The sequence below is a fragment of the Odontesthes bonariensis genome, chromosome 18 (genome assembly GCF_027942865.1).
Source record: "Odontesthes bonariensis isolate fOdoBon6 chromosome 18, fOdoBon6.hap1, whole genome shotgun sequence".
In the NCBI taxonomy this organism is placed as follows: Eukaryota; Metazoa; Chordata; class Actinopteri; order Atheriniformes; family Atherinopsidae; genus Odontesthes; species Odontesthes bonariensis.
This window is the reverse complement of record NC_134523.1, coordinates 19,738,346-19,984,075: the sequence shown is the minus strand read 5'-3', so window position 1 is coordinate 19,984,075 and position 245,730 is coordinate 19,738,346. Positions and strand designations below refer to the sequence as shown.

The 245,730-nt window shown below is 39.9% G+C and overlaps 3 protein-coding genes across 8 annotated transcripts; 2 read left to right on the top strand and 1 right to left on the bottom strand.

The window, feature by feature from the left end:
- Positions 1-2,730: 2,730 nt before the first annotated feature.
- On the top strand, positions 2,731-6,154 carry LOC142367965 (uncharacterized). The gene is made up of 2 exons (XM_075449987.1): positions 2,731-3,174; positions 3,694-6,154. Exons 1-2 carry the CDS (start codon positions 2,901-2,903, stop codon positions 4,617-4,619), a joined length of 1,200 nt encoding a protein of 399 aa, XP_075306102.1. The 5' UTR covers positions 2,731-2,900; the 3' UTR covers positions 4,620-6,154.
- A 109-nt stretch (positions 6,155-6,263) lies between these two features.
- On the top strand, positions 6,264-8,392 carry LOC142367966 (uncharacterized). Its single transcript, XM_075449988.1, has 2 exons — positions 6,264-6,554; positions 7,209-8,392. The coding sequence occupies exons 1-2, from the start codon at positions 6,356-6,358 to the stop codon at positions 7,886-7,888; spliced, it is 879 nt and encodes a 292-aa protein (XP_075306103.1). The 5' UTR covers positions 6,264-6,355; the 3' UTR covers positions 7,889-8,392.
- Positions 8,393-11,432: 3,040 nt separating this feature from the next.
- On the bottom strand, positions 11,433-202,870 carry LOC142367250 (semaphorin-6C-like). Of its 6 annotated transcripts, none has more exons than XM_075449229.1 (24): positions 202,637-202,870; positions 168,547-168,650; positions 139,492-139,515; positions 108,964-109,067; positions 96,118-96,339; positions 94,969-95,083; positions 94,311-94,368; positions 91,316-91,372; positions 90,975-91,076; positions 86,674-86,764; positions 86,197-86,319; positions 84,843-84,931; positions 84,460-84,549; positions 84,218-84,345; positions 82,126-82,257; positions 81,200-81,355; positions 79,380-79,553; positions 79,142-79,282; positions 74,647-74,724; positions 54,327-54,385; positions 53,615-53,668; positions 20,386-20,636; positions 19,515-19,646; positions 11,433-18,122 (listed from the first exon to the last, which is right to left on the bottom strand). In XM_075449229.1, the coding sequence occupies exons 5-24, from the start codon at positions 96,263-96,265 to the stop codon at positions 16,848-16,850; spliced, it is 3,453 nt and encodes a 1,150-aa protein (XP_075305344.1). In that variant the 5' UTR covers positions 96,266-96,339; positions 108,964-109,067; positions 139,492-139,515; positions 168,547-168,650; positions 202,637-202,870; the 3' UTR covers positions 11,433-16,847. The 6 variants fall into 6 exon arrangements, with proteins under 6 accessions (XP_075305344.1, XP_075305343.1, XP_075305348.1 ...); XM_075449228.1 differs by having other exon boundaries at positions 168,547-168,647; XM_075449233.1 differs by having other exon boundaries at positions 11,433-18,110; positions 168,547-168,647.
- Positions 202,871-245,730: the final 42,860 nt, after the last annotated feature.

The window sequence follows — 245,730 nt, the reverse complement described above, 5'->3', positions numbered from 1 at the left end:
GATAATCTAACAAAATGATAATTTATGAGCCCAGATGCAGCCAGTTATTTTCCATAATGACAACACAATCTATCAAGAACACTGCTTATTAGAAGACCTATTGATTTGACAATGCACAAACAGAACAGGTACCACACTCATTGTGTGCCAGTACCTGAAACCTTTGATTGATTTTTTTGATTCTCAATAGCACTGTCGCCTCACAGCAAGAGGGTTCCAGGTTCAACTCCCGCCTGGGGCCTTTCTGTGTGGAGTTTGCATGTTCTCCCCGTGTATATTTGGGTTCTCTCCGGGTATTCCGGCTTCCTAAAAACTAAAACGTTAGTGAGTTGTAAGAAGTTTAAGTGAAGCAGCTGTTGTGAAAAGTTCTGGGTAAAGTAGGCCTATTGACTACAATGTTCTGAAAGGCCAGTAGAACTCTTCACTGTGGACACATTTGTATACATTCACATGGTCATGTTGCCACATGCATACACCACGTCTCTAACCAGAATTCCACCACAGTATTTTTGGGGGTTTTTGTTTGCTTTTTTTCACTCAGTCAGCAGATGGGACGGTCTTAAATGATTGTTTGTGATGGTAAAACTTCTTACTTAGATGAAGTGGAGTCAATAAACTCTATCATTAAAGAGTAGGAGGCTCTATCTGGTGGCACGGTTGGGCACTACAGCAAAACTGGAACGAACATTTGAGTCAGTTGTTGATGGCAGTTAATCTTTAAACGTTCATAGTATTTCATTTCTTTACATCAGACTCTCCCTCTGAACCGTGGCCAAGACATGTCTTCTTTACCTCTTGGAATTTTTTATTTTTTTTGCCGACAAACCTGAATTTTATATAAACAGATTAACCAGAGAAGTCAAAAACTAGGGAAACGTAACTATTTCGTCAACGTCCACCATACATATCCATGATAAAACGTGAACAGTATAAGACCACTAATGGAAAATTTAATTCAGCCTTACACTTGTGTCTCATCATGTTTAAATCACTTGTAAGACTTGATATTCTTTCCTGGGCACTAGATGCACAAGATGTTCCAGTAAAATATTTCTTTTGTTTCTTGTGAAACTTGGTCTCCTTTTCCCAGGCATCACTTGTAAGACTTGATCTTCTTTCCCAGGCACAAGAGGCATAAGATGTTTCCAATCAAACTTTTCTGTATTTCATTGTTCATTCTGTTTTGCGCTCTCCACAAGGCCGTCCGGCCCATCAAGAATTAAGAACTTAGCTTGCATTGTCTGATACATTGACATTTTTTCCTTCTCCTGTGTTCGGGTATAATATGACATGCACTGAAACTGTAAGTCAGAGTTACACTCTGACACAGGTGCTCTGTGTTGAATTCTTGCTCTTTCTTGTACAAGAACTATTCAATAAATCTGCCTGAGTACTTTTCACCTTAACAGTGCTTGGATAATCATTCTTATTTTTTCCACCGCACCTCAAGGAAAGCCCGGTGAAGAAAAGAAAGTCTTACACTTCTTCTTTTCAGAAAAAGTGTAAGCCCCAACACATTAAAGATGTGTCAGTAGGGGAAGCCAACTCGGGGAGATACGTATGCCAATATTAGTCACCAATCTGAAAGCCTCACTGCTGCTCTTTAACTTTGTGCATTGTGCATAAAAATTGACTATAGCTTAGTATACATTTAAAAAAAAAACATCTTCCGGAAGTTCAAACTGAGAACATTAAGGGTTGGATGATAAACCCATCAATCAGTTTTCTGTACACGCTTAATACAATACAGGGTCGCAGTGGGCTGGAGCCTATCCCAGCTACTACTGGCCATGAGGTAGTGTACACCCAGGAAGCCAGATTCACCGGTTAACCCAGGATGCATGTTTTTGGACTGTGGGACGGAGCCAGACTGCATGGAGAGAAGCCAAGTGTACGCAGGGAAAGCATGCAAACCACAAAGAAAGGCCCTGGCCAGATTCAAATCCAGACCCTTCTTGCTGTGAGGCAACAGCTAACCACACCACCACCGTGCAGCTCTGGCTGATAGTTTGTCATTACTACTGGTCCACAAAAAGGTTCCCAGTTCGAGGTTGAGACCTTTCTTTGTAGAGTTTACATGTTCTACTTTGTCCAGTATGTTGCTCCCGTTTCCAAAAGTCCTCACAAATGTTAGGTTAATGGTGAATTGATAATATAATAATATAACATGATCTAAATTGGCCATATGTTAGTTTTAACATGCGTGGTTGTCTTGTGGGTCAATGTTAACCTCATGACTGATGACCCTAAATCTTCTTTTTTCTTCTCTGGTATTGTTTTGGTTGCCAGCAGTGGCCTTTATTTAGCTTTACACGAAAATGGGTGCAGGAAGAGGGATGACATGCAACCGGGTCCCTGTGATGGCCCTACATTTTATTTAAATCCCCAAGATGTAAATGTTTCACATGAAAGTGCTATGCACTTAAGTAAATACGCTCGATATATTCTCCTGAATTATATTTTTTCTCAATTTTTGAAAAATTCACACAAACGGCTTGTAAAACATAGATTGATATTAAAAATTTTCATTAACAGCTCAAGCTCAGCACAGCAGACGGATAAACCGGATTCGGTGTTGGAGGTGTTGGCCTTAGACTTGGTCTTACTTATTCATGTGATTAATCTTGCAATAAAAAGTCTGTGCGGCCTATACAATTTATAAACTTAGTGTTTTGCCCCGGAACCACTAAAGATGTTCTCATCTTCTACCGGACTTGTTTTTCTGTCGGACGAGGGTCCGACAACTTCTGCCGTTAAATCGCTACATTTGTTTCAAGAAATCTCCACCCAGGAATATTGTTGATAGTTTAGTTTGGGTGTCAACACGTTTATGTCTGTGAAGTTTCAAGAATATCTACTCTGTAACAGCAGAAGCGCTGAGGCAGAAAACTGAAGCAGCCATGTCCGCAGGGCAGCAGACGTTCCCGCCGCTCCCGTCTCCGTCGTTCCCCCCAGGGGCGGTGGAGGGTTTCGGCGGTGTGGACCCTCTCACCAGTCCGCTTGCAGAGATGGAGACACTGAAGATGTTCCTTAACGAGCGGCTGACGGCAGCTATAGAGGATATTCTTGGCGTGTTCGGGAAAACAGTGGCCCGGTACCGAGAGCAGATCGACTGTCAGCAGCGACAGCTCGAGAGTCTGAGGTCCGGGGAGGGCGAGTGGAGCCCGGTGGCAGGTCGGTTCGTGCCCCCTGAGAACTGCGGTGAAATGCTAAGCTGTTTTAAAATCCACAGCTGTGTATTGTTCGTTTAAATCTTCTGCACCTTTAGTGCTGTGGGTAATGAAACTGAAATAAATGATGTGGTAACAGTAAATAATGTAGAGATAATAATTACAGGATGCTCAGCAATTATAAAGACTTTGATCAAATGTATAGGAGAAGAAAATCCTAATTAAATGCATTCACAATTACAGATCAATGGCACGTAGACACATTAAGGTTATTATTCGAGTATTGTAATGGGGAGGTAACATTTTGTTCTGTGCCACATGGCATCTCAAAAACATCAACAAGGAAAAAACTGGTAGGACTACTTGAGATTATTTCAAAATCAAATACAGTGAGAGATGTTTGAGCAGAGAAAGGCGACATGTGGTAGCTCCACTTTCAGCCAAGGATTAGAGGTTATCAAGCATCACTTCCTCATTTGTCAAAAATTAAGATTTTTCTCCATGGTCTGCTGTCTGCTTTCAGACCCTCTTCAGGATTCCTCCTGGATAAAAAACTGTCCAGAACACCAGGGTCTCGGTGTCCCGCTGGACCAAACTGATGGTTTGGATGAGATGAGTTTCAGCACTGCCCAGATTAAAACAGAAGGCAGAGGTGAGGACTGTGCTGGGTCAGCGCCACACGATGGCTTTGATTCCGTGGCTAATCCAGACGAAGAGAGCAACGACCGACACCTCACTGAGGACTCCAGCACCGAGGACAGCGAAGACAACTGGAGAACCGCTGCAAGACTCTGGAAACCAGCGAAGGCAGCAGAACCCAAAAATCCGAGCTTAGACCCAGAGGTGACGAGCCCAACTGATCTGTTGCAGGACAGAAACCAACTTCTTCCCATGTTCAGCTGCAGAGTTTGTGGCAAATTGTTCCACAGGATGAATCATCTTCTCACACACTCTTCGGGACATTTGAGAGACTGTGGCGTATGCGGTAAACAGCTGGAGCACACAGAAACCATGAAGCTTCACCTCAGGGTTCACAGAGAAGCGTTGTTCCCCTGCAGTGTCTGCGGGCAGAGCTTCACCCTGCGGGGAAACCTCAGGACACACATGAGGATCCACTCAGGCGAGCGGCCTTACAGCTGCGCCGTCTGTGGCAAGAGCTTCGGCAGGAGGGCGACGCTGGTGCGGCACGTCCGCAGCCACACGGGGGAGAAGCCGTTCACCTGCACGTACTGCGGCCACGGCTTTACAGAGAAGGGTAATCTCACGGTTCACCTGCGGACGCACACTGGCGAGAGGCCGTACTGGTGCTCCATCTGCAACCGCCGCTTCAGCCAACTGTCCAGCTTTTACAAACACTCGTGTCAGAGAAGAGGCCTGGTCTCCGCCCACGCCAGTCCCACCTTACAGCAGACGCACAGGAGGGATCTGCACTATAAAGATCCTTCGTAAAAACATAACAGCAAAACAAAAAGCAGAGAAATAATATCTCAGCTGATGTGAAATGGCAATTTGAGCTTCTTGTGCGAGAAATAAGTTTGCATTCACTATAAAATACAAAGATGGACGTTGCAGTGTTTCAGTACCCACACGCTTCAGGCCACTGATGAAGAGAAACCAGCTGATTACTTTAGGAACAACACTTTTGAATTTGTCTGGATTCGGTAACTTGACAAAGTTTTTTCTCAGCTGGACACTTTCTCCACAGTTTCTCCCTTAAATAAGCAGCAGCTTAAATGTAAACCTGACCAAATTCTGCACAGTTTTCAGTTTTCATTTTGTTTTTTTTATTATTTTTGGGGGCTTTTATGCCTTTAATGGGCAGGACAGTTGAAGAGAGACAGGAAACAGGGGCAGAGAGAGGGGGAATGACATGCAGCAAAGGGCCACCCGATGCAGGACCTGAACCGGGGCCAGCCGCAGCGAGGACCGCAGCCCCCGCACATGGGGCGCCCGCTCAACCCACCACGCCACCGACCGCCCAAAATTCTGCACAGTTAAAGAATCTTTAAGGAAGGAGGGAAACTTAAGTTAAATGACTTTTAAGAAAAAGTTTCCATCAGTTTTCAGGAAAGAAAAAAAAAAAAGAAGAAGAAGAAATTCTGTTGGATAAGAAAGAAAATACAAAACAAGAAGAGATCAATAAAAATGAGCCACAGTCAGTCACTTTATCTGTTCATTGTGAAAGTGCAGCTCAGCCAATAATCAGTTGGAAGGTCTGTTCGATACACTGCTACTTGCTGTCAGTTGAATATATTTTACAGCAGTTCAGACTCGGGGAACATTCACATCAACAGTTTTCAATTGTCTCTCAAGGAAACTGAAAGATATCGACAATATAGTTGATCAACTGCTGTTCATTCAGAAATAAAGTTTATACTGTTTTTTATTCTATGAACTTATGTATTTTGACAGGAAAGTTCAGGAACTTCTGGGAAATAATCTTGAAAATATGGAATCTGCCTCGCTCTAAATGAATACTTTTAAGTTTTGTTTAATTAATATTAATACTTTGTGTTTTCAGTTAATCAGCAGCTACCTGTTTACATTCTGCCTGATATTAGCAGCACATGTTTTACATGAATTACCAGCTCTGTGATTGGACACTTTTGCTGAAATGCACTTTTGTAGTTGTTCACTCCAGCCTTTATCTCCACATGCTTTTTGTAACTTTTCTCCACAAAGTCTGCTTTTCTTTCAGGTACAGTTGTTCATATTTTATACAAATGAGTTTAAATCAACACTTTGCAACAAAAGGATGCTGGTTCTGAGGGTTCTGGTGTGCTGGAAAAAAGGAGTGTGTTAAATATATGCACTGTTAATCAGAAAGAACAGCAAGAATTGGTGTTATAAATTAAGGCTTTTCACGTTTAAAAGACCGCTAAAATAAATATAGAGAGAATAAAAGAAAAAAAACAACAAGTCATAATCTGAGGTGTTGTAACCTTTCCTGACTATCACTTAAACCTTCACGAACATTTCTTCATCTCATCTCCTTGTAACTCCATGTATTTAGCCATCCTCTCCAGCAGGGGGCGCTTCTTCGGCCAGCTAGTTCTCGAGGAAAACCTCACCGAGCATGCGCACTAAAGTTAGCCCGGATCTGTATTCGGTAAACTCACCACAGCGGTTAGCCGATTGTGTTTCTCTTGTTTTATCCGCACTGAACCTCTCAAGCTGCCGCCGAAATGTCCAAAATCGAGTTGCTGAGGCTTCTGATCAACCAGCGGCTCACTGCGGCCGCAGAGGAGATCTTCGGCGTGTTCGGGAGGACCATTGCGGAGTATGAGGAAGAGATATCCCGCTCCAAGCTGGAGATAGACCGCCAGCGCCGGCTGCTGGACCTCACGAGGAAGCCGCAGATCTCCCTACATGTCGCGAGCTCAGGTCGGTTCATGTTTCAAGAGTTAGCCAAATGCATCTCTGCCCTCATAAAAACAAACCTTATTAAAACCACAGTGTTTTGCATGTCTGCTTTAATGCAAATATAAAACACTAAACATTCTTAGTTTCTCATTTTTTTTTCGTTTTCTTTGGACTGTTTAAAATGTATACAGTGACCCATGAGAGCCATGGAAGTTCCACAGATAAACACAGGTCACACAAAAGTACGAATCATACTCTTTATCAGCCAGAAGCAACCGGCTGTGTTAAATTAAAACTGCACATCTTTAGATTTTGACCATAAAAGTTTTTTGTTTTTGTTTGTTTTTTAGCATTCTGAAAGAATCTGAGACTTTAGTCTCAGGTGTAACAAACGATTGATTTTTAGTATGTATAACCATTATAACCAAGGTTTTGAGTGGATGGGGAGAAACGCCCTGTCATCTTATAATTTTAATTTAAACTTTTTTCAACTGACACGTTTTGGCGTCTCTTTTGTAAGATGAGAAAGCAACTCTCTTAGACTTAATAACATTCGCATTTCTGCTGATTTGGAGCACAGCTCAAAGTTGAAGTTAGAATATTGTGTCAGTGCATCCACAGTAAGAGCTTTAATCTGTAATCACACCCTGACTCTGTTCTGGTTGTGGTTGGCAGCCATCTCTGAACAGCAAGAGTGGAGCCCCAGTCTGGATCTGAGCGAAGAGAAGCCCCCTCATATCAAAGAGGAGGAGGAGGAGGAGGAGGAGGAGGATCTGTGGTCAGATCAACAGGATGCGGGGCCTCAGCTGTCAGAGCAGACCGCTGACAACTGTGTGATTTTCCAGAAAAGAGGAGTGAAAAAGCAGCAGGTAAAACGCAAACGAGGCTCCACAGTTCCAAAGTTCCCAAACCAGGACACGGAAGACGTGGAAATGGGATCGCAGCCAGGTACCTCGGTCCAGCAAATTTGCTCGGACCTCAGCGAGGATGAACCTGGAGCCTCTGAGCTGGCTTCAGGGAATGGCCAGATTGACTGTGTGGACTTAGAAGCTCCTCCGTCAGAGATTTTGGACTCTTACGTTTGCACCATTTGCGGCCGGGTGTTTTCTCAGCGTGGCCACTGGGCCAAACACGTGCAGGTGCATCGGAAAGACGACGCAAAAGCTGACAAGTCGTACACGTGCGGTATTTGTGGGAAGAAACTCACGCGGTTCGACGGCTACCAGAAACACTTGCGGGTGCACACGGGCGAGAAGCCGTACTGCTGCGACGTGTGCGGCCGAAGGTTTAGCGACAACTCCAATCACAAACGCCACATTCGCACTCACATGGGACCGAAACCTGAGCTGAGCTGAGCTGAGCTGAGCTGAGCTGAGCTGGAGTTAGAGACTTGGCACAAGTTGCACTGTTGTCGCCCATCAGTGACAAAAAAGCCAAGACATGTTCACCTTACAAGTGGATGGAAATGATCAGTCAGAAGTGTCCTTTTACGGTCATTTTAAACCAAAAACACCTCTTTTATACTGTTGTTGATGATGTTTCAAATGTTTTACAGAGTTGCTGTTTTTCTTATAAAAGGTACACGAGAGGCAAAATCTTGTTTTATTGAAACTGATCGATCACAGGATCGGAAGAGAGTACCGGGATTTGAATGCATTTGTCATGTTTTAATAGATCACTGGAAGGGAATAAGCATTGCGCACATTATATTCATTTTCCCAATTCTTCCAAGGTCATGAGGACATGGGCCAAGTCAAGGAAGAAGAGACAAATACTGTATTCTGTGTGTTTATATATTCCAAAAGACGCTTCTGCAATGGAGGAAAATGGCTCTAAGATACATTAAACATTTCTGACACAAGTGCTACCTGTGTGCAGCTTCCTGTTATTCTTCACAATGAATGAAAACCTCTTTCCAGAGAATTTATGATTTGTTAACGTCAGCGAGGCAGAGCACAAAACGATGTCAAATTTGAATCCCTGCTTCGGATGCCACCTCACATAAACATCGCTAATGCCTTAAAAAAGCCCCGTATGATTAAGAGAGTAATACATTTCTGTGATTTCTTGTGTTTGTGTCACGGATTTAAATAGTTAAGTTTTTACCAAAGTCTCCAGCTCTAAGGTTTCTGTTGATCAAACATACCATGGCTGACAGGTCAGTGGAAAGCTCCTGTGTTTTTGCTGCAAAAAATCTAGTATCAGCACTTTTTCCTCTGGCCTCGGTGGAGGTACGGGACTGGTGTTTGTCTGTAAGAACATGCAAATACTGTTGATCAGAATTTCATGAAAGATGGTAGAGGTGGCGCATGGGCACTAAAGGAAACCATCATATGTTGTTGTGGATCAGTGAGTGCAAAGTTGTGAAGTGGAGTCTTTAGTCATACTCAAGCGATTTCTAGGTGCAGGCTGCATAATCCTGATCATGTATGAAAGCCAAATCATCATTTATAAAAGATAAAGAGACATCATGTTGCCGTATGCCCCCCTTTTTTTATTCTGTGTTTATCTGTCAAAGTCTTAAGCTCTTCTTGTGGCTATTACATATATTCTAATTCAAAATGACAGAAAACTGGAAAACATTTAATTCCACAGTTATGCATTGCAGATGAAAAGAAAACTATGTCAAGTATCCAAGTGATGCAGTTGAGTGCTTGACCTGCTCATTTTAAACCAGCAGATGGCGGTGAAACACTTTAGGAAGCATTTGGTATCTCCATCAGGGTATGTGGTGAGAAAGTTTAACTCATGACTCAGTCACCGTCATATAAAACACTGCAGGTTCTCTTCAGCAGGGAAGGAAAACCTATGAAGTTGCTATAAGTTTTGCACCGTAGGTATTTCAGATAAAAGTGAATGTTGGTTACAGGTTCTGCGGGTGCCTTGAAACTGCTCAGAGTGCTGATTTCTTTCTCTCTCCTCAGCCTTACTTTTATTATTTTATTAAATGATTTATATTAATGTCGTCCTCTTTCGTCAGTCTCATCAGTTTTTATTTTTACATTAAATTTCATTGGTTTTATCGTCGTTAGACTTAGTCTCGATGTTTCCCCGAATACATTTCGACCTTCTGACCAGCTTGTAACGTACATGGAAACCACTCTGAATTCAAGTCACTTGCATGAAAGGTCCTATACAGTTGAATTCACCTCAGAGTAAGAGTGCCTGTGAGAATCCTCAGGAAAACTACCCTCAACCCTCCAACCAATTAATCCTTTCAAGACTCTTGAAATTCTTAAAGAGGCCTTGAGCATCTTCGAAAGACCCCTGCCATAATTACAAGAAAGGATAAAGCATTGTTATATGGCCCATTAGTCTTTAAAAAATTCATGAATTCCAGCCAAGAACTCATTTAACTCCTTTTTAAAACCTTCAGTAACTCGTGTAATAATCTGAGACTCTCTTTGAGATTTTCACAGATTCCCACGGAGTCGCTATGACCTCTAAGGGGTCACCACGGTGATCTCGCAACTACTTCAAGAACCAGGTAAACTGCATCCAAAACACTAGATCCCGTGGGAAACTTCAGAGTGTCCCGAATATGAAAACAGGAAGACCTTCATGCAGTCGGCTTGACGTCGCATCAGATGAACCTCGGACGTTAATCCCCTTAGAACAGGACTGAGAAATATTCAGTACCTCAAAACTGTGCATTGTTAACTCAGGAAAGATGGGAAAACTAAAGGATTTGACAATCCTCAAAGATGGATGGAAAATAAAAGAAGGCAGAAGGGGGTTTACACCAACCTGCTGAGGATGCCTGTGGAATAGGAAACGTGCTGCTCAGTGTAACCAAGTTGTACGTGAAAGCCTAACTTTAGCTTCTCCTGTGAATGTGTGAAGCTTTATGCACGTGTGCCTCGGCTTTCTTCTTTCATGCTGAAGCAAACTGGTGCTATGACGAAGTACTTCTGAAACAACCTTTACTGAATCGATTTTGGACCATGTTAATGGGAACTGAAATGATTCCGGAAATGAGCCTTGATAACCAAGCCCAATTTGAATAAATTTGAAACGTAGCACCACCCCAAGGGCAAGGACGGCTGAAAAAAAAAAAAAAAAGAAACTCCCGAAACACCTTCTTTTTTTTTTTCATAAGGCTTATGGAGACCCTAGATATTTTTCAAGCGCTCAAAGACCTTTCTCGTTCCTTAAATGTGTGCCAACTCATCTCCTCTGTCTGGGAAAGAACCTTTGGTCTAAACCTTCCTTCCAAGCAAACGCAGAAGACTCTGAAGACCATTTTTAAAGACTTCAAAAGACCTGTGAAATAGCCTAAAGGTTTGTTGAACTACCTGGTAGAGACCTGGAATCGGGCATCTGTTGATCTCCTCAAATCAGCATTTAGACCCTTGAACTCTCTGAAAGACCTCAGTTAATAAATGAAGAACAAATTATTTCTTGAAACCCAATTTCCTTAAGAACTCCTGTTCCCTTTGATCTTTCAAAGGATGATGAGGACAGACCTCATGTGGGCAGGTAAACTTGTTCGTTTAGTCGATTCCTTGCCTTTGATGTCTCAGTAGAACTTGTCCATTTACATTTGGGTGCCATTTAAGACCTACTACTCGCCTATGAAAATGACTCGCCATAATTGGACTAAAAAGACTGGTCGAATACTTGGTTGAGAACGCTTCAAACTACCTCGGTGACTTCTGGAATATCACAAAGCCCTTCCTGAATTAATTACAGGATTCCAAAGACTTGCATTCAGGGTGCCTAAAAAAATCCATCTGGACCCTCTGAAGTTCTGATATCTTCTTGAACTCTGACAGAAACCATAACACATCCTACATCCCCCAGGTTTGTCCACCAAATTAAGTGAGTATACTTATCGTTATCATTTTCTGTTGCAGCTCTTTTTCCTGCTCGCTACTAAAAGAATCACTTTACACAGAGTTATATTCCACAGAAGCCTTTATTTACACCATCATTTACAATGTTAATTAATAGCAGTAAGGTAACGTAATGGTGCCTAACATTATTACACTGTCATTCAGGTATGGCCCACTCGGTAGTGCTGTGAGTCCGTCTTCAGTTGTGTCACAGGGCCTCTGTTTCTTTCCACCTCACCGGCTGAATCTAAGAGCACATTTAGAGGATGCGAACCGAGAGCCACAAAGCGAATAAGCAAATTTAAATTCAAGGTTACAAGTGCATTCTCATACAAAAACCCTTTGATAAAATGAGAAATGGTGCCTATTTTCTGTAGCATTCCCATATAAGCACCCAGTGAAAGCATTCTGTAGGGACCTTAGAATAATCAGTGATATCACAATTGAACACCCGCTTCTTCTTTTAATTAAGTTTAAACAATCGGTCTATTCATTTCAAATGAAGTCTTGTACCCCACCGTGTCCTTTCGGGTTTGTTTCAACACAGACGGTCGACTTTAGTCTCAATTTTTTCCCTCTTTTTGAAGCACGTTACTCTTAGATCTCATATTAAAACCAGACATTTGCTGAGTGGATGAAATTTCTGACCTAATGTTTCTGTTAATTCTCACTTCATTGCAGCTTGCTGGCTGTCTGCATCTGTGGCTTGTTAAGTGCTTAAAAAAAAACACGGATCTGACCAATCAGTTCAGGTTTAATAGATATTTTGTTTGTTACCAAAAAGTACGTAACTTAGATACCCAGCCCTACCATCAGTTTAATTAACCAGTATATCATTAGGCTGATTAAAATGATGGAATATTCTCTTTACTTTTTTCAAGGTAACATACATTAATGCCTTTTCATGGGGATAACCCCCCCCCCAAACAATCCCTAACTCAAAACATATTCACTTTATATAGAGTAAAACGGAGCGAGGCAGCATTAGAGAAGCTAAAACTAGTGAAAGTTTAGCATCTTTGGTCTAAAATTGTTCAAATTCAACAAACGTTTGAATGACCTTTCACCCTCACAACCAAAAAAGATATTTCTGTCGTTAGTAGGTTTTATTATAGAAAGTGAGTGTAGAGACACAGCTGCTTTGATATTTTTAGCCATTAAAGGCAAAAAAAGATCAGCATTTTTGGTGTATTCAAGGGCACTCCGGCATTATAGAATTCAGATTGAGACCAAGGCCTTCTGCTTTTCTAAAAATAAATGACTGATGTATATTTTCTAACAGTGCACTTAAGCAGAGGATGGACATTCTTCAGATATCAGGGGGTCTTCAAACCCACCAAAAGGACAGTGCATTGCGCACATCCCACAGAAAGGTATGTTTGATGTTTTACATCTTTTCAGCACATCCAGCAAAATGCTGTATTTTGAAAACCTCAGTTGTATATTGTAGTATATGTAATGGTCTCTTTGTAAGATGTTGTTTCTTGTTCTGCAGACGGTAGCAAAGCTATCAAATCTACCACTAAGACTCTGAAATCAGGGTTTGTTGTTCTCGTGTAAGTTGGATTTGTTAACTTAGACTTTGATTCTTGCAGACACCCTCCTGGTGACCAGAATAACATTAATCTCTAGTGACTACATCAAACAGTCCCAAATAGACGAGAGATTCTGGTGGGAGATGGAAAGGGGTGATGTAACTTCCTCCCACATAGGCTGTGACATAAACCCTCGCCTTTAATAAGAAGAAATCAATATTAAACTGCTGCTTTGTTCTCTTTTCTGAAACCTGAACAAAACGACTCAGTCTGGTTCAGAAACTACTGATGCATGGGGATTTTTAAAGCATGCAGCTGCTTCAGATCCCAGATTTCAGTGTGATGATTATGGTCTCAAAGTTGCATCATTTGGTGCAGAGCCCGTTCGACCCGCCGGTAGCAGACAGGGATACTTCATTAGCACGGCTGCATCAACGCGGCCTGGTAATTGCTTAATCTGCTCTGGGCGTGTGTTGGGCCTGCTGAGGAAGTCAGAAACAGATAAAACCAGCAGCTGGTTGTTTATCTGGTTCGCTGGCAGCTCAAAGCCAAACTGGTGCTTAAAAGGTAAATAGAAAAGTTTGGTGGTCGTCGTTCATTGATCTCCATCCATGAATCAATTGTCTGCTTCAGCGACTTAGAAATCTGAATTTCCTGGTGCTGTTATGTGCATTGTACCAAATAATATGAAAACATGTTATCTTTAGCACCAAATTTATTTTTCCTTCGTTTTTTCTTTTTTAAAGTGTCGTTTCCCCACTTCCAGGCATTTACTACTTTACAGTGTGGAAATATCTGTTTAAATCCAATCCGTCTCGATGAACACTTCTTTTTTTGGTAAGTCAAAGTGGACTGTGTCTAACAGCTTATTGATCATACTCGGAGTTTTCGTCCACGCTTTGGAATGGTTCGTGGTTTGAGTTTTTGTTTGCAGAATACAAAAAGAATATAACACGACTTATATCGATGCACAAATGTTTAACATCTTGCTGCTGGCTTAATGCAAAAAGGAAATGCTCAAAATAAGTGACTCAGTACTCCATACAGCAGTTTCATCATGCACAAAAGCCCAATTTGAACCAAAATACCATCATCACAGTTCACAACAATCTTGTTAATCTTAAGCTTTCCGTTTTGCCCTTTAAGGTCTAATACTGCAAATGTTATTTGCCCTTTACTGTTTATTTCTTTATTTATATATTTAGCATTTGGGTAACTAATATTGTGAGATAATTATGCTTCTGAATTTGAATTATGTGGCTACATGCAGACATGTGCAGGAACTTTGAAGCTGCTCAAAGAAAATAACTCATTATCTGTTATAATGACAGCTAATTTGTCTTATCCATGTCTTGTTGTTTCACTTTTTCCTGCAGACCCATAAAAATTCAGATTTTATTTTTTATTTTTTTTTGGGGGGGGGGGGGTTCTTTGAAAGCACCAACAAGAAAAAAAGATTTTTGAATGGTCTTTTCTCTAAAATTAAATGGGGTTAAATTTAGAAAAACTCTGTGTGTGTTTCTGTAGCTTTAAACTGTCCCACAATTTTAACCTAAGACGACACAGAGCAAAGGTGTTTTCTAATAGTTTTTTTATCTATTAAAATTTCTCTTGAGCAGTCATATTGTCACTTATGCAGCTAACAGTTTAAAGCATCAGTTTGGTTCTTTAGCAATGGAGGCTACAAAACACCTTCAGGCAAGTTTCAACATAAGACCCTTTCCAAATATGAAAATAATCCCAATAATTATTCCAGAAGTTTCCAAACTGCAACTAAGTTGAGGTGACACAGAGAGCCAGCTAGCAGCTGTTTGGATTCTCCATCTGTTCTTCAGTTATATCTGCAGGGATTTTGTTTCGGTCGTCACATTTATTGCTGTTGCTCGTCTCTGTTGCCTAACAGTGTTGGCTGTATGTGTTGTTAACCTTGAGCTGCTGCAGGCCAAGGGCAGAAAAAGAAGAGACAGCCCCTGGGCAGAAAGGCCTCTCGATAAACACTGGGAGGTAAAAGTGAAACAGGAAACGGCAGATTCCCTTCACAGTTGGGTATTTTTAGACCATCTGTGAAGAAACACTCCCACAGACTGCAGTCAACAGCGGACTGTGGTCAGACCGGAGAGTCTGTCAAAGTGAACGAACAATAGGCAGAGCGGCTCAAAAAGCCTCATTTTCACCCAAATTACTCACATTCTCACTTTCCTCTTGTGCTGTTTAGCCTTGCAGACAATTTGGCTTTAATCTGTGCACAGGTTTGAGACACTTTCTTGGTTTAATAATTCAGAGAACACAGGTTAGATTCAGATCACTCACTACTGAGGAAAAGAAAGTCCACTGTATGTATGCAAGTGCTCATGTGGGCCATTTTGAGCTTCAGAAAAGCAGCTTCATCCATGTCCTCTGAACTTACAATTCTTTCAACGCCATAAGGTAATTCAATTTCATCCAGCTAGTAGAGGTTAATCTTCTTGCTTCTAGTTAAAAGCACGCTATGAATAATCCTGTTCTGCAGTTGCAATTTAGTGCTAATTATCGATGCTGGCAAGCAATCACCATGGAAGGCCACAGCAGTAGAGGTAAGTGAACTGTAATTTGGGTGAACCGCTGTTTTTTATAGACCACACTCATATATTCCACCCTGTGCTCATTAGGCGAAGAGACAACATTTCTGATAAACTGACACCTCGACTAGAAACCGTATTACAAACCTGAAATTAACAGCCGAGCACTGAGAGCGGTTTGATTTCATAACAACTTTGACATCACATTGAACATTTCTTTTAGATCCCACAGATGCAATGTCTGTTCATGGGCAAAGACGGACGCATCAGACAGAAGCGAGAGCAAATTAAGTTGTTTGAGGGTTATTATGAAATCAAGAGAACCAATTAGTCATTTGAACACGCAAATCGCCAAAATGAAGGAAAGCATGATTAGTCATTTGCAGGAATGGTTTATCAGAAATCCTCTCTTGATCGGAAACTAAGCTTCATTCATGCTTTTTTATTTTTCAAATACCAATATGGTATAAAAGCAACATTTTTCTGGTATTTGTGTACTGTTTGGCTAATTGCTCTGTTCTGGATCACTAGGACTACTGGGTTTTGACGCTTTGCCAAGCTTAGGCAGAATTAATGTCAGTTCTTTGTTACTTTTCCTCTGTGTTGCTGATGTGTCGGTCCACAGAGTCTTTTGAAGTCTTGGGCATGAACATGTGGACTCGTTTTCCCAGCACATGAAAGGAGAGTGAACTTTCCTTTAAGTCTCAATTTTCCAGAACACATTCTGAAACTGAACTCCCGAGCAAAGAGAGGATTGTTTTTCTGATTTTACTTTGATTGCTCCCTTGAAAGGTGCGCCATGACGGGACTCAATGTAATGCTGCAGTCCTAGATTCAGTTCACATCCGTTCTGCAGTTGTTCAATTCCCTGCTTTTTAAATATTTGCAATTCAAGTTCAGGCCCAGTTCCAAGGTGCAACAACTGGGGACATTAGATCAAAGCGCTCGTAAGAAAAACTGCATTAATCAAGAATTTTTCAGGCCACCTCGAGCCCTGGGGAACTCCTTTTGAATCATTAACATCTTTCGCCCTGCTTTTGGAATATTTCTCAGATGTTTCTCGTCTGAGCTGGTTTTGATCCACAGTTTGTTGTGAGGGGAAAGTATCCACAAGGATCATTTTCTGTCTGTGTGGCTCTGCTCCGTTAGCAAGGTGGCAGTCGTGCCTTACAGAGGAAATGGACAGCGCTCGCTCAGCAGCAGGACTGTAATCACAACTGAAGGATTATAATGAGGAGTGATGAGTATAGAAGTCTGTTTTGTATTACTGGCCCATCACTGCTCTCATTTGGTCATTTCGCACAAGCCCAGCAGGCATTTCGGAGTGCTTTCCTCTGTGGGGACTGTTGTTGCCATTTCGGAGTGGCGCTGCCTCCCCCTGCAGTCTCAGTAGTTGTACTTTCCTGCCTCTGCTACTGGCGATGAGGCTGTATTTGGCAGAAATAGTGGTTTTGGTGGGACTTGGGGTTTTAAGGACATCGTTCTCCGGACGACTGCTGCCCGCTGCGCATGTGGACCTTCGCTGTAACTGTGCTGCCGTGTGAGGCAGGTTGATGGCCGCTGGCTCTCACTGTTGGTGCTGGTGTTTGCAGTAGACGCCGCACTGGCGACCGGGGGCCCGTTGCTGCTGCTGTTAGTATTCATCCTGGCCAGAAAGTGAGCATGAGCCCCCCGCTGGTTGAAGCTGTGATGGCGGGGCACGGCGCCACCCGCGCTGCCCATCTTGATGAGGGAATGGCGCTGAGATTGGTGACGCATCACAGACACCCCGCCCCCTTCGGGCCGCTCTGGGATCACCTGCTGCTGGAGTGGAGTTGAGGAAGAGGAGGAGGAAGAGGATGGTATGGAGGTGGAGGAGGTGGGGTTGTTGGAGGACGAAGAGGATGAGGATGAGGATGAGGTGGAGTTTTGAGGAGGTGCGTCCAGGCGTTTGGGGAGGCCATCCCTCGGCAGTGTGGAGGTGCTGTAATACGAGGCCGACTCCATCTCAGGGATCTGCTGCTGGTGATGGTGACTGCTGCTACTGTTGTTGTAATGGTTGCTATGGTGATTGCTGTGGTTGTAATGGTGTGTGCGGGTCTGGCCGTGATGACTCTGATGATGGTGGTGATGATGTCCTCCAGAGGAGGACGACGGCCCGGAGAACAGCGAGGACGAGGAGGTGGAGGTGAGGACCTTGATGCCTCCAGTTCCCGACGCGCTGACCTCATGGATGTGTTTGAGCAGCTCGTCCAGAGCAGAAACATCCACCACCGTCTGGGGGAGGGACTGCTGGGAGTGGTGGTGATGCGGCACTCCTCCACCACAACCTCCTGATGCTGCTGCTCGGTCATCATTCGAGATCTTTCTCTCCTCAGGGAGGTGTAGTGAAGTCGAGGAGGCGCCCGCTCCGTGGGCTGCTCCATTGCTCAAACTGCTGCCACTGTGATGCGAGAAGGGAAACATCTGCTGGGTCAAGGAGCTCCCAACGACAGCCATGAAATCCTGACTGGATGCAGAGCAGCTGGGCCCTGGCTTGGGGTTGTTATCCTTAGCGTTGTTGCAGTTCTGGTTCTTCTCGTACTGATGGTGCCGCAGCGCCTTCATGCTCTTGATGGGGAGCTCTGGGGTGGAGTCGGGCGTAGGTAGGCCGGAGAGCTCTCCATCACCCTGAGACAGAGACTAAACAGAGGTTAGACCATGGCTTTCAGGTATTTTCAAGCTGAACAGGAAGTTAGATTAGCATCTGTGACATTTAATGAATTCTAAAAACCAGGACAAGAAGAAGCCTAAACTACAGGCTGAAAAAAAGGACACCCGAGGTTATGGTAACATTTCAAGACAACCTTAAAGAACCAAAAACTTCAAACTGTAACGAGAAAATGTTATTAAAAGAGCTCCAGTCACAAAAAAAAAGAAAAAGTTTCCTCTCTTAACTGGAAGGTGAGATTTAAAGTATGTGAGTATGGTTGCATTGTAGTTCAGTGAAGTTTTCTAGATTTGAAATACAACATGAAAATGCAAACCAAAACAAGCTGCATAGATGGACATTTATACACTATATACAGTGTATGGATGAGTGTATACAGTGTATAGTTTTGGTTAACATGTAGGACAGTCAACCTACTACCAGACTAACCTGTTTTGACATGAAATACAGTTTATTAGTGAAATTGGACCCGAGTCAGCACCAACACTTCTCTAATCTCCCGATGACCTAATCAGATGTCCTTGACTAGTTTGTTTTGTCAGAATAGGAGTCAAAAATCCCAAAATAATCAGTTAGCAGGGGTACATGCACCATTGTTCCATGTAACAGGACCACTATCTTTGTACCAGTGCATATGCACAGGAGCGGAATTAAGTTATGGACTGTCTAATGGCACGACTCGATGGACTGTGGGAGCGAAGGTTCACTGTTCTGCTGCCTCTAACTTTCATCGCACATGCAAGCGTAGCTGGATTCACCGCACAGATGTTGTCCGATGATGCTGCTGTTATAAAAACCCTGATTTTATTTCATTTCTCACTGCTACCCGAGGGTGGACTGTCAAGGTTGCATCACTGATCTGTCTGTACGGTTCTGAGGCAGAATGGGGGATCAAAGGTTATGTGCCTGCAGAGGAGGTAGTCACATAACTAACCAGTGAAAACCGCAGTCCTAATTAAAAGAATATCTTTGGTTGAATATTGAAATGTTGCTAAACAGAAACGTGCATCAGGCAAACTTCCACCAACTGAATGTGAGTGGATACACTAACTTGTATGGTGTTGTCAGAAGGTGCCGGTATAGCTTATACTGTATCATACATAGCTGGTAACAAACAGACTAGCAGTCACGTGAATGTTTGCTTGAATTTTTCTCTGCTAAAGGTGGCTCTACAATGTGTGTTTCTCACATACTGCTACTACAGTGTAACTTATTTTTGGTTCATAAAATGACATGATGGAATACACCATGTGTTGGTGATCATTTTGAGGTTGTATTTACCAATTTTTTTGAGACCTGGTAAGGACCAACTCTTAGAAATGGTAAGAATGTTCTTGAATTTACTGTATTTGGAGTTGTGCTACCTGGGAGAGGCTGAGGTCCGGGTCTCCCAGCTGCAGGCCCTGGTGTCCGGGGGTGTGGAGGTGAGGCTCAGCCTGCCCGTTGGGGATGAACGAGCTGTACAATTTTGGGGTGGGCACATCAAGTTTGTCCTCCTGGAAAAAGACAAACTACAGGTTATGTTTTATGGTTCGACAGTGTAACGGGGAACTTAAATAAATATACATTTCAGCAGAAAAATCATCAGTAAGCAGCAGCTCAGAGACTCAGTTTCTTGTTCAAGGACATATGGAAAAATAATGAAACAGATGATGCAAGGACTCAATAAAAGACTGAGGTTAATCTTATGTGTCTCCTGAGATGGGGAGCAAAGGATAGATATCAACATCACTAGGCTCTAGGTTTGTTATTGTCAAATCTGCAGAAAATACATGTAAAATGTAGCATCGGGGATGTGTGCATTTATCTAAAGCCGGTCCGCTCCAACCGCCTGTGAAACTGGCATCTAAATTTAAATGAATGTGATTTTAAGCATCAATATACCATTTTCTACATATTGATGGTCTTCTATTTATGTAACATTGCTTGTATCATCTGGAACAATCAGCACATGAATCAGGTGTGTTTGAGATTTTAAAGACAAACAAGTTTATCTTTTTGCAGAAGATCTTTGAGGTTGAAATGACAAACCTTAGAAGAAATGTTTCTGACTATATGTTACAATCTGTGTCGGCAAGACTGTAAACTTTCTGGGGCAAATTTCATGAATCCTGGTAATGATGTAAATTGCAGCTATGCACATATGTACAACTAAGTTATTTGTTTGAAAACCTGTTTCAGAAAAAATGCTCATATTTCTGATTTATGACCATCGAGAGAAAAAAAAAAAACAACCTTTGGTTGTCCGTCCAGCAGCCCATTGAGCTTGGCGAGGGAACGCAGCGACAGAGCGTGCGGCAGGGACGCCTCGGGGTCTTTTCCCAGCCTCCTTGCCCTGTGAGCGGCGCTACGGCTGCAGTAACATGACACCAAGAAACCCGACAAGATGGCTCCCAGAAAGAAAGCCACCAGCACGCAGGCGATCAGCAGGGTGTAGTGGACGTTAGCGCTAGCACGCTGCTCTATCTCTGGAAGACGGCGAACACCTGGAAGATACAGACGGAGAGTACTTTTTTTTAAGTATATGCAACAGTTAATAAACAAACTCCATTTATAGAAAATTAATTTTAAAACACTCAGCTTAGGTGAATCAAACGTCTATCAGTGGTAAAAAGAATAAAGCTTTTAGGTTGGGAGAATTGTTTAAAAATCTGCAAGTCAGGACTGTGTCAAGGCAAAGATTTGGGATGGATCCAAGGATATTTCTGCAGCTTTTAAAAGTTCAAGAGCAACATGACCTCAATTATTCTAAAATGGAAGCTGTTTGGAACCATTAACCATCTTCCTAGATGTGGCTCTCCAATCAAACAGCTATCAGAGATGATGGGCCTTGGCAACACGAGTAACCACTGCCATGCACATCTCTCCTTAGAAGGAAAGATGGATGCAGAAAAATAAAGAACATTCCTGGGTAAAAACCCTTTGCTTGGGTCTAAAATCCCAGACTGGGGAAAGGTAGCACTTACATTTTAACAAGGCAAAAGGCCCAAAGCACACCACCAAGAAAAGATTTGTAAAGGTCCCCACCCTGTGTGGTTCATCTCAAAAGAAACTTTCAAAGAAAGGTGTACCAAGCTTTTATGATCGTTATATCACCGCTGCTAAATGTGCTTTAATTAAAAACTAAATGAGTGTTTTAAATACTTTTTTAAATGGGTGTGTCTTCCTGGGTTAAGGACATCACTGTTTTTGCCTCAGATCTGTAAGATTTATGTGTGAATAGATGAGGAAAAAAAAAAAAGAATAGGACTGATTGGAAGATGAGTCTGAAAAAGGAAAACTTTCCAAAAGAGCTGTATATACTTGTACACATTTTCACACATAGACAGTAAGGATTTAAATGCAAGTTATGAAAAACTGTCATTACTGTAGAGTAGATGTGTGTGTGAGTAATCTAATCAACTGCTGAACTTTAAGTAAATCCCCCACCAGCAGGCAGAGGCTTCTTGGCTGGATGAGCAAACATTTTGCTGATGGTAAGTTGACGTGAGAGTTACGGAGGAGGGGGAAAAAAAACAGATGGGAGGAAAGGTGAGAGCAAGGTGAATGGGAAGAAGAAAGAAAGGTTGAGAGGCAGAGATGAGGATTAGACCTAATGAGAAAGAAGTGGTTCACAGGTGAGGAAATCAGGATGATGGAGAGAAAAAGACAAGGAGGACACAAAGAAGGGGAGATCTGAAGGAGGGGATAGAGGGGTAGAAAGATGAGGTTATTTGAGAGAGGAAGGACAATAGGGCTGACAAAAGGATGAAGGGATGAGAACAGGAGGAGAAAGAGGGGTAGATGTGGGAGAAAGGAGATGAAAGAGAGAGTTTATTATGTGACAGTGTTCACCTCATCAGGTCGTGATACAGCATCAAAGCCTCTCAGATACAATGACTCATCAGTCAGTGCAGCAGCAGTTCAGCCATAACGCACACCAGAAAGCACACACGCACGCACGCACACACACACAGCTCAGGACAGGTGGGCGGATCGATACTTTGACACAAATGCCAATTCTCTGGTGTTCAGATTTTAGTCCAAAAAAAGGGGATCGATTCAAAGTGTCTGAGAAGTGGCAGAGTTGTAGGCTACAGCAACATGGAGTGTGATGGAGCCAAAACACCCATTGGGTTCCTCAAAGAAAGTTTCAGATGCACCCAGAAAAAAACTTAAGTGATCGATAATAAAAACTTATTGCTATGTGGCTTTTAACAATCATAAGCATAAGCACATAGAAAGTGTTTTTTATTACTATTGTTGCTGCCAGAAGCTTCACATTATGCGTTTTTGTTTGATGGGATGTAGAGCCTCATCTTTTATTGCATCTGAGACCAAATATCAGAAGAAACCGTCTGAGCAGAGTTCTCCCCAAACTCTTCTGTAGGGATACCAAGCTGTTCCAAACTCCAATGAGTCCTGGCTCTGACCCCGGGGCCTCCCACCGGTGGGGAGGCGTCCTTCAGGCATCCCAACCAGATGTCCAAATCACCTCAACCGTGTCCATTTCATACCTAACCACCTTCTTCAGAGCAAGAAAAGCTCATTTTGGCTTTGTGAGAATAAGAATGATTATACATCCTAAACAAATGCCAAAGAAAACTTTTGTAGCCTTTTGATGTTAAAATCTACTGCTGCTTGTTACATTTTTTACATTGTTTTCATATTGTTTCAACATGTTATTTTTTTATATTTCTGATACCTAATATATACTTCTATGCACATGTGTTCCATATGTGCTTCACCCGGCTGCAAGAACTCTGCATAGATGAATACTTTTGCATTTTAGCACAATATGTGTTTTTTTGTTTTATAAATGTGCAAATTTAGAGCATATTTTTTATATTTTGTACATTTTAAACATCAGCACTGATGCTGTATATTGTGTACAAAAACCTCTCCTTAAATGACAGGGTCTGATGAAAGCATTTTTTATTATTGAATCTTTTTATGGTGGTCAGTTTCATTAAATGCTCTCAGTCTAGTTAATTCACATAGTTAATAATAGCAGTATCAGTAGTATAGTGAGATTTTTGGTGGAACTTTAAAAAATGATTTTTTTTCTTACGGCTAAAACTAAGATTCGTGGAACAAAGAAAATAAATCAAAACGCTCTGTGGGAGAATTTCTGTCCAATTTTGGTTAGAGCAAGACCTTGTGGCCATTACAGGAACTGCAGCTCCATGAAGCAGCAAAGGCTCCAACATGGAAAACTCCAGCACCTCTTGTGTTGCTTCTGTTTTCTGAAATCAATCATTAAGCATTTGTCCAAGGGCTGCGTCAGTGCTGAGTCATCACTGCTGTCCGTTTGCTTGGTGAGCCACTTACACAGATGAAAGCCGTGACTTTCAGGTTGTCTTTGTTTGTCTTAACCTCTGTTTTATCCTGAAAGCTTGACTGAGTACCACTTTACATTACTGCCTTCCTGCTTTACATTCACACCAACACACTTTCGGTGGGCAGCTGCCCAGCCCAGAGACTGACAGGTTGATTTATTTCACTGACACTTTGCATGCATTTTACACATTTAACAGCATGCTTTGATTAGTTTGAGACTGCTGACAGGTGGGGTGAATGCTTTCTGACATTCTGAGATGAGTTTACACTGATCTGCTCCAGCATATATTTGTTCAGATACATCGAAAGACACCAGCTTAAACAGATGCTGATGTATTGCAGATGTAAGGTGTCAAATAGTTAGCATGTATCATGTTAAAAAAAAAAAAAAACCTTCTGTCACTTTGGACATCCCAGTAAGCATAACTGAATCAAATTGAATGTTAGTGTGATATGTTAGTTTCCTTATCTTGACTATGTATTATCTATTTATTTTTATTTAAAGAGGCATAATTCAAATATAATTGTAAACAACTGGATTGCAGTTTGACTGAATTAAACTTGAACTTTACTGTTTATTGTTTCTATATAATCGCCCTGAGATGACTTTTGCTGTGAAATGGTACAAACACAGCTTAATGAATTTTCAATGAGCTTCAAGCTTGAAATGTTCACCTTCACTGTCAGGTTAGTCAAAACAGCTGTCCTCTGGCTAACCTGAAGTCACACATGATCGGATTTATGAACTACTTCAAACTAAATACCAACCACTAACTGTTGAAATCACGGTACGTGTTGAAGCAGATCTGTCTATATTTGTACATGCTCTTCAGTTGCTACCGTCACTCTGCAGAAAAATGATATGTTCTATAAATATCCTTTAATAAACCTGGTTTCCGTAAAAAAAATAAAAAATTGTTGGTGATCAGAGCATGGGAACGGAGCTGAGCGGTAAGAATTTCCTAGATTTTTGCCAAGTGTATTTATGTAACCAGGCCTCTAATGCAGTGAAACAAGATAGATGGGATGAACGTATAGATATACGAGATATAAGATGAGACTTAGCCTTGAAATATCTAAATGAACCGATTCCACAGTTTACAGCTAGTAGCTAAAAGCCAGAAAAATTAATTGTTTTGCAAGAAAAATGCTTTGTTTCTTGAGTAAGTACTTAATCATATGACATACAGATTAAGGGCCAAATCAACCCCCCAAGAAGACCAAGGAGTGAAAATCTGTTTGGTTCTTGTTAATCTTCATAATGCATCTTTGTTTTATCATTTCTCCAAGTATCCAGAAACCAACTACTAAGAGCAGGAACAGTTAATTGGTAAATGTCCTGCACTTATATAGTGTTTTTTTTTTTTTTTACCCTTGTATAGGTTCTATAAATTCTATGACGATTAGTCTCATTCATATAGCCCAAAGGCGAGATAAATCTCTCAGGTCCTGTGTCAGCTCTTTTGCTGTTTTTTTTCTCATATTTCCTAAGGACAGCACTTTCAGATACTGTTCATCTGCTGCAGATACTTTTTTTGTTGAATGATTCATGGGTCAGTGTTAATTTACTTAACAAACAAGCAAAAAAGAATACACGTTCCTCTAGAAAAAGTCAAGTAAGAGACCTTGACTGAAAATAAGTGAAAAGCAGCCAATGTCTCTGAAATACCTCGAGAAAGTTTGGAGAACCATTGATCAAGACCACGTTAGAAATAAGAAGGGTGTGAAAACAGCTCCTAATGGCAGTACACATACCTGCGGTGTTTTTATTAGAACCAACTTTCTGGAGCCATTTTTCACTCTTTGAGTGGCTGAGTTTTTGTTGTGAAATGAGACATTCAATGTGTCATGTTCGTGTTTCAAGGATGAGACTGTGTTGTTAGCAAGTAACTTATTTTAATGACTCCTGTCCTCAACAACATACATCTCTAAAAGCAGTCTCGCTCAACTCTGTTATATCGTATGGTAAGTTGACTTAAAACAAGTGTTGCCACCTAGCGGTCAAACATGGAATAACATCCAATCATAACACAGTGGAGTGTCTAAAGAGCTGGTGACTCTCTGTTATTATTTCATGGATGAGCTAAATTGCTCAGAAGTAGCCGTATGTCTCTGAAAACTTGATCAAAGGTCTAAAAATACTCCAAAAACAAAAAGCTAATTCAATGCCCTGCACTGTTGGCCATTTGGGGTTTTATTCCCTGCTCCGTGACGGTTGGGGACTCAAACTGGCAACCATCTCTAACCTCAAAGCCAAGAGTGGCCTCGAAGCCTCCGAGGCTTTGCTTTGATACACCAAGTCACCATTGGAACAAATGTGTCTTTTATGCATTAGTACTCTTGAAATAGAACAAGCAGTCATTACACATCCAGTCAGGATTAACACACACAATACATGCGCACACACATGAAGACACATCCCCTGTGTTTAAAAGAGAAGATTTCATGTTCGTTATTTCCACTCTTTCATCTCCGTCCTTCAGTCTGACAGTTATAAATAGGATGATGGAGACACACAGTGAAAAATATTATGCTAATTACAGCCCGACATGAAAATGTTTCATTCTCTGCCCTCTCTCTGTCACTTTGAAAGTTTCTCTTTCTTTGCTGTCAGTCTGAATTGCAGAAGTTTCTGGCATCAGGGGTGAAATCTTCTTGGGTGAAGTCTTTGCTTTTCGCTTTTCCGTCACCGTTTTCGGCAGCATTCGCCGATTTCAGTCTTTTCCTGAGTGCTCTCTCAACCTTCATCTTCTTCCTCTTTCATCCATCTTCCCCACATCTACTTTATACTTCCTCCGTCTCTGACCCTCACTGCTCATTTCCCTCCTCCTCCTTTTTGATTCAGCTGAAATCAATAGTCTGTCTGGGAAAATCTAATTCAATCAATCACACAAATGAACCAGTTAACTAGATTTAGCAAGAGGCCAAGAGAGAAATGATTGAAAAATAAAAAATATAAAGCTTCTGCCTGGGAAGATGAGATGTAAAACAGAAGTAGTCTTCAAATAAGACAAATAGTAGGTGAAGTACTATGATAAAGGAGGAAATACTGTATGAGGTCATTGATTATCAGCTTTCAAGCAGGGCAGCCGTTCTGTTGAATTAAGTATCCAATCATACGATTCTGAATCACCACAATCTTTGTCAGCATCATGTTCAGTTAAAATAAGATCTATTTCAATATAGGTGCACATCAGTCAATATATACTCAGAAAATGTTGGTCCTGCTTTAAAAAATTCAGTGTTCAGTCACTTACCTTCATGAAAAGAAACTAAGAAAATCTTCAAAACGCTTTCAGATTAACAAACCCAACAGACTGTTTGCCAATGCCTCCATCAGCTCTACTATCCATCGCAGCCTTATGCCACCTCATGTATAAGTAGGATTTTAACTTGATTAATACGTTTATTTCTTGCGTTTGAGACATACAGAAACATGTAGAAAGGGAGAAACAGCAAAGACAATGAGCTGCACCATTCTGCTGAGCTGATGATCAGCAACTAAGGTGCCATTTATACTAATCTGTTTCTATATCGTTTCTATCGCGGATGCACTGTCCATTTACATTAAAATACTGGAATACGACTTCATAGATGGAAGGATTCAAAGACGCCGGAGCCCACGTAAGCATTCGCATACGATGCTGATTTTAGCTGTAAACGGTGAGAAACGAGGATCCGCAGTGCTGAGCTCTAGCTACTGCGGACGTACTCCTCCTTGATTCGCTAGGCTGGTATCGTTGGTCATGTGACTTGAGTGCTGGGAAACTAAAAACAAACAGGCGTGCTTCACTTTAGTTACACACTTCCTTTCTATTCGTGTCATCGAGAAGAATATGGAAATCATGGACAACCACGATCAGCATGGGAGCCTGCTCCATGTCCTACTGCTGGTAGTACGCTGTGCACAACAATACATGGCAAGGAGGCGCCAGATTCAACAAGCTTTTATGATGAGAACCCAGCCACTGCAGCAACGCAAGCCGTACATGGAGCGCCGCTTTTGGGTTAGACCGGGGAAGAAGCAGTGCATGGTGGGACAATTTCGTGGACCAAGTTGTTGTCGCCGAAGAATAAATAATAAAGAATAAATAATAAAGCATAATAAATAATAAAGCAAGGGCGATCACGTGATGTGATGGCTGATTAGTCATGTGACTAGCGAATCAGCCGATCCCCGTTTCAGAGTAAACAGTTAGGCTTTTATTGAGAGGACAGCAACTTTGTGTGTAATGTAAAATAGTTTGCAAGAAGCCGACACGAAGAAATGGTGAAATGAATTAATGTAAACAGAGCCTAAGTCTTAGGTTGAACTGGATTTCCAGTTTTATCTGTTATGTCAGGTTGAGTCACAAAAGCGTGAAGCCTGACCAACATTTTTTTCTTCCTAAATTAAGTAGTTTTGGTTCCTAAATCTGTTCAAACACTGACTAAAACCTAAATAAAATAGCAAGTGAATGAAAACAAGGTACCGGCCCTCTCTGGTCTGGAACCCAAGTCTCATGTTTGTGTGTTTGGTTACAAGTGAGTCAAACTATCTAAATTTCAGATGATTTTGCAGTTCATTGCAAGCAGACAGAGCCACACATAAATGCCACTTTTAGGTTGAGATAGAAGGAAAGGGTCTAGGAGGTAACTATATCAATTCATGGACTCTTTTGAAAGATGTAGGTATGATGGTAGAAGACCAACAGCAGCGAATAGAAATCAATGATATATCGATCGGGGACGGATCAGATCATGCACACCCAAACATGCAATGCGCAATGGAGAGTAACAAATGAATGAGTGAGTGAGTGAATGATAAATTGTGGCTCTAAGACTCGGGCAGACGCTTGGAACACTGAAGTCAAGCCTCAGAAACTTCCATCCCATTAGCATGCTCTCTCGCCCACTTGTTCCTCACAAGACCCATTGGTATTCACATGAAGCCAGACACCAGTGACAGACTCTGTACAGAGAGAGGGAGGGAGCAACAAGGAGGCCGACAGAGAAAAGAAATGACAGTGAGATGAGGGAGGTTGCTGGAAAAACTATTATAGATCAAAATGAAAGCGAAAAAGACGAAGAGAATGAATGTGTGACGAGCGAGCGAAGAACAAAGGAGAGACCTTGTCAGGTTTGACTTTTTTGCTTCAACACTGAAAATGCCGGCAACACACAATCCTGCCCATTCTAAAGGTCAGACAATTCACACCTGAAACACTGCATGTGAGTGTCAGGTTTGTGCCTATGTCGGTGTGTGGAATAGGGATAAAGTGATGTCTCTGCAGCAGGCTGGGAACTACTGTTTTTAATCCCCTCAGTTCTGTTTGGATTGTCATTTAGTCTCCAGTGTTCACTGTTTAAATATATGAAGTAACACATCTACAACCTGCATTAATGTGTTCAGGAGGCTGTCGGGGTGGGCAGAGAATGAAAACAGTGCTCTTGCACTTATGTGCAATATTCACAAAAATATCTGCTTCTTTTAAACAGACCTTAGATATTGCAGTGAAAAGCCAGACACTGGTACAGCAGCATGGTGATATGCTGAATGAGCTAAATGATCATGGGCACCAGGCATCTCTAAAGCTGGGCCATCAATCCAAACATCCATTTCTACCACTTATCCAGGACTGGGTCACGAAGCCAACAGTCTAAGCAGAGATCCAAAAGGTTTCCTCTCCCCTATCCACCTCCTCTATCTCTTCAAGAGGGATACAAAGTCATTCCCAAGCCAACCGAGCCCTGAGCCTGCCCTGAGACCTCCTTCCAATGGGACATATCTGAAACACTTCCCTTGGGAGGCATCCGGTAGGCATCCTAACCAAATGCCCCAAACTGTCTCCTTTCAATGACTCCAACCCCCTCCCTGTTGACCTCAGTGTAAGCACAGACACCATTTGGAGGAAGCTCTTGTTGTCTGGTAATACTTTCAGCCATTGACCATGGGTGATTGGAACATAGACTTTCCTTACTCATAAAAAAATTCTATTGTTCCTCCTAGTGAAGAAATTCTATGAAAACATCTTTGAAGTGTGGGTGTTTCCCCTGAAAATTAAAGAGAAGATCAAAAGGCTTATGAGTTTCTTAAAGAAAGGGGAAAATGTTCACAAGACATAACGAGACAAAAGATGTGCTCCAGACAGCGGATGACAGTGACTTCGCCAAAGAGAATGAAGTGTTAATTTGTGCTATTGCCTCCACAGTCTGCTTCTTTGGTACCTGCGCCATATTTTCCTTTTAGGATGGTATTGTTCTCCTTCATAAACTGAGCCAATAGTAAACAGGGCTCCTCAATCCAGTTGGTCCTTTTTGTACTTACCTTCATGTTTACCACACTCAAACTAACTGTGCCACTTAAATAGCTATGGGCAATTAGTATAGTTGAAAATAGCAGAGCCATTTTTGCCATTTGTATAAACTACAAAATTAACCCTGTAGTAAAACAACCAATCACAGTTGGCAGAAGAATGTGTCAAACCTTACATAAGGGTCAAACCCAACGTCCTCAGAAAGATGAAAGTTTTTCTTTTATTCGCTTAGAGTTGCTCAGAGATAGGCCCTGAATCACTTTAAGCTAAATGGAATGTTTCAGTTAAGTTCTCTGAGGAGACTCGGGAGCTTTGTGAGTACGGCTCCTGGTCTCTGCAGACTTAATAAGCAGAGTGAAAAAGTAAGTGTAGCAAGAAGCTGTCTAGAGACAAACTGTTTTGGGACTCACAAAACATAATCCGTTGATTTTGCCATGCAAATAGACACAAAAATATGATCAATGGAAACTCTTGCGTATGAATGATATAGGACAGCCCATCCCAATAACTACTATCTATTCTTTCTTTATTTTCAGATGTTTTATTTCAGCTGTTCAGTTCTGGTCCCATGCCCTGCGATGTCACTGGTGACATGTCCGAGGTGTACCCCTCTTTTTGCTGAATGGCAGCTGGGATAGACTCCAGCCCCCAGTACTACTTCTTCCTCCAATGTTGGAGAGAGGGCAACATGAGAAACAGTCCCAAGCGGTAAAAAGTGGTCTAACATAAGGGCAAGGGGAGAAGCCACCTGGGTAGCTTGCTAACTTCTGCCTCACAATATAACTTAAGTATTTAAATTGACTAAAACCATGTTATAAGAGTACATTGTACTCACACAATCACTATTAGAACTTTGTGAAACATTTGAAAAAGGTTTCCTCATCACACTGATAGAAGAAAAAAAAATAAACATGCAGTCAGGATTATTTTAGCTTCCAGTTTGGTTGTACATAGTTTTCTAGGCTACAGAGCTTATTGTATGTAACAGAACTTGCGTAATGTGTCATTTCTGTGACTGTGTGCCAAATATATCTACCTCCTCCTTTCCCTTCCACCCCTGCATGAGCAGGAACATAAAACAGAAACTTGTACAGTATAATGCTGACTGAATAATACGTAGAAATGTCAAATGACATCTTTCCTGGATGATTATCTTTTTCTTATGACATTCAACTGATAATATCACTCAGTATGATCGTGTCTTCCAATCACACCAGTGGGATAGTTGTGTATGGCGGAAGATGCAGTGCAGTTCTCTCTGACTGTTGGCTTACAGTAAAAGATGGGGGATGCACCATGTGTGCACTGAAACCGGTTATTTTGAGCTGTATGTGAATATGTTGAGATGGTGTTTATCATGGTTTTGTACAGTTTTTTTTTTAAGGAAGGCGTCAAACAAATGAAAGAAAAGAAGACTGTTGTGATTGTTGACTAGAATGGAGGCAGAAGTAGATGAAAGTTTTACTGAGGAGATTTAAGTCAAACCAAACTTTTGTTCTCACAAATAATACAAGTCATCCAACAGCGACGGTGTCCTAGAACACAGCTGTAAACCACTGTGGCAAGGCAAGAGGTTACACCACTGGAGGTGTGTAGAATCAATGTTTTCATAAAGTACATAGTAACAGAATGCACTGTAGAGAGATACAAAAAAGTAACGGAGAATTAGTTGCTTCTTCTGCCCTCCAGACTGACGCACTGCATGTGTTCTGTCAAACACAAATCTTAATGAACTTTGTTAGCAGGATGGTCTTTCACAGGCCTCCAACTGGAAGTAAAGTAATCAAGGTCATTTTTCAAAAGGTTGGGGTGTTGATTGAACGATCATGGAAATCTCACAGCAACCACAGCAGCTAGGACCTGTTCCAACGAGATGAAGTTTACTCTAGTTGATGTGCGATGAAAGTACAAATTAGAAGGCCCTGATGTGGTGATGACAATGATGCTAATGATGATTGCAAGGGTGATGAGGTGGGAAGTGCCACTAACTGCTCCCTAAGTGGCTTTAATGGACTGTTCGCTCAACCTTTTAACGGCAGCTTTCTTTGAGTTAATATCTGTATGTTAGTTTATTTTCATATGCAGTTTGTTCTTTGAATTTACTGAAAACTTTATCCTTGCCATTGAATTTAACCCCGGGATGGTTGAGTGGTGCTTTTCCAACCTTGCCAGGGTGTACTCTGCGTTTTGCACAATGGCAACAGGGATGGCCTCCACCCCCCTGTGAATTGGATTAAGTGGGTATAGAAAATGGATGCATGCGTTTTTACATGCAGTACTGCTTTGTTTCACAACAGCTACTTTGCAGATAATTCTGATCAATAAAAAGTATGAACCAACCAACAAAACAGTAACAAACCAACCTTTTAAAAAAAAAAAACAGTGCCAACATTACTTCCAAAATCGACCATTCTGCATTGGTAGTTTTACCGTTGGAGATGTCTGTATATTTTGAAGCTAGCAGTTAAGTAGAAGATCTGAACAATTCTTTGAAGCAGTGATCAGTTTCAAAAAGAAAAGGTATAATATAATTTGGCCACAAGCAGATATTATTTATTTGGTAAATTGAAAAGTAGAATAATTATATGCAAGTTTACTTTACTCAAGAAAATAATCTAGTTTGAAGAATTATATTCACAATAATTAAACCTGTTCTCCTGCAGAGATATTATGTCCGCTTTGTGCAACTTCAAGATTAAACTCAAACCTATTATCATAGCACACATTATACCAACTGAGCATTTAATTACCAATTCATTATTAATCATCATGCTATCATTCAAAGAAGCAATCATATCATTGTACTGTTAATTCATGCCAGGAGCTTCAAGTAATGTTAATATTAAACTTTGTTTGTTGGCGTTTCAGAGTATCTGAACCTTCTGCTCAGTTTACTTAGTTTATTCGTGATGATGAGAGAGTTCAGAAGAGGATAGCTTGACCGTTTGGGACTAAAAGAAAGACGATTTAAATTCACAGTTACTCTTAAACCGTGCCGAACATAAAAACAGAAATCTGAGGCCGCAGTGTGCTCAGGCTGGTGGGTCAGAATCAATGACAGCATGAACACGCAGCTGACAAGTCTGCAGAGATGTGATGAATTATCATCACAGGAGGGATTCCGACATGTCATTGAAAGACTGATGCTGTTCGAGAGCGAATGGAGGTCCACGATAATCCCATATACAAAACAATTATATTCTCTAGAAAAACTGCGTTCAAGTATTTAAAACATTACAACAATATTACTGGGCATGTATTGTTGTAATGTTTTAAATACTTGAACGCAGTTTATAATTGTTTTGTATATGGGATTATCGTCCATCGACTCTTTTGGGCTTTCACATGCGCGAGCCTACAACCAGCCGGTGAGTTACATGCTGTTTATAAAGTTGTTTTGTAACGTCCCCATGCCATTAATGTGAGAACCATGCATATGGTTTTGATGGTAAGGCTTGTGACTTTATTGTCGGATGGTTTATAAAGTGGTGTGACGTTTCGGCTGTGTGCAAGTTGTTGTTTTACGTGGAAGGGTTAGCAGTTGCCCCTTAGCCACCACGTATTAGCCTCGCATGACACGCTGTACGAACAGCGCGATCTCCACACAGGGAGCGCAGATTTGCACCTCTCTGTGTCCTACTATCAGTATTTGACAACCTCTAGCAATGGAAACGCGCTTCAAATGCCCCGGAGTTCCCCTTTAATGGATAGGAAAGTTCAGAGAGACAGGAAGCAGGGGGCAGAGAGAGGGGGAACGACACGCAGCACAGGGCCGTCCGATGCGGAACTCGAACCGGGGCCAGCTGCAGCGAGGACTACAGCCTGCTCAACGCACTGCGCCACGGACCACCCCTGTTTTATTATTTATTTTATTATTGTACAAGTCTGTTGCTCACAGGCTTTTATTTTGTAAAAGTCTGTTGCTGTCTGCTGCGGAACCAGAAAAGAAAGTAATTGGCGGATCCACCAAGAATGGTACGAACTTTTACTCGGCCATGTTAATTTTAAAGTTCTTCCAGACGGTGGAGTCGACAGAACCAAAGTCATCTGTAAACATTGCCAAGTTGAATTGTCTTATCACCGTAGTAGTTCCAGTCTAAAATATAACATAAAGGCAAAACACACAACTGATACCAGCAAGTCGTTCAAGGAAACAGACAGTGGAGCGAGGCTTCAACATAAAAACTACATAAAGATGCTGATGTTAAAAGTGTGTTTGCACAACAAATGATATGGCACTTTCATTCATATGGCAGCACATTTAAAATAAAACTAAATGCTTAAAGCTATCGCTATACTTTTGAATAAATTTTTGGATTTTGCGTACAAACGCGATTAATCGTGATTAATCAGGGAAATCATGTGATTAATTAGATTAAAGATTTTAATCGTTGCCCAGCCCTAGTTAAAACTCACCATTATCAGAGATTTAGAGCAGAAAAGTACATATTTTCTGCTTGTGTGTACGTGGAATCTCATATTCTTGTTGCAGACTTAGAATTGGTTTAAAAGTCATCATTTACTTTGTATCATAAAGGCACACATAGATGGATCTGGGGAAAAAGCACAAAACCCACTCAGAGGTGGAAATTCTCTAAAATGTACAATGGTTATATTATGGGTGTTTAGAAAGATGTGTGTGCAAAATGCACTCTTTGAGCTTGGAGACAGTAATTTATAAAATGTAACAATAGTTCGGAGAAAAACTAAGTGCTTTTATAACTGATGAAAGAAGAAGGTGAACTTTTTGACTGCACCATTTTCAGTCCACTTAAACACCAATGCATGTGAAGCTTGTTTAACACATTTCCACCTTTTGCAGTGAGATAAAAGGGTCTCTATTATGATACAATAGCTGGTTTCTATCTATGCAACACATATTTCCAGCACATTTCACAAGCTTCTTTAACACTGCACTTTCAGCTATCTGACCTTTAATAATACAACTCAGCGAGATTAAGAAGATACTTTATACTATGGATGAAACTAAAAAGAGAGTGTGCTACTTATTTAATCTTAAAAGGGGACATATTATGGAAAAATTACTTTTTTCTGTTCTTGAGAGCATGCATTTAGGTTTCTGAAGTCACCAGCAAGTGCAAAACTCCCCAGAAACCCTACCCTTTGTTTGAAAGTATGTCATTTAACTAGCAAATCTGATTTTCATTTAAAAAGTACATCTCTCGTTAAGTCCACTCCACATCCTCTGCTAAGCCTCAATGTCGGAGCCCCACCTGCTCACATCCACCCTGCTAGACCGATGAAGCCAGCTTCTAATGAAAATATTCTGTTGTCAGCTGTACTGAGGACTATAAATATAACATCAACCACCATCCTCAGAGGATGCAAGAGCCCAGTGGATAAACTATATTTGAGGGTAACGTTCAAGCAAGCGTTAGATAAAGACTGTATGTGCAGAAACCACTTTTCCTCCGACTGTTTTAACTCTATGCAGTTCAATGTTGGACTGAAGAAACTGAGCCACAAAGAGGGATCAGTTCCAGCTCTCAGTGCTTAAACTTCAGACGATGGAAATTGTATCTGAGAAATAATTTGTCATGTTTCATTTCTCATTTTTTTTCCCTCTTTCACAGTAGCCAACGCTAACTGCTTAGGAAATGAAGATGACGTACACCAACTTCTAAGAAGTTATTGCCGTTATATTTTTTATTTTTACGTCATTCCTTTGTTAACTGAAGCTTTCTAGTTGAACGGTTATGTTCTGCGATTCAGACAAGCTGCAGCTGTGGTGATAAGGTGGGGTGATAACATCGGGCCTCTCTTCATGCTCGTTTCTACACCGAACACCGTGTTCCCTCAGTGTGTTAATTATCGACATGTTTTTTAAAGAAAAACTGACCTCACCAAAAGGGCCGGGGGTTGAGCACTTGCTAAGACTCAAGAGTGTTAAAAATAAGGGCTCAAAGTAGGGCAAAGACATAAACCAGCAGGCATTTTGACCAAAGCCTGTCTCATGCAATATGATCTCAGATATTGGTGTCACATGTTAGGAAAAATGCTCTCTTTTGACAGTATTTATCAGTACGAGTGCCTCATAATGAATCCAAACCTCTGACAAAGCTGTTTTATAGTACAAGCTACATGTAACCAGTTCCACGCACACACGAATGAGCTGTTGAGCTTATGTCTTTACCATACACACATCTGTGAAAAAAATCTGAGGCAATTTGGGGGTCAGTATCTTGCCCGAAAACAGATGCAGCCTGGAAAAGCTTGGGATTGAACCCCAAACTTGGTGGACGACCACTATCTGCCCCTGGAGTTTTCCTAAGACTCTTACAAACTTCTACAAATAAGTGCAAATATTTTAAATCCATTCCAGGTTCAACTCCCAGCTGGGGCCTTTCTGTGTGGAGTTTGCATGTTCTCCCCGTGTATGCGTGGGTTCTCTCCGGGTACTCCAGCTTCCTCCCACCGTCCAAAAACATGCATGTTAGGTTAATTGGTGTCTCTAAAATTGTCCTTAGGAGTGAGTGTGAGCGTGTGTGTGGTTGTTTGTCTCTGTGTGGCCCTGTGATGGACTGGCGGCCTGTCCAGGGTGTACCCCGCCTCTCGCCCGATGACCGCTGGGATAGGCTCCAGCCCCCCCATGACCCGACCGACGGATTAAGCGGGTATAGAAAATGGATGGATATTAAATCAACTAATGATAACTAGCTTTTAGTCTTAAGCTGGATTTATAGTTGAGGCATCGCTTACGGCGCAGACAGCGCGTGACGTCAAAATGACGTTTCTGGCCTGGTGCGCGCCGTGAAAAGGCGGAGCGGCGCGGTGTCGTGCACCAGTCAAACTTTGTAACTTAGCGCACGTGGAGAACGACAAACCGGATGGACCAACTCGAAAACAGGCTCACGGCTGACGGTTGTGTGCAATTATTTTTAAATAAATGAAGTCGTAAGGAATTTGCTATTGTTTCATTCACTGGTATTCACTTGTGTATTAGCGCTATATAAAACATCTCTACTATTATTATTGTTGCATCCGGAAAGGTAACGGTAATTGTCCATTGAAGCACACTATTTCATCACAAAAAAAACAAAGAAAGGGTAACACAATGCACTTAAAAGTCCTATAGCAATATTCTGAGTACTATATCAGACTATAATTGTGAGAACACACCTATTGAAATTTCAACTACTGCAGGCTCATCAGCTATTATGCAAGTAATCTTTCTCTTTTGTCGCCTTTTTGCCAGCAAGTTTCTAAGCAGCATTTCATCTTCCAGATACTGCAGCAGTATCCCTGATGACAGTGCTACAGTGGCATTGTTTTCTTCTCCACTTTCGTGGTTGTAGAGTAGTTAGTGGTAACTTTCACGTAGCAGCGACACCTCTGTGACGGAGAAAATTGCAACTACTGGCGCATCAACTCTATAAATGGCCGGCACGAAACTGTGATGTCATCAACACTGCTTGCTAGAGCCTTTATTGTTCTCATGTTGTCTTTTTTTGGAACATTACCTTCACGCCTCTGTGGAACAGTACAGTGCCACTGTGCATTATCCAGCACGTGCACAAGATTTTTAATCTATTTTTATTTATTTTTTAAAAAAAAAGGAGACTTTTGAAACACAAGGTTCATTACAGGGCATAGGACCAGAACTTAACAGCTAAAATATTTAATTAAAGTAAGAATAAATGGTAGCTGTTTGGATGGGAGACTAACTCTGCTGTCTTATATCATTCATGCGTAAGGGTTTCTATATGCAGTTTGTTTTGTGTCTGTTTGCATGGCAAAAAAATAAATAAAGTTGTAGTGCACAGCACAAATTAATGGATTATGTTTTGTGAGGTTCAATGCAACAAAAGATTATTCTGTATCTGGAGAGGAAAAACAAAACAAAACCTCATTGACCAGTGCAAAGGCAATACCTCTGAATCATGACTTGTGAGATTAGGAGTGCTTTGGTGATGTATTTCACAATATTCCCCTTATTCTGCCTGTGTTTGCTTATTATTTTGCTTTATAAGGGACATTTTTTGGCCAGCAAAGGGCATGTAGACAACAGCCATTTGCAGCACAGATGTGGCCTCCTTCCCTTGCTCTGTGCAGACTGTTGCAACTTGCTCACATTTTCAGGGTACTTCAGCAGGATGATGAGGACTTTCACATAAAATCTGACGATGCCCTGCAGGGTTGTGTGTCAGTGTGGACACTTTCATTTGTGCTTTAAAACTTAACCGCTATTTAAGAGGAAAAGAAAAAAAAAAAAGAAAAAAAAAAGGTAATTTTCCTGGATTTACTGCTTTGTTCTGAGACCAATGGCAGTATATCTTTCTCTTTGTGTATATTGTTACCTGCACACAACACGAGGAGAGGTCAGTTCATTGTTTAACATGAGGTAGCTCTATGTTTATAACTTGAACCCAAACAGAAATCTAAAAAAAAAAAAAAAAAAAAAAAAAAAAAAAAAAAGAGGTTTTCAGATAGCTGTACAGTCACCACACCACTTCGTGGCGGTTTTCATGTAAACACTCCTCAGCATCAAATAGATTTACTCACACATGTTATGGATATAAATGTTCTCTCTTACACACACACACACACACACACACACACACAATTGCAATCAAATGAGTAACACCTGGACCACAGGCACACAAAGATATCTAATCTCTGATTGTGTGCGTCCTAGTTTCTGATTGATTCCCACTGAGCTCCATATTGTGTTTTTATCGACCAGGTCAATCAGTGTGGGCATTGAACTGTGTGCGTGCGTGCGTGTGTGTGTGTGTGTGTGCGTGTGAGAGAGAGAGTCAGAGGCAATACAGACGCTTGACTGGTCGAATCAATTAAGATTGATGAGGGAAGATCAGCAAAGAGACGGCAGAGGAGAAGGTTCAGACAAAAGCCCAGGTGTTTGTGCGTCCATCTTTGTGAGGACACTTACTGACTAATGCATTTCCAGGCTCTCTTAGCCTAAAGCTCAGCTAGAAAATCTGAACCCTTAAACAACTGTCTGAAGTTGCTCAGAATGTGGAAAGATTCTCACTGTGGATGGTTTGATCATTCTCTATGCTTTTGTGACCAAGCAGAAAGAAAGCACACCTTATCCTTGCGAATCAAAGTGGCCGAGCCAAGGGAAGAAAGTGGGATTGGGCCCAAGTTTTTACTCGATGACTGAATTATTTATGATCTTGGGACTTTCCTGAAAATGAAGTCCAGATCCTACAATCAGGCTGTGTAAACAGATTTATGCCCCCACAACATGACTTATAAAAGTACACACACACATACACATAGTGGTATTCACTCATCACATCACACGCTTATAAGTGCAATAAAACACCCATCAGGCAATCAGGTAGGTCACATAAAATCAGAACAAAGTGTGTGTAGGTTTCTGTCACGTCATCCACTTAGCTTGTCTCCTAACCTATTACACTTCCAGTGTGAAAGTTTTCTAATGGCAGAAAAGCAGCAAAAAAATTTTTTAATTTAAAAAAAAAAAAAAAAAATCATAACTATATTTTCATTAGTGTGAATCATGTCGTTTTACCCACTGTTGCACCAGCATTTTATTAAAGTACGCCAAAGGGGACTAACCAAACACAGGCACAAAGTTACTCATACAAGTAGTAGAAAAAAAAATATCTATATTTTTCACATTTCATATATGTATAGTGTATACTATATATATACTTTTAGGAAGAGCAACAAAAACTTGTTTAATCTATGAATTTCAGGTAGAAATTCATGTACCGTATGTTCCAGTTTGTCTGACATTTATAGCTCAGACAGTCAAAAATATCACCATCATCACTTAAAGCTGGCAGGATGCTCATTAGCAGCAAACGCCCGCCTGAAATTCATCCAGTGAAGCCGCTTACACTCTTCCCCTCATTTCGCTCAGTGCAGGAAGAAGATGAAGACAATTAGCGTCAATACAACCGCTTTTGGCTGCTTTCTAACACCTCTCATCCCCGACTGTTCAGCACACAACACACTCAGTTCATTTGTAAGAGCTCCAGCTCATTAAAAAACACTTTAACACGCTTTGATGGCTCTTTTGCCTGCTTACACACACACACACACACCCTCATGAAAGCAAAATATCTCTCCAAGCAATTGGCAAATATGTTATCACACACATTTTACACTTCTGTGTGACACACAAACTCTTTTGTTTTTCTTCTTGTGCACTGAGGCACATCAGAAACACTCGTTCGGTTTAATCGCTCTGTTTGTGTCTTTGTTATACACACACTGTAATTAGGATATTGTTTCTTGTGTGTGGAGAGTGGAGAGCTAAGAGTAAGCCTTTGAATTATACCACAGAGATAGACTGCATTAGTTAGCACACACCACAGGAACAAAGTTTATCTGTAAAAGTATTTAAAAAGGTCAGAACTCTGATTTTAAAGGGATCAACTTTCTTCCTAACTTTAAGGCCGAACAAGGACATTGTGTTCTTCATTGGACTTTAATATTAAGTACAGAAGGGTTGAAATTAGTTCCTATCAGAGGAGCTAAATGTGATAATAAAGATAATAGGACGTGGAGACTGCTTTTTTACAATTAATGCAGAACAACATGAAAAACTGCCGTCTTATTTAAGGGCTTCACTGAGCAAATTTAACTATCTGAAGCAGATGTGTCTGGTTGTAAAAGCCGTGATTGACGATTCTGCCTCTATATCCCCCTGTTAAATAAAGGTTAAATAAAATTTTCAAACAAGAAAAATGTAATAATAATAAATGAGTCTATTTTTGACCACTGAACTGTCCTTCATCCTGTCTACTACTGAAATGTGTTCAAAGTGCCTCTGCTAGAACAAGCATTTTAGTTTTTTCCCCAAATGAAAATTAGAAAATAATATCTGCTTTTTCTTCTTGATTTAAATTTCTACATCCGGATTGTTCACTGCTGCTTGGTCTTGGTTGACAGGCAAACCAGCAGGTCGTGATAACATGGACCTCTGACTGAAGCGTCTGCTGTGTATCAAAATCAGCAACTAAAAGCATTCAAGTTAGAAAAGTCCAATTCCGATGTTTTAGGGGCATAAGCATAAGAAAAACTCATTTTCGAGTTGAAAGGGTAATTAAAATTGCAGAACACAGTACATTACTATCTTGTGTATTGCAGGCAGGTGGTGAGTTTCGTAAACTATGTACGTACCATGGCTATTTTTTTCTCTTTGTAAAATAATCCCTCATTGTGTTTTCTTCTGCTCTATGATTCTGAAGAATTTCTAAATTATTACAATATATCCTCGGAAAATCTGAAAATAAATGGAGTTTAACAAAATCTAACCCCCCATTTGAGTGTAATAATAATAAAAAAAGGACAGTTCAACTAAGAACTGAAGTTTATTCCTGTTAAGTTTACATGCAATTCACCTCAAATATGATACAACAATCCTAAAATCTGCCTCAACTCTGGTTCAGGTGAATAATTTGGCATTTTTGTTTAAAATGCCCCAATGGTATCTTCATTGGATGTATTAAAGAAAAACCTACAATAAGTAAATCAAGAAGATTAAAGGAAGCAACAGATACTGTATCAGAGAAAAAAGTGAAAGCAGCGCACTCCTGGTTTTAGTTTCATGACTCCCATGATTCAGTTCAGGCTCAGGCTTCGATATGGAGTCGTGCTCCACAAGCAGGCCACTTTTTAAAATGGATATGTGGCATTTTGGTGGCAGCTCTCTCAGACAGAGTGGGGTGAACTGGAGACTCACCTCGTTTTCTTCTAAAATGTGTTTTTTCTTCCCACATCAGCGAGGAGGATCTAATGGAGACATCCTGACCTTCTTCATTGAGTTGCAGCCTCTTTTCACTTAGACACGCACGAGTGAATGCAGCCCAAGTTTTCATCCATTCACACGCACGCAGCGCCTGAGATCTGGCATCTTTGTTCCATCATCAACGACTGATATCTAGGCATCAGAGGATATCGGAGCATCAAACAGAAAATGCAGCTTACAGTGCGCGTTTACTTTTAAATGTAAAGACAGGGCACTCTGTTTTTGTGCGAAAGTATTGTAATGGAAGCCGTGTGCGTGCATGCGTGATAAACTCTGTGCCTGGCATACTGGGGGGGTGTTGGCTTACAGTGTTGCTATAATGATTAAAAGACGATTGAACACTGCAGGTTTGAGAGTTCAGCAGCTGTGCCAGCTCGGGTTTGGTTCCGTCTAATGTGCTCCAGATAATGTGAGCACATCGGTGACTTCTGATTCAACTTGAGGGCAGCAGGTATGTCAACCGATGGACAAGGAAAGCCTGTTGCAAAGTTCAGACGGTGTCAAAAACACACTGAACAGGCATAAGGTTAAAATCACTGAGTAACACTGATTATCTTGTAATGATGCACTGTTATCTTGGGACAACCTACATGTTGGCGTTCACATGGATGATACTATGACACTTCTCGCCTGCCTAAACATTTTTCCCTCCACAAAAGCACTTCCCAGAAGCAACTTCCCCGAGCAGGACAGCAGGGTACCGCAAAACTACTATGGAGGGGCTCAAAGGACAAGACAAAGAATCGTGGTGGTCACCCGACTTTCAAAGTCTCCATATTCCAATCTGATGGGATCTGATGAGATCTATGGAGAGGAAGCCCAGTCCACAGAAAACACATTCTGTAACCCACCAGGACCAAAAGAATTTATTCAGAAAATCCTCAGATACTCTTTGTCCACTCCCTAGCTGCTTGGAGCCATTTTGGTTGTATAAGGACATAATGTCCATAATGTGGTTGGTTGGTGCACAAGACCAAGTTACAACAACCCACAACTACAAAAAAAAACAGTGGTCTGAGTGTCTTAACATGGTACAGCAAATAAGTATACCACATCTGAGAGCAGCACAGATGGACTTTAAGAACCAGTGACTTGTCTTTGTTGTCTGATACATGTTTTAATCTGTATTGAAATGCTGAAGTTCATTCATGTGGGCCCTCATCGGTTGGCAAACAAAGCAGCCATTGAGAGAAAAACACAAAAGAAGAATCCAACTTATCAGTAGCTAAATGAAAAGTCAAAGGATCAGAAAAGTCATTAAGAGAAATCAACTTTAAACCTTGAAATAAATGTCATGCTCACTGTTATGGTAGAGTAATAAGATGCTTAACTCTTCCATCAAACAGCATTTTGAGCCTTTAAGCATCCTTTAAATGTCAACATCTCACTTTCATCTAATTAAAAACAGAAGAAGCTATTGTGTTGAATGTGATGTGAATCACCCCATCTTCTCCCTTGAGGCAACAGAATCCCCCTCCGAACAACTGCAAAGAGCAGCTCTATGTCCAACAGCAGGAGATTGATTCTGAAAAACGGCATCATTCTGCCAGAGTGAATGAATCTTGGCAACTAAAACACTGACTTTGACCTTCATACAGTCTAAATGTCTGCAAAGTGGTCACAGTGTCAAATCTGTCACTGCGCTGAAGACTCACAAGTCTTCCCAAGCTCAGTGTTTGATGTCAATATCTGATCTTTGATGTAGCCTGCCGGTGTTTTCTATGCTCTAAAACAGGATGAAAGATTATACACTGCTTTAAAATTTCAGGGTTTCAGATTTTAATTTCTGACATGCTCATCAAACCCTGTGAAAATTCACTGGATGAAACAAAGCAGAACAGCTGACACACTGCTGAATGTTAATGATTACAGCACAGCTGAAGACTCTGAGGTACTTAGTATTATTTTTTATGTCAACACATCGTTGCACATGATGATGTCTTTGTTTATCTTAACATATTTGAGCCAACTAGACTATCAAATATCATGGGAGAAAACAATTAAACTGGTGCATGCACACAAATAATTCAGGTTGCATTATTTGTGCTACGTGAACAGACCCAATCATTTAAACGAATCGTGTGCATGAAAAGAAGGGTTTTCCATGTTTAAAAGATATCAAAACCATGTGCATCTGCATTGACTTTCTGTATTTACAACACATTTCTATGCATCTGGATTTCATTGAGGCATTTTTATTTTTTTTTTTTTTTGAATGGTAGCTGAAACTTGAGCAGCAGTCAGAAAGGAGTGTTAAGGCTGGATGAATAAACTCCGAAGCATTTGACTGAGGCTCAGATCTAGACTCCCATGCTTTTGTTGCCTGAACTCTTGAAAGACTTCAGTTTAGGTTAAATTTACAGCGTGTTACTTTATGAAATACAATATTCATAGCCATGTTTTTTTTTGCCATAAATTTTCATCACCTTAGAAGGAGTAATTTATATCCAGGTATTAGAGTAGTGCAGGACTGTCAGACCAAGCACAGTCTCTGCAGTGGGTCTTTTTAACAGTCACCATAATTTGGTTGATTACCAGTTGGTTGCAATATATCATTTGTGTTGCTAGATGTCACTAAATCAAACACAATCAAACACTCTGCACCTTTATATAAGTAAACACGTCTTTTTATTGATTGTTCTGATACATTCTGGGATATTTTCAGTACTTGCCTAAATGGGCTGAAAACAGAATATGGTGGCAATTACATTTTTTCAGAGCACATTTTCTTTTACGGTGTGATCGTTTAACCAGTATATCAAATCACCCTTTCCAACAAGCTTTGTTGTTTTTCTTCATTGCTGGTATTGGTTTTGGTACAGTCCAGTTACATTGTGTGGTAAATGATTGTGTCAAATTCAAGTTGTTGTTTTTTTTCCCCAGAGCTTTTAGTTGCAGCAAAATAACATTTATCATAGCATACTGACTTTTTCCACTTGCTGCCAAAAAATGTGACTGATCATTGCTTAGAGGCCCTGTCCTCAGTATCATCCAACATGGCTGGGAGTCAGACATCATCACCTCCCGCTTGTGCTGGACCTAACTGATGCTCTCTGTCTGAATGTGAGAAAATCCCTGCAGCTTATTCAAAACTTGGTGGGAAGATTGAAATCAGAGTAATGGGGCCTATTGTTGGGGTGGGTCCATGTTTGTTTGGCCTTGTAAGATAGACTAACCTTATATCTTACATGGAAAAAGTAAAAAGGTCTTCCAAACACGTTCGTGGAAACCCAGTGAACACAGATCAGCGTCACATTCAGGTGGTCAATTTCAGCTTCCAGGGAGACGACTTTAACGGTATTGAGAAGCTCAACTTCGTAATTAATTTAATTTGCTGGATTGCCAGCCATACAATAAGTAATCTAAAGGTCACAGACAGCATTCACGTCATTTAAGAACCATTATAATTTACATTTGTACCACTCATTCTGCACAATGCCAACTCTTGTATATAAAAAAACATCCCTGTAAAAGCACACTGCAGCATAATGGCCAATTTATGTTCATTCAGAGCCTAAACTAAACTCATGGGGGCCTCCTTCTCAGCACATTAAATAACGAATTTGCAGCAAAAACATCATTATAGCAATAGTTCCCCGCCAAACTATGTCATTACAGTAACGACAGCCACTGTAGCGTAGCACTGCCAAAGAATACGGCTGCACATGGGCTAAAACATCAGTCATTCATTGTGTTCGGAGTCCTTCATGCCCGGCTGCCCGACTCCACGGAGTTAATGCTTCAGACACCATTATGGAGAAAGTACCTGCTGTCAATTCCTCTCCAGAATTGCAAAAACACCACTCAGCTTTGACTTAATTACTGCGAGTTCTACAATGGAAGTGTGAAAAATGAGCACACTGGTGAATATGGTTAATATGGTTAAGAGCTACTGTCACTTCTTATTGTGTTATGGTACTATTAACTCCCTGGGTAAACCCACAGGTGCCAATGAAATCTAAAAGTTAAATGACACGGTAAATCACGACACAATTAGCACAGGTCAAGGCATGAATCCTCTGAAAAGCGAAAATGAATCCAACTCCTTCGTTCGAGCGTAACGGCTGCATTTGCTATGCCTGTAATTGTGCTGGGGACTAATCTCTGCACAGCAAGGTGTAATTCTGCCTGTAAAGTACTACATACGGGGGATAAATTCAATGAAGAAGTTATTGGTTTGTATGCCAAGATGTGAGTGATGCAAGTCCTTCTCTTTATGCTCACATATTTCTGCTGTTTCTGTGATTAATTAGGCAAATTGGAGGTTGAGCTGAAGCAGCAGAGGCTATAAAAAACCCACCTGAGCTCAGTTTGCGTGGAAACATGGTTTATGTTAATGTGCTCTGTCTGAAGCAAAGCGAACATTACAGCGAGACAAATGTGCTGTATTAACATTAAAAGGTGCAATCAGTGATAATATACTGGCTTTTTTTCCCTTTGTATTCCCAGATGTTTCTCATCAGTAGAGTCCAACAAACTATCAACTGCCTATGTCAATTAAAAAAATGAATAATCAGAGGATTCACATTAGATATGTATGGAGTAAAATTGAAAAAAATAAAAGTCCAACTTCATCTCTGTGAGGTCTAGCATTTAAAATATGAAGTTACAAATATGAAGATATAAGATTAATCAATAAATGATAAGTTATACCAAAATAAATAATACAGATGTTTAGAAAATAACTTTAACAGAGTATTCTACATACTATTAACTGGGGTATCTGCACAATTAAGGGTGTTAAACGTAGATTTAATGAAGATTGTCTTAAAAATCTTAAGAGGAAAAAAAGAAAAAGGAAAATGGTTTCTGGTTCATCCTGGTTGGAAAAAAAGGCCTGATTTTAGTACAATGCTAAAACTGTCAACATAGCTCCATTTTACATTACATTATAACGTAATATATAAGCTTTAGATTGGGAGATGGGACAGTATTCCATTCAGAAGATTAGTGGTTGAAAAAAATAGTCATTTTTATGCCATTATCAGATTTAGACGAGGTCTAAGTGAGGCATCAGGATGTGTCAGGAATGTGTTTTTCAGGCTTTCAGCAACAGTCATCTGCTTCATGATATGGTCACATTATAGGCCTACTGTATTTCTCTACACTCAGGGACGGTGATGGTCAACATTATTTCTAGAGAATTGATGTGCCCATTATAACAAAACCAAAAGGTATGAATAAATCAAAGAACAAAACATGAAGAGCTGCAAAACTTTTTGATGTGACAGGTTTTTACTCCTTGATTGATATTTTCTCAGGCGTCTATGGTTTCCTCATAACAAGGCTCTGCAATCAACTGTATATTCTAAGCATGTCTTCTGACATTCCAAATAAACGCACATAAATGGAGAATCTCTTCCTTCACACAATCGGTCCTCCCCTCCCTCTGGTATTGCAGAACACCTGTTCCTCCTCAGTGAAGCAACTTACAGCAAGGTCAAGTTAAAACACGCTCCTTTTTTTTTTTTTTTTTTTTTTTTTACCATTGAGACGGAGCCAAAAAGCAGTGAATGAGGTGCAGAGTTTAGTAAATAGGTTGCCAGTGATTTGTTTAACTAATCTCCATCCTAAATTTTAAGCTCTCCAAGGAAAACTCCTACAAATACATATTTAGCCAAGACGGGTACAAAGATCAATGAGCCTGCGACTTCAAAGTGCAATCTTCCCACTGCTCCTCATTAGTAAATATCAACAGTAATTTTATTTGCTTCAAAAACATCTTTGCGACAGGCACAAAGCCTTAACAGCTATGACCCTAAGTGTTTATCCAGTCACTTTTCATTCAGCAGTACTTCACGCCCCGCTCACTAATTGAACACCTAGTGTATCTAAAAAAGTCTTTGGATTTGGCTACAATCCGACAATGTTACTGTAATGGACTCACTGATATCCCATAAAGAAGAACATCATGTGAGCTTAAGGTGCTGATCTGAGTTTTTCAACAATAGCAAACAGCGTTCGAGAATTGTTGACATTCTTATTAATCATTTCAGTTATATGCAGCTGTCTGGCCTTGCACAGCTCATTGTTATAATTTCGCAGGCTTTGTTTGTACAGCTCATAGTGAATCCGAACCTTTGTTTTCCTCCACTTAAGTTCAGCTTCCCTGCATTCTCTTTTCAGGTTTTTGACTGTGTTTATCCACAGTGTTTTCTGTTTGCTCAAGGTGCTCTTAATTCTTATCGGTGCAACAGCTTCCATTACATTAAAAAATTTTAAGTTGAAATGATCCAGCAGTCCTTCGACCGACTCTGCGCTCATTGTTGGTAACATAACTATGGCCTCCCTGAACTGAGCACTTGTTTTCTCATTTATGTACCTCTTCTTAACTGAGAAGCTGGTTGTTTGAACATTCTGAGTGATCAATAAATCAAATAAAATACAAAAATGGTCAGACAAGGCCAAATCAATAACCACAACAAAAGAAATATCAACACCTTTACAAATTACCAGGTCCAGAATATAGGTTCTGTTACATGTTGCCACAAACCAAACATGTCCAGCACAGAAGACAATTCTTTGGCATTACCATCCGTCGTATTATGTGAATGTTAAAATCCCCGGTCAAGATAAAATGGTTAAAATAAGTCAAAATAACAGACAATAATCAGAAAATTCATCAATAAAACTTGTACAGTATCCTGGAGATCTGTAAATGATTAAGAACAGGATTTTAGGAACACCCTTTAAAATAAAACTAAGATATTCGAAAGAAGTGAAATCACAGCGGACATTTTGACACATCAAAAGAGGAAAGGCACAAGTGTAATTAACAAGATCAGTGGTATTCCTAATGAAAATGAGCTGTTGGAAATGTACGCAGCTCCACCTGTGGTGTTTTCTGCTATGATCAATCAGAATGATGCAAAAGACCTTTAACATCCAGGAAATAAAACATGAAACTAAGTACCCTTTTGGTGTTTTTTTTTTTTCTTAAACACAATTAAGGCTTTATTTTGATATCTTATTCTTTCCAGAACTGTACTAAACTGGTTCAAAACGTACTTAGAGAACAGGAAGTACTTTGTGTCAATAGGTAACTTTACATCTGAGCACTCAAGAGTCACATGTGGAGTTCCCCAAGGTTCCATCCTGGGACCTCTTCTGTTTAACATCTACATGCTCCCACTGGCACAGATTATAAAAAAAAACCAACAAAATAAACTGCCATAGCTGTGCAGATGACACGCAGATATATATTACAATGTCACCAGGAGACTGAGGCTCTGTACAGGCTCTTGGTAAATGCATTGAGGAGATTAATGACTGGATGTGCCACAACTTTCTCTAGCTAAAAAAAAACAAAACTGAGGTAATTGTCTTTGGAGCCAAAGAGAAACGATTACAGGTTACCACAGAACTTCAATCTATACACCTAGAAACTACCAACCAGGCCAGAAATCTGGGTGTAGTGATGGACTCAGGCCTAAATTTGGAAAAACACATTAAGGCAGTAACAAAGTCAGCCTACTATCACCTTAAGAATATATCAAGGTTAAAGGATCTGATGTGTCAGCAGGACCTGGAAAAACTAGTCCATGTATTCATCTTCAGTAGGCTTGATTACTGTAACAGCATCGTTACAGGTCTACCTAAAAAGTCAGTTAGACAACTGCAGCTTATTCAGAACTCTGCTGCTCGAGTCCTCACTAAGACCAAAAAAGTGGACCATATCAGTCCAGCTCTGAGGTCTTTACACTGGCTGCCTGTCCATCAGAGGATAGACTTTAAAGTTCTGATGCTGGTCTATAAAGCTCTGAATGGTCTAGGACCAAAATACATCAGTGACCTCCTGAATCAATATGAACCTTCCAGACCCCTCAGGTCTTCTATCAGTTCCCAGAGTCAGAACCAGACATGGAGAAGCTGCATTCAGCTTCTATGCTCCACATGTCTGAAACAAACTCCCATAAAGCCTCAGATCAGCTGAAACACTCTATTTTCAGCTGAATAAAGCTCCAAATCTGAAGCTTGAGTTTAAAAACTTAATCACATTTTAACAACTATTTTTATCTGATTTTAACTATTGTTCTTATTTCTTTCTTTTTTGTGTAAAATTTAAATCATGCTTTTTATTTCTACTGTTTTAATGTATCTGTAAAGCACTTTGAATCGCCTTGTTGTTGAATTGTGCTATACAAATTAACTTGCCTTGCCTTTTACTAACTGAACTTTTGGGTTTTCAAGACTCATGAGAGCCTTGTAAATGAAAATAAATATAGTAAATGTAGTAAAATCTAACTAATCTAATCTAACTCATAACTTGAGCCATACAAACATCCATCGGGTACAAAAACAGTTCCAACCAAAATGCAGTGCACAGGTCCACCTACCAATCAACACTTTTACTGCTCTTTTACTGCTCAGAGCTTCGCTCCTGTCGTCTTTTTTGAACATATGATTTGTATTCCAGTCAACTGCCACAGCCTCATTGCAATGCCAGGTGGATGCAATTAAGGTAAGTGGTAGAATACAAAGTGAACCACTCTACGCTCTGAGGACTCTAGGTCTAACATTCACTGCTTTTTAAAAAAGCTCTTATGGACTACAGAGAATTTAGTTCAGGAGATGTAGCCTCTGATTGAATCAGGGCTGTTCTGTTAGAAAACTGCAACATACCTCAGCAGGGACACGACAATGTCAAATCGAGGCTGGGATTGAATTTGAAGAGGCTGATAGAGGAAATAATTTAGACCTGAATTTATTCTGCAACATAATACGTTTGCAGTTTTTAGTGAAATAGAAAGACTAATCGTTTATCTCTTTAATTTCCTCTCGATTCATTGACGTCTCAGTGATGACCTTGCTCTCCTCACCTCCATTCTCTTCATCTGTGCTGCTGTAATTGCTGACGTGATGCGGCACATCTAGTTCAAGTGTTCCTGAAAGACTAACCCAGCTCAAGTCAAGTAGATTACGAAGCAGGAATGTCTGTCTTTGTCCCTGCACTGGCTTTAATCACAATAATGTAGCTTATAGAACCTTAAAAGGGATTCACTGTGTGGGTCAGCTGTCACTCTGTGAATGACAATACCTCTGCTGGTTTACAAGCAGGTAGCAGCCATGAATACAGAGCAGGTAGCTCAGCTTTGATCAACTGGATTGCAAAGTAGTGGAGGGTAATGAAGTCAAACGGAGTGATGAGCTACTGTACATCACTTGAGCCAGTCGAATGGAAGCAACAAAATTTCTTCTAGTTGAATCTGAGCTTATAAGACAAGAGGTTGAACCGAGATGTGGGAGTTACTCAGCCTCTTGTTGCTGAGCCTCAAAAAAAAGGGTTAGGGCTTCTTCATCATCACGGTCCTCTCTCCTCTGATACTGAGTTCTGCATTTACATTGGACGCTGTCATGTAAAATTCTGCATGCATACAGCTTTATGCAAATATGTTCTAAACAAGCACACAGTCTCAAGTTGTGGCTTATATTTTTTGGTAGGTTGTATTATTGGATTAATTGCATCTTATGTGTGATCCGCTACAAAGAAAAAAGACAAAAAAAACTTGTTGCTAGGTCACCAAACCACTTTTGAAAACCACTGCCATTGTTTCGAGAGGCGTCTGGCTGCAGACCTGCACTGTCAGGACCCATGACCTGCACTGTCAGGACCCTTAGTTGGAGACATGCACTGTGACGTCACCTGCACTGTGAGGACCCGAAGCGACAAGCGAGGAGCACGTATTTTTCGTTCCCCATTTGAACTGTGGAGACGACGAGGTGAGTAAAAGTCGAGTGAACACAACTTTCTTTCATACGAAGAAACAGAAACAGTCTTTATTCACTGGAACGTTAAGTTGCAAACTATATGTAAAGTTATATTAATTTTAAAGAATCAGGGTTTTTTTTAAAACTTTTGGCTAGTCTTCAGCGTTGTTATCGTATCGATAGTGCTCACTTAAATGTGCCATTTTTCGTATCGATAGAGCTGACTTGTTTAATTTTGTTTGACTTATTACGACATTATTTGTCTCTTACAGATGCATATTTCAATAACTATATACTGTAAAGGTATATTAATTTTAAAGAATCAGGTTTTTTTTACTTTTGGCTAGTCTTTAGCGTTGTTATCGTATCGATAGTGCTCACTTAAATGCGCCATTTATTTATATATATATATATATATATATATACATATATATAATTTAGTTTTACTTATTACGACATTATTTGTCTCTTACAGATGCATACTTCAATAACAACCGCCGGCACTACGCCCAAAATTGAACGCTGCACGTCATGTTGCAAACTGTTTCACTGCCCTCTGCAGCTTTTGCTGGTTTAAATTGTAGGCACAGAGCCACTTAGAGGCACATACAAAAGGTGGCATTTTATTTAAAGGTAAGCATAATGTATTTGTCTGTTTGTTTGTACTCATAAGTATTAGCCAACGCTACTAACTTCTGGCAGGTTGTGGTTTGGTTTGTAAAAGGGTAAAAGGAAAATGAAGGGAATGTAGGTTGCAGTGAAGAACATCTGACACCTCACTTTCTGTCTTTTAGAAACCTATCCCAGTCACTAAATCCTGGCAACTGGACAGAGAAAACTGGACTAAAAATTCAGGTAAGAGTATAAAGTATGTATAATGCATGTATTCATATTAATAGTTGAGTACTCAGGAAGAAGAGCAGCAGGCAGAGGTCTCCAAGAGAGCCAGACTTGCTGATGTGGACACACCAGTGGAAGGCGTAAGCTTTTGCACAGTATCTATTGGTCAGATACTGTTGGTGTGGCAGCTATAGGACAGACATCTTTCTTTCTGTCTTTTCCATAGGACTCGGTTGAAGATCGCATTCTTCAAAATTGCAGACATGCAGCAGAGTGGGCTGAGGCCAACAAACCACTGTTGTCTGCCAGATTGGACCTGCCTGACGTTCTGGGCATCGGGGAAGAGGGACAGGCAGAGGCTGCTCTACAGTATGGGAGGTTGTGGAACGAAGAACTGGACGAGGATGAAAGAGAAGCGATCCTGGAGCCTTTCAAAATGATATTTCACAATATTAACGACATGTTGATATTTTGTGAACAGGTAGTCGACAAAAACAAAGATTTTTTGTCATATTGTGAATGTTTGACTGAATAAACACTACAGAACATTTGATCATGTTGTGACTTGGTGTGTTTTTTATGTTTTCTCATTGATCCCTTAATCCCTTAAATCCCTTGACTAAGATTATACTGTAGATATCAAGAGTTAGGGTACTATTTAGTGGTACTAAGGTGTTCCAGCAGCACAAAAACATAATTGGCATAGACATAGAACCAAACATGAAATTTATGGTGGTTAAGGATAAAAATACAGAATAATACAACAGAAAAACTAATTGAAAGAAATATATATATATATATATATATATATATATATATATAAAAAGAGCAGTGCGATAAAGTCAAAATGAAATGATAATGAAATAGCAGTGACTTACTCTATAGTACACAATAAAATGTACAGTATAGGCCTATGGCATCTTGTGAGATGTTGACTTATGAATATGAGCCTAAGAGAAAATGTGTGCAGTGACCAAACAAAAGCTTACAATACAAATAAAAACAATAGACCGGGAATTGATAGATTTTATGTCGTACTGTTAAATAATTAATTCATTTGTGAGGACCTCTTGAAAAATATAGTGTTTAAAATCGTTTAAAAATACGTGCTTCCGATACACACGCTTTTATTTTGAAAGGCTTCAAATCAACTTCCGGTCCTCACAGTGCACTTCCGGTCCTCACAGTGCAGGTGACGGTCTGCAACAGGGTCCTGACAGTGCAGGTCTGTGGGTCCTGACAGTGCAGGTCTGCAGCCAGACTCTCTTGATTGTTTCAAACACTTAGAAAAATGTTACATGATCTTTGAAGTTCTGCTGCGGACTACTTTCTGCCAAATTCTCTTGGCTTGAGTTTTTTTCCAACTGATCACACATCTGGTGAAATGGTTTTACTGCATTCCACTCATCCTTTCAGTGACGGGTAATACATGACATTTCCAAAAGTGATGCTATTCAGTCACCTGTCAAAAGGTAGCGCTGGAAATAAAGTGTGAACAAAGAGAAATAATAGAATAATACTTAATGTATCTTACCGTAGGCGGAGTCGGCTGCAGACTCCTGGTTTCTCGTTGTCAGCTGCACATCAGCTGCATGACACAAAACAAAGCCAGTCAATCGCACTGTACAAAAACACATTTATAATGCCATCTATTATCCAGTCCTTTGCTTATTATAAATCAGTGTGTTTAACTGGACAGAAATGTCCCAGTTATAAGGTTTTGGAAGTATCCTGTTTATGTGTTGGTGTGTGATTCTGAAAGCTGGATCGTTAGTTCTGGGTGATGCTCAGGCCAGTTAAGAGACCTGTGATAAACTAGCAGGTGCTCCTTTTGTGGTTTTAGCCTTACACAGAAAAATCATGCTCCCACCATCATGGGTCCATCAGCTTGATCAACAGACTGGTAGTGTGATACAACCATGTGCACTCACACTTGCATCTGCAGCCAGCTGAAAAACCAATCATTTAAAAAAAAAAAAAACATGCAGGGTTTTGCACTGTGGGATGCATGTGCAGTATTTCTCCAGAAAATAAGGATGTGCAGAGCCACGTTGTTTTGTTTTCATGTAAACCTAATATTCCTTTTATGACTTAAACCGGGATAAACCTCATAACCAGGATACTAGTGTCCATGGAATAACACCCAGGGCTGCATTGTTACAATCCATTGGCTTTTACACCATTTACTCCTCATATTACAACTGTTATCATTGTTGCTGTGGCTGTAAAGGACAGGTTTATCTTACCAAGGCAGCTGTCGGAGTTAAACGAGTGGTCACCCTCGATATCCTGCTCAAACCCAGCTCTGAAGAGAAATGAAAAAGGAGAGAAAGGAATTTAAATAAAAAATAAATAAATAAAAAGAAAAATAAATCAGCCATGCAGCCCGTCTCATCTCATGTTAGTTGGTGCGGGTTATTGCTGCCAGGATCTATATCAGGTATGAACATTTGTTGAATTAGCTAAAATCACATAGCTCATGTCCAACTCATCATTTAGCCAGACAATTTCAGAGGTCACCTGCGGAGAAAGAGTAAACTTTTTTCACTCATTTTCAGCCTTCAATCAAGCGAAGGAAAGGTCAAAGTCATCTAATAGGACAACAGACGTGGCAGAGGCTGTAAAGTGAAGCATTTTATTTTCAACTGCAGCTGCAGTAAATGAAGCTATTTACTCTGCGTGTCTCTGGCTCTGGGTTTGAGACCCTGTTGTTTACCGGCTCTTTTGTCACAGCTAATGCTTCCAAGTGACCTTCAAATCAATTTTTATCCCATTGAGGCCGGGAAAGCATTGCCGCATTTCTACCTTTAAAGCCGGGGGCGCTGTTGCGTTATTCTACCTTTAAGGCTGGGAAAGCGTACACGTCTTTTTTCATGTATAAGGTTGTTTTGCACCAATTATTGACCTCTGCGCCAATTAAATGCACTATAATAGACACGTGAGAGTGTCGTCATGTTCCTCGTGTCATTGTTTTGAAGTTAAGTTATATCGAACAAGCATGGAGGACTTTCAGTGGGAAGACATTTCAGACGGTAGCGGTTTGAGGAGTTTCTTGGCTTTGATGATGCTGATGAACGTGCTGACCCAATTGATGGAGATTTTTGGCCAGCACATATGTTTGAGGATGATTTTGAAGGGTTTGAATGTGAGTGGAAGACTGACAATTACCACCGTAATCGACGGAGAGATTTCAACCGCACACCAGCGGTGAAAGTTGATTTACCTGCAGATGCCACACCGTTGCAGGCATTTAATCATATTTTTACTGGGGAGCTTTGGGCGCATCTCGTTTCCGAGACGAATAGATACAGTGACCAGGTACTTCAGACTCCAGCTCGAGCAAAGATGGCAAGGTGGTCACACGTAACTGTGCCGGAGATGAAAACGTTTATTGGAATGTGTATGGGCTCCTTGTGCTGCCAGTACGAAGAGATTACTGGCGATAAGATAAATATATAAATAAATAATTTTAATATAAAATTTTATTACTGTTTTCTAATTGAAAATAGCGCTGTTCCTGCACTTTACTTTTTATTTAATTTTATTACTGTTTTTTTTATTGAAAATAGTGCTGTTCCTGCGCTTTACTTTTTACATTTTCTATTTTCGTGAAGGTGTATGTAAATAAAGTCAATTTCCAAAAAAAGCCACAGGTGTAAGCTCTCAAATACTTTTTGAATTTTGTTTCTATCTGCTACAGAGGCTGAGAAATCAATCATTTAGTAATTGCTGAATTTCCAGAAAAACTTCAGGTTTTAGGGGGTCTTTCTGAAATCGCCCATAGGTTTTACAGGCATTCCTTTCCAGGCGTTTTAGGCCTAAATGGGTTAAAGTGGCCACACATCAGGATTTCACTGCCAACAACAGTATGACTGCAGTGTCCAAGACGAGGAGCAAGAGACTCATTTTGTCCTTACTCCTCAGCCACTTTAAGCAGGAGAAATCATTTAACTGTTACAAAGTACAAGTATGAAATACTTTAAATGCTTCAGTGGCAGCTGTATTTCAATAGATAATGAAAACTGCTCTGATCTCACTTGATCACTTTATTTTTGAAGGGTGACAAAAATAAAGTGTACTTATGGTGATCGTGACGAACGACAAAATAAAAATCATAATAACAACTGTTCAGCTATGTGCCACACCACGAACAATAAAACAATAACGAGATATCAGCTTCTGAGCCACGCCAGTGAGAGTAATGGTCTCTGTCTGGCCACTCTACTAAAAATCTAAATGCTTGATCTGACACTGGTTGAGTAGCAAGTTTAGGAAATTTCATGTGCAGCTTAACATTTCTGTCCTTCTGGACCGAAAGCAAAAATAGAGAAGAGTACAGAGTCGTTCTGGCAACGCTCGCTCTGTCATTTAGAGATTTCACGACTCATTTTCCACTCAGAAACAAAAGCAACATTCCACTGAACCAACCAGTGATATTTCCGAAAAGCATTTTAGAGTTTAAAAAGGTGTTTTGTTTTTCAGACTGTTGTTATCTGTGACAAAGCCATTCATCAGTCTTATCACACTGAGCCGACACTTACTCATCTGGAACATTGGCCCTCATTTATCAAACTTGCGTAAGACGAAAAACATGCGTAGGTCGTGTGTACGTTCTTTTCTGTGCAAACGTTGGCATTTATCAAATCCATCGTGAGCACAGGAAAGATGAAATCGCCACGACGGATCTGAAGCCGTGTACGCACTTTTCCATTTTGACTTGCGGTGACTGCAATAGCATGCATAAACAGCAGCGTCACTAGTGCGTGCCTCATGAGTCGCAACAAATCCCTAGGTTAAAATTACAGACTTATCACTTCAAAGAAGGCCCATGTTTTATTTGACTTCAACATAAATATAAACATAAACGCAAATTAAATAAATAAAACAATTAAACAAGTACAACTCCGTAATTGGAAGAGTGATGGCTCATTATTCAACCTCCTATTTAAGAGGTGATTGTAGCGGCGCGGTAATAGCGAAACGATGGCAGATCTGGCTTTGTTGGAGGACCTGAACTCGCGCATCAGGCGCGAGAGAGTGTTCCGGGACCGGCAGGATTTCTTTCGGGAAAATGATGAGCGGCTTATTAACCATACAGGAGAGGCGCTTTAACACTGCGCATAGTACGCATGCCACTGTGGAGAGGTGTACAGGGCTCCTAAAGGGCAGGTGGATCTGTCTCTCGGCTGCGGGGGGAACCCTTCTATATACGCCCGAAAAGGTATTAATAAATAAAAGGCATTCCGCATGCAATAATAATATTGCATATATGCAATATTATTATTGCATGCAGAGTGCCATTTCCAGATAGGCTATACATCCAGAGGACCCCGTACCCAGAGATCCCTACCACCAGCCTGCACTGCCAAGAGCGCTCAGGAGGAGAGAGGAACTTATTCAGCGATTCTGACTTTTGGTAAGCATTCTGTTATTCAAGGAAAAAAGACGTAGCTCCGATCAGGCCAGCCACCCTCTCCTCCAAGGCACTCAAATCCAAACCTGGATCGGAGCTCTCCCCCTCTGTTTGTGACATGCTGCGTCGGAGAGCTCTGCGACCTTCTTTGGTGGCAAATTTCATATCGGACCACTTCTTCCTGATCTTATTGGAGAAAAAGTAAAACATTGTTCAATTTTAGATTTAATTTAATCTGGAGTTTATCACATTTTATTGACCATCACAGTAGGGGAAAATACATAACTCGTCCGGTCTGCGATTTACATCGCCAACGCTGTTGACAGCCGTCCCAGCTGTCAACAGTGTTGACAGCGTTTCTTTGCCGCCTTTCGTCTTTCCATGTTGCAAATTCTAGAGGTGCGGCCTTTTGTAGAAGGCGTGGTTAGGATCATTACGATGGATTTCAGCCGCCAGATTTATCAACAGCCGCTCGGTCTTACGATGGGATTGGTGTGGTACGCATGTTCTGTAAATCTCACTTGAGCCTCTGCGTACGACGAGTTCTCCGCTCATATCAACGATGCTTTCTACGACGGCTTGATAAATGAGGGCCAAGGTGTTTCCTACTCTTTGCAATTCCTCTCAGCAAAAAAAACATTTTCGAAAACTTTTGCTCTGCTTTGATAAAATTTAAAATTTGCCTCACCGTTACTCTTCGCTTGCTTTTCTTTTACCGACCGTTTCTCATTTTTTCTTCATCGGTCTGTGGATTTCAATTTCCTGCTGCTGTTCTAACCACTTTCTCCTTGCCATTAATTCATTTGCCGTCTTTGTTTCTACTTCTTTTTCTCTTCTGTTTTCCAAAATTGCCTTTTTCTCCATCGATATACATCAGTATTTCAGCTCTATTTCAGTCCTCTCACCCTTGTTTTCTTTTTACACCTTAGCAGATGCAGTGGTGTGATGTCGCAATCAAAAGTCCGCACTGGCTAAACCAGAGTGAGCACAGACGGCCATTCACACCCCAAATGTTGTGTCAAAGAACTGAGCCTCATGGCTGAGAGTTTATCTGGACTGAATCCATTAGGCTGGTGTTTTGCCACAAACTTATAACCATCAGCAAGAACCTATCCCTTCAGCCTGGTTCAGTAAGAAAGCACTTTTAATGCAATGAGGCTAATAATAAAAGACAAACTCCTACATTCATCCACAAATTTTTGTATTTTTGCCTTAACCCAAATAAAAATCTTTGATTTTGTTTTGTTTTTTACCTTGAATGACTTGAAACTTTATTGACTTTTGACATAAGTTGAAAAAAAACAAAAAACACTGACACTTGACTTGAGACCTAATTGATTTAAAAGCTTTAATCAAATAAAATAAGACCTGATTAGAGTCCTAAATAACTCCAAAACCAAAGCAACAAATTCTCACTACCATGTGTGCACATAATTAAGCTTCATCAGTAACTCCTGGTGTTAACACCCCCTTTGAAGTAACTTTTCAGCACAAAAAGGTACTGATCTATATCTGTATCTTGTTTGTGAAGGATTTTATTTAATTTTTTTTTTTTTTTTTTAAATCACAGACTTCACAGTCTTAAATTGGGGTTGGACTATAAGCAAAGGAATAAATCACATTTAAAGTCACACTTAGTTAAAGTCTAGCCTTCATTTTCGTTTGAAGCATAAAAAAAATTTTTTGGGTAGCTTTAGGAAAACTTTAAAGTTTGGGTTGAAATACATAATTCTACAATCTCAATTATATGACAGACATCCATCTCTATTTTCTGGGTATGGCATCTTGTTAAGATATTCTAGTGAAGTCTACTACACTACTTTGCACACTGGAAATTGGTGATAAAAAGGGCAACGCCGTGCATTTGGAACTGCTGCCAAGGGGTGCTGGAGCGAGTGTCTTTATTTGTCAGGTTTGTAATGAAAGCAAGCTGGCTTCTCTTGAATGATAGAACACTTGAACTGCCATTTATACGCATCCAATGCAGCCCTGAATATTTCTAAGAATGTTATGGAGTGGCTGCATATGAGACGCCCATGTCCATAGCATTTATTTCAGAATTCTTGCCAAGATTTTCGAGTCAGATCCCCTTGAGATTTATAGAAGATCTCAGAATGAGACAGTGTGGGAATGTAGCAGTTGATCTTTCTGAGTGACTGTACATGCTTCATACTATTTTCTGCTGATAGGTATGATGCTGGATTGCATTGTGGATATGCTCAAATATGCTTGATTTTCATATCAACACAAAAACGGAGATCATCCACTATTATTAACATGCTGCACCCATTGAAGTGATTTCTGCAGCCTACCTGTCCATCTGGTCCCGCAACCTTTGTGCGGTGGCCATAGCAACCCCTGTCCCCTGCCTAGAAATTCCCACGTGTGAAAAATAACTACGAAGAAAGTCCCGGCAAATCTGTCCAAACCTTCTTCAGAAAACCTTCCCGAGTGAGAACAGATTTAAAACTTCTCATGTATTTTATCAGTGATTTTTCCCAAATGACAGATATCCTCTATGACTTAAATACGCTTTAAGGCTTGACATGGATTAATGAGTAAATGAAATTTTACCTTATTTGTGATTTGAACAAACTTGAAATGAGACTTGAAATGACTTGGAACTCCTACAGGTAAACTCTTTAGAATATGATTTTGTCAAAAGTCCTGAACAGACTTTGAATTTTAAATCCTCCACCTCTACGAACCATACTGATTTAAGACTTTCCCGGATTCAGATTCCCAACACACATGACTCATATGACAACCTGGGACTTGACATAAAAGCGACTTAAGACTTGAGTAAAGGCTCCTCAGCACTCAGCCGTCATTGATGAAACGTATACCATGTTAGCCTTACAGGGTGAATCTTCCCTTTCCACTTAAACAGAGTAATTCCATATCCTCTCCAATTTTTCTGTTGTTTATTCTGTGTTTACATGGCAGCATAAGTACACTCAAAATAAAAAACTAAAATATTCATCAGATGTGGCGCTATAGAACATTTAGAGCACATTTAATAACCTGCTTGCATCCATGGAGAAATTATTTTACTTTACTCTTCTTACTCACTCTGCATTCATCTCTGTACCTCACATATTTGCTAACTCTTCCGCCCCCTCAGTCACTCAATATTTATCTCCGTTATTGCTCATTTTCTCTCTCCATTGCCATTGCTCTGTTCAAGTTACATTTCCTTCAGCGTGGGTTGAGCTGTAAGTGAGGAAAAACAGAGAGAACAGGGGGAGGTTGATGCTGCAGTGAGCTGCTATATATCCCAACCGCTCTCAGGCACCTGAACGCCTCGCTTATCTAGCGGGGAGCAACTTGGAGGAGGGGATGAAAATAGACCAACTCTGTATAAAATACAGCCAAGTTATCAGACGCTGGTGTCGGTGAATTGCGATTTTCGTGTTCTCCGCGTTGAAGCTCTACAGCGGAGGCGTTAACATGTTTGAAAGGCTGTGAAATGTAATTGCGATGTAGCCTATACATGGCTGCAGGAGCTTTCCATTTAATGGGGAACATTCACAGGTTCTTTGTACTGCCTTAATGCATTCTAAGTAAGAACTGAGAAGTTTTGATAAAAAATGCCTTCACCGTTTCAGTTATGAACAGTTCATGACTTGGCTTGGAATTTCAGTTAATGAGTAAGTTAATAAGACTTTGACTTGAACACATATAGGTTTAAGTCATGACCAACCGTAAGACTTTATTTATTTGCCACTTTACTGGAGCCTTAAAGGGGAACTCCGGGGCATTTGAAGCGCATTTCCATTGCTAGAGGTTGTCAAATACTGATAGTAGGACACAGAGAGGTGCAAATCTGCGCTCCCTGTGTGGAGATCGCGCTGTTCGCACAGCGTGTCATGCGAGGCTAATACGTGGTGGCTAAGGGGCAACTGCTAACCCTTCCACGTAAAACAACAACTTGCACACAGCAGAAACGTCACACCACTTTATAAACCATCCGACAATAAAGACACAAGCCTTACCATCAAAACCATATGCATGGTTCTCACATTACTGGCATGGGGACGTTACAAAACAACTTTATAAACAGCATGTAACTCACCGGCTGGTTGTAGGCTCGCGCATGTGAAAGCCCAAAAGAGTCGATGGACGATAATCCCATACACAAAACAATTATTTTCTCTAGAAAAACTGCGTTCAAGTATTTAAAACATTACAACAATACATGCCCAGTAATATTGTTGTAATGTTTTAAATACTTGAACGCAGTTTTTCTAGAGAATATAAATGTTTTGTACATGGGATTATCGTCCATCGACTCTTTTGGGCTTTCACATGCGCGAGCCTACAACCAGCCGGTGAGTTACATGCTGTTTATAAAGTTGTTTTGTAACGTCCCCATGCCAGTAATGTGAGAACCATGCATATGGTTTTGATGGCAAGGCTTGTGTCTTTATTGTCGGATGGTTTATAAAGTGGTGTGACGTTTCTGCTGTGTGCAAGTTGTTGTTTTACGTGGAAGGGTTAGCAGTTGCCCCTTAGCCACCACGTATTAGCCTCGCATGACACGCTGTGCGAACAGCGCGATCTCCACACAGGGAGCGCAGATTTGCACCTCTCTGTGTCCTACTATCAGTATTTGACAACCTCTAGCAATGGAAACGCGCTTCAAATGCCCCGTAGTTCCCCTTTAAGACTTCTGAATCAGATGACCCAAGACTAAAAAACTATTTAGACCACATGACTTGACTGTAAATTTGGACTTTAATGTATACACAATGAGTCTAAACATTGGACTGTGAATTTCCTTGAGTCATTGGAGACTGGAGTTACTTGACATTTTATGTAACTATCAAGTAAAACAAACAAAAACAACTAAATGTTCTGAATATTCTCCAACTCTTCCTTCTTTATCTTACCCAAAGCGTTATACAAGAATAAGGGTAAAAAACAAATATCCAGCTTTGTTAAAGCTGACTGGTTGAGTTTTGAATCAGACATGTTTCCATTTGCTGCTTTGAATGGATTAACCAAGGCTACGTAGAGATTGTCAGTTTTGACTACCATGTTTTTAGGGTAGAAATTCAGTAGAATAACTAGTTGTTCTGACCAAAAACAAACCTCAAGGAGAAAAAAAAATAGAGGTGTAAAATGGAAATATTTCAATCTCTGGGAATATCTGAGAAGATGCCGGTCAGTCATGTGAATTTACTGTTTGCCAGCTCAGACAGTTGGTTGAGTCATGTCATTTCATTCTTTGCCAAGTCAGATGCAATCTTCAGAGTTGTTTCTGTTTTCCCTAATGAAACGCACACAAATAAACTCAAGGGGGAGCATTTATATGTAGATTTTTTTCTTTTCTGCACATCGGTGGAAGTGTTTCTCTGTTTAAACCGTTTCCATTCACCTTTTCCTATTCAAATCTTCTAAATGAGAATACAAAATGGTGCTGGAAACTGCAGTTATTACTGGCTCGGGTCATCAAACCGTAACCTTGGTAATGCTGATATAAGCATAGGCTGTTGAGGGACCGGATGCATTGATCACCTTCCATCTCGCCTCTCTTTGCATGCATCTAAATGTCATGAATGCATACCATTATCCAGGTGTTCTTCCTTCTAAATGTTTATGGTGTTTTGAGCTGCATGTTTCTGATCTGTGGTTGCTTGCCACCTCATATCCAACCTCTCAAAGCAAATGGTAACCCCTCCTAAGGCTGGTTCTGCTAAAGGTTTCTCACTTAGCGTTTCTCCGCTGCTAAGTGCTAGCTCAGAAACAATCCCTCAACATTGGGTTTCTTAAAGTGCAATGACAATAAAGCTGCAATAAAGTGCAATAAATCTACTGACTGAAAACCTTCTCTTCCTTTAGACTCTTAGTTTCACCTTTGATTATTCTGAATCCTAATCAAGACCTGAAAGACTTGCGACTTGATATGAACATGGTCAAACTATTTGAGTCATGACTTATGTCCAATGACTGTCAGGGATGGTGTTGCTGGGACAATAAAGCCATAACACAAATCTGTCTGCAGCTGCATAGCTTTTAATTATCGTCTTGAATTCAGTGTTGCTCATCAACAGGAAACTCAATTTGTATTGTTGAGTTCAGCACACCATTTTGATGTTTTATAGCAGTGCTACACAGGCGGGTGAAGAGCCTCATTTCCGGCTGTTTTCAGCACACTCTGCACTCGAGGCGTTGCACAACCCTTAGACGAGTTTAAACCTTACATCGGTGATATTCCTGCACCAGAGACACTTGTAAACAAAACCCTGGAGGCTCAATATTAAGATGGCAGAAAGTGCTTATGAGATTTGGAGAACTTATTAAAGTCTAGAAGTGAGAGATTTAGTCTGTGTGAAGATGATTACAGAATAATTAGAGACAAAAATCATGTTCATTTCAGTTGGTGTGAGGGAATGATGAAAAGTTTGTGTTATTTTATCGTTTGGAATCTTCTCGGTTTGCTAAAATGCACAAACATTATTGCATGTTCATGTGTAACCTGCAGGGAAGTCAAGGCTTCATGAAAATCATGACTGACAGGCAGGAAGACATGGAAGAGATAATTTTAGCCTCAGAGTGGATTAACTAAAATATGAAATCTTAAATGAAGTTAAACAATGTAGAAATGTAGAAGTACAAGTACAAGAAGTACTCCGATGTGCATGGGCTGTGCTCCGTTATCCTAACAAAAAAAAAAAAAAAAAAAAAAAGGCAGTTTGAGATCAAATAATTACAAAACAGAAAGATTACTTTCAAACTTCTTGTAATGTCATGTCTTTATAGCTTGTTATCGCCGACACTTGCATTTGTGAGATTATATTTAGTTTTGGTGCATAAGCAAATTATTTAACATATCAAGAAACTGTAGGCTGACTTCACACATTCAGTTTTTGCCCTGTCAAAGCAACCAGTACACTAGTTTGTTAAGGATTAGTTTATCAAAATGACAACAAGTCGCATGTCCCTGTTTCTAAATGAGGATATTTGCTGATTTTGTAAACTCGGAATCTTTCAGGTTTTGCTTCCAGCTCAGATAAAACATGTAATCTTGGGCATCAAGGAATAATGATAACATTTCGGGACATTTCATACACTAAACATACCACAACGTTGGTGCTGGTTTTAAATGATGCGTTGTAAAGAGGATGAGAAGTGAGAGGAAGTCTCACTAGAACGGATTTTTAAAAAGCGTGAAATACGAAGAGGAGAAATTCCACCACCTGCCTCCTCGTCTTCTGTTTCTTTAAAATTTAGCAGTTTCTTATCTCCCTTTTCTTTCGTAATTGTTTGGTAAGCTGTTATCTTTTTCCTTTCCAACTTCTTCCACTCTTTGCTAACCAACCATCTCTCCAACCCTCTCTTCTTCCAAGAGGGAATCTTTCACTTATCAGCAGAAGTTTGCAAAGCTAAACTCACTGCGGCTTAGAGATTTTCAGTCAAGCGAAGCTCTGACATCTCTGCCTGTGAGGGCTGTTCTATATTTATGCTACCATTAGCTGCACTGAGGTCAGGCTGTGGTGGCTTTCTAAACTTGGTTTGAGTTCATAAAACCTTTAAACTGTCTGGTTTGGTTTCACCTGTGTTAAAAATTCTGCAGAGCCATGATATGTCTGGTTAAAACATTGAGAAATGGTGGGAGGGGCAATGAATGAAATGCACAGTCAAGCCAAATTCTACCATATCTTTAATGCCACTACACTGCCAAAATAATCCACCAGTGTAGTGAGCAGGACTGTGTTTTATCAAATTTTACCCATTTTACTGGAAAACAACCATAAAAAGATACAAAATAACTTCTAATTATTTGAGAGATTTGGAGAAAAAAAAAAAAAAAGGAAACAAAACAGCCGAAGAGGTACAAAATGACCACTAATAAACACACGATTGGCACATAGAGAAGCAAAGCGATGACAAAAACTAATGACTATGAAGAAAAACCCAAAACAAAACAAGATGGACTCAAAACAGCCAAGAGAAGCGCAAAATGACAAACAGACAAAAATAACACGTCGAAAACGATCACTAAAAGGAAAAAAATGTAGGCAAATTACATACAAGACTCTTTTAAAAAAAAAAAAAAAAAAAAAAAATCAATAAGGTAATAATAATCTAAAATAAGCTGCGTTTAATTGCCGTTTCAATGACATCCATTAATAACATTTTAACATCTCATGTTATCCTTGGTGATCAGCACTTGTGTCATTAATCCTTGACTGTTCTTGGAATGAACCGAGTTATTTGACAGGCTGACAACTACAATGTCCCTGATGGAAATGCTGAGGATGCAGGAAAGGGACTTTCAACTGGGCCGTACAGAGTGTGAGGTTTTGATGTTAACTGAGGCAGATCGGATGCAGTACAAGGGACTGTTGAGACTTCTGTGATCACCGTGATGTGATCTTCAATGACACTAATAGAGGATAATCATTGAACTCGTCTAAACTTTGCTCCGCTGCCTTGCAGAGCAAAGAGGACCAAAGCAGAGTCCTCAACCGTCAGTCTCTTCAGTTTGTCAGACAAGTTATAACACATTATGATGTTTATTATAGAAAACAATGTCTGCAGACAAAATACATGCAAATCTGAGACTTTTGATGGGTACATGTGGCAGTTTTAGTGGGAGAGAAGCCACTGTCTCTTCAGGGAAGTCAGTCATGTCTGCATTTTGCTGCTACTTTATCCCCTCCCTTCAAATCTTTCTGCTCTACTCACTCCGATAACATCCGGAGCTACACTGTTCTTTCATCTTTATCCCTCGCCTGGCGCTCTCAGGTCACCGTGATCATTCTTCCTTTTTTTCAGTGTTGGTCATTTCAGAATTTGATTTAGTTTAACTAAATACTTTAAAATCCAGTTTTTCAAACCTCAACTCGCAGACATATTTTTTCAGTTTATTTAATCATCTTCAACACACACATAAACTTTCAACCCATAAGCCATCGGGTTGCTATTAAAGCTAGCGTATGGTCTCATCTGGACATTTTCTCTTTCCCACTCAAACATGCATTACCTTTACTCTGGAACTCTGAAGTAATTATGTTAATTAGTAATTATTTTTCAGAGGGAAAAAATGCTGAAGTGGCAGAAAAAAAAAAAAAGGTTTTAAGCAATCGGCCATTCGATAATGTTAAATTTTTGTTCATAAGGAATCACTGCACTCACCCTCTGGAATGAAAGTTTAATTAGAGTAACGGGGAATGTATGGTGCTGTCGTCTTCAGAAAAGCACGACCATTTAGATTTCATATTGTGAGAATAAAAAAAAGTGATGATCAACTTTCTTTCTTCAGGGGAACTAAGTGACTGCTTGTGAGACAAAGACGACTATCGCAGCACAGTTGTAACTTAGTTTTAAACAGAGGGCAGCCGGGCCGATTAAGAGTGATAATGAGCAGATCGGCTTCCTGAAACAGGAGATGGGATTTCTTTGCATCAGATACCCTGCAGAGGAAAAATGTTGAGAGTTACACCTTTTTTTTGCCCCATACTGAAGCAGTTTTTACGTGTAAATATTATTGCTTGCAAATTGTTTTTTATGTTGATAACTTTATAATGTTATTCTTGAAAAGATAATTGTGCCAATGTGGGGGCTTAAGTAAAACAGCAGTTCACTAATGTCTGGCAATCTGTTGGTAAAGTTATTAAGGAGTATTCAGCTTACTTCGTCTTAATAGAGGAGCAGCAAACGATGGTGTAACCTTGGATGGTCTTACTAAACAAAGTGATCTCTCCCTCTGTGTGCCTTGTATTTCCAGCTAAGAACTTTGCTCTGTGGCTGCACAAGCATGAAAGTGGACATGAGTCTCTTTGAGGTTTCTTTAGAGAATAAACTATGTTTTGCAATTGAAAATCTCCCATAAATAGAGCAATAAGTTCAGACTCCATATTGGTCTCATCCTGGTTGTAGGTTGGACTTTTAAGCATTTAACAGCTTTTCAAGTCATATCAAATTTTTCATTATATAATTATTTCCTCTACAAATTCAAGCTGTCCCAATCTAGTGATATGACTAATTTAAAAATCGAACCACAGTTTTTTTAAACACTAGGAAGCACCGACTCTGGCTTGTTGTTAAGAAAAATAAATCAATAGATAAAAACTTGTATATGTTCCCTTTCTTAAGCAGCGGATTAACTTCCGATGTGAAAATGGAACAATTTAAAAAGATACACTTCAAAATATAAATAAATGACTAGACCGCACGATCGATAATGCAATCAAGTTGATTCACAGATGAAGTGCAGGATGTGAACTCATCCCAAACCACCTCCCTGTGACTCATTCCTCTTAAGCATACTTCTACAGAAAAAAATGGAAGAAAAAATGAACACATTTTCTAAAAATAAAGGCTGACAGGTTTTCCTTTTAGAGGCAGAATACTCAGACAATAGATGGGTGGAAGAAAAAATAAAGTTGTAAATCTGCTTATGTTTAAAGAGGTGAATGCATTAAAGTACAAGAAGGGAGTCAAAGCCGCTTATCAAAGTGAGAACTTTCCCAGACTGAACTGAACTTTAAGTCAATTCAACACCTGGACAAGAAACACAACCCAAACTTCAGGAAGAAAATGTGTCTGTTCTTCTTCTCCTTCCCTCAACTCTGACACAGATATAGTTCTTTTTTTCGTAATTTACCATCACATTTTTGCTCTCCCTCTTCTTGCTTTCCACCTCTTGCATCACAGCTTCCGCCACAGAGTCCTTTCTGGTCTATAATTTCTCCACCTGCTCATCCTGTCCATTTTAAATCTTCCTACAGTCTCTCCTCTTTTCTCTCTTGGCACTTCCATCTGTATTAAAAATGCCAATTTTGTGTCTTTTTTGTAGCCATTGAAGATATTATTGTTTCCTGCTTCTGTGTGGAGGTGGGTGATTTTCTTAAGTTAGCAGAAGAACAAATTTCAACTTTATCTGGCTCCGTTTTTTTCCAGCTGAAGCGGGATGTCTCATTCCAAAAGTAAATGAAGTGGAGCAGAACAACACCGACTGTCTGCTTCTTCATCAACACCATCATTTCAGCAGAACCTCCTCGAATCCAAAGGCCAATAAGAGTAAGAGCTTTTCAGAAATACAGAGATCCTGATTTCCTGCTTACTTTGATTCCCTGCTGTTGTTTCAAAGTTGTTGTTTGCAAAAAAAAAACATGATGTTTACAAAGCATCATAAAGTCATATCACATTCTAATGTCCTCTTTAGAGGGGAGGAGCTGGACATTGTAAATAAATCAAAATATATTGTCTATTCCGCTGAAAACTTGTCTAAAGTGAGTGGCAAAAACCACTTTATTTACCCTACAAACCTTTAAACAAATAAGGCCATTTTTGGCAGATTGTGCTGCTCAGATCTGTTTACACTCTGGGATTTTTTTCCCCATAATTTCATCCAAATTCAGTCAACTCCACAACTTCGGCCCTCTTTATCAGAGACACTTTGGAATGTAAAATATAACAAGCTACGGTGTCAACATGGCAATCTAATTTTTAAAGTAAGAGGTAATAAGTTTAAGTGTAATAATTATTAAGTGTCACACTAATCATTCTCAACTGTATAAGAGGAGATGGGAAAATACTGAATTTGATGCAATGGACAAGCTGCTTCCATTGAAGCACAGTAGCACAGGGCGACCTCCTCACTGACTGCTATGCTGGAGCAACCTTCTAAAATAGCTCAAGGTCGGCTTTTATTATCAGATACAGCCCGGTCTCAAAACACAGTGGAAATGATAACCTTATTGACTCACCTCTGCGACTGAATCTGTCAGACCACTAACGAGAAATGATGTGCGTGAACCGGAAGAACTGATTACTTTTCCCTCCACATCAACCCACTTATATCAGGCTGCGGTGAGTTCTCGCTGAAATGTTTTGGGTTGAAATTTTCACGGGAAGAAATAATGAAAGGAAGAGATCACAGTTAAATCAGCATCGACTTTAACCTTCCAGATGAATTTGGCAGAGAACTCGCCTCCTCTGACCGATTGTTTATGAAAAGCTGATCCGTTACAAAAAAAGACAGGCAACCCCCCCCCCCCCCCCAACCCGGTGAGGCTTCACATCGATCGAAAACAAGAGACAGATCAAGAGGAGATGCGCAAATACAGAGAGCTGTCAGCCGAGGAGAGCAGCACATTCAGTCTGAGTGGAGATCAATACAGGGATTATGTATGTCTGCTGGAATATTTGTGTTTGACATTGATTGGGCTCACATTTGATGGATGTGTTGGAGCAATGAGACGGATTAGATTTATTTAAAAGAAAAGCTGAAAATCTGAAGATGGGTACTGCTGTGGTTTCCGTTCTTTCTGTTCGTGGTTTATTCTGGGCAAAAGCTTTTTTTACCCACACTGCATGAATACATGACCGGTATAATCAAGATCTGAAGATTTCACAAGAAGCATAACAAACTACTTCATAATAATTCCCGAGGTTTGTGTTTTGCTTGTATGCACAATGTCAGAAAAAGTTTCACTCAATTAGAAAGGGAAAGCTTCACCTAAGGTTGTGTAACAGAGTTCTGGATGGAAGCAAGAAAAAGTTCATTGTTTGTGAAGAGTCAGGCTGATTGTGTCACACTATCTTTGGTCCTAAACAGCCAGAGTTTCTGAGATGAGACGTGTCAGTTACAAGTGGAACCACTGTCGAGACGCAGAAAAGCTGAGCAAATGTGGTTATAAATACACCTGAAGGAACCGTTACGAGAATGGACAACGGACTTTATACATATGTACACCCTTCAATCTTCTCAACATAAATTTCAACAGTAAACATTTATGGCATTGTTAGAGTCTCTTGGTTTTCTTTGTCAGCTTCATTTAAGTGCTTCAAGCCAGTTTACAAGGATTTTCTTTCACCTTGTCAGAAAACCGAACGGTCCTAAAGAAAGGGTTGGGTGGCTGACTTTTAACAGCTTGCAGAACTCTCCATCCCTGAAAAGCCAGACGAACACGTCTCTGGTGTCTTTGTGAGAGGAATTTTTGTACTGCACAGCAGGGACTCTGGGACAGAGCTGTCCAAACATTGACCCGAGGAGCTGTGAATACGGCACACAAAGGAGGAGTGTGACTGCATCACCTGATAGCGATGCAATTGCTCCACCACCTCTTCCATACATCCATTACATTCCGCTTATCTGACGTTGGGTCGCAAAAGCAACAGGTCCAGGAGGGCAGCTCAGACAACCCTCTATCCAGCGATACTCTCCAGCTCCTCCTGGGGGATCTATGAGGGGATATACGATCCTCCGCCAAGTTGAACATGCCCAAAAAACCAAAGGGAGGCAACCAGGAGGCACCCTAAGCTCGTACCACCTCCGCTGACTCCTTTCGATGTGGAGGAGCAGCGGCTCTACGCCTGACTTCCTCTGGATGTTCAACCTCCTCACCCCATCTCTAAAGCTGAAGGAAACTAATTTCAGTCGCTTTTCCTTTCAGTCTTATTCTGTTGGTCACTACCTAGATCTCGTGGCCATAGGTGAGGGTTGGAACAAAGATGGACCAGCACTTTGAAAGCTTTACCTTTCGGCTCGACTCCCTCTTCACCAATACAGACCGATGCAGGGCCCTCATTACTGCTGATGAAGCCCTAATCCGTCCGTCCAGCCCTCACTCCAACGTTCCATCCCTTGTGAACGAGATCCTGAGATACTTCAACTCCTCTGCGTGAATCAGAAACTCATCCCTGACCTGAAGGGAGCGCTCCCCCTTTTCTCTGTTTGAGAACCATGGCCTCGGATTTGGGGGGGGGGGGCTGACTTTCATCCTGTCTGCTTATTTATCAAAATTATAGTTACTAGTAGCCAAATTACCAGTTTTTAAAACACCAGCAAGCTCATTATAAAATAGGAGTCAGAAAAGGTAATCCAGAGAATATTATGTGGCAGTGGTGTGCAAAGTGAACAACCGTGACAACCCTAAACCTGCATGTGTTGGTAGTTTGTAGTTAACATGTGGAAATCTGCAGACACTCCTTTATGTGCTTCTCCAGACACTCAAAATATTTTATTGTGACTCTAAATTCAAAACACGAATGAAGCCTTAAGATGAATTCCCCCAGTGTTTTTGCACTCGAGTCCATTGATATGCTGAGGCAGGATGAGGTTTAGACACACACATAAAACTGCAGCACCTAATAGCTTGTCAAATCAAATGCATTCCCTTGTGCCACCTCTCAATCAATAACTTCAAAGTGTCAGGTAGCTCGGGCCAACTCCACAACACTTCATGACAATCGATCAGCGGCAGCAGCGTCGTTTATATGGCCGCTCCTCAACTCCACTGCAAATCGAAGCGATATCATTTTCATATTTATCCTCTAGGGGAGGGCTTGTGCTAAACCTAATAGAACTGAGAAACATCTGCAGTCTCCTCATCTGTAAATATCATCAATTATAAACTCTAGCAGGTTGTCAGCCAGAATGGGAGCTGCAGCAGAGAATCAGCAAGCACATCATGGAGCCCTTGAAATGGCCGCATGAGTAAATCAATGTGCAGAAGTCTGTCTTTTAGCAATGATAACTTACAGTGCAATGAGGCTGAGGGCAGAACCAAGCACAGGGTTTAAGATCACAGAAGAAAAGATGAGAAAAATATTAGGGCGTTGTTGTAAGCTGAGGGAATTCAGAATAAAACATCACAAAAACTTTAAAGCAGGACTAAAAAGGGCTTAAAAGAGGGCTGTACATTATATATCACCACAGAAATCAGAGTTGTTCTTTAGTTTTCAGAGATGTTTGAGAGCATCCCAACCTTTCCTGTTTAATTCTCTTTGTTCCGTTCGTGCACATCATAATTACAACTTAGGCAGCATAATACTATAGCTGATGCAGTAAAAGATTCTCAGAGCCCTTACAAAGTTTGTTCTTTTTCTCTGATATTCAGTTTGCTGTCATTTTTGAGTCATATTTAGTTATTAAAAAAAGAATACTTAGCCTTTTTGACTGATGAATAAACAAAACATAAGCAATGCTGTATTTAGTGAGAGATTAACAGTATAATGCCTTATACTTTTCATGCAAACTCTCTGGCAGGAGGCTGAAGTCTTTGTCCTTGAACACAATTCTGTGTCACGCTGCAGCTATTATCTCTGCACCTATAGATCAATGGTCGTCAACCAGGAGGGAGGCCACAACAGGTAACCTGATCATTCTGACAGGTCATGACTCAAAAAGGTGGATAACCACTGTACAAGATATTGGAGACAATATTTAAAGTATTCTTTTTTCACCATCTATGAAATGTAAGTCAAATAATAAAGACTTTTGCTCAACATCCCTGTTTAGCTGCTGCGGCACTTTGCACTACAGGGACGTTAGCCGTGTTATCTGCAGATCAGCAGCATAGATCGGTGATCAACAGCCAGTTGCACACGAACGGTTGGAATGCCGGCCAACTGCTACTGTGAGCAGGCTGAAGCGATGTCTCACATCTGAGAGGGCTGTGTCCTCAAGTGATCGTCTGGTCTGATTTTATCTGAAAACCTAAAGCATGGCAACATTGGGACGCTTCTACTTTGCTGCGTTGAAGAAACTCAACAAATTGCTTGTGCAAAGTGAAAGACAATCTGCACATGGGATGAAATTCCAATTATGGTGATACATGAGTTAGCAAAGTCTTAATTACATCCATATCACTAATAACATTTAGCTTTAGTCCTCTAAGGTTCATCTATCGCCCCAAAAGTGTTTCTTTTTTGTCACCACAGCCTTCCTGTTCTGCACTGAACTACAGAGCTGCTGTTGCAAGATCTTGTAATGGAAACGAGCAACCTGATCTACAAAAAGAAGCCCAAAGCAAGTGAGAAATTTCTTTACATACAAGCCCAAAGTTTTTCATACTGTAACAATCAGACCTGGCAACACTGGAAGCAGCAGTGTGCTACAAGATGCCATCAAAACTCTGGTAGGACCTAAAGATGCAATTAAGATGTATACATATTATCAGAAAATGCAGCTTAACCAGGTTAAAATCAGAGTATAGATGTCCATGAAAAATACCCACTGTTGCATTTTTCTATGCAGCCTTTTGGTGTTTAATCATATAACGTATAGCAGGAGATAATGAGTTCTGGTGAGGGAAATCCTTATTGTGTGAGGACTTTTTCTTTTTCTTTCACCCAGTGCACCATACATGGTGCCACAGGTTATTGCTATTCCAAAGTGTCAGAGCAGATATATATTTTTTACTTTTGAAGCCAAATTATAAGGAAAAAAAATATATATATTTGCAGATTTCAGAGTCTCAAACAAGAAAACTCGCTCTTTATTTTGATAACTTGTCTTTGCAAGGTGTATATTTAGGGTTTGGATGATTTGGGTTGAATCAAACAAAATGTGTGAGGATGTTACGCTCACCTTAACTAGTTTGTTTCTGCCTTTATCACTTAAAAAAAAAACGAATTGCTTTTGAAATGGCGAATACAATGTAAATATTTACTCATGCAGCGTTTAAGCTGATACATAAAAGTATCTCACAGACAGAGTCAAATGAGTTGGTTTGAGTCTGGATTGCTGTCAGCAGCGGTCCGTCGTTTATAGAGAACGGTGCAACGCTCTGTGAGCAGCAGGGTTGCACACAAAATCTAAATGCTAAATACTGGCCAAAGTAAAAGCTAAATGAGGCGCGCAGTCTCCACTCAAGGTCCAAAAGCTTTGGAACAATTCTTTAAACAATAAATTGTTTTTCATTGGCCAACAGCAGAAGTTTGAGCACTGTGTTGTGGCCACTGAGTGAATACCATACTGTCGGATAATGTGGAAATAACCTCCTTTCAAAGGAACCGATTAGAAGAGCTCTTCTTTGCACTTTGCTGCCATCAAGAGAACAGTTGGAAGTAAACTGGACTCAGAAAAAAAAATAAAAAACATTGTTCTCTCAACAACTCAACAGATTTGAACCATTATTCCAACAAAGTTCACAAAGTACATTCTAGCCAACATCCTTTTTAACATCTGTCCCCATCGTGCCAGCCCATCTATTCTTTCACTTTGGCTGCGAGTGTGAAAGGCATCACAGATCTTTCAGATGGACGACCCTTCAGTCGCTGCAGCAGATGTACTGAGCAGAGCTTTATTGGCTGTCTGACTGATGATAGCTGAGAGGGAGCAGAGGAAGAAAGAGAAGACAGAGCAGCAGAGTGACACAGAAAGAGATGAAAAAGGAGAGAAAATCGACACATACTTGAAGCCAGACGCCATGTTGGCGCAGTTCCCGGTGCGCAGCCAGATGCAGTACGGGTCACGAGAGGCCAGGCAGGCTCTGGAAAGACAGAAAAAGAAGAAGGTCATTTATTGTTATTTGGACACTAATTTTGCTTTTATCTGCTGTTCCTTTGATATAATGTCATTGATTTTGAAAGTGCAAGTAAACATTATCATCAAAATGGCTTCCACAGTCAGCAGCTCTGACAACGGTTGCCTCTGTGACCCTGATGCAAACTAACACGCCTACACACCAAATGGTGCAAATCCATGTTAGAAAAAGAGATTTGCAGATTCAACATATACATTTTAATGCGATTTAACACCTCGACTTCCCGTTAGTGAAATAAATACTTTGTTCTGGACCTTTCACAAGGCAGATATGTCAACAGTACATGAAACAACACGTCCCCACACAGAGCCGTCATATCTGAGATTACATGTACATCAAAAAGGCGACATCTTAACTCTTGCTCTGTTCAGACACAGTGAGCTGTCACACAACCCCACTGAGTCCTGTAATGCTTAACACAGACACAAACACAAGCAAACCCACACAGTTGTCAGGTAGCCATTCCAGATTGAAGAAAACCCTCGGTGGCACAAACAACAGCGAGCGTCCCTGACGACATCACACCCAAATACACACAGTTCACCTAGTCTCAAACCCTGTCATCCATTACCAATCCAGCTTTATTCACACTCTGCCAGTCACTCTCACACATGCAAGCACACACAATTCACAGGCCGGACACAGAGTTCACTCTCAGGCTAGCTTCAACAACTGTAGGAGTGCTCACTCATGATACCACTCAGTCCCATTGTGGAGTTCTTTGTGAAAACAAAGAGCAATACAACAACCAGGGAGCGAATGCAAGTCAATGTGTTTCTATTTGAACCACAGTGCAGTGAATGTGGTAAGGACAACATGTAAGACATCAGTGTTTCCCACAGAATTTTTGGAAACTATGGGGGGGGGGTAAATTCTAGGGCTGGGAATCGATCCGAATTCCCTAGATCGATTCGATTTCGATTCACAAGGTCACGATCCGATTCGATCCACGATTCGATCCGATTCGATATCGATCTATTTACAGACATAATGGAAATAAATACTGTCCAATAGACAAAACGGCCCCATGTGTTGGTGATTGTATCTGTGTATGTGTAAGAGGGACACAGAGAGAGAGAAGAGTCAAGTATCAAGTATTTATTTTAGTAAAAAATACAAGTATTATTTTGAAATGTAAGTAACATAACCATGGCAGAATTAACAATGACCAGAACTAAATAACAATGACCAAATAAAACATAGATAAATTAAAATGAACTGGCCCTCATATTGGAAAACTTCAAGCACCCCCTGCCCACAGTCTTTTAACCAGAGACTTGTGAAATGACATACAGGAGGTTGCTCATGTAACAGATGGCTTAATTGAAAAAAGAAGTCAACATCACACCGAAGGACAGACAGATCGTCACTGGACCACATAAACTAACCCCCAAGCATCCACACTTTATCTGCATCCCTTCTGGGCTTCTACCTGGACTGACTCTCTAATCCAAAATGTTTCCAAACATCTGCCTTCAATCCAGGTGGTGTTTTTAGTGATGCTGCTGATTCAGCCATTTTGCCGCCTTAAGTTTCGATTTCGTTTTGCCGGCACTCGCTTTCTATACTGCGCCTCCGCGTAAAAAAAAAAAAAAAAAAAAAAATTGTGCCAGTCGCCTGAAGAAGATCGATCCACACATTTTTGGATCGATATCGTGTTTTTTGAGCGTGAATCGATATTGGATCGTGGATCGATTTTTTGAACACAGCCCTAGTAAATTCACGCGGCGTAAATTTGTGCGACTGCAGATTTTATGTTATTTGATTGATTTGCACACATTCATTCAAATATCTAAAAGAAATGCACAATAAAACACAACAAATTAAAAAAAAAAAAGGAATGTGTGCTGGAGATGTCAGAAACCCTTGGAAACCTCATCTTGTCATTAAAACCCAATGATAACAATTGTAATAGAAAATATTTACAGGTTAAAACTAAACTTCATGAAACTTATGCCTTTTTGAGAAACTTGAAAAGGTTTTCCTTGATAACAAAGGGTGTGGGAAGTACACAATTAGTTCAGGAACACATCAGAAGTGGTTTGGTTTTGATATCTTTAAAAACAAGAGAGCTATTACAAAATAAAAGTCTAAAATGGAATTAACTATGCACACTGAGTAAATGTTCTACCTAAAATGATTTTTCTGGAAACTAAAAGGCTGTGAAAGCTTTATAGTGAGTTCACAAACCTATCAGAAGTGGTTTGGTGTTCATTGGTTGAATATCCAGTGAGAACAAAAAAAGGCGTTGCACTTTTGCGAAGGTCCCCAAGCGCTCCGGCTGCCGTAGTTCACTTAGAAGTATATTCGGCGCGGTTACTCTGATCTTTCGCCAAACTTGCTTACTTTGGTGAGTTGATAAAGCCTGTGGTATGTTAGTCTTAGTTTTCTGTAAATATTAATACCACCCTGAGGCTAATTGGTGCGGTTTTCGTGACGCTATTACAATTACAAAGCTGGAAAATAGGCGAATGTCGAATATAAAACCAACTTCACCCCCCTCCGCCTAGTCGGGACGGTTGAAACACACATGCGGGACGGATGAAACACCTTATTTTAAACAGAAACTACGAACAACATACTAGTGTACTCGTCATTGCTCAAATTTCACATTATTTCTCATAATATAAATAGGTCAAAAAAATATGTTTGTCAACGAAATCACAATGATTACAACTGACCTTTATGCACGCGCACCCACATAACGTGTGTCAATCGCCCCGACAGCGACTAATAACACATAAACCTTTTTTGCCACTAAATTTCAAAACTCTGACATTGCACACTTTAGGACATGTTTAATTACTAATTTACCTGTTGTATAGTCATATTGGTTGGTTTTCGAGGAAATCGCTGTGTTTAAAAAAAAAATCTAAAAAAAAAAAAATAAAATAAATAAAAAAAATAAAAATAAAAAAAATAAAATAAATAAAAAATAATCGCTGTGTTTCAAACGATTGGGATTCGGAAACTATGGCGGCCAAAAGGAAACTATGGCGGGCCGCCATAGTTTCCTCAATGTATGGGAAACACTGGGACATTACTGGAATTGCACACTGAGATGAAGATTTAAATTACAACCAAAAGCAAGCTTAACTGACCAATAAAAGTTCATTACTGAAACCGTAACTGTCACATTCCACATCATCATCGACCCAGAATATACTGAACATGTTAAGTAACGGCGGGGCGGGCACTGCAGTTTAAAATATGTGCTAAACATTGAGGGTTTTGAAATGATTAAAATACTTCATGTATTTTTAGCAATGTATATTTGAAGGATAAGTTGATTAAAACATATCAAGGTCAACATCAGACATCTAAATGAGTCAATTAGGGGTTCTTTTAAACACTTGACTGGCTAATCATTGCTCTATCATTCTACTGTGGAATTTTCACACCTGCTTCATGAAATCAAGAAATCAGAAAACAGTACGGTCTTCACCGTGGTCATTTTCACATGGAGAAATAAGTGTGTGCGTCAGGAAATACCAGCTACGTAGCAACAAAGCTTATGGATGTTCGCTAAAAGTTTCAGGATATTTGCATAAAGACGCTTTTTCAAAGAGATATACTGCTTTGCAGTAAATTAACAAAGTGTTAATAAATCATTTAAGTTTTGTGCAGCTGCAATATCTTTCAAGTAGGTTATTGTGGCTGATTCCAAATCATATCAATACAAATCTTCCTTCCTCCAATCGTTAAGAAGTCAACTCTAATGTAGGCAACTTGCACAGTAGTCACGTCATAATTGAAATCCTCCTTTTTAAGTCCAGCTTGAGTCTATTTTTCAAGTCTACAGCTTTAGCAGGAAATTAAAAAGCAGCAAAGATAAAGAGTGTGTTCCCAGTTGAGCATCTTTGTTAATGTCTTTGCATGATGGAGATCCAGCTGGTGGAGGCCTCTCTGTGCCACTGCAGCTGTTGCCACACCAGACTGGCTGGCATTCATTTTTCCCACTCAGTAATTAAAATGAGCCTGATTAACGCTGATGTGTGCGTGTGCGTACACGTGCATTCCTCTCAAGTGATGAATGTGTTCTAATTTCGGCCGTGAGCTCTGTTCCTTTTTGTTCATACTTTACCATTCAGACTCCCGTTTCCCCGGGTAAACACAAACTTCTACAATATTGATTATGTTGCCAAATTCAAATTAAAATCTGTATTTTAATGTTAGAGAGATTCACCCATTTGTATTTTTGGATGTTTTCCAAAGTTTAATAATTTCAGGGTGCGTGGTGAAAGAGAGATACTTCATGCTTCTGCAGAAAATAGCTGCTTTGTCTTGTCTAACTGTCATTTTAATAGGAGTATGACTTGGATGTTCCCAGTTTGAAGAGCTGGTTCCATTACTACTTGCTTACTTTTTACAGGCTCCGTGTTGGCTGCAGCGGCTAAGTGGCACTCTGATGACACAGCTGGTGAAGGCGACAAACAAGGCATGATGGTCCTTGTCTAGTTCCAGTCCCAAAACCCTCCTGTCCTCCTGACCCTGAACATTGCACCTGGACACACAGACGGTATACACATTATCACTGTATAAAAGGTGGATAAATCTTTTAGCATTTTCAGACGTCAGCGTAGAAATTCTAAAAGCAATACTTTGACGGGTTGTAGACATCAATGTCCTCCAGCAGTTTGGATCCAAAGCTGTCATTTGGATGCGTGCTGGCCAAAACTTTCAGGACTCTGCCATCGTCTGAGCCCAGGAACATCACTGTTCTGTCCTTATAGGGCCCGGCCGAAACATCCACCACAATCTGGGTCAACTTGGACCTGAAAACAAAAAAAAGAAAAAAAGAAAAAAAGGATAAAATAAAATTCTTGCTTGAAAATCTAAAATCTAAAAGAAGTCTACAGTAAGAAGAAAAACGATTTGCTCTGGTCTTGCTTCTTATCTCATCACAATGGCATTAGCCAAGAGATCATTTATTCGGGGTTTAACTCTCATTTCTCTAAAGAAAAAAAATGGTTTCCAAATGGAATAAAGAAAGTGATACCTGAATAAGTGAAAACCTTACACTATTAATGTCAAAATCTTTTAGAGGACCTGCTAGGACGACGAACCTTCAAACTCTGGCACCGACTTCTGCACCGTCAGGTTTTGTTACTCTCTAAAACTGACAGCCCGATAGCAACTACTCTGACTTTCTCACCACTTACACATCAACTCGTCAATTATTCTATATACAAAATAATGAACATCCAAAAGATAAAGAAACGTGTTTGCTTTTTTTTTCTGCTTTTCAGTGAGTCTGAATGAAGCAAATACAGAGAGCATTTGTATGGTGTAGATACTTTACTTAATAGGACATTTGACAGGTTAAATTCCATGAAAACTTGTTAAGGGCCCCTGGTTTACTGCCTCGATGTTTGTGTTCATCCATTACATAGATTTCTTTCTGCTTTATCCCGTGATACTTTCTCCACATAAAACTCACATTGAAATAAAAATAAATCCAAGCTCAAGTTTTTTTTTCCTGTCGATCTGACTGCCTCAGACTGATGTTATATAATAGAGAGAGATCTGCGCTACCCTTTGGACAAGAGCATCATCATTAGCTGGGTCAGCTCGGACCTCTCCAGCACAGAGGCTAATTTGAACATGGAATTAACAATCTCATCCCCATTTAATACTTGTAATTACAATCCATCAAAAACTCATTTAAAACCTGCTGACAAGGATTAAAAAGGTCAGATTTTCAGAGCAGCAGTGGAAGAAGGAGAAAGAGCGAGAACTTCCTGTGAGCCGACGACTAATCATAGCTGATACTGATGATTATCCTCGAGGCCTCTGGTCAGGATGGTGGATTCACAGCCTGCCGTAACTGCTGTAATTTCCTAACTCATCTCATTTGAGAACACTTCACTCTCCCCACTTTCCTCTTGACCTTTCAGATTTCTTTCTTTATTGTAGTTTAAATGTTTTCCCTGTGAAATAAAGCTGCAATTCAAAGTGAATTAATTTTTTTTTTTTAGATAAATCCATACATGTGGTAGTCATATGTCAAATTTCTGCTAATCTTGTGCAGCAGGTGTCTTCCCTTCCCCAAGCCATGTGTTAGAGATTTAAAAATTCTCTGTTACAGGAACTGCTAACGTTCATGTGGCAACGTACGTGGATGTAGCTCGTTATAGTCATGATTTGGATGATGTAATAAGGCAGTTGTCTTGTTTTCTGTGAAGCTTTGTAAAGATCTAAAAAGAGCATGTTTATAACAAAAAGGAGGATTTTTGAGACGTTTTCCAGAGTTAACAAAGAAAAAAAAAAATGTCCAACGTGGCATTGTCTTTGCACTGAGTTGGTACTGATATCAGTCTCCTCTGTCACCTTTCCTCGGAGCAAACTTTGAGATGATCTTGAACTCCCATTGTGCACGTCACCGATGGGTATTTTTGTTTGACGACATGCTGTATTATACCTGCTGGACGTCCTGGTGAAGCAGGGCCGGTCGTTGACAGAGGGGACGGCTTCATCCATCAAAGGATATGATTTGATGAAGGTAAGCATCTCATCTGGGAACTGAACAGACGATTTGTAGTCCGATGCTGGACCGTCGCCTGCACAAGTGCCGGGCCTGGAGTTTAAGAAAAACAATGAAAATAAAAGGTCAACAACACTGTCAGCTTCAGAAGGTGGGCAACAGAAAGACAAATGTTACGTCACTAAGTTTCTGTACAAACTTTATTCCAAAAGAGTTGAAAAAAGTTGTAATCAATCAACGTGATATAATCAAGATTTTGAATATTCAGTTATGTAAAGTACATAATAAACTGAAAAGATTTAGTTAATCTGGTGACATCTCCTCGTGCAGATCCATAGCTGGAAATTAGTATTTAATGCCCATGATTTTCCAGCCGTCATGGAAATCACTGAATGGGCCATCTTCCACAAATCCTCGTCTGTGAGGACCGTCTGTCTGGAGTGAGATAATTACAACTTTGAAATTGTTCTTGGATTTCATGGACGCTGCGCCCTCCAGACTAAAGAGAAGAGGGACCATCCACCTCGTTATTAGCGCTCACTTCAAAAGCCTGCCTAGCATGGTGGTGAATTAGTGCCCAAGGACTTTACAACGTGCACGTCTGGAAAGCCACCATCGCTGCTGAAAGGCATATACAGGCTTTAGAAGAATAAATGCACATTTTGAGATGCGTTACTGAAATTCAAACTGAGCTGATATCTTTCATGAAATGGTAAAACATTGTTGTTTTCTATGTTCCATTGTTAATATAATATGGGTTTATGTAATTTTCAAATGACTGCACTCTGTGCTTATTTCACACATGTCCCAAGTTTTTGGGAATTGGGATTGAAAACCAGGATTAATTTACACAAACTCGTTACCTGGGCCTGGGAACCTGTTCATCTGGTACTGGAGTCCAGGCTGAGTCACTGGTCCTCTGCTCTTTGAACTTCCCGTTGAAGACTTTCTCGATGTCATCCATGTAGAACGCACACACCGCTGAGCCTGGGATGCTGGGGGGAAAAAAACAAAAAAAAACAAAACAAAGGATTAAGCAAACTACACTGCAAATCATTGTGGCATTATGTTCAGTGACTGAAAAGGGATTTTGATACTGCACAAGTTAAGTAAGCTCAGAGGACATGAGACGTGTTAGGCAAAACGCTCAAAGATGCACTTCCTCAACAGGGCAAACTGGAACCGATGAGAGCACCCAAGCCTTCAATAATCTGACAGCTTTGAAATTAAAAACCTTGACGTAAAGATGACAGCCGCAGTAATATGACAAGGTTTACAAGGTCTGCAAGGTTTTTTTCCCCAGTCGAAAACCCTGTAGGAGGATGTTGGTGGAAGGTGACTGGATGAATCACATGCAAATTCATTTAATCATCCCAAGGAACTGCAAATGGAGCCCGTTGGTAAATTAAATTCTTATCAAAGTCATTCAGGAGAGGAACAAGGATATATTTCCAGCCAAGAAAAGTTTTCAGTTTCATTCAGTGACGTTATACTCTTCAGTTCTTACATTATATAACTCATTCTGTGGCAGCCCTCATTATCTGTTGTTATCACGTCTAAATCCTGCGAGTAGCTGCTACCAGAGAATGCTGATGGGCAAGAGCTACTGTGCCTTGGTCAGAAATAGCTCGAAGCCTGGCAAGATGGATTCTGTCATAATCATGAAAAAATCTCAGGCATCAAACTCTCTCACATTGTAAAGGCCACGGAGCTCACTGCTGATTTTCTGTCTCGCAGCAGAATCCACGTAGCAAATTCTGCCCTTATATAATCTAGACTGAAAGCAAGCAAATATAGATGGTACACTGGAGACATATGGACAGAGGACTGACCCCTCTACTGCAACACTGTCAGTGCAGGAATGCAAACACCGAGTAGAAACTAATGAGGTCAGTAGTCTCCTGGAGTATCATGGGTACTTTGAAGAAAGAAGGAGAGGCAGAAAACAGGGACAATGATATGGTAAGAAAAAGCAAAAGCAGAATGGAAAGAGATTAGTGGACAAAAGGAGCGCAACCAAGAAAAAAAGAAAAAAAAAAATCTGCATTTTGCATAAAAAGTTCAGTAGATCTATCTGCGAAGACCAACTTTTACTTCATAATCTTTGACCCACATCTTAACAGAGATCAAATTCTTACATGAAATCGAAAGTCAAGTCTTAATCGTAAAATTGGACATAATGTCCTCACTTTTTCCAATATCCTAAATTCCACTTTTTCTCAATGTGCCCCACTTTGTAAAAATATCTTTTTGCCTTCCATCAATTACCTCACACGCCCTTTTTTTTTTTTTTAAAAACAAAATGCCCCTCTGTCCAGATCACATTCCCCCCCAAAATACACAGCCATTTAGGTTTCTTTCATTTCCAAAGAAAAAAAGTTATTAGAAATGATGTTTTCTCTTATCCATACTTCTGCATTAATCTCTTACTTTGCAAACACCTAATTTTCTAAAGAAATCTTCATCTATAGCATACTGTGCAGTTCTTATTAATACTTCAACTTTTCTTTTAAATTAGTCCTTACAATTCAAATGTATGTCCTGCCTCAAAGTTGTCCAGTTTCCAAAGTAAAATAAACTCTGTTTGCCAAAATGCATCTCAAAACGTTTCTCCACAGCAGTTGTTTCTGAGATTTCGCCAGAGAACATCTTGCTAAAATGAATATAGGTGCTCATGCCATAACCACTGTCACATAGCCTTTCATTTCAATATCAACTATACCCTTGTGAAGTTGTATAACTGCATGTATGCTCGGTTGACAGATGTCAACAATAACCTATCCACAGATGGACATGTAAACACCCGCAACAACAGTACTCAAAACCACTTTAACGGTAATTACCACTGCAGTGAGTCTGTACAACCCCTTTTCCCCTGGAGGATACTTTTCACTCGAAAATCACCACACGGATGTTGAAAATGGACTTATTTTCAAAGTCCGAAACTCTGGTTACCTGTTGGCCTGAGTGGTGAACACTCCAACAACTGCAGGTCTTTGGTTGATCTGCAGCACGTTGGTGAGAGACTGAAGAATGTCAAAGTAGAAGAAGGAGTCTCCAGGTACCGAACAGTTCAACCGGGCCTGGGCGCGCATGGTCAGCGTTGAATGGACACAAGAGAGACATAAGTTGAGGAGGTTTTGCTCCCATGTGACTGGAATTAAGTATTTCACTAAAGTTTCCCTAAAAAATGTCACCTTTAGAAAGGAAGTCCAGTATCTATCCAGAACTCTGGGGGAACCTCCGTTGTCATTCTTACACACCCGGGCAACTCGAGAAAAAACAACCTGGTGACATATAAATGAGGGATGTTTAAATTCAGCAAGGGTCATAAAAGACATTTTCCCCACTTTTGTTTCCTTGGAAAATCGTTTGGCCTACCATCCAAGCACCATTGATTATGCTGCCCATTCATTTAGAAAAAAGCATCTTACAAAGTGATCTTTACTGGTCAGTATGAACAGGTGTGAACAATCTAACAGGCAGAACTGTCTAAAGGAAGATTTAAAAGCTTTAGGTTCTTTAGAAAAAGTTTCAGGAACTCCTTCACTGTTGGTAGAAAATGTTTACTCCACTGTACCTTGCCCAGAGCAGTGTACTCCACAGCGATCTCGCTCAGGAAAAAGTAGACGTAGTTACCGTAGTCGATGGCATGCAGGAAGTGGGGCTCTGCAGAGACAAAGGGATAACAATCATTTGTTTTCTCACTTGTCAAGGTAAAAATCTCTTTCTCCTCTCTAACATTTCACAATCGGCCAGCGCTGGTCAACACGTCCCTGCAGCCATCAGGAGACAAAAGCCTGCTTCTTTTATGCTTTTCTATTATTAACTCTCTACATTTCCTAGAATACTTTTCAGAAACCCACAGAGAAGAAGTTTTACAGGCTGTATAAGACCTCTGAGCTTCATTTAACTGTTGCCTGATTGCACAGGACTGAACATAACACAGAAAACATTTAGAAAGTCCAACGAGTCCACTTTATGCTCTCATTTGGGATTCAAGAATAGAATTAGCTAAGATTTTGGAAAGGAGTTGTGCAGGATGCAAATTTAAAACTAGAATTTGGGATTGATGTTAGATAATTGTACATTATGGGAGTTAATCTGTAAAGGAACATTATGAATATAGCAATATATCAATAACACAAAGTTAAAACTCTATGTAAACCGTAGTTATGTCTCTTTTACTGGGAAATGGCAGAAAAGTCATGCATTTCAATTGAGACGATCTAAAATAAATATAATTGAACCTACAACTGTGATTTTGTTGTCATAACTTCTCAAACTGATGAATGAAAAATAATTAATAAATAACAAAACACAAAAAAAAAAACTTCAAACTGGGAGGTTCACTCCTAAGCTTATAAAAGATACTTTTTCAAAAAGGTTATATCTAACTCAACCGAGAGCCATGTTGTCAGGATGTAGGAACTCTCTGTTGTGTAGTTTGACCCAAGAGCTCTCTAACCGTACTGCACTTTTTGCTTTCCTATAGGCTCTGTGATTCAGCACCTTCATGTTGAAATCAAGTAATATTTACTACAACAAAAACAGAGCCTGAGATTTGATTTCAGCAGGTTTACATCACAGTGCTTACAATGAAGGCACCAGAGGTGCAAAGCCTCTGCTGATGTCTGGGTCAAATACTTTGGGGAGCCAATAACTACAAAGAAGATTGCACACCACTAGTAATCATTGCAATTTGTTGTGTTTAAATGACTAAATCTCTTTAAAACCAATTGCTTTTTGTAATCTTGCTCAAATAAAGCTGAGAGGTGGCACTTTGACACTGACCAATAATCGCGTTTTTTAAATCATGTTTGGATGGTGTTGGCGGGAAGCATGACGAAGCTGTAAAACAAAAATAACTCATGGTACCAGAGCTAAACATACATCCAGTCATGACAGGATCATCAGACTCATGTGTGATATACCTCGGAGCCACTTGGAGTCATATTTGACGGTCCTGAGGACGGGTCGGCCGTCTCCCAGGCTTCGGTAGATGACGGCATCGCTGGCCAGAAAATCTGTCATGGTGGCCGAGTAGAAATCTCCTCCTGTAAAACAACGACATGTTGCCATGAAATTGAGCTCATTAGGGAGGATTAATTGAAGGAATTCCTTTGAAAAGACTTCTTAATATTCAATAAGTAATTTGATCTATTAGAGTCATTTTATGGCCTCAATATAAGATGAAACTTCTGAGATTGAAAAAACAATCTATGAGTTCAGTTTAGTTTCATAGTAGAGGCCTTTGGCTATTTTTCAATATATCTACACTGTATTTTTCCTGCAGTCACTGGTATAGTATATAATAAGCTCTGTATGTATAAAATGGTTACATGACACATTAGATAAAGTTTCTAAATATTCCTTTTATGAGCCTGCTTCCAGAGTTAAAGGAAACTCACCAGCAAACAGGCCAACGTTGGACTGACCGGACTCAAATGGACAGCGAGCCTGACCGACCACCTCCTCCCCAACTTGCTCCAAGGAAGTCATCTGAGAAGAGAAGGAAGAAAGTTACACATTTTTCTCATCTCAAACTTCCTAATCTCTTTTTTTTTTTTCCTTGTCAATGAGTTCAAACTTTGTCATTTGTGGAGAAATAAAATGCAAAAATGCTATTCACAGCATGTCCGAACAATACTGCTAATCAGCTGGTGTCGCTCATTTCATGTTAGTGTTCCTGAGTCAATAGGGCACTGATCTAGCACTTGATCTGTTTAGACGATGAAGATAATGTTGACAGTGCATACTGGCTCAGTTCTGAAATAAGAGGTCACGGTTTGACCTGCATGAAAGGAAAGCTCATTTTGTTATGCGTCTTAGTCAGTGAGTCAGGGCAGAATACAGACATCGCTTCAGGCTAGTCAAGGAAAATCTAGCTTAAAATTTTGCTTCTGACAGCTTTCAAACCCACACTGATAATGTGTTGACGGTTTTCTTTGGGTATGTCAGTTAATTATGCTGCTGATAATGTTGTAACTGAGCTGATAGTGCTCTGATAATCTTTCACTGTCAGCCCCGCAGCCGTGTCGATAGCAATGTGCTCTGAATACGGTAGCTGAATCGCTAACGGGGAGTTTAGCTTCCTGGAAGGTCTCATAAATACACCTGTCTGCTTTTTTCTCCCTTAGGGAGCTGAGTCCGTTTCCAGCTGCAAGTGCTGAACTCTCTGACCTTTCTGCCAGCCTTGCTTGCTGTTTTTAAATCGTCCCTTATGCTTTCACCATGACACGTGAGGAGATTCTCTGTCTCTCATGCTCAACGCTTCCATGTTTTTACTTTCCATCATTTCTTAACTGGACAACTCAGTAGTTCTTTATCATTATCGTTATCATTAGTAGTATTATTATCATTTATCTCTTATGTGTAAACTCAGCCGTCACATTCAGCAGCAAGTAATTCCCATCAGCCTTGTTGTCTGCTGGTGGACACTAGGTAGTTGATCAAATAAGAATCCCCATCAGGACTGGGTTAGAAAACACTGTATTTATAACAATCTACTGCCCTGTTTAAACACCATTTTAGGTTTCCACAATTATGATGAAGAATAACAGCAGAAAGCAGCTGCCTGACAAGTGATCTATGAATGATCTGCCTCACAGTGGCCTCAATAAATAAGCACAAAATGTGTCTTTGCACTTGGTCAAACCTTATGTTACTAGAATGCTAACTTTTCAGGATCAAAGATCTCTGCCCGGATGATTACGTGTTGTAAGATTTTGCTCTTCCTGTGTATTACGTGCCTATGATGACTTATGTGTAAATAAAAATGAAATCTATTGAAATAAAAAATAAATTCTGTTAAAGAAGTAGCAATAATATCAGGGGAGTGTGCAGACCTGAAAGAATGTACAGAGTGTTCTGGGAAAATAAAAGCATAGACAGTGTAACAGTTATTAAATCCGTCATCCTGCATCCCGCCAGTAACCCTTAACCAGAGAGGTCAGCTTCGTGCTGATGCTTTGTGATGCTGCAAGCAGATCTGGGGGCACCATAATACCCCCGCCCAAGATGCCAAATCCAGCCTCAAAGAACGAAACTCATCATGTGGCCTTAACCCTAACAGCCATGAAATGCTTTGAGTGGCTTGTAATGAATCACATCAAGTCATGCCTCCCAACCAATCTGGATACGCTGCAGTTGGTTGACAGAGTGAACCAGTCTTTGGAGGATGTCATGAACACTAGTGCCAGGATCTAACTGACTTTAGCCCAGTATTTGACACAATATAGCCATAACATCTCATTTAAAAGTTGATTCTGGGTGTGTTTCCCAGCTTATGCACCCTGAGCATGGACTTTTTGATGGAAAAATGGCAGGCTGTCAGAGTAGGAATGTCTAAATCAACAATGGGCAAAGGATCATCACAAGTTTGTGTACCGCATCAGCTCTTCACTGTTTACACTGCTGATTCATGACCCCGCTGCCAGTTTCAACATCAACCATATCATTAAGTTGGCCGAAGACACCACAGTTGTCGGCCTCATTATATAATGTGATGAGTCGGGCTATAGATGAGAGTTGGAGCAGCTAACAGCCAACTGCATTACACACAATCTGGCCATCAGCACCAGTCAAACAAAAGAGATCGTAAGTGACCTGAGGAGGACATATTAACAGCATAATTTCCCACTGACCATCAGCGGTTCCAAAGTGGAGAGGGTTCACAGCATCTGACAGTAGAGCTGACCTTCAGTGACAAGACCACAGCAGTCACTGAGAGGGTACAACAATACCTTCATTGGATAGACAGGATAGTGAAAACTGCTAAAAAGATTATTGGCACTTAACGTACACGAACAAATCATGCTGCTTTTTTCCTTAGTAATGTAAGCACCGTTGGTGTGGGGGCAAGATTACATATATATCAATCATCTTTTTGTCTCTCATCGAATACATGAAGTTGGTGAGGTAAAAAATGTTTATTCATGCACAGAAAACATGTTTGTCTAATTGTCAATGACATACAATAAGCTATAAGAATAGCCACAACAGTTGAGAAATAGCTCCATCAATGTATCAATATGCTAATAACCTATATGGTCATTATCTTATATTGACAGTCTCTGTTGTAAAAAAGTGGTGGAGTGATGTTCTGGTAGCACTAACTATAAGAAACATAAGATAAAGGACTACACGGCTGTTAAACAGTTTTACCCCTGCAGCAATTAGACTGCTCAACCAGAGAATGTGAACTGTTCTTTTTTTTCACGCGTAAATTTATCTTTTTTTTACAAGGCTCTCAATTATTATTGCAAAAAAACGACAAATAAAGGAATCCCAATGTGAAAGTAGCAGATAATGTCATATCTGCCTTGACAAGGCATTACCCCAAAGTGTTGCGCATCTCCTTTTTGATCCAAAGTCTTCAAAAACAAAAGAAAAGCTCATCATCTTCAGGCAAAAGTGCTGTTTTTCTCACCATGGAAGTTTCAAAGCATACAGCCTTTCTGCTAAACGGGGTCATCAGCTGTCAATCAAACTCCCAGCTCTGCTGCAGCATGTAAAAAATGAGCACAGCCCCAGAGCAGCACCTGAGATTGTGGGTTTCTGGAGGTGTTTGGTGCTTATGAGGCATTTCAGGGCATGCAACACTTTTGAATACAAGGGGAAATATTTTGTAAAGGTAGAAAATTCCCTGATTAAGTTAAAAAAAGGAATTAAAAAAAAAAAAGTGAAATATACATGAAAAAAAAAAATCATGAAAAACTAATAAAAAAAAGTAATATGTCTGCCATCTGCTTCTCATTCATGCAACATTAATTAAAGTCTTGTTTGAATGCTGAGGGAGAACATAAAAGGGAGAACACAAAAGAGACCTCTCAGTTAATTGATCTAGGTATTAGCTATAATGATTTAGTCCATGATTTTGAATAATTTCATTCAAAAACAAAATAAATATTTAAAATATTTATTGCCAGATGCCATCTGCGTGTGCATATCTCTGCAATGGCTGATTTAAGTATTAAAAAAAAAAAATCAAATGTATCAACATATATAGTCCTGTATGTAAATTTTATCCAAGTAAAAGCACGTAAGAATTTGCAAAAAACGGCACTTAAATCATTAAGTAAAATTACTGGTTTGGTCCATTTCAATGTCATATTATATATGACATCACCAGTTAATAAAACTGATAAATCTGAGTTTAAACATCATGTTACTGTAGCAGCTGATGCAGGGAGAGTTGGTTAGAACCACTTTACATAACGTTCAAACAAATATATAGTAAAAATATGTTTTTTGAACACCTGAAATGTTACCCCGACTGCACAATACAAACACTACATTTTGTGAGGCGTCTGACACACTGTTTCATGATTAGTAAAGGGTTGTATTTTGCCTTTACTTGTCAATCTTTCGGGACCAATTTTCTCATAATCCCTTTCATGTCTGGAGCCAAATAAGTGGCAGAAAATAAATAAAACATTACATGGACCAATGTTTGCTTTTTCTGATAAATCAATACTTTTTAAGACTTCTGCACAGCCTGTAGATATTTCCCACCACTGCAGCCTGGAAGCTGTCAATATGTATCGAGCTGGGAAAGAGTTCTCACTCATTGAGTAAAAATGCCTGAACACTAAAAATGGGGGTGTTTGATTTACCTTTTTGAGAACAGGAAGACAAAAACAAAACAGCTATCTTACTGTAACACTGAACATTCTCATGTACGTGTAAAAACCAGTGACTTAACGTGTACCTTGTAGTTTCGGCAGGTTGGGTTGAAGGCATTGGTGCCGCAGGTGAAAAGAGTCTCATCATTTCGGGGCACCAGGACTTTGACGTAGTTATAGCACTCGTCCTGAAATGCAAACGAATATTGAAAGTGATAAATTGTTGTCTTTACAAGCATGGAAACACAGTCTTTCTAATTTAATCCTTAAGTGTCCATCTACTCATATCACAAATGTGAATGCAGAAAGCGATCCCATGTAAAGATGAGATTTATCATTAGTGAATCAGAGGCATCGGGTGAATGAAACTAGAAGAGGTAGAGACAGAAGAAGAAAGAATACAGTCTCTGATGGAGTTTGAACTCACGCTGTTCTTCCCTCTGACCGTACACTTGCTGACGTCCTTGGACCTCCACGTCAGCTTCTGAAAGACAAGAGAAAAGTTAGAGAGTAGTGTGTTGTTGAGAAATGACAGCAAACAGGTGAGGAGGAAGATGAGTCAAATGTGAGTCAATCAGGGAGCAGTCTTCAAGGCTACAGCTTAGATGTATGCTGGTACACTCGATGAACTAAAGTGAAACACAAATGGTGTCTGGACCACAAAACTCAAATCAAACCAGGCTCAAGGGTTTGCTTTTCAGGGCTAAGAACCAGAGGTAACTGTGAGAAAGTAACTGTGTTTATTCCAAATATCAACAATCACAGCATATTTAGGATATATATATATTTTTTTTTTTTTAAAGGTGTGATTCTACAAAACATTTTCAACTCCAGATAACCTTACTATATTTCTTTTAGAGTTTACCACATCATCTATAGCAAAAGGACACTCTCTTGTCTTTGATATTGCTCACCTCTCCGTGTGAGGTAATGAGAGCTCAGAAAAAAAAATACAAAAATACAAAGAGGACCTTGAGTTAAAGAGCTACCTCACACCACCTAAAAACCTCTTAATCCTATGTCCTTGCTGCAGTGACGTGCAAATATAGACGCATACACTGCAACGTCATTGTCATGCACCGTTACAGGTGCCAAACAGAAACCTTTAGACCAAGAATGACCACGACCAGGGAGGCTGAAGCTCTATGGGAAGAACTGTTTTAATATCCATACATTGCCCCGGAGGTGCTTGGCATGAGATTGAAAAGAAAAATAAACAGTAAATAATAGCAAGTAGAATGCATTTTGTGTAGGCAGAATGTAACTGTGGCCCATTTTCAACACAGTTTCAACACAGTTCAACACATAATACAGCCACAGAGCTCCCAAAACTAGCTGGGTTTTAAACTGTCTTAATGCTTAAAGTTATATCAGACACAAAATTCTCTCGTGTGAAAGATAAAAAGACCAAAGATCTTTGGAAGAGAGTTTCAATCTATTTCATTGTAAAAATGTGCTCTGTTGGTCATTTCCCTGCTTTTTAATGTTTTTTTTTGTTTGTTTTTTTGCAGTAATGAAAAGGCACTGCGTTTAACACATACATCTTGTTACAATCTTTCATTGGGGAAGGTTTCCAAAAAAAGCATTTCACACGTTATACAGAAAAGCTTTTTGATCATCTTCACCTGGAGGTGATTCACGACATTACATCGGAATTCAAACACAGTCAAACACAGCATTACTCTGTCATAAACAGAAAGAAGATAGAACCTGTGACAACCTATATAAGAATGTTCAAGTAAAAACGTTAAACATGAGGAGAACATGAATTTATATTTAATTATTAAAAACTTTCTCTAAAGTAAAAAGATATAGAGAGGCAGAGATACAGAGCAGGAAGCGATGCAGTCCTTAGCCAAACTGCTGAGGTCGAATCGTTGATAACAAGTGTAACAACGCACATCAAAAGCTCCTATAAGCCCACCATCCCACAATACACCAGGAGGCCCATTACTGTCAGAAGCCACCCTGTAACCTTTTCCTTTTGATGAGGAGAAGGTGTGCAGATCAAAGGAAACGTGTCCTTTGTGCTGCCTCACACATTACAAGCTGTAGTTTTGTTCTTCCACCCTGATATTCACTGCGTCTATTGTGTAAAGGTACTTTTGCTGCGTTGTCAGCTGTCAGGTCTGATACTGTTCTCTGTGATTTTAGGGAGGGATACTTACATCAGACCAAATCTCAGAGCGAAGCTGCAGCACGGACAAGAATCTTCATTGCCAAATATGAGCGCACACAAACCTACTTATGTCAGAACCATTGTTTTCACCGAGCAGCAGCTAAGCAGGATTTCTAGTCTGGGTATAGTTGTTGTTGAAAAGAAATTTCAAGTTCTGATAACATTTGCTGCTCCGCGTCAAAAGAATGAGAACTCAAACTGCTGATGGTGTTCAATAAGGCACAGTTACACATGTCTCTTTCCTTGGCACACTTCTACTCAGCACTTCACCAAACAATTCAAAGGTACTCAAAGACTTTTTTAAATTGGAGAAAAAGCTAGTATATAGCAATCACCACTTCTGCAAGTGGCTAGGTATTCACTATGAAATATTCCAATGTTACCCATTACTCCCTAACTAAGCCTTTGAGATAATCATATTGATCTGAACAGCATCGACGGAATCTGTTCATTGCAACTATAGAAAATATTGTGGAGTCTAACTGGCATGTCTGTCTTAGATCAGTAGATATCAGATATTCTGCCTCACCATTACTTAGCAGCTAAAGCTTGTTTACCATTGTGTTTTACACTTTATCAACTCAACTCAATGCTAGATTGACAGAATACCGAATGGTAGATGTTCCCAAACAAGGCAGAATTGGTTTACGGTATCCTCAGCCCTCAAATCCTTTTACAAGTTTTTAAAACTCTACTCGTTGCTTTGTACTACTCTTGTGATTGATATCTGATTTGGAGACGGTGGACTGTGCTGTGATATCATTCAAAAAAAGGGAAACCGTCAAATTTTTGGTTTGAAAGCCAACTGTAAACACGGAAAGATAAAAAACGTCATGACTATTTTTAAGCTTCCAAATCACACGTATTTGTTTCCTGAGCAAAAGGGTACAGTCAAGGATCTAAAGGGACAAAACTACAAAAATTTTATATGATTAAACTTAGAAATTAGCAAATAAAAATAAAAATATATATATATAAAATAAATGATGTAGTTATGTTCAGGGTATTTGAGTTATACCTTCAAAAGATATAATTACACATTGAATTATTTCCCTTAAGAAAAAGTATTTTTTCTGCTCCACCTTAAGTTTAGAGCTCAAAGGGCAGCAGCTACAGGAACCCGTAGGGACACACACATAAAGCCTAGTCATCTTCACATCCTGAACTTTTGATGCAGACATGGTTGTGTTCTGTGGAAACAACAGATCCAAAAATAAACTGTTTATCATATAAATCCACTCACCAGCTGCGGGACAAACTCCTCTGAAGCTGTCGTCAGGTTCACAGCAAACACATGATCCCTGGGGAGTTCAAAGCACAGTCAGAGCTCACCGTGCAGCTTCACACCTCGGAACATTTAGTGGATTCTGATGAATGTACTGCTTCACACTCGCATTGGGCTGTTTGCATTTGTGCAACCTTGTTAATATCAAATCCAGAATTACACAAGTGACATTGGCATGCCATGCAAGTGTTAACAGTGGCAGCTGTATTTCAGTCTTACTTTGCATAGATGTCGGTTTTATATTCTTGCTTTTACAAACACAAATCTAGTTTTCAGTATTTTTAATATATTGCCTGAATCTCAGTCAAACCTGAGCTTCACTGGGAGTGGGGTCAAAGATCAAACGCAAAAGCACAAAGAGAAGTCAAATCTAAACTGTAGTCAAATGAAATGAATCCAGTTGATTTGTATATAAAACATGCAGCAGAGTCCTCAAAGAGATGCAGGATGAAAAATCTAATAACCATTGTCTTGACTTTCGACATATGATTTAGTCAAATGGCTTAAAGGCTGAGTATTCAGAAAATGTCTATAGAAAATTTATAGGTTGCTGTTAATAGAAATACAGTATATGAAAATACATTATAAAATTGTATGTAGGCGCATGTTTGCTGACCTAGCTGCAATGTATAGCATATGATTAATCCGTAGCATCCGCTGAAAGTCCAGACCCAGACGCAGTGTGTCGTTGTCCTGTAGCAAACCCTGGAAACCTGGATAAAGGTAGGACTCTGCAAACAAACACAAACGGCATTGTGAGTTTCTACAGAGAGCTTGTTAACATGATTGTGGCAACTCAAATAGTGACAGTTATTAAAGATACCTGTCGTTTCGCAAGGGATACCTATGCATTTTCAAATTAAATTAAAAAACAACATGTGTTTTGTTTGTGCAAGTCTATTTTATCAACTAAAGACTAAGAAGTTTCACATTTGTCCAGCAAAATGAAGGAAGGGTTCATTAGCACTACTTGAGATATGGCCGAATTAAAGGACAAGACCGTTTTTTTGACATTGGGCCCTTGATTTCACATTATAACATGATGTTCTACTCACCCCTGCTTGTTGTTGAACATTTGGAGCTGTTCCGAAGATATTCGAGAGGCGTCTGGCTGCTCTCTTGAGATATTCGGCCATGAAATGGTTTCCTATGGGCAACGTTATACAGGCACAAACTACACTGTTTATAATTTATTAATTACTGTACACTAGCACTGATAACGTGGAGGTGCGTCGCTTACTTAAAAAAATCCGGGTTACTGTCATTTTGATTTTTTGTCGTAAAGTGGGTGTTACTGACGTCATCATCGTGCTACTACCACAGACAGCCCACAGACCTGCTGCCTATTTATTCATTCGGCTAAAATTCAAAATTACAGTAACCCGGATTTTTTTAAGTAAGCGACGCACCTCCACGTTATCAGTGCTAGTGTACAGTAATTAATAAATTATAAACAGCATAGTTTGTGCCTGTATAACGTTGCCCATAGGAAACCATTTCATGGCCGAATATCTCAAGAGAGCAGCCAGACGCCTCTCGAATATCTTCGGAACAGCTCCAAATTACCAACAACAAGCAGGGGTGAGTAGAACATCATGTTATAATGCGAAATCAAGGGCCCAATGTCAAAAAAACGGTCTTGTCCTTTAAGAGGATAAACATGTAAAAATAATTAGAAACTAATAAAACTAGGAAAAGAATTGTACAGATAAACGGAACAGTGTCATTCTTTGCCCGAGAGGTGTGAATAAAGGGATGCACTCACGCTCTGAGCTGACCACGCTGAGAGGCTCCAGATCTTTTGGGAAAGACGTGCTTGAGGCCGACTCACACAGAAAGCAGTCCGAAAGAAAGAGCAGCAGCAGCAGCAACAACGCTGGCCGCCACAGGGACAGCCAACTACTTGGGGCCATTTTGAAGTACAGCTCAAGGAAGGATGGAGGGTAGTGGGGGGGTGGTGACGTCAGCAGGTCATGGCGCACATCCGCTGTGAGGACATGGAGAAAGAAGAGAGGGTAAGACTCTGAAAAGAAAGGTGAAAAGCGATGTTGATTGGGCCATCCTCTGCCTGTAGCTATAAATTATGAGGAATTAGCAGTTAGCCTTGCGGATAGCTCCGTATTAACCTGCAAGGCCACAGAGCGTAACATGCAATCAGTTGCAAGAATTTGCATACTGATGGCATGTTTATGTCAAAGTTTCCACCACACACAAACACACGCTCGCACAGACATGCACACTTATCCAGATCAAATTTAGGGCTTCACAATTACAATTAACTGATTGTGAGGAGCTGGTTCAGTGCAGATGAGTGAATCGGATCAATGATCAAATTCAGTGGTGCCGCTGAGTCAAAGCTTCACTAAACCACTGTTGTTGCTCGCTCCATCATCCCCGTTGTGGGATTGCTATTCTATACGAAGAATTTCAAAGTCTAGTGTTCCTCAATTATTTTAGTTGGTGTTGAGCTCATTTGTAAGTAATTAACACTTCACTAAAACCTTCGGCAAGGTCAAATGATTCCATCTCAGAAGACGGTAAGGTAACAACAAACAATTACTTTCTAAAAGTTTTTCTAATTTTCTTGTTTGTTTTTTTTTAAACGACTTGTTTTTGCCCTTCAGGTCACCCCATCCCTGCCATTGCCTTTTCCCTATGCTCTTATCTTTCCCGCCCCCTTGTTTCTTTACATACACATTCATTTCAGTTTGTGAAAGTTTCTTATGTCCCCTTCTAACATCACCTCCATTTTCTCACCCTTTACTCCTCCTCAGGTTATATCATGCAGTGACGAGGCAGAAAAGAAGAGAGCATGACGGGGACACGCTCTCCTTGCATCCTCTCTTTCATCACCTCGCTCCTGTCGTCTCCTCACTGCTCTGATTTGTTATGTCATATGAAGTGACAAATGAAAAGGAGAAAGGTGGTCCCTGAGGTGGCAAAGACTACATTTCCTTCTCTTTTTCTCTGGTATGGAAATAAATAAAAAAAAATAATAAGGAACTGTCCCTCTGATGTCTCCTCTTCCCATTTCACTTTTTCCCCCTCCTTACCGTGCATGCGCAACTGCGTGCATACATGCTGATTCTGATCTGTGTGGATCATAATGATGCAATATTATTGCCTTAAAAACATGATGAGTTTGACTGAAACTGCTCTCTCTGGGGAGCAAAATCCACAACAATCCTCTGTTCAGTTAGTCTGACGGTGCCTCGAAACAACCCCAAACAGACTGATCTTTTTTTTTTCTCTTACAGTTGTGCCCCTTTGGTAAGACGGTTTCTGTTGGTAAGACAGCTCCAGGACTTCAAACGTTTGAGGATACTGCTTGTGCTAACAAACTGCCTTTCAATCCTCCTCTTGACAGTTTAGCAGAGCACAGTTTATAGCGCGTCCCTTTGGCAATCATTGACACTTCCGATATCAGAGGCACCGGTTTAGAAATCTTTCACATCACGACATTATTGGACCTCATATCTGATGAGCTCCTGCTGAAGCCTGAAAACACCCACTCGTTCAGTTAACAAGAGCGCCATGTCAGAAGTTAACTGATGGAATTTATTCCCCTTTAATGAGATTATGCTGCGTCGAGGCACTGTTTGTATACAGAAGACAGCCCAATTCAGTTATATTATGGTAGGAATCATTCAGCTAATGAAGGCCTGTAAGTCCCCCGTAAGGAAGAAAAATTGTTGAAGAGACTGAAGAGGTCAAAATAAAAGAAAAGCTTGGATTATAAACAAGCAGCCAAAATCAGCGTCAGCTCAAGCAGCAGATCAGGGCTGCAGCGAAAGACCAACACTCCCGTTTTATCTGCAAGAGATGAACACACAGTCTGTACACTATACAGTCCATGCTCATGGACTGTATCATATTTTTATACTAAGCAATATGGATAAAATTTTCTGTTTTGGTTTGAAGTGAGCACATTCTCACCATCACAGTCATCCTTTATAAATACAAGTTTGTGAGCCAAAAAGGTGCACATATGGTTTTTGTGTCTATGCATCATTTTGGCATTTGGCCCCAAATGAGATGATGTTATCAGTTTCAGAATAAGACTGGTCTGGTCCAGAAGACAATCCTACAGGACTTGGAACTGGTTTGATTATTCCCAGCATTTAGTAAATAACACCAAGAATGATCCTCATTTGTTTTATACAAATTGTGTGGAAAGTAAAACATCAATGGTATTTAGAGGTTTTGGCAGAAGTAAAGAGTAAAGTTGGGTGAGTTAAAGTAAGGGATGTAAGTGATTGCAATTTCAGAAGTGATGGAAATACAACTGTGTGTGTATATAAAAGAAAACTGTTAATAAATTAGGCTTGGGAAAACCTGAGGGATTTTTATTTTGCCTTTGGCTACAAAGCAATGGAAATGTGAAACAAGCACTCTGACATGAGTCACGGCTCTCAATAAGAAAAGCCTTTCAAAAAGGTCTGTGGTCTTATTCCTGAAATCGTTAATTTTCTGCTCGGAGCCAAAGCAGCACTGATGTCACTTCTCATTCACTGAGACAAGGCTTAGACAAACTACCTGCTCTAATGAAAGACTACTCTCACAAACACACACATCCAAAAACACACGCTCAAAGCTCACCTTGGAGAAAAGACGGCCTTATTTAGGCTTTGTTTAAGCCGCCTCCTAATGTAATTTACACCTGGACAGTAGAGTGGTAGAGGCATGAAAAGATCACAGCTGACCTTTTACTCTACAGTGAGCAGGGCGCCTGTTCCAGTGTGACATGCACCGTTGTTCAGGTGTGGTCTCCGTCCCTCATACAAATTAGTGTGTATGCTAAACATCTGAAATCAAAAGCATCTCAACTGGCTAATTACAGATCCATGTTGCTCAATTGTTTCTGCCTCAGTGATAAACAGTGTTGCTATCTCCACCAAGAAGACTGTTTGGCTGGTTTGGTGCACCGAGGTATGAGATCTCTGCCATTTGTCAGCAAAATTAAGAAAAAATATGATGACACATTTCATTAAACTTGGTGGAAAGTTGGAAAATGGGCAAAGAAAGAGTCAATTTTGGTGCAGGATTAATTTTTGCTTTTAAAATGCAAAATAGAGCATTGTACTTGGGTGCCTGAGTACATTTGTTTATTTATTTATTTTATTTTTTTGCAATATTCTTTATAAAAATGCTCATTCAAAGGAATAGCTCTACTTACAAGTTGTTAACTTTTAACAGTTATCTGGATCCAAATTCTAGGTTTTAACTTTTTAAATCACATTTTGGTGGTGGTATCCAGCATTGCACCACTTGTACAACAAAATTAAAGAGCTATTGTAGCTTTACACACAGTACAACACTAGGGTCTCACTTTGAGTTCCTCTACTTAATAGTCTTAAGACAGTTAAAGTCCTTCTTTGAAACGTTAAAGCAATATCGTGAGAATAATCACACAATGTAGACACCTGATCCACGGCATGTTTATCTGGTTCATATATGCTTTTGTATGCGTTGCTGTCATCAAGCAATTATGGTAATCAAATCAATGAAGCTTTTGTATTGACCTTGTCCAAAGTTAAACACTGAGGATGAATGAACGTAGCGCAGGACCTGTTTTTGAAAGTCGAATCTACACCAGGAAATGAAACAACTTGAGGGTAAAACTTATAGATGTGAAGTGGGGCAAAATAAAGGCTGATTTCATGGTTTGATTTCATCCAGTAAATCTATTTGCAGCTCCTGCCTCAATCCTCTCTTTATGATCAGCTCTGTCACCTCGGGCTGAAACTTGTTTATCCCATCAAACACATGTCGATATCACCATTAAGAGCTCCTTAAAGGAGTAACTAATTGACTCGTTTCAGACTGCAGGACTAAACGCAGCACAGACTGACTCATGGGTCTGATTTGATTTCATGATTACTGACCACAGGCTTGTTCTTTGCTCTTTTCTTTGGAGCTTTAATGCGAGAAAAATCCGACATTTCTAGTTTCCAAAGCAACTACAACACCATCAGAACCCAAAGGGTATAATTAAAGCTTTTAACCTTTTTATCTAGAAAGTAATATTTATTATCTCCATGTGAAGACTTCACTCTAATGGGGGATTTTAGAGTTTCTTTGCTCCATCCCTCTTTCTCGGATTGCAATCTTTCTTTCCTTGCTATCTTTTTTAATGTCTTTTTTTACTCTCCTTGTGCAGTGTCCTGAAACTTTTATTTCTTATTTCACCTAATTTGCCTCTGTCAAATTTAAACTATTAAGTCTTACCTGTCAGGCAGTTGTCAAAAGGCCCTGATTTTCCTTACACCAAAAGATTTCCATTTTTTTTTTTTTTTTTAATGTTACGTGCAGAAAACCCTTCCTCTGTTTCTTGTCTTTGCATGTTTTCTGCAGTCTAAATATAATTATAATTTATAAGTCAGACCTTATGCATCAAGAAGGGTTGTAACAGGAGCTCCAGTCTCTGCTGTTTTTCACAGTGATTTATATAAAAGGCCAATATTAAGATTTGAACGTAAATCTGATCTGGTTCGGCTGCTGCTGTCCTCCCACCAGACGGACTTTGATCGATTATACATTTACTTCTGGATTAATCAATATTACACCCCTTCCAGTGAGAGTTAGGACAATAACTTGAACATGTTTAACCCTTTTCTGTCCACTGTTCCGCCTGCAGCAGGACAACATACTGTGAACAACTAACACAGATTATATAAAGTCACACGTTTAAAATTGGGATAGCAGAATATACTATTGATTTTTTGTTCATTGCAGCCATTTTTTTTAATAAGATCATCTAAAAATAGACCAGGTGCTAAATCAAAGCATTAAGTACAGACCTTATATTTCAAAATACGGCTGAGTGGAGGTATATGTTGGCCTTTGATTTTAATATTTGACATTCCAATGGTCATATATTTCTCCATATCTAAAGCCTATTGATGATTCCCCAAACTCTTTTTATTGTTTTGCAGAAAGGCAATGGTGCATTTCCTGATCATTTGAAAAAAAAAAAAAAATTATAAAAAAAAAATAAACATACTTTTAGAGAGGATAGAGTCCTCTGAGACTGAGCTATTGCCAGAATTGTAAGACAAAGCTTCTAAAAGCACATCCTTTTTTTTGCAAACGGTGAATTTAAAAGCACTAATGTGATTGGCGCCTACAAATCTGGCTCTGCTCCCTTGCCTTCCGCAGTACGTCTAACTCCCCACTGAAGCAGAGTTGACAGATGAAACAATAAGTCTGGGCATCTGAGCTGCATCAGTGGGACTCATGTCAGGACTACTAGCCATCCGAAGTTCAGTGCCATTATGTCAGTTGTTAAGAATAACAGTCAACATCTTTAATGTGGTGGCAAGGTGGCATGCATCTACTCACAACACACTCACCCTCCAGGGGATTGTATTATAGCAGGAGGCTGGAAGAGCGAGTGTTTTCCTCCTTCGTGACAGTGGCTACCCATCAAAGTAAGACTGGCCGAGTAAGACTGGCAGGTCACACCATCCCTGCCATCACAGCCTGCCTTATCTTACAAAAACTCTTTGAACAGAAAATATAATATGTCTATTTTTTTCATTACTCTCACTTCCAATATGTGCCCTTAAGCCGTCTTTTTTTCTGAATAATTCATTTCATGCCCAAAGCTTTCTATGAATTTTTATGCAAAACAGCTGAACGTTAAGAAGCCTTCATACACAAAGTAACTTGTAAAAGATTAGGTTGAAGCTATATACGGCAGATTAAAAGCAAAGGTCATGCAAAGACGTGAATCAATTAAAGTTCAACTTACCTTGTATGCTTATTCAGCTCTGCTTTGTATGGTGATGTCAGCACTACAGACAGCGTTGTTACTGTAAAGGACCGGAGGTGCGTAGAAAGGGCAGATAATGACGCTATCCATGGTGCTGAAAGCGATTGCCATACAAAGCAAAGCTGACCACACACCAGTTAATGGACATTAATCAGTCACTTTTTTTCAGATGTGAAAAAAAAAAATGGTATTGCAATGATGAAAAAAGATTAAAAGTGCTGAGTAAATAAATAATGTGGCCCCTGTGGTGCACAGTGCATTCACCACTTGTGTAGGTCTGGTAAGTTCAGACAAATCTGCTGTTTCAAAACAACATCTTCTTGTCAAATTGATTCCAATGCACTACTGCCTTTAATATGTTTCATATGTTTATATGCTCATTGTGACAGAGGTACTAAAAACAGAGGTGAATACAAACAAGGTAGAACAAAAAACAATCAAACTAAAAAAAAATATCACAGCTTGATGAAATATATTACAAAAGATACCTTTTTTTGCTCTTAGCAAAGAGCTCCAGAGCCCTCCTTTCTCCCCCACAATGATGAGGCACAACAAGCATTGAGTTTACCCCTTCCAGGTTTATACATATTTTTTAATCAAAGTTCTCAACAGCCAACTCTCTGTGATAGAAATAAATTAAGGGGAAAAAAAAGTCATTATTGTGGAACCCCGCCCATCTCTGCTGCCATATTTATACACTGTAACAGTTTTACAAGATGGTGAAAAAATTTCCTCTCATTCACGTGTTTTTATGCAAATTTTCTTATCAGATAAGAAAGGAAAAAAAGTTCCTGAGAGAGGTTTGATGTAGCTGGCTGAGGTGGAAAATATGCAGCATCAGTAAAACTGTTATACAACACCTGAGGCATTTAGGGTTCCTGTTGCTCAGGAGCTAAAGTGGTTGCCTGACGATCAGGGATGGTTCGATTGCTGGCTTCCCTGCACCACATGGGGACATGTCCCTTGGCAAGAGACGGAACCCCACCTTTGACAGCTCCGATGCATCCATTGGTGTGTTACAGATTACAATAGCAGTACATCTATAATGATATCAGGAGTGTATCAGATTCTAAACACATAGTTAGGATGTAGACAGGTTAATATTTGTCTGCAACTTTAATCCAAAACTAGCAGGGTCAATGCTGCTATTGGAATCCTTTTGATTTGTTTGCCTGAACCCATTCATCAAGCTGCCTCTCTTCGACTTTGTATCGTCTTTAAGTCGAACTGTCTGTAGTCGTTTGTATAACAACTCCCCTGTATTGAAATTCTGCAGCTGCTTTAATTTAAGTAATTGACAGAAATCAGTCAGTGGCAGCTTTCTGTTTGTGTGCCAGATCAACTTTGGCTCACCTCTGCGGCCCGGTGGTGTTGGATTAACTGTTATTGGGAGAACGTCAAAACGACTTTGAGGCTTTAATGAGATTGTGTCGGACGGGTCACAGCAGCAGCAGCAGAGGTGATTATTATGAAGGCTGATAAGTGGTAATGAGATTAAGGTCTGCAGTGTGAGGGCAAACGTACCGATTTGATCATTTACAGCTTCCAGAGAGGAGGAGTTTTGTCTGTTGTAGCTCTCTCTTGCTTTGGGAATTCACCACCTATAGCAGCTTTAACTAAAGTAAGACTACGTACAAGCCATACCAGCGAATGGCTACGATTGCAAACACTCTGTGGTCCTGTCTGAACAACTCCTGACCAACAACTGTGTGTTTCCCACCACCTCCTCTGATACGCCTCAGCGTTACTCTTTTTTTTTTTTTTTAACATCTGCTTTTGTAGATGCTTTACAGCCGTGTTTTATAATATAAAACGTTGGAAACAATGATGTTAAAATCATTGTTGTTTCAATATAATATGTTAACATTGACATACTATTCACCAAAAATAATCATTAATATGATTTGAATGACAATCAAGCAGAACCAATATAAGTTCAATCAAAGTTAGTACGTTTTTTTTTGGTCAATTAACACTTTTTTTTTATCAACTTCAAAATCAATCAATCAAGAATAAACAACACTAATTGAAAAAAAAAATAACTAGATTAATCAATTTGAAAGAAATGGATCGCTGCAGCCTCAGTTTGTTTTTTTTGTAACCCTTTGGAAACATTTGTAGTGGTTTAAGCATTATTTAGTGCATTTCCAATTTGTGTCTCAGCTGCCTTTGTGTGTGTTTGCCATCATCATCTTTGCATCTTTCAACTGAGCTGTGACTTTCCAAGAAAAAATATTCATACTGAGGCTCTATCAGGAACCCCTATATGCCTTGGGCCTGTGATTATTTAGGTCAGCGCCATCCACACCTTCGGGGGGGTAAGAGTGAACACGTTCAATCATGTTTCCATCAGCAGTTAGACTCAGACGGACATTCTGTGTTGCTTTCAGGCATCAGAAATCAGGGAAAAACAAAGTCACCACAGGACCCCTGAATTTTCTTTTATGAAGAGACTCAGTTTTCTTTCAGTCAACAGACAGATCCATCTCTGCAGTGTGAATTTCTAAAAAAGCATCAACTCAGCTTGTGGCTTCAGTCTGAGTAGTTTCTTATGCCACCAAAGTGAGTGCCTTCCTGAATTTTCTGTAATGGTGCGAAACAAATTTATTTTTCAAAGGCGAGTCATGTTCACTTCATCTGGAGATGCACATCTGAGCAGTTTTTTTCATTCAAGCGTGTCACTTCTGCATGCGTCTGGCTCCTTCTGAGCAGTAAAGTGTGCCACCAACGCGGGTGTGTTTCTTTAAGTGTGTGCGGACTTGGTGTGTGGCGAGCTCGTTTGTGTGTGTCGGCTGGCCTTGAATGGGCGCCCCGAGTGCCAGACTGAGAATGTGGGATGAGTTTTCATCCTGACAGGCAAAGCGCCAGCCCATTGTGTGTAAAAGTGTGTATGTGTTTTTGTGTATGTCAGCCTGAAGGACACGTTCTTTCAAAAAGATTTTAAAGGATCTAAAGTGATTGAAAGACCACCTAAAATGAAACAGAGATCATAATCAGACCAAGTTATAAAGGAGGGAGCAAAATGAAAATAATAACAAGCTTTCTTATTCTCCTCGGGCTTCTGTCTGTTTTCTTTGAAAGTTCCTGTAAAAACGATCAAACTATGGAGGGAGCACAAAACAAATCCAAGCTGTAATCAATCTGCGGGCCCCACATTTGTAAACACTTCAACACATCTTTTAAGCTCTGTGAAATCCTGATTTCATGCAGCTTGAAATCAGCGCTCTACGTTTCCTCTGCTTCACCGCAGGCTCTGGCGATGCTGCCAAACAATTTCTGGACTCAGTGCAGATCTGCTTCCTGTTTTTCCATGGTAAACATCTTTAAAATGTAAAGAAAAAGCTGGATTCTGATCCAAAGTCTTAATTGAGTTTAGGCAAATCTGGAAGGAAGCCAAAGCCACTTAAGTCTAGATACAGTTCTCAGACACTACATGCATAGAATAGAAGCAGAATTAGTACTTAGTTTGCTTCCTGAACAAGTTTAGGACTAAGGTTTCAGGTCCTTGTTTTGTTAGTTTCATGTAGTATGTTTTATCAAGCATGTTGGTCTTGAAAACACCGCCTACATCTGCAGATCAATGCTAATCCATCCAAAACTGACAGCTTTTAGATCTAAATAAATTATCGGAAGAACGTCACAGTGTGCCACCGTCTGCAGGTCACCAGCAGCAGACGTAGTGTATCTGATGCCAGCCACTATTCATTTGGAGTAGAGTTGAGCCATTCTGTGTAATGGCGAAAATGCTAAAAGACGAGCGGGGAGTCAGAAGAGCTGCTATCTGTGCCAAAGCCACTGACTGAAAGTGGAAACTAAGAGGCTGAAAGTATCTTCTCAACACTTCATCACTCACTGACCTGCTAAGTCAGCAAGCCAAGCAATTCACATGCATCTATAGTGCAAATGAACATGAGCGAAAAAATCTGAAACAAATGTAGAAATATGTTATAGCGACAAAGACAAGAAAGAATTCTTTTATCAGGGAAGAATTTTCATTTAATTTGGCTCCGATTGTGGTCTGACTACAAGATATAAGTAAACTGGACGTCTATCTGATAAATCTGACTGCAATGAAGAAGCACAAAGCATACAGTTAAACAACGCAACGTGTTCCTTCTGACTTGTAGAAGGTTCACTAAACTCCATCAAGTAAAATAATATATTTTCTTTCTTTTTACAGAAAAACAGAACTGAGAACACAGCAAATCCACACAAAGATCATTCAAAGTTACCACTCTTTGACTTGATGACACAAAATTAGTTCAAACACACACTCCCTGCGAGGTGATCCCCTGGCCCCAACAATACTTTGTTTCTATTCATTTTCATTTTCAGTGTGCATTACAACGACTTTTACTCTCCCACTTTTATTATGTGCCGACACATCAGAAGGCCACATTGATCATCACGTGTGAACTTTTTTCCTGTTCAACAAAGCAAAACACTTTAAAACGTGTGTGTGTGTGTGTGTGTGTGTGTGTGTGTGTGTGTGTGTGTGTGTGTGTGTGTGCAGCTGTTTGAGGATGCTGAACGCCTTTCTGTGAATGTAACCATGTGAATTGGGGTTAATGGAAACAAAGAGTAAAATCTGTGAAATTGAACAATGGAAACTAAGGGTCAGCCGGAGAGAATGCAAATGAATCAAGTGAACAGAAATAAAACATTTTACATGAGAATGAAAGGAAAAACAAAACCAAACTGTGGAGATGAATGAATGGAAGTTAATGAGAGCGGATGGTGAAAAAAAAAAAAGCCATGAATAACAGTGATTGAGAGTAAATTAAAGCAAGGGTGAAAGATGGGAAAGAGGATGAAAGAGAAAGTTAAAAACAAAAAAGAAGTGTGAAAAATTAAGAAAGAATGACTGATTATGAATGCGTGAAAAACAAAGGAAGCTGACAGATGGAAAAGTAATTATGAAATTGAACAGAGGAACAAGGAAGAGGAAGATCGAAAAAAGAAGAAAAACTGGCAGAAACAAATAGGAAATAGATGGGATAAAAAGTGATGAGACAGAAGGATAATGGAGGGATGCATTTCTACAAATTCTAGCAAATCTTCCCCTTCGTCTGTTACTCATTCCTAAACTTTTCTTTTTTTCCTTAATTTTATGCCTTCCTCCCTTTCCCAGTTCCCTGCAACAATGTATTCATTTCACACCGATGTTAATTTTCTTGTCGAAAGCAGGTAAACCTAACAGAGACTGCTGAGGCAAGAAAAACACTTATCAAAGGCAGCTTAGATGAGGCTTTAGCTGGAACCAGATTGAAAAATGCTCCCATAAAAAGAATAAAAGACATAATAAATCCTCAGCCAGTCAAAATGTCACAGTCAATACTTTGCTTTACAGGCCAGACATGTTCATTTAGATTCTGGACTTGAAGGAGAAAACCCATCATCCCATTTCCATGGTGTTGTTACAGTTTGCCTGCACACCAGTAGTTTCTATGTTGTTATTTGTGCTATAATTTAACACAGTTCCATATAATATATTGGCTTAAAATTCCCCAGCTTTATAAAAAAGGGAAAAGTATTCGAGACAAATCAGAAAGTCAGCAAGGCAACTGTTCGTCTGTCCTTATTATAATGAAATGAAAAAAGATAAATCCAAGATGTGCCAGTATTCTTATGTGTCCTATTGTAGTTGCTTGTGTGGACGAAAGTGAAAAGTTTAATCTGTGCCAGCAGATGAAGTCGACATCGACACAAGGTGTCAGTGAGTTGATCTTAAGTCCATCCCAGTAAAGCAGCTGTGCAGACACAGCGCAGAATGGCAGAATATTCACCTGTCTGTGAGGCTAAATCCCAAACAACCCACATGCACGACAGACCTTCCACAGAGAGAGCCTAAAGCTACGATCTGCAGCAAAACCGAGGAGACCATGTGGAGAAAAAAAAGGGGAATGAACCGTCATTGTGAAAAAACACTGAAGGCGTGATTTAATAACACTGAGCACACATCAGGGTTCACACAGCCATACACATGGAGCAGATGTTCTGTAAGCAGCTTATTTATTTTATTGTTTCTGATGTAATGAGACGCTGCTGGAAAACGAATGAGCTTATGCTCACATCGGTTAGAAAGAGGCACGTTGTGAGGCCGTCACTGCGGCTGGGAGCTTCATTTGGTCGTCAAAAGCAGCTGATGTTCCAAATTATTTACAACACATACAGTGACACTGATGGCATTTCAGATAGGTTTCGATTGATTTCAGCTAAGAAACCAGAGGGAGTGACTGCATACCAACAGTGCTTTAATGATACCAATCTAAGCATTACGGCGCTACGGAGAAATGCTGCAGAATTAAATCTGCGTCAAACTGTTTTTGTAAATCTGTGACATGTTTTTGTACCAGAACGCACAGCTAGCTCAGGGCAAAGCTAAAACATAAGAGATAGATCAGAACTGCAGACACCAGGGCAGGTTAGAGTTCTCTGCACATCATTTATGCCGACCCATCATAACAAAACTTTGCCAACAGCAAATCGATTTCATATTTTTAGAGCTGAAAACCTGGGCCTCACCCAGTGCTGACTCTCTCCAATAGGCACCCCAACATAAAAGGACACAACTGCACTTACCTTGCAGTCTCACACTATCTACACTTGAGGGGAACTTAAATATAAATAGATATCGTAGATAGGGTACCTACATCTCTTTAAAAAAGCTCAGACTATTAGCTGTAAAAACACCCAACTTTACGGTGCGTTTCAGCCGCATCTCATTAGCTCAAAAAGCAATGTTGAAACCGAGAAGTGTAGCACCTGAGTAGGTGTAACGACCTGCATTTAAAACCAGAAAACGAACATGACTAAAGAAAAGCTGAATATATTTACCGTCAGAGAGATTTGCTGTCGTATAGGCGAAGCCTCGAGCCGTTCAGGCGATTGTAGTGATGTACACAGAAGTCAGGAGGCGGGGGTGCACCCCCTCAGACGTCCTGCAACAACATAAGGAGCATATACATTTAAAAACATGCGCAGGTTTGTGTTTGTTGACATCAAAAAAATGTATCATTGAGTAACTTCAAGAAGCAAGCAAAAATAAACTGATTCAACCTCACACAGCAGCTCAGGAATGAGAAGTGATCGGATCTTTATAAAACAGAGATTATGGTCAAATACTCATGAAAAGAACCTTTATTGTCTTTTACTCAGCTCTTTTTCTTGTCCTCGTTTAAAAACATCTTGAGGTTGAGGAAAGATGGATGAAGAAACTCATAAAGAACTTGGGAAAAAGAGGACATGAGAATCTGACCGCACTGACTCAGCTGTGACGGGGTCTGCAGCACTGAAACTGCAGATGTTAAATAAAGATTTTACAAAGAGTACTTCAGATGAATCACCTCATGCAAACTGATCCCATTGTTGTCCTGTTGAGATCTCCAACATATCAGTTCCTTTTTTTAAGAACCATCGTTACAAATCCAATTTGTGGTCCACATTTTACTCAAATCAAGTTCATTTTACACCCTGGTGTAGACTTAAAGTCAGCACACCTTCCTCCATTCGTCTCTGCTTAAAGATTAAATCGCTGATAATAATTCACATGAAGAACAAGTTACGCAAACAGCATCTGAAATCCATCTTTTGATAAGAGGATGCACCAGTCAGGTCAACAGATGCCTCACATGTTACACCAAGACGCTTGATTGGTTGTTGGCACCGATTCATCACGTTCTGGAGCTACTTGGATTTCTTCACTCTGGGGTTTGTGGATCGAGTTTCTGGGGGATTTAAATCTGGTGGCAAAACTCCACGTTGAAGGAAATGTAATCCGCTAATGTTTGGACTGAGGCCAATCTGCGAAGCTGACTTCATTCATGGAAAAAAAAAAAAAAAGAAAAAAAGACAACTCGGCCACACGAGGATCAACACATGCCGAGACAAGGAGAGGAAATTAATGATGGAGATATTTCCCTCCTTTGCTGGCTCATCAGAAGGCAACTGAAGAGATTGAAGAAAGAGAGAACTCATTCCCAGCTTTTTAGTTTTAATGTGAGCTGAGAGCGTGATTCTCTCCACCTCCATCTCCTCAGTCCTTTAAATAAAACTCTCCTCTTAACGAAAGCAAGCTGGCTTGTTAGTGAGGTGACAGCAGAAAGTTTTGTACGACCTAACCTTCCTACCTAACAAGGTAATAGGAGCCATTAGGAGGAGCAGGCACCAATTAGAGGTGACCTGCCTACCAAGATCAAACAGAGGAGGATCATGGGAGACTGTAAAGCAGCTCAGAAAGCAGGAGGTGTGGAATCGGATATGTGACACACTGACAGATAATCAACACTGAGGATCATCAGCAACTCAGCTTTTTGCACCATTTCCATCTCTAACCTGATTGGTTCGGTTGGAAAGAAGTTGCTGTGTGCTGACCAGACGACGAGAAGGAGGGAGCATCAAAACCACACCATGCGTTTCAGAATTTATGGTCCCCATAGCCACAGAATGTCACTGGAATTTACACTCTGGACGCATCAAATAAATCACTTCTATACTCATCTGGCTTTTAAGTTGTGGCATACGACTTTTTGAAACCTAAATATGCAGTGTGCCCAAATGTCAAAAATTATGAGATGAAAAGACACAAACAACCGTTATCATTTAAAACAGCTTTCCTTTGTTTCAGTGGAATGCACAGATCCTTGTTTGTGTTTATGAGTCATGGCAGCTGAATGACTACAAATCATGACTGGTTGTTTTGAGACCCTGCTTTCATTGTGATTACATGGGAAACAACAATGATCATGGAGCAGGTACTGTTTAACATGAGCCGCTTTCGGACAGACCGTTCTAAGAACGCAGTTATCAGAACGGTCCTACTCGAATTTCGTTCTGATAACTGTCCTTCTGTTTCAGTCTGCATTTGCACACGAGTCGGGACCTGATAGGGACCGATGCGCCGCGCGCAGCCGTCAGTGACGTGTTAGCCGTTAAGCGCCACATTCAACAACAAAACAAAACAAAACAAAACAAAACACGTAAAAGTAGGAGAGAAGAAAACACCACAAAGAAGCTAACATGGAGAGCGGGGAGGCCACCGTGTTCATGGTCTGCATGATGGTGATATTAATCATGGACGATCACATCCGGCGTCTAATATCGAGGCTGGAAGAGCACACAGAGAGAGTCAGGCGACAATACTTTTTCATTTCATGAAGGAAGATAGGAGAGCAGAGTGCTGCAGACAAATGAGACCAGTGTAAGTTTAACTTATTAAACACCCGCAGGTTCTGTCTGTGTCTTATGAGGAAACATTTCAGCCGTGATAGCATGACATGGGGCGTAGCTACCAACCACCACACACCTACGTCAGATGCGTTCTATAGAACCATGAAAAGACCCGACCTCGGAGAAGGAGCTAAATAGTTATAGGAACTAAGGGAGAAAGCCCCGAGTTCCTGTATGTCCGAACACGGGAGAAAACGGCCCCGCGGATTAAAAGGTTATTACAACTGCCAAAGGTTCCTACAGTCCGAAAGCGGCTATGTTGTACTGCAAACAAAGAGAATGTCTGGTTCCAAGTGGGCTCTGGTGGTCTTTTGTGCAAACAAGCCAAAACATTTTGTGATAGCAGATCTGTTGAAAAAAATTCAAAAGTTAAACTTCTAATAAATCCACCTGCTGTTCCTTCAGCTGTGAAACAACTGATTTTGTATCTGATCTATTTTTTCAAAGGACTCCTCTTTAAATCAGAGTTCTTAAAAACTGACTGAACACAAATCTGACTGATGGTGAAATGCTGTATGACACAGCATCACTGGTCAAAGCTGTAGAACTTAAACCATCAGCTCGCTTAACCCTAATACACCTAAAAAAAACTAAATGAAGTTTGGCTGCATATATAAACAGTAGGTGTTGAACCCCACCAGTCAAACATTTTTAATATGCTTAATCTGAAACATATGAAAGTATTTTACTTTAGTCATCAAAAATGTCTGCATCAGCTCTCGATTTAGCCATCTTCCAGTAATTATACAGCTCCCCTGACAGTCACCAAAATGTGGCACCGTATTTTTATTTTTTTCTCTATAATATACAAGCAATGGCTTCACTATCATGATTATTTACAGGCACATTCTCATTCCAAACTCATCACATATTGCTGGTTGGTCTTAAGCCCCTTGCGTCAGTTTTCAATGCACAAGGTGCCCCTAAAGCAGAAAGTTACGCTGCTCAGCTGTCCCACCAACTGAACCCACAGTGAAGGCAGAAAAGGAAAACGTATTGCAGTACTGGGTTATCAACAGTTTGAACATGGTTCTGTTTCTGCTTCACTTTTGGGCTTTACAAACACATGACTACATGTTATACTGTTTTGCCCCCACTTGAGGGCAGTCTCATAAATATGTGGAACAATATGAGATGTGGGCTGCCCTTGGTTATGTTGGTGCTCTTGCCGACAAATATCTACTTCATGTTGGAGTGAAACTAAGTGTTCACATAATGAAGATCGTCCAGTGAAGCTCTGTCATCGTCAACTGTGCTTCTTTGCCATTTATGATCTTCGGCACTTTGTCGTGTTTGTTATGAAATCGCCGTCTCCCCCACGAGGCTTGAACCATTTTTTTCAGCCAATCTGCATTCAACCAACACTTTGCATCATCGCCAAAGTTTCTGGGCTGTTAGATCTTTGGACTTAAGACTGAACGTCTGTTGTTCCGTGTTGAAAAAAGACAAAAAAATCCATCGCTCTGCAGGGGCTGAGACTGGCCCAACTCTGGACACCTCCATAAACAGGTCCTAAGACAGACCGCGTGCGGTCAGAGGGGAGGAGGAAGATCGACAATTCAAAGTCAAGTCCAAACTTGGCATCATTTTTTTTTTTTTTTACTTTCCTATTGTTGCCTATATTTTGACGTCCCGTCTTTATTGTAACTTCTTTTGTTCTTGGACTGCAGCCCATCACTTTGTTAGGCATTTGGTCAGGAAACCATCATGGTTGGGAAATACTAAATAAAGTGCATCATAAAGCAAAAACTTCAACTTCATTTTTCACATTGCCATAGCGATGCATCCATTGCTGGATGAGAAAGTGATGCTCTGGGGATATACTTTGCATTTAGAGCCACTGCAGAGTGTGCAGAGTTAGAATTGAGAGGTTGTTTTTAACAGGCATTCTGGCTGCAAATCAAAGCTTGGCAATATCCATAAGGCTGAGTGATAATAAGATGCAAACACATTTCCTACCTCTGCAACAAAAAAAACTGGAACAACTGAACATTTTGTTGTTTTGCATTAATAACTGAACAAAGATAAACCTCTAATGACATCCCCTCTGTGTCTTGGAAACTGTCGAAAGGCAAAACGAATCAATTAATCAGGACGCCTATTTGCTAATAAGTGGTGGCAGCCATAAAAAGTCTGTCATTATTAAACCAGACCCTTCGATTGGCTGTGGTCAGTGGTTTCCATGGACACGATTATGATGCTTCATGTCATTTCCTCTGAGGTGGTTTGTTTTCATGTTTATTCTTCTGTTTGAGTCGCTAAACATATTAAACCTCTCAACAGCTATTCTGATCTTTGTCATCCATATCACACACATGCACACAAACAAGCTCAAACAAACACACCACCAAGCAAATGGGCAGAGTGAGATTTTCATCTGTTTGTCCTGCACTAATCCCACATGTGATCTTTCCAGGGGATAATCCTCTGTGACCGTCAGCCTCTGTCCGTCTGCGGTTATAGATTTACTTTCATCACCACCCTGACATTTACTTATCTTATTTATCCAATTCTGTCCTCTCCAGCTGTTTAGCCTTACACCTTCTTTACTTTTACATTGATTTTAGATATGTTTTTTTTTTTCCTTTTCAACAGCTCTTTGTCCGTCTTTCTTTCTTCCAGTTTTCTGACTTTATGTAATCGCAGCAAATCCCAACAGCCTAAAAGCTTTATTGGCAGGACCATCACTTTTGTGCTGCCAGAGCTTTCACAACAACATAGCAATGACAAATAAGAATTACCAAACAGTGTTGCTGCAGTTTTTAATAAACAGATGTCCAAGAATCCTTGATATTCAATCTCTGTAGGAGCACAGCTGGGATTTATGACTCGTCTAATGGCCTTTACAGGCATCTAAACCTCTGTATGTTCATCCATCATCATCCTGCTTAAACACAATAAAAGATGGATGTTTGAAAAGAGGTCGTAGCGTTAGCTACTTGGTTACATGCAAATCAGGAAAAATGGCAGTTATAGAATTTGAGCTGAATGGGAATTTTTCCAAAAATGTTTCATTATAAATATGCTCCTGATTTGTAAAAGTTTGGAAAGAAAATCAAGCTACAAAGTGCACCAAACAGGGTTGCAAAATAAAATCTATCTAAATCTAATCATTTGATAGAAAGGTTGTGGGAGAGAGCAGGGACTTAACCCTGCTCGAACCACATATTGTTTTAGGGTCAGAATGTTCTCTGTGCAGGCGATGACGAAGATGTTGCAGCAATCTCAGACACGGTGGTGCCGGACAGAGACTGGGTTTAGGCCACATACGCACATAATGACATCAGGAAGTATAAGAGGATCTCGCACGCAGTTTTCGTTGGGAATTGTGTGTATACTGCCATGTTATACGGTTCTACGTTGTTCTTGTTAATAAATTCCCCATAAAAGGCCGCAAAGGTGAGTCCGACTACTCTTTTCTCCACATCAAGGTAAAAAGATGTCATTAAAAGTGAAATATGACAACTTACCAACTGGCCTTAAAATACCAAATTAATTCTAAGGTTCAGTAAAAGTTGACTGATAGCAACATAACGTATGAAGAGATTTAAAGAGCCAATATAATGATGCTTTAAGTTTCATCATTTTGCTTTGGAGGAAAAACTAGAATAGGCTTACTGTTCATAAATCTATAGATCGTCTTATAATGAATATATGCACAAATTTGACCCTTATCCTGAAATGCTCTGTTTGACTGTCTCTTTAGGAAGCCCTGATCGCCCTGATGGGTCAGCTGATTGGTCGGTAATGGTGGAATGCAAGTCAACTACTGATCCATGATCTTAGGTGTGAAAAGCAAGCCATCAAGTAGCAACAAGGAAAACATTTTTCATGGTTCATGCATTACTTTCTATAAATCCGAAGGCAACTGAATGTGTCAGTATTTGAATGAATCACCCACTTAATGCCATTTTGTTTTAAGATGGATATCTCACTATTTTAGACCAAGACAAGTGGAACCTGCTGCAGTGAGATTAATGCACAGACACACACTGCAGTGGCGAATTAGCATGCACCATTGCAGCAAAACAATGACAGCAAAGTGACCAATATGTGACTGCATGCAATCGCTTTAACAGACTGATGATGCTGTTAAAGTAACGCATTTCATCTGTAAAAAGGGCTTGAAGAAAACCCTGGACTACAAACAAGGCATTTCAGGTGCAGCGCCTTGTGTGGGAGAGAGAAACTTCAGACTTTGCAACTATGCGTTTCTTTTTACACCGATAAAAATCTAAACAAAAGGCATATATGACCCCTATAAAGCTGATACTTACTTAGTTAACCTGAATACATTTGCTCTGACAGACCACCAAGTCTAGTGAGTGAATTCAGCACAACTGGAATCTATTTTTAAAAGAAAAAGAAACAACATTTGGTGAAGTTGGGTCAATCCGATGAAAATATGGTTAGATAAGTCCGTACTTTGACTCCTGAAGTGCAAAAACTACTACTTCTTGCCTCTATCCATTCCCATTATATCATTCTGACATTTAAACATGTATAACTGGACTACAAAAAGAACAACCTTGTGAAATCAATCAAAAACAGTTCCCTTTGTGGTCATAGTTGTCATTTTGTGCATCTTTGTTGCTGTTTTTACTCATTTAATGCTGTTTCTAACTCTTGCAGGTTGTTTTTTAAGTCATTAGGGATATGCTGTAATTATTAATTAAATCCCTTTTAAGTTATTTGAATTGAACTCCGTTACTTTTGATGAAAATATGAGGCCACTTCATGCAGACACTGAGTGAAAGGCCCCTTTGGTACCTGCCTGGGCTCTATTCATGGTTCAGTTATCCAGCCAGGACTTAAGTAAAGGTTATTTCTCAGATGTGATCTGTCCAAGACAACTACCCTCATCACACACAACCTTCCTGTCTCCCGTTTCCATGGTAACGTAAAAAAATGGAAAGTTAATGAGCTGGATCCTCTTTAGGTCATGATTCGTCGACTCGTCTCCTCCTCCCTTTCTTCCTCTCACCACCATCTGTTTGATTTCTCTCGTCCTTTCTTGTCTACATGTCTCTCCTTTGCTCTCATCCTCTGAAGCTGATGTTGCTATTTTTCCATTGTCATCCTTCTTCCCTCTCTCATCTACATCAATTCCACTTCTCCAGCGTTCACAAAAAGTCAACTGTAACTTCTTTATTATTCTACAAACACACACTCATCTCTGCTTTTAGTTCACTTTGTTTTCCATCTTGAGAACATCGGATCATTTTTTCATACATTTCTGATCATCCTCTGTCTAATATCTTCAACAATTTCCCCTAATTTGTTTTCCCTTTTATCACCAAAAAACTGTCTAAAATCTGACTTCAATTCATGAAATTTTGCATATTCTGTGCACACATGTGCATAACGGCTTTCCTGATGCCATGACACTTGGCCATCATACATATTTACAAGTTAATACATTTAAAATAATTTATTTAATGAGCTTTAATTTGTTATAACATACAACAGAATATATGTATTCAGAAACCCGAAATGTATCCTGTAGTCCTTCCTTATCGCTTCATCGTTCTTTTCTTGTTTCCTCTGTGCACCTACTCCCCATCCCCTCCTCTTCTTTAATCTCTTAAAATCTCCTTTGTTTTCTAATCAACTCATTGATTCGATAGTTTCTTCCTGTTCACTTCAATTTCCTTCATCCTGAAGAATTAATCAACTCAATCTTCTCTTTTCTCATTACTTAAAACTCTGATGCATCTCCATCCTGTCTCCATCCCTCTGCGTCTCATCAAGGCCGCCTGCTAATGAACATCCTGTAACTCACTTCGTCTGTCCTCACTTCATCACCGTCATCTCCATCTGCACTCGTCTTGTGTTCTCATCTTCCTCATATGTGCTCCGTCAATCACTTTCTCACCCTTAGTTTGTCTTGTTTTCTGACCGCCTGATTAGCATTATTCTTGCATGCTGACAATTACCATGATAAAATAAAATAAAATTATCCTAATATTATTTGCCAGATGGCAGTTGTTTTTCCTTCTCATTTGTACAACAATCTTGTGCCTCACCTCTTTCTGTTTCCTCGTATTTTTTTTTGCAAACTGTGGTCTTGAGCAACAGTTCACCAGGCTTTCTTCTCCTTGACCATTTTCAAAGGAATATCTTTCTGTTTGTTAGACCACTATAAATAATTCAAGTTATTGGTTGAAAACTTGAGAAGAATCTCCATCTGATAGCAATGCAGCAGATATGTTAGACAGCACATGCATAAAGTCTACAAATTGAGCATAAAGAAAGTACACTGTCCTTAAGCTCAAACATGGATCACATAAATGTCATTACTGTGGAAAAAAAGGCTAAATCTTATTTACTCATATACTTCCTGTGCGCACCAATTTCCATTTTCCAAAACCAGCACCAATAAACCATGTTTTTTTTTTTTTTTTAAATATCATGCAGCCCTTAGAGTTAAAAGTCTCTCTCCCCCGATATCATCAAATCAGATCAAACACCATGACCATCATCGGGTTATCAGTGAGTGCTTCAGGGATTTTCAGAACCTCTTTGCTCTGCCTCCACAGCTCCCTTATTCCTCACCATCTCTCATTTTGCAGTAAAAAATAAGAATAAAAAGAATTTCTCAGCATCACCATTGGCCCATCGGGCACAAAAGTGTCTTTACCAAATAATTGCAATCTTATATCCACAGTAGATCAATCGATTGCATTCAGACGTAGGAAAAAGAGAGAACTCCACATCGTGAAATTACAGACAATCATCAAACACTGTTCTGATGCATCTCATGGCGGGTAAGAAATAAAACGCTTGTACAACATAAATCACCTCTCTGATGTACTGTGGTCCTTCATTTTTCACATCCAAGCAACCTCTCTGTAAAGCAACTAAACCCTCCCTCTTCTTCCGACCACCTTTTACAAACACCAGGTACTATCCAACTGGTGAGATGCAGAGCAGGAACAACTGGCTGGTTGACAGAAGCATGTGGTTCATTCATCATTTGGATGCCCGTCTTCCTTTAATTTAAATTGACGTTAAATACTTGGCGGTTCTGATGACCAAAAATGACCATCTGAACATGTTTAATAACATGTTTTTTTTTTTAAAGGCATCTTTTTACCATTTTCTGACAGTAAATTGAGAAATTAAACTGTCCATTGTTCAATTATAGAAATAATCATTACTTGTGGCAGCGGTGAGATGTAATTGCACCCCATCTTATTCCTTGCTCATGTTTATTTCCAGATGAATGCGTCTCAGAAAAAAGGTATCTTTTCGAATTCTGAAACATGTTAAAAATGTGACACTTGCTCTGCTAATGGACGAATAATTTCCACTGTTCTCTAATAGGACCACTGACTCAGAAGCTGCATCAATGACAGGAGTAGATTATTTCTTCTTCACCCTTTTGTCATTGAAACAGGTAAAGGGTCTGCAGCTGATTCCAAGTGTGACATTCGTCTTTGGATCATTTACATGTCAAAGAAAGACCCCTTCGGAGCCTCCAGACAAGAGAAAAAAACCATCCTCCTGGAGTTAGACTTATCAAAGGTTACCAAAAAGAGAATTTTTAACAAGAGCAAATACGAGAGCTGCAAACTTTTAATAAGCCTTAAGAATACTACGGCTGTCGTTCATTCTGACAGAATGACAAAACTATGATCAACCAGTAGTAGACTGAAGAAAGGAGGAAAAGAAGTAGGAGGAAGGCTTTCAACAGATCTCGATCTGAAGCTACAAAATGTTCTGTAAAAGTGAAAGGTGCAGGCAGAGCGATGACATGGCATGCATGGCTTCCCGCAAGGTTTTAGAGACTATGTGACAGAAGACACAAGCTGCCAGATTGACTCAGCAAAGTTGACTGGATTGACACTGAAGCTGGTAAATGACTCTAAACGCACTGCAAAAGCTACTCAGGAGTTTTTGAAGCTAAAAAAGTGGAATATTCCACAAAGGTCAAGTCTGTCACCTGAGCTCAACTTCATCAAACTGCATTTCACTTTTTAAAGATAAAACTAAATTCACAGAGGACAACAAACACGCACAAACTGAAGATAGCTGTAATCAAGGTCTAGCAAACCACCTAAACTGAGGAAAACAATGCTTTGCTTCCAGGCTTCAGGCAGTCTTTGCCTGCAAAGGAGTCCAAAAGTGTATTAGTTGACATTTTACTTGTGGTGACGTGAATTATTCCAGTTACATTAAAGAGGGTTCTAGATATCAAAGAGCCTCCAAAAAACCATCTGCTATCAAATAAAAGCTGAGGGTCTGCATTTTGAGCAGGTATCCAATTACTGAACTTACTTTTATACTGGCACAATAGTTCTACAAATAATCCCCACAGGTTGGGACCCTTCCTGTCAGAGTTTGTCCGTGAACACATACTTTACTCCATCAGAGATGTAATCATGTAGTTTCTTTGTGTAAAAAGTGACCATGTAATTCCACAAAATTAACTGTCAGCAGGCCGAAGCCGCTCAGTGGCAAGAACAGAAGACACATCAAGCCTAAATATGTAGCTTTCCAAGAGAAAGATTCCAACATAAACATAAAGCACCAGTGCAAATGTATCAGGCACAGAAGAAAAAAATATTATTAGGAGAATTATTATCAGATGACCTTAAACATAATTCCCAAAACAAAACAAAACAAAAAATAAATAAATAAAAATAAATAAAATGCCTGTAAGTCATGATTAAAGGAAACATATTTAAGGATGTGTCATAAACAAAAGGTTCTGCTGGTGTGTAGACTTTCCAGTCAGTCTTATACAGGACTTTTGTTGATGCTGTCTGGTTTTACTGCCGTGTTATCGAGCTGAGACTCGAGTGTTTCCTTGCTTGCAGAAGAGCAGTTTCTCAGGAGTGTTTGTAGTAAAGTTTGAATTAAAGCAGGTATGATTTAGAGGAAAAATGAAGAAGTTTCTTTTTTGAAAATTTGAAGAGTGTTCCAGAATGTCAGAGCGGTCACAAACTGTAGCCCACAACAATATCATCAATTTAATTGGTGCTTCCTAGAGGGGCCTGGAGGTCAGAGGCCCGAGCTGGCTGAAAAAATCTAAACAACAAAAAACACAACAAGGTTCAAAGATGGCCGTACTCAAAGTAGGTCAGCTCTGTGCACTTAAGCACAGGGTCGTGGGATCAAGGTCAAAGATTTCAGCCTATTCCCAAAAGAGCGGCTTACTGAGGAGGGGGAGAGCACACCCAGACACATGATTGGTCAACAGGCTCTGGGATTACTTTGGTCTTATTCCAGTAGAGGGTAAAGGGGACAGGACCCAGTTAAACTCGTGTTCTCCAACTCGTTGTCAGTGCTTTGGTGCGGACAGATGGGCAGGAAGCAAAAACACAGAAATAGTATCTTCAGATTGGACTGGAAACGACAATAAACATTGATCTTTTTCACTTCAGGCTAAATTATAAACTGCCCAAAAAACTGGGCGATTAGCGGATAAATATAATTGTTAGTTGTCGCCATAAACATGTGTATAATTAGATTATTTGTGCACCACATGCGACACCAGTTTTAATCTTTAAACATCTAATAAGCATTGCATTTTAATACGAAAATATCAAAAACAGAAAGAAACAGAGGGAAAAAAAAAACTGAAACCAAATGACCTCAAAGAGATTCAAAACAACTGAAATATTAGATGTATCTGGTCCCATTTAAGCAGGTCACAGAGACTAACCATTAAGAAAAAGGACAAAAATCTGAAATTCTATTCAAAACTCATAAGGAAACAAAAAGCACTTTGGTGGCTGTTTCAAAGGAACTTTAATCATTTCTTAGTTTTGTTTAAGAGTAACATGTATGAAACTAAAGACTTAAAAAAAAAAAAAAAAAAAAAAAAAAAAAAAAAAAACAAAGAGCTGCAAAACACCAACAAATGAAAGACCATTTCAAAACACCAACAGTGTTCTATATGCACTGGCGGCCTGTCCAGGGTGTACCCTGCCTCTCGCCCATTGACCGCTGGGATAGGCTCCAGCCCCCCTGCGACCCGACCAACGGATTCAGCGGGTGTAGAAAATGGATGGATGGATGTTATATATGCTGGGAGGGTCTGGTTTGTTTCAGGCTTAGATGGCTGAAAACCTCCCTGTTCCATTCATTATCTCAACACCCCTCAGACTCATCAGGTGATCAACACAATGGATCCAGCCTTGAAGGACCACTTTATCTACTTAAAACTCTCACACAGATGACTCAAGAATAACAAACTAATACAGTGCTGCGCCAAAGTCTTGAGCCACACCTAATTTTTCCCTTGCAATCTTTTAAAGTGGACTCGAGTAATAATTCTCAGGACATTCTGGAAGTGTTTTACGTTTTTCTTTGAAAATTGGCTGCTTCATCACTCATTCTTGTGCCCGACCATTTTCTGATTTTTTTTCCCATTTAAGTGCTAAAAGGCACAAAATGAAAGGAGGTGAACCAGAATTGTTTCTACACATACCAGATCACTCGGCAAAGAGTGCATTTTAAATTGTGCCTTTAGAAACATCGTTTGCTCCCCTTTTGTTGGAACAAATGCCAAAGATAAGTCAGCCTGAAAATAATGAAGTATTATTTTTCATTTTTGCAGCGAGCCGACATGTCTCAGCATGGGGTGCAGTGCGTCCTTAAGAAAATCTGAGGAAGCGGAGGGCAAAAGAAAAGTGGTGGGCCTGAAAAACTGCGCACAGCAGATGAACAGTATCTGAAGGTGATGTCCTTCGGAGGATAAAATCTAGCAATGACCTGTCACAGAACCTGAGAGATGCATCTGGACCTTCAGTTGATTCATCTACTGTCTCCATGAAAGGTAGCCGTCCAGAAGCCATTTTTAAGGAAGGGAAACGGGGAGAAAAGGCTGAGCTGTGACAAATGGCACAAGAAGTGGACTGAAAATCAGTGGCAACATGTCTTATCAAGTAATGACTCCTCCCCAGAGCCTGAACCCCAACACTATTTCAGCAGTGTGGGGTCATCTTGACAGAGAACTGAACAAAAGGCAGCCAACATTCAAATAATAGCTTTGGAACATAGAGCCCTTAAAGAAATGACAAGAAAGCTCGTGTAAGAGGGTTCAGTCACATGAATTCCAATCTTGTTATAATTGTACAGCGTCCGTTTTTGCCTTATATACGTTCTTGTATACTGCACTTCCTTTTATTTTTGCACATTTAAAAACAATGAATGCATCCAATTCCCGTTTTTTTTTTTTTTTTACATTACATGAGGAAATAAAGGGGGGCTCAACATTTTTAACACATTACTTTAAATGATGAGTTTAAGTGAACAAATACTTTTACTTATAAAACTAGTGGTATTTTACTCTATGAATCCTTTTACTTAGTATATAATATCCTATTAATTTCCCTCCAGCTTGGAGCTCCATGGTATTGCCCTGTCTTTAGAGTTTAATCACTCCACCGGATGACACAGATGGTGGCAGTTAGTAAACCTTAGAATGTCACATCAGTGTTTGCATTAAACATGAAGATATTCAGCCAGAAAACAAGCTTTCATTTCATCATTTTCTTGCTCTCAGCATCACAGGCTGCATTTTATTCACTCTGTGTCTCTGTCAGGAGCGGTTATTGTAATAACAGTGACTAACTAAACAGCTTGGCCTGCAGCGGGTTTTAAAATCTCAGTTAAACCCTCCGATTTGATCCGTTTCCAGCAGGATGGAACTGTCGCGGCTGAGTGTCATCTCCATCTGTCACTCAGTCTTCTATCATCACAGAGCAGCGGTCAGCTGACAGACTGGTCTATCATTGAGGGGATGACAGCACCTGAACAGAAGTGCACCTTTTAACTGTTTGAGTTATCTTTTGAGCAAAATCCAAATCCGTTTCTCCAACAAAGAGAATTTAGTGTTTCTTCAGTTTAGTTTCAGCTTCTCCAGTGTGATAAACATTCTTCTGTGAGAAGTATTTCTTTTTATGGGTTCAAACTGATAGTTTCTGTCATTTTTCCTGATACGTTATAGTTAACTTGGGGAAAAAAAAAAAAAAAGAAACAGAAAAGTTCTACAGTTAAAGAAGATGGAACCACTGAATTCTGGAGATGTTTTGCTTATTAAATGCTCAATAATGACAATAACAGAACTGATGGTCTTTGCAATGCTGCAGAGATGTGAGAGCATCAGGAGTCCAGCGGTATACAACCCTACATGTTCTGGTTACAGGTGTCACAGGTAGACTAGAGGTAAACACACATCAGTGTTCAATCATTTTTTGCTTTCTTCATAAACTACAAGTTGCAGGTCTGATTTTTCTGTTTTTACTACAGCCATCTGCTGTGAGGACAGTAGAAAAGAGAGAAAAGGTCAGAATGGCCCCTCCACAGGACGTTAACGGGACTTCAGATGGTTACTTTGATCTATGAGCAGCAGAGGAACGAGATCAGAGATGAGAGGATTACACTGGACTCATACTTGCCTGATTATCTGCTACAGCACAGTGCAGCCTTTGTGTGTGTGTGTGTGTGTGTGTGTGTGTGTGTGTGTGTGTGTGTGTGTGTGTGTGTGTGTATGAAGAGATTGTGGCTTTATAAAATCTCAGAATTGACAGTTTTTAAAAACAGGACTCAATAATGTTTCTGGTGATGTCAATTTAAATCTGTTGCTACTTTAACCTTACGTTATCTTTTAATACAATCTTTTGTTTGCACACGCACAACAGATGTGTCTGAAGGATTTGTGCTTCCAACCGCATACTTATAAGGTGTCCATCCCAAATGTGTTTGTGTATGCATGTGTTTCAGCCCCCTGGATGACAAAAGACATCCTGTTAAAGCCTAAGATGCCAGCTTTTATGCCATTTCATTTTCTCAACAGTTACAGACATCAGAACTCAATGCCACAAAGCAAAACATTAACATTTACAGACATAAAAAAAGCATGTTTTTATCATTTATGTTATGTTATTCATTACTACACACAATGAATATAAACTATAAATACTTTAATGGATTGGTCATCAGTATTATATGGGATTTTCAACATTTTCTGATGTAATGTTATGTCGTTTATATTCTACGTTAAATACGCAGACTTCTGTCCGTCCCCTGCGTTCCTGTCATACATATTTGGATTTTCAGACACCTTGCGGCTGTGTACCCAAACGCAGCAAACAGAGCGGTATCATCGGAAATCGTGGGCGCAGTGTTACGCAGTACAGCTCACGAGCAACCAGCAAAAGGAGAAAACAAGAAGAAAACAAAAAACAGAAATGTGGAACTCTGTCCACATGTGGTGATGTATTTAATGACCACTCAGACTACCACCATCTCTTTTTATGCGTTTTTCTGTGTAGCTGCAATATCATGATCTCCACCGTCGCCATGTTTGTTATTGTCTGAAACTCATGTCAGAACTCGGGACTGAACGCTGAACTCTGCACCACACTCTGGTGGATGTTTTGCCTACGTAACGCATGCATGGGAGTTTTGAAACGGACGCACCCATTTACGTACGTAACGGGGGTATAAATGAGCCGCTAGATGATTCTTGCTGTAGGAGACTGGGTCCTATTTGGGTTTATTGATATTTAGATAGCTAATTGAGTTTACATGTTGAAATATGATTTACGTTAATTGTAATAAAAAAGGAGCTATTTACAGTATTTATAGACAGATATTTAGTTTAATGAGTTAAAAGTTTAATTCAGGTCATTTATGTGTGCATTATTTAAGGTTAAAAATTGCGTACATTGCCTTTAAAGCTGCAGTCTGCAGGATTTGTTGTTGTCATACGTAAAGTCCTAATTTTTGGCATTTTAAGAGTTTACATGATCTATCAGAACGCTTGAAGTTGAAAACGGTGACCTCCGTAGTCGCAAAATGCAAGAAATGCTTATTTTTTAACCGAAAAATAAAAAGTTATTCAACTTCCTGTCCCGCCCCTTCAAAACACATGAGAACTCGTGCACGTAGACGTGCACGCCAGATGCGCGTACACGACTCCTCATTCATCAACTCACCTGTCATTTGCGATCATGGAAGACACAGTAAGTAGACTAGCCCGTAATGAAGTTCAATAGTCCAGATAAATAAGCGTGGGGACGAGCCTACCTTGTATTGCGCGTGCACAATCGGTGATTGACAGGCAGCAGAGCCCAGCTCGTAAACCTGATTGGTTACCTTTTACCGGTCCGGTCTGCAATTTTGTAAACAAACCTGCTGGCTTTGGAGGGACCTAGCGGGACATATAGGGGACCTAGAGAACTCATTTTTTTTTGTATTGGGGTATTTAATGTACTACTTTCAGAATCCCCGGACAGTTCCAGGCATTATGCTTGAAAAAGAGTTGCAGACTGCAGCTTTAATTTGTTGTTAATCTCGGGAGAGTTTGGTTACCGGAGTCATTATGGTCAGGCGGCTTAGAGTGGAGCCACACAGTTTTTTGACCTTTCTCTCTCTGTCACTTTCTTTGTTTTTTCTCTCACCTTTTTTATTTTCTCATATTGGATCATTGCTGTACCATTCTTTATGTTTTTTGGAAGTAAAAGAGGATCTTGTGGAGTTTTTATTTTGTCGTGGATGTGGATGACGAGAGAGAAGAGTGTCAAGCTAATGGCTTCATTAAGGAACCTACACTTGCTACAGTAAAGTAAAGAAGACGTAAAGAACACTTACTGTGAAACTTTTTACGTATTTAACCAAAGAGTCACACAAAGACATTTATTGGAAGTGAATCTGAATATTCATACCTCACTCAAGCAGTACAAAATGAGACCAAAAGAAGAAAGAAAAATTAGAGCAACAAAAGGAGTTGAAGGTAAAATAGTTTTTTTTTAAATGAAGTAAAACACTCCAGAGTGAAGAACAGCTCTGGTGATCCCTCTGAACTGTGAACAGTTGTGTCATCTTAAATAACAGGCTGACAGTAGGTCAGGAAGATCTTCACAGCGATGAAAGGGCCGAATCCCCCATCAGCCATCTGCCAAACCAAATGGATTTGAAACGCACCAAAGCAAAGCTGCAGAAAAGTTCTCCTGTCAGATGTTTCACAGCCCAACTCTCTGCTGTATCCACCAACAGGGGGAACAACACTGGAGATATTAAAACCGAAGAGGAAGCCGTTGACCTGGATTCTCCAGACTGTGTTGTAAAATGCCTCTTAAGGTTTCAAAATCACTCGCCTCGACTCCGCTGCACTAAAAAGATGGTGGAAACATGCCAGAAGCAAAGCAAAATATATGTAATGACACGCTGTGTCCGGTTTTAAAATGTGACAAGAATTCTGACAACCTAACCTCAAATTTACTACGAACTCTGTTTTTTTTTTATTGCACTCATCTGGTTAGACAGTCAGAAGCTGGTCAACTTCTACAAATGGCCTTCAAAACTGAAACATCCGATTCAGTCTCTAAAACCAACTTAAACTAGATAAACAATAGAACCCTGTTCAAAAAGTCATCAAGAAATAAGACTAAACTGAGCCCAAATTCTGTTATGGCCTGAACATACTCAAGACATATAACAATACCGGTCTAACTTAGGCCACAGCAAAGATAAATGCAGGCCAAACCTGGTAGCTAAAGGCTGTTTTAATGCACCTCGTCAAATGTCCACTTTTAAGGGAGAATGTGCATATACATATCCTGGTTAAGGAAACCTGAATTAGTAAAGAACGTTGATAGCCACAGTCACGATAGCCAAATATTTAAAGGTTTTAATTTTAAGTCAGTTAAGGCAAACAAAGTATGGCTATATGAAACTGACTTTGTAATAATACGGTGAGATGAAGTAACAAACTAAACATCAGTCTGAACCAAGTATAAAACCAGACGATTAGTAAACCTGGAAAATTTAGAAAGTCAAACCAAGATAAACCTATGATAAGATCCAGTATAGAACAGGTTTAAATATAAATCAGTTCAGTTTGTTGATAAATGGCCAGTCATGTTCTTGGGGGCCATGTCGCAGAAATAGAAATTAGAACTATATGTTCATTCCACCATCACCCCCCAAAATATTCGTCTTTAATAATAAACTATAATATATTTCACTAAAAGTGACATTAAGGCATTTCGAGTCGACCAACAGTATCTTCAGAAGTATTCAACAGCACCGAGACGACAAACTAATTACACCAATGTGAATGAGAAGGATGAATTGTTTGTTTCCACTTTGTTTCACATTAAAAAAATAAAAATAAAAAAAAACATCTAATGCTGCTTGTTCCCATCATTTTTCTTACATATTTCTATTTTAAGCTGCTTGATTCATGCTTGAGGATTCTTTCCCCTTCTCTCCCCCACCCCCATCGGTGTGGTTGAGAAACACACACACTCTCCAACAGACACACACACACACAGCCCCGCTGGGCAACATCACTCAGACTAACAAGCTGATCCTCCAACTTCGAACAGAAGTGCTAACAAAGACAGATCAACTGGTGACAACACTGAATGTCACTGTGTGCATGTGTGTGTGCATGCGTGTGTGTGTGTGTGCGTGCGTTGACCACACACAGCGTGACACACTGGTCTATTTGGAGAAAATTACTTTTTGCTCATTTTCCTGGGATTCGCTGTGTTTTCGAATGCCTCTCTAAGTGCTGCTCTGACATCAGACAGGCAGTCTTATCACCAAAGTAAACCTGTTACAGTTAAGTTGGTCTTTTTCTTTTTTTAAGACGACTTAATCAACTCATCACAAAGACTAAAAGAGCCATCATTTAATTCACTCATCCAATTGAATAAAAGTGATTCGGAATCGTTTCCCAGAACTTCAGAGTCAAACAAATGAAAAACCATCATTACACCACATCTATTCAAATTATCGATTCCAATTCATCAGAGGGGCTGCCGGAGCAAGCACATTACACCAATATTTCATGTCATATTTACTCATCAGTTCTTATTGAACCAAGCATATTGCTGATTAACTTAACTCATACTCTTACAGACAAATTAATAGGATTTATAGAAGCAATAGCATTTTGAAGATAAAAGTTTTTTGTTTTTTTTTAAATCTCAAATCATACCCTCTGCCATTTAACAAAATGTAAAAGGCCAGTCATGGTCTAAACACCAGCACATCCTGACAGAGCAATGCAGAAACCAAGTGGAGCAATGAAAAGTGATGGCTTTCTCATATTCTTTGCACTTTCACTCACATATTTGGGTTGTTAGTATGACCGCTTTCTGTGGATCTGTGAAGATAAAGAGATGCACTGGACCACTTTATAGCACCAATACCAAACACAGATGTCTTTTCTCTCTCCATAGCGTAAAATCCGCTGAGCAGCTCAGTGCTTTTGCTCACAAACAGAACTCTGCCAGCTAAACAGCATATTTACACTGATATGAGTATAATATGAGCTCTGTTTCTGAGGCTTAAATGGAAAATTTTTATCTGTAGGCTTGCCATACATGGACTTCAACACATGCATGCAGATACATGTGTGGGATAAAGATCCTTAAAGATGCAGTCTGCAACTCTTTTTCAAGCATAATGCCTGGAACTGTCCGGGGATTCTGAAAGTAGTACATTAAATACCCCAATACAAAAAAAAAAAATGTTTGTAGTTCTCTCGCACCGGAAATGCAATACACCTGGCAGCATTTCCGGTGCTAGAGAACTACAAACATGTCCGCTATCGACGAACATCCAGTCTTCAATACAACTCAATGGGATTTACAAAATATCAAATAAAACACGACAGAAGCAACTTTTCGCTACGAAATTTGATATGGATTACCAGTGCACACCAGTAACCACTCCGGTGAGTTGATTAGTTTGAAAACGGACGTTTATTGTGCTTTTACGGACCTTTTAAGACATGCACATGACTAGCCGTTCTGAAGCAGGTTGAGAAGAATCAAAATTAGGCAAATACCAGAGACAGCAGTAAACATCAAAAAAGCGGTGAGAGGGGTTCTAAAACATTGCAGACGACTCAGAAAAGAGGCTTAATGTTGAAAATACAGGAATTCCCCTTTAATGTTGGCCAGTCCCTGCACACACAGACACCATCCCGTTTGTCCCTATTTGGCCAATGTATGATATTGCTGAACGATAACATGTTCAAAGATGCCGAGGGAGAGGATGGACACTGGCTTTACACCATCTGCAGGTTCTACTGCCAATACTGTCCAACAACTTTTCACTTCTCTACTTTGCCGTCAGTCGCAGTTGGTTAGGATTAGAAAAGAAAAAACACGGCAAGACTTGAATATTAATAAATACAAGGTTCATTTCACTTCACCTGGACTATTTGTTATACAGAATAAACAACATGAGAGTGTTTATGTCTAACCCCAACCTTAACTCATCCATTCACAGCCCTAACCAGTACCTCAGTGAGTATATTCCACCTCAATAGGATCGAGCTTTGGTCCCCGAGAAACTTATCTGTTCCAATATTGTTTATCATGATTATTCTGCTCATCATTAACTTGATTAATCAGTTAATTAGACTGAGGTGTTGCCTGCAGATCTCTGTCTGAGATCCATTTTTAAAATCAGAATATCTTAATTCGCTACTTAGTTTAATCAAGTTGATTGGCAGATATGAAAAAAAGAGATCAGGCGAAAAAAAAAAAAAAAATTAAAAAATTAAATAAATGAATAAAAATGAATAAAAAAAAGCTAAATCCACAGAATTTCTTGCCATTTGTGCTGAAAATACGAGTTAATTACTATGATTGGATGGTTCCATCTTATAAATAGAGGAATTTGCACCTTTTTCCCATTTAACATTACACGAATGACTCAGTTAAATAGCCAGGAAACCGTGAATACGGGCTATTTTTGCTTAAAATATGACCTTCAAGATAAGAATTACGTGGCCCAAACTTTGCAAGTGCTATAATTCACACTTTGTTTTTTTCATATTATGTGATAATAAACTGAAAGAAAGCACCAAACTAACAAATGCAACAACTAAGAAACTGCATCTCTTATATTTTATAGCACTTTTGCTTACAACATAACATTGATTAGAAAAAAAAATGTCAATGCTCACTGACAGCCTTCAGTTTCTTTCGTCTCCCTAGCAACAGACCAGAGTCTGTCAGCTAAGTGCTTCTCTGTGATGACAGAAGAACAAGTGACACGTGGATATGGTTCGCTCTGCTGCTTTGACCCCGCTGCAAAATCCACTCATTTTTTTCAGGACAGATTTTCAGAGATGACTGTTCTCAAAAAATGCTTTAAAGAAATGAAGCCATGGGCTGCAAGAGCTGATGGTCTTGACTTTCACCAAACTGTTATCAGTGAGTAGATGAATGTAGTTTTTGCCAGAAATAAGGTTCAGGTTTTAAAAAAAAAAAAAAAAACTAACTTCTCCTTTAAGGATACAGGTCTAACCCAAGAGGTGGAACAGCACCATCAGTGGTTTACAGAAAACCTCCTCGATATTTTGAGGATTAAGAATGGGAAGTTGTTCACTATCGATAGCAAAAACTCAACATTTCACTGTAGTTGTGCTGCCGGGATTGTTCAAAGGCAGGTACAGAGAAAGGATAGTGATTTTTAAGCTGGTTCCGCAGAAAATGATAAGATGTAGTCAACAGGGTAGGGGTCAGGTTATTAATTTTAGTATCATAAACTGATTTAACTCTGTCTGTACCTGCTTTTATAGGTGGGAAGACTGCACAGCTCCCACACACAGACACACACACACACACACACACACACACACACAGTCCCCCAGTTAGATTGACTGCAGTCCAGAGCAGCCGAGCAAAGAGCTAAGAACACATCAAATCTGAGCTCTTTCAATTTGTTCTTCCAATAACATCAAGACACACTGCCAGCTCTTAAACACTCAGCTGTATGTGTGCTTGTGGGTTGACAGACAGAAACACACAATGCACACACACACACACACACAGAAGGAGACAGGGTCAAATGTAATAAAGGCCACACATGGGGAGGCAGCACGGCACAAAGCAGAAATAATCAACTACCTGCCAAACTGTCTCTACACACATTTGTTCATCCATCTCTGTGAGGATGTCCATTATCTTATCGACATAATGTCTTCCCCAGCCATCACAACAAAACGACCAATCCCAAACCTCAAGGCCACTCAGGGCTACCCACTACATCTAAATCCTTTTTTTCTCCTCCCTGAGCCACAAACGGAAATGCAGGAAGCTCATCAAGGACTTTGTCAGGCGGTGATGGACTTCTGCAGGAAATCATCCCACAACACAGGTGTGACGCTACACAAGTACCCCGGTGTTCACCTCAAATAGAAACTTGACTGGTATGCCAACACATACACCTTAAAAGCAAGGCTGGATTCACATTCTGCTTCACTGATATGAGCAGACGCTCGTCTGCTCGACATCCTCTTCACTCGTTGGTTAGCTTGCTGTGGCTGCCGTGGCAACCCAAAGTAAATCTGGGAGGAACAAGGGAAGAGAAAACGATGAAGGTGGAATTGCTGGAAAGAATAGAAAGAATTTACTTGAAGACAAAGAAGAAGAGGAGGACAGAGGAGTCAAGGGAGGATGGAAAGGGGGCAAGAGGGATAAAGGATGAAGAGATGAGACAGGGATGAGACGGCGACACTCAGTCTAAACCTGCAGGAAATCAGATTTGGAAAGATCTGAAGACACAGCAAGACACACACAGAGAGGCTCTCGTCCGTTGGTTAATCAGCTCTTGGCCTCCCCTCTTTAGGATTAGAGTGTCGCTGGGAGACCCTAAAGAGATCAACTCCATACATATCTCAAAGTGTGGCACAATGTTTTCAGATCAGGGCTGATCAAAGCCTTTCAAAGTGGTCAGTTTCTGCTCCATACAAATGCTGCTCCGCTTCCAATCAGTGTGCTCATTATGATCATCTGCATTCTGCACAAATACCCAAAGCAAAGAGCTGTCACCGCGTCGACTGCACAGCAATCAACAAAAAAGAAAAAGTCCAGATAGGATTATTTAATCTACCATTCATAACCGCTAAAGGGTTTACAAAAAAGGGCACATTTTATGTGTCTGCACAAATCAAGCCTTAAAATCATATCCAAGTCTTTGTTTTGTTCTTAAAGGACAAGACCGTTTTTTTGACATTGGGCCCTTGATTTCACATTATAACATGATGTTCTACTCACCCCTGCTTGTTGTTGGTCATTTGGAGCTGTTCCGAAGATATTCGAGAGGCGTCTGGCTGCTCTCTTGAGATATTCGGCCATGAAACGGTTTCCTATGGGCAACGTTATACAGGCACAAACTATGCTGTTTATAATTTATTAATTACTGTACACTAGCACTGATAACGTGGAGGTGCGTCGCTTACTTAAAAAAAATCCGGGTTACTGTAATTTTGAATTTTTGTCGTAAAGTGGGTGTTACTGACGTCCTCGTCGTGCTACTACCACAAACAGCCCACAGACCTGCTGCCTATTTATTCATTCGGCTAAAATTCAAAATTAGTAACCCGGATTTTTTTAAGTAAGCGACGCACCTCCACGTTATCAGTGCTGGTGTAGAGTAATTAATAAATTATAAACAGCGTAGTTTGTGCCTGTATAACGTTGCCCATAGGAAACCGTTTCATGGCCGAATATCTCAAGAGAGCAGCCAGACGCCTCGCGAATATCTTCGGAACAGCTCCAAATGACCAACAACAAGCAGGGGTGAGTAGAACATCATGTTATAATGTGAAATCAAGGGCCCAATGTCAAAAAAACGATCTTGTCCTTTAAAGGCCTACAGAAAGCTGACACTACACCCAATACATAATGATAATACATACACAGAGGAACAATAATGATCAATGGACTCTACACCAAAACATTTCATAAACACATGAAATTTGCGATTTTGAATTTGCCGCTTGGAAATCCTTATATCTGCAGACCGCGGGTCTCTCTGCAAGGAAGCAGAGAGACCCGCGGTCTTGTGTCTGTGTCTCCCTGTCCGCCTGCCTCCTCTCTGGTGAAATCAACCGGAGCCATCCCGCCGTGTTCAGCTCCCTGCGGTGCGGAAACTCAGGGGGAATCCACCTGGCGGAGAGCGGACACACCGCGGGATGGTTGTCCTGAAATCAGCCAGGAGAGCGATCATAAAGAGCCCCGACGTGGACACACGTCTGGGCTCTTTATGATCGCTCTGCCGGCTGATTTCCACTCTCCGCCAGGTGGATTCCTGTCCGCACCGCAGAGAGCTGAACACGGCGGGATGGCTCCGGTTGATTTCACCAGAGAGGAGGCAGGCGGACAGGGAGGCACAGACACAAGACCGCGGGTCTCTCTGCTTCCTCTGTCCCCGGTGGTGTGAGCTGCTGCTGCTGAGGGCAACACACGCACTCCGTACATCTACTCGCAATAAAAACTGCACTGAACCCAACGTTTTATATTTCCAAGCGACGTCCCGCGGCACACATCGAAATTTGCCGTGAAGAAGCTGTCCAGGTCTGGCAAACTGCTGGCTTGGCTACTAGAACTACTGGTGATTGTTCCAGCAGCTGGCACTCGCGACGTCACGCACCTGTCGTTCCAGTTTGCCAAATTCGAGTCAAATGTGGTGATAGTTTATTGGGCCTAATCAGGACTATCCAGGGGCCTAAAATTAGTTTAAAATCATAAAAAAATTCCATGGTATATAAGGAATCAATCTGCTATTTCAGTTTTGTGCAAAAAAAAAAAAAAAAAAATCACCTTTCTGTAGGCCTTTAAATTGTATCCCATTTTAATCAGACATTATATGTGTGTGTGTGTCAAGAGACAGATGTGGTCGTCTCACTGAAAAATTAGAACAATGCAAACTTTAATGAAGAAATCTCTGGACTTCACAAACCTTCTGGACACACAGTGATCGTACTAAGGAACAACAGTTTCCTTCACTTCAGGACCATTTATGTCTTAGTTTTGTTACGTCCAGACTGCAGGAACAGAGGACCGACCTTCATTTTTATTTTCTTTGGTTTGGTTTTGGCTTCTCGTACGGAAAGAACCGTCAGGAAGCACATGTAGAAGTGGTTCTAATTCTAATTTGTAAATAACAGGATACTCTATCTTAAAAAAAATTTGCTGCCATAATATATTTCAATCTCACACGAAATCGAAGCAAAGATAAGAAATTATGTGATAAATGTTGTTATAAATTTTCCCTTTTTTATAATGTGTATCAGTAAAAGTATTTGGTAAAAGACACATAGATGAACTATGTTTTGAAGCTGGATGAGTTGCAATTTTTGGTACTTTAAACTATGCAGCTTTAATAATTATAAAAATGTTCACTCACCCAGGAGATACCCCACACAATCTTATCGATCCAGTTGCTTATCATGTCTGTCATTTGGTTTTGCCTTCATATCCTCTTAATATTTCTGAACAAAATTGTGGCCTAAAGTATTGGCTTACAAACAGTAAGTTTGTAAATAAACTAAAAATATTATTTTCTCCTCTTTCAGTGAAAAATAACCTTATGTTGTGAACAATGTTGACCATCATCACAGCTACAAACCTGACCATTGCTGAGTGATTTTCACACTTATATTGTTAACCTTGTAAGACCCTCACTACCTCACAAAGTCTTCCCTTAGCTTTCTGCAACAACTAATAACCACCAACACACAGCAATCTGCATGTTGGGCTCTTTGACAACTAAACCAGGAGCTAAAACAGCTTGCTTCAACTCTTTTTCGCCAAGATACACCAGGTCATGTGTTTCCTTCAAGGTTGCTGCAGTTTTCCTTTCTGCCATTGATGGACGTTTATCACTGAACAGAAAACTACAATATTTCAACCTCTGCCGACTCCAACCATTCCTGTCAAAAAATTGAAAGGACAAACCATGAGCTGTGTTTTTAATTCGAACTTCGGAACCGAGCCGATCAATGGGACTGAACACACCAAGTGTCAGATGTTTAACCTGCAAATGCTTCATTTGAAATCCCGGAGAATCGAAAATAGTATTCCTGTCTGGGTGGAAAGTAGAACCCCTGCGCTAAAGATGGCTGATGAATCTAGTCAGCACAAATTGTTCATGAAGAAAAAAAAAAGAAAGAAGAAAATCATATAGACAGCTTGGCAAGGACTACTTTTAAAGAGTGAAATACAGATGATACCGGGGACTTAACATCACTGCAGAGGAGATAGTCAGATGTAACGATCGATCGACTCTTTCGTCCAGGAGGCATCTGAGGCAAGGACGCAGCAAAGCCTCCCACCTGTGTGTGCTGTCTGCTGGATCACTGATTTGGGTCGTGTTCAGACAAGTTAACCTGGGAGTTTCTCCATCTCGGCTCCAGTACAGCTCACCATCTGGCAGATTAGCTGTTAAAACTCAGTGAAGTGAAGTTAAGCGGCGCTGGCAGCCTCACCACTGTCAGAGTGAAGAGGAGGAGAGGGGACGGGGACTGAGAAGTTTTTCATTTGTTCCCAAAAGTTGATTTTTCTCAGAAGCTTTGAGCTGCCTTAACCCATTTAGGCCTAAAACGCCTGGAAAAGAATGCCTGTAAAACCTATGGGCGATTTCAGAAAGACCCCCTAAAACCTGAAGTTTTTCTGGAAATTCAGCAATTGTGTCAACGCCTACTAAATGATTGATTTTGCAGCCTCTGTAGCATAGAAAAAAAATTCAAAAAGTATTTGAGAGCTTAAACCTGTGGCTTTCTTTGGAAATTGAGTTTATTTACATACACCTTCACGAAAATAGAAAATGTAAAAAGTAAAGTGCAGGAACAGCGCTATTTTCAATTAGAAAACAGTAATAAAATCAAATAAAATTTAATTTTAGAATTTAATTATTTATTTATATACTTATTTTAAAATCGCCAGTAATCTCTTCGTACTGGCAGCACAAGGAGTCCCATGCCCATACACATTCCAATAAACGTTTTCATCTCCGGCACAGTTACGTGTGACCACCTTGCCATCTTTGCTCGAGCTGGAGTCTGAAGTACCTGGTCACTGTATCTATTCGTCTCGGAAACGAGATGCGCCGATGCGTCGCAAATTATTATTTTTTTTTGGTTGAAGTCCCCATTCCAAACGACCTACTAGATGAACTCTCACTCCAGTCCAGCGGTGGCAGTAAATATGCACCAGAGTCGCCAATCGGTGTAGACGCCTTAGTTTAAAACGGAAGAAGAAGAATTCATAACAATGCCAGCGGCAAGCAGTAGTGGGAGCACTGAAGAGCATATAGCTAAAAAAAAAAAAACACGCACACCGTCTTCCAGAGTCTGGGAATTTTTCACCCTCAACGCTGCAAAGAATGTGGTTGTTTGCAGACTATGCAAATTTAATTTGGCGTACCACAGCAGTACATCAGCGATGCACGAACACTTGAAACGAAAGCAGCCTGGAGCTCCATGTCAGGATGGCAGCAAAACATCGCAAGTTCTGTTGATTTCATTTATGTTAATTTATCAAGCAGTAGCAGTAGTTGTAGTTGGCTAAACCAAAGACCCTCTCTGAATAAACGCTACGTTAGACTGTTGAGTTGTTGTCTAGTTATATTCCCGGCGTAAAATTTACGTCTTTTAATTACGACTAGAACAGGTCCCATGTTTGCCTATAGTTTAAAGCCGTTAGCGCTACCAGTCCCCACATGTTTCTTCTGTGTTATCTATTTGCTAACACCGGACGGTGGATTTTATACTCTGCCATTATGTATTTCTAGTCTACCTGTTGACTGTCGAAATTCCACGATCTAGTAGCAACCAGTTCCAAGTAGTAAACACGCATTACAAGTTGATTTAATTTTGGTATATTCCTCCTGGGTGAAATTCATTTTGTTGTTAAATGCTGCATCTGGCACTGAAATGCATTATTTTTCAGTTTCCACAATATAAGTACCATGTTTGCACAAAGAGAGAGGGAGGAAGGAGTAGTAGAGTTTGAAGAGTATTTATTTTTAATTTTTGGTATATTCCTCCTGGGTGACTTATTATTTATTTAGTTAATTTGTGAGATGCTACATTTGGCATCAGAATGCATTATTTTGCAGTTTGCACAATATAAGTGCCATGTTTGCAAGAAAAAGTGGCATGTTTAATAAAAATTTCTATATTAACAACAGATGTCTTCATATCCATATTGTGTGAAAAGTTGTAATGTGAAATAATCGGTAACTGAAAAAATAATCGTTAGATTAATCGTAAAATTAGTCGTTACATTAGTCGACTAATCGAAAAAATAATCTCTTGATTAATCGTTTGAAAAATAATCGTTTGGGACAGCGCTAGTGGCACCCACCAGGTGTGGTCTGAGGGTCATAATCACCCTATAGTTAATGTAAAAGACAATGGTTGCATCTAGATTGGGGTTATATTTACACGTAAAATGATCACTCAGAGAAAAAGTTTGAAGTAGCCCAGCTCATTCATAGCCTTTAGGAAGGTTTGGTTCATCACATTCAGCAGTAGGTGGCGTTAAATATACAGCCAGAACTACAGAAGAAGAGGGAGCAACAAGTTGACGTACTTAAAAGAGCACCAGTCACACCCGAACAAAGGCTAAACTAAATCAATCAACATGACGCAAAGCCTTATGACAGAGAACACAGCAGAAAATTGAAATTTATACAGTGGAACACCTACTGTTACTAAGACATGTTCACAGGGGGATTCTGGTAACAGCTCAGCATGCATTCCTCATTCATGACTTCTAAATATAATAATCTAATAGATGAACCTATCTTAAGGGTGTGTATTTCTCCCTTATCAAATAATTCAATGTGTATCTAAATCAATAAGATATGATACAATTCATGCTCAATACATTTTTAAACTGAACAATCGATGCGATCTCTCTCCAAGATTTTTTTTAATTCCACCGTGATTAACAGAAGCTACTTCTCTAAACTTGATATTTGTTAGCCACCTTTAAATATGTAGATATAATCTATTTAGTAGAAGACCAAAGAACCACAAGAATTTTTAGTTCTTCATATGACGGGGGAAAAAAAAAAGGTCATTTCAAATATCTAGTCACTGTCTTGAACTCAACATTTTTTATACATTTCGAGCTATTGCATTATTGAGCTCATCTAAGTAATTTTTTTTTTTTATTATTATTCTTTTCTATATCTTTATCCAGAAAGGAACTCAATTTATCCATCAATCACAAACTCGCAAGGATTTTAAAATCGGCAACTGTGACATCATGACATCATAGTTTCTGGATTCCCTTGTATGGTCATATCCTTCAGGCATTACACATGTATGATGCGCATGCATGTTATCCACCAAACCAGTTTAAAAGCAAAAGAGCCAAAACAGCAATGATATGCTCAAATGATATGTGTTTTCGGCTGCGAGGGCCAGCTGACCCTTTTCAATTGGCTTAAAGACCCAGCCATGTTGGATCAGTGGATGTTATTTCCTTTTCCTCAACAGCAACAGTTGCCAAACCCTTTGGATTTTGGCAGCCCACTACACAGATGATCGTTTTATGAACACGGCTGGCTTTGACGGGAGACTGAAGCTTAAAGTCGAGACCGTTGCAAAACTAAAGGGCATGAGTCTAAACCTCCGGCGATGAGTGAAACCGTTTCAGACGTCCGTGTTGTGTTGGTATTAGGTTTACAAATGCATTTCAGTGCAAACATTAGTACTTTGTGTTGAAACATTTGCTCACTGGACGACCAAAAGTATCCACTAGATGAGTTAGTAACCCAGAAAGTAATGGATTGCATTTCCCAACCCTTACACACTTTGTATGTTGTGTACGTAGAAAAGCTATTAGCAACTTAGCCTCGGGTAACAACATGCTCAATAACGTAGTGTGTCTGTCAAAGGTTTTCTTTTCTCTCCTAGTTGTCCTCGGCTCCTGACTCACAGCAGGGGCTGTGTGCATTCACGATTCACCATCATCAACTTCCCCATTCTCCAATATTAGGAATTCGATGACTGGAAATGATAAATCCGTATAATACCTGGATAAAGGTGAAACAAATGATTCATTTCCATGTGCAACAACCAGACAGATGTCTTGTCGCAGTGAAACTACAAAGAAAAAAACAATGTGAACTCCAGGTATTAAACCCATCTTTGGTCTATCTGTAGAATAGACGGCAAGCACTATTCAGATGCTGTGAAAAACTACAAAAGAGGCCGATTACAAACAGCTTGCATCTCAAAGAAAAAAAGAATGTCAAATGAGCAGCATGAAGGGTTCCTCTGAGCACCGATGTCGTGCAGATTAAATACAGCCCAGTGCAAGCAGACAAAGAAAATGGGTTTTCAGTGACACGTACCTGTTAAAGAGAGACAGCCGAGATCTGGACATGCACATGGAAAAAAAGAAAAGAAAAAAAAACAAAGATATTAGTCTCCAATAAACCACATACGTTTAAATTCAACAAACAGAAAAAATGGGGGGGGGGGGGAAAACACAGCTCACCGATCAAATTTTTGGGAGAGAAATGTTTATTTCGATACCGTCAGTAACTGTTTAACAGCGCACAGATGTAATAGAAATGCTCAGAAAAGAAAAGAAGCATCAAAACACATTAAGAACAGGGAAGGTGCTGCAGATGTACGTTTAAAATTAACCAAATCGAACAGACAAAAGACCAACAATGGCTACCAAACTCCAGACAAACATAGCTTCACCCTGCTTCTCTACTTTTATCTCCTTTTTTTAATATATAGATTTATTGTATGATATGAATTCATATTTCTTTTGTTTGAAATCACCCAAGGAAGTTGAAAATGTTAGAACAAAACATCTTATCTTATAAGATCATACACATTTGACAGAGGAAGAAAAATAAAACGTTTACATACTTGACATTACAAAAACAAATATCATTCATCTCGTCTCTCAGCGCAAACTTTACATTCCTGAACCATTTGTAGTGACAAACCAAGAATCAAGAAGCTCCTCTTTTTTCAACCATCCATCTTATTTGGTGGGTAAAATAAGCAGCACAACCTCATGAGACTACGAGTGTGGCTACAGACTCTAGTTCATTTTCAAAATCAGGCCAAAGATGACAGATTGGGCAGTAAATGTCAAAACCAGTGGGACAAGCTATTAGGTAGCAGTTTATACCCTAAACCCTGAGCAGGAACACTGCCGGCCTCGGAAGGAAGCAGCTATTTATGAAGAAACAGGTCAACAAACGTCTCAATGGACTGGACTAAAAAGCTACAGTCCAAAACTGTCAGAATACGTTTAAGCAAGCAAAGACACAACACCATGAGATTAGCCAACAGCTGGAGCTGTGAACAGCTCCAACAGCTAGAACCTTTCAAGAAACACACCATCTTAAAACACACACACACACACACACACACACACACACACACAAGGTTTTTAAATGTATGCAGTTGGCGTTTCTGTCAGCAGTCAAAGCTGAATGTCTCTCTGACAGCTGCAACACTGAAACACTCAGATATACTAGTCATCGCTGACTCGGAAAAGAAAAGTGTTCAAGTGCTTAGGGCTAAAAGCTGTAAACGTCAAAGATGAGCTACATCTCCCAGAATTCAGGCCTATTTTAGGCTTTTAGTGCGTTTCTGTGATGTTAAATCGCTCGTTTCCATTTAGTCAGTTCCATCAGAGCTGATGAAATGGCAAATGTGACAGTTTAACTTATGACGGTTAACTAATGCTCTACCCGATGCAGCCACACATCCTTGCAGGAAAGTTAAGTACCCGGTTCAATCTGAATCACCAGCTCATTATGTGGATAACTGACTTTTTAACCAACAGGCCACAGAGGGTGTTTGTAAATGGCTCCTACTCCAACATCCTCCACACCTCCACTGGCTCCGCGCAGGGCTGTGTCCTGTCGCCCCGGCTTTACATCCTCTACACCGATGACTGTAGGTCCACCCAACCAAATTGTCACCTGGTTAAATTTGCGGACGACACAGTCCTGCTGTCTCTGCTCTCTACCTCAAGTCTTCACCACAGCTCTGTTCTTCAGGACTTCATCTCCTGGTGTGAGGGAGCCTGTCTCCAGCTGAACTCAGCAAAAACTAAAGAGGTGATTATGACGTTTTCAAGCAAGCATAGACAACTGGCAGAGGCTATCACTACCACCATCCGGGGTGAGCCTGTGGAGTACAGTTTGACAGCCTTCTGAGGTTTTCTGCTAATACGGACGAGATCCTGAAAAAGTGTCACCAAAGACAATATCTGCTGAGGAAGCTGAGATCATTCGGAGTGAACAAAGCAATCCTCCTGACTTTCTATCGCTCCTTCATTGAGAGCGTCCTATCTTTTTCATTCATTTCCTGGTTCTATTCCATCAGCCTGCAAGATCGGACGCGACTACTCAGCATCACCAGAGTTTGCTCAAAAATCATTGGACACCCTGTTCGAGCACTGTCTGTCCTCTGTGACCAACAAAGCACAGAGCACTTTGACTGTGTCAGCCACTGTGTCAGGGGGTACTGACCAGAGTACTGACTGTAGCACTTTAGTTTTTTATGTTGTTTGTTTTTTTTTAATGATGCTGCTTCTTATGCCTTTTAAATTGCCCCTCGGGGACAAATAAAGTGTTATCAAATCAAAGAACCTCCAAAAGAAAAAGGCAGAGAGAAAAAGAAACATGTCAGACCAATTTCCCTTTAGTTTTACTCTTTCATATGAATATCTGACTATTGACACTGCAGTAGGATGAAATGGTAGATTTATACTGGGGACCCACTTATATCCATTATAAACCCATTATTTTACCATATCAAATGGTAAACTGCCCAGATGAGAACAGATATTAGTTGAAACCCTAACTCAATGAACATAGTCTGATGTTACAATCTGGACAGCTGACCCTAACACACATCTCAGCAAAAGTCTACGTCGACTTTATTCACCAAGCGGATTTAAAACATGTTTTATAAGTTGCCTCAAAATCAAACGAATTAGGAGCAACAACGTTAACCGTAAACCAATTATGATCGGCCCTAATTTTAACCCGACCTCATCCAGGATCCAATAAATTACAGTTAGCCTTGTAGAACCGTAGGCCGTGAAAAGTGCGTGATTATGCAAAAGCAAACAAACAAACAAAAAGGAGGATTTAGTTACAAAAACAACTGAAAACACAGGATGTTAATCAGGCCGACACGCCTACTCCCAGTGCACCACAACATGATGAGGCCCTGTGACACACATGTGCATCGGCGGCTCAAACAGCCGGTTTATCAGCACTTCACTGAACCTGCACTTGTTTGGACGCTGTAATCAAGCCTCGTTTATAACCCCAGCAAGATCCTCTCTGTTCCCCCCTCTTTTCGCTGGATCGGCTCCCAACTGCAGCAGAGCTATTCAGATGCTAAATTACAGAAAAACAACAGCCCTGATAAGACTAACAACCATTACTGCAGCTCTGTCTGTAATGATGATTTGACTGAGGAGCCATTATGTTAATGATCCGTCTGCAGAGGGAAGTCGAAGCTCATGATCGATGGGATGGTAAGAAGGGAAGAAATGGAGAGAAGAGAGGGGGTGAAGTTAAATCTGTTTTATGATGGGATATCATGGTGCTGTGTTTGTGGACACTAAACTGGTTTGAAAGGCTGTGTTTTCCTTCTTACATGTGCAGCTTTGATTAATTCATTTAACAGTCATTTACTATGACTAACCATTTGGTTTAAATATAATTTCTAATATTGTGGCGATGGATCTCAAGTTGGATCAATATCAGACCCTTCCGAACAAATTGGAAAAGGACTAAAAATGTCAGTGTAAAAAACTGCCTCACAGATAATAATAGATTATCTAAAAGGCAGTGCTTAATTTTCCTTTTAAATGGAAAGATTTCAGTCTGAGTTCTTGTATTGGCTTGTTGTTATATCTGGCGCACCAGCGTAAAAGCACTGACAGATCATTGAGTGTTTCAGATTGTCCACCAAAAAAAAAAAAAAAAGTGGCATCTCTCCGTTTTGGCCAGTTTCTGAAGATCTGCTGGATGGTTGCTTTCTGTCTTACTCTTTTATCCTAGAAGAAAACTCTTCATCTAAAGTATCTCCATGTCAATACGGGCCGACTGGAGGCATCGCTCCACTGAGGGTGAACGGGGGGGGGGGCTGGCAGTCAAACTCAGTCAGCTTTTACAGCCATTTTTTCCCATTTTCTGCTCCATCACAGCCAACAAAAAAACCTCAGCGACAGAACGAGCTCCGACTCATATAGCTCCGCTTCTCTCACTTTGTCCTCGTCACCTGAGCAGGAGGATTTTCAGCTCTCATTTCCTCTGATCAGATGTTCGCCTGATTTACTTCAAACCAACTACATCTATTTTGCACTTTTGATTTGAGTTTCAGTCGAGCACTAGCAGCAGATTCACACCCTGAATAATGAACATTGGAGGTGACTAAGAGTCACACAGAGGCAGAAGCAGTTATCTTGAAGCATGAGTTCCCTTGAGCTTTTAATGAATCATCTCAAAAGGTTGTTTACCGTCTGAGTGAAAGTAAACAGAAATTAGCATCTTTCCAGGGACACTTGCCAACTGACCTGACGTAGTTAATCACTGACGTATTCATCTGCAAGCAAATGTGTTTACAGGCAGAGGCTGACTCTCAATGAACTAGTTCAATGCAATACTGAATTCCTCCACATACCATTAGAAGCTAGTCACCGGTCATCTCAGTTTGATGGTCTTATCTATTGGATCCAGGCACCGCACACAGGCGATAAGCTACATCAAATGAAAGACAGGATTTTGAGATTGGACACAGAAAGACTATAAGACACCCTGAAAGGCAACACATCTCAGGAAACAAGGAGCACTTCTACGCTCACTCCTCTGCTGCTGATAGATACCGATATTTGCTCAAAGTGGTTCCAGTGTTTGTTCAGGTCCTTAGTTTAGGAACCAGCCTAAAACTGGTTTGGTTTTCTACAGCCAAAGAGCTATCATAGAGCCACACCGTTATTTCACTTTATCTGCTCTCCTATACACGTCTGAACCTCCCATTTATCTGCACAGATCAGAATATTCATCTGTTTTTTGGCTGAACACCAACGCCTAAGCATCAGCGGTCAAGTTTCTAAATGCTGTTTTAAACAAGCTTTCATTGTATGCAAACGCTCTTTGTGATGCTGAACAGTGTTTTCAAATGCTCCGGTCACACATGCCATCTCTAGACACTAACTGGTTATTTTAAACAACCGACAATGTTTGGAAATGCAGTTGCAAATGTGGGTAATTTAAACACCCAAAAATCATATAAATCTAGTTGAAAATAGTAATTGTGAATGCCGCTCGTCACATTTGGAGGCAAAGAGCTTGTGTACTTCCATTTTAATGTTTTTCTTTTGATAATCTTTTAAGATCTAAGATGTAGGAAACCCAATTTCATTCTATTATTTTTTTTTGTCTTCTGAAGAACACAGATTTTGTCTAGCGAGCATTCAAGTAACCTTGTTTTGTTTGTGTAGACGTATTAGGAAAAAGTCTCACTGCAGCCATGCAACTAATCAATATTTGGAGTTCATTAAGCTCACAGTTGTGAACAAGGACCTCCATTAGTTGCATCAAGTAGTTTGTGAAGAATCCCCTTTATTCAGCTTCGAGATCAGTCCATGATCAGCATTACGGATCCTCTGCTGCTCAGCTCAGTCTCAGATTGGAGCTGCAGGTTGTTGACAATAATTAGGCCTCATTAAAGTTAATGTAGATCCAGAGGAACTGTACTATAAATCTGGCTTCTTTCAAGCTGATGTCAGATCTGAAGTGAATCACTTACTTAGACTTACAAATACCAAAAGGTTAACTTAATGTTACTTGAGAAAAGGACTGATATTTAAGACACAAAGCTTGCACTCGTCTTCACCCAACGTTGAATGATCTGCATTATGGGGACTCACTACTTTCTTTCCATAATGGAGTCCCCACAAAGAGAGCATTAGAAGTAACCACACAAACACATCTGCCATGGCTCTGCATCCGTGAAATTATGAAACCACTATTAACTGCTGTCTTGACTATAAACATCAGCTCGTCTCATTTTTGCTGCCTCATTTCGGATAAACAGACACATCAAACAGACAATTAACACTAATGGAGCCTGAGAGAGACAGGAATGAGGGGATGCAAACTAAAAATATAACAGGTTATAAACAATGACAGGTATAAAATGGAGGGAGGAGAAGAGGGAAAACAGAAGGAGGAAAAGGAGGAGATGGTGACATCTCGGAGAATAATGTTTCAAATGAATAAAGAGTTATACTGAAATAAAGAAAAAGATAATGAACATCTCTCTGGCTTAGATCAATCCAAGCACCCAATAAGAGATAATAAATGATAAATGTTTGAGGTCAGAAGACTTTGATCGCAATTTCTTCCCATGATGAAGATTAATCGTTATCCTTCCAGGTTTTAATCATTTGTTGGACAGTTCTCAACCCAATTTTACAAGTTTCAATAACCTCTCATGGTTGGTTTGTGTGCTTGATGTAGATCAATAATTTGACTTGGTGAAAATGAGTAACATCTTTTTCATGACCAAATGATGCATCTTCTGACATGTTTTTTTAAGGAAGAAAAAGCTACTACATCAACTAGGGTTAAATAACGTGTTGCCAGATGAAACATCTCAACTTTTCCAGAGGGATGCTCAAACCTGTTTGTTTACTTAAATCGACTGTAGGTGTTCTTATCTTTAAAATCTCATTAGGACCGGCTTGGACTGGTAATCCTTACGGGGACCAAAGGCAGGTCCTAAAGAGGCAGAACATCATTTCTCAGCTCATACTTTCGGTTAGGACTGAGGTGTGAGGTAATGTTAGGTTAAGGTTGGGGTAAGACAGCATTGGTTGAGTAAGAGTTTGGGGTCAGGGGTACACAATGAGCAGGAGTCAATGCAATATCCTAATAAAAGCAGCTTTAAAAGCTTCAGTGTTTGTGTGTATCCGGCCAAACTGATGCGCACCACAGCTGTCAAATATAATAACCACCAATGACATCTACTCACCATCCCTCATGGCTGCATGAACTGAATACTCGGTAAGTGAAGGCCAGAAAGTTAACACAAACACACCCCATTCATCTGTCCAATGTCAGCATCTAACAGGTGTGTGTCCACACACCCATACACCTAAATCTAATCAGTTTATGGTTGCTGCCGGCCAACATTTTTCCACTTAGAAAAGCATTTATTTAAGAGCAGTCAGTTCCTGCAGTCATTTATTTAACTCGGAAAACTCAAGAATCTTTTATCTGATTTATGAAACAAACCTCTTACTAACAGCTTCAGGGGAGACTTGCTAAATTTAATATAAGCTTCTCTCTCCTCTTCTTTTTTTTCCCTGTGATTAACACCTTGTAGAATCTGAGCGTATTTTTTTTAGGATCCACATATATTAATCTTAATATATATGTAAAGAGTTTGCCTTTTCTTCGGAATTAATGTTGAATAACATCATCAGCAAACCCTCCCCAAAAGCTGGACCATTTTTTACCGTTCCCATCAACTTTCTGTGTGCAACTTTTGTTGCCCTTCTGTCAAGTCGGTAGGTGCATGAAGAGGATTAAAAAAAAAAAAGGCAGAATAACTGGTGTACATCTCGTTGCCTCTTTTCAGAAGCAGAAGAAAGGAATAAACACTTAACATGGTGCCATTTTTAACGCCACACAACACAGGAAGCTCTGCAGTGTTGTTGCGATCAAATGGCAGCAGCGCAGTGACAGCAGCTTCTTCATGCTGTCACTCTCTGCTTTCTCTTCAATGTTTCACTTTGCTGTAAATGTCAGAATGATTTTCCATCCGAGGTGACGTGCAGTGGCCCAGCTGGGTCACAAAAAAAAAAAACTCACAGCTGAACTTTAAGGTCCAAGTGGGGCAGCCTGCAGAGGTGGCTTTTCATATTTTAGAATTAAATGCCTTTAAACAGAAAACCAAGAGCACACCGGCTGTTTTATGAGACTCGAGGTGCAACAACTCCAAACAGGCGCTCTAACAGTAGAGCTTGACATTTCACAGATAAAGGTATGACTGCTAGGAGAAATTCTGTTCAGTGAAACAAAAGTCAATTCATCTCTTTCATCAGTCTCCAGAAATTGAACATAAAGTTTTAATCTCCTGCTGAACGAGTCCTGCCAAAGCAGGGAATTAAAATGTGAAAGAAGCTGAAACTGCATGTAATCTAGGTTTATGGAAACATGCGTACCTGGCAGGAAGTGTGTATAAATTATTGATTTGAGGCTTGCCGGTGATTCACTATGAATAATACAATAATAGAAAGTGTCACAGTATTAGCTCTGTTGGCCTGGCCCCATCACAGCTAGCTGCCCCAAGCCAAACATGAAAGGCTGCTTAATGCTAGCAGCCAAAGCTGGGAAAAGCTGTATAAATGGAGCGAGTGCATCAAATTATCTTTGTGTTGTTTTAGCTGCATTTCAGACATTACCTTGAGTTTTAAATAAATCAGTTCCAAGTGTGAGCGAGGCCAACAGGTGCAAAAACAAAAACTGATACTGTGTAGCTGTTCACATATGCAAATGTGCATTTTTATTCATTGGAATTTGGGCGTCATTTTTATCTGATGGCTGTGGATCTGACATATTTGTGTATTTGAACTATTTTTGTATTTTAAATCTAAAGTTCTGTGTTTGGTTGTTTTAATAGTGTGTTTTTGAGCCGACCGGGGGCAAATGCCGCATTTTGAACCGAGATGATTAACTGCTAGAAACAAAGAAAAACAAATAAGCAGAGACAGGAGAGAAAGGAGTCACAGGTAAAGAATGAATTAATCTACTGACAACAGATGGGAAGGAAAATGCTATCATAATAAACATGTAGAATGCAATACACTCACAGCCACACATTCAAACACACACAATAACACATCATCGGCATGAAGATCTTTAACATAAGTAAAAAAGCCCAAAGCTCTAATTTGTGCACGTGACATAAGCGATTCTACAGAGTACAGGAAACCAGCACACCAGTCATTGCATCCTGAAGTACAAAGCAAATGCTTCATGAATTCAAATTCACATTCAAAATCAATACCCCATAATAAAGAGAACCCCGTACAAGATAAACAACACCCATTTCCAGCCATGCTGAGGTGGAAAGCCGTTACAATTCACTTTTCATCCAAACAAGGCTTCCTTCGAGCTGAAGAGATAAATGTATTCATAACTAATGAGACAAGTGAGCTGGGACCATCTACGAAGCACAGCTTAAGACGCGTGCGCCATCTTTCATGGCAACAGTTCATCATTTTTTTCAGATTTATGTTATTTGTACTAAAAAGATCTTTGCAATAACATGCAGCAATTAATCTTGAGAGTAAAAATATCTGTGTGAGCAAGAAATCCCAGAGAAGTAAAAGGTTTCTATACTTAAAGTTTAGTGGAAATTTAACTTAAAGTGGTGCTAAACCTCAATCAGCAAAGAGACACCGACATGGCTTAAAGACAACTCAGTGACTCAGCATAAACAGACAGAAAAACACAGTCATGTGACCTACACCACGTAGCAACCACCTGGCAACAGCAACCAGCCAGAATCACCTGGCAACCAGAGACAACAAGTGTGGAGGAACAGAAGAAGTTAAAAGAAACAAAGACAGAGTGAGGGAGTGAAGTAAGTGAGGGGGATGAAGGGAGAGAAAGATGAAGAGGGAAAGAAAAAAAAGAGGCAAAAAAAATAAAATAAAATAAAATAGAGAAAAAGGAGAATAAGGGAGGAGGATAAAAAAAGATAATTGAAGAGGGGGAGTGGGGAAAAGAGCAAAATGTGAGAAAGAAGAGATGATATGGGGGTCAGAGGAGGAAAATATGAATTCTGTGTACGAGTCAGTCCAAATCACCTGATAGGAAATAAAAGGAAATTCTTAAGCAATATGAGGTAAAGAGTGATGAAAGAGAAAAAATAGCAGGTAGAGGGAAGTTATTTAGAAAAAGTGATTGAAGACCAAAGTGGAAGTCAGGGAAGAAAAAAAAGTGACCAAAAAAAAGATAGAAAAAGGAAAAGCAAGTTGGGGGAGGTGCACTGAATCAAGAGAGGCAGAGAGGAAAAGGGAGAATGCAAGGGTCAGAGGAAGCAAAGAAAAGGAATGAGCAAAGAAAGAAGAAGAAAAGATGTGAAAGAGTGGAAAGAAAAGTGTGACGGAAAGGAGGAAAAAAGAAATGGAATAAGAGGGAAAGCAGGATGACAAATGAAAAAGAAAAAATGAAAAGATGGAAAGAAATTAAACTTTAATTTACAAGAAGTATGTGTAGCTGAGGAGAAATGTCACTTCAGAAACTAAATGTTATCTTGGCATCGGTTTTATTTTCTCCTCCGTTGTAAATCAACCACCTTAATACTGACAGGTTTTATGTATGGTGAGAAATGTTGGTACATCAAGTTTACGCTCATGTAACTTGGAACATGCTAAAAGAAGAAGAAGTTGTTGATCATCAAACAACAAACCGCCCTCTCTGGGTCAGTGTTGGTGCAGACTTCAGCCCCCTTCATCGTTTCTCAGCGAGTCTCAGAGCTCTGAACAGTCCTTAAAAAGCTCTGGCAAAATAAAAAGCTCCGCTCTGAGTGCGTGTTTGTGTTGTTCTTACAGGAAGCAGTGAGATAAGCTGACATTCAAGAATGCTGTCACTCGTTTTTCTTCACAGGCTCGATAAACTTTGTCCCGCGTCCTCCAGTTTCCCAGCATTCCTCAGTGATGAACACTGCACTTTCACACAGACATTAAACCCTGTTAGTATTAGCCGCTCCATCCACGCAGCACAAACACAGTTTGGACTTGCGTGGTACCGTTTCCAGTAGCTCAACAGTGTTTTCATACAAATGTGAGCAGCACTCACTTTCATCCATGTGTTCATTTTGCAGCTAGTGTTGATTGACTTTAGAGTTTTCCTCTTTTATAACCACATTGTAGTGAAAGCAGTACAACAACTCTCCAAGAACATTAGCTTCTCTCCCCACTAGAGTCTCATTTCCTGTCTGGGAAGAACATTAATGTATCAATATCTGTTAAGTGAATATCTAGAGGACAATTTATAGCATCCTTAATGCTGGAGCTGACTCTTCTTCTGACAGCATTTTTAAAGATAGCTAACTGAAAACAGCGTTAATGTTACATATACTTCATTGATATGGTCCAATTTGCATACCTCCTTCTAAAGGTCAGCTGTGTCTACAGGTTTTGTCTCAGCTGTTGTGCCAATGATTCCTTTCCAGTTTTTTATGGGGTCATCCCAGGAGTTTAGTTCATATTCGTGGATTCTAATAGCTGTTACTGAATACAAAGAGCCCCTTTATCAAATAAAGAGAAACAGGTGACACACAGTGGGTCTACATGATGAGATTAATCAGATTATAGCTATAGTTGGATGATGCTCCTTATTTGGGCAAGGGCAATTATCCAAGTATACAGGGAGGTGAATAAATGGAATCATTGGCACAAAGCATCTCATACCCCGGTACTATAGGTGGCGCTGTACCCATTTCAACTATTGCTAATAGAGCCACTTCCGGTTGACCTCTACACAACCAACGACAACAACAAACTCAGGCTGTGTTCGAAACCGCATACTACATACTCATCGATCAGACAGTATGCAGAGCGTTTACCCACAATGCATTTCGCTCCTACCCGATCCAAAATCAGCTGGCCTGAAGCCGATTTCGCTTAAGCTCTAAACTCTGTAAACTTTAGCGACATTTGAAATATTTTCAGGTGAGAAAGTAGTCATTTAGATCCACAACGTGTTGAAAACCTGCCAAAATACCGGCCATTTACAATTTTGTTCCCACGAATTCGGCGCTACTAAAGCTAGCCGCAGTGAGCAACGCACTTCCGGTTATTTTCACAGTAATAAAATACTGTTTGCCTTTTATCATAGGGAAAGCCATTATGATACAATTGGTGCTTTTGTTTTGAAAACAGGAAGTGAACCTGCCCTAGTTGTAGCTAGCTTGAAACTGCCGTTTTGACAGGAAATGACGATCGGCTAGGTCAAGTTACGTTGCATCTTGGGTAGTTTGAGTATGAGTAGTAACCTCATGATGCATGCCCAACATTTTGGCAAATCTAGTATGCATTCGGGAAAAAAGTCAGTATGAGTAGTAGGAGTAGTAAGAGATGTATGCGGTTTCGAACACAGCCTCAGGCATTTGAGAAAGATGGCGAACGAAGAGCACGACCGGGGGAAAAATCTCGACCATGCGCAGAACGATGCAAAGTCCAATTCACAACGTGCGTCACCGTCTAGAGGCACGTTTAGTGCGACTATCAACCGAGTTATCTCTGGGTCTTTATCCGACTGCGAGTAACCCGATCTGGGTCCAATTTTTAGTCAAACTAAAGGCTGAGTTATACCTCTTAACTGCCCTTGCGCTAGCGTCTTGCGCTTGAGTTAATGTCTCGAGATGTTTCCGCTTCATTTTGCTTTGTCGGCGGTTGCGTGTGCTGCATGGCGATTCACCGCCAGGACAGTAGGTGGAGCAGCGGGTTTTTTCAATGACAAGCCTACTACGATGAAAGGAAATTCACTGCCAGGACCTCTTCGGCAAGTCTCTCTTCGAGTGGATTCATGCTTCTTCTTCTTCTTCTTCTTCTTCTTCTTCTTCGCTTTCTACCTTGGCGTTTGAAAACAGCGGTCTTTTATGAGGGGATGAAACACGCCGCCGGATGTGATGTAGATAGTGGCTTGCGCTCGCGTCTTGCGTGAAGTTTAGAAAATTGAGGAGACACACGCAAGCACGCAAGGGGGGGCTTGCGTTGCGTCTTGCGTCACCGACCATAAATCAGGCTTTAGGTGTATACATGAAGTTAATAACTCGTTCTTATTGTAATTTAGCCATTAATCCGATTTTTTACAGTGCCATGAAACCCCACTGACAGATAAATCTGTGGCGAGAAGTAGAGCTTAAACGAACAAGTTTAAATAAACACGCAACATTTCAAATGCTTTAGCATGCCCTCTGCTGGATTATAAAGCAAGCTACCTCTAATGATCATCTAGATTTGTATGAAGCACTTAGAGATGATCATTTTTCTTTTTTACTCAAAGGGATTTTGAGTAAAAAAAAAAAAGCAAAAGGTGGAAACTAACAGGTCATTAGCTATCGTGGGTGATTCAACAGAAGCTGCATGTTACTGTTACTGGTCTTCTAGCAGAAAGGTTCTGGTCCTGACACTTGTTCGGTAATGTGTAATAAAGGGGCTTTCATGCAAACTGACTCATACTCAAGCTTCGGGTGTGGGTAAAAATCTAGAAAACAAAATGACAGAATTCGAAAATAAATCATTCCACCAACATCCAGAAACATGTGCATATGTGCAATGCCACACGTGCAACACCGGCTGAACCAGAGGTAAACCCCACAAAGCCTCCATGGAAACGCACCATTTCAACTGCATCCCAACCACACTTTAAACAAATCCCAACATATAAAAGAACAACAGCAAAGCTTAACAAAAGATAGAAGCAGATAAATTGATAATCTAAAGTGGCACAAGTCAACACATTGGAGCCGTTTATATCATAAACATGAACGACTACAGTAATAAAAAAAAAATAAAAACAATATGCCTTCCTTATTGTTGCCACCTTTGGCATACGTCTCCGTTTCACAGAAAAACGATACCCTCATTTCGATTTTCATTCCATCATTGTGATTGTAATCTAGGTGCTTTCAGGTAACAAAGGAGGAGAAAATGATGTTGTCACAAAATCCCATTAGGTAAATCTAAGTTCAATAACAATTTTCTCAAGTGTTAATCAATCCAAAACAACAACAGAAACGGATCACTGTGAAGAGGTAGAGAAAGGGAGCTTGCATTCATGGCCAAAGACTAAGATAAAAGAACCAATGTTACTTAAACTATTGTGAAAATTGTGGTTGCTGCTAAAGCAACCTCTATAACTCAGTCAGATGTTATAAGAAATCAAAGTTGGCAGCTTATCTGTCCAGAATAAGAAAGGCAAGATCTAAATGTGATGCATCACAAAGCTATCCATTTCTGAAAGGCTCACTTTTATCACATCATACACTTTATTGCCTTTACTGTCAGACTCTTAATTGTAAATACATCTTCATTTTTGTTTTTCTGTTACTTTGCTATGTAAGCAGTTAGCGCCATTGGTGAAAAAGCTGCTTTTCTGGCACCATTTCCAGCGAATGAATCCATTTTTCCAGCCATATGGCGAAACAAGTCCTCAGAGGTCCTGGTAAGACCAATAGCAACATGCACATGTATTTAGGTTTAAAAAAAGAAAAGAAAATTTATTTAAAAAAAAACAAAAAAAAAAAAACATGTTGCTTAAAGTCTCCAATCATGGGCAAAAATGTTTTTACAGCCTGAAAACAGCCAAGTCTTCTAACAACACTTATTACCATATGTTGCAAGATTTCCGTCTTCCCCCACTTTAACAACACTGTGTCACCATTTTTTTTACAACTTATAGCAAATATTCACATGAGTCCAAAAGAGTCACAGGAGCCGCTCATTTTTGCTGCGCAGACAGTTAAAGCGTGTGTTTAAATAAGATGTCACCAATTGTGCATCAGATCAAAAGAATCATTTAGTAGAAACACAGTTGAATCTTAAGTTTGCTTAAACTTACCAGAATAGAGCCACTTTTGCATTTGTAGAGTTGTATCCTTTCTGTATATACTTCACAGCAGCAATATGTTGATTTCTTTGTGTCATTTAGTTCAATTTGATGACCAAAAAAAAATTTTAAAAAATAAAAATTTATTAGGGCTGGGCAACAATTACATTTTTTTTATCGAATTAATCACATGATTTCCCTGATTAATCACGATTAATCGCATTTGTACGCAAAATCCAATAATGAATTCAAAAGTAGTGTATAGCTTTTAGCATTTAGTTTTATTTTAAATGTGCTGCCATATGAATGAAAGTGCCATAACATTTGTTGTGCAAACACACTTTTAACATCAGCATCTTTCTGTAGTTTTTATGTAGAAGCCTCGCTCCACTATCTGTTTCCTTGAATGACTTGCTGATATCAGTTGTGTGTTTTGCCTTTAAGTGATATTTTAGACTGGAAGTACTACGGTGAGAAGACAATTCAACTCGGCAGTGTTTACAGAAAACTTTGGTTCTGTCGACTCTGCCGTCTGGAAGAATTTTAAAATGAAAATGGCCGAGTAAAAGTTCCGTACCCTTCTCCATGTTTGGTGGATCCGCCGATTACTTTCTTTTCCGGTTCCGCAGCAGACAGCAACAGACTTTTTACAAAATAAAAGCCTGTGAGCAACAGACTTTTACAATAATAAAATAAATAATAAAAACCTGCGTTAATGCGCAATAAAATATTTATCGGCGTTAAATAATTAACGCGATAATAACGAGCCAACTCGCCCAGCCCTATTTTTTATTCAAAATGTTACTTGTAATATTCAAATTTTAACTATCTCGAGTGTAAAACCTTGCAAGAATTCAGGATAAAAATGTCACTAATTAAACCAACTGAGCTGAAACAAAAGTGTAATTTAACAGCTGTGGTTAATTTGGTAAGATGCTTTTTACTTTTCATACCATTATTATTTTTTTTTTTATATAAAGACAAATAGTCTTACAATTGATTAAAAAAGTCCATACTGCTTATAACACTATATCTTGCCTTATATGGCTTATAACGGCACTCCCGTCTCATTATTTATTTTGTTTCTTTGATGCAGATCACCATCCCTTAGCACTACCCCCAAACCCTCCCTAGGCTTCATGTTGAGCACCGTTTCTGTGTACCACATTCCAGCTGACTAATAATCGCTCCACAAGCTCCTTCTGAAGTAGAGACGAAGGAAAAGTACCCCTGAGGCAAAATCCCAGATGGCTTTTGCTATTGATTTTTCCCTAAATGTAGCTGCTGTCAATCGTTAGCCAACCGCCAAACACACATGTGAGCATTAGGAATATCTGCCTTTTTATTCTTCATAAAGCCCTGCCTGCTCGCCTTTGAGCCTTTCCATGATAAATATTAGGAATTAGGCAGGAAAAGCTAGAAATCTGCTCAGAAACCTTCCAGGGAGGACAGACTGAGAGCACGACTGATGCTAAAGGATAAACTTTCTGACAGAGTTGGTATGAACTGCACATAACAAAATAAATCACTTGACTTTTAATGAGACTTTGTTGCCGGAGGTGAAAACGCATCGACTGAAGGGAGGGATTGATGGACGGGGTCATTGTTTTCCAGGAAGACCCCCAGAAAACAAAGAGGGTGAAGAAGGAAAGAGGGGAAAATGGAGGGAAGGGGGGAGGAAGAGGAAGCCTGAGGGTCCACTTAAGCTAATTAATGGATCATCATGCACATATATAGTGAGCGTGCACGTTGTGTTTTAAGGGGGCTTAAGTCTTCATCCATTAGACAAATGAGAGGGCAGGAGGGAAGCTTCAAGTGGAAGACTAATGGGCAGCAATACACACACACACCAATAGCTACAAAGTGTAATCAGTCTTTTGGACTAATCAGGATTTTTTTAATGAACATGCAATCTCTCACTCTGAGGCTACAGAACACCCTGATTGAATTAGAGCAGCGCTCAAACCAAAGCCAGAGGGACACAGGGTGGTGGTGGAGAGAAAGCAAAGAGGGGTGATTTTGAGAAAAGAGCGAGGAAAAGCTGAACAAACAGCTGAGCAGGTAGTTCTCCTGGCGATTCAGTTTCTGAGTGAAAGTGAGCCGAGAGCCTTCGTCAGTCCCCGACGTAACACCTCGTTGCTCGTATTTATAAATCTGTTTCAACCCTAAACTGCCTAATGCATCTACTCATACCTGCAGGTATTGAACTGTGCAAAAAATGTCTTCATTCACTGCCAGGAAACGGGAAGAAGGAGTAGCAATCTACTGAAGCATGCGCAAATGGAAATATGGTGCATAAGGCAATACCAAAAAATAAAAAAGGAGTACAAATCTGAGAGGCTTAAAAGTCAATATTAGGGAATGACCATCTTTATTCTTCAACACAGCCTGAACCCTCTTAGACAAGCTTTCCTTATAATTTGTTTCTATAAGAGGTCTTCAGGCTTCTTGAAGGACATCCCAAAGTTCTTCTTTGGATGTCGGCTGCCTTTTGTTCCGTTCTCCGTCTAGCTGAACCCACACTGCTTCAGTAATGTTGAGGTCCGGGCTCTGGGGAGGATTTATCCCTCCATAAGACCTGTTGCCACTGATTTTCAGTCCACTTCTTGGGTCATTTTCCAAAGAAATGGGAACAATGATGTATCTTTGTGACAGGTCGCTGGTAACAAAGTGCCTAAAAATACATTTTAAAATTGGTTCTCTGTCAAGTTGTCTGGTATGTATAGGCACAACAGTGGCTCGTGCCTGGAGTTGGGTGCTTTTTTCTATGCCTTAATGATTTATAGGTCAGGGTTAAGAGGCTTATACAAAAAAACAAAAAAACAAAAAAAAAAAAAAAAAGCATTTCTCTGAAAATGGTCACATTCAATGGCTGGACTAAAAATGGGCAAAAAAAAAAGCAGCCAATGTCCAAAGAAAGATTTTGAAAGACCTTCAGAAAGCCTGGAGAGCTATTGTTCAAGACCGCTTTAAAAGATTATACAAGAGTCTGGCTGCGTGCAGGCAAAATATAAAAAAAAAAACAGGGGTGGCTTAGCACTTTTGCATAGTACAATATAAGGCGTCCCATTATATTTAATATTTTCATCGTATCCTAAATGGACAAAACCTTTCAAAAAACTGTTTTTGTTTTGTAATGGAGTGACGTTTAGTATAAAGATTTAAAGAGTATTTTTCAAAAGCATCATGAACTCTGTGCCATTTCGATAAAACCTTAGAAAAACTAAGCTTTTTGATTTGTACATTATAAATGTTTGTGCAAAATGTAATGAAATCCAATCCATGAGAAATAAAATCACAAAATGATACTCTCAAAGTGTAACAAATTGGAACTCCAATGTCATATGTATCTGTGACAACTGTATTGGATATCAAGTTGTTGCAGGGGGTTGGATTCACAGCCCTTTTTGTTGTAATTTTTATTCCCAACACACGCTTTTCATGGTATGTGTTCCGTCAAGCTATTTCTGGTGCTTTGGCTCTTAATCACTTCTTGTATCATTCCAAGTTGAAGAGCACGTCTGGCTGCTGATCCCCGCTCTGCAGGCAGTCTGTAAGCCTCTCTATGATATGTTTTTGGAAATGATAATCAGATTCATTCTGGTAGATTAGAGCTCCTCATGGCTTCACAAAGTCCCCCCCCCCCAACATGGACAGTCGACTGCCTCTCCTATCACTCAAGGGACCCAGAAACAGACTCAACACATTATCTTTCTTCATTATTTCCACTTTCAGACTCGGGCGATGGGCTCAGTATGAGATTAAACAGCAGCAGATTGAGCTCACAGCAGATCTTCGGGTTAATTTCCATCCGATTTAAATATTCACCCCCTATTTGAGGAATCTGGGCCTGACCGATATCCGAATCAGATCTGAAATAGCTCCTCTAAGTCTCCTCTAAAAGCTCACTGCTGCTGGAGCGATGGAGGATTTCAACTATACCCACAATCCACTGCTCTAAAAATGTGGAAGGCCAAGATTGTCAGTCTTCCTGGCAGAGGCAAGTTTTAAATCTCAAAACACAATCCTAAAATGTGTAAACTGTAATCCTGTTTCATGTATCTTACCAGTGCTCCAAGACAACACAATTATTTATAAATCAAACTAAAAAATAAATAAATAAATGAATTCGACAATTTTACCAATATTTGTGCCTGCAAATGTAAGCTAAGAGCTCAATGGGGCCATCAATGTTTCTTCAACGTTCGAAAAAAAAAAAAACATAATCTTAAAATCAATTTGAATGTGGGGAAACTTTAACCATAACTCTTTGGAAGTATTTTGGATTTTACACCATAAATGGCAATAACGAACAATGTCCATTTGTTCAATTTGTACAAAACAGCTTTCTTACTCTGTAATAAAAACAAATCTGCAGACTCGCCTGCTGGCTTGCCACCCGCCCACGTGAGGCAGCGGATGCACCATATACATGCGGGTCAACTCCAGCCCAGTCAGCCACACGAGGTCACTTGTCAGAAGCTAGTAAAAATGCCAAGGCCAACAAGATAGCAAGATTTTCATGCAAATGTATGCAGCCAGTCAATGTTATTCAGGAGAGGAGTTTCAGGAAATCGTGATGGATTTGGAGCCAATGTCCAGTGTCGTGAGTAGCTGAAAGCAACATGCACGGTGGCACACTGGATGAAATGTAATAGCTCCCATAGTTGTCACCAAGACTATGCGAGTTGGCAGTAGTCTTTTACTGTGTTTCTATGTCATGTTGCACACGATTTTATTCGACTATTATTACTGGATGTTCCTCAAAAAAAAAAAAGAGACCATAACTTCCCCTCGTGGCTGTTGTGGTTATGGACACTTTGACATGTGAACTGAGGAAGATCAAAACCAGTAACCTTCTGATTTCAGAATGACCACTTCACCTCCTGTCATCCTGTTAGCAATTAAACAAACCAGCAGGAAGAAACACTTAAATCCAGGCAACACACACAGCAGTGTTTGGAGGCCTTAATTGAGCCTCTTATGTCACTGCTAAACAAAATAGGAACACTCAAATATATTGGACCCTCCACAATTCAGAGCCATTGAAATTCACCTTGAAATAATGATCTTTTCTTTTTTTTTCTCCCCTTACTTTCCCTTATGTAGCATGTCTAACATTGAGTCTGGAGTTTCTCCTTAGCTCTAGTTTTCTGGGTCAGACAGGAAACACTGGCTCTCTAAAATTTGGGACAGTTAAAAAAAAAAAAAGAATAGAAAAGGAAAGGAAAGGAAAGGAAAGGAAATTAATAATCAACTCAATGTGGGCCACCTCCAAGAACAAATGACCGATAGGACGTAGGAGGTCTAGAATTTCCTGAATACTCGATCTGCTCAGAGAAGCAGCAGAAGCGTGATGGAAGGTTTTTATATTCGAGCTGCTCAGAAAACCAGGTCAAAGACTGAGACAGATAGCTTTCAGGGTGAAAAAAAGGCCAACCTGGGACAAAACCCAGGCAGGATAAGACGGAGTGTGAGCACAGACACGCCCGAAACAGCACACTCAAACAAACAAAGAGATCCTTCTCCTAGACTATGAAACATTAAACTTGCTGCGTATCAACAAGTCAATGCTTTCGTCCATTTCTCATTTTCGTTTGTACCATCAGAGTTGTCCGAGTAACCCTGGAGGTTATCGAGCCGTTGGTCAGTGTGTTGTCCAATTACAATCATACACCAAAGACAAAAAAAAGCATCAATAAGATATTGGTGACATTTGCAGAAATGTTTCTTCCAACTGTTCCTATATGTGCACTTTTCAACAGTAAACTGCAGCATGAGATCACAAGAACTGATGAAAAACTACAGATACATGATGCTACTTGCCTTTTTTTATTTTTAATGAAGATGTATGTAATATTTAGTGTTTGTACTGATTATCTGGGACCAATGAGAGAATCCAAACAGTGTCGGAACTGTGTTGAAAGTGTTTTTTGTTTTTTTTCCATTAATAATATAATTTACATAAAAATCATCTTTGGTATTAATTATAGTATCAGAATAGCAGAGAAAACCAGACAGTCCAGCTCTGCTTCCTTGTTTTGTAAAATTAACAGTTACCAACGTCCTTGGGGCAACTAAACTCTGTGTTTGGGCTAATGAAAATCCTCAAACAGTAACAAATAGGGTTCATTGATTCATTTTTCCATATCTAAAACCGTGCATTACCGTTAGCGGTCCGTCTACCAATCGCAGACCACATTCACACCTTGTTGACCAATCGGACTCTTGTTCTAATGTGGTGGGATTTACAATCTCAAACACAGAGCTCAAGCGTCTGGCTGAATTTTTGGTTGAAGATGGTCTTCTAATCATGTAAGTTTGACCCCGTTAGTGGGAAAGAAGAAAATATAACTTGACGGAAACAAACAAAAAAGTCGCACAAGTGAAACAGCAAAAGAAATTCCAACAGGATCGTTGAGAAAAATGTCCCTGGGTCTGGCACAAACAGGAAAACCTGTCTATTCCTTATTAGGAGTACCAGAGGAAAGCAGACAGGAAAGTTTGAGTAAACTTCAGGTACCAACTTATTTTGGGTCTCAACAATTTAATGATGATTAAGTATGTTAGTGTCAAAAAAGGTGAGAAAATTACTAGAAATTTGACAGTGGTTGGCTAAGGCCCTGCCGTAACCTCGTTTTCCATTTTGAATGGGTAAGTTTGGCTGCGAGCGGAGGAATTTATAGTTTTTTTTTTTGTTTTGTTTTTTTTAAATAAACCTCAAATAAAATCAGGAAACCACAGAAATGAGTGCTGTTTTGGGTATTATAGAACTAAAAGTTCATTTCTGTGGATCAGGCGGATTATTTTTGCTTTCTGAGCTTTTATTTTGTTTCCTTGACGAGTCCATTCTTCAACAAAGTCATACATGCTTGGTGCTCAGCTTCTGCCCAAAGGATTAAAATGCTCAGATAAATGAAGGTCTGACGTATGAGCAGGGACACAAGATTAATATTTAAAACTGCAGTCAGTTTAACAGAGAGGACTCCGAGCTCATCTCGAGCTGCATCCCCCAGAGTCACGAGGTTCTTGGTACCAGTTTCAACTCATGCAGCTCATTATTTTCACAGTAACTTCATCTGTTCAGCACAAACTGCCAGGAAACTCCAGGTCACTCTCTGTCTTGGACAGCATGTACATAAAGATGGCAAAAATACCTTCACATGCCAACAGACATTCGTTACTAGTGTGTGGTTGCAGAGGGAATACGGGTGGGGAGCACTAATGCATGTAAAACACACACAGAGTCATATATCAGAGGTGTGGGGAGGGTTCAGGGAGTATTAGAGCATTTTCCAGAAGAGGGGATAAAGACAGGAGGAAAACAGGGAGGAGGAGGTTGAATCTTATCGTATTTAATCCAAAGGCAGACATGTAGCCCCACCCTTACCCCACCAACTGCTGGAGGACACACACACAGACAGACACACACACACACAGGGTAATTAACCATGTACAGTTTCAGAAAAGAGGCCATGTTCACTCAAACAAGAGTTTATTTTATGCCTGTAAGGTCCGAGATGAGAAACCAAATGTTGTCCAACAGTTGCCGTCTCTTGATCTAAGCGAGACGGAGACTCCACGAGACCAACTTAATAACATCAAATAGCATCAGTGATGTCAAGTCGACAGTTTTGGACAAATCATTTCAGATTTCTTTTTTTTCTTTCTTTTTTACATTTTTGTAAATAAAATGACTGACCTCGACAAAACTGCGTTGAAGGTTAGACCACCGCAAGCAAAAAGGATGAAAGAATAATAAATGTCAGGTTGATGAAGAGCACAGACACAGAAAATGGAAACATTTGGCGTTTACTGTAATGCTTTCCATAATGATGCAGATATCCTATTTCAACAATTGAAAAGATGAAGAACAGGACAGCACATCGAACAGATAACAACCTTTTCATCAGTATTTTGTAAGATTTCAACATTAAGGTTCGTCTTTATTGACAGCAGAAACCAGACACCAGAGCAGTTTTCTGTTATTCCCATGGGCTGAGTTTCAGCTAAGGTCTGCATACGTGCAACATAACCATTAAATCAACCTGGAGGGAAATGTATTAAACAGAGAACTCAAATTAGAATTTTCTTATCAATTAATGTAATATTTTCAATTTAAAAGCCAGCACACAAAGAGCATTAAATCTGCAAATGTGAAAAGTTAGAACTATCAAATTTGGTTAAAAGAAATAAGCTGTTTCATTTCCAATCAATCAAATAAACGAGGTGCTGACATTTGAAGTTAATGATATGGCAGATATTTTGAGGCCCGCGTTAGTTCGTTCTGATAAATAAACTACTTGTTTTACAAGTAAACGGAATTAAAAATGGCAAAAAAAAAAAACTGTGCGACCACATAACAGGACATTCCCCGGCCACCACAGCCTGCCTGCAGTGTCATAGAGAACTGAGGTATTGGACACTGAGCCCAGTCATCTGAATCAGCTCTTGATTTCATGTTGAGGTGAAGAGAAGATGTGCTCCACAGACCTTTGTGTTTAAAGGGGTATTTTCCATAATGCTGTGCTCTCCATCCAACCCTGTGATTTGTGTCTCTCTGTGTTTACAAGGCGAACACAGAGAGCTGAATCTCGCATGAATTTCACTTTGAGATCCTGCTCACCGGTTGTTGTATTTGACCACTACTGTAAGAGACCTTCTGTTGTGTCTGTGGGGTGTTCCGCTGCCCTGTGGGGCGCCTCAGGCCTTCAACAAGACAGAGATCAGATAATCCCCCCTGGCCTTAATCCCTGACCGAAGAGAGAAGCAGGGGGGGAGGGACCCTCTTATCCGTCACATGTTTGGGGTAAAATAAATCTGCTTCACGGGTTCGCAATAAGAGGTAGTTACCAACACTGAGCATGCTCTCTTTTCAGATACTGAGCATTTGGATTTCTTTCATTTCTGAAACAAGATTACACAATTGAAACAAGTTACACAATTGCTGCGTTCAAGTGCGGCTTTCGAACTATAATAAGAAGGGGCAATGTCGGCGACCATCAAACGCACTCAAAAATGGCAGCATGAAGGCAGCCCAGTCTCACGAGAAAAAAGTGTAATAAGTACATTTTTCACGTCTAAAATAGAGTATTGCCACAAAGTCACAGAAATTGTGAGACGGTAACGTTTTAGCTTGTTTTGTATAGCACAGCGTTCAAGCTACAGACTACAATCTGTAACAATGCATTCATCAATATTTAGGCCTGACCCCGTATCCCTGCATTTCTTTATCCCCAACCTTAAATTGGCAAAGTGAAACGTATTTCTGTTGGTTTATCTTCCACCCCTTCCTACCTACTTATAAGCATTGTTTCAACAGTTCCCATGTGTTATAAAATATAGGCTTCTAATGATTAGCAAAGGAAGACAGGCATGATTACACTAACATACTCTGAGACACCAAGGCTTTATGTTTCCAACATAACCACGGAGGTCATGTTAACAATAAAATAACTCAAACAAAATATAATAATTCTCATCTGTCACATGGTGGTTGTGTCCAGCTATTAGCCACGTTCCCTCCTTTAGAAACAAAGCTGGCCACTGATATTTCTACGACCACCACTTCGAAATCTTCCTTTAGAAGTCAAAATCTATAAAAGCTGTGACAGAGTCACAGGGATATACAAGTATTTGGGAGCCGTTTTCTTACTGAACTTTGGAAAATCTAGTGGGTTGACATTACTCTACGTGAGATTTCAATTTCTATTCAATTTTCCAAGAGAGTCCTGGATATGAAACACAAATATGTTCATTTTTGTCGAAATTGAACAGCATCTCAAAGAGGCTCGTAGGAGTTTGTGTGAAACTGATTTCATTTGTAATTTTGGGGGCGTTTGCGGATTCTTGGCCTTTTCAGAGGAAGGTGCAGCTTGGCGTTGGTTTCTCCGTCATTGCAAAGCAGAGCTAGACAAGAAAGAGGAGGAAGAAACCGAGGCAGCATTTGGTGCTTTGGTTGCAGCCGAGTGTTTTTATGTGGCAGCGCAGGAAGTGAGAATTGAATCTGTCGTTAAAAGCAGAAAATTTGGCACCAAACAGCTTTATACAATAGTGTTTGAGCCAAGAGGGTCGGCCTAAGAAATTTAATAAGCTTCACTTATCATCCCAACATAGTTCTCAAATGAGAGAAAGCTACATGCAAGTTGCAACATGAGATCACATTCTGTCATGTTCTCATCAAAATAAATACTACATCTAAAACTCTTGCATGTGCACTATGAGGAGGGAAGCTCACACAGTGTGCAACATGCAGGCAAGTGTCATAAGTAAAGTGACTTTCTGTTTTAGAGGGAAATATATTCTAGGCTACCTTCATGCAGCACTAAACACAGTTTCAGCTCATCACTGGAAACACAGAATTACCTGTTAGGATTATGACAGACACAGAAAATAATGCATTAGTAATAATATGCGTTTCTGCTGAACTGTTTCACTGCATATTTTCCAGTTTGGTATGAAAGAAAAACAGGTGGAGGAGAGGAGATTGCAATTTCTGTAAAAACTGATCTGCAAAATAAATTTAAAAAAGTCCTGAAACTTGGCCGAGATGAAGAGGCTGGCATTTAATTAAAAGCTAAATATCACAATGGAAACAGACTTCATTCATGGCTTTCTATCCATTACGATGTGATTTGTGTGTGTGAAGTTGAAAACAAAAACAAAAAGTGTGCTCTAATTGTGCTTCCAATGACATTTCTTCAGCTGGAGTCATATTGTTTTTTCTTAATGATCTTTTCCTGCCTTCAAAACTCAATATCTAAAAAATGAAAAAGACAAAAAACGACAATGCTTGGCCTCATATCAGACCCAACTTCAGCGTCCCTGCAGTCACTCCAATAAAAAGAGGATAAACTGAAGCAACAAACGCATGAAACAGACGGATTCTGGGTTGGAAGTTGAATCAAAGCTGCTCTCAGCGGGAGCCTGACAAACTGAAGTAAAAATAGAAGGCAGGTCGTTGTTATGGCTGCTCCTGTCAAAATAAATGTTCGATTTTGGGAAAGCACATATAGTTTCATTATCTCCGTTTCAACACACACATATAAATGAGCCACTCCCTGTGGAAAAGAAAGCCTCGGCATCACTGAGAGAAGGTTCTTTTCGAGAAGGTAAAATTACGTATCGACCTGGAATATTTTTTTTTCATGATGACGAGAGGCTTAAAAGATATGGAAATATGTGGAGTATCTCAACAGTTTTAAGTCATGACGTATGTGGAATGCATTCAAACAAGTTAAATGTTGCTGGTGTCACAGACTAAAACTGACAGATACTCCCAAAAACTTTTTTTCACAACCCAATTGAGACTAAAAATAAACAGATATGGAAATAAATGGAAACATTTTGGCGTTCGAGATGGATACATTGTCCAATAAACCCCTCTAAAGATATGCCAGTGTGGTCCCGATTGTCAGATAGCATCCTTGAGGAACTGGATAAGACATATTTATTGTTGTAAATTTAAATAGATAATAATAAAGATAATTTGTAAGGTCAGTATTGCTCTTCTATTCACTTGATAATAACTCATTGAGTAGCTTCATGTTTACATTTTTGGGTCAAAAATTCACCACTGCTGCACTGTACAGTGTTGGTTAAAAGGCAGCAGGGGAAAAAAAGAAGAAAAAAAAAAAAAAAAAAAAAAAAAATCAAAATTAGGTCCAAAAAGTTCAACCGACTTCAAAACTATTGCGTGTTGTGTTTCTAAAGTTTGTTTTCACAGTTTTCTCGATGACCTGCAGTCAAGGTGAGACGTGAGATGCAAAGGCAGAGAGACACTGAGCAGAAGGAGTTAAAACGTTGACATGGAATAACATAATCCAGCTACTACAATGAATAACTGGGCCAGACACAAACGTTTATGTTTCCACACCACTGTCCCTACGAATAAAGATATTTGCCGACAGCTTTTAAGCTCTAACCTTATCCTGAACCCAACTGCAAAGTCAGCATTAAATCTTCAAACAGGCCTCCTCTGACAGGCAGTCTTCATTTTCCAAATATGACCAGAAAACTTCTTAACTTTCCAAAACTAACTTCACCCTCTCCTAAAATCCCATCTGGCCTTAAAAGCACCCTCTTTACACCGATCTTGAGTTGTGCTGTAATGTTATGTTCGTTAACAATTAGGAAAAGTCTGCCTCCCAATATGCTCATTATCACAAATGTCCTCGCTTTCCATCACTGCCTCCATGAAAAAACAAAAACACATTTTCACTGTAATTAATGTTGGTTTACAGTACTGTTCCCATTTTCTGCCAGTGTCCCCACTTCAAACAAATGTTTGCACGAAAATGTATTTACTTTCCAAACATTCCTCACTTTAAAGCTAGCACTGGTCCCCAAAAAGATTTGAAAAAGGGAAAAAAAAAAAAAAAAAAAAGGAAACCAAGTAAACTCTCGATCCGGTCAAGGGTTTTTTTGACTGGACAGAATCAGGTTCAATTAGTGAACCTTATTTCAAATCATTTCAAATCTCTTCAATGTAAAATAATGAGAAAATCACATAATCAAAAGGATTTATACGACATTGTTAATATAGGACACAGTGTGTCTTTTTCCTTTCATTAGTAAAACAGCTGCGACTCCCTAATATGAGTATATGAGTGGGAAACTGTTCCATGGGACCTGGAGCATCATGATCCGGTTGAGCATGAAGTTGGGCCCGACGTGCTGACGTCAGTTATTACAGAACAAAGACAGTTTCGTATCAAACTCTTATTCCAAGATTTCATCTTCCTAGTTTTAGATGTCCCAGTTTTACATTTAATTTACCAATAATTGTCTGAAAAAAAAAAAAAAATATATATATATATGTTGTTGTTTACATTATCATTTTGGCAGAATTACTTTGTTTAAAAATTCACGATGCACTTTGCTAACAGATTTCTGTAAAAGAAAAAAACAAACATCCTCAGTTATATCAAGTATAATCCGTGTTTAGAGGAAAGCACATGAAGCAGAAGAACCTGTTGATGTATCACACACAACCTCTTAAACAAGTTGTGAGATTAATTCATAGATTAATTAGTGTTGTCACTCGCAGCTTCCCCATATGAACAGAATTCTAACCACCAATCACTGTTCATAATGCGAACTAAATATCTTAAGGGATTGGAGAGCTTTATTCGTTTGTTTTTGGCTCTTTAATCTCCAAAGTTATGCAGAAACACACACTTCCCTGAGCATAACAGTGTGGCTACGTGTATGGAATAAGTAAATCATCAAACCCTTCCTTTTCATTAATGACGTCTATATATTTCTGTCAATCTAAGCTGGTATTTATAAAGAAAATATCGTAAATATATTGTTTGGACATGAGGGTCTATTTCTATAAAAGTCACCACTTCTGCTGACATATGAAGTAATAAAAATTCTACTCTTTTACCTCTGTTTTAACATCCTTTAAACCTTTAATGATCTAAATCCCCAGAAAGGCACAGTTTTCCCCTCACACATCTCTTTTTGCACACAAATTACCTCTGTACTGCGTTTGAGTATGCCAATTCTAGCCTGAATAAGCTCTTATCTCTTATCCGGAATATTATTTGATCTGTGTGCAAGTTTGTTCAAGTTCAAGCAGATCTTTAACCTTCACTTTTCCCGTGGGATCTCTGAATTGCCCCAAGGCAAACGGGGAAAGCTCCGACTCTACAAGCACATACACAGAGATCCTGAGGCATATGTACTGTACACATCCTCCAGTGTTTGCACATTGATTTCAGTGCAGTTTGTCATAACATATTAACATACACAGAAAACAGGATCTGTCCAGAACATTTTGGACATTTCTCAGAGATTTAACAGTACATCTTAGACGGAACTCGTTAACTCCGATTCTACAGAAATGCAATGCTGTGTTTATATTCGGAGATCAACTGTTCAAGCTGAAAGTGAAAAAATAAGATGTTCTGAAACTCTCAATTTGTGAAACAATTACAATACAACATACAATTCATCCTTCTCAGTTTTCTGCTGTATTGGTCACCTTTCGATTAAACATTTTTATACTGGATTTCTTTCTCTACTATCATCTACCTCTGTTCACCTGGCCATTTGTGTGCAGTAGTTGTAGGACTGTAGCAGGAATACTTTCTCTGAAACTTGTGGCCCCAAAAACTCAATGTATTAACTGGATTTATTTGTAAAACATAGTATAAAAGTCAACGAAAAAGAATTAGCCAAATAAACAATCAAAAATCAGAGACAAAACCATCAGTACCCTTAATATAACCCAAACTTGGTCATTCATTTCAATTAAGGTTGTAAATATGCATGCAATAATGGGTTTACATGTTATTTCAACAAATTGTCAGCTTATGTGAACTAATCACTTTGCATTAAAGTAAAATTAATAGAATAAATTATAGGTTTAAGTTGCTTTATTGAATGTCTCTGGGGTTAGTAATGTCTAAGAAATGCAGAAAGAAATATCTTAAAAGAATCCATTTATAATTTCCAATGACTTGAAACTAAAATGTTCAAAATAAATGTACCAGTATACCAAAATATGTCTATCTGAGGACTATAGTTTCTAAAATAAGAGGGTTCAACCCAAACCTGAGGTTAATTAGTGTATGGACTGATGAAATAAAGTATATTTTCAACTGCACAACTGTTTATTTTCACTTTTTAGAGAGATTTCAAGAGCAAAACAGCCTGCTTTAATCTTCACAGCAACACAAGAAGAGAAGGAAGATGTGCAAGTTTACAAAGATAAGAGAGAGCTTCAAATAAAAACAAAATAAGGAGAAAAAGAGGGTAACAATGATTCCTTACCTCGAATTCTGGACTGTCCAAACACAAGCAGCTTCACAGCAGAGTCAGAGTCCAGACTCCAAAAGTAGCTTCAGGTCTGATTGTCTTATGTGTTTACAAATCTGCTGAGAGAAAGTAGAGGACAGGAAGAGATAGGTGTGAAATCAGTGTTTTTCTTATCTTTATCTAGATCCATTGTGAGATGGGTGCAAGTTTCCTTGAGAACCGGGACACCCACAGATCAGGATACAGCTCAGTGGAAGATCAAGTTGATCCAGCCAGACTGATTCAAGTTCAGCATGGGGCCAAATGACACACAGAAATATGTCCTAAGACTTTAGGACAGAAAATGTTGCATCAGGTATTTGTGCTGATTAAATATTATCCATCAGTCTTATATCTCATTTGTAAAAGTAGTAACATTTGACATGTTTGACTTGCTAGGAACTATGGGGAAAAAAAGAAAAAAAAAACGCATTTTCAAGGACAGTATCTTGTGATAACATCTGGGCCTTTGTTTGCACAAGTAAGGATCTTTTTTCCAAGTTATTTTCATGTTGGCAAATCATACCTCTGCATACAATCTGGTCTGGTCCTTACAACCGTTGAAAATTTTTTCACATGTTTACACAAGTAACACGCTCGCACAGATTATAAAGCACATGTACGCACAGCTATTGGACTGTCTGAGAGAGTTATGAGCCTCTTTATACATGTTCTTAGCATCTTCATAGAAAAGATTAGCAAGTACCTACAAGTGATTGGCAAGTTTACTTTAAACATGCGAATAACTTCTATGAATATGCCAATAATGTGTTTAAACAGGTTATTGGCATCGTCATAGCAGTTATATCATGTCTTCAAATGATCAGTATTTAAACAGAGGTTATTAGCATCAAATGTTATTAGCATGATCACACGCTCATGCATAATTACTTCATTACCATCTATAAAGTTATTACCATCTTCATAGATATAGTTGGCATCTTCATAGATATAGTTGGCATCTTCATAGTAGTTATTAGTATATAGGCAAATGTTAATGGCATATATGTTCAAGTTATTAGCATCCTCGTTGTATAAAACAAAATCATTTATATAGCACATTTTATTACACGTAAACCCAATGTGCAAAACCAAGGCAAAACACTGGAAAATAAAGAGGTTTATTAGTATCTTCAAAGTTATTAGCATTCATGCACATATTATTAGCAAGTTTACACAAGTTCTTATTGCTTAAATTGTCAGTTAATTTAATTAATTACCGGTCAAAAAAAAAAAAAAAAGAAGAAAAAAAAAAAGCAAAAGCAAACTCAAACGATATTCTAAGTTATGTTTAGACCTGCAAAATCTTCCAAAGGCTCTGCATTTTTTCGTGCTGGTACCAGCTGTAGCTATATAAACACACACTATAGTTATTGCAACTGTTTTGTTCACACAAGCTAAAGTCTTGTTCAAATAGATAATGTAGTTCAAAGAAGTTAAAACTGCGTTTACACAAGGATGGCAGTAACCAACCCATGCTGAAAGTGAGATTACCCCGCGTCTAGAAGGCTGTTATTTACCGTTGTTTCTCTGTTTTGTTTTGTTTTTTTTTTAGTTTGTTGGGGGGGGGGGGGGGGGTGTTCATTTGCATTCATACTGAAATAAGGAAAAACATTTTGTCTTTTTTTTTTGCAGTCTAGGAGCAATATCTAAATATTTCTCCTTTAATTTGCAGGGATGTCTACTCCAGTCACTTGAATAAAGTGCACACTTGACTGGCTTTAATAAGAAAACTTCCATTGTGAAACCACTGAGCAGCAAGAAAACATAGACATTACAGAAATTCAAATTCAGAATCAAAACTGACTTCTGCTGTAGTTTGACAATATTTGTATTTCCTCCTTGCCTGCCAGTCACAAATCACTATATGCCTCAGCAGACTCGGCGTGGAATGGACAGGTCCCCGTTTTTGGTTTCAAAATATTCCAGATGCACACTTCATGTGCTAGAAGAGCACTTTACTGCGGTTAAAAATGATAAAACTGAACTGAATGTACAGCAGAGAAAGTGAACTATGAGGTCGAGACCGAAAGCATATAAAAATCACCTGTCTGAAATAAAAAGGGCTGCTTAATTTGTAGATAATTAGATTTAGGAGTTTAATGGAGCTTGTGGCCAAAATGTGTAAGACTGTAATCATTTCACATATATATTTCTGTTACATATTTGAACAATTCTTGCATAATATCTCACTTTCTTTTGTTATCAAAAGAAAACATACTGCTTTTTCCCCAGGTTACATAAGCAATGTGTCTATGGCATAAAGTTGATCCATTCATTTAATTCATAGACCAAGCATTTACATTATGTATTACAAGCTAGTATGTCCTAACCTGTTTAGTTGGACACACCCCACTTGTTGCACCCACCATATTCCCAATGGTCTTGGTTACATGTAAACAGAACATAATAGGAAAGTTTTTGTCACTTCTTGGTTGGGTTTTGGCAATAACATCACTTAGTTAAAGTTAGAAAAATAACTCGGCTGGGGTTAAAAAACAGAGACAATATGTTTGATCTAATGTTAGTCAAAAGATACTTTAATCTTCAGAACTGAATCTTGTTGTTAAAATGTTCGATCGTGTGATTAACTAAAACATTGTCAGCTCTTTTACATATGACTGACAGAATTCTTGAGACAAAACTACCATATTTGATGGTAATCTATTCAATAAACATAATTAGATATTTCTGGTAATCCACATCATCTGGTAGACATTTTAGAGCAAATTTAAAATTTGACTCAATATTTCAGTTGGGTTTAAGTCAGTATTTGACTTGGCCATTTAGAGTATAGTTTAAATAAAAAAAAAGGTTGTTCCATCAATTATGGAATAGGATTTTTGACCTTTATGCAGTGATATTGGCCCCAATCATGATGCTACCTCTGCCATGTTTCACAGATGGGGTGAGGTTCTCATGCTGGGATGACACATTGTTCCTTTCTCTGAGGCCCCATCCACACGTAGCCGGGTATCTGCTAAAACGAATATATTTTTCTACATTTGGACCTGTCATCCACATGAAAACGCATAAAAACGCATCGTAAACGAATGTTTTTAAAAACTCCGGGCAAAGTGAAGATTTTTGAAAACTCCGTTTATGCAGCTGCGTGTAGACAGAGATAACCGGAGTTTTGCGTTTTCGAACGTCACAATATGCGCCAAAACAACAACAAATCTGCTTTAAAGTATAAAGTGCGACCTTTGTTTACTGAAGAAGCATGGATGTCTTGAGAACTGTGGTGGTTATTATTGTGCAGGCGCTGTTTACTGCCTTGATTTTACACGCCCGAGTCGTACTCCCAGAGGAATGGCGTGACAATTTTGCATGTCCTGGTCCTCAGTCCTCTCGCTGTCGGAATTATTACGTCCTCATATCGAGGACTGTCATGCAATCACCTGTCAGTGTGCTCAAAAAAGTTGCGTGCACACTTTATTATTTAGCTGATTGGGCAGATTGCGCAAAACAGCAAATTGCATTTGGGTTGTCAAGACAGGTGAAAACGCAGATGTTCAGTTATGTGTGGAAGGAGTTTTTTTTCGAAAACGAGGTAATGTGGAGACAGATTATTTTATAAACGGAGGGGGGGGGGGAAACATTCGGTTTTAAAAATACCCGGCTACGTGTGTACATAGCCTTAGCATAATGTTTCAAATCCAAACCAAAAGTTCCACCGTGGTGTCATTCGTCCACAAAACATTTTTCCAACATTCTTCTGGATTATTCATATGGCTTTTAACCAAGTGCAGCCAAGCAGCGATATCTTTTTTTAGCATCAGTGTACGCTTGATGGTGGGCTTAAAAACACTTCGTTGTTTAGAAGTAAACCTGGGTTCATGTTGCTTCACAATACTCTATTACACTCCTTGTGCTAGGAAGTATCTTTGTCCCTCAGCCCTTCTTAAGGAAGATAACAACGGTCTTGAAGGCTGCCAACAGTTTTTGAATTTCTTTAATTTCTTCACAACTCTCTGACAGAGATTTGCGGAGTCCAAACTTTGTAGAGATAGCTTTGAAACGTTCAAAAACTCCTCTCAGTAATTTCTCAGAAATCTACTTTGTTCATGCAATGACACACTTCCACAAATGTGATAGGAACATTTTATTTTGCCAGTCTGACTCACACTTGTTAAATGATAAGGAGACCCTAAATTCACCTTGTAGTTAACTGCTAGTGATAGAGGTTAACACTCCTCCTAACTTCCCGTCTCCCTCCCTGGACTCAGAGTTTAAAGTTTTAGTCTCTGGCAGCTTGATTGCCTGAGATATTAACAACATCTTAATCTGCTGCAGGTTGCTAAAGGTGATTGAGCCATCAGTGTTAAAGTCTCGTGCTGTTCCAACATCAAAACATGACTTGTCAGATATTCTTTAAAGCACCAACCCCTGATGCCACAGTCCATGACAGCCCCTTACTTTAACAGATTCTTTTTTTTAGAAGAAACTGAAAGGAAAAATTGATTTACTTTTATAAAGCAGCGAACTATGAAGTTCTTGGTATACGGCTGCCAGCTTCCACGTCCAGCAGTTTTTTGTAATTATTTCCCTTTTTCCTTCAGCATCAGAGAGACAGTACGGCAAGAGTAAATAAAACAACAGGCCACAAAGGGGAGGAAGAGTCACGAATGCTCCATTACTCTCCATAATAAGTGCGGGTTTCATTTAAACTTTGTATTTAAATCATGGCTGACAAGAGACACTGAGCTCCTACAAGCCATTACCCAGAAGCCCCTGCTGCACAACTCTGAAACGTCAGCTCACAGAGAGAACAGGGTCGGTTCATTAACGGCCCGCAGCCACAGCCTCAACACGCTTCACGTTTTCATGCAGAAATTCACACAACAGCTGAGTTGAGACCAAATCAATTTGTCTCCATTAAAATCTTGTACAGGCTTTGTAAACTCTCACACACACACACACACACACACACACACACACACAGCTTCCTGGTGACTCTCAGATTGGTACGAGCTGCTAGCCAATATGAGAAGAAACCTCACAGTGAGACTGCCTAATTTGGTGTAAAAATCAGGGATTATCTGCTGCAGCAAGGAACAGGAGGAGGATTGCAGCTGGCACTTAAATGTAAAAGAATACAGGAATACAGCGACTGACTGACAGAATCCCATTATTTCAGATTGATCGTCTCTGACCAATTTTTCAACTAATGTTTCTCGAATGTTTTATATATTCTTTTTATTTTCTTTCTTTTTTTTTTTTTTTTTAATTAATATATCTAAACACCGACTGCCACAAACACTTGCTGGGAAGCAATTAATGTTGAAGTAAATGTTGAAGTGAAGGTTCAAGTGGGGTTACTATTGACAGCAAGGTTGACAAATGTCTTGAGCCTGATTTATTTATGGTCGCCCGGGAAAGGCTTCGGAGAGCCTCCCGGAGAGGCTCTTCGTCGCTTGAGTGCTTGAGTGCGCCAAAATTCCCATCTGTCCGTCGAGGCGACGGAGACTCGTGGAGACCGCAAGGGTTGTGATTGGTCAGCTAACAACATCGTTTCCGGAATCACTTTTCCGGTTTAGCTCCTTCCTCTCTGAACAACAACGCCGCCATTTTTGAAAGAGTTTACCGCGTGCCGGTCAACATTTGGTCAAAATTATTTGCATTTCAAAATCAATAAGCTCCAACTCCAACAAAAGTCTTTCTCTCTCAGTCTCCACCATTCACTGTGAGAAGTGGAATGGAGCCGGAAGGTAAACAATCAATCAACGACTTTCACGTAGGACGTCGTGAGATTGGGTCGTCTAGCGTAGCGACGCCTACTGATCGGGAGGTGAATTACCTTGTGCATCCGACATCCCGACAGAGAACTTCGAAAGGTTTAATAGCCTCTCCGTGACCACGGAGTCGGATAGCGACAGAGTAGCATACCGAAGCCTCCATCTAAAAAAAAAAAACATTAAATAAATGAAAATAAAACAAAAAAACAGACAAGAATTCTTCACCATCTCATGACGGTACAAAGAGAACTCACAAAAAAGGTGGGTGGCTGCGTGAACCACTCAGAAACAGAATTATATTGTTTTGCTTTAATCAGTAGTTACCCATCATGACACCATAAGCTCAATTCGTTTTAGAATGAAAGGTACAGAAAGCCCTCTGAGAGATGCAGTCACACTCCCTCAAATATTCTAAATACCATCCAAGAACTTCTTAGAGATATTTCTGAGCATTTTGCCAAATATAATTCTCAGTTCTGTTCCAGTTGATAGTTTAATAGACCAAAAACAGTCAGTCATTCTCAGTGGCAAGCTCGTCCTTTCTGAGGACGTTCTGCTTGCATGTAATTGCATGTCCTACAAAACTGAATCCCTTTAGGTCTCTAAGTGCTAGTCGAGCAAAACATTTTAAGGTGTTACCTTAAACTCTTGTAGAATGTTACTGTCAAGTTCTTCCATTTTCTATTCAGTGAGTCATTTCAAAAAGTCTGTGAAAAAGTAATTTGCTGTGGCCCTACACTGACACTATAATTTTCAATTAGTCCATTATAACATTGAAGTAATAATAATCTAAAAGTCTTGAAGTGATGCGTCAGACCATTATTTTTCTGGCACTTCTGTGTTTGGAGGCGGTCGCTCATTGAGAGAAGCACTAATGCTCGACAGGCTCCCAATGAATTAAGCCTGCTTTAAGTCCATGAGGTCATTAAAACAGAGAGACTAACAGAAGGGCCATGTTTCCCTGATGCTTTCTACTTTTTTTTTTTTTTTTTTTTTTCCCCACAGCTTGAGCTGGAGTATTTTTTATTTTTTAAATCAATTTCCTCTTTGTGCGTCTTCCTTTCTGCAGTGAGTCGAGTTCATTGGTATCAGAGACTCATCTCCACAAAGTTATATTTGTGTTACTGTTGTGAATAGAAATGGGCACTCATTTGAATGTTTTTTTGTGGATCTGATTGAGATTCTGCTCATATTTGCGTTTCATTTGGATAGAAGACATGTTTTAATTGCTACCTGCCCGGGGACTGCAGATGAAAATGAGCTTGATGCCAGCTCTGAGCCCTCAAAGATAACCCTTTCATTTACAACTGGCTCTTGCAAACAAAATGCAAAACAAATAAAATTAACATCATAGACGCACGACATACTGAGATGGCAGGGCTTAAAGCTGCAGTCTGCAACTCTTTTTCAAGCATAATGCCTGGAACTGTCCGGGGATTCTGAAAGTAGTACATTAAATACCCCAATACAAAAAAAAATGAGTTCTCTAGGTCCCCTATATGTCCCGCTAGGTCCCTCCAAAGCCAGCAGGTTTGTTTACAAAATTGCAGACCGGACCGGTAAAAGGTAACCAATCAGGTTTACAAGCTGGGCTCTGCTGCCTGTCAATCACCGATTGTGCACGCGCGATACAAGGTAGGCTCGTCCCCACGCTTATTTATCTGGACTATTGAACTTCATTACGGGCTAGTCTACTTACTGTGTCTTCCATGATCGCAAATGACAGGTGAGTTGATGAATGAGGAGTCGTGTAAGCGCATCTGGCGTGCACGTCTACGTGCACGAGTTCTCATGTGTTTTGATGGGGCGGGACAGGAAGTTGAATAACTTTTTATTTTTCGGTTAAAAAATAAGCATTTCTTGCATTTTGCGACTACGGAGGTCACCGTTTTCAACTTCAAGCGTTCTGATAGATCATGTAAACTCTTAAAATGCCAAAAAGTAGGACTTTACGTATAACAACAACAAATCTTGCAGACTGCAGCTTTAAACCACAGGTTAGCTTTGCTTTAAGTGAAGTTACTGAGAACTAAGAGAGCAGATGTGTCTGTAGTTAAACTAAATATCTCCAAAACACTAGGACGGGTGTGGTCTGATGAAGCAACTAAGAACACTTCATTAGAACAGATCGTAATAAAGACCAACGAGCATCCGTCACTATATTTGCAAGTGAGGTGACAGTATTACAGGATCTGACTCCAGTCCAGAGGAGTAACTCCCTCTCTATTCCTCACACTCTTGGTCTCCTGAGTCAGCAGTGAGGGCTGGATAGTATCCGGCGGTTCAGATGGTGGAGACTAAGTTTCATTCATATAAATAATAAGGCAGAAGCCTCAGGGTAAAGGAGGAGAGTTGAATTTTGCTCATCAACGGCCAAAGGTTTGTACAAAACAGCTTTTAGCGAGCACACTGGGCAGTAAAGGAGAAGACTTTTCCTTTACTCTAAAACTACGAAAGAAAGGAGTGGCAGAGAGAAATGTGTGTGATGTGATGCACACCCGGTGGGAGCTCTCAGTCAAATTTCTGCTTCATGCAAATGCGGCGGCTGAATCAGATTTGATTGCCAGCATGCCGCAGCGGAAATCACTACCTTCCAAAAAAGCTCCCAGATCTGAATTCTCCCCCAACTGTTAAGGTTGTTCTCGATGAGACTATGAGAGAAGATGTCCTGCTTTACAGAGAAACACCCTGCAAGCTGAAAATCTAACACCAAACAAAATTAAGCTGTTCAACAAAGCGAGATATGTCGGCCAATCATAACATATTATTATGACTATAAAGGGATTTTGTTCAAAGGCCAAAAAAACGCCAACAAGTAATTGCCAGAATCAGGACTGAGGAAAGAAGTACAAATACCTTCTTTGTGAGACCATTTTTACCAGCTGTTATTAAATAGAAGGTTACTAGTTCTGCAATCTTGGGTTAAAAAAATAAACTGAAATTACGACAAGCAGCCACAACCGAAACACCGATTGCAAAACCATGAGCTCAAATGTGTGCCATACTGGCGAAATTAAGACGCCATCATAAAAACAATTACGGATTGATATTTCAAGGTAACTGGATATACACACAATTTGTAATAAGTAGGACATCACCCGTTGGTAAAAAGTGTAACGGTTATATAAAAACACGACTGCTGAGCAGATAAAAGAAAGCACTCTCACTGAGCGCTGGGCACTCGTGTTTGTAACCGCTAATAAAATGAGTGAAGTGTGTCAGAAGTGCAAGTCTAATCCATGCACTTTTAGAAAGCATTAGGCAGTGCAGTGTTCAGTGCAGCTTATAAAATATAAAACCAAATATCACCTTAATTAGTCGCTTGCTTTGACAGAACCACTGGGAACAGAAGTCCACGCGGTGCGAGTCATTATATTTTAACAACTGTGCAAACATTATACCGTCTAGTTTCCGACAGGAAAGAAGCCATTTCTCATTTTGTTTAAACATCCATTATAAATCATGTTTGCAACGTGTGTGAAGGGATTGCCAACAGATGAATCATTCTGCAATCCACAACTGTGAAATAGAAAACATGAGGTAAGAATTTTATGGCTCATCTTTCATCCATTTTCTACACCTGCTTGGTCCTGTTCAGGGTCAGGTGGGGAGTTTGGGGGGGGGGGGGGGGGAGTTGGCTAGAATCTATCTCAGATGCCAAAAGGTAAGAGGTGTGGTACATCCTGAAGAGGTCAACAGTTAATCACAAACAAAGAGACAAACAACCATGCATGCCCACACTCACATATGGTTCCTTACGCAACTTTCATTGCCCACAATGCAACTTGTGTGTTGTTGTAGTAGCAGTTAATGTTTTTTGGATCCTGAAGCAGTGATGAGAATAGTTTTATTTTTATTTATTCGTTCATTTATTTATGTTTTTCAATTACTGATCATCATCATCATCATAGATTAATTACCGGCATTTAAATTGTTTAAAACTTGCATCATGACCTGTCCTGTGAGGCCATTCGGTGTCAGTTTAGCATTTCAATGTTTTAATAACTTGGCAAACCTTGCTAGTATATAAAAGGTGAGTGAAATGTCAAAGTTCACAACTCCTGCTGAGCATCTGTGATGGTACACAGCGCATAAACACATCCTAAAGACCATATAGTCTGTTATATTATAATGTTGAACCAAATAAATAATGACTTGTATTCCCACAGCATGTTCTTCATAAATGCTGTGAAATACTGTCGCAGTGCTGACAGTGAGGTGGTATTGTGCTGCCTGTTAAATGGAAAGAATTCATTCCAAACTCCACAAGCAGACTGAATCTAATCCAGAGCATGAAAAGCTGCGGGGATCCAGCACAGTTCCACCCGGTCCTGCTTCACGCTCACACAGTCTGCAGCCTCCGTGGGTTAATAAGTGTAAATCTGCTGCTGCTGTCTGCAGGAAAGCTGTCAGATCTGTCACCCGCATGCAGATTTACTGCACCGGCGTTACAACCTCAGCGGGTAAAACGCATTGTGCACACACTCACAATGTGTTCCACATGCTGCAGTCTTAAATCTGACCATTAACCTTCAGCATTTATCCCTTGCTGCTCCTTCTCACTGCACAGAAATGTAGAAATGCGTTTAGTGAATGTTTAGGTGAAGAAAACAATGCAGGTGAATGAAAACCCTTTTGTCATGATAAATGTGAAAATTCACTTTCAGCCTCCAAACAAAAACAGCATTTTTATACCTTGAAAACCTTTTTTTTTTTTCTCCCCTCAATATAGCATCCAAGATGTGTAACTGAAAAATTTCTTTGAGCATTTGTCCTGACCTGCAGGGAAGAATCCAGTAGGAATGAGTATTGCAATTCATTTGGGAATCATTTGGAATAATTCTGAAGATTTGCTGAGCAATAACTTGGGAGCATTTGTAAAGTCAGTTGGAGGGATTACAGAAAGAACCTCCCGTCGGGCCCAAGGGTTCAAGCGGGTTGGGGAATGCTCATGTGCAAGAGAGAATACCACATCAAGGAGAAATCATAAAACCAGTTCGAATAAACTTAAACAAAGCTTAAAATAAAACTCATCAAGGCACGAAAAAACTATAAAGAAACAGAAATGAACAAAGAAGTGACAAGTTAACACGGACCTAAAACACTACAACAACAATCCAGAAAGATCACTTACAGCCTGAAAACAACCACAAAGGGCCTAAACACAGAATCAATTAAAATAATTATAGAGACAAAAAAAACAATAGAAACAAAAAATTACAAAGTAGTGACAAAAAAAAAAAAAAAAAAAAAAAAAAGGAATTATACTTGGACTTTGCATGTTTTGCTCCATCGTAGGAGTGACTGGAACCTTCAACACGTCTGATCAACTCACACAAGTCTTTCATGAACAGATAAGGAGTGCACAAACACATTTATCAAAACCCAAATTCACTGTGAATTGATAATAAGGTAATCGTCACACAACACATTTATCAGCTGTGAGCGACTAAAACACCGAGTTCCCATCACACAGAAAGGTTTGTTTGCAGCGACTACTTCATTAACTCTGAACAAAAGCTTTTTTGTTTCCTGCAGTGAAAACAGGTAAGTCTGCTGCTGCTTATTAGCACACAGAAGATTACGAATAAATGGGTTAATCCACTCACTGTTTCAAAGTATGCATGTGTTCACTTTGAGTTTCAGGCCTTGCAGGAACATTTTTGGCCGACTCTCACTATGGGACAAACCTTCAAAAAGGGTTGTTGGAGGGTTTCAGGACATAAGTTAAACCATGTTTTGGGTAGAATTAAGTTGTGGTCCAAACTAGTTTTTAACAAAGGCTGTGAAACCATTCTGGACAAAGCAGTTCTCAACAGGCACAGGAGAAACAAGCCACTGCTTGTTATCAGGTTAAAACGGGGAAAAAAGACATATCTTCAGATAATCTTTTGAGTGCTTGGTATTGACCTTAAAAGTGCCACAAATTGTTCAGCCATAAATTAAAATGAGCTAAAAGAAAGAGAAAAAAAAAAGAGGACCACAATGCTTTGCTCTTTTCAGTTCCAGATGCGTCAGGGCGGTTTAAAGATACATCATGTCAGTCAGGGTCCTCACAAATGTGTGCTTCCGTCTTTGTGAGGTTATTGTGCACTTTGTATGGCCGAAGAAAGGTAACCGGATGAAACTATTGGATAAAGATACAACAAAAACAGCAAGACGAGGGAACAAATGAAAGGGCAAGAAAAACACACACACGATAAAACACGCACACAGCTTGAGTGCGAAATGCACCGCAGCCATCCTGCACATGTTTGGCAGCGAGTAGATTGTGGTAGCTTGGAGGTCAGCCAACAAACACACACACACACACACAAAAGGTCAGCTTAATCTGTTTTATGCATTGAATTTGATTTTCAGAGCCTCTAACATTCCTAAACCCTGAAAATAGAGCCGAGAAAACATGTAGAAACAAATACAGGTGGCGGCTGTGCCGACGAAAACCAGAGCATCTCCAAAGCAGCACATGCACCCTGAATACTTCACATTCCTTCACTTCAAGAGGAAGCTTTCTCCTCCACAGCAACATCTTCATTTGCCACAAGGTTTTTTGTTTTTAAATCAGCAGCTGGAAACACTTCAGAAGACTGCATCGTCTCTGTAACTGCTCAGCCATCAACATCGGCTAACGCACTCCTTTTCACGGGCGTGTTCCTATACGGACTTTAGACGCACCCACGCACAAGCTGATAAATTAATATGGCTGCTGTCATCGGTTTCTCTAATCTAAAGAAAGCATGGGCTGCTGACAGAGAGGGGGAAAAAAAAAAGAGATAAATACCATAGAGGAACCGTTCTGCTTTGAAAGGGAAACCTTGATAGAATTCAATTGTTATTGTTAAACAAGTTTTAGCTTGGCTGCATGCTATTAACTTGTACATCATGCTAAAAACTTTAGCCATTATGAAATGCGTTCCAATCTTTGTTGCTGTTGGGTTTTTCCCTCAATGCTCTTACACTGGCAAAGATAAGCAGATTAAATCCCGTTTCATTGCCAAAAGTAACATGTTTGTTGCCAGTGCTCTGAGGGCTACAACTTCTTCAGAACCAGTCCAGTAACTACCACTTCCTCAAAGGGACACAAACCTGTAACTGCAAACACTTGAAGGAATGAGATTTCACTCTACTCTACAGGCTGTGTTAGACCACAGTTTCTTTGAGATATTCAAGCTAGTTTATTCCTTTTGATTGGACGTCAGCCACACACAATGGGACTGTTTTGCAATTAGGTAAACTTGGTTAATCTATTATCTTTTTAGTGAGTTTTTAGTGGGTTCCAGAGCCTCGATGTGAGATGTCGGTGACCATCCATCCATTTTCTATAACCGGTGAATCCATCAGTCGGGTCGCGGGGGGGGGGGGCTGGAGCCTATCCCAGCGGTCATCTGATCTGGCGAGAAGCAGGGTACACCCTGGACAGGCCGCCAGTCCATCACAGGGCCACACGGAGACAAACGACCACACACACCCTCGCACTCACTCCTAAGGACAATTTTTTTAAGAGGCACCAATTAACCTAACATGCATGTTTCTGGACAGTGGGAGGAAGCCGGAGTACCCGGAGAGAACCCACGCATACACGGGGAGAACATGCAAACTCAGTCAGTGAACATGTTGCTTTAAAAAAAAAAAAAAAAAAAAAAAACTGAACTGAACTGAACTGTGCCTCCCACCCCAACCCCTTTGTAGCCTCAACTGCAGAACTCAGTAACAATTAGCTTTTGCTGTGTTCCCATCAATGCCACACCGTTACTGTAAGATGAATAAAAATTCAAATATAAAAACAAAAATACTATGGGGTCCTTATATGAAACAAAAAAAAATTTAAATTGAAAAAAAAAAAAATAAAAAATAAAAATAAATCATGTCTTTCAGAGCCAGCAAACAAATACAATTAGTCCAAAAATCTGACTTCCTGCCATTCTTCCTTAATCCTAACAGAGGGTTCAACATCATAATGTCAGAGACAGTTTCATACCGACTGCTGAGGATGGATGCCACCACTACTTTATTCTTCACACCCTCAGCGTGCGGTTGGATGCATCTCCCCTGCCACACGTAAAGGTCAGACAAATGAAATCAAAGAGGTGCGGAACACATGTCGAAATTGCTTGCCAGTGCACTGCAAAGAAATTTCATCCATCTTCATCTGAGAGGTGCGATTTACCCGAGACCTGGGCGACTCTCTGCAGGGCTAAAAGAGGTTGGAGGAGAGAAGAAGGGAGGGACATCTGGGCAGGGAAGCAAAACGAGTACAAAAGCAGGACAGCAAGAAAGAGAAGGAGAAAGTAAGGATGGATGTCTGCGTGTGGGAGCGTAGACAGGCATAACGTGACAACAGGGAAAGAGAGACGACGTCGACACAAAATAAATAAATAGAAGGATGAAAAAGGCTTTTCAACTCGCAGTCATCGTGGACCAGCAGTTCTGCTACACGGTCGACAGCTAATCTTCATGTAGGCGTGTGTCTGCATGAGTGTCACTCAGTATATCGACTACTTTAACAGACTTCCTCGTGCCTGCAAGACCCAACTTCATTCCATCAGTCGACAAACAGAAAAGTAAATTCTCACCAGTCACTGGCAATTCAGTAATCACAAGAGTAATCACGTAAATCCTTCGATTCTGGTCCGTAATGGAGTGAATTTTGCTGCTCATCTTTGCAGTCTGTCGTTTTGAGCCATGTTTTGCAGCTTTGGGTTGTTGTCCAAACAAAACAACATATTTAAAAAGGCTGCGATTCCACATACGCATGGTGAGCAATAATCTTAATTTCTATATGATGAAAGGTAAAAAGTGGTAAAGGAACATTTAAATGTCTTTTTTCTTTGTTTTTTTTAATCATATTTAGAAGATGTTCATCTGAAACGGTGGATGGAAACTGGAGAAACTTCCATTAATGTGCAAAAAGAAAAAAAGAAAACTACACGCCCGCTTGAGGTTGTATTCATTCATTTGGAAAGAAAACTTTATTAGGGGACATTAGCGGACATGGAAACAACTTTTTGAACTGCGTCTGTCTTGGCAAAATATAAATGAGGCAACTCACCTACTATTTCTGGTCTAAGCAGGCGAAAACAAACTCACGTCACTGACTGTCGTCTTCTCAGATATGAAAAAATATACAAGATTTTCCCAGAGATGAAAGTAATTCTCTCCACTTTCCTCTTGTGGATATTCACGGCAGCTGTTGTTGTATTTGCTTCCCCTGAGGTTTGTTTCCATCGTGGCAGTATAGGCTTCGTAACGCGTGCAGCCGCTTTCTGGTGACACTGTACAGCAGAGTTTAGTCACTCCAAACCATCCATCCTTCCATTTTCAATACCCACTTAATCCAATTCAGTCGTGGGGGGCCGAAGAGCCTAACCCAGCTGCCATTGAGCGAGAGGCGGGGTAGACCCTGGACAGACCATCAAAGGGCCACACAAAGACAAATTAGATAAACAACCATGCATGCTCACACTTACTCCTCGGGTTGATTTATAGTCACCAGTTAACTTAACATGTATGTTTTTGGATGGTGGGAGGAAGCCAGAGAACCAAAGGTCAAAAAAAGATCATTTCAGATAGACTTTGATAACTATTAATGATTATCAACTTTAATTATTAACTATTGATAAGAGACCATATGACTTCAGCCATTAAAGCTTAAGCTGAAACCATGACATCTGACCTGATCCTGACTGTTGTTTACATCTCCTCATTGCACCTTGTGTTTTAAACGCTTCCTGCACTTTTCTTGAGTTTATGATAATTCTGCTGGCATTCGGATGAAAACCTGAGCAGTTCTGCTTTGTGGGCGTACAGAACGCTATCTGCAAGCAAATAAGCATGCTCCCGGGTCGCCCGCCTTCACTCTGTGCACAAACGTGTCACAAAAACAGCAGAGAACGTATCCCAAGGCAAAGAAGAAACAAGGATAAATGCGGAGATAGAAATGGTGCCCTGTGGTGCGAACAATTCTCCCAAATATTCTTCAAGGCTTCGGCTCCTGCATCCGTGGCTCTGTTTTCCCCGGTGCTCCAAATGAACCACAACAGAGTCAATGAGACCTTAACAGGCTAAGAGGCTCATCTAGTATACTTCAGCCAAACATGGCTGCTGGGAGTTCAATTCTGATGATCTTCACATCACATGCTTCCTGACATTCAGTGCAGTCTTTACAGACGAGCTTTAAGATGCAGTTTGCTTGAATTGTAGAAGCGTTTGTGGGATTCATGTGTTCTAAAGGAAGAATTTTCTAGGACTTGGTCTCTGCACCACATCAGGTGCTGACTTTTGGAGACGGAGCAGACGAGAGGATTAAAAATAGGGCTACAGCGATCATTTTCAAAAATCAGTTTCCATGTCCAATTTCACAATTCTCTGAAGATCCACAGGGACGTAGCTAGGAGACACATTACCGTGTGAGGACACAAATAAATTCAGGGACCGGTTTTTTTTTGGCTTGGGAAGCATTGCTAACATTTTTTGCTCACATGGATCAAAAAACAACAGCACATAAATCTGAATACATCTGAAATCTTCAAGCTTGGGAAACCATGAGACAGAAAATGGAATATGTTATTTTCACAAAAGACATTGATCTCTGTGGGAAGCCTTTTGTCTGAGTTGATGCAAAGAATAAAAATCGGACAAATGGCATCAAATCCTTCTGAACAGAGCTGGATAGCGGGTGGTATTTAATGGATCCCTATCCCAGATTCTACTGATGCTTCCTAAACTGCATTATTGGCTTATTTACTGCAAGATGAACGAGTGGAACAAAAGGAAGCAAAAAGTTGCACTATTGTGTCAACCCTTTCAGCGATGATGTTCGCACCTCTTCTGTGAACATACACACATCTCCCACAATCCCCAGAAAAAACACTGGAGAACTTTTTCACATTTTTACCAACAAGAAGTCGACCAGCTGTCCTAACACAGACACGATATCCGGTTTGTTTGAGCCTTCTGCGTTTCCCATTTGTGCGCCTAAGGTGGCCATATGGGTCAAGTTTGTGCTCCTCGCGTCTTTCGTAGGGACCAACGGAAATTGGAAGTTGCACAAAACAGCATACAGTGTGACAAGCCTGATTTAACGTGGATCATTTCAAACATTTGTTTTTAGTCTGATTGAACAAAAGCAGAGAAAAGAAAACCAAATTGCATGAGGAAACTTAATCCTCAGACACTTTCACCCGGCATAATTACACGTGTCTGCTGGTCTGTTAACACTTGAGGCTGAAATATATTGGAATGAGTCTTCGAAGCCAAAGAAGCTAGAGCAGCACTCTCCTGAAACGCATAACTGACATAAAAAGATCAAAGTTTGAAAAGAATATTCACCATAAAGGGCTCAATGAAAAAAAAAAAAAAAAAAAGGGGGCACAGGGAAGGACGGCCTCGTGTAAGTTGCTGGTGTACAATTTGACCTCGTCTGGACCTCTGCTGATGAATTTGCAGCCGGTGATATTTACAGAGTGAGGAAGCCACAGCGGCAGAGTGACTTTAATGACAGTTCTTTGTCAGCTCTCCTCCTCTGCCTCCTCATCTTCTTGTCTCTGCTTCCCTAATTTCCTCCGAGCGCAGCAATTCGTTTTGAAAAAAAATAAATAAAAAAAATCACTTTTCTGTCTGAACCGGTCGTGCGGCTCACAAAGCTTCTCTGCGACAGTCGGGACTTTTATACAAAAACTTTTGATCGGCAGCACAAGATTGAATGCTAATGTGGGGTTTCCATTCCCCTCCCCCTCGTTTCTTTATGTGAAAAGAAAAAAAGAAAACTTTCAGGAGTCATTTGGTGAGGCTGAAACATACGCTCTCCTCCTGAAATAAACTGCTGAGAGATGCTCTTTGTGGAGCTCTGAAACGTGGGCTACCGTGTAAAACCTAAAAATCTGTTGAGCCTTCAGTCCATTACATCACCTTGAGCTAGTAGAACACATGACTTCTTGACAAGACTGCGCCTAAAAGAGGGATCCTACCAGCTGTCCATGGTCCAACATACAAGAGAAGGTATGTATTTGGCGTGTGGTATGAACTCTCAGGCTATTTACTGCATGCTCCTTCATATCATAATAATCTGCCCCAAGGTCACAAAGGAGGCAGAACCTGAGGAAGAGAAGGGCAGAGTGGAGTCAAGTGGGTCACTTCACACTCTAAAAGGATCCGCTTGAATAGAGGTGTAAATTAATGGAAGAAAAAGGAGCTGCTGCAGTGTCTCTGGGTTATTTTGACCAAAGCATGTCACAGTCATTTCATCGAGACCTTGGAAAATCGTGTCAGCTTGTGCAAAGAAAGAGCATCGTTTGTCTTCTTCAAAGGCAAAAGGTGCTGACAACGAAAACCAATCTAATTGAGAGGTTTTCGAGCTCATATTCTAATTTTTAAGCAACCCGACTTTACATTTAGCTTTTGCACAGAACCATGTTTATTTTAATAAATGAAGTGGCCTCATAATGAATTTCACTCTGCAGCAAACATTAAATGTCAGAAAACATCTTCCTTTTTTTTTTTTTTTTTTTTTTTTTTTTAAAATCGATTCTTTCACCATAGGCAGCAGGAAGTTTGTGTCTGCAGTGAGCCAGCTGTCAGTATACAACACACACACACACCTGGAGGGAGGGTGCTGCGTTGTGTTGCTGATCAATAAAGCAGGAAGAGAAGCTTGATAGAGACGCAGAGGTCAACTGTGTGTGTGTGTGTGTGTGTGTGTGTGTGAGTGAGAGACTGAGTTTGAGTTTGGCAGGTGGCCATGTTGAAAGGTGTCGATACCACCTGAGAGGGCTGAGGAGGTTGAGTCGGGAATTAAACCCTTTCAGATTTTTTTTTTCAAATTTTTTTTCATCATCTATCCATCTGTCCTCTTTCAATTTTTTTTTTATTATTATTCTGGTAACATTCCCTTTTGCACACTTAATTAAGTTTTAAACCTGAGTGATTCCCATTTGGACGGATTAACATTACAATAGGAGATGGAGAATGAAATAGCCCCTGTGCTTCCTGTAATGCAACTCATCATTCATATAAGATATGAGTAAAATGCAGATGTGGTCTGTGTAGCCTCACTCAAATGTGCACTCGTTTCTGTTAACCTAATTTTCAACACAGTTAAGCTTGAATTGCATGCAGTTGTATTTACAGATAAGCATGCGCCAGATAACCATACACCGATCTTTTTCTATACATTGCAAGTATACACACTGATTTGAAACAACAAAAATATGCTTTCGGTGTTGTCAGCAGTTGGCAGTGTAGGCTCTGTTCTACATTACTGTGACAACAGCCATTTGAACTTGGAAGACAACATTTTCGAGTTCCCAGTAGCAAATTTCCACTGGAACTCTTAAATAAAACAAACTCAAGTTCAGTCCGGTGATTGATTTTTGCAGTGTTAAGTATTTTAGTCTACTCACAGAGCTACAGAAGACCCCACAGGTCAAAAGTATTTAATCCCAATGAATTGCATCCTCTACTGTACACCTCGAGTGCGACTCTGGAGAGAAACAGCACGTTTGACTGCTGCTTCACTGTAAAATATGCATGTGAGCGTTAATGTATTATGCAGGAGTTGATTAGCATTCATGCATGATTCAGATGTTACAAACACACGTACGTGTGATAACCTGAGGTGAAAATAAATTAACACAGCAAGGAACCTGCGAGGAAAAAAAACAACAAAAAAAACTCATTGTTCATTCAGATCCAAGCAGCTCTGATGAGCAGCTTAATAACTGATTGCGGACAGATTTTTGCAAAGGACACAGTCAGTGGGGTTACATGGCACTGAGAGGGTCGGATTATTAGCTAAATTACAATAAGACTGAGTTTTTAAATTCATCTAGACACCTTAATCGGACAAGAAATTGGATCGGATTACTCGCGATCAGATTAAGACCCCGAGATAACTCGGTTGAAAGTCAAATGAAACGTGCTTGTAGACGGGTGAAGCACGTGGTGAATTAGACTTTACGTTCTGCGCATGCTCGAGATTTTTTCCCGGGGTCGTAAACCAAAAGTCGGAAGATACAATATTACTGTTGTAGTCGCCGCCGTCGGAAAGAAACAACGTGATGGAAAATGTGCCATTGTGCATCGCGTTGTGCAATAAGCAGCACATTACAAACAAAATGTAGAGGGACGTAGCTTCATCTTGCTCTTTGTTCGCCATCTTTCTCAAATGCCCGAGTTTGTTGTTGTTGTGGTTGTTGTTGGTGGTGAAGCGGTCAACCGGAAGTGGCTCTATTAGCAATAGTTGAAATGGGTACAGTGCCACCTATCGTACCGGAGTATGACATGCTTTGTGCCTATGATTCGATTCATTCACTGCCATATATCCACGGATAATTACCCTTGCTCAAATAAGGAGCAACTCAGTCTTATTGTTATTCAGCCAATAATCTGATCCTTTCAATGCCATGTAACCCCACTGAGTGTTGTATCCCCGCTTATAGCTCCTCCCACAAGCCTCCTCTCAACTCCATCCTCTCTCCTCGGGGAGCACTTTGGGTGATACACCCTTCAAAATATTTTTCTGTGGATGATTTTGAGCCTGTACTTTTAAAATCACAGAAGTGGTCAGAAAAAGTTCTTTTTTTTTCTTCCCTTTTTTAAATCCCCTTCTCGCCTTATGTGCAGTCGCAAACCATCAAGGGTTTTCAGCTTGTTGCATCACCATTATTCTGCATTTTGTCAAAAAAAAGTGTTGAAACAAAAGAGGATGAAGGGAGGAGATAATGGCACAAAGGAAGAGGAAAGGAGCCACAGAGGAGCGCTCATCCCCCACCGGGTACGCTTGATTTGTGATGCTGCAGTGCCTCGCAGCTACAGAGATGGGTGGAAAGCACAGGAGGGAGAGTAAGTTGAAATTAAACACACACAAACATATTTAAAATTTAAAGGTCTGAGAACTTTCTGTCTTTTTAAAATTTTGTATTTCCTTATTATCAATCACTGAGTGCTTCAAAAAACATTCCCCACAGTAAATAAATAAAATAAATGGATGTATTAGGATGCTCTGGCTTGCCTCCAGAAATTCACCGGTGTCTGCGTATGTGTGTGTTTGCGTTTTCAGCTTGATGCAACTTACAGCAGTTTCTGACAGCAGCGGAACAACTCCTCTGACCTAATGAGACTGAAAGGAGGATAGACTCCAAATTCACTCTGAAAGCTTTAACTAATCTCCATCTTGCATTCCTCACATCAAAAGACTATCTGGAATTTAACATTTCAAAGTAGAACAGGTGATACATTGCATTATTTCAGTTCATTTGAATTTTTCTTTCACTCAGAAACAAGTCAGAGAACTGCATCCAGCCACAAGAACAACAAGGAGTCCGGGACTTTGCGAGGACATGAAATAACCCACCAGGAGGAGATAAGTAGCCAGCAAGGGGCTTCCGACGCAAGTCTGTCACGAACAGTTAAGTTAATTGGGTGATCAAATATGTTCAAGGTATAATTATGATTATGTGTGCCTAATTACCATAATAGCCTTCATAGATCTGTTTGAAAACAGCCAGGAGATACGCATATATGTATATGTTCAAAAAGGTAAACTAGCATACTTCTCTGAATTAAATAAGTAATTATATCAATAGTAGATTTTTACTACAGCAAGAAAAAAAAAATCAATTACAATTAGTTTTTAATGACAATTATCATCTCTAAGTGTATTTTTTTTTGCAATAAAAGCACAACATTTGGGGGGGACATGCAGGGAAATGCTCGAGAGAATTGAAGTCAGAGAACTCATGACATCCGAGTTTTACACCAAGTTGGGAAAGCCGTTTTCCCTCTTTGTTGTCCTCCTTCATTCCCCGTTTACTTACAGTTTCACTTGATTTTTTAAGCTTGCTTTGGGCACCACAGTTTAGGAACTACTACTTAAAACTACTTTGTAAGGTTTAGGAAAAGACTTTGGTCAAGTTAAAATGTGATGGTAAATGATGCCAGGGTCCTCACAAATTGGCAGTGGAGGATGCTGTAAGAACTCACAGGACTGATATGACAAAGCTAATATTTGTCTTGGTGTCTGTTTGCAATATGGTGTGCCACAATGAGAGGATAACTGCTTTTTGAACAGACTGCTTGCAGCTTACCTGGCCTCTAAAATGCACCGGACGTGTTGGGGCACTACGAGGCGCTATGTTGGGCTGGTCTGCGCCAGATACTGGTGGCCAACTACTTACAGCACCTAAGTTATTTTCTGTGGTGCAAAGCCCTGCTTCTAATTTAGTAAGCCTTCATTCCAATGCTGCAGAAAGACAACATTTATAAAAATAAAAAGTATGACTCACTCTAGGCTGCAGAGGAATCCGATGTACTAGGCAGGAGAGAGAAAAGGAGCAGAGGAAATATAGAGAAACCACAAACAGAGATGAAAATAGCCTTTTAAGTATGAAATGAGAAAGATACTTGGCAAAACAGGTGTTAGAGTAGAGCAAGCATGTGTTACTTGTCAAACTAACCATTGTACCGAGAGATTTAGTGCCGCTAGTTGACCTAAGTTAATTAAGTGCGTAGCAGCACAATACAGTGTTTAAGCTTGTGAGTTCAGTTGGTGACACAATACATTAACTGCAACACACGTAAACCGCACAATCATTGCTGCTGAAAAAACGAAGTCGACTCTCCACTCTCTTCTCAGAAAGACAACCTCTCAGCTGAACCAAACACACAACTAACAGAGCTCTAGCAGACGCAACTGATACATACAGACAGTGCCATTTGTTGTCACCATGCTTGCACACTTTTGAGCTTGAGGCCATTGGTCATAAAAATAAAAAGTAAATTGTAATAATTTACCCATTCAGCAAATAGCAACCACTCAAAAGCACAGACGTCCTGCATCTGGTTGAAGCAGAACGAGACCGAGGATGCTCGGACAGTTGAAATAAACCGAAAAACTGATGGAATTTCATGAGGCTGGGCAGCCGTGGCTCAGTGGTTAGAGTCTGTCGTCCAATAACCGGAAGGTTGGCAGGTTCGATTCCCACTCGTGCCACTCAAGTTAAAAAAAAAAAAAAAAAAAGATTGGGGGAACTGACAGCTGGAGGGGTGTCAGTCCACCTCCTTGTCACGACTGAGGTACCCTTGAGCAAGGCACCGTACCCCCATGCTCCCCGGGCGCTGAATGGCTGCCCACCGCTCCAGGTTGGCATCTGTCTCTGAGTGTGTGACCCTGTGCATGTGTGTGTCAACAGGTGCCAACCTGGATGGGTTAAAAGCGGAGGACACATTTTCGTGTGTATGCATGACCAATAAATCGGATCTTAATCTTAACTGACCTGAAAACAACTATGAAAAACTGTGAGAAAAATGATCCCTGAGGACACAGACACACTGATCTAATTTAGGCTATTTTCTGGCATCATCACTTTGTTTAGAATACTTGCAACTTACCAACCAGACTGGATGAAAATATTACAAAAAATGTTATGCATAGAATCTACTCCACTCAATCCGACTGGCTGTAGCTCCATCTGCCATTTTTAGAGATGTTTTCGAAGGCTTGGATTACGGTCCAATTAATGTTTAATGCATAGTGAAAAGGGGGTATTTTCATGTAACATGATGAACATTTCCAGGAAAAAGCTTGGACATAGCTATCCAAGCATTTCTGAATAACTGGTTTGTTGATTCCTTTTAAAGTAACGAGTAACTAAAACTCATGCTGCTCATAAAAGCTTTGCACATCTGTTGTAGACGTAAAATGTAAATTATACTGCAAATCTTCTAGACAATATGGTGAGTAAACAGGGGAATGCATGTTGTCTAAGACTTCTTCAGCTTCCTTGATTATCCGCATATAAATAGCATGCTACTTCAGGTAGATTTCGAGCATCATTAATAGGCATTTTATGCTGTTGGTGTGACATTTTCTGCTGATGAAATGACACATGAAATGGTCAGGGTAACATTTCAGGAGCAGGGTGTCGTCCTCTCACTGTGCATAGTCTGCAATGAGATGCAAGACCACAAAAATGCATACAAATGACAAGCAAGAAGACTTGGCGTGCAATAAGTGCGTCTTTTTATGAGACCAGTCTTCAAAGCACGGCACAGACCTACCCACACCAATGGACGCTTATAATGACAAGGACTTATTTATATATTATACCATGGCAACAATATACAATAATTTCCCTTCATGGACAAATAAAGTATTTTCTATTTCATTTATACCATCTGGACAATATTTCTTGACACATAAGATTTTAGTTTTTTCGGTTTCCAGTATGAACATTTTGCAAAGTAACGCCAATTTTAATGAAAATTGGAAAAAAAAAAAATTGAAAAACAACTGAAGAAATATTTAATCTGACTGGTCGGGAATGGACTAAACTAAAAGGGTTTCTGCGACAGTTTCTCGTAGCATCAAGTCTCAGGAGAATCTACATTTATCCACCCGAAAAAAAAAAAAAAAAAGACCATGGAGATGAACAACAGTGTATCTAATTATAGATGCATGCATACACACATCAAGCTGATGATGACCAAACAAAGACAGCAACAAGATGAGAGTGTGGAAGAAAAGGACAGAGACACAGAGAGATTAACTTGGAAAGTTTAATTGGGAAGAAGGTCTTAAATCTCCAGAGCATCACCACACACTAATGAGCTGTTAGCTGATTAACACGTTGTGGGTGTGTGAGATGGAGAGTCCCCGAGGAGGTCACAAAAACTACACTGAAACCAGGATTTAACCTTCAAACAGACACAGGTAATCATTTGTCAATTTCAACTGTAGGCACAAAGCAACCAAACAAAACTCTGCAACCAACATTTTCCCCGTTTTCATACATGAAATAATTAAAAAAGGACAAGATTTAAGCCTTTAAGAAGCATTTGCATGTGACAAAAACAAATCATTAGTGGTTACCTAAATCCCCCGAACAGGCCTCCCCTACTGGTCTCATCCCAGCCATAGTAAAAGGTATGAAAATATATTAGATGTGCACCCAAAGGTGAAATGTTTTAGACCACTGAGATTTACCTTCACATCCAAGTCAGAGTACACAAGAATTTGAAAAGAACAGATGTGAAAAATCACCAATCTACACAAACCAATACTCTAATTCATTGTTACAGAGTTCCATCTGTCACTGCTCATCCGCTCTGAAAATAAAAAAAATGCTCCAACATGTGAAAACAGCTGCAAGACCTAAAGCTTCACTGTGTTGGACAGTTGTAACAAATAAAACAAAGTCTGACCCATTTCAAATTTAATGCCAGGAGACAGCCTTGAGGAATCACTACAGTCTTCATCATTTGATCCAAAACAGTCCAAAAAGAGTGAGCCAACGGGTCAAATCAGAGATCCACTGCCTGCAATTTCCTAGGCAGTGAATCCAATTTTCTTTCGAATAACTATAAACAACCATGTACAAATAAATAAATAGATAAACGCAAAGAGAAATAAATCAATAGTTTTTCAAAATTGGAACAAAACAATAATAAGATTGGCTGGTCACCAGTTGGAGCCAGTCAAGCTGAAGATCATCCGATTCAGATACTGGCTGATGCTACGGTGCATTTCCAAGAATAAGCAGATGCTCGTGAGCCTGCCAATATGCACTAAAGATTGCGAAAAATTTGGATTAGATTGTGCAAGAAGATTGCCAACTTTTTCCAGAGTCCGTTGAGCAACTTTCAATCAAGTCATTTAATCCCCATCCTGTAATTCACAATAATCCAAGAAAACAAGGGACGTCCCCTGGAAGTCCACTGACTTTTAAGGAGTCTCCTACATCAGCCACTAGTTCCCTCAACAAATTTTCCCAGCAGGACGTAGGCAGGACTTAAGTGATGTCTACAACAAGTTGTTGTTGAGCTTTGTGCCAAAACCTGAATAAGACATAAACAAGACGTATGACCCTAAAGGCAACATCCCCTGTTGGTTGCCAGATAAGACTTTCTGTAACCGGGAACAGAGGAACATCGTGACTTTTCAAGGTTTCATTAGATATACTTGTTATATATATATATATATATGTGTGTGTATATGCGTTTTGTTCAGTCTCAATACTATCTGCACTATAGTGATACAGGTCCAATCACTTCTCTGTTGCTTCTGCATGTTAGCGTGCTTGTTCAAAATTAGCTAACTAAACTAAACCAAACAAACAACAACCTAGAAAGGTTTTCACACCTTTATGCTGTACAGTTCATCAAATTAACTGCCACAGTTACAGCAGAGAGCAAAGGAGGTCTTTTTAGCTATTCACATTTCTTAACAAACAAACGTCTCATGAAACAGAAGGAGACTCCATCTGGTGGCAAAACCGAGCTCATCTGAATCGTTTAAACTATTAACAATAAGTACCACTTATCGTACGCAGTCAGAACACTTACAACTCATGTGTGTCAAACGGATGTTAGACAGGAAGCATGAAACATCCAAGCGGAATCGAAAACTTCAGTCCTTCATGCTCCTCTGTTAGCAGCAGATGTTGCATAAAATAAAACGTGTTGCAGGAGCAACATCCGCAGCAGCAACGAAGCAGTTTAGCAGCAAAAACACAAAGACGGCACCTAAAGCCTCTGAAACAGGGGCACTTTAGCTTTATATCAAATGCAATTACAGTCTGATATCATGGTAGGGAGGCTTTGGGAGACCTGGTAGTACAGCTCAGGCCTCAAGACAGGAGTCGTATTTTCAGGCCGATTACGGCGACGATTTGGCCTTCACGCTGGATTCTCTGGACCAACCGGAGCCAGCCTGTCTGCTGCAGCTGAACGGATCATTAAAACCACCTCTGGGGCTGTATTTAACACACCTGTTACTCAGCTGCCTCGGCTCACAAACCCAAGAAGGTCGTTGAACGGAACAACCTGATGATCTGACACTCCCTCTCAGTGTCCTGCAGTCCCATCACCACCTTGTTAACTCACTAAAGATGTGTGGACACGTGTAGTACACTCAACAAAGAACAGTGACAGGGAAGATGGGGGACAATCTGCAGACATTTAAACACTCTGCCTAATCCGATCAAAGGTTTACTGCAATTCAGTTTCCATCACGGTAAACTCAACCTCGTTGGGTAAGTACCAAATAAGATGTCTGAACAGGCATAAATCGCAAATTTTCTGGCATCCTGCAGATGTAGACTTCAAATCCAAAGTAGTTTACCAGCTACAAAGTACCGAAGCAGATATTTTCAACAGAGTTTGTGTTTAAAAGTGACTGGAGATCCTGATTTGATTTAAAAGTTCACAACTACAGAACTGGGTGGCAAAGGCAGGAAAAAATAAATAAATAAATAAAAAAATGTAAAAAAAAAAAAAAAAAAAAAAAAAAAAGAGCGCATTCGGGTTAAACTCATTTTAAAATTACAGTGTGAGAACAGCTGCTTTCTTTGCAGGATACGGGCAGATTTAGTTTAATGCTGAATCAGTGAAATTACAACTTAAGTTTTGTGGCTCGCAAGACTTCAGATCCCTCGGCTGTGAAGACATAGATGAGAACGGCACTTTAAAAATGTACGAAGACGATGTCAGTAGAAATCTTGTCCCCTGCTCAAAGATTCAGAATATTTAAACGCAAATATCAATTAATAGAACCAACACCAGCTGAAAACAATGTACAACTGCAGGACAGAAAAAAGAAAGAAAAGAAAAAGTATAATCTCCTGACACTTGGAATAAATCCAAAAGAATTAACAGTTGCCTGATTTAGCCTTGGAAATAAGTCAGCAGACGAGGTTTGAAGATGCACAAAACATCCCTGTTGTAGCCATTTTAAAGACATCCTCACAGGTGGTCTATTGATCCATATGGGTGCAACAGGGAGCCAGTCTGACCTCGGCTCGTCTCATATTAACACACATATGACTGTCTTTGACTGGCCAACTGTTGACGGCTGCCAACTGTTCCCAGCATGCAAAGCAAAAATGGAGAAAGAACATTAAGTTACTGTGCAGCACGGAGCTGCAACAGCTTCAAACTGATGTCCTGCCCAATCTTTACCCCTCTGTCGTGCACTTAGGTCTACGTGTGTGTTTGTTCTTTACAATGCATCTTGATTTCACTCTAATGTGTTCAGTCTTCTTACACTGCATTTATGTGACAGAAAAAGGAAATATGAGACAATAGTAACTGAGCTGATGACCAAGTCTCAGCATGAGATGAAAACAATGTTCTTTTTTTTTTTACATTTGTTCAAACTTAACAGCTTAAAGACATTTCAGATATTTAAACCTGGCACAGTCGGTGGAATATGAAGCGTTTTTCATCACACCCATCTTTTCATTTGCTGGTCTTATTGTGGTTCCTATAGACTGTGTAGGAGTGTCACGATGAAGGCTGTCATAAAGTCAAATTAAATGCTCACAGGATGGGATGACAAACTCAAAACACAGCATTTTCTTCATTTCTAAACCTAACCACGCATCTTTAATACCTAAACCTAACCAACTGCAAGTGACAGTAAAACTGAAAAGTGAAAGTAGTTCAGAAAATGGCGTGAAATTTCAGGGATTAATTGGTCATCCCCTCCTGCCACCCTATAAGTGTATTTGGGTATCTTGTTTGACTGTTTTACATGATGCAAAATGTGAGCATGTCATGATCTTTAAAAGGCAAATGTAGGGACATAATGATTCAGGATGCTTCTAAGGGGATACAGAATACTACAAACGTTAAGCCTTTTGCACTGCAGCCTAATATTGCACATGCTGGAGGGTGACTGATTTGAATTGTGGATGCAAAAAGCTCTGCAGCAAATAAATCAATCATCGAATCTTTCATTGAGCTTCTCCGTTTAGTTTCTAATCCCTTTATGATGCTACAGGCACCAGTAAATAATTATTATTTTTGAAGAAAATTATGCTCTGTACAACATGGCAGAAAGCTTTAAATATTCAAATTTCACTAAAACAAATGCAAAAATCATTATTCAACAGTAGCATCTCGAGTTACTCTTTTGATCATTTGAGAAGGGCTTCATTCTCTTCATCTTGATGTCCTTATTTGCTATAAACTTAAGATGGTGTTATGATGGATTCAAAGGGATTTAGGTTTGACGCAAAAAGTGTCAGACATTAGGCTACTACTCGTTTCCCTTTCAGATAAATTTACATCGTTCTCTTTCCTTCAATTCTTTGGTTCCTTTCCCCACTTCCTGGAAGTTTCTTGCTGAGGGACAAGATGAAAGGGGAGTGAGCATTAGGCAAGAGATGCCTCCCTGACAATGGGTAATTATTTGTCCGTGATGATGACCAATTTTAATTCATACAGTTTCCTGCAATCAGTCTTTGCTACATCCATACAAACAAACACACACACACACACGCACACACACACACACACACACACACACAAGAAGAAAAAAAAAAAAAAAACAGGATTAGAACAAAAGACGAGTCCCGTGGCACAGATTTGCACAGCGAACATAATAGCGGATGACATGCGGCAGTTTGGAGGCTTTCACAGAGACGCTGCTAATCTTCCTGCACTGGAATAACATTATTCTTCCCGCTTCCTCCTCCTCCTCCTCCTCACCGCCCGCCAACCGGGGACTCGCAGGTTATTGTGTCCAAACGCACCCCAAGGTTAACCCACACAATGATCAGGCAGCAGTGAGCTGGCAGCTGGCTGATCAGACTGCTCTGCTGACAGATTTCCACAAGGCAGGTGCTTGTTCAGGAAGGGGTTCAAACAGCACAAAGAGATGTTTTAAGTCGTGACACCTTCACACTGAACAATAAAGGACCAAGTCTAGACTGGGGGGGGGGGCTTGCTGGGAAAAATCGCGGTTTTGGTGTCAATCCTGGTTTATAATGTGTGCTTAGCAAAAAAAATTGTTGATCTTTGACCTCAAAGCGATGACTGTCGCAAAAAAAACAAGTCTAATGTGGAACAATGAGGATAAATCAATCAATAATCCACAATAAACTCCCGACTTTAGGTAGAGTATTCTAAATTCACCCACATACAGATAATTCAATGAGATACAGAAGATGGATCCCGTACAAAAGGCAAAACCAACAGCAATCAGTCAATTCATCAGTTGGAAATCTAGATAATCATCATATCGTTTCTGATCATTTTCAAGCAAAACGTCAACTTCTTAGATGCACGAAAATAATGAACACAGACTGAAAAACTATCCAACAACAACTAAAGAAAAAGGAGGAGCAGCGTCAGTAGGTGCAGAATGAAAAACTGATAAAAAAAATATGATTAAATTAAACCCGATTTAATTCAAAGTCGTGACACAACAACATTTGTTATGCATAAACATTAATTATTAATAGTTCTTCCCTGACAGAGACGTTTATTGTTAGTGTGTCACAGCTCTCAATTGTAATGAGTACTGACACTGGGGCAGTGAACCCATAACCATGTGACAAGCTGGCGTGTTAAAAATACTTTATCTGAACATAAAAAAAAAAAAAATGAGCAGGTCAAGTAGCAAGCATCTGGACCCTAAAATTCCCACTCAATTGGTTATTATTCCTCTAAATAGAAGGTTTTGCCATGAAATGAAATCTCTAACAGTCTTAAAATGCTTTGGCTACGACTTTACACATTATTCCTCATTCACGGAACGGGGGATCTATGAATATGCTCGTCTGACCCCGCCCACATTGCCATCCACAGCTGTAGCTAGCATCTGTTTGCTCATCCAGGCTATGTGGCCTGTAACCCCCATTAGCCTCCTAATAATTTCCTCTTGTAGCTTACGATAGCCTCTCATTTAATCAGCTCCTCGCAGCGCATGCAAAATAGCCATACAGCCCCACCTCACAGGTAGTCGGGACAAAACACACAACTGTCCGACTTTCCTTTTGGGACTTTTGGTGGTGGTCTGCAGATTAAAGCAGAAACCCTCAGTCTTAGCATTGATATTGCTCATTAAATGTCATGTAACATGTTAACATGGTTAAAAACTTGATTACTGTGAAAAAAGATGAAACACTAGCAAAAAAACAAGTGTCAGATGTAACAAATCTGTAGTTTGTCAAGTTACAAGTTCCTGGTGCAACAGACCATTTTCCAACAGTTATTCTTATGAATTTTATTTTATGTTTTGACCCAACATCACTCCGTCGGCTGGATATGATCAGCTCATAAACATTTATGTTCGGCTTTTACTTCAGAGAACGCGGGCAGCGATTCCCCTCATAAAACGGTGGTAAATGTGAGTTTAACCTCCATTACATCCAGTCTCTTCCTTCATATATTAACTTGTTTGCATTCACTGACAGATTACACTCAGCCTCCGACATGCGGCAGTGATTCTGCAGGCTGACTCAGACCTGCAGCTCCACTGCGACTCCGTTGCCAAAAAGCATCAATGTTGACATTAATAATTTAATATCCTGCTCATAATGGATGATTAATTGGCGGAACACCGTCCTTCCAGAAGTGACGGCTGTGTTTGCTTTTTTTATTAAATTTTTTTTTGTCAGACCAGTAATAAAAAATAAAAAAAAAAACAGCAGGAGGATGACCTTCAAAGCAACTGCTCTGTTAGCTCCCCGAATGAACTGTTCGAACCCATCAATCTGCATGCAGCCTGCTTAATGAGATGCTGAACGATGCCAATTAAGGACAATTTAGGTTGTTTACACTGATATTATCCCCTTAAATACCTGATCAGCGTCTGATCAGAGGGTGTTATCTTCTCAGAGACACGGCCAAGGAGGTTCTGCAGACGAAAAAGTAAAACAAGAGGTCCTGGCATTTTTAAACAGCCCACGGAATTCTTTTCCATTATTTACACGAAATTGTGTTATCACAAAGACCAATAGGGAAACAAGCTTCTTAAATCAAAGAAAGCTAAAATCATTTTAAAGAGTATCACAATCAAGTGCTGAAAAGATTACTTTGAGAAGTGTGTGAAGCTCTCAATATAAATTTAAACAACTGAACCATGAGGATGTATCCAAATGTCTTGTTCTGTCAAAAAAACAAAAAAAAAACAACAACAACAACAAAAAGAGGAACCATAATCTGAAAAACAGAATTGAGTGTCACTGCAGCTCTTACAGCACCAGTCTACATGTCCAGTTAGTGAAACAATAGAAATCAGGTCATACACTCCTTGTTTTAATGAGGTTATCAGCAACTAGATGACTTCACGTGGTTGGTGGAAGTTAAACATTAACCAAAGACGGCAATAAACTAAAAATCTGGCGTCACTTCAGTTCAGAAATTATGAAAGCACGCCAAACAAAAGATCCGGAACGTTTGGCTCCAGATCAGCTAAAAGAGGCCCGATTCTGTTCTGATAAGCAGAAACAATCAGTCGATCATCTACATTTTCATTTTTAAGCAGTTCAATAGGTTCAACTTTAGTCGTTTGTTTGTTCTCAAACGTGGAGATTTGATTCTTTTCTTAGAGGCTCTTTGAGTTTTTTAGTCAACACAGAACATCTGCTAACATCAAAACCTTCCCTTTTTCCTGTCTTTAAGAAAATTAAGTAAAAAATAAGACTTAAATTTCAGGCCTGAATGGCAGTTATCACCAGTAGCAGGACAGAGAACGAATCAATGGCAATTATCTTGACTTTTCTGCTTCTTTGTTGGATGTATGAGAGTAAACTCATCCTGTTGTACATATTCAAGGCAATTCATAACCTCGCCTCTCCTTATCCGTCTGATCTTCGGCACATCCCAACCTATTCACGTTCCCTTCGCTCTTCCTCTTCCATCCAACTCAGTGTGCCTTTTGTCCGTCTCAGCACAATGGGGAAAAGAGCCTTTTGTCACTCTGCTCCCCAACTCTGGAACGCTCTTCCTCCCGACATCAGTAATATCGACTCTCTTCTCTTCTTCAAAACACAACTGAAAACTCATGCGTTCATGTTAGCCTTCTCACTTTAAAGTTTTTTTTTTATTTGTGGTTTTAGGTTTTTATTTTATTCTTTTTCCCAATGTTGTATTTGTGTTTTTAATGTTGTAAAGTGTCCTTGGGTGTTTTGAAAGGCGCTGTCAAATAAAATGCATAATTATTATTATTATTTTTAAACTGAGAATGTTTGCTTGTTTTTGTGTTGGTCAGCAAAACCAGCTGTTTGATGGGAGCTCTGGGACTGTGGCTTAGCATGTGGCACTGTTTTTGGATTGTTGAGCCACTGGGTGAGGTGTATCGTTACCAAGATGACCAGAATGCACACCTCTTATTAGCCAGTCAGTCTATGTGACAGCAGTGAAGTGCTCCCAATGGAACAATGTCTAAAGATAACAAATCACCGAATCTAAAGAGGGATTGATTTTTGGATCTATGACATTTCTAATAACAGATTGAGAAAACGTAAAGTCAATGAAATTAGGTGCTTTTCTGTTCAACCAAAAAAAAACTGTTTAGTTTACAGTCAGAATCATCATGGAAAGTGGACTCCACAAGGAGCTTTATAGGATGTAACAGCACACACACACGCGCACATACAGTCAATAACCTCGAATTCGATCAGGATTGTTTTTTTTAATGTTGAAAATAATGACCGACTGGTCCTTTCAGCCGCGTAAAGTCACCTGAGGATGGATCACCGCCGTGCATAAACGTCGGTGGCAGCTCCCCGCTGTGCACTGTGAGGGACCTGGAACCAGAACAAGAGCGATTCTGGATCCGAGTCAGACATCACCTCTGCTGAGAGAGGACTTTCCGGATCACAGGGGACCGGGGCAGATGCAGTCTACGCGTGCGCTCACACACACGCAGATATATCAGTGTAGCCTGTCACTGCAAATTAACCCTTAAGGGAAGACAAAGACACCCACCCAAACACGCTCCGTTCCTGCAGTTCAGGCTGTCCAAACGCAACATTTCACAGGGGGGCGGGGAGGTTTCCACTGTAAAGGGGGGCCACGAAGAGAAGAACCACAGCAGGGAGCTTAACTCCCCAACACACACACACACACTCAGACCCCCCAAGTCTCAGTCCGGCAGACCGTCACAGCCCTTCAGCACGAGACTGAAGTTAAACCATGACTGCAGGAAGGTGACTGGAGTTAATGAGGCTCTGAGGCGCTCGTGCCCCCTCGGCTGTTTGTTGTTGCTGCTACTGCTGCTGCTGCTGTCGCGCGTGCTGATGACAAGCTGATTGACAGACGTCAATCTTTAGCCGCCAAAGGCGCACGCGCCCCATTTTAAAGACATGAGGAAACTCGGAGGTCACGCCAGGATTACCACAAACAAACAAACAAACAAACAAAAAAACACCCATTGCAACCCATACACGGTGGATTTCTTCCTGCATTAACACACACACAAACACCGAGACGATAAGGACAAGGCACGCACGCGAGCACACTCACACTCTCTCACACACACACACCGGGAGAACGAGCGCAGGGTTTCCTGCAGGAAAATGCAATCAGAGGAAAAACAAACTCACCTTTCTGAGTCCACATCTCCACAGACTAGCAAAGAACAGCGAGTCGGACTCCGCTCAGTCCCAGTTCGTCCAGACCGAACATGAAGTCCGGCACATTAATCCAACTGCACCGCTTATTTCCAAATAAACCCGGGACCGAGCGGGCAGGAAAATCCTCTTCCAGCCCCGTGAGCTTAAGGTATAAATCCACCAAAGACAGCAGGCTCACAGAGGCAAAGTCAGGGCGTCAGTGCGTCCACTCCGGGTCAAGATGACACAATGAGGCGTTTCTCAAAAGCCCGGAGTCTTCAGCCACGGGCCACGCCCTCCTCATTATCATAATAGATTGATTTCAGCAAATCAGAGCGCGGGACCGTCGGTTCTAACACCGCCTTTCCTCAATCTAAAGTCACTGTTAGTGTTTAACTGATTTCTGTGAGTTGCACAGATAATACATGACAGAATATGGATACTAATGAATGTAGTTCTAAAACCTTATATAAAATTTTCAAACATAACACGAAACAGTTACATTTTGCTGTGTCATGTCAAAAAACAGCCTAATTTGACTTTTCAGACCACACAGAATGTCTAATTTCTATCTTTTTTTTTTTTTTTTGCCAGCTTAAAAATGCCACAACATCTAACTGGCACCAAACAGAAAACCAAGCACATTCACAAGTTTGCTTCTTAGCTGGAATCATAACTATTCATAAGGCAACAAAGTAGTTTGGCTCTCAAATAAAACTGACTTTAAAACTGCTGTGATTAATACTTTGCTCATATTTTGTTAATATTTGTAAAAGCACTGACTTTGCCCAGCAATTATTTAAAGGGATAGTTCGCCTCTTTTGACATGAAGCTGTATGACATTCCATATTAGCAATATCATTTATGAACATTGACTTACCCCCCCCGCTGCGTCCTGTGAGCCGAATTCCAGCTGAGTTTTGCGTTCCACGAAGGTAGTCCGGCTAGTTGGCTGGGGTCAAAAAAATAAAGCGTTTTGCTTCTCAAAAAAATATCTGTTCAAAAGAGTAATACATTTGCATCACAAAATGTTGTCCAGGAAAAAGACAGACCTCACTTCGCTTGGCGCTATTTTTGCCTCCCTTGATATCAATGCGTCCAATGTAAAACTGTGCAGACCGAAGAGCAGACTGAGCAGTCCCCTGCTTCCGAGCAGTAAACACCGTAACAGGTGCAGCTATCGCTAGGTGGCTAGGGAGTGCTCGGTCTGCTCTTCGGTCTGCAAAATTTTTTAAATAACACATAGAAGCATTGGGAAAAAATGTCCAGTACTAGAATAAAAGTAAGCCAAAGCTTCCTTAAACTTGACAGAGTTGATTTCCAGCAGTTGCTGGGCCTCTTCTGCTGTGTTTTAGAGGGCAAAGGTCAGGTCAGAGCCTGATCCTCCCTCACATAAACTGGATTTTTCCAAACACGGTTATTGGTCGAGGTCGTATTATTGGTGTTTTGCTGCTGCCAGAATAGAGCAGGGTAAAATGTATTACCAGCTTCCCAGAGGAGGGTGATCTCATGCCAGCTGACACACAGAGAAGTGTCCTTTCTAGGATGCCTTGACTATCCAGTGAGTCTTTGTTTACTTATTTGTGCAGCAGTTATTGAAAAACGTCTCTCATTGCCAAACTGAAACATTTCAGCAGATATCTCAATCATTCCAGCTATAGCCCCATGGTACTTTAGTCTGTTTTCACACGATTCTCCACCGGCAGATTGGTCTGCATCAAAATTGTAGGAAGTGTTCATGGTTGGTTGGTTCAACGTGTCCAAAAAAATTTTCAGTCTGCTTTCTCCTCTGTTCTTCTTTGGGAGTTTTTCTGCTTTAGCCTCTCATCGGAATGTTTCATCAAAGACCAGCTCATGAATGAATAATTAGTTATTTTTCTAGTGTCATCATGTAAACGTGGCTTAGTTAAAGGAGAACTGCGGTATTTTCAACATTAAGCCTCTTTTCTGAGTCGTCTGCAATGTTTTAGAACCCCTCTCACCGCTTTTTTGATGTTTACTGCTGTCTCCGGTATTTGCCTAATTTTGATTCTTCTCAACCTGCTTCAGAATGGCAAGTCATGCGCATGTACAAAAAGGTCCGTAAAAGCACCATAAACGTCCGTTTTCAAAATCATCAACTCACCGGAGTGGTTACTGGTGTGCACTGGTAATCCATATCAAATTTCGTTGCGAAAAGTTGCTTCTGTCGTGTTTTATTTGGCAGCTCGTTCATGCTCGAACTATTTTCTTAGCCACCTCACAGCCGTGGATAAACTTCCGCTCAGCAGTTGAATCTGACTTTTCGTTTCGGTGAAGGAGTAATATCAACGAACATCCAGTCTTCAATAGAACTCAATGGGATTTACAAAATGTCATTTTCAGATAATACATGACAGAATATGGATACTAATGAATGTAGTTCTAAAACCTTATATAAAATTTTCAAACATAACACGAAACAGTTACATTTTGCTGTGTCATGTCAAAAAACAGCCTAATTTGACTTTTCAGACCACACAGAGTGTCTAATTTCTATCTTTTTTTTTTTTTTTGCCAGCTTAAAAATGCCACAACATCTAACTGGCACCAAACAGAAAACCAAGCACATTCACAAGTTTGCTTCTTAGCTGGAATCATAACTATTCATAAGGCAACAAAGTAGTTTGGCTCTCAAATAAAACTGACTTTAAAACTGCTGTGATTAATATTTTGCTCATATTTTGTTAATATTTGTAAAAGCACTGACTTTGCCCAGCAATTATTACAAAATGTCAAATAAAACACGACAGAAGCAACTTTTCGCAACGAAATTTGATATGGATTACCAGTGCACACCAGTAACCACTCCGGTGAGTTGATGATTTTGAAAACGGACGTTTATGGTGCTTTTACGGACCTTTTTGTACATGCACATGACTTGCCATTCTGAAGCAGGTTGAGATGAATCAAAATTAGGCAAATACCGGAGACAGCAGTAAACATCAAAAAAGCGGTGAGGGGGGTTCTAAAACATTGCAGACGACTCAGAAAAGAGGCTTAATGTTGAAAATACCGCAGTTATCCTTTAACTAAAATCATGTTTGCATATGTATGAAGGGAAAAGTTTAGAATAAGCTAAAAGCAATTGTGCATGTTGATATAAATTCAGTTTTAGACATTGGGCCTCATGCAAGAACCGTTCGTACGCACAGATTTGTTCTTAAATCGTCCGTACGAGTGATTTAAGAGAATTTGCGCATTCACCAATCTTTTCGTATTTTACGTTTTCTTTCAGGTACGAACAGAATTCAAGAGTGATCCAGACCTGTCGTAGGAGTTTCCTAAAATAGTCCGCTGTTATTCAAATCACGTTTGCTTGACTAATGGATTGTATATTTAATTACTTTGAAGAAAACATAAATAAATATACATTATACCCCATAATTATGCTGACATTATTCTGTTTGACTTAAATTGTGCATGAATTGAAGGTTCATTTGAATCTGTATATAACAAGGTCAATGGGAAGTGTAACCAGCGGCTGTCTTGCTACTTTTGGATGCCTTAGTGCGTCAGGCTCTTGGAAGAGACAGTGTAGACAGACGAATGGCTGACATCGCGATTAAGATTCCCAAGGACTGTGCTGCTACAAATATGCAGCTTGCTAGAGCCACAACTCCAGAGAAAAACACGCCGATAAAACCCAATTCCACCACACGTCCAGGTCCTCACCACCCTTGGATTTTTGGCCACTGGAACCTTTCAGAGCGAGATTGGAGACAGATCGGGGGTGTCCCAGTCCTCTGTGAGTTGTGCGCTCCCCTTGGTCATCAAAGCTATCATCAGTTTATCACCCATGGTACATCAAATTCCCACACACCGCTGTCCAACAAGTACATATTAAGAGGGACTTTCATCCTGTGGCTGGACTGCCAATCATAATTGGAGCACGAGACACATATATACGCATCCAAACACCCGTGCTGTCATGGAGCGCACTGAGCTGAAGGCCAGGTGGGTGTGTCTCAATACCTCGTTCATGGCGCAATATTGCCATGAACGAGGGTCTCCTACAACCTGAACCAGCCCAGGCAGACCAGAAGCTGTGTTGCCAGAAGACCCCCCTCATGGACCACCCCATCAAAGACTCATCATGATGAGGCAACAACTGATTGCACGGCTTTAGTTGCAGTCATCGATCGCCTGCCGGTGAGACGTTTTTTTTTTTAAGCCATTTTCATATCAAACCATTTCTTTTTTATTTCGGTGACATGGTATTAATAGCACTCGTAATTGCTTCCCATTTCTTCGCTTTAGCTGCTGACATGCTAAAAATGACAGATTTTCCTTTTTGGATCTCTGAAAGCAGAACTTCAATCTCAGAGCGCCTTAAGTTGTTCTTTTTGCACCTTGATGCCATTCTCATGACTCAACACTCAACATTTCCTGGCACAGGAGCGAGGAAGCACAGCCTTAAGGCCGGCGCACACCTTTACGATGTCATCGTTGCATCGTTTGTCGGGTGATCGGCATAACAATTCGGATCGTACTTGACACGCTCGCACGTCCACCGCACACACTTGCGAACCTACGATTTTTTTGACCGAATGTTATCACATGACCGAAATAGGAAGCCACAAATCACGTGACTTTCAAACTGGAGGCAGCCATGTTTGTGTCGTAGTCGTCCAACGTGACTAAATGCGCTATTCCCATTGGCTGTTTAAATAATCCTGCGCGATGACATCGGAACAGAGACCGCACACACATACGATTGTATTCGGCACAAGGAAAATCCGTACGGAAATATCAAACATGTTTGATTTGATCCGATGAAACGACAAACGACAAAATCGTTTGTCGGCTGCTACCGCACACCTTTACGATTCCCATGCGAAGTCATCGGTCCGACAAAATCGTACACGAATCGTAAAGGTGTGCGCCGGCCTTTATATGGTATAATTTAGGGCGTGGAGTATGCAAATCTACTATCCTCGTGCACGTGAACTTAGATACGCACGAGTGTGATTCATCATTTACGCAGGTCGTTTACACACTTTTTCCGAAGTTAAAAGCGCTTGTTGAATCTGACGTGGCGTGTTCGTACGAGACCTTCTTACGAAAAAAGTGAGAGGAATTTAGAATAAAAATACGAAAATGTTCTTGCATGAGGCCCAGTCATCTGATCAATGAGCACATTTATAGTACACAGAAAAAAACTACATTTTGTGTTAGACAAAAAACAGACTTTTGAAATACATGTAAACATGTTAGTCAATCAAACTTTCAATCAATCAATCAAACTTTATTTATATAGCCCTTTACAATAGCCAACTGGTACTCAAAGTGCTTTACAACAGGATAAAAAACAACAATACATAAAACAAAACATAAAACACGATTCAGAAATGGTGAAAGTGCTAAAAGTGCTGCAGGGCATTAAACGCCTTCCACAAGTACAATAAAATGAATTGAATAAAATTCATATAAAAGTAAGATAATTAAAAAAGAGCGGATAGAATGGATGCATAGTGGCCCTAATCAGAGTCCGAACGCCAGTCTAAAAAGGTGGGTCTTAAGCTTCGATTTAAAAAGGCCGAGATCAGTGATGGTGCGGATATCAGGGGGAAGTTTGTTCCACAGTCTAGGAGCAGCAATGGCAAAAGAACGATTACCCCACTGTTTAGATCTCGACCTTGGGACCTCTAAAAGAAGCTGACCCGAAGAGCGCAGGGTTCTACCGCAGTTGCGAAAAGTTAAAATGTCCGACAGATAAGAAGGTGCCAAGCCATTAGTGGCGTTAAAAACAAACATTAGGAGTTGATTCTCAATCGTACCAGAAGCCAATGAAGAGACGATAGCACAGGGGTAATATGTTCGCGCCTAGTCTGACCGAAATTGTATGAAATGGAGCTTCTGAAAGCTCGACTATCACATATATATTTATATGTATGATAATCTCCCACAGAGAACGTTAAGAGCTGCAGAATGTCTTGGAAGGTTTTCTCACACACTCCACAGCATCTGACATACTGCAGCCAATAGCCCAATTCCCCTCTTCTGCATGTACACTGGGACAGCGACAGTATTCCAATTAAATGGCCGAGTATAGCTCAACTCCTCCATTCGTGTAAAAGTACGGAAAACAATACCAACTATGTTATATTTCTCAAATAGCTCAATCTGAAAATCCAGCTGAAACTACTGAACATACTCCAAATACACTTACTGATGGATATCACAACTTTCCCTTGAACAGATTTGTTGAAATGAAACACAAAAGTACTTTGCTGTTTGTTAAAAAAATGCACAAAACCACAGAAACAATATCAGCTTTTTTTTTTTGTAGACTCCCTCATTGTGGTTGATACACACATTTCTTTCAGGCGAGGCAGAACGAGGTCTAATAAAAAGCTCTGTGTGACAATCATCCGTAGATGTGTTTGCTTTGTTATTCTGTGATTTACTGGATGTTAGTGCAGTCACTGATTAGTTGGGTTTGGTCAGCAAAACAGCTCCAACAGGAAAAGACAATAGTTTAGGGACCCTGACCTCACAAAGAAAACAACAGCTGTCCATTTTTAGTTCCATTATAAAATGTACATCCTCCAACTTTTCAAACCTTAAAAGATAGTGGAGAAGATTTTTTTTTTTTCTGTGGTAGCCACGTGTCTAATTTCTACTGGCCTTGCTGACAGTGTAACTACTAAAACTATTATTACTTATGATAAGAGACCTGCTGGCTCCAGAGTACTCTTCACAGTTGTAAAATGATTTCCTAGAGGAAGCTTCAATTAAATTTCCGGCTGACAAAATGAGTTTATTTCTCTGCTGGATAATTACAGCCAAGTAGAAAAAGGAAAGTAAAGGAGACGCTGCACACGCAGGGCTGGGATTAGAAAGCAAATCCCCTCCACAGCATCCCTGTCCATTCAACTGTCTGTCCTTCTTTAGATCACCTCCTTCTCATCATCATCCCGCTGTTTATGAAAAACAACAAATGAAAGGATATGAGGGTTGGAAATATCTGGGGAAATAAGCTTTTGATTGTGCTTGAGTTAGCGCTCCTGTGAGCCTGATTAAACTGTGATGTCTGCATCTTCAATCTTTCCAGCACACAACACTTGTCCATGTTTACGCTGGCATACAGAGAAGCGGCACCAGCCGGGGGTTCCAGTTACTTTGGGAGCTGTGTCAGGTCAAAGAGGAGGCAAATATGATCATCAGTATTCTTGGCTACATCGCTGTTGTTGAGATGGTGGCAACACAAACGTCAGTCTTCTTCTAATGAGTTCAAACAACAGTAAGAAAAAGGTTTTTCAAACCTGGAGTCAGTGGATGAACCGATGAACTATTTGTGTTTTGTGAGTTACAATACGGTGCAAAGTTAACCGAGTTATCTTTCATTAAAGATTAATCTTATAAACATTTTATATCAAAAGCAAGCAACTGTTAAAACAGTCCATCTCAGGACTAACATAGAGAAAAACAGCCAGGTGCACTTACTCCATTGATTCTTGTTTTTGCACTGGGAGGAAGTCAGAGTGACCCCATGCTGGGATGGGAACGAAAAAAGCAAACTCCATACAGAAGCCCCAGCTAAAACTTTTACCAAGAAACCTTCCTGCTGTGGGGTGTAATTGTTTAAAGTTTTTCTGTTTTACTGTTTTAAGCTCTTGCTGTTTGCAAAGGAAGAAAGTGGCAGTATCATCGCTTTCTGAAGTCTGATCAGATGTAAACACTAGATTACAGTACTTATATACAGCTCAAATATCAAATACCAGCAGGAGCAGAGCTTCCTAATCTAGCCTGAAAAGAATGAAATGCATGAAATAAATAAATGCATGAGCGTTTCCATTGCACCCATCGACTTCTGCAGCTTTTAGTTGTCGCTCTCATCGGAATTGAATCAATAAATCAAGACACGTTCAGCCCCTTAGGGCTGAAACTTTTAACGGCTGCAGAAACACAGACACTGAATCACATCAGCAAATGTCGGAAAACACACACTTTGAATGACTTTCATAAAAGGGAAGCCTTCGTCGGATCGTGCAAGCGTTTCCACCACGGCCACACAGAGTTAATGATGGAAGAAACACTCTGGAGGAGTATGCAGTATTTCTGTTTATTCACTGTGTTCCTGTAATGAATGCAAGAGGAGATCAGAGCACATCATACAGGGATGCAAGGTAAATCTGCTTATGAGGAAAATCGGGAAATATGGCCCATATGGTACTTCATCTATATTAACATATACATATAAAATGCAAACTGATTCACAGGGTCATGAAACAGCTGTCGAACATATACTTTTAATGAAATAGGTCTTTGGTGGATAAATCAACAAGAAAAACCTGCCACAAGCACCTGTACAAACTTAAAACTTAACTTGTCCTTGCTGGCCTCTGTACTCTCTCTGAATCCTTGAATGTTGACAAGAGGTAAAAACCGGCAAGCACTCATGGTTTCTGCATAGGTATGTCTATAATGATCTTTAATATGTTAATGTAATCCATCTACCCTGACCTCTTCTCGTGGTGTGTTCAGAGCAAATGCAAAGGGAATATGCTTCTCTCTGCCAACGGAGGGTTTTTGCAGCATTTTGCATTTTGACTGTTTGGTCAGTGGCTGTCCACATAGACACCATGCACTTTAACCATGTTTCTTTGTGCCATCAACAATAAGCCGGTTTGTTCCTGTCACATGAAGCAGTTTCTCTCTGTTTTAAGTGAGAAAACACAACTCAAAGCAAGTACATAGTTGATACAATCAGATGGAGCCTTCTCCATCAGCTGACAGCCTCACCAGATCATAAGATCACCAGGCGAAAGTGATCATTTATTCCACTATATTAACTTATTACTTGCTTTAATGGATATCATTTGGTAATAGGACATACTGGCAAGAGAATAGCCATGAATCTACACGTTCAACAATGGTTATCATATTGTCATGTAACCAAAAAAATCACACGGACTCAGAAGGACACAATGCTTTAATGCTAATCGGGAGACAGGCCTGATGCTTGGAACTGAAGTTACAATCAATCACGAGATCAGACACACAATTAGTCAGCCGACTTGATAGGTTGGCACCCCACGTCTGCTTGAAAAAGCCTAACTGTTAGCACATTTCCAGTGTAAACGATGTTAGTAGAGCGAAGCATTGGACCCAAAATTCAGTACAGTAATGCAAAAAATCCCCTCTATTCAAAGTGAATAAGAAGCGAGACCATTGATGTCATGTGTACATGTACCTTCACGCGTACATGTGAATCCTGCCTGACTGAGGCAGCTAATGCTATTGCTAAGTTAGTCTGAGGTAAAGTACAACCGATTGCTGAAAAACAGGAACAGATACACACTCGTCTTTGTAAATGACAGCTGTCATCATAGAGTTTGAAACCCACACACAGCTACATTAAGCTTCCCCTCTGTTTTTTGTCAGATGGATCTTTTTTATTTATTTATTTACAAATGTTTACTCCCATTACCAGAAAAATCTCAACACTAAACGGCTGTCATGACACAGCATCTCACAAATGATTCCCTCAAGCTGAAAGATTTTAATCTCAAGCAGACATCGCTTTGCATGGAAAGCGAACATGCCTTTTTGCATCTTCCCATTGACTTTGTATGTAAACACACTGCCCACACAGTTCACTTTGCATTTTGTTTGAACACACCATTATGTCTGTACTTTGGCTCAGTAGTTATCTTTATTATAGTTATCCCATTATTACGATGGCCACTTGAAGTCGTTGTGGTTCTGAGACATTTGGTAAAGTGATCGGCCTGCAATAAGCTGCTAAATAAAGGACCGACTGGATTGTTTGTTTATTTTTTTTCTGTGCACGGTTTCCATCCAATAAGTGGGCAAGATATTTCAGTCTTATTGACTAACAGCCAAACTTCTGACATGAATAAAACGAAATCCTACTTTGTTTTAGGTTTAAGCAGTGGGCCAAGATATTGTGTCCACTCACTAAGGATTATCCTAATTTTCTATCTCATTACATCAGCTCATGTTGGACAAAATCAAACCATTACTGAACATCTGTTTCCTGTGGTCAATATGTTGAGAGTTGCAGAAACGGGCAGATGTAAAGGTCTGACTCACTTCAACGACATCATTTTTTAATGGCCCAAAGATTGAGTCAGCAAACCTTGGGAGGTAATTTGGTCAGCAATGTAGAGTTCAGTGATGCTTCAAAGTTTGAGCCCACTGGAGTTATACATAGTTCTGCATAAATTCTGCATGAACTAAAACATCATCAGAATTCTCATGTAAGCCCTGAACATACAGAAGGTAAAGGCAACCCAGTAAACTGAACAAGATAAAAACATATCAAGCTGCCACATGACGTTGCTATGACTGCAGCTTAATAGTTCTGGTAACTATTGATCAGTCCTGCACATCAGCTAAGAGGACATTTCAGCTCATTCATTCACAAGGCAGTTTCAGATCTAAGATGCTGGCAGGTTCCCTCACATGAACTGCTTGTTTAAGTTCCTTCCACAACATTTCTGTTGGTGTAAGATCAGGACCATACATACCTGTGTTCCACTTTAATAATTATTTTCTCTCAAATTCAAAATTCATTGATCCATCCATGCTTGCAACACTCCTGTCCCAGATAGAGTAAAACAAAAATTTTTTGACAATGTTCTTGAGCTTGAGTGGAGTGTTTAGTGTTTTTTCTCTATAATCAGTCCATCGCATTTCAACCAATGAGTTTTATTCTGGTGCAACAGCATTCGAACATGTCCACATGAGCTTTATTAACTGCAGATTGGCAGCATATTTTTTGTTTAAGAGCAGCACCTTTCTCCCTGCATTTTTACCATTGTTGTTCAGTTCTCCTGAATGTGGTGTCTCAAACCTTTATATCAGCCAAAGTAAAAGAGACCTATATTTGGGTCGAAGTTGTCCTTGGTTCTTCTTGTGAACTTGCAAACTATTACAAATCCGTCCTTGAAGTGATCCTTGGGGACAGTTACAATGCTCGGGAATTGTACGACCATTGTTACTGTCCCCAATGATTGTACACCATCTGACTAATTGTATAATAGTAGAGTCTAAACCCTCAGTGATGGTTTTATAACCTTTTCCTGCTTGATGATGTTTTCCTGCCTGTTCTTTTTGGTCCCCATATCCTGTAAATCACATTTTTTTTCAACAATTCTGACATGTCAATAATATGCCCTTTATGTGTTACAGGACATATCACAGCAAATTCAGCCATCAGTGCAATGGCTGAGGATTTCTGCTTTAAATCTGCAGAGCACCACTAAAAGCCTGAGACAGGCAATGCCAGACTGTCAGCGCTGTAACTATGAGTTACATGTGAGACTATTTGGAAGAAACGAGAAGCTACAGCACTCTTTGAGCCGACAGTAAGCTCACCTCAGCCTTGACTTACTTTTGCCATCTCACGGGCTTGCCCAGCACTCCCAGAGATAGCAGCTTCCATGGCGAGTGGGAGACCGGTCAGCTTGCATGTGTTGGATAGTGCAGCAGCTTGCAGCTAGTCCTAGCTTCTGCTCTCTGTTGCTAATCTCAGGAACTAGAATACCTCAGAGAGGCAAGCAAATGGCTCTGACTGAGTTACCTCAGCCCCTAAATTAGGCTAGAAAGATAAAATTTGAATACATAACCATTAGAAACAGCCTTGTATAATTTCTTTGGCTTTGTTGAGAATCGCTGTCTATTCCAAAGATGCATTGCTGATTTTTTTTTATCTATTGATGTACAGTATTTCTTTGAATTGTACTTTATTGAACATACAGGCAAAATATAGTGGACATATAAATTAATTTACACCAATATTAGAATTGGTCAGATGCAGTGAAGGCCTGTGTCAGTGTTCCTGAATGAGGTGAAAGAGATAGAGTCATATCCTGTCATAAAAATCTTAAAAATGGTACATAGATGAGTTTTTAGAGGACTTCTAACTGTCAGAGCTGAACTTTAAATAAACCACACCTGACTGTTATTGTCACAGCCCCAGGCCTCTATCCTTGTATGCAGATTGTAACAGTTGTCCTTAACCTTTAAATTACCTTCTGAAGTGAGAGATTCACAATTTTTTGCCCTTCACTGGTTTTAAAAATGATGTTCTAAAAATGATACATGAGCAGGTATAATATACAATTCCATAATCTTCTAAGTTTTTACCTACTCTCTGGGTTTGGGTAAAATTGGATCATGTTGTAGTTCTTATTCATGCAGAAGGTTCAATTTCAATGCTTAATTGTAACTAATGACAGTGACATACCATGAATTAGATGTTGGAAGAGTACCTGGAACAAGTCAAATCCAAGGGTACATGGTTCAGAGCTGTTTTACAAAGTTACAGATCTGGTGTGAGCAAACCCTCTCACTTGGAGCTCTCTGATGTATTACAGTCAGATAAAAAGTGATTTACCTGCAGAGGACAACAGCTACACGTCTTTTACAGTTTACATGAACTGTATGTGGCTGATTGTTGCTGCTGCTGCAAGATGTACAACTCCATAAACATGAGAACTAATACAGTCATATACAGTGCATGTTGTGTGTGTGTGTATACTTTCTTCAGAGTGGCACATTTAAACTTTTTAAACTTTTCAAATATGACTAACTTGCACTTAGATAATCTCGTGTAAAGTGAGTATGTCTAAAGGATTCTTGGTTTGGAAATGACAAAAAAAAAAGAATGATTGAAGCTTCATTTTTTTTCTCTGCTGTGGTGTAATAACCTGTCCTGGATAACTTATAATCACTTGACACTTTTCAATGTGAATAGGACGAGGTGTCAAATGGATGAAGCTCAAAACGCTGAAGCTGAAAGATTTCCACTTGTATTTCCCTGAAATCAGATTTGTGCATTCAGCTCTGACCTTTTTTTAAACTCTGAAATGTTGGAGGGGACTCATTCTGGACTTATCAGACTACATGACCTTTTTCCATTGCTCCAGATTCCAAACATTTTGCGCTCAAGCAATTTGAAGCATATTAGCCTCACGTAAGTGGTGCTCTTAGGCTACACAGCTGTTTAGTTCCAATACTTTCATCTCTCTTTGTAATTTGCTCGCGCTGAGTTTTACTGTTGATTTCCTTCGACTTAATTTCACCAAAAGTTAAATTCACGTTCTGATCACGATTATTGAAAAGTTTTCTTTTAATCCCATTTTTTCACTGCTATCCTACTAAATTTAAATTTTGTGTTGGACAGTTCCTAACCAAGTTTTAACAGTCCCCTAGTTGCAGACCAAAATTTGACCCTTTGAAATTTGAAACAGAGTAGCATCCTTTCCACGACCACAGGATATGTCTTCCAACATGGTTTAAGGAAGGAGAAGATTCTCATGGCATCATTTAGGGTTAAAGAACTTGTTGCCAACTGAAACATATTATTCAATGTAGCATTTCTCCAGAGTGTCTTACTTGTTTTCTTTGTTAGATCCAGGCGGTGACTTTTGTTGTTTTTGTTGTTTTTTTGGTTTGGTAATGAATAATTCTTCTGGTAGGTTTGGTTCCAGTTTAGATTTTGTGTGCTTTATGTGATTACAAATAAGGTTGGTGCCAATGTGCCATTCAGTTTGTGCATTTCACCTTTAAAAATATGGGCTGAGTCTTTGTTTAAGCATCTGCTCAAACGGGTGGAACCTTCCAGCAGAGGTGACTTATTTCAAATCAAAATTTACAGTCTGTAAGAACTTCAGACCTGTATTAGCCTGATTAACATCGACTTTCAAATCTCTTCGAGATTCTGGTCTGACCAAGACCATAACGAATACGATTCGAAATGGCCTGGTCAACCCGCCTCCCTCGGGTTGCTACTGGTTGTGGCCAGAAAAGGCTGTGCCTAAGCTTAAGCCAATCACACCACTCTTTCCTCTGACGTATGATTTAGCTACCAGCGGGGCTAACTGGTAGATTAAACTCTTACCAAAGCCAGTAGGGAGCAAGCCAGGCGAAAACGTCTTTCCTGTCAAGAAACGATTCAAGGGCTGTTCTTTGCTCGATTTTAAACAAGAATCTCCCGTCGAACACTTTCATTACAGCATCTACAGCAGTGTCAAAAGCTTGATGCTGCTCCATGTTGATATTGAATGAAGCGCTTCCGTGTACAATCCATGGGTTGAGTGGCAGTTCAACCACGTCACTACCTTGAACCCGCCTTGGTTGGCGCTGCTCAAAGTTGATTGCTTCCCGACAAAGTGGGTGGAGTTCCCATTTTTTCGGGAACTCGAATCCACCTGAATGAGCAGTTGGCCTGAGTAAGTGTAGCAGAGCCGAAGGTGTTGCGTCACTGCGAGGGCGGAGCCTGGGTAGACCTGTATAGAAAACTCTATAAAAAGTTGCTAACCGACCTCTTTATCCATTTACTCGTGCTTATTCATCCATTTATCTGGTCAGTTGTGTAACAGCAATGCAGCACAAACTCCAGGAGGACTCAGGGTTGAGGCCCTCTGATCGCAGTGACTTTAACTGTTACTGAAATGACTCTGGTTGATTTAATTGTTCTTTATAAACCTGCTGATTCTCTGGATTATCATCCAGACAGTCCCAAAAGTTGCACCCTACTTGAGTAAATATGCTTTCCACCATTCACAAAGTGTTCTGGGCCAACAGGGATGGGACTTGCCCTCGGGGCTTGTCAAACAGCTGCACTCAGACATAGTAAAATGTGAATAATCAGCCAGAAGAATTTTCTCATTTCAGCTACATGCATCATATTTTTCATTTAAATTGTCTCTGTTGATTGCTCTAACAGGGCAGCATTGGTCACACCATGTCCTCCTCATATACACTGCTGACAAGCTCACTGAATATTCAGGGGACAAATCTCATCAGACCTCCTGTCGCTGCTCCTTTATTCCCCTTAATCCTCCTCTTTCCCGCTTTGCCTTCTTCGTCTCCATCCCTCTGTCACTCTCCCTCAACTCCCATTTTCTTTTCTTTTGCACATTTTTCACCTTTCTTCACCTTGCTTTGCACACACCAACACTGCATTTAATTGTATTTATCACTGTGATGAAGTAAACACAGCATAAAATAACAATAATTCAACAAATAATTTAATCTTTTGTGTCTGAATAAGAGTCCTTCTTTATCTTAATTCTGATCTGTTATGGGTGTGTTTGTGCTTTTTTTTCTCTAACGCAAATCAATTCCAAGCTGGAAAATAAGGGAGAGGAGACCTCATCATTCAAATCATATTTCAAATTCAAATCTGTGTGTGTGTGTGTGTGAATGTGCTGAAGCGTGAAGTTGTGTGTGTCGCTATCTTAATTCTTATCAGATTGCATACCCTTGAGTCTGCAGCAACTGCTGTGTGTGTTTATTTGTGTGTGCATTCACACCAGCGGCTTTTGTTGTAGAGTCACCTTGAAATGAGAATGTAGAGGACAGAAACAAACCAGTGTCTGCTCCACATGGATTTAACAAAAAATGAAAGCAAAAGATTAACAAAGAAAACATTCAAGGAAAGATCTTTCTGTTTCAGACTGGCAGCATTCAAATTATTAGCCCTAAAACAGCTGCGTGAACCCTTTTATACCTGTTATAATAAATACTCTTTTATGGTGGACATAAAGAGACATTAGAAACAAATTTGAAATAGAGCAAAAACAAAATTAAAATAAAAAAGACATGATAGAAAATATTCAAACGAATAAAAAAATAAAAGTTACAGTTTATGATATGAATAAATACCCTATAATAGCCCTTAGTTAGTAATTATATATGTTGCTTTTCTCGTCTAGTTGTACACCAATAAACTGCTTTAACATCACAAGCCAAATCACAGCACCATTTTGTCTTTCCAGTGTTACAGGTTGCTTTTTTTAAAAAACACGTTTGCACACCAATGGATCCATCGGAGGCAATATGGAGTTCAGAGCAACAAAAGACTACTTAATAATTACTCAGTATTCTGTGTTACTTGTTTAAACACTCAAAAACAGTAAAACTGGTCATTATTAATTTGTAGTTGGAGTTATACTCAAGAACTTGATTTCCTATCCATTTATTAACATTTTATATCCAAATGTTCACTCATGTAAGTCATCATTACCTAATATAAAGCCCTCCACTCTATTATTAGAGATATACTAACTTGATACAGATTCATTAGTTATCGTTGCTCATTTTACATTTGTTAATTAGTCAAGTCATGTCAAAGTTTATTTCTATGGCACATTTAAAACAACCACAATTGACCAAAGTAATGTACAAGCTGAAGAAATATAATTAACAACTTATTAAACTAACCATTAAATACTCAAATTTGGTTAGCAAACTCTGTTTTCTCGCAGCTAGCTTCTCATTCACTCAACTGTTGCTTTGTATCTACTAAAGTCTAAACAGGTTGTTTCCCTTATTGTAAAGTATGATCGATCGTGTAACCATACTTTAGGCCCTACAATGTGAGTGATACAAGTGGAAACACCTAGAGATCAATAAACCACATACAGCACAAAGATTTACAAATATGATTTGACACACAGAAGCATCCTGCCACATTAAATCTGCTGACTCGCTCTTTCTTTTCTCAGGGTCAGGGGCTTCACAATGACTCAGCAGAGTTCCAGCTGATATCTGCAATGTCATGTGAGGATTATTACACTTTTGCAGTTTATTGATCAGTCTGCCTGTCTTCTTTGAAAATGTTTGTTTTTCTTTTGGGGTAGCTTTAAATCTTTTGCGGTAGTCTGAGGCAAAATTTGGTTTGGCATTTGTTTTTCTGTGGTGAGTTTACATTTTTCTGCATGTCTTTGTGTTGGTTCTGGGTGTAATTTTGGTCATGTTGCATCTTTCTAAATTTTTGTGTCTACTGTAAATGTGATAGCTTAGGTGGTTTTGGATCTAATTGTGGCTGTTTTATGTCTTTTTGTGGTACTTCTGTGTCTAATTTTGGTTGGTTTTTTAAGTTTTTTTTCCTTCATGTTGAACCTCAGTATGAGCCTCAGAAAACATTTGTTAAGATAAATGTTTAACCTGAGTTTGTAATTTACTAGGGTGATGCTGTGTATGCAGAGCATGTGCCGGTGACCTGTCATGGTGTCTGAGCCAGATGCAAAACAATGGAATCTGAGCTGGCATGCAAGCAATGGCTTGTGAGGAGATTGCAGGGAACTGGACTTAGCAGAAGAATGTTAGCAAGCGAAGCCACCGTTGATTTGGCTAGTTTAGCTGTGGGATTACCGTAAGTGTTAATTATAGCTTTTGGTGCTAAAATTACGACAGCAGCAGTAAGATTTGGATTTTTTTTAGATTCATTTATTGAAGTAAGATTCCAAACTGTAGGTGACCAGCATATTGCCTGTAGAGAATGTTGTCATTGTTGGTTATGTTGCAGGGTGTTAAAAAAGATTAATTTAGGCTATGTACACATGTAGCCGGGTATTTTTAAAACCGAACATTTTCCCCCCTCCGTTTATAAAATAATTTGTATCCACATTACCTCGTTTTCGAAAAGAAAAACCTTCCACACATAACCGAACATCTGCGTTTTCAATCACATTCATAAGCATCCAAACCTGTAGATTGCAGTGCGTCCCGGTCTGATCCAAAACCGGCGTCGACGATTTCAGCGAAGAACATGCCTACGTGGAGTTGTTATGAAGGGGTAAATCACCGACCGCAATGTTGCCCGTTCTCTTGGAGCAGTAGTTGGGCGTGTAAAATCAAGGCAGTAAACAGCGCCTGCACAATAATAACCACCACAGTTCTCAAGGCATCCATTCTTCTTCAGTAAACAAAGGTTGCACGTTTGACGTCAGAGCAGATTTGTTGTTGTTTTGGTGCATATTATGATGTTCGAGAACGCAAAACTCCGGTTATCTCTGTGTACACGCAAATGCATAAACAGAGTTTTCAAAAATCTTCACTTTGCACGGAGTTTTTAAAATTATTCGTTTATGATGCGTTTTCATGTGGATGACAGGTCCAAACGTAGAAAAATATATTCGTTTTAGCAGATACCCGGCTACGTGTGGATGGGGCCTCATGCTGCGTGTACACCAAGAGCGACCTCCGCTACCTGGTAGCGGAGGTCGCTGAAGAAGCTTCGCTTGAGAATTTGCTTTGGTAGCTTTGGTAGCTCGTGACGTCACATTTAGAATGTTCAATTTTTAAAGGCCCCGCGGCTGTGCAGCACATGAAGGAAAGAGAGGGCAGGGACACGACTAAACGTGTTGTTATTTACAATTTGTTATACAAGATATACATCACGTTACAAATGATGCAAAACTACATTAGGTACACCTGAGAAGAGCAGGAATAGCAGAGGCAGCTGTGAAAAATAAACTAAATTTGAAGTAAAATCCAAAATAAATCCGAAATAAAGCTTAATTGCAGTGAGAAAGGTATGCGTGGGGTTACTACGCTATTGTATTGAAGCACTCGACACGGCAATTGCAACAGTCTCAGGATTAAACGACTATTGTTTGGATAGGAACTAAAGTCTACACGTCTGTTTCCGCGAACCCCGCGGATTGTCGGACCCCTACAATCTGTGGATTTTCATTGGTTTTCGCCGAACCGCGTCATAGCTCATTACCATAAAGTTAGCTGGAGTAATCGCTGGAATCCGCTCTGGTAGCTCAGTTCTCTTCGCCACTGGCGAATCCGCTCTGGTAGCCCAGTTAGCTCATCCTCCATAGAGAAATAATGATTTCCGGCGCTCAGGTAGCGTAGGTCGCTCTTGGTGTACACGCAGCATTAGGCCACATTTACACATTGCCGGGTATTTAGAGAAACGAATATTTCCCCCCTTCCGTTTTCAATAATAACATTGTGCACACAACATCGTTTTCAAAAAACTTGTTATTTACATCAACCCGCATAAATACGCCGTCAAGCGCCATAATAACTATGCCAAACCTATTGGCGGCAGTGTAGGGAAAGGAATAAAGCCATGCAAGCCAATCAAAATCCTCAGAATCAAGGACTTTCCTCATGTGAAGGAGGAGATAACGCGAGCAAATATCACAACAAAACTGAAGGTAATAAGAGGGAAATATGGACAGTCAGTGGATACTGGACACAGGAGCGGCCACGGAAGAGTGGTGCTCCTCTATTTTGAACTGTGCGAGCAGGTTTGGGGTGGCAAATGCAATAAGGCCAGAATCGTTTGCACAAACGTAAAAATTAGTAGAACTTTAACATCATCCATGATAATCCTGATCAGTAGCCAAACAAACTGTAAACATAAGGCGCTCGCATGACGCTAAGCATTTTCTGGCGCATAATGTGACGTTTGAGAACCTAAAACGCCGTTTCTCCCAGTTGACACGGCAACACATAACCGGCGTTATCAGAAATCTCCACTTTTTTTAGAAATAATTGTTTTCTGTGATAAAAACGGGGTTTTGGTGTAAATGAGAGGCCAAACCGCAGGAAAATATCTGCGTCTTCCTATCGTGTAAACGGGGCCTTAGTCAAGGATAAATAGATTTCTGTACTTCTGTATACGAAATATGCTACATATTGCATTTTTCTGCCACTTCAAAGAAGTCTCATCAACATGTGGAACCATTTGAATTGTGGGTTGCTCTTGTTTGTGTTAGTGCTGTTGTTGTTCCCTTTAGCTTTGTTTGTCAGTGGAAAAGACAGAAATTAAAGTGGGCAAAGATCTGCTTTGTGATTGAGTGAAAGTAAATGTTAAAAAATGAAGAATATCCAGTGTTGCTGTTTTCTGTGCTTCTCACCTGTGTTTCTTTGCTATTACTACTTTGAAGCTTTGTTCTCTTTGTTGTGAAATCAGTTGTTGTCTACCCCTTCCGACTCTGGTCGTCTCAAACTGACTTTCAGCATTTGATCAAGACATAATATCATCTTTCGGGGCCTATGTCTTGTTTTCTTTTTGGAGGACTGCAAGAAAGACTGTCTGTCTGCTCTTAGCTGACATTCCCTTAAGTAGGAGGCATGGAATCCTTTTTATGTACTCGATGGAATGCATGGCGCCTGTTGTATTTAACTGTTGTCCTATAAAAAACTACATCACAGATAGTTTATTCTAGTTGGTATTATGATCTATGTTGATGTTTAAAAAAACCCACTTTTTTGTGGTTGTCTGATCAGGTGCATTCGAAATCTCATGTTGACACATTGCTGTTGCAACCTAAAACCAGGATCTTTTGATGATCCTAACCAGGTGGGTTAGATTGCTAAACGTAATTAAGTAGTTTTTGTGCCCTACTCTAGTTGGATGACTTAATAGAATTCAAAAGTAAGAAAAACTGTGTCAAAGAAAAGAGTGAATGAATAAAAACAAGGAAGAGAAAAGGCAGTTGGTGTATTGTGGTCTCAAACCCAAGTCCCCTCTTTCTTGGCCTCTAATCTTCTTGGCCTCCTCTCCAGCCTCTTTACTAGGACATGTCACTTGTTCAAACTCCCGCGATGATGTCAGCTCTAAATAAAAAGCACTGGAAACGCTCAAATAGGTCACATTTAAGGATACAGACAAATAGCCAAATATGGTCTTTCAGCTCTTACATGTGGTTAATCTGCAGGAGATGCTCACATGGGTCACATTCAACAGCACAAACCAACAATCTATAAGGTCATATGGGCTGGAGGATTTGTTGGCCATGATAGCTGTCTTTGTGTCAGTTTTCTGTCCATTGTATTTATTATTTTATTCATATCTGTTTCTGTTACTTTCATGCTGAGCTCTATGACTGCAACGTCCTTAAAGGAAAACCGTGTGTTCGTCAGCCGTTAAAAGGTCAGTCCACTAATCTGCTCTCTGAGTGCTGCTTCAGATTTAGAATATCCAACCAACACAAGCAAGCTAACTGGTGCTGTTTGTCTAGAGGCGGAGGTGCCAGTCAGAGTTGAATTAAGGCAAACATGACAGTGTTGCGCCTTTACTGATGCACCCTAAGCACTCGTGTCTGCTAATTCCTATGAAACGCACAGAACTTATTTGCTAAGAACACAGGACGAGCCTAAAACACATTCATTCGAGACTGCTTTTTACTACATTGAGTTTTTTTGTTTGTTTTTTTAATTTGCTTTCAAAAAGTCAGCAGAGCGGCTTTTCATACCCAGTGCTCAAGTTTCACTTAAAAAGCCTTTGTTCCTCTTAATAAAATCTTCACTTTACTTAACCTTCACTTAAAACATGACTTTTTGAGAGTTTCTGAAACATTGGTAGAGAGCTGTGCAGAGCCATGCGGCACTGTTGTGATCAAACTCACTTTGCAACTGTCTGTAATTTTTTCAGAGCTGTGGGGATAAGCTCTTTTTTAACTTTGAGCTGCTCAACTTTAAGTTGTGTAAAAGTTAAATGGTAATACTAGCGGCACTTTCATTAACAGTACCCTTTTATTGATCAGAGACTGGTCAGTAAAATAGATGACATTAAAAATGGATGACGAGTTTTATTCAGCTGTTTTGAGTGACCTGAATTTACCTCTCTCACCAGTGTGGCTCCACTGTAATAAAACTGATTTTAAATCTCTTTTTACAGTCTCATTTGTCTTCAGTCAGAAGCTTTTGCTGAATCATCCATAGCTCTGTCATTTCACAGCTGACACTCATTAGCAGTGGCAGTCAGGGGGCTGGTCACAGAGCCAAGGGAGGAGAACTTAGACAGATCTGAACCTTTAACCTCTGGCTGTCAGACTGCGGTCCGACTGATGAGACCTCTACACTGCCCGATGGGACCAAATGCCACACATCCTGCCAAGGTATCCCAAGGTTTAACCTCTCTGTCCCTCTGAGAGACACTTAAGGTGCTGTTAACATTTCTTCACTGAGTCTGAAAACCCAGCAGGGCGTCTGTGAGGCTGAGTGGTCAGACATTCCCCAGAAGTCTTTCAGGATAAAATAGCGAAGGGATTTGGGGAGTTGAAAAGGCAGAGATCAGTGAAAGGTCAGCGAGAGTGAAAATGAGATTATTAGCTGCAGAAATATCACCTATTAACCTCCTTAATACCTTATTTCCCGTTAAATTTCTGCTAGACTAAAAGCACCAACTATAACATTGATTACCTCTTTACAGTTCAGTGTTCTGCTCAGAGACACTGGGTCAAGACATTTAAGTGAATGTTACTTTGACATATACCAGCCACCGAAACGCTGCTGCCGTCTAAGCACATCCTCTGCCATTTTTCTAACTGACAGCATCATACCATCTTGAGGAACATAAAGAGCTGGAGGTTGATCTGTTCTTCAAACTTCCCGATGTCACTGAGTATGTTCTGGATGCTCTGAAACAAAGAGGACGCCTGAAGTCCCCAGGGGACACCCTCAGGGGTCCCATGTTGATGTTCCGACTGGTATTTTGGTGACACTGTATTGTATATACAATACAATACAAATACAATACAAATTGTGCATACAAGTGCATGTGCAACAAATTGTATGTTAATTTTAGTCATTTAGGCTACGGCTACACGAAAACGTTTTTCACTGTAAACGATACTTTTTCTTATCGTTTGGCTGTCGCGGCCACACGGAGCCGGCGTTCCCACTACCCCAAAACGATAGTTTTTGAGAACGGGTTCCAGAGTGGGAAGATTTGAAAACGGTGTCGTTTCGTTTCCATTGTTACAGCGAAAACGGATTTGTTTACGTCTGCACAGCCACATGGCTAACGCCAGTGACGTATACACATACGTCAGTGACCAGAAAAAAAGCGGCTTCTATTCAAAATCCGGAAAAAGAAGACAACACAACAAGGACAGACAGCGATCATCATGGACCCCACAACATTGATAGCAGCACTGCTGCAGACACTGCTAACTACAGCGGCGTTGTTGAAGGAACAACGTGAGCTTCGCGCTGTTAGAAGTAGGGGCGTACATGCATGCGCGTTGCTTCTTCTATTGTTCTGGTGTAACCGGTGGGGGTGGCTTACAGCGCACCTAGAGGTGTTTCGTGTGTACTGCATCGTTTTCAGCAAGCGTCGCGTTGTCATGTGGACAGAGAAGCCCCCCTGTGTGGTCGAAATCGTTTTCGTACCCGTTTTCAAAAAAACCCTTGTTTCGTTTTCCACTGTAAACGATACTTTTTCTTATCGTTTGGCTGTCGCAGCCACACGGAGCCGGCGTTCCCACTACCCCAAAACGATAGTTTTTGAGAACGGGTTCCAGAGTGGGAAGATTTGAAAACGGTGTCGTTTCGTTTCCATTGTTACAGCGAAAACGGATTTGTTTACGTCTGCACAGCCACATGGCTAACGCCAGTGACTTATACACATACGTCAGTGACCAGAACAAAAAGCGGCTTCTATTCAAAATCCGGAAGAAGACAACACAACAAGGACAGACAGCGATCATCATGGACCCCACAACATTGATAGCAGCACTGCTGCAGACACTGCTAACTACAGCGGCGTTGTTGAAGGAACAACGTTAGAATTAGGGGCGTACACGCATGCGCATTGCTTCTTCTATTGTTCTGGTGTAACTGGTGGGGGTGGCTTACAGCGCACCTAGAGGTGTTTCGTGTGTACTGCATCGTTTTCAGCAAGCGTCGCGTTGTCATGTGGACAGAGAAGCTCCCCTGTGTGGTCGAAATCGTTTTCGTACCCGTTTTTAAAAAAAACCCTCGTTTCGTTTTCGTGTAGCCGTAGCCTTAGAATACAAGTACTTTACCTCGTGTTTACCAGCTCACACAGCTTGAATGGAAGTTGGGGACTTATTTAAGTTGCACTGCTGTTATTCCATGGCGAGATGGGTTTTAAATAAAGCTATGCGAGAACTTTGCATCGTGAAAAATGAACCATTTTGAAACTACAAAATTTAAAGAGGTTACTTGAAGACAGCTCCAAAATATAGACTGCATACAACAGATGGCGAAGCAAGCGCGTATTCACACCAATGGAAGTTTAGAACACGCAGTAGATCTGACTGAGAACAATGGAAACCAGCACTGGGATTAAGTTCAAATTTGTTAATCCCAATCCAGCCCCATCCTAATGCAGACCCTGATTTATCAGTTATTTTATTCCCAATTAGACACTGATATATAGACATCAAGCAGAGTTTAAAGATGTAACTTTAGCAATCAGTCCGAGGTGTGGAGTTGAGTCACATGACTTGAAAAAGTTATACATTTGATGACTTCCGACAAAATTTAAGAAGACTTGCATCACGACTTGGACTTGAGTCTAATAATACAAAAGTTCTTGAGATCCTCAACCAGCAGGCCCAGGATTGGTACCTGGCAAGGACTGATTTGGAAAGAAATAAATCAATTAAATACCTTGAATAATAAGCAAATGACAACAGACGCTAATTGTTGCGTAATGACAGTGAATGCAGCAAGTCACCATAACTGTACCTTCACTGTCACATCACTCAAGAAGTGCAAAGGGATGACCCATGACCCATTTGTGAATGCTCAAGTTTCTATTTGCAAGATTTTTAATGAAAATTGATCATTCTATCAAGTTTTACAGAAAACCCTGGTTTCAGGAGATTATTTTCAAACAATACTTAGATTTGAACATGTTTTCAAAGAGTTTGCTCAGGTCTTAAGGGGTTGAAGGACAAATAATCTGTACAGAAAATGTTTTATATTTGGGAAGACAAAGTTGTTGACATTGTTCTGATATGAGATCAGTTAAATACAAGACTGTACAAAATACACAAAATTCCAATCTCTCAGCTCAGTAGCTCTACATACTATGAAAGTGCCACGTCAGCACAACTTTTCTAATTAAACTTAAATCGGAGACTGTGGAAAAAGTAAATCTGATATCAGATTTAAATGTGCAGTATAACAATTTCTATTGTCTTAGAAAATAGAAAGTTTACGTCAAATTAACTTTTTCCGATCAACACGATTGTGATCAGATTAGGGAAAGAGGCAGTAAAATACTTCCATACCATGTTTTTAGAAAAGGCAAAATAAGTAAAAAAATAAAAACAGAACAATAAACAATCTACCAGTAAGACTAGAAATATTTTATGGCAAAACATCTGATATTACCAAATTCCCACCTGTATTACTGAGTAGTTTTATGAATCTAATAAGACTGCTGCTCTTAGGCAGCTTCAGAGGAAATGGTGTTTTTTTCACTTCATTAAAGAAAATAGCCATAATTACTCAGCTTCTTTATTTATAATAAGTAACCTCAATCTTTTCTGGGCTATTTAAAGGTTTCCCTGGATTTGATTGATTATTGAGTGATTTCCATAGAGCGATTATGTTTCATTTGTTGGTGTTACATTCCTGCCCAATCTCATGGCCAAACATGAAACAACAAAACAGAAAGCTTTGTTTTCGTGCAGATGAAGAGGACATTTTTTTTTTTTCATCGAGCACCATCTACAAAGTAAAGCATTTCAGCAGGATGTGTTGTTTGGGTGTTTTATCTGTTGAGCTGAGGGGGTGGATCTCATCGGCAAGTAAACAGGGACATTTTGATGCCGTTAGTACAGTTTCTGTTTCAAAGCAAGCCAATATATTTCCTTGGCTTTTACAATGCCTTTTTTATCCTTTACCATCTACCTTTTAATCCCTAACCATAACCAAGTAGTTTGTAACGAGTGAAACAGCTATGAAACAGCAATTGAATTAAAAAATGACATATCAAAATAGATATAATGGGAAACACTCGTTGTCAGGATGGGACTCGATCTTGACACCTTGCTTCAACAGTCTTGTATGTGGCTTCATCAACCAATCCATCCAACCCCTAAATTAGATAAGCTATAAATCTATTGACTGTGTTCATAAATTTAGTTTTTTTTTATGTGCAGCAACACTTCAAATATCATGTGCCTTGACACCAATCAACAGAATAAGTGTTCATGACTACATCACATATATGTTGTTCATTCATACACAACACTTTTTCAATAGCAAGTGCATATTGAGAATGATACACCTACTCCTGCAGACAGTTATGCAGATGTGGCGGTGTCCAGCTGTTCTGCAGCCTGGGTCGGCAGTCAAGAAAATGAATCAACCGAGTATCAACTTGGACCCCATATTTGCTGTCAGTGTGCTCTTATCTATCATGTCAGTGGGAAGGGATAAAAATGATGTGACACAGGATGGGGGATATCAATCTAATCTATGTCTAAAACAGGGTAATATGTTGAAATTTAAGAACTTTACAGTGCGTCAATATGATCTCATGTCAGGGGATTACAGATTTTTTAGGATATGTACTTTCTTTTAGGGCCAAATGGGAGCTTAATCTGGATTTTTTTGGGATTATAGATGACAGCTTCAGGGCAAATAGCTGCTTGGTCTAGACATCGTTTGACAGCGGTTTTAGCTGCATTAATCCCTGTGGCTCCAGCTGTTATTTCACTGAGTCTTCATCCTGTTGTTGGTTTGTCAGCACACCATCAGAGCCATATGGATCCTCATTGTTCATGTTCAGCCCAGGGTTAAGGGGGGCTAGTAAAACTGACTCTAAGACGTTGCTAAGCCGCCGGAGCCAAAGACTTAACTGCAACTCCTTTTCTAAATATTTACCCCCATTCAATTAGCATAAAGGCTCCACTCTCCTCTTCTTATCTCTTTCTTCCTACGGGCTGTTCTTCTCTTATCTCATTCTCCAGTTTATTCCTTTTTCTCCCTCCTCCGGGGCTCCTTGCTCAATCTGATGTTGCTCAAATGCCTGTCTTTTTTCACCTTTGTGAATCCAACCGTTTCTGTCATTTCTTTGACTTTCTTCGACAGCATCAGAGTTTCTATTAACATGACCGACATGATTATTTTACGTGCCAAATCGCTAACAGCTTATTAATGTAAAAATCAGATACTACCGCCTCATCTCCTCTCTGAATATTCCCATACATGCAGAGCTTGTGAAAACTTTTCATTTGCTTTAACAAACACTTGTGTTTGCTGGGCTTTTTCAGTGCATGAGGACTTCATGATTCTTGGTATTTTAAGGTTGTCTGTTAGTAAATTACATAAAACCTCCAAAGAGCAACTGAATGTAAGCAACCAAACTCATGATTATTTTTTTCACTGATTCTTAATGTGACACTAATGTAAAATATAAACGACCTATTTCTATAGTCATTAGAACAAATGGGTTATTTGATTAAAATGAAAAATATCTGACAACTATTGGTGATTTATTTCTGCTCCCTTTTTGCTGTTTGAATTACTTTATAAATAAAAGTCTGTCTCATTAGCTGTGGCCTGCTCATCACAGATGGAAGCTCCCCTTTTAATGCTGGCTTTTTAAAGGCTTATGATAAAGATTTGAGTCTTAAAGCTTTGAGCTGCACTCAAGGGACGGACGGAAGGATGGAGGGAATTAAGAGGAGGAAAATAAGCCAGCAATACAAACAAAACAAGATAGATGAGAAAAAATATAGGAGAAACAGAGTGGGGGTTGTGAAAGCAAGAAGACAAGCTGACTTTAACAAACTGCTATTGTTTTAAAAAGATGGTCAAGAAGATAAAATAATTCTGACAACTAAAACAAAAAGAGAACCTTAAATATAGAAAAAAAAACAGAAGCTGGAGAGACAGAAACAAAAAGTGTTGAAAAACATAGAAGGATGAGATGTGGGGATACTAGAAGAAGAAAAATGGGATGACTATAAAAGAGGAAGATGGCAACAAAACAATGATGTAGCTGTAGATAAATGAGATCAGAGGAGCAGAGAACTTTCCTGAAGGGCACCTTGGATAGAAGAATGATCAAGACATGGATCGATAGATGGACAGATAGATCAGGAGATGGATGGATGGATGAGTGGATGCATAAAGGAACAAAAATGAAGATAAATCTCTTCAAGCACAATCCGTCAAGAATAAGTTCTTAAAATGCCACTGAGCCGATTCATCTCGATCTCAGCCACCGACTCGCTGTCTGTCACCTCATCCATCCATCTGTTCATCCATCCATCTCTTCACTCTTTCAGCTGAGAATTTTCATCACGAAGAATTTCCACACACGTCTGAAGACTATTTTGAGACAGCGGCCACTCTCATGAATATGTTCTACAAGTTTGAGGCTGCTTCAGATCACGTTGAATTTAATCTGTAGGATTTGGTTTGGACTCAGCCGTGTCCCTTTAAGGTTGAAGTTCAGACCGAGCTGAGCAGCGCGCTAAATGCTCACAGACACATTAAGATCTGACATGGATTAGTCCTGATACGATGAAGGATAAGGATAAAAAAAAAAAAAAACACAATAAAGCTGAGAGCTTTTTTCCCGCGGGGTCCCGTCAGGATAAGATGGCAGATGTCAGGTGAGAAAGAAAAAAATGTATAAACTGTTGCGTAGCTTCACTTCACGTCTGACCAAGGAATGTAGCATCAGCCTGGAATTATGACATAGTTGCTTTCTTGTTTTGTGTATCGTTTCCCATTAGGCCTATGTATGACTCATTCTTGGTTCCCTTGTCTCTATTTTGACTACTTCATTAAACAATTAAAAGTATTTAGTTAAGGTAAGGAGAACATCAAGGTTAGGTGTTAAAAAAGATGAAAAAAATACAGTTTTTTGTTTCGAAAAGCTTCACAATGATTTTTCACGTTAACATGACGACGAATTGCGTTGTTACCAGCTCGGGAAACCATGCACCCGTTAGAGTGACAGTTTTAGAGTATTCTCTGCATTTAAAACAAATGGAGTTGGTCCCTGCACTGGAAAAAATCAAAGTCTTACCAAGTATATTTGTCTCATTTCTCGTCAAAATATCTCATTACACTTAATATAAGACACAACTGCCTAACAAGTACTATTTCAACTAGTTATAGGGACTTGTTTGAAGACAATACATCTTGAATATCTTGTTAAATGAAAAAGTCTTGAAAACAAATTGTTTTGAGTCACATTTCATGTGAAACAAGCTTTTTTGACATTTGAAGAGGTTTTTAAGCTAATTTCAAGATCACTTTTATCTCAAAAGTCCTAAATATCCCATCTTATTTCAAGAAATTTTGACGAGCCGATTTTCACTAGTTCCATTGGCAGATTTTTTTGCTCATTTCAAGCAAAAACGTCTTGTATTTGTTGTTTTTTTACTTATTTTTAGAGGGACATTTTTTCCAGCTTGGAGTGAGACCAGTTTTCAGCGTCAGGTGAATAGATGACGCTCTGCCCTACACCTTATCATCACTCTAACCACGTGCGCCACATTAACTGCTTAAAAAGTCATGGGAGAAGTTTCGGTATAAATGAAGAGCAAACTGTGCCTTGTGGCGTGCTATTCATGCACAATACACGATCGTGCTGATGCTGTCGCACTTCGTGTCATCAAACATCTCATGTGGTGTTACTTCATTTTTTCACATGACGTAATGCTTCTGAATATGACGCTACATAGCATCACATAGCATACCGTCATGCCTTGTAGAATTGCATCAGTTTAAAAAACTGCCTTGTTGAGTTCAAAATGATTGGAAATGTGTGCTAACATGCTCATTTTTACGTGTTCATGCACAACACTAGTAACAGAACAATACATTGTATGTTATGCCACAATGTATATCAGTCAACAGTACTTGATGCCATGTGCCATGATTTTACATGATAAATGTACACGTTAAAAAATGTCAAGTGACCGCAGTAGTACCAATAGACTATATGTGAGGTTTAAAGTTTGTATGCTCATTGTTTTTCCCAACAAACTGTTTGATATATGTCTTTTCACGCAACTAAACAGATGACCTGATTCATGTTTAGACATTCAATGGTGTCTGGTTCTGGTTTTTAGCTGAAAAATGTCAACCGAATCCCATTGTCTCTCACATCACCTGTTTATTAGATTCTAAGCATTCATTGAAGAAGTGGGAAAAGGAGAGGTGATTCTGTTTACTACCTTCCTCATGACGCTTTGTCAGAAAGTAGGTGAACAACGCTGGTAAATGCACACAAAATTAACCGAGGAGCAGACACAGATCACTGTGGGATTTTCTTTCTCTTTTTTCTAAATCAGACACTATGCAGCTCAGATAACTGGTTAAGATGCTCACACTCTGGAGGCAATTTGTCCAAATTTTAAAGGTACTCTGGTCAGTGTTGATATAGTTTTGGTTTCACAAATCTGCATTCAACAAGCAGGATGAAAGTCACAAATTACCGAGTATTAACAGGGCAGATTTATCCCCCCTCCAAAGACCAGTGCTGTGAAACCCCTTTGGTTTATTTACAATGTTCACATAAATGTTAATAACATCAATTCTGCTCTGCCAGCTGAGACAAGGAACTGATTAAAGGGAGTGGTTTCTCCTCAGATCTTCCTTTCGATCTCATTAATCGGCGACACTTTAGCGTGAAGGGAGGCGGCACAACTGCAACTTTTTCATTCTTTGAACAAACATTCTGGCTTTCGCAGCCTCTGTGGGAGAGATATTCTAGATTTCCTAGCATGCCTTTTCACAACCTCACATTATTCATGTAAAGCTCATGATTCACTTCAGTTACTGTAATTACCAGGGTTTTTATTTTTTTTATCCTGTCGATAGCATTTGCATCAACATCCAACTCTTAATTAAAACCGGGAAACTTGATTTCTTCTGAACGCTCTCATTAATCTGACTTGAAGAACACTGTGTCTCCCTGAAACCTAGTAATTAAACTATAAAATGTAATAGATGCAGTGATGTACAAGGTTGCAGCTTTTCATTATCAATTAATTTGTCTTTCCATCCTTTATGAATCCTATAAAATTGTACTACAAAAACTTTTGCACAGAAAAAGAAGAAATATTTGAGTAGTTACATTGGGGCTTAAGTTGCATTTGGACTGCCTTCAAGGTGACATGTACTGTCAAATGCTTTAAATTGTTAAGAAGACAATAAAACCATAGAAACACAGTCCATTAGCCATTTAGTGAAAAGTATTCTAGAGCAAAACTTCCTGCAAATGAGATCCATGAAGGGCAGTGAACAATTCCTTCAACTCAAGCACAGACCCTGCACAATGTTGTACCACACATAAAGAGAGTCTAAAGAAAAAGGCAGTTGTGTTACTTCTTCACAGCATCTGTCACACGAGGGTAAGATGAGGTGAGGATCTAGGTGCAGATATCCACATGAGGCTGACAGATAAACAACCAAAATAACTATATCACTAACAGACAGCAGTGCATGGAAGGGTTCCCAAAAAACAGTCCAAAAGTCATCCAGTGACAAAAATCCAAATGACAAAAAAGGAAAAAATGGCAAAAACAAAATTTGGAGGTGAGACGAGATACGGTTTGATTAAATCACGCCGTAAAAAAAAAGAAATGTCAGTTTGTTTCTGAAGTTTTTTTCTAATGAATTTGTGCTGTCTCAATTGCTTGAGGAAAAGGAGGAAGTGCAGAACTAACAGGCAAGAGGTGGGCAGGTGAAGAAATGGAGACTTTATTTCAAGTAACAAAAGAAGCTGTGAAGGAAGTAAATACAAGGTATGAAACTAAAAACCAACAAAAAACAAAACTCAGGTGAAGACACTTGACTAGCTGACAAGAGAGACCTACGTCAAAGATCTGCTTAAAACTAGCAGGAATTAACGGGAAGCTATTCAGTGTGTGAATACTGAGGGAAATAATGATAAACAAGCAGGTTTGACAATCATCTCTATAGGCCTTATGGCAAAGATCCAGCAGAAAATTGATTTATTTTGTTGGTCTTTAAAAGAAAATAGCACAATGCGAAAGTGAACTGAGTCAAATGAGAGTTTTCGGTGGGCTACCCTGAGCTATCCTTGCTTCCACTTAGCTAAACAAAACAAAAGTTAGAAACCAGCCGTGTTCGCATTCATCTGTACACATGACACAATCTAATGCAGAGACTGTGTCATGATTTGTGTGTTTTTTTGTTTTGTTTCAATTTCATTATCTAGTATTCCTCACTTCAGGCAGTTTTATATCCACTTCCTGTCTAATTTTAGAATAGATTTTTTTTGCTTTGCTAATTTCTGTTGCTTTTACTTGCTGTCTAATATTTCCACACCGGTTCTGCTGACATACTCCCCTGCTCTGTTCCCTATAAATCCTCCAGTTTGTAATTAGTCATTAGTCAGTCACACTCTGGGCTTCTCTGTCACGTTTTACCAGCAATTTATTTTTATTCTTTTTGTTTTCATGTCACCTGACATCCGGAATAAGTGTGCAAAACCACCTTTATTATTTGAACCGAACCCTTCCGCAGGATATATATAACAAAAGCTATGTGCTTTTAAACAAACAAAGCTCAAATAACCACGCTGCAACGTTTTTTTCATTTTTAATTTTCCTTAAGCACCTCTCCATTATTTCGTTCAGAGAATCCCATTCATTTGGGCGTGACTTTAAACGTTACAAAGATTCTTTAGGAATTTCACAAGATTAATGATCTCATCAGCTGCTGCGATCTTTGACTTCTTATCCAGGTCTGGGTTAGGTAGATTAAACAGAGCTGATTAGAGCCCCTTTTCTCAAACAACCGTGGATGTCAGTGTAATTCTGTGTTTTCATTAAAATCACCTCGGATATCTAGCCTTGGGATATGATGATTGTGGAAAAGCAGTAAATTGATGAGGTGTCAGACAAGGAGACGAGATTGCTTCCTCGGAGATAAAGACAAAGGAGGAAGATGGACTGGAGGTGTTGTGCAGTAATAGTGAGGTTAGCTTCTTCACCGACAGACAGCCAACAAGGTGGATACTGCATTATATTATTTACTTGAAGCAAAGGGTGAAATTTACTTAAATTATGTACATACATAATTGGACAGGTTGAAAAGGAAAAAATAGGAGAAGCAGCTCATTAACAGAACTGGAAAAAAAACTGCAGATAGCTCAACATGATTGTTTGAAGACTCAGATCATTTATGAAATCTGTTTTGAAATGAGCTTAAATTTTTGGGCCTTGTTCATGTCTGAATGAGTCATCTAAGGCCTAACAAGCTTTCAGGAGCTTAGCGGATTTAAATTTGCCCAAGAGAGTCTAAATGTTTGCTACAACTTTACTTTCTGAAAAACCTCAAAAATGAAGGAGCTTTTGAGTTGTCAACTTGTGCACCGCAGCTCCTCTGTGCAGCAGCTCAGCTGAACAGGCAACTGAACCCCCCCCCGGTGTCAGCTGCTGACTCCGCTCTGTCTGATTTCCTGCAGGTTATTCAAATCTCACTCAGCTGGGTTGTCTTTAACATGCTGCATGTGCCATTGAGCCGCCGTTGCTGGCTGAATCTAATATGGATGCCCAGTGGAGTGTAGCAGCACTTCATACGGCGCGACATTGCATCTTGGGAGGTCCTGAATTGCTTCATAGTTGCTTCACTCACAGTGTCATCGTGTGTTCACTTAGTGATTCATCTGCCCTGTATTATCTAATCCCAGCCCACTGAAGCTGCAGGAGTCATTGTGTCTGATGTTCGCCCCGACACTGAAGGAATTTATTACTGACAGACTGCTTTAAAAGTGATTTCAGCTGTTTGAGGACTGCAGATTGTCAATATCTATCTGCCATCGGCTAATGGTATGTCAAAATGAATACTGGATCAAGCCCGCTCATCTTTTTCAGTTCATTTGCAGGTCAAAAGTAAAATATATTTACATACACTAGAATATGCCATTATGAAAGCAGTTTCCTAACAGAATCAAACCAATTTGACCTTGAACATTGTCTCTTATTGTAGATACAAGAAAAGCTCCATTTTTTTTCCCCTCAAGAGGAATTGTTGATTTTCTTAATGTAAAAATGCCCTGAAATTAAATGTGAAGTGAATTCACACCACACATATTCTAACATTGTTTATTTTAGTAACACCTTTGTAATTGAAAATATAAGCATGTATGAAACCATAGTATGGAATCCACTGTGTATAAACCACATGCTTTGGGGTCACATGTTTTTGGGGCCTCTTTATTTTGGTTTCTTTACCCCTTCGATATATAACATTGGGAAAACGTTGGACTTGTGAACGTGGGCATCAGGATTATAAAGGCTTATAAAGCAAGGTTACAGTGCCTATTCATCCATTCATCAAAACACTGATAATGAACCTAATTTGAACATATTTGGAGAAAACTTCAAACCCCTAAGTCACTTTCTGTACAAATTTCACTCACAGAAAAGACCTGTTATTGTTCTTTTAAGGTTGTTATGACTTGCTAACATCTAACTTCCATCCAAAGTGCAGATCAAAAGAGCGTTTCATGTTTTGTCTATCAAATGCCAAGACTTTTATGCAGTTCACAGACTCTAAATGGTTTTTCATGATATTGTACAGTACAAATTCTTTCTCAGAAATCTAACATACTGGATGCGAAGTGTTTACTGCAAATTCATGTTTCTAAGCCTGGATTCCAGTTGTCTATGAATGGAAGAAATCCATTGGCTCTCTCTAGAATTGTGAAATAGAAAATCCCAATTTCTTTCAGAATGCTGGTGAAACAGCATCTGGCAATGTGGTGTTCAGTGCCCCCAATATTCTTGTCGGTGTGTGATGTTGAGGAAAGGCTCTACATAGTGAGCCATTTTCACATATGAACACTGGAGATTTTTGGGAGACAGTGTGGACATTTCTGTCCAGACTTCTTTCGCAGTTGCTGTTCACACAAGAGCATCACAGCGGGAGAAATTCAGCTGCTGATGAGCTCTCCTGGTTAAGGAGGGGGTGTGGGGGAACAGCTGTCTGCAGGCACAGGAGACAATATGGGATGCAGAAACTACAGTGTGAAAACCGCTGTTTTCTGTATGCCACATTGAGAATGGCAGATGAGTCCGCTAATTGTGTGAATACCAATAGAGCATGTATCTGTACAGCAGAGAGAGAGCAAAAAGCAGCATACGGACAAAGGACAAACTCTCTGCAGCACACACCAATGCTCACTCACACAGTGGCTGCAAATGCTCTAAAATATTTGCTGACATGTTTTTATTTCATTTTACCCATTCGTATTCCAGAGGTTTGATTTGGCAGCTGGATGACAAATCTCCGCAAGAAATCCAGAGCAAAAGTTGCGGACATTGGCGTTCTCACATGCCACCACTCAGGAACATCTCCAGGACAGCTGTAGAGTGCAAATACAGTATTTTATGAGAAGCACCCGATGAAAGAAACGCATTGTAAAGAAGAAGCTAAAACTATAGATAAAAAGTGCAATATACAAGTAGTTGAGCAGACGTCCCATGTACAGAGGCTGTAGTTTGATTCCGGTTCTGGAGCCCTTTGCTGCATGTTTCCCCCACTCTCTCTGCCCTCCTTCCTGTCTACCCACTGGTGAATAAAGGCCACATGTGCCCGAAAAAACCTTTAAAAAAAATGAGTGCAGACCATTTATTTACCATAAATCATAGCAATGTGTAACCTCTTCACCTCCTGACAAACTTAGGCTGCCTTGTTTATTTGCTTCAAACCAGAAAATGGAAATGTCCCACGTGCACGTTTTCCATGTTGTCACGTTTCATAGGTTCAATTTCTGCTCCTATATCGCTGTTTTACTTTGCATCTCTAATTTTAAACAGATAAAAAAAATGATGATGGTGATGCTGACTTTTGACTTTTTCGTTCATTTGTTTATTCTATTGTTTTCCCGAACTCCTACTTTGCATTTAAATAGAGTGAAAGAGAAAATATGCGGCATTGGTCAGCACTGTGAAGGAGTCTGTTGTTGGTGCTGATAACAAACCACATACTGTCTTACTTTTTAAGTCTCTCTTTGAAAACCCAAACAGAAGAAACTTGCAGGAAGAGTAGATTCTAATCTTTCAATCAATTTTGAGATTAAAAAAAAGCAGGTACAGCAGAAGTGTAAAGAAGAATAAGCACAAGTGTGAGTTGGAAATCTGATGACATCATTTGGTTTTGCGTATTCAAACAGGTAAACAATAAGCTTAATCCTCAAATTATGTCGCTTCTAAAATGTTGATTTCAATTTATGATATTTGTTTTTCATATTCGCTTGTCGGTGACGCACAAAGTCTTATTTAAATGCTTATATTCCCACTCACCTCTACAGACAAATTAACGGGCATTATATATCGTGTATGTGTTTGCTTGAAGAATTTTATACCCATGTTTGGTTTCTTCTTCCTCCAAAAAAATTTTTAATTCCGTGATGGTAAATGGTTTGTTGAGGAAATTAGTTTTTAAGACCTTTAAAATGGCTATCTATGTTATTTCACTCAGGAAACCTTCATATCAGCAATAAAACCCATTAACTGAAAGAAAAAAAACAGCAATTTTCAGCATTTCAGGTCGAGTTATGGATATTTATGCTCAGCCTGTCTGTGCAGCTTCTCTGCAGCGGCAGGCAGCAAAGTACGCCGTGAAAAAGAAAGTGCAGAAAGCTGAATCTGAAAAATATCACTTATCTTTTCCACACACTGCTTCTGCATTTCGACTTGGTTTTTTGTTAAATAAATGACATGGTATCTGTCATGTGTTGCTGTTCATCTGAGATTGTATTTACCTCATTTAACAACCACACTTTTTTTCTTTTTTCACACACACATACATATATCTATATATATAAAACAAAATGTTTTTCAGTTAAACTGCAAGGGCGAGAAATAAAAGTCTACAATACAACATACAATAATAAAAATGACATGTTAAATATATGCTGAAAAATAATACCATATAGCATATGCAATATTTCCTCCTGTCTGAGGGGCTCCATTGCAACCAATTAATTTTTTTCTGGGGTGCAAGACACATAAAATAAATCTAAATGCACTCAGTGACACGCCTGCTCACTTCTAAGGATTTGTCAGCGTCTTTTGTCCTCACCAAATATATTTCTGATTGGCGGTGTGATTAATTAAGTTTCGTCTCTCAGTTTGAATTAGAGGATCAACACCAGAGCATGAAAGTCTGGAAGCTATATTGTGGTTAGAATGCAGCAGGTCTCCATGTGTCTGAATTCACTGTGGACCAGCAGCCACTAAGACCATTGAAGAAAGCAGCGTACTTGAGTGTGTGTTTGCTGGTATTGCTCATGTTTTGGGGACATGGCCCTATCAACACCCACATTGTGGTGACTTGACTTCCCTTTTGGAAGGCTGAAATGATGGAAACATGGGTCTATCTGTGTGTGTGTGTGTGTGTGTGTGTGTGCATATGGACGTGAACTTTGGAGCTATCAATTACTCATAAACACACGCACAGCCAACCATGCAAACTTGCTACCACATGCATATTAGCTGGCGAAGACGCTCACACAGGGAGAGGAATCTGACACGTTGGAGGCACATGTTTGATACGAAGTGTTACTGATGTATGCAGCATCAGCAGAATCTGTGCGTGTTAGAAACTGGGTTACTGAGTGCTGAAATGCAGAATATTGAAAGATGCAAAAGGACAGTAAAAAAAAAAAAGCACACGTCTTGTTAGCAAAGCTAACTATCTGTACTTCTATCTTTGTGAGGACCCGTAGATTTTTAAACTTCGAAGGCACTAGGTTGTTCTAGGAACACAAGGAAAATTCTGAGAAAAAAGGAAACTTGTGGATAGAAAGGACATTTTTCAGAGGGTTGCAGAAGATATTTCTCTGCTCCACAATGCTCTTTGTTACTTTACTTTCATATGTTTCCGTCACAATGCAGAACTATGCGCTACACTGTGGAAAGAACTGCTGGCTGGTAAATAGATGGCGGTCACATTCATACAAAGCTTCTTATTCTGGATATTGAACACATTTCTCTATCACATAAACATTCGCACCTATGAGCACATTGTGGGAAATCTAAGGACTGAATCTCCAACTTTAGAGATAGTTGAAAACTAATTCTCCTGGCCTAAGGTCACCTCTGAGGAGAAGTTCCAGCAGGTGTCTGGGTCTTTAAAAACTTCAACCTTGGGTGTGTGTCGGGGGTTTATACAGACCTTAGAAATTATTCAATTTCTTCAAGCGGTAATTTTTAATGTCTCAGATGCCCTCATATATCTGCTAGGAAGGTTCAAATGCTTTATCAACGCAGTCTCATCACAGGTTGTAAAATATGTGCATTAGTCATGTAGCAGATTCACAATAATTGCAAAAAAAAATGTACGATAGTTACATTTTCTGTCCTCAGTTCTCCGTGATGATAGTTTTAGAGATAGCAGGTTCAAACCCTGTCATGCTCAGTCTTTTCCATAGTCCTTTCACTTTTTTCCTTCCTTTAATAGTCATTTGTCGCCTTGCCTGTCTCGCGACAAGGCAGTACACAAAAGTACCAAAACAATGTCGTCTCTCAATTTTAAAGCTTGGTTCTTGAATGCATGTATTGGACTTGTGGACTTACATTTTACATTTTCTGGTGAAACCAGAAATCTTGCTTTATGACAGAGTTTCAAGTATATTGAATGTCTCTTGTGAGCTTCAAGTTAGTGTCCATTAGAGGCCTCAAAAAGCTTTTAAGCGCCACTGAATGTGTCCTAAATTACTTTAAATGAAGTCGCTAAATGTTTGGAATGGTCCATTACCTCTTGAATAGTACTCAAAAAGTACTGGACTTTAAAAATGCTGTCATTGAAACAGATCCTATTATATCAAAATGAGTAGCTAATCTTGTAGCCTTTTCCAACCTTTAAGACAAGTCTCACACACCCTGTCAATAAATAGAATGCTCATTGATACGTTGAGCTCAGAGGCTATTACTACCCTCACACACCACTTTTACAAAGTCTCATTCGTGTTGATATGAAACGGAGAAAAGCAGAAATGTTCAATGATTATTTTTGCCTCATATGTCACTTTGTCATATCTTACTGTGCAAATAAAATGATTTAGACGCCTTTAATTTCCTGTCAATAAGCCTTCCCAAATCTGATCTGCCAGCATCATGCACATTTTCCTTCTCTTTGTATTTATTCTTTTTGTATTTTTCCCTTTGCCTGCTTTTCAAAAGGCTAAAAAGCACTTTAGATTCAGCTGGAGAAGATTGAAAATGGAGCTCCTTATTCACAATCCGCACTGCCTTTTCACCCTCTATCAAATATAAAAGAACGATGAAAAAGAGATATTATTGAACATATGAAAGGCTGCAGAGTGGTGTCAGGACTCTGGAGTGGAGAAAAAAACAGCTGAGCAATGTCAGCTTTGTTGTTGAAGGACGATTAAATTTATTCTATAAAAATTACACCATTAGCACATTTATCAGACAGCGTCTCCTTGGTGGAATATTTCTTATTTTGTCAAACAGGGGCTGAGGTTACTGTCAGTGAAATGTATTTTTCAATAACCTTCAGTGCTCATCGATATTTTGGGCTGGATGTCAACTGCTTGAAAGCATAAATCCATTCATGTTTTATCTGATGAGCTTCACTTAAGTCACCATAAAATTGACATTTGAAATCTCTGAGACCGAGTTTTATGTGTAACACTGACTCATTCTGAATTAATATAAAGTCAAAGTAAGAGGCTGGGGGTTACATTACGTAAAATTGTGGTAATGTATAGGTCAGGGGGGGGATTAAAGTTAAAGGCTCATTATTGTCACCATCTTTTGGCAGATTTAGACCAATCCAGGGGAGGCCAACAGAAAGCACGAGAGCGAACCACGACTGGTATTGTCACGCTTCCTTTTTTTCACTTCCAGTCATTGGTGGGCTAGGTTTTGGCCCTAAAACTTCCCCATTTAACAACATTGACCATATTTTTAATGGCACTTCTCCTTGATTTCATTTGTTACCTCAGTGACCAATCCCCAGCCCAAATTTCCAGTCACTAAAATGTATTTGCTTGGTACATTCTGTAGGTATTTTACCTTTTTTAATCACACCCACACATTATTTCTACATGCCTTATTTAACTGTCATTCAACATTTAGCAATGTGTTTTTTTTCCCAAACCAAACCAGCTACTATCTGTCCTGACCCAAACAATTTAAACATTTTTAAAAAGCAGGGGAAAAAACAGCAGAAACATCTGACAGACCCGAGTTGTTAGAATCAAACTTTCCAGCCTTCCTTTTAATAAGCCCGTTTGTTGATTTGTAACTAAAGTTCGCACCTGACTCCAAAGTCATTTGCGCAAACGACTATGTTGAACCTGACCAAACGGAAAGTAAAATCCTGAAAAGGACCAGCGAGTTTAGAAGAAACCCAAACAGGAGGTAGTCAAAATTAAAAAATTCCAGCGTCTCCTTTCAACCTCCGAACAGACATCATCATATGTGTAGAAGTACATACTCCTGAGTTAATGGATGAAAACTCAAGGTCAAAAGGTGGGGGGCATGGCTGTATAGGATAAATGTATGAAAATGTTGCATTTTGGTATGAAAACCTGACATTTGATTAAACCATTTGTCAAAAAATGATTCAATTGATGAACTTTAACAAATTCCAGAAGCCACAGGGAAACTTGTGAATATCTCAAAGTCATCGAAGACTTGTACAAACTAGAAAATCTCGATTTACTTGTATAATGGGTTGCTACTCCAGCTGTCAAGGGTTCTTAATTTTTCAGTCCATCAGATCACATTCTAAAGTGACAACAAAGGGCCACTTGTGCATCTGTTATGAGTTGTGACTGGCACCTGAAACACTGCAGTGCCACATTATGTTGTGATGTCCTCTGACAGGCGCCAATAAGCTGCTGGAGCTCACAGTTTGTCAGCCAGTAGCAGACATTCGCACAACAGGCTTCCAGGCTGATCATCGACGTGGTCATTATCTTACAAATAATTTCTCAGTAAATATAAGCTGCGTCATTTGGAAACGTTTTATCACTTTCGTCCCTCTTAACTGACGTGGAAATGACTCGAGTTAAGAGGACGAGTGAAGGTCAGTCGACATAAACTTGGCGATTAAAGGGCAAGTGGTGGTGTCAAGGTCAGCCATGCTGATGATATAAATAAAAATGTTGAATCTTTAGTCTGATCAGTATTCAAAGCCTCCGCTGCTCTTATTCTTCCTCTTCTTTACCTCATCCTTCCTTTGTCTTTGCTCTCCAGCACTTCAATTCCTCTACTCGACTGCTCTTCCTCTGTGATACATTCATGCTCATCTTTCTGTCAGATATATTCTCTCCATGTTCACGGCTGGGTCTGTAATCCTTCTGAGAAATCCTTTTTTTTCTTATTGCTTTACCTTCATTTCATCCACCTTCAGTCTTTGCCGTTATTTTTCTTCTCTTTGACTGCCCCATGCTTCATCATCCCATCTGTGTCACTTTAGTTTATTTTTCCAGTTTTTCACTTTCAACAGTCTATTCCTCTGACATGTCTGTCAGTTTGTTTTGCTGAAAACTAAGAGAAAGACAGAAAAACTCTGTTTTCTATTTGTCTTGTTGTCAACAAATCCCATTTGCAGAATCCCATTTATGAAAAAGAATTATTTTCCGTCCTCGGAAAACAAACAGAAACATCATGTTTTTTTGACACCACGGAACCTTTTACCTTAAAATGCCTGGCTCTTTGTCTCAAACACTACTTCATACGTCACAGATTATTACAGATCTGTACATTAAAATGATGTTGTTTATTAGTAGTAATAAACCCAACACATATTGCTATGTTCTTCATGAAACATTGCATTTTGGGATGCACAATATTGGATTTTTATCCATATGCAATATTCTGAATTTTCCATCTTATCTTTTCTGGTCTCTGTGCTGATACGTGAACATGTTTTTTTCCCCACCAGGAGAATATATTATTTTTTAAGGAAAACCAAAATGATCTATGCTGTCTTCTATCCTTATGTAGTCATTTTATGATGCATGAGTGATTTTCAAGCAACAAACCAGCGTTTATTTGGGGCAAGGAGGAGTGGTGGGGGGATGTAAAGCATCCTGCTTTCAACTGAGTAACCTTTATTTAAAAAACATTCTTCTCCTTGCTTAGTTTGACTTTGACTGTTACTGTTCCACGCTTTAGTGTTTTTTTCTCCTTTGGTTTTTAAGTATTTAGAATTTAATACCAGGTTTGGATACTGCATATACAGTACTTGTATAACTGACGTGTTTCTCATGAACAGTGTTACATGATTGCAGAGATACTCGGCTTCTTTAGGTGAAGATGGTTTGTATGACGCATAATTGTGAGTTATCAAAGATGGATAATTGTGAAAAAGTACATGCTTATTGCTGAAATGTGAAATGACTACATAATTCTTGGGAGCTCGCGTTGGTTTTCCAGCCAACTGCAGAGCACAACAAGTATCTCTTGGAGTGGAATCAGCAAATTGTTGCCGCCTCTTATCATAATGGCTCACAGGCAGATGCAGGCATAAATTGTAGCTTTGAAAATGCACAGATTCATTGGGCCAACTAATAAAACAACTTTAACTTACATTTACATTATAACCATCCATGAATTTTTCATACCCACTTAATTAAATTCAGGCGGGGGGGCCTGGAGCCTATTCTAACTGCTTTCAGAGCATCTACCAGCCTGTGGAAATTATAGCTCATCTTTTCTTTTCACAAAGTTTGCCAAAGTTTTCCATAGTGGGTGGTGGATAGAAACAATATCGTTACGTTATTATCTATTACCATTTTTACACCTTTTACATTGGATGCTTCCAGAGGGCTCAGTTCTTGGACCTTCTATTTAATTTTGTTTTTCACTTGTAAATATTATTCACCACCTTGACACTGCTGTCACACATTACATTATTTGAAATGGTTTGGTAAAGTTTGTGTCATTTGTAATAATGACAAGCATCTGGTGAATAATTTTCCATCTTGAAAATTCCCCCTTGGGGTGCGTTCTGTTATTCATGATCAGTTATCTTGGGAGGTTGACATCTTCATACACTGGCTCTGCTACAAACTATCTGATTTATGAATGGCACAACAGCTCATCATTATTAACGGCATCTGCAGAGCTGTTTCAGTCCAATAACCTCAATTATTTTTAAAAAAGGAGGCTTGATGTGAAGGAGCTCTTTAATGAAATCACTGTGATGTATTTACATTGTGATAAATTATTTCCTAGAAAAACCCAGAAGATCAATATCACATCTTCAGCTCCATAGATGATTTCAGAGAACACTTTTTTTTGTGTAAACTGTTAATAAAGTGGTCGATCAAAAAGAAAGCTTATGTCTTTATTCGGACTTTGTGTTCGCTAACTTTGTGATGCTTAGAGTTGCTGCTACATTCAGAGCCTCCTTCTGCACATCCCACAGTTGTCGCATCACTTCCCTCTTTTCCTCCCTCCTTCTACCGCCTCGTCTTCCTCACATCTTTGTCATTCCTTTCGTTTTTCTTTGATTTTTTAATTTCTACTTTGATAAACTTACAATTGAAAATAAACAAGGGTCATTTGGCAAAAATTTCTAAGTGTAAATAA

What these genes read in the sequence shown, in the direction of transcription:
- LOC142367965 (XM_075449987.1), top strand. Translation starts at nt 2,901, where the DNA reads ATGTCCGCAGGGCAGCAGACGTTCCCGCCGCTCCCGTCTCCGTCGTTC. An exon ending in CGAGTGGAGCCCGGTGGCAG is followed by an intron (nt 3,175 to 3,693) that starts GTCGGTTCGTGC and finishes GTCTGCTTTCAG; the next exon opens with ACCCTCTTCAGGATTCCTCC.
- LOC142367966 (XM_075449988.1), top strand. Translation starts at nt 6,356, where the DNA reads ATGTCCAAAATCGAGTTGCTGAGGCTTCTGATCAACCAGCGGCTCACT. An exon ending in CCTACATGTCGCGAGCTCAG is followed by an intron (nt 6,555 to 7,208) that starts GTCGGTTCATGT and finishes TGTGGTTGGCAG; the next exon opens with CCATCTCTGAACAGCAAGAG.
- LOC142367250 (XM_075449229.1), bottom strand. Translation starts at nt 96,265, where the DNA reads ATGGCCCCAAGTAGTTGGCTGTCCCTGTGGCGGCCAGCGTTGTTGCTG. An exon ending in TTCACCACTCAGGCCAACAG is followed by an intron (nt 82,258 to 84,217) that starts GTAACCAGAGTT and finishes TTTTCCCCCCAG; the next exon opens with CATCCCAGGCTCAGCGGTGT. An exon ending in TGCTGGACGGACAACCAAAG is followed by an intron (nt 19,647 to 20,385) that starts GTTGTTTTTTTT and finishes GTCTTTTTCCAG; the next exon opens with GAGGACAAACTTGATGTGCC.